Source organism: Oncorhynchus tshawytscha, linkage group LG19 (assembly GCF_018296145.1).
Source record: "Oncorhynchus tshawytscha isolate Ot180627B linkage group LG19, Otsh_v2.0, whole genome shotgun sequence".
NCBI lineage: Eukaryota > Metazoa > Chordata > Actinopteri > Salmoniformes > Salmonidae > Oncorhynchus > Oncorhynchus tshawytscha.
Window position 1 is genome coordinate 22,013,582 of NC_056447.1, and position 249,111 is coordinate 22,262,692.

Genomic DNA, 249,111 nt, shown 5'->3' on the forward strand with positions numbered 1-249,111 from the left:
TCCCTATTATATAGATAATGTTACACAAATCATATGGGTGTCTAAAACAATGATAACCGTGATTATGGCAATGTCTTATATTGTGAAGTGATGGATTTTGTCAAAGCCCTAAACCTAGCCCTATCTATCCCTTGTCCCCTGTTCTGAAGACTGTACCGAGAGCTCTAAATGCATGGGTTTGTCCCAAACGCATGGTGAGACTCTGACACTGAGACACATTGTGTGACACCTCTAAACCCTTACCTCTCTGAGGTCCGTCAAGTTTTATTTGAATATATTATGTATGTATGGTTGGACAACAATCCCCTGAATTAGTGTAGTCTTAATTTGACAAACCCCTAGAAATCTTAAGATGCACTTGAAGACATGCAAAAGGGACACAGAAAATGCACAGATAAATACAACACACATAAAACCCCTGTAATTTTCTTCTGGTTCACATACATAATGGAATTGACTGTAAATTGTTATATACTTCACAACTGAACACAAGCCCCAAATCCCAGAAGACAACCTCTGACCCAACCTACACTGCCTTCACAAACCACACTCTCACACACACACAATTATACTCTATGCCAACTGTATGCTTTCTCAGGACCAGTCTCTTGTTGCAGGTCTCTGAGTTGTAATAGTCAGAAGTTAGTCCGTGGTCTGAGAAGTCTTAAAGGCTCATTTGAGCTAAGGTCTGAGACAAACTTTTCCTAAATCATTCTTTAACCACTCCCCTATCTAATAATGTTGAAGGTAGCCATAACTTTAGGAGTTGTTTTTTTAAATTTTTTATATATATCTACACTCTTCAGCTTTATTCTGTTCTTCATTTTATTATCATCTGTTCTCTCTAACTGTACATTATTAATATTAAAGATGAGAAGGTTATGCTTAAGTGAAATGTTTCCTCTCCTTTTATTAAAGCAGTGGATTCTCACATACAGTACATTAAAACACAATAACGTGCATGTGCATCTTAACTCATATCAATTCCATATATTGCAAAATAGTTATTGCTGCATTTCAAAGTGATAAACATGTCACTTTCTTACTGTTAAGTGTTATAGGAAATAGTTCTGAAAGTTTTTATAGTAAAGTGAACATATACAGTAAAACATGGGGTAAGATGATAACCAACCGTTTGGTGCCATCCAGTGAGCTACATTAAAACTCTGTCTCTACTTGTATGTTGAGAATAGAGTAGTCTTCATGGAGCTGGTGAGGCTTGAGTCATGATGAGGAGGTTGTCAAGGATGACTGGAACTCTCAATGCCTCTACATGTGGCCACAGCTGCTGGCTATTTGAGCTGGTTGAAGGCTTTCTGTACCCACCGCTCACTCAACTGGAAGCAAATCAATTTCCCCTTGACAGTTTTGACCCTGTAGTAGAAAAATAATGGTACAAAGAAAAGGGTACTATTTAGATGGGTACTATTCCTTAAATGACTGTTGCAAGTCAGTGAAAGTCACTAGTTCTTTAGTCTTCCATAATTGAGACAATGCAATGGCCTCAACCTAAGCGTTTGTGCTGTTGGACTCTGGCATCACTGGAAGAGGAACAAACACTTACACAAATGCTGGTAGGGGGCAGCCACTGTGAGTCTTCTGGATTGAGACAATCTTTTTGTGGGGGACACTCACTTTGAGGAAGTGGAAACAGCAGCTTTCTGGTGATGTCTGCAGTCCAAGAGCTGTGGGGGGATAAGATGGGTCAATTAGAACATCCTTGTGACTATTGACTATAAGCCATGAGGCAATCAGCCCAAGATGAGCATGACAATCTTACAGATATATAATCAAGATCATAAAAGGATAACTTATCTAAGTGCCCCTATCAAGAGGGCACATAAGCACCCACATGGGTTACATCCTTCTGTTAATGCACAATCCTTATGAAAATGTAATGAACTTACGGGTAGCATAGGAGTGGAACACTGTCAGCAGCAATAACCCAAGAGCCAAGCAGGTAGTCTTCATGATGGTTTAAGATATGTCGAAGGTCTGGCTTTTGCCCTGTTGTTGTCTTGGTTCCTCTTTAGTCTGAGTCCGTAAGAGTTACATCTCCCCATATAAATACTGTCCAGATGCATAATGGAACTTCCAGAGTTATATTAATATTTTGTTGAAGAGTAGGTGGCATTACACACTACCATTATAATCTCAAAATGTCCCTACGCCCCCATAGCTTGCCAAGTTAATCACTACTGATCAATGGCTGTAGTCTTTATATTCACTTCCTTTTTGAGAGGTAGGGGACTCTGTAAACATGATGGTGTGAAGATAAGATTCAATGCAGTGCCACCACAGTGCTTACAACTTCTCTCCAGCAACCCTCTGTCAGTGGAAAGCTGATGACGAATCTTCACAAGAAGTGGATCAAGCAGGAAGGGGTCAGAGTGTATGACAAAATTTTGCTAAAAATATTTTTTCCTCTTACTGTATTTCATCAGCTATTTGAAAACATGACATCATCAAACAACATCAGCAGTCCTGGAATATGGGTATACAATCACAATTACTGCAAGCCTTAAAGCGGCAATCAGCAGTTAAAGCAATAACATTGATAGTATTGGAGAAATGTAACCACTCTCAAATTCATAGAGCTATGTAAAACATTGGAGTAAAACACACTTATACTTTGAGTTCTGATGGTGAAAGACAGTTGAACTAAGCTACATACATAAGTCCAAAAATGGATGTAGTAACTACAGATTGCCCCTTTAACTGAATTAATATAAACAAAGTATTCACACCCCTTGACTTTTTCCACATTTTGTTGTGTTACAGCATTTAAAATGAATTAAATGTCGTTTTTTTGTCACTGGACTATACACAATACCCCATAATGTCAAAGTGGAATTGTGTTTTTTGACATTTTTACAAATTAATACAAAATTAAAAGCTGAAATGTCTTGTAACAATAAGTCAACACATACAATTAGCTGTAAGGGCCCTCAGTTGAGCAGTGAATTTCAAACACAGATTCAACCACAAAGACCAGGGAGGTTTTCCAATTCCTCACAAAAAAAGGCACCTATTGGTAGATGTGTAAAAAAACACTATTGAATATCCCTTTGAGCATGGTGAAGTTATGAATTACACTTTGGATGGTGTATCAATACAGCCAGTCACTACAAAGATACTGGTGTCCTTCCTAACTCAGTTGCCAGAGAGGAAGGAAACCGCTTAGGGATTTCAGCATGAGGCCAATGGGGATTTTAAAACAGTTACTGCTGTGATAGGAGAAAACTGAGTATCAGTGGTGTAGGTAATGCTTCAGGAGCACTCCCCCACCTTTTTTTAATTTGAGAATACACAGAGCTGGTAAAACTATTTCTGGAAGATGTATTCTGATTAATTCTATTAAATTACCATGAAAAAACATTTAATGACAGACCAAATAAATATGTAGGCTATAGCAGCCTAGAGGTAGGTAAATGATGGTTTCATCTATGAAAATACACTTTATGAATGGATAGTTCACCTCTCTATTTTATATTATTCTTCAATAGGGTATATTGTAGCCATGTGTTAAGCTAATTAAATGAAAGTGTATTTATGATACAGTGTAGTGCAGTGTGCAGTAGTGGTGCGTGGGTAAAAAAATAACTGGGGCAGCCAAGCCCCCCCCCTCCCTTAATTCATATGCCTTGCTACCATGATATACTGTATTTGCTTAAAGGCTGAGACAATAAAAAGACACAGTGGCAGAATAAATTCAACCAAGCCTTTGTTTTATCACAAAACCAGATAGCAACCTCTGTCCAGTAAAGTATATTGCATGTACAGTAACATGACCTACAGCATAGTCAAGCAAGTTCATGTTTCCAACAGTTTCAGACCACAAGACAACTGTTGATTTAGAACCACAGTGTTACATTTACATTTGAGTCATTTAGCAGACAGTCTTACCCACAGCAACAATTGGGGTTAAGTGCCTTGCTCAAGGGCACATCGACAAATTTCACCTAGTCAGCTCAGAGATTAGAATCAGCAACCTTCAGTTACTAGCCCAACCTCTAAACCGCTAGGCCACTGCCCAGTCCACTATAAGTCACAAAGAAAACAGAAGCTGCCTCCACTATTCCAGCACCATTTCCACTTCAACATCATCAAATCACCTCTGCTTAGTCTAACACAGTGACAACTTAAAGATACCAAAAACAATTTAGTCCAATCAATGTAAGATACATATGATGTGGCTGTCCATGGTTTTCATACAGTAAAAGCATGTATTATTTTGTTGTCCTAGTCTACAATGGTTGCTTGCCAAACTTCCATTCATGGGCAACGTTAGCTACTTAACATTAGCCTTCTACATCTAGGTACATGTTGAACTTCCATCTTCTCAGGCCAGGGGCACAATGTATGAATTAATGATTGGATCAGAATTGTCGTCATAAACATTGGCCAGTATGGAGAATTAAGTAAAACCACAAGTCCAAATCCCTATCTCCATCCATGGCTAATTTAGGAAAGGAACAATTTTAGCTAGCTGGCTAGCTAGCTACCAGAGGACAACAACAAGATGCAACAATTCAAGTTTTTCTGTCAATGGTGTATGCTCTCAATGGGATTTGATAGGAGTGATGCCAAATCCAAGCTGGCTTCCCTTTACACTTTCAGGACCATTCACAGTTGAGCTCGCTGAGTTTAGCTCAACGCTGATTGATTTTAAAAATACTTTTTTGTCAAGGGAAGCAAAGATCGTACTTTTTGGAGAAATGTCCTCTGGTCTGATGAAACAAAAATAGAAATGTTTGGCCATAATGACCATCGTTATGTTTGGAGGAAAAAGGGGGATGCTTGCAAGCCGAAGAACACCACCCCAACCATGAAGCACGGGGGTGGCAGCATCATGTTGTGGGGGTGCTTTGCTGCAGGAGGGACTGGTGCACTTCACAAAATAGATGGCATCATGAGGGGGGAAATTATGTGGATATATTGAAGCAACATATCAAGACATCAGTCAGGAAGTTAAAGCTTGGTTGCAAATGGGCCTTCCAAATGGACAATGACCCCAAGCACACTTCCAAAGTTGTGGCTAAATGGCTTAAGGACAACAAAGTCAAGGTATTGGAGTGGCCATCACAAAGCCCTGACCTCAATCCTATAGAAAATTTGTGGGCAGAACTGAAAAAGTGTGTGTGAGCAAGGAGGCCTACAAACCTGGCCCAGTTACACCAGCTCTGTCAGGAAGAATGAGCCAAAAGTCACCGAACATATTGTGGGAATATTGTTAAAGGCTACTTGAAACATTTGACCCAAGTTCAACAATGCTACCAAATACTAATTGAGTGTATGTAAACTTCTGACCCACTGGGAATGTGATGAAAGAAATAAAAGCTGGAATAAATAATTCTCTCTAATATTATTCTGACATTTCACATTCTTAAAATAAAGTGGTGATCCTAACTGACCTAAGACAGGGAATTTTTACTAGGATTAAATGTCAGGAATTGTGAAAAACTGAGTTTAAATCTATTTGGCTAAGGTGTATGTAAACTTCCGACTTCAACTGTATATTATTGGCTTCCCTTGGCATCCATGGATACACGCCACTGGTGTAGTGTAAGCTACACAATGCAACTAATTTAACGTAATTGAGCGATCCTGGCGGGTACTCCAATCTTTTAAAATAGCACTCATTAAGATCTGTTGCCTATGCCTAATAGTCCAACTCATCAAATTATTGTTATTATTACAAATAGAAGGTTATCACTTTTCACAATGAACCTTCTTCTGAAACTCTTCAGTCTATTCTTGTTCTGAGAAATGAAGGCTATTCCATGCGAGAAATTGCCAAGAAACTGGAGATCTCAACGTCAACAGTGAAGAGGTGACTCCGGGATGCTGGCCTTCTAGGCAGAGTTCCTCTGTCCAGTGTCTGTGTTCTTTTGCCCATCTTAATCTTTTTCTGTTATTGGCCAGTCTGAGATATGGCTTTTTCTTTGCAAGTCCGCCTAGAAGGCCAGCATCCCGGAGTTGCCTCTTCACTGTTGACGTTGAGACTGGTGTTTTGCGGGTACTATTTAATGAAGCTGCCAGTTGAGGACGTGTGAGGTGTCTGTTCCTCAAACCAGACACTCTTATGTATTTGTCCTCTTGCTCAGTTGTGCACCGGGGCCTCCCATGATGCTCCAAATACTCAATGAGTCTAAAGATGACCAGTTTTATTGCTTCTTTTATCACAGCAACAGTTTTCAGCTGTGCTAACATAATTGCAAAAGGGTTTTCTAATGATCAGTTCGCCTTTTAAAATGACAAACTTGGATTAACTAACACAACGTGCCATTGGAACACAGGAGTGATGGTTGCTGATAATGGGCCTCTGTACGCATATGTAGATATTTAATAAAAAATCAGCAGTTTCCAGCTACAATCATAATTTACAATATTAACAATGTCTACACTGTATTTCGGATCAATTTGATATTATTTTAATGAACAAAAAATAGCTTTTCTTTCAAAACAAGGACATTTCTAAGTGACCCCATACTTTTGAACGGTAGTGTATATCAATTAGATATTTCTGTATTTAATTTTCAATACATTTACAAAAATGTTATCAATTTTGAATTCAGGCAGTAACACAACAAAGCGTGGAATAAGCGAAGGGGTATGAATACTTTCTGAAGGCACTGTCTATGCATAGTCACACTAGGTCTACTGTATGACAATTATTTTAGGAAACCCCCAAGCATATGTTCTTCTTTTTTTTGTTGATGTGAAAAGCGTAGGATGCTGTTTTCCTCTTTTGCAGAAATCTGTGGTGTAGAGCTATCTGTGTCAAGTGGAGATGCTACAGACAGCAGATGTTATCAGATATTTTCACATGCATACAGTAAGATTTTTTACAAAGTTCTTATCAGGCTGACTCACACACACACACACACACATTTTCAACCCTCACCAATTTCCACAGATAATTCATCATTAATATTCTGCAATAACGCAAATGATATAATTCTAGACCTCACATGTATGTTCAATAAATGTTAAATGAATGTAGACAATATGTTTTGTTTTGGACTTGTATTAGGTTTTGGTTGTAAATTGCAATCAGACAAATTTTACAACCCAGTGTAGACTGCAAAACGTTGATGACACTGACTCACGTTATAAACTAATTAAGTTAGTTAGATAGATTAGATATGAATTTATGAAGTTCATTGCCTCACCCTTTATGGAAGTTCATCGTCTAAGATACTCACAGTAATTTTCCACCTCTCAATGTCCTAGTCTGTAATCCCCAGAAGACTTCAATCATTCTAGTTCACAATAACTCCATGGCTTCATACCACAATGGCTTACCACCCTGTAGCACTCACATCTGTAATCATAAAGTAATTTGAAAGGCTGGTTATGGCACACATCAACTCCATCACCCCATTCACCCCCAGACCCACTCCAATTTGTATATTGCCCCAAGACAATAGAATCTCAATTGCACTCCACACTGCCCTCACCCACCTAGATAAAAGGAATACCTATGTGAGAATGCTGTTCATTGACTACAGCTCAGCGTTCAACACCATTGTTCCCTCCAAGCTCGTCACCAAGCTTAGGACCCTAGGACTGGACACCTTCCACTGCAACTGAATCCTGGACTTCCTGAAGGGCCGACACCAGGTGGTAGGGTAGGCAACATCTCCTCCGCCACGCTGACACTCAACACGGGGGCCTCACAGATGTGTGTGTTTAGTCCCCTCCTGTACTCACTGTTCACCCACGACTCTGTGGCCACACACGACTCCAACACCATCATCAAGTTTGGGATACAGGAAATGTGGAGAGGAGCACACCGACATCCACATTGACTGGGCTGCAGTGGAGTCGGTTGAGAGCTTCAAGTTCCTCGGCGTCCAAATCACTAAGGATTACAAATGGTCCACTCACATGCACACTGTCAGGATGAAGGTGCGACAGTGCCTCTACCCCCTCTGGAAGATGAAAAGGTTTGGCATGGGCCCTCAAATCCTCCAAAAGTTATACAACTGTACCATTGAGAGCAACTTGACAGCACCGCCCTTGTTCGCATTATGTTAGAGAGGGTGGTGCGGACAGCCCAGAACATCTCTGGGGCTGAGCTCCTCGCCATCCAGGACCTCTATATCAGACGGTGTGAAAGGAAGGCCTAGGAAAATCATTAAAGACTCCAGCCACCCAAGCCATAGACTGTTCTCTCTGCTTCCACACAGCAAGTGGTACCGGTGCATCAAGTATGACAACAACAGGCTCCAGAACAGCTTCTATTCCCAAGCTGTAAGACTGCTAAATAATGGCTACACAGACTATTTGAGTTGACCCTTGTATTTTATTTTTGATTTTTGCATTGTCTCTATGCACAATCACAGGACTCTACATACGGACACTGACACTCCAACACACATAACATGAATACACATTTATACTGACTCTACACACATACACGCACACACACTCACATACAATAATAATTGCTGCAACTCTGTTTATCATATATCCTGATGCCTAGTCACCTTACCGCTACTTCTGTCATTCCAGTATCCCTGCATATTTTAAATATGGTATTGGAACTGACTCTGTATATAGCTTCTTGCTTTCTCATCTTCTTATTTTTATTTCTTGTTTGTTTTTTCTCTGACTTACGTTATATTTAGTGCTACATTGATATTTATTACTGCATTTCGGGGTTTGGCGCTTGCAAGAAAGACATTTCACTGTACTTGTGCACGTGACATTAAAACTTGAAACTTAATCTACCGTAAACACAAGAACAAAATTATTGCGCGCTCGGTCTTGGCGTTATGGTAATTTATTCACCCACCACTGACGCACTTCCAAAGACCCGCTGAAATTCAAAGTGTATTTGAAAAGGCGTCAAATGAACAGCCGCACGAATCTTTTCGCAGTTTATGCTCAGTTTTGACTTGTTTGCTTGACCTACACGGACACTTCTGTTGAGGTAAAGGAACGTTATATTCGACACATTATAGGTGAATAGCTGAAAGTATGTTCAACCAGCTAGCAGCACTAACGTTCAGCTATCTGCATTCTCCAGAGTCCAGTTAGCTAACGTTAGCTTGTAGCTAGCCAGCTGAGTTATTGTAACGAAACTGCCGAATAAATCAATTAGCTAAATTGCATGCACGATAGCTAGGAACTTAATTTGGTGTTTATTTCACAGGAAGATCATGGATGGGGAATTTCGAAGTGGGTTGGCGACAGCTTTGAAGAGACATAGAGACCCTTTGTCTGACACGGAAGACAATGTCCACTCGTCTGGTGAGTGTCAACATCACTGCGTGCGTATGAGTGCTTGTTAATTAAACCCCCTAAGGTAGACGTCCACGCCCCGCGAAAATATAATTAATAAATGAATTCAAAATCAAATGTCAAAATGATCTTTGATATGACCTTTAAAAAAATCAAATCAAATGTATTTGTCACATACACATGGTTAGCAGATGTTAATGCGAGTGTAGCGAAATGCTTGTGCTTCTAGTTCCGACAACGCAGTAATAACCAACAAGTAATCTAACTAACAATTCCAAAACTACTGTCTTATACACACAAGTGTAAGGGGATAAAGAATATGTACATAAAGATATATGAATGAGTGATGGTACAGAGCGGCATAGGCAAGATACAGTAGATGGTATCGAGTACAGTATATACATATGAGATGAGTATGTAAACAAAGTGGCTAGTGATACATGTATTACATAAAGATGCAGTAGATGATATAGAGTACAGTATATACGTATACATATGAGATGAATAATGTAGGGTATGTAAACATTATATTAGATAGCATTGTTTAAAGTGGCTAGTGATATTTTACATCATTTCCCATCAATTTCCATTATTAAAGTGCCTGGAGTTGAGTCAGTGTGTTGGCAGCAGCCACTCAATGTTAGTGGTGGCTGTTTAACAGTCTGATGGCCTTGAGATAGAAGCTGTTTTTCAGTCTCTCGGTCCCAGCTTTGATGCACCTGTACTGACCTCGCCTTCTGGATGATAGCGGGGTGAACAGGCAGTGGCTCGGGTGGTTGTTGTCCTTGATGATCTTTATGGCCTTCCTGTAACATCGGGTGGTGTAGGTGTCCTGGAGGGCAGGTAGTTTGCCCCCGGTGATGCGTTGTGCAGACCTCACTACCCTCTGGAGAGCCTTAAGGTTTAAGAGGTGCTGCTGCGCCTTCTTCACGATGCTGTCTGTGTGGGTGGACCAATTCAGTTTGTCTGTGATGTGTATGCCGAGGAACTTAAAACTTGCTACCCTCTCCACTACTGTTCCATTGATGTGGATAGGGGGTGTTCCCTCTGCTGTTTCCTGAAGTCCACAATCATCTCCTTAGTTTTGTTGACGTTGAGTGTGAGGTTATTTTCCTGACACCACACTCCGAGGGCCCTCACCTCCCCCTGTAGGCCGTCTCGTCGTTGTTGGTAATCAAGCCTACCACTGTTGTGTCGTCCGCAAACTTGATGATTGAGTTGGAGGCGTGCGTGGCCACGCAGTCGTGGGTGAACAGGGAGTACAGGAGAGGGCTCAGAACGCACCCTTGTGGGGCCCCAGTGTTGAGGATCAGCGGGGGGGAGATGTTGTTGCCTACCCTCACCATCTGGGGGCGGCCCGTCAGGAACTCCAGTACCCAGTTGCAAAACAATTCCATATCGCTAAGCAGACCCCCCACTTCCCTGGCTTATGTCATCAGTGCAGTGTTGGGGCATACCCATTATTATTGTGAGCTTCCCTTTGCTGTCTTACAGATGTCAATGATGTTCAGAAAAGGCGTCGCCTGGAGGTGTTGGGAGAGGAGAATGTCAGCCCTACAAAGAAGTCTTCAACTAGAGATCTCCTCCGGTGTGCAGAGCTGGTGAAGCCTGACACCCCTGCTCTCTGCTCTGTCCGCTCCAGAGTACAGCAACTAACCCAGAGACGTGAGGGTAAGAGGATAACGCCCCCTCCTAAAATAACCAACTCGCAGCCTGTATACAGTATCGATAGAATTAGAATATGGCAGTATCCATGCAACACTCAGATCTGTAGTCATTGAGAAACAGTGACTCCAACAGGTGATGTTTTGTTTACAGGAGGGCATGTGCTGGCTCAGAGATGCCTCTCTGATCCAGGGTCTGGGGTACCATCCATTAAATTCCAGGATGGATTCAAAGAGCACCATCTTATTGGTGAGTTTTCTTACCTTCCAGCTTCTTTACCATTCATTGAATGCGAGTGAGAACACATCTGCACAAAAGTGGTTAAATGATAGGAGCATCTGGTCTGTTTTTCAGGTGAGGCAGAATTCAGCTCGCGGGTGGAGCGGTTTAAATCCCCCACCACTCCTCAGGCCAGCCCCCTGCCAGCCAACCGGTGGCCCCGTACCCTCTCCAACGCTGTTACCAACTTACAACTGAAACTCGAGGCCAGTGACACGCCCAGCTCCAAACAAGCCTCCCGCATACGCCAGGTCTGTGCCACACACAGGTGAAAAATCTGTCTGTGCCCTTGAGCAAGGCAGCATCTGCTAAATGACTAAAATGACCCAGGAGTCTTGAGGTATGCAATGCATTCTGAAATGTTGATGTTGCACAATTCTTAAAATTCCTAACTGCTTCTTTTTGTCTGAACAATCAGGAGAGGGAGGAGGAGCTGCGTCTTGTAAGGGCCCAGCCAATCACAGAGAATGTCTTCCTAAAGCGAAGCTTCTCTGATTCCTCACTGACTGAGGTAAGTTTTGTTACCCTCTCTCTTGTCTGGTCACGGAATATTGTTAAGGGTTATGTTTTTTGGCTTCCGCTCAGCCCAGTCAAAGCTCTTCTCTGTCTTGGCACATCAAGGCGGAATGAGCTTCCCGCTGACACTAGGACAGCAGAGTCCCTGCCCGTCTTTTGAAAATGCCTGTAACTCTACATCTTCAAACAGTATCTTAAATTGTGTGCACAAATTCTGATCTGTTTCTCTTAGTTGTCTAAAACTCTAAGATCATATTTTATAACTTGTTGGCAATGGAACAAGCTTTCAAGTCATGCCCACCTGACTCATATTGCGATTTATAATGGACCCTTTTTGAATTGCGTAAAGAACAGTAATTGTGTGATGGCGGTTATGCAGGGCTGTGTTCCAAATGAAATGACTACAAGTATGCTTGCTCTAGTTCCTCAACAGCACAGCTAGGAGAAAAAGAAAAAAAAACTTTTATAGTTGAACTCTTTGTCATAAAATTGCTTAGGAACTGCACATGTTGGAGAGGTGTGTGTGTGTGTGCCATTTGGAGACACCAGTTAGTCCTCTCACTCGAACCCTTCATTTCTTATTTTTATTTTGCAGATACCCCACATTTTCCAGGAATAGGCTTATGTTACTGAATGTATCCACAGTATTTTCAGATTTTGTTGTAAGCAAATGTGACAAAGTACAGTAAATGTAATATACACATAAAATCTGTTATGTTGTGTAATATTTGGTTTCAGTCCTGTCAGGTGAACTGTTGTGTACTCACCATTTGGTCTAATCATTTTTCCATTATCTCCAAACGGTTCCCTTTCAATTACTACTGTGGTTATGCATTTTCATATTTCTTAAACATTTCAATATACTGTAGCAAATGCCTATGTATGTAAAGGGTTAATCGCTCTGGATAAGACCGTCTGCTAAATTACTAAAATGTTGAGCTCAAGTACTCGTTTCCTGATAGAACAATGATACTTGTTGTGATATCATTAGAGGGCGACCCCACCTGTCTCCTCATTCTCCCCTTGGATGATGTTTAGACGTAGCAAGAGACTGCAGTGGCCACCGTTCCAACCATGGAATGTGAGTTTACGTATATGGACTGAGTGTAACTGGTTCTGAGGAGAACAGGGTGTCTTGAATTGTCACAGGTGTCATTTTCATCCTTTAGGTCACTTGAATGGTAATCTGGTGTAGGGTTCACTTGGTCCTTCATATAGTGGTACAGAATCTTTATAATACACTGCTCAGGAAAATAAAGGGAACACTTAAACAACACAATGTAACTCCAAGTCAATCACACTTCTGTGAAATCAAACTGTCCACTTAGGAAGCAACACTGATTGACAATAAATTTCACATGCTGTTGTGCAAATGGAATAGACAACAGGTGGAAATTATAGGCAATTAGTAAGACACCCCCAATAAAGGAGTGGTTCTGCAGGTGGTGACCACAGACCACTTCTCAGTTCCTATGCTTCCTGGCTGATGTTTTGGTCACTTTTGAATGCTGGCGGTGCTTTCACTCTAGTGGTAGCATGAGATGGACTCTACAACCCACACAAGTGGATCAGGTAGTGCAGCTCATCCAGGATGGCACATCAATGCGAGATGTGGCAAGAAGGTTTGCTGTGTCTGTCAGCGTAGTGTCCAGAGCATGGAGGCGCTACCAGGAGACAGGCCAGTACATCAGGAGACGTAGAGGAGGCCGTAGGAGGGCAACAACCCAGCAGCAGGAAAGCTACCTCCGCCTTTGTGCAAGGAGGAGCCCTGCAAAATGACCTCTAGCAGGCCACAAATGTGCTTGTGTCTGCTCGAAAAGTCAGAAACAGACTCCATGAGGGTGGTAAATGAGGGCCCGACGTCCACAGGTGGGGGTTGTGCTTACAGCCCAACACCGTGCAGGACGTTTGGCATTTGCCAGAGAACACAAAGATTGGTGTGGAGAACGTTCTGCTGCCATCAACATCCTCTCAGCATGACCGGTTTGACGGTGGGTCAGTCATGGTGTGGGGTGGCATTTCTTTGGGAGGCCGCACAGCCCTCCATGTGCTCGCCAGAGGTAGCCTGACTGCCATTAGGTACCGAGATGAGATCCTCAGACCCCTTGTGAGACCATATGCTGGTGCGATTGACCCTGGGTTCCTCCTAATGCTAGACCTCATGTGGCTGGAGTGTGTCAGCAGTTCCTGCAAGAGGAAGGCATTGATGCTATGGACTGGCCCGCCCGTTCCCCAGACCTGAATCCAATTGAGCACATCTGGGACATCATGTCTCGCACCACAGACTGTTCAGGAGTTGGCGGATGCTTTAGTCCAGGTCTGGGAGGAGATCCCTCAGGAGACCATCCGCCACCTCATCAGGAGCATGCCCAGGCATTGTAGGGAGGTCACACAGGCACGTGGAGGCCACACACACTACCGAGCCTCATTTACATCAAAGTTGGATCAGCCTGTAGTGTGGTTTTCCACTTTAATTTTGAGTGTGACTCCAAATCCAGACCTCCATAGGTTGATAAATTTGATTTCCATTGATAATTTTTGCGTGATTTTTGTTGTCAGCACATTCAACTATGTAAAGAAAAAAGTATTTAATAAGAATATTTCATTCATTCAGATCTTGGATGTGTTATTTTAGTGTTCCCTTTATTTTTTTGAGCAGTGTGTATAATGCCTTTGGAAAGTATTCAACCCCCTTTACTTTTTCCATATTTTGTTTCGTTAAAATATGATTTAATTGTGGAAGAAAAATTCTACATTTTATGAAAATTTCATGAAAAATAAAACACTAATATATTTTGATTAGATAAGTGTTCAATGCATGTTAGAAACAGCAATAGCAGCAATCACAGATGTGTGTTTCTGGGTAAGTTCTTAAGAGCTTTGCACACAAAGATTGTGCAAATATTGAACATTCTTTTTCAAATTCTTCAAGCTCTGTCAAGTTGGTTGTTGATCATTGCTACACAGACATTTTCTAGTTTTGCCATAGATTTTCAAGACAATTTAAGTCAACTGTAAATAGGCCACTCAGGAACATTCAATGTATTCTTGGTAAACAATTCTATTCTGTAGATTTGGCCTTGTGTTTTAGGTTATTGTCCTGCTGAAAGGTGAATTCCTCATCCGGTGTCAGACTGAACCAGGTTTTCCTCTAGGATTTGGCCTGTGCTTTGCTCTATTCTGTTTTTTTATCCTAAGGAAACTCCCTAGTTCTTTACTGATGACAAGCATGCAGTACCCATAACATGATGCAGCCACCACAATGCTTGAAAATATGACGTGGTACTCCGTGATGTTGGATTTGCCCCAAACATAATGTTTTGTATTCAAGACAACAGTTAATTTCTTTGTTGCAAACAGGATGCATGTTATTGGAAATGTAAACAATGTTTATTATGCACATGCTTCCTCCTTTTCACTCTTTAGGCTAGTATTGTGGAGTAACTACAATGTTGTTGATCCAGACTCAGTTTTCTCCTATCACAGCCAATAAACTCTTAACAGTTGACTATTGCCCTCATGGTGAAATCCCTGAGCGGTTTCCTTCCTTTCCGGCAAGGTGTATTGATACACCATCCAAAGCCTAATTAATGACTTCACCATGCTCAAATGGATATTCAGTATTCATATTTCTATGAATCGGTACCCGTTGTGAGATTTTGGAAAACCTCCCTGATCTTTTGTTTGAATATGTGCTTGAAATTCACTACTTGACTGGGGGACCTTACATATTGTATGTGCGGGTTGCAAAGTTGAGGTAGTCATTCAAAAATCATGTTCAACACTTGCACACAGTGAGTCCTTGAAACTTATGTGACATGTTAAGCACATTTTTACTCCTGAACTTATTTAGGTTTGGCATAAAGGGTTTCATTAGTTATTGACTCAAAATATTTCATTTTTTCATTTGTTTAAAAAAATAAATGTATCCACTATTACATGGGATATTGTGTGTAGATTAGTGGCACAATCTCAATTTAATCCATTTTAAATTCAGGCTGTAACACAACAAAAAGTGCGAAGTCAAGGGGATTGAATACCTTCTGCTGTAGATGCATAGACATGTGCATAAGAGGAATTTTACCTATTTTAGGGGGCTGATTTGTCTGTGTCCAGCAGGCAGACCTCAATGTGACTGGTGATGAACCTTTTGGGGTGAAGGACGGCAGCTTTACCGAGACATCTGTCTTCACTAAGGTCGATGTAGTGGAGCCTCCAATTCAAGACACCGGTAAGACACTGCAAGAGAAGTCAATGCATTATTTCAGTTTATGAGCTTGAAGGTAGATAAGTTAATGGTATATGTTTAGAAAAATCTGACTAAAATGTAAGAATCTGAATTTTGTGCAAATATCAGTGTAGAGAGGTCAGATTGTGATTATTCAACAGGTGAGGTGGCAGAGTCCTCAGTTCACATGGATGTCCCACCAGAAGAGGTGAAGGGGAGACACATGGCTGAGCGACAGGCAGAGTGCACTATGGTCATTTGTCAGGGAACTTCTCTCCCAGATGAACAACATGAGGCAGCAGAGGGTCCTGTAGTGAAAGAGCAGCAAAAGGCAGTCTCTCCTGCTAGTGACAAGCATGTGGAAAGGGATTTAGTGAAGTTCTATGTTAATGCTGAGTCCCATTTATTTTTAGATAATCCTGTGGCAATGGAGTCAAAAGGAGATGGTGAGGAGTTGGGTTCTTCTGTAGTTGAGGAGCAGATGGGGTCCCTACAAGAGAAGGAGATGAGGTCTTCTGTAGTTGAGTTGGGGTCCTTTGTAAATGAGGACGATGTGGGTTCCCCTTTAGGTGAGAAACAGGTGGGGTCTGCTGTAGGTGAGGAAGAGGGGGTAGTTCAGTCCCATCTAGAGAAGGTTGGGGACCTATTAAGTGAGGAGATGGAGTCTTCTGGAGTTGAAGAACAAGGGAAAGCAGAAAGTATTTTAGTTGACGTCCAGGGTGAGAAGTCTGTTCTAGGTGAAGACCAGGGGGAGTTGGGTCCTTCTTTGGGTCCAGAGCAGGGAGAGGCCGCAAACGCATCAGCTGTGTCAGGCAGAGAACAAGGAGACTCTGAGCTGCTTACAGACGAGGAACCGACTGATAAACCACAGTCGGAGGCCAGAGGGTTAAAGAAAGTCACATTTATCCTGGAGCCAGAAATGATCAATGACTCAGCTCTGTCTGAGCTGGACTCTTCATCTAGCTGGAAAAGAGAAAGTATGTCAGGTGAGACATATCTAGGTTGTTGGCACAAGTTGGGCAGGTGGTGAGACACAACCACGTTGGGTTACACATAGTTGCGCACACACCTGGGCATAAAGTCATAAAGATACTGGTCAAATTTTTCTGGCACTGCCATTGTCTAAACAAGGGATTCAATGGGTCACGGCCAACACTTTGCACCCCATCTTTTTTTACACCATGAACAGCCAAATTATGACGTTTTAAAATACTTGTTACATCATGTTGTAGACCAGGGATTGTCAACTATATTCAGCTGTGGGCCAATTTATTTGAGTGGTTGGTCGTGGGGCCGGAACATAAAACAAATCAAAATGTATTTGTCACATGCGCCGAATACAACGGGTGTCGACCTTACAGTGAAATGCTTACTTACAAGCTCTAACCAACAGTGCAATTTTTAAGTAAAAAATAGTTATTAGGTAAACAATAGATAAGTGAAGAAATAAAAAAACGTAACATGACAGTGAAAATAACAGTAGCGAGGCTGTATACAGTTGGTACAGAGTCAATGTGCAGGGGACACCGATTAGTCGGGCTAATTGAGGTTATATGTACATTTGAGGTAATATATTTGTAGACTGCGAATTGACCGCAAGAAGCCTAAATGGATATACAGTGCTTTCGGAAAGTATTTCAACCCCTTCAATTTTTCCACATTTTGTTACGTTACAGTCTTATTCTAAAATGGATTTAATTGTACCCCCCCCCCCAATTTACACACTTCCCCATAATGACAAAGCAAAAACAGGTATTTAGGAATTTTTCCTAATTTATATTTTTTTAAATAAAAAAACTTTGCACATTTAGACAAGTTTTCAGACCCTTTACTCAGTCCTTTGTTGAAGCATATTTGGCAGCGATTTACAGCTTCAAGTCTTCTTGGGTATGACACTACAAGCTTGGCACACCCGCATTTGGATTTTCTCCCACTCTTTACAGATCCTCTCAAGCTCTGTCAGGTTGAATTGGGAGTGTCACTGCACAGCTATTTTCAGGTCTTTCCAGAGATGTTCAAATCTGGGCTCTGGCTGGGCCACTCAAAGACATTTAGACACTTGTCCCGAAGCCACTCCTGCATTGTCTTTGCTGTGTGCTTAGGGTCGTTGTCCTGTTGGAAGGTAACCCCAATCTGAGGTCCTGAGCGCTCTTCATCAAGGATCTCTCTGTACTTTGCTCCGTTCATCTTTCCCTCAATCCTTACTGGTCTCCCAGTCCCTGCCACTGGAAAAACATCCCGAAAGCATGATGCTGCCAACACCATACTTCGCCGTTGGGATGGTGCCAAGTTTCCTCCAGCCGTGACGCTTGCCATTGAGACCAGAGTTCAATCTTGGTTTCATCAGAACAGAGAATCTTGTTTCTCATGGTTGGAGAGTCCTTTAGGTGCCTTTTGGCAAACTCCATGCGGACTGTCATGTGCGTTTTACTGAGGAGTGGCTTCCGTCTGACTACTCTACTATAAAGGCCTGATTGGCGGAGTACTGCAGGGATGGTTGTCCTTCTGGAAGGTTCTCGCATCTCCTCCCTGAGCCCCTTCTCCGATTTCTTAGTTTGTTTTGGTACCCTTCCCCAGATCTGTGCCTCGACACAGTCCTGTCTCCGAGGTCTACGGACAATTCCTTCAACCTCAGCTTGATTTTTGCTCTGTCATGCACTGTCAAATGTGGGACTTTATATAGACAGGGAAGTGCCTTTTAAAAAAATAAATTGAATTTACCACAGTTGGATTCCAATCAAGTTGAAGAAACATCTCAAGATTGATGAATGGAGACAGGATGCACCGGAGCTCAATTTCGAGTCTTGTAGTAAAGGGTCCGAATACTTATGTAAATAATGTATTTGTTTTTATTTTTAGAATACATTTGCAAAAATGTCTAGCCCCGTTTTTGCTTTGTCATAATGGGGTCTTGTGTTAAATCATCAATTTTAGAATAAGGCTGTCATGTAACAAAATGTGGAAAAGGTAAAGGGGTCTGAATACTTTCTGAATGCACTGAAATGATTGTTTAGTCAAATATTACAAACCTTGATTACATTTCTGAACATTGTCCTGCATAGGGTACCGTCTTTGGGACAATAAAACGGGTGTCCTGACTCTCTATGGTCTCAATCCCGTGGCGTTTATTGTAGGGGTGTTCAACCCAGCGTCATGGCTAAATTCCCAACCTGGCCACATTCCATCATGGCCACCTAATCATCCACCTCATTCCTAATTGGCATTTATCATTCCTCACCTCTCTAACTGATAGTTGATGTGTGGTGAGAGTTCTGGTGCAAAATGGTCGCCGTGCTTCACCTTGATGGTGGATGAGGTGAGTTTCCCTCTACTATGTAAAGCGCTTTGAGTACCTCAGTTGGTAGAAAAGTGATATATTAACTTGTGTGTGGGAATACTTGAACAGATTTCCAAAATTAAAATAACTTGTAGCTGATTTCCTGGTATTTTTAGGCTTATGTCCAACAACGAAAATTAAACAATTTTATGTTTTTGGGGCTCAGAAAACTGCCAAATAAAACCACCGTCAATTGGGGAACCCTGTTGTAGATGCACTAGGGTGACATTTTTTAATGTCTGGATGTAACTTGCTGCATATGGGGATTTATCCACAGAGACTGAGCTGAGCTCTCGCGATGAAACCAACACCGCTGAGATGATTGACCTAATGTTTGATGAGGTGCTGGAGGCTGCTGCCCAGGGAAGGATGGAAGAGGACACTGAGGATCACAGTAGTGGCATAGCCACAGCGATGCGTGGAATAGAGGAAACAGACACAGAATTGGACAAAGCTGAGGAGGGTGAAGACCTGGAAGAAACCAAGGAACTGGACTCTAGTGCAGATGAGCTTCTGTCCTTCCCACCCAGCTTTATTCTCTCTCCTCTCAGCAAGTCTGTGGAAGCTGTGGTCACTCCTATGGTAAGGCTCTGCAGACAGACAGTGGTACCATGGTCACCTAGTTCAATGTGATTCTGAAAGTGAATGATATTTTATTAGGATCCCATTAGCTCTTGCGAAAGCAGCAGCAGCTAATCTTGCTAGGGTCCACACATGAAACATGACATCATACAGAACATTAATAGACAAGAACAGCACTGCATACTTACAAACGGCACATACAGCCTACACATCATTACATGCACACAATATCTAAGTCAGTAAGGGAGAGGCGTTGTCGTGAGGCGTTGCTTCATCAGTTTTTTAAAACCAGGTTTGCTTTTCATTTGAGCAATATGAGATGGAAGTTCGACGCAATAATGGCTCTGTACGCTAACAATACTGTACGCTTTCTTGAATTTGTTCTGGATTTGGGGACTGAAAAGACCCCTGGTGGCATGTCTGGTGGGTTGTTTGTGTGTCAGAGCTGTGTGTAAGTTGACTTCGCAAACAATTTGGAGTTTTCAACACAATGTTTCTTGTAAGAAATGATGCAGCCAGTCTCAACTTTTAGTCAAGAGAAACTGGCATGCGTTAAATGTATATTAGCCCAACAACTAGAGCCTGCAAGTGCGGTGTCAAAAGCAGTGCATCTCTTTATTATGGACAGACCTCTCCCCTCTTCATAACCACTTAATCTATATAGTGCGTTTAGAAAGTATTTAGACCCCTTATCTTTTTCCACATTCTGTTACGTTAGTCTTACTCTAAAATTGATTAAATAAACAATTGTCCTCATCAATCTACACACAATACCCCATAATGACAAAGTGAAAATGGGTTTTTAAAAATGTTTGCAAATTTATTACAAATTAAAAAGCAATGCCTTAATTACATAAGTATTCAGACCCTTTGCTATGAGACTCATTTGAGCTCAGGTGCATCCTGTGCCCATTGCTGATCCTTGAGATGTTTCTGCAACTTGATTGGAGTCTACCTGTGATAAATTCAACCGACATGTATATGGTTGAATCATCAGCATACATGGACACAGGCTTTGTTTAATGCCAGAGGCAGGTCGTTGGTAAACTTAGAAAGGAGTACCTAGAGCTTTCCTGCGGTACACCACATTTTACATGTTTGACATTTGAGAGGCTTCCATTAAAGAAAACCCTCAGTTCTATTAGGTAGCTCTGAATCCACAATATGGCAGAGGTTGGAAATCCATAAAACACAAGTTATGGTCAATAATATCAAAGGCTGCACTGAAATCTAACAGTATAGCTCAAACAAATTTAATCAATTTCTTTCAACCAATCATCAGTCATTTGTGTCATTGCAGCACATGTTGAGTGCCCTTCCCTATAAGCATGCTGAAAGTCTGTCAATTTGTTTACAGAGAATTAGCATTGTATTTGGTCATACACCACTTTTCCCAACAGTTTGCTAAGAGCTAGCAGCAAGCTGATAGGTCAGCTGTTAGAACCAGTCAAGGCCGCTTTACCTGTCTTGAGTTGTGGAATGACTGGTTTTCCTCCAGGCCTGAGGATAAACACCTTCCTCTAGACTCAGATTAAATATATGATAGACAGGAGTGGCCAGTCATCTACCATCCTCAGTAGCTTTCCATCTGTCAATGCCAGGTTTGTCATTATTGATCGATAACAATGATTGTTCCACCTCTCCCACACTAACTTTACACAATTCAAACTTACAATGCTTTTCTTTCATTATTTGTTTTTTAATGCATGTATACGATGGCTCACTGTTCATTGTTGGAATTTCCCGCCTGAATTTCCCTACATTGCCAATGAAGTAATCACTAAAATAATCTGGAACAACAATGGTTTTGTGATGAATAAGCCATCTGATTTGATGAAAGATGGAGTTTAATTCATCTTTCTGCCCATAACTTCATTTAAATGACAGTTTTTTTTCTCCATCGTTTTTTTTTGTCATTGTTCTTGGCATTCAAAGTTTTGAATGTTTTACACTTAAATGTTCCTCACGTGTTTGATATCCCCACAGAGACTTGCAGCCAATCAGCTAGCCAACCCTCCATCCCTACTTCTGACTCCTGAAGAGCTGACCACTCCCCCTGCTGATAGTGCCCCTCTCTACAGGTGAGTCATCTTGTCCTCTACACTTCAGGACAAGCAGAACTGACAGCGGTCAGCTAACATGAGTGAAATTAAACTCATTGACTATGAAAATCTTTCAAAATATATGATTGGCTTGTTATTTATACCTGTGACGACTCCAATGTGTTTTGTGATTGACAGCATCGATGCCTACCGCACCCAGAGACAGAGCACCAAGCCAGCCATCCAGAGTGTAACCCCAAGGGTGCAGAGGCATGCCGCTGAGAAGTCTCATCCCCAGCACTGTGTCAACACCAAGGAAAGGATCATGGTCTGTAGTAGGACTGTTGGAACGGTTGAGTCTATTCTGTATGTCTTCCGTGTCATGGAGAGTGACTACCTGTGTAGCATATCATCCAAACTTTGCATGTCCTTTATGTGGGTATTGACAAATGTACCACCAGGATAACATTGGCTTTGGCACTGACCATGTTTACATCTGTGCAGTATTCCGGAGAGTAGCTCATATCCTGCTTAAGGTCTTTTTCGGGAGAAGCTGTTACCATGCATCCTTTGATATCCCACTCATGAGTATCCCTGTATCCATGAATACAAAATAATATTCCTTTATTTAAGTTAATGTGGGTTAACTGAAATATGGACACTGTGGGCCTATAACTTCTCACGTAGCGTAGTATTAACTCCTCACAGTGAAATAAGACAAATGTTAGTTGTGTCTTGGGAACAGGAGTGGAGAAATTATTTCTTATAGCATCTCTTGCGGAAATGCGAGTACACGTGTAATGTGTTATCTTTGACACTGTTATGCAAGCAGACAGTATTTCAACCACATAAGATATGCACTCAAGACTAACTGAAGTTTTATCAGGAATGTGTTTTGTCATTTTCTCAGGTTTTCATTTCCTTAAAACTGATGACATTTTGCACAGGACTGATCTTTTCACTTTCAGTTATTCTGTTTTCTCCCCAGTCCCCAAATGAAACGGTAAAATTGACAACTTTACAGATATTAACTGCTGTAGATTACTCATGCATTCATTCTATTGATGTAAGACATTATTCTGGTGAGCTTTACTTTATTTAGTCTTTTGGGGCAACAATTTATAACAGAAGAGAAGCTGCAGGTCTCAAACTGTAGTTGACAACCAAATGTCGGAAATGTATAATATAGCCAGTGGTTTGAAGTGGTTTGTTTGTGATAGGAGAATTATGTTCTCGTGTTCATTAACCAATTCAATTGTAATTACTGTCTGCTATATCAGGATTTGTAAGATACTGATAGAAATGAAAACAGTCAAATGTCAAATTCACGGGAACGTTCTGACTTGCACAGTACAAAGACCTTCATTTTATAGCGACACACATACTTCCATACAAAACATCAGGTATCTACCCAGCCGACAGAGATTGGGGTCCGTGAGAATAGCTTCTCCCCTCCTTCCCCCAAGATAGGGAGAGACCTGGGAAGTTCTCAGTGTCCCAGTCAAGGTCGGCACAGAATCTGACTCTGACAGTCTGTTATCCCCAAAACATGAATTCCCCAAATCATTAATTCGGACTAAGAACTACACTATAGGGTATAATATTATTCTACTGACTAAAACCACACACAGGATTATAATAATCTAACGATTCAAATCACTTTCATACATGCATTAAAATCTAACGATTCTAATCAGTTTTGATTCCAATCAATTTCATACAATCATACGGTTTCGAAGTTATAGTTTCAGAGTGTAATATTCTCTAATAATTTATTAAACACAAGTAAAACATATTCCCTTAAATTTGACAATCCGATGACATCACACAACACCCATGATATGTGAAACTTAGCCTGCACAGACCACAGTAAAGGGGGTGAGATGTTTACATGCCACAGTATCCCGTCTTACATCAGCATGTCCCAGGCATCTAATCTGGGTTTCTCATAACCGGGATACGAGCGTTTTCGGGTGATTGCGAACTGGATATTATGTTTATATGCATGAACTCAAAAACAATACTTGAGTGTCCCGAATAATAACCGGATATTGGTGTGCATGGATTTGGTATTTTAGTTATTTTATTAGGATCCCCATTTAGCTGTTGCAAAAGCTGCAGCTACTCTTCCTAGGTTCCACACAAAACATAATACATCATTAGTATTCTGTAAAACACAAAACATCATTAGACAAGGACAGAACTACATAAATTTTTTAAAAGGCACATGTAGCCTACATATCAATGCTTAAACTCAAACTATCTAGGTCAAATAGGGGAAAGGCGTTGTGCCGTGAGGTATTGCTTTGTTTTTTTTAAACCAGGTTTGCTGTTTATTTGAGCAATTTGAGATGGAAGGAAGTTCCATGCAGTAAGAACTCGATATAATACTGTACGTTTTCTTGAATTTGTTCTGGATTTGGGGAATATGAAAAGTCCCCTGGTGGCATGTATGGTGGGATAAGTTTGTGTCGGAGCTGTGTGCAGGTTGACTATGCAAACAATTTGGGATTTTCAACACCTTTTTATGTTTCTTATAAAAAGAAGTGATGCAGTCAGTCTCTCCTCAACTCTTAGCCAAGAGAGACTGGCATGCATAGTATTAATATTAGCCCTCTGATTACAATTAAGAGCAAAACATGCCGCTCTCATCTGGGCCAGCTGCAGCTTAACTAGGTCTGTCCTTGGAGCACTGAACCACACGACTGGATAATAATCACGATTAGACAAAACTAGAGCCTGCAGAACTTCCTTTTTGGAGTGTGGTGTCAAAGCAGATCATCTCTTTTATTACGGCTAGACCTCTTCCCATCTTTGCAACCATTGAATCGATATGTTTTGACCATGACAATTCAAGGTAACGCCAAGTAATTTAGTCTCCTCAACTTGTTCAACAGCCACACCATTCATTACCAGATTCAGATAAGGTCTAGCACTTAAGGAATGATTTGTACCAAATACAATGCTCTTAGTTTTAATGTTCATGACCAGTTTATTACTGGCCACCCATTCCAAAACAGACTGCAACTCTTTAAGGGTTTCAATGACTTCATTAACTGTGGTTGCTGGCTCGTGATGGTTGAATCATCAGCATACATGGACACATGCTTTGTTTAATGCCAGTGGCAGGTCATTGGTAAAAATAGACAAGACTAGAGGGCCTAGAGCTGCCCTGCGGTACACCACACGCATGTAAATGTGACCAATGTAAAGAAAGAGTATTTAAACGAGTATGGCTGGTTGGCGTGAATCTCCTATCCTCCTGTGATTGGTCAGGTTCTGAATGAGGATGCTGCCAAGCTGCAGATGGTCATCAAACAGACGTTACAGGCCCTGAGCTGCTGCACTGACGAGGACCACGGCAGGGGGTCCCTGGAGGAGGCAGAGGCTGATAAACTGCTGCTCGTCTCCTGTGAGTCTCCATCCACTCATATCCCACCCCTATCTTCATGATGTTTTCTCTCCTCTCCCCTAATTTGTCTGCTGAATTAGTGTATAATCTTCAACCTCATCCATCTCACTGCTATTGCTTTTCTTCTCCTGTATATGTCTATGCTGGAAGGTATAATGGACCTCTTGATTTGTTCCATTGCTTGATCATCTGACTGTCCCCCCCTTTGTCTCTCTTCTGTGTGTCAGGTGAGAAGCGGGCAGCCCTGCTGGCTGAGGTGGCCAGGCTGAAGGAGAGGGGGGGCTCAGTCTCTGAGGATCTAGAGGGGGGTGATGGTGAGGGTGACTCCGGCATGTCCCAGCAGCCCTGCAGGGGCACCGTCAGCATCAGCAGTGTCCAGCTCCCTCTCAAGGTGGAGTTTGTCTGCTCTGCCCGCACACAAACAGGTACCTACAGTCGGTTAGGCTACGTGTATTAGCACCTTTGTAGTATGATGTTTGTTGCATCGTTTATTTTGAACCATTTACTCTGCTGCTGCTTGCTGCCAAGGTGAGTTGTTTGCCTGCTCATTTGGGTTAAATGTTCAAGTAGTAAAGTACAATTAATTAATTTTCAGCTCAAGACACATTTGAAACCATACCAGGTGATTAATGAACAACCCTCCTGACTATTTCTCTCCTCAAAAAGGTCGGCCCACTCATTATTTCTTTGTCCTGATTCGTTATGGACCCTGCAACATCGTTGCGACCCCATTGGCCACGGCAGTGGACGCCCAGAATGGCGACACCATCTCCTTCCCCACCTCCATCACCCTGTGAGTCCAGCTACTGGTTCCATATGGAGGAAGTGAAGAGTAAAGGAGAACTCACCAGACCGATTGTCGGTCTGTACAGTAGGGGGCTGTTCACTTGTCGACGCGTGTGTTGTAAGGTTCATGTTGAATCGGTTTTGTCAATTACGGCAAGCACACTGTTTGGAGTAGCTAGGTTCTCTTGGCAGGCAACTGGTCTGTCTTTGCCTTTAAAGGAGATGCTTGTGTAATATCTGCTGCACTACTGCTAAAATGGCTCTCGCCCCTAGTCTGTCCAACACTTTCTGTGACTGACTGTAATTATGTCCCTTCAGGCAGGACATTCGCTCCAACTTTGAGATTGATGTGGAGGTCTACAGCCTGGTGAGATGGAACATATTACTTTATTTCTCACCTAAAATGTGTGTATAAGTAAATATCGTAGATGGTCAGTGATAAGAATGTGTGTTAACAGGTTGTATGTAAAAATGTACAAACTGTCTTCTATTACTCAGTCCCACACCTCAGGGAACACCTGCAATGTGGATCTCCGCAGCTCCACCAAGTCAAGGGTGAGTGCGACATCTTCTGATTTACGAATGCTATCCAATGTTCTATGGCTGACAATGAGAGATATACAGTGGGGCAAAAAAGTATTTAGTCAGCCACCAATTGTGTAAGTTCTCCCACTTAAAAAGATGAGAGGCCTGTAATTTTCATCATAGGTACACTACAACTATGACAGACAAAATGAGGGAAAAACATCCAGAAAATCACATTTGGATTTTTATGAATTTATTTGCAAATTATGGTGGAAAATAAGTATTTGGTCAATACTTTGTTATATACCCTTTGTTGGCAATGACAGAGGTCAAACGTTTTCTGTAAGTCTTCACAAGGTTTTCACACACTGTTGCTGGTATTTTGGCCCATTCCTCCATGCAGATCTCCTCTGGAGCAGTGACATTTTGGGGCTGTTGCTGGGCAACACGGACTTTCAATTCCCTCCAAAGATTTTCTATGGGGTTGAGATCTGGGGACTGGCTAGGCCACTCCAGGACCTTGAAATGCTTCTTACGAAGCAACTCCCTCGTTGCCCGGGCAGTGTGTTTGGGATCATTGTCATGCTGAAAGACCCAGCCACGTTTCATCTTCAATGCCCTTGCTGGTGGAAGGAGGTTTTTACTCAAAATCTCACAATACATGGCCCCATTCATTCTTTCCTTTACACGGATCAGTCGTCCTGGTCCCTTTGCAGGAAAAACAGCCCCAAAGCATGATGTTTCCACCCCCATGCTTCACAGTAGGTATGGTGTTCTTTGGATGCAACTTGGCATTCTTTGTCCTCCAAACACGACGAGTTGAGTTTTTACCAAAAAGTTATATTTTGGTTTCATCTGACCATATGACATTCTCCCAATCTTCTTCTGGATCATCCAAATGCTCTCTAGCAAACTTCAGACGGGCCTGGACATGTACTGGCTTAAGCAGGGGGACACGTCTGGCACTGCATGATTTGAGTCCCTGGCGGCGTAGTGTGTTACTGATGGTAGGCTTTGTTACTTTGGTCCCAGCTCTCTGCAGGTCATTCATTAGGTCCCCCTGTGTGGTTCTATGATTTTTGCTCACCGTTCTTGTGATCATTTTGACCCCACGGGGTGAGATCTTGCATGGAGCCCCAGATCGAGGGAGATTATCAGTGGTCTTGTATGTCTTCCATTTCCTAATAATTGCTCCCACAGTTGATTTCTTCAAACCAAGCTGCTTACCTATTGCAGATTCAGTCTTCCCAGCCTGGTGCAAGTCTACAATTTTGTTTCTGGTGTCCTTTGACAGCTCTTTGGTCTTGGCCATAGTGGAGTTTGGAGTGTGACTGTTTGAGGTTGTGGACAGGTCTTTTATACTGATAAGTTCAAACAGGTGCTATTAATACAGGTAACGAGTAGAGGACAGAGGAGCCTCTTAAAGAAGAAGTTACAGGTCTGTGAGAGCCAGAAATCTTGTTTGTAGGTGACCAAATACTTATTTTCCACCATAATTTGCAAATAAATTCATTAAAAATCCTACAATGTGACATTCTGGATTTTTCCCCCTCATTTTGTCTGCCATAGTTGAAGTGTACCTATGATGAAAATAACAGTCATCTTTTTAAGTGGGAGAACTTGCACAATTGGTGGCTGACTAAATACTTTTGCCCCACTGTACATGTCAAAAGCTCAGTTCTGATCATATTTATTTTTTAGGTCACTCCAAGGAAGCTTCTAAGCACCATCAAGGTAAATTATCTGCTTTCTTATCTGTGTATTACTTGAAATGGTGAGGGGCATATATTTATACCCCCTTTCCAGTTACATGTTACTAATCTGAAAACATTATCTTGTTGCTTTTCAACAGAGATCCAACCAAAATGTAACATGTAAGTATTGTTGTCCTAGTTGCATATGATCTGAAGATGACATTTGTCCTGAGTGATGACAGTTTGATTGAATTGAATCAACACCCCACAGCTTCTACCATGCCGCCCCTAAACACCCAGCGCACCAGCAACTTCTCTCTGGTTGGTTCTCACAAGATCTCCCTGGCCTCCCTGGGCCAGAGCAAGTTCCCCCTGGACAAGGTAGGCTCATCTCACCTGGCTCCCCGTCTCAGTCACACCTGCTGCAGTGCTCCAGCCTGGATTATATATGTTTAGTGTACCTGCCTGCACTCCTACAGTATGGGAAGATGTAGGGATGCATGTTTTGTCAGTCAATTCCTTGGTTTTATTGTGCCTCTTTAAAATGTTTTGTTTTGAACCACCTGCTTGCTTGTATCTCACTGTCTCTTGAGGATGTGTACCACTATCTTAATCTTTTTGGCTGAATCTACTGTATATCCTGTTACATTTTCAGATTTTCCACCTATTGTAATTCTTTCAGTTGCGATATCAGATCGGATGGTTGTCATTTCCTCACATGACTTGTTTTTCTTTTTTCTTCGTTTTCCAGTCTGGGCTGGGTCACTTGTTGGGCTGTGATTATGGAATTTGGGGTAACAATTAATTGTCATGCAAATTGGTATTTATTGTAATTTTTTGGGGTTGACAATTTTTTTGCTGTTGCTTGTAATGCATCTTTGAGCATTATCTATAACATACCTAATATAAAACAGCCTTGGTACCACCCCTGTCAAACTTTACCCACTTCATAAAAAATTTAAAATGATTATTGGGTAAACTATGTCTTCTTGAATATGAAATTGAATCGCCCCCCCAATCTTCTAAAATGAATGTATTAAGATGTTTATGAACTCCAAAAAATTCACTCCTACTGTCTGTTACATAAATATACGATAACTGTGCCAGCCCTAGTCACTTGGGATGTTACCTCTATCCCTCCCTTTTCTGTCTCTCTCCACTTGTGCACAGATGAAGTTTGACGGCAAAATCAGGAGACTCCTGGGAGATGAGTTTCAGGAAAAGGTTTCACTTTCACTTTTCCCCACGTTGCACACTCACCTTTACCCCTTTTTTCTCTTTGCTTCTCCATTTGACTCCTTTCATGCAGCCAGCAAAACTGGTATCAATAATTAGTCTTCGCTACACTGGCTATAATATCAGTGATGGATGCTCCATAGGTAGATTTCTAAGCACATTTCAATCAATGTTCATATGACTTTTCTTCAATTTTTCTTTATTGCATGTTTTGTTTACCTCCCTAGCTAGATGAACTACAAGCAGCTTAACCCTGGTATCCATGTAATTCCACATTTGTGCAGGTGCCCTTCCTGTCTCCACTAGAGGGAAACATATACCTGCAACTGGACAGCGAGAGCCACTCTAATGTCCAGCACCAGGGCTTCCTTGTGAGTTTATTTTTTTTTTGTTTTTTTGTTTTTTTGTCAATTTGCTTCGATCTCTCAAGTGCATATTATCTTGTTCCTGTCCTCTATACTTTCTTTGTCACCAGCAGCATACCACCCTGCATACCATTGCTGGCTTGCTTCTGAAGCTAAGCAGGGTTGGTCCTGGTCAGTCCCTGGATGGGAGATCAGATGCTGCTGGAAGTGGTGTTGGAGGGCCAGTAGGAGGCACTCTTTCCTCTGGTCTAAAAAATATCCTAATGCCCCAGGGCAGTGATTGGGGACACTGCCCTGTGTAGGGTGCCGTCTTTTTGGTGGGATGTTAAACGGGTGTCCTGACTCTCTGAGGTCATTAAAGATCCCATGGCACTCATCGTAAGAGTAGGGGTGTTAACCCCGGTGTCCTGGCTAAATTCCCAATCTGGCCCTCAAACCATCACGGTCACCTAATAATAATCCCCAGTTTACAATTGGCTCGTTCATCCCCCTCCTCTCCCCTGTAACTATTCCCCAGGTCGTTGCTGCAAATGAGAACGTGTTCTCAGTCAATTTAAAATAACGGATTAAAAAAATAAAAAATTGTGATTCATCCTCCACCCACCCCTTTGTTCTACCTCCTTCCATCCAGACAATGTTTGAGGTGGTGAATGGATTTGGAGCTTGGCATCGACGCTTCTTTGTCCTGGAGGGAAACCACATGTCCTATTGGAACCACCCCAATGACAGAGGCAGCAAGGTGGGCATTGAGCTCTTGGTTCCAAGCTCTCAGGTTATCAGAACGATTTTGAAAAAAAGAAACTATGGTTAACAATTCCATTATGTTTATTGCATACATGATAATACACTTGATGGTATTTCTGATATCTTTTCTAATATGTCTATGTACCTTTCCTGCTTTAAAATGCATTGCCTCTTGGGGACATTAATGTTTTCTCTTAACTGAATATACAAAGTCACACTAACTTGATTTAAACATTCTCTCCTCTACTGTTCTCTATGTTGTACTTGCAGGCAGCAGAAGGCAGCATCTCCCTGTCTAGTTCCTCTAGTCAGAGTGTGAAGCCAGTGTTGAGAGAATCCTGTGCTCGCCCCTATACTTTTGAACTGGTCAGCAGCGTCCAGACTGCACAACAGGATGACCAGGGCGCTCTGGCCAAGTAAATAATATTACATATTTTCTTACTCCCTTATGACACATGCAAATTAGCTTGACAGCAAGTGGTCATGAATGTTTTCAATATTAATGTTTTGTGGAGGACTGACACTGCTAAAGTGAGCCTGTCTGTATCTGATAGACAGTGGTGTATTTTCATTGATCTTGTGATATTTCTCATAACATGTTCTCTCTGTTCTTCAGGTGCTGGTTCTCAGCAGATACTGGGGAGGATCGAGGGGACTGGATGGAGAACCTGAACCAGGTTCTCCTGGACCTGCATACCTGGACTCGATGCACCCCTGAACCATGCTAAAGTACAGCCCAACAACCAGGCCGGCTGTGGGAACATGAGGGACAGCAGTCTGTAACACACTGTTATAATCATATCTTTATGAATTCTTATGATTACCATTGGGAGATTATTTTAGACTTGGGGATATTTTGCCTTTCCTTTGATTTGTCACTTTCAATAGCCATTTAAAATAGAGCTCCATCTTGTTGCTTGATATGTATACTATTTACCTGAGCTTGAAGTAGATTTAAATGAATCCATATAATCTACAAACACTATTAAATACGTATCAAACCTAGTGCAGAAGAGCACTAACACTAAACAAATGATTAGTCCAATAGTGTAGTTATAATTTTCATAAGACTAACAGAAAAATGCCAGACATGGCTGCTGGACAATATGATTTCACTACTACAGCATTGCTGTAATACCCTCAAGTGTAGAAATATGTCTCTCGGAAATAAGAAATCTCTACCTGACACACAACCTACCTAATCTAGAAACTTGTGAATTTAGTGATTCAACTAGAATTGCAGTCAAATTGAGTTATAGCTCAGTTTTTCAAGTACAGTACTATCTGCTACAAGGTAAATATGGACTATTTCACAAGTTAAATTCTTCATGTTCCTTAACTGAATCTATTGCTGTGTTGTGCATAACACAACGTGGGGCCGGCCTGTCAACAAAGATGGTACCCAAGCACTTCAAATGGACTATAGAATGATAAGGTGTATAATGTTAGTGCTTCATCTCATGATAAATCCTAGTAGCAGCCTAAAAGGTGGTGAATGTATATGCTGACTGTAGTCAACCTTGTTTTTTTTTTTTTTCCTTCATGTATTTACTGTCAATCGGTCATTCTCTTTCTGTATGTGGATGTTATCCCTATAAAATACCTGTCAACATTCTTTATATGCACATGATTGATGAAGGTACTACCAGTAAATAATACAAATGGTCTAATGGCATACTGTCTGAATTTGTTTTGAGTCCATGCAGTTTGTCATGCTCTTCTGTAAATTTGATATGGAAAATATTTGCAATGTTTTTGGTGCACATGCAATTTGAGTTTATAAAACCATAAGCTCAAATATAGCTTTCATTGTCCTCTGTCTTAAAGCTGACATCTTCCTCCATAATATAGTTATGGCAATATTAGCATATGAATGAGTGAGCCATACAGTGTTTACAACATTGTAAAGTATTGAGGGAATGGGGTTGGCTATGGAGCAGGAATGTCATACAGGAAGTCATGCCTGTGTTTGATGTGTACTGCTACAGAAAGAGAATTCCTGGAGCCTCTCTGGGGGAGGTGGGGCAGTTGGTTCTCGGCTCAAGGTGATGATTGGAAGAGTGGCCCAACTGTACATCCCAGGGCTCATGCCTCAGTATCGTGTTCAGCCAGAACACTGGGCAGAGTCTGGTAAATGACACCATAGTCCCTATTTAGTGTATTATGGGCTCAAGTCTAAAGTAGAGCACTTTAAAGGGAATAGAATGTCCTTTTGCATACATACTGGGCCTATAGCTAGCGGGACATTGATATGAGTGGTGAGATGCCCAGGGACGAGGCCAATGTTATAGGGGAAGTAATGATAGACCGGTGTCTTTAGTGATCGGGGTGGTCCGTGCGATACAGTAAGAACAATGGGGCACTGGTCTCACCCTAAGGAACTAATATAACATCCTCTCCCCAATCTGTAACTGTCATTCCTGGTAAACTTGTCTGTCTCTATTGTTAGATACTGTACCCTCAACCCGTTATGGTACTTGGCATATGAACCCCTAAAGACATGTTACCGGAGTCTTTACATCTAATAAACCAATTGACCTTTTCACTGATTTGTGGAAGCTGCATCTGACTGGATTACCTTACAAACTGGAAAAAGAGAGTTTTAAGAAATCCCATCACACGTACAAAGGCTGTAGTAATACTCCCACTTGGGGCATAGTTCTGTGTTTTGAAGATGTCCAGGAAATGGGGAGAGAGACAGATGTGGGGAGAGGTCAGAGGACTTGCTGATACACAAATTAATAAACTCCCTTTAGAGGTAGCAGTTGTGTAACATCCCTAGTTGGTCCCAGATCTCAACAGCTGTGGAAGATCAGAGGACTTCGCTCCTCAAAACTACCAATGTTAAGGGCAGTACATAATTCCCTTATTGAAATGTCATACCAATACGGATTAGAGTTTTCCCCCTTAATTTCTAATGACAAGTACTGTAGGTATGCATTCTATCAGCAAGGATGTATAAAATTATTTTGCCCATTTAAAGAAAATATGTTTCGGAGGCAGTGCGCCAATGTTTGATACAAGACCACGCCCCTTCGAATGACGAAGGTTCCCTTTACCTCTGCCTCTCTCCCTCCCTTCCTGCCGGCCTCTCCATAGAGGATGTGTCTGGGAGAGTGAGAGGGGAAGACCGTCAGTAGAATGGATATGTGCCTTCTCTCCTTTCTCTCTCTGTGGTGTTCTGGTCCTATGTGTAGGGCTCTCGGTGGTGTTCTAGTCCTATGTGTAGGGCTCTCGTTGGTGTTCTGGTCCTATGTGTAGGGCTCGGTGGTGTTCTGGTCCTATGTGTAGGGCTCTCTTGGTGGTGGATGGGTGGACCGCTGAACTTATGGCAGACGGAGACAAGAATGGTGGTGACAAACCTGAAGGTACAGACGTCTACATGCTCACGTTCAAATCACTAACAACCACCACCACAGACACTACCAGCTGACTCACACCAACACCCACTTCTCACAACAGAAAACAATACATGGCTTTAATGTGTTTGAGTTGGCTGTAAATGTGCATGCATCTAATTCTCTTACCCTCACCGACTGGAATTGTTTCAGACAAGGGAAGCTTATTCTAAGTGTTTCTCTGACAGTATCTCCAGCTTGCCTATATTTAGACTAGTCATATTTTCCATAGGTTTATTGTGCCGCAGAATTGATGATGTCATGCTTGGTCATATTTAATGCTCATGGCCACCACTGAGACAGACGGTGCTGTTTGTCTAAATGGCACATACATACACACACACATAAACACATCGTGCTGCTCCCCATTGACTCATAATTGCTCATGACCACACGCTCATACACACACACACACACACACACACACACACACACACACACATTGTGCTGCTCCCCATTGACTCATAATTGCTCATGACCACACGCTCATACACACACACACACACACACACACACATTGTGCTGCTCCCCATTGACTCATAATTGCTTATGACCACACGCTCATACAAGCAAAACAACAAAACTGATATCTTTCCAGAAGTACAGACAGACGTATACTTTTAATGTGGTTCCTGTCACACATTGATTGATTGAATATCTGGTGAATTGAGCTTGTTTACATCTGATTGACAGATGCTGCAGCAGCGTTCTGAGGTGTGGCCAGAGGTGTGGATGACAGGCCTGGGACACTGCCCTGAAGTGGGTTTTGGGTGTGTTCTGTTGCCCTGAGCATTTGGAGAGGTTGGGACAGTACCACAAAAGGGAATGTCTGAGGACCTCATCCATCCACTCCAGACTCAAGGTATCATGTAATTACAAACACACCTGCTCTCACTAGAAGCAATTGTCATTTCCCATGTGAAATTATATAGACTTGAGGGAGAAATTGATACCATTCCCCAGATCTGTGCCTCGACACAATCTTGGAGCTCTACAGACAATTCTTTTGACCTCACGGCTTGGTTTTTGCTCTGACATGCACTGTCAACTATGGGACCTTATATAGACAGGTGTGTGCCTTTCCAAATCATGTCCAATAAATTGAATTTACCACAAGTGCACTCCAATCAAGTTGTCGAAACATCTCAAGGATGATCAATGGAAACAGGATGCACCAGAGCTCAAATCGTAGTCTCATAGCAAAGGGTCTGAATAAATAAGGTATTTCAGTTTATTTTTAATATATTTGCAAAAATGTATAAAAATCTGTTTTCACTTTGTCATTATAAGGTATTGTGTGTATATTGATGAGGAAAAAAATGTATTTAATCCATTTTAGAATAAGGCTGTAATGTAAAACAAATTAGGGAAAAAGTCAAGGGGTCTGAATACTTACCGAATGCAGTGTATGTACACTTGTTTAATACAGTGAGAGTCAGAGAGAGGGTTGAGCATCATTCAAGAGCCCACATTGCTAACTGGAGTTTGTATTGTGTAGAAGAAAAGAGTCTGGGTGGAGTTTGTATTGTGTAGGAGAAAAGTGTCTGGGTGGAGTTTGTATTGTGTAGGAGAAAAGTGTCTGGGTGGATGCACAAGCCCTGGAGGTTGAGCTGACAGACTGGCAGAGAGACCAGGAACCAGACACTGACCATGAGGGCTTTTACCGCACCAGCCTGCCAACCATCATCACACAGGTTAACAAACATACAATCTACATTAAGGCTTCTTTAAAATGGTCAGTATATAAAATGTTTGCAATGTGGTTGTGGTAAATGTTATTTTAATGCACATACTTGAGTTGTGTTGGTGATATGTTGTGGAGGGTTTTGAAGCCTGTGAGTTGTGATGTTCTGTTTGTGTCATTGTTGTGTTAGATGCTGGAGGGGAATGCGCAGGTCGCTCTGATGATCAGTGAATCACTTTAGCATCAGACCACACAGGCCACATGGAGAACCTCAGTGGGTCTGTTTTTTTGTGTGTGTATGTGCCTAATGTGGCTGTGTATGTATAAGAATGGTGTAGAGAATTTGTGATACTTTTCCTATAACCTATATATCACCTATAATATTTGCTTGTGCGTGTAATCACTGGATCCGCTTTCTCTCTACATCAGTCTCCATGTCCAAGTCTCTCATTTCGTCTCCCTATGTTTCCAGTTTCCAGGAGGCGCCTGTTGAATTTGGGAAGGAGCATCGCTGGGATCAAAGCACAAATAACAAGTTCCACCTCTATCTACTGGCCTCTAAGAGACTGCATCATCCTCATCCTCTATCAACCCCTGGCTGCTCTGGACCGGGTTGTGAGGATGGCCTGCCATCTGGCGAAAGGCCAACTACTGCTGGAGCTCCAGCCCTTCCTGCAGGGGCTCCTGACTGGCCCAGGGATACATCACGCTCACTTCGAAGTTATGTGGCGTCCTGGAGCGCCATATTGAGATGTATAGTTGTGTTCGCCCACCCTGCCAGCACCTTTTGACAATCATATTAGTCTGTAGCTGACATATACCAGTGTCCCAAGTAGCGTTTGCAGCCAGTGGCTGATGGTGGTGGAGTATGTGAGGGTGTTGATGCAGAAGAGGCTGATGAGGAGCGATGCGAGCTGGCCCAGAGAATGGCACTGGATGCCCAGTATCTGAGGGATCTCTTCCAGGGCCTGGTTGTGAGGATACACTTGAGTTTAGCCACAGCCAGTGACACCCAATCCAGTGGGAAACTCTGCCCAGCTCTGCTCTCTTCTCTATCCCACAGACTACACACCCAACTCACAGCCGGTCCACACCATACCCAACATACACCTCAAACCACACCCTCCTTCGTTTTAATTCACTGCACCATTTTATGTACAGTTTCCATTTTCAAATAAATATAAACATACTATACACTAGCAGTCAAAAGTTTGGACACCAACTAATTCAAGGATTTTTCTTTATTTTTACTATTTTATACATTGTAGAATAATAGTGAAGACAAACTTTGAAATAACACATGGAATCATGTAGTAACCAGAAAAGTGTTAAATATTAAATCTTTTTTGATTTGATTGAGATTCTTCAAATAGCAACCCTTTGCCTTGATGACAGTTTTTGCACACTCTTGGCATCCATCTTCTCTGAAACCCTGGTGCCTATTCCTAGCATGCCATTCTGTCTGCCTACTGCCATCTGTGCCTGACTACCAATTTGCACCTTTTAAATTCACTAATCACACACACACAAGCTTGCGGTTTATAAGTTATATAAACTTGAAATGAACAGTAATGCAATTGAAATGTGTGAAATTCATGACTTCTTTATTGGAATAATATGTTGATGAATCTGATAACTTTAAGTGTTTGATCACTGCCAGAAAGAAATACAGGTAACAAAATAAATACTTTATTAAATGGGGGATACAAAGTCTATTGAAAGCAGGTTCTTCCATACAGTTGTTGTTTCTGAGTTAATTAAGAAATTAACATCCCATCATGCTTAAGGTAATTTAAAAAATGCCAAGTTGTGCATTATTTTGCCTACCATGACTAGAAGAGATCTCAATTAATTTACTTTGAAAAAGGGGTCGCAAAGGTACATAGGAGACAGCGTTTCCCACCACCTTCAACAAAACACCCAATTATGGAATTGTTCATGGAGGAATGGTGTCGCATCCCTCCAATAGAGTTCCAGACACTTGTAGAATCTATGCCAAGATTTCATTGAAGCTGTTCTGGTAGCCCAACGCCCTATTAAAGAGAAAGGAAAGGGGGGTACCTAGACAGTTGTACAACTGAATGCATACAACTGAAATTAAGACACTATGTTGGTGTTTTATTTATTTTGGCATTTCCTTGGAGTAGTTATCTCGATCGTTAACTACAGCTAAGCATTAATGTCATTGTTGCCTTTCCACCGGCACTGTACTGTAGATGGCCTAAATACTGTATATCTGCAGCGTAGGAAAGATGGGATTCCCCGATATTAAACAGTAGCCATGTAATTGCGACAACGTTAAAACATATTCTAAGAATAGCATAATTGAGAAATAACTTGCTGTGCATAGATCTCCCCTGAAACATGAATATTTGAGGCTTATATGAATAAACATGTCTAGTGGGAGACCTTGCTCTGAAGTAGCCCACCTTATCCACCTGTTTCATTGAGTTAGGGAATAATTTTATAAAGACAAAAGTATTTGGTTGTAATGTTGCACTATTTTATATCAAGCGTGGCAACCATCCTCCAGGATAGCTACTGGGTGGCAACCATCCTCCAGGATAGCTACTGGGTGGCAACCATCCTCCAGGATAGCTACTGGGTGGCAACCATCCTCCAGGATAGCTAATGGGTGGCAACCATCCTCCAGGATAGCTACTGGGTGGCAACCATCCTCCAGGATAGCTACTGGGTGGCAACCATCCTCCAGGATAGCTAATGGGTGGCAACCATCCTCCAGGATAGCTAATGGGTGGCAACCATCCTCCAGGATAGCTAATGGGTGGCAACCATCCTCCAGGATAGCTAATGGGTGGCAACCATCCTCCAGGATAGCTAATGGGTGGCAACCATCCTCCAGGATAGCTAATGGGTGGCAACCATCCTCCAGGATAGCTACTGGGTGGCAACCATCCTCCAGGATAGCTAATGGGTGGCAACCATCCTCCAGGATAGCTACTGGGTGGCAACCATCCTCCAGGATAGCTAATGGGTGGCAACCATCCTCCAGGATAGCTAATGGGTGGCAACCATCCTCCAGGATAGCTAATGGGTGGCAACCATCCTCCAGGATAGCTACTGGGTGGCAACCATCCTCCAGGATAGCTAATGGGTGGCAACCATCCTCCAGGATAGCTAATGGGTGTGCATGCATTTGTTCCAGCCCTGATCTAACCACATTGTAGCCTAAACATCAGCTTGCTCAACAGGACCTTGATAAGCAGACTTGGGTGTTTCAGGGCTGGATCTAGATAGAGGGTTGACCCCATGTTGACAACATCTGACTAACAGTGCAGTTATACTTTTGTGTGTGTGTGTGGGGGAATCAAGTACTGACTATAAACAGTTAGCAAGTTGAAAATGTCAGTATGTGTTCACACTCATATTACAAGGGTTTAATGCCGCATTCAAAACAACTGGGAACTTTGACTTCTGTGCGTTCAAGACAACTGGGAACTCGGGGAAAAAATATTTTTGAACAGTCATCCGACTCGGAATTCCAAGTCAGACTCGGGTATCTTTCTTGAGCTCCGACCTGAAGATCACTGATGTCATGATTTGATTTCGTTTTTGTCCGAGTTCCCAGTTGTCTTGAAAGCGCCAAATTTTGACACCAGTGTATATGACTTGGGGGATGACGTCAGGTGACATTTCTAGGGAAAACATGTCTGCCCCGGTTGAGGCAATGTAAAAACATGTGTAAAACATTATTCTTGTGGAATACAATAGAGCATGTAAATATGCTACTTCTGTTTTGTTATTTGTAATAAAATAGCAGAAATGTATAAAAAAACAGTTTTCGCTTTTTCATTATGGGGTATTGTGTTTAGATTGAAGGGGAAAAAATTATTTTATCAATTTCAGAATAAGGCTGTATCGTAACAAAATGTGGAAAAAGAGAAGGGGTCTGAATACTTAACGAATGCACTGTAGATATGCAAGCTAGCTGACCCCGTTTTGTTGGTATATCATTTCATGTTAATGTATTGCAACATGCAACGCACTAGCTACCTAATGTTTTCGTTCTTTGTCAATCACTTCAAGTCATGTTGCTAGCTATAGTTGAATTGGGGGGAGTTAATTTAAATGTGTGACATCCATGATCACCTGTTTGTTTCTCAGGACCTGTGAAACTGATATGCTGCACAATCACGATAGGGTGAGTATGTGGCCTGGCAGGAAACGCGTCATCCAATACAGCTTGTACAATACATGGTGCACACTTCTGTGAGTTGTGGAAGCTGTCTTGTTTCTTGCCCTGTACGTAAACCACAATCTGTCTATCTCATAGAATGAGAAGTACTACTAGGATATTAGTGCTGCTGTGAGCAGAGTGAAGGCATGGGTGGTGAGAGTCATAATTCTGGACTTTGGCACTGGAACAGGACTGCTTTCCATGATGGCTGTCACAGCTGGTGCTGGCTACTGCCATGCTGTGGAGGTGAGAATGACGATTCTTGACTTGCTGAATTCCAGGCATTGTTGCCTAATCTATCAAAGTGCATTGACAGTTCACCGTCAATTAGAGGAAAGGGGAAAGGTGTTCTCTGACTGTGTTTGTCTGTCTGATCCAATAGGTTTTCAAGCCAATGGCAGATGCTGCTCTCCGAACGGTGAAGATAAATGGCTTCTCCGACAATTTCAAGATCATCAATACACAAGTGACAGTTAGACCAAGTGAGTAACACACATTGTACGCACAGTCCTGTAATTTGTAGTCCACAGTTGTTTTGGTTTAAATGTTACTTTTCAAATTGCTTATGCTGCAGCAACGGTAAATCATGAATGTGACAAATTCTCTGTGACCTGAAATACAGTATTTCTGAAAAATGCAGTTTTTTTTGTCTGCAGTGAAACTTTTCAACTAGATCAACTGTATTTTACCATCAGAATGTTAGATGAATGTGTTGTCACTGCAGGTGGAGACATGCAGACTCGAGCCAACGTCCTCGTCACAGAGCTGTTTGACACAGAACTGATTGGAGAGGGAGCCTTACCCAGCTATGAATAAGCTCATTTGGCCCCCAAGTGGCTCAGTGGTCTAAGGCATTGCATCTCAGTGCTAGAGGCGTCACTACAGACCCTGGTTCGATTCCAGGCTGTATCACAACTGGCCATAATTGGGGGAGTCCCATAGGGCGGCGCACAATTGGCCCAGCGTTGTTAGGGTTTGCCCGGTGTTGTTAGGGTTTTCCCGGGGTAGGTCGTCATTGTAAATAAGAGTTGTTTTCTTAACTGACTTGCCTAGTTAAATACAAATAACATTTTACATTTGGTCCAGGTAAGTGTGCTTGTGTGTAAGAGGCAGAGGGCTGTGCCCACTAGTTCCACGGTGTATACCCAGCTGGTGGAGTCAGAGCAGTTGTGGAGCTATTTTTACTTTATCATGCTCTTATTTGTATGTTTACATGCCTATTATTATGTGAAATTATTCCAACACAGCCACACAATAAGTTATATCTGTCTGTATCCATCCAGGTGTTCAGTTTGGTAAACTGCAATGTTGAAGCAGGTCTTTGAACAAGTGAGTGGAATCATGTAAATAAAGCATTCATTTAGTTGAAATATATGAGCAAACCCTCAATGACTACAGGGTTGCTAGTTGCTAAGGCGTGTATCTCTGTAGGTGCTGGATGCCAACTGCATAAGGGGATAAGCTTTTCGAGCTGAAAGACGATGGCCAGAGTTTACCCATGATGTTGCACAACGATTTAAGTCAAGTCATCGTTTTAGTCAAAGTATGATATATTTGGGCATGAAGTGACAAATCCCGAGCTGCCCACTTTTTGCAAATCTGTGTGAATACGGTGTCTTTTCCTATGTTATGACGTAGAAATTATTTTCAGCCTACGTTTCGTTTCAGGGCTGGGTTTTGTTTAAATGTTACCACTCACCAGCATGGCATTGTTTATTAATCAGAACAAGCTACAAAGTTATTCCTCTTTGCGAATGAGAGGAGCTGAACAGCCTTCTTATCACTTGCCGCCATGGAGCAAATTAAAATGGTGGGGTGCAAACATGTTTTTGCACCTTCACTTTTTTTTTTACCAGAAAATTATCATAATCCATTGTATGATTTGTACATTTTCACTTATTTTTTAGCTAGTCTGTGTAAAATATATATATATATATATATCTGAACCATTTCATAAATGGTATAATTGCGTGATATGATAGCACTTTCCAAACCCCCCCGCCCCAAGATGAATGGTTTTGACCACTAAAGTTTTGCGTAACTAAACGCTACACTGCTCAAATCAAATTTTATTGGTCACATACACATATTTAGCAGATGCTATTTCGGGTGTAATGAACTGCTTATGTTCCAAGGTCCAACAGTGCAGTAGTATCTAACAATTCACAAACATACACACAAATCTAAAAGTAAAGAATGGAATTAAGAAATATATAAATATTAGGAAGAGAAATGTCTGAGTGGCATTGACTAAAATGCAGAATATACACATGAAATTAGTAAACAGTATGTAAACACGATTAGTGTTCCGTTTAAAGTGACCAGTGATTCCATTTCTATGTATATAGGGCAGTAGCCTCTAAGGTGTTGGGTTGAGTAACCGGATAGTAGCCAGCTAATGATGGCAATTTAACAGTCTGATGGCCTTGAGATAGAAGCTGTTTTTCAGTCTCTCGGTCCCAGCTTTGATGCACCTGTACAAACCTTGCCTTCTGGATGATAGTGGGGTGAACAGGCCATGGCTCAGGTGGTTGATATCTTTGATCTTTTTGGCCTTCCTGTGACATCAGGAGCTGTAGATGTCCTGGAGGGCAGGCAGTGTGTGCCCCCTATGATGCGTTGCTCAGTCCACACCACTCTCTGGAGAGCCCTGTGGTGCAGTTGCCGTACCAGGCGGTGATACAGCCCGACAGGATGTTTTACCATTTCAGATTGTAAGAAATGGGTACTCCGAGGAACTTGAAGCTTTTCACTTTTTGGAGGTGATATGATTCTTAACTAGCCTCTCAAAGCACTTCATGATGAAGTGAGTGTTACGGGGTGATAGTCATTTAGTTCAGTTACCTTTGTTCCTGTATCGAAGAAAGCGATGGTGGACATCTTGAAGCAAGTGGGGACAGCAGACTGGGATAGGGAGAGATTGAATATGTCCATAAACACTCCAGCCAGCTGGTCTGCACATGCTCTGAGGACGCAGATAGGGATACCGTCTGGACCGGCAGCCTTTCGAGGTTTAACACGCGAATGCTGCCATCTATCACAGTTTTTGGTTTGGGTAGGTTTTAATAGTCAGTGGGAACATCCCCTATACACTTCCTGATGAACTCAGTCACTGTGGCTGCATTCCAAACACGTAAAAGACACACCCTCTCCCCTCAGCCCTCAAATTAAGTGGACACTTCTGATGACATCTGATGAGTTTACACTTGCAGGGCGAGGGAAGAATTAATTCATTTTAAATGGTCAGCTCTTGCCCAGTAATGTCACTCCTTCGTCCCACGGTTCTCCATATTAATGTTGGTTTTAAGTTTTGGCTGTCTTTTCTTAGCAGATGTACAATCATCGGAAATTGAATTATGGGGCGTTTCAGGCCCCATGGTGAACATAATTGGACACTCGCAAACTCAATCAAAAACGAGGGCTGAGGGGCTAACGTTGCCAACTTCCCTCGCTTGGCTCATCAAATCTAATTTTATTGGTGACATGCACCGAATACAATAGGTTTAGACATTACCGTGTATTGCTTACTTACAAGCCCTTAACCAACGATGCAGTTAAGAAAAAAATATTTATTAAATAAAGTAAAAAATATAAGAGCAACAATAAAATAATGAGGCTATATACAGTGGGTAACGGGAATGAGTCAATGTGCGGGGGTACAGGTTAGTCAAGGTAATTGAGGTAATATGTACATATAGGTAGGGGTAAAGTGACTGCATAGATAAACAGCAAGCAGCAGCAGTGTAAAAATGGATATAGTCCGGGTAGCCATTTGATTAGCTGTTCAGGAGTCTTATGGCTTGGATCCACAGGCGATGCAATCTCTATTGCACTCAACACTTCCCTAAATAGACCTTAGCACGGGTACTTCCAGTTTGAGTTTCTGCCTTTCGGAAGAGAGGAGAAGGTTTACTGAAGGGAGGGCGGGGGAGGACCATGTAGCCATCCCGGAAGGGAGAGTATATGTATTTACAGTACCAGTGAAAAGTTTGACCACACCTACTCATTCCAGGGTTTTTCATTAGTCTACAATGTAGAAAATAGTAAAAATAACAGTGAAGACATCAAATCTATGAAATAATACATATGGATTCATATTTTTTTATTTTGTTCGTTTGTGTGACTGTTTTGTCGCATTGCTTTATCTTGGCCAGGTTGCAGTTGTAAATGAGAACTTGTTCTCAACTGGCCTACCTGGTTAAATAAAGGTGAAATAAATCAAGTAAACAAAAGTGTTTGAAACAAATCAAAATATATTTTGAGATTCTTCAAAGTGGCCACCCTTTGCCCTGATGACAGCTTTGCACACTCCTGGCATTCTCTCAACCAGCTTCATGAGGTAGTCACCTGGAATGCATTTTAATTAACAGGTGTGCCTTAAGATAATTTGTGGAATTTCTTTACTTAATGTGTTTGAGCCAATCAGTTGTGACAAGGTATTTAAATTTAACCTTTTAACTAAGCAAGTCAGTTAAGAACATTGTTATTTACAATTACGGTCTAGGAACAGTGGGTTAACTGTCTTGTTTAGGGCCAGAACAGATTTTTACCTTGTCAGGTCAGGGATTCGATCTAACAATCTTTTGGTTATCCTGAAAAAAATGAACTTGTACTATGATTAACAGATTTTTTATTGTTAAAAAGATAGTAAAATACACACGATTCACTGAACTGACAAATCGAAAGTTCCAGTTATACTTGAAATATGGTGACTGCTCTGTGAAATCTTCACTCTATCCAGTAACATATTGTAGTTTTCACATGGTCGTAGCCTGGACTGATGCAATGATTATGATGTATTCAGTCATGTTCGGATACTTTAAATTCTACTCCTAATACATGTATTACAACTGTATACAACCAGCAATAACCCATTTCTGACTGCAATTCAGTGCATTAGGCCTTCATTTTCTTAAACTCAATCTGGTTTTTGCTCTCACATAAATGAGATGTAGAACCACTCTCCTCATTGAGAACCCGGCATTGAACAAGTACTGCAGGGCAATGTTCCCTCTAAGCTGCAAGTGGGTGCGCAGTAGCCCCGAGATTGCCGTGCAGCTCCCCCGGGACTGCGGAGCAAAAGAAATATCAGCCCAAAGAGAGAAAGAAGCATGGGATTAAACTTCAGAGTTTTCCCTGTTAGTTACACTGATAATGTTTTCCCATTACTCTGACAATTGTGATCGAATCAACACAATATTAGCCACTTTCATTGCAACATACTGAAACAAAACAAACTATGCAAGAGATTTTGTTATTAAGCAGAACGCATCAGAGTAAGATTCTATTGCATTGACACTGCACGACTCAGCCCATACTCTGCAGTCTACACAGACCAGTGTGGCATAATCAGAGCTGCAGTAAGCCTATTTGCAAATAAAACATTGCCATATATGGATCTGTGCCGTTTCCTTTGAACTGGACTGTGTTTACAGCATGAGTGGTCGTTAGTAGATGCGCTTGTGATGAGATCAAAGCAAGAGCTGCATGTTGCCATGTGTGCACATTTTGTTAATATACTTTGCTAGTTAGTGAGTTAAGTAGCCAATATATAGAGGGTAGGATAATTTGTCTGTCTGTAATAATGGTATGGGAATAATAAATGCATTTTATTTTGAAAGTAGTTTCTTGCATCAAACAATATTCTTTGTCACCTTGTCTGAAGGACAAGTGGATAAACAGGTCAATGTCAAGCCCCGCATGTTTTTTTCTAAAGTCTTATGGAATGTAGACCTACATTGAACACCACACATTAGCTGCTACTGTAGGCTGAATGATAGCTGTTCTATTTCCATGTTACAGGATGCATTTTTTCATTGTTTTTGATGGTAGGCCACACTGATAGGCCTACATTATGTTCAAATAGCAACAGTAGTGTACTTGACCACTGTTAAAACTAACTTAAAGTGGGTACAGCCTCAGTGTTCACAGTAAATGTGAGTTTTCACAACATTCAAGTATGTGCACAGCAGACCTGAAATTTGCCCAGTGCTGGAAAAAAGAGGGAACATTGCTCTAGGGGGTGATAGGTTAGCAGTATGTAAGGAATGTAAATAATGTGACACTACATAAATATGTGTTCCTAGGCATCATTTAGCCCCATGTTGGCCAGGACAACCTTCTCCCCAGGTTTAAAGGCAGGCATCCCAAGATACGGACAGCTGGCACATCGGAAGGCATCACCCAGGTAACACTGAAATACAGATCAAAAGGTCAGGTCAACAACTACAAACTGGCTTCACAAAGAGACATGTGCCGACACAGAAAGCTACAGTATGATGGAAAAAGAGTGACACTCACACTTCCACACGCTGACTTGGGCTGGCTGATCGTCTGGACACCCTTGCTTTCTTGTTCCAACTCCTCAGCAAGACCACAAGAGCTACATAGGAGGAGTAATGACAAATTACAATTATGATACAAGGCAACTATGTGTGATTATCTCCATATTTGGGAGATAGGGGTGTTTCTCACCAGTTCTTGCAAGCTTTCTTTTTCTTGGTTGTTCCGTCACCACAAGAGGGCGCCTTGAGGGAGGCTGCATCTGGCTTCTTTAGATCATCTGCATCCAGGAGAGCATCGGAGTCCACCAGGTCCTGAAGGGACAGGGGAAAGGCATATTGAGACCATCATCAAATGCATTAAATCATAGATTTATAGATCTACACACAAATACAACCAAACACACACCACATCATCATCGTCCATGTCATTGGCTGACAAGGTCCACGCCTTTTCAACATTGGGGTCAAGAGCTGGTTTGTCTTCTGCAACAAGAAAAGGAATACATTTGTAAAGGCCAGAAGCAAGAGGAAAAGTTTGAAATAGTAACAGAAGGAAGGAGAACTTCACATACCTGGTTTTAGTGTCTTTTTCCCAAAGGAAAGCTTCAGCTGGCTAGAGGAGCCCACCTCAAAGTTGGGTTTGGAAGCAGACATGCGCACCCTGGAGAGAGTGTTCCCCTGGAAGCCTGTAGATGTCCTCAGGGCAGACAACGTTTTTGGAGTCAGGGGTCCTTTACTGATCTGCCAATGTTGGTAAACAAAAAATGTGTCTGTGTATAAAGAGCCTGGAGGAGTGGATATTTACCAATCCAGTGCTGGTTTACTCACCTCAGTGACAGACACCAGGCCAGACAACTTCAAGGCTGACATAAGTTTTTCAGCAGTCCTCACTTGTTGGTCATTAGTTCCTGAGAAAAAGGACAGGTATCAAGTTTCAGGAGTCAGTCATTTACTATGTGTCCTCAATAATGACCATGGAGACTTTGCTCTCTTCACCCCTCTTACCTGTAACAGGTTCCTCTAGCACTAGTTTCCCACCAGGTTTTATCACTCTGGCCATCTCTGCTAGCGTCTCTGAGGTGTGAATGGAAGAGCTGTCAGGGAGTAGACTTGAGAGGACCCAGTCATAAGTTGATGCTGCATGTGAAGCTGAGGAAAGGAGAGGATTGGCAGGTATTTTGGTGGCTCACCTTATCGTTAGAGTAGCAAGTACAATTTTATAATACAATGCCTTTTAACAAGTGCATAGAATATCAGACCTATGAATGCAAGAGTTTTGATATAGCATTGGCCAACTGTTGAAACAGAACCTTAGGAAAGGGTCACTCACACATTAGAAGTCTCTCCATATTCTCCAGTGACACTCGGCCCTCAGAGCCAACCATGGACCCTAGACTCTCTGCCAGCTCCTTCAGGGTTGTTGGGGATGAGGGTTGGCTCCACACCAACAGCACCTTATCCCCCGCTTTTACACCAAGGTCTGCCATGGTCTCCTGCAAACAGAACAACAGTCAATACATTAACACACTTACTAGCATTTAAAGTTAAATCAATCCAAAGAAACCACCAGAATGTGGACACTGCCCCCTAACTGACACCTCCCAAAATTGAGATACCCAAGCAGACAGAACATACAGTGCATTCAGAAAGTACTCAGACCCTTTACTCAGTACTTTGTTGAAGCACCTTTGGCAGCCTTGAGTCTTCTTGGGTATGACGCTACAAGCTTGGCACCCATGTATTTTGGGAGTTTCTCCCATTCTTCTCTGCAGATCCTCTCAAACTCTGTCAGGTTGGATAGGGAGCGTTGCTGCACAGCCATTTTCAGGTCTCTTCAGAGATGTTCTATCGGGTTCAAGTCTAGGCTCTGGCTGGGCCACTCAAGGACATTCAGACACTTGTCCCGAAGCCACTCCTGCGTTGTCTTGGCTGTGTGCTTAGGGTCGTTGTCCTGTTGGAAGGTGAACTGTCGCCCCAGTCTGAGGACCTGAGCACTCTGGAGCAGTTCATCATGAATCTCTCTGTACTTTGCACGGTTCATCTTTCCCTCAACCCTGACTAGTCTCCCGGTCCCTGCCGCTGAAAAACATCCCCATAGCATGATGCTGCCACCACCATGGTGTCAGGTTTCCTCCAGATGTGACGCTTGGCATTCAGGCCAAAGAGTTAATTATTTGTTTCTACAGAATGGAGAATCTTGTTTCATGTCAGAGTCCTTTACGTGCATTTTGGCAAACTCCAAGCATGCTGTCATTTTACTGAGGAGGGGCTTTCGTCTGGCCACTCTACCATAAAGGCCTGATTGGTGGAGTGCTGCAGAGATGGTTCTCCTTCTGGAAGGTTCTCCCATCTCCACAGAGGAACTCTGGAGCTCTCTCAGAGTGAGCATTGAGTTCTTGGTCTTCTCCCTGACCAAAGCCCTTCTCCCCCCAATTACTCAGTTTGGCCAGGTGGCCAGCTCTAGGAAGAGTCTTGGTGGTTCCAAACGTCTTCCATTTATCAACTCAAATTTTATTTGTCACATACACATGGTTAGCAGATGTTAATGTGAGTGTAGCGAAATGCTTGTGCTTCTAGTTCCGACCATGCAGTAATATCTAACAAGTAATCTAACAATTTCACAACAACTACCTTATACACACAAGTGTAAAGGAATTAATAAGAATATGTACATAAAAATATATGAATGAGTGATGGCCGAATGGCATAGGCAAGATGCAGTAGATGGTATAGAGTACAGTATATACATATGAGATGAGTAATGTAGGGTATGTAAACATTATATCAAGTGCCATTGTTTAAAGTGGCTAGTGATACATTTATTACATCAATTTTTCCATTATTAAAGAACAATGGAGGCCACTGTGTTCTTGGGGACCTTCAAGGCTGCAGAATTGTTTTTGCTACCCTTCTCCAGATCTGTGCCTCTAGACAATCCTGTTTCGGAGCTCTAGGGACAATTACTTTGACCTCATGGCTTGGTGTTTGCTCTGACATGCACTGTCAACTGTGGGACCTTAGGGAGGTGACCAAGGCACAGGGGTGTGCCTTTCCAAATCATGTCCAATCAGTTGAATTTATCACAAGTGTAGAAACCTCTAGGATGATCAATGGAAACCAGATGCACCGGAGCTCAATTTCGAGTCTCAAAGCAAAGGGTCTGATAAGGTATTCTAAAAACCTGTTTTCGCTTTGTCATTATGGGGTATTGTGTGTAGATTGGTAAGGAAAATGTTAAATTTAATCAATTTTAGAATAAGGCTGTAACGTAACAAAATGTGGAAAAAGTCATGGGGCCAGAATACTTTCTGAATGCACTGTATCTGTCATGCTGATAAGACACCAAGTGTTGGGGACAGAGGAGTAAACTCAACCACCCAATAGTTTATCGGTACCTGATAGTAGCTGTCTCATGAGTCGTAGATTCAAGATTGAGAAACAGAAGTGAAAGTGACCTTGTACAATACAGAATGCTTTACTGACTTCTGATGGGATATCAAAATTGTTCTGAATTGGTTACTGCCAGCACCGGTTACAGACATAAGGATTAGGGTTAGTCTAAGGTGACCAGCCCTCAGTAAGAAAAAGTTTAAATTGCGGTTGATATTCCAATAATCAAATGCTGTATCCAATCAGATTTGCATTTACAAATTATGTCTATCCCTGTACCCAACAGCATAGGCTACCAAACATGGGTGACTAAAACATGTACGAGATAGGCCAAGATTTAAAAAACTGTGGAGGGGTAATCAATTGCTGTGTTATAATTAATAAAAGGACTATAGTGAAAATACATTTGTAAATTTAGTTCCATGTCATTGTTTTTTTCCCACCAAGCTAGAAAATCAGATCACCTCAGCAGTTCAGAGTCCAACCTCATGAACACACGTACAGTAGAAGTTGGAAGTTTACGTACACCTTAGCCAAATAGATTTAAACTCGGTTTTTCACAATTCCTGACATTTAATCCTAGTAAAAATTACCTGTCTTAGGTCAGTTAGGATGACCACTTTATTTTAAAAATGTGAAATGTCAGAATAATGGTAGAGATAATTATTTCTTTCATCACGTTCCCAGTGGGTCAGAAGTTTACATACACTCAATTAGTATTTGGTAGCATTACCTTTAAATTGTTTAACTTGGGTCAAACATTTTGGGTAGGCTTCCACAAGCTTCCCACAATAAGTTGGGAGAATTTTGGCCCATTCCTCCTGACAGAGCTGGTGTAACTGAGTCAGGTTTGTAGGCCTCCTTGCTCGCACATGCTTTTTCAGTTGTGCCCACAAATTTTAGTTAGGATTGAGATCAGGGCTTTGTGATGGCCACTCCAATACCTTGACTTTGTTGGCCTTAAGCCATTTTACCACAATGTTGGAACTTATTTATGGCGGTTTTGGAGCAGTGGCTTCTTCCTTGCTGAGCGACCTTTCAGGTTATGTCGATATAGGACTCGTTTTACTGTGGACATAGATACTTTTGTACCGGTTTCCTCCAGCATCTTCACAAGGTCCTTTGCTGTTGTTCTGGGATTGATTTGTACTTTTGGCACCAAAGTACGTTCATCTCTAGGAAACAGAACGCGTCTCCTTCCTGAGCGGTATGACGGCTGCGTGGTCCCATGGTGTTTATACTTGCTTATATTTTTCTGAAGTCTTGACTGATTTCTTTTGATTTTCCCATGACGTCAAGCAAAGAGGCACTGAGTTTGAAGGTAGGCCTTGAAATACATCCACAGCTACACCTCCAATTGGCTATAATTATGTAAATTAGCCTATCAGAAGCTTCTAAAGCCATGACATAATTTTCTGGAATTTTCCAAGCTGTTTAAAGGCACAGTCAACTTAGTGCATGTAAACTTCTTACGCACTGGAATTGTGATACAGTGAATTATAAGTGAAATAATCTGTCTGTAAACAATTGTTGGGAAAATGACTTGGGATTTGTTTTGTACAGTGCTCCTCCTCACCACAAATGACTTAAATGATGGCAGTCTCAGACTCATTGTGTTTAAGACAACTGGGAACTCGGGTGGGGGGGCGAAGTCAAATCATGACGTCAGTGATCTTCAAGTCGGAAAGTTGGAGCTCTAGAAAGTGCTTCAAGACAACTGGGAACCCGGGTAAAAATGAGCTCAGATTAAAAATATATAAAAAACATTGGTTTGAACGGTCATCCAACTCGGAATTCTTAGTCTAAACTTTTTCTAGAGCTCCAACTTGGTTTCCACAGCCACAAAGTGAATATTATCTATATCGTAAAATATGAAAACCCCCAAAAAATGCTTTTTGGTCTTATTTTAAGGCTAGGGATGTGGTTAAGTTTAAAATCCGATTTACGGTGAAAAACTGTAGAAATAGGCGGGGTTTTATGACTTCGTGGCAGCCAGTGACACCTTCTGACCTGAAGATCACTGACATCCTGATTTTACCTCATTGTTTCCAGTTGTCTTGAAAGCACCATGTAGGTAGTCTGATGGTGCTTTCGAGACAACTGTGAACTCCGGAAAAAACTAGGTCAAATCATGACGTCAGTGATCTTCAGATCAGAAAGTGGGGTTCTAAAAAGATGCCAGAGTTTCCGACTTGTAATTCCGAGTTGGATGACCATTCAAAACATTTTTTCCAGTTGTTTTGAACAAGACATCATGAGTGGCAATCTCTATAGCTAACATTCCACTCCTTGTCGTTGACAAAAAGACTGGTCTTTCAGCAATTTAAACTTTCAATATGCGCTGGATTTACGGCAGAATTGCTTAAAGGGTTGTTGGAAATAACATTAATATTTTCTACGACAACATGTGGAGCCTCAAATAAAATTGGAATTTATAACGTCAAAAACATTTAGCTCTTAGCTAGGCAAATGGTTGAATTTTGAGGCTTAAACTCTGAACGAAGCAGTTGTGGTTGAATTGCAGAATGTAACTATTTAGTTTGAGAATTCAGACATATGAGCTAGCATCTTTTGACAAACTGGTTTCATCTACTCTGGACAATCAAAAATCGGTTGCTTAGCAACATGTTTTGTGTAGAGAAAAAAGTGATATAGTTCCAATATTTGCATTATAGTTGTACTTTGAGCATAGCTGAGGGTAATCAAATCAGGATCACGTCCTCTGAACTCTAGCTCATTAATGATGGAATGTTCATATTTGAAGATGGCAGAAAGCAGTGGAGGTTACTCAGGAGGGGGAGAGGACCATCCTACTCAGTGAATTTCCTAAAAATAAAAAGTGAAACAAAAAAGTTGTCCTTTTTAGATAAAACTACACTAAATATATTCAAGGCACCAAATAATGGATTAACACACTGTTAACACACTGTTTTGCAATGGTTTACAGTGGCCTCAACAGCACTCTCTGTGGTAGCACCATGGTGAAGCCAGAGGACTGCTATTTTCCGCCCTCCTCTGGGTACAACGAACTTCAATACTAAACCTTGGATGCTAATGGTTCCCACCACCTTCCATAGACTTACACAGTAATTATGATGACTTCCGGAGGACATCCTCCATCCTATCAGAGCTCTTGCAGCATGAACTGACATGTCCACCCAATCAAAGAATCAGAGAATTAATCTAGTACTGAAAGCATAAACTACAGCTAGTTAGCACTGCAGCACATCAAATTTAAAGACTTAACTTAAAGAGAGAAAGACAATAGTTGAACAGTTTTGAACAAATTAATGTCTTAAATTAAGAAGAAAAAGAAGAGATTTTGTATACATTTTTTCCCACTTACTTAGCTAATGCACCTAGCTAATTTAGACTTTTCAAACACTTGGCTCAAACAGAGGTGTTATATTTATGTTAAGCTAGCTGGCTCACACGGAACCCAAACAGGCTGCTTGCGTGCGCCATCGTGCATAAATGTATTTTGCCCCACCCCACCCACCAAATTCGATCACTACACCCATGTTAAAATATCAAAACAAACTCTGAACAAATGAAATTAATTTGGGGACATTTCAAAAAGCATTAAACAAAACATGTATGGCAATTTAGCTAGTTAGCTTGCACTTGCTAGCTAACGTTAATTTGACCTATTTAGCTAACTTGCTGTCGCTAGCTAATTTGTCCTGGGATATAAACATTGAGTTGTTATTTTACCTGAAATGCACAAGGACCTCTATTCCGACAATTAATCCACACATAAAACGGACATCCGAATCGTTTCTAGTCATCTCTCCTCCTTCCAGGCTTTTTCATTGTTTAATTTATATGGTGATCACATCTAAACTTTCATTGTATTACCACGACTACCGGCAAAACAGTTCGTCTTTCAATCACCCACGTGGGTATAACCAATGAGGAGATGGCACGTGGGTAACTGCTTCTATAAACCAATGAGGAGATGGGAGAGGCAGGACTTTCAGCGCGATCTGCGTCTGAAATAGTATTTTTTTATTTCACCTTTATTTAACCAGGTAGGCTAGTTGAGAACAAGTTCTCATTTACAACTGCGACCTGGTCAAGATTAAAGCATAGCAGTGTGAACAGACAGCAACACAGAGTTACACATGGAATAAACAAGTCAATAACACAGTAGAAAAAATAAAAAAAAGAGTCTATACACATTGTGTGCAAAAGTCATGAGGAGGCAGGCGAATAATTACAATTTAGCAGATTAACACTGGAGTGATAAATTATCAGATGGTCATGTGCAGGTAGAGATACTGGTGTGCAAAAAAGCAGAAAAGTAAATAAATAAAAACAGTATGGGGATGAGGTAGGTAAATTGGGTGGGTTATTTACCGATGGACTATGTACAGCTGCAGCGATCGGTTAGCTGCTCAGATAGCAGATGTTTAAAGTTGGTGAGGGAGATAAAAGTCTCCAACTTCAACGATTTTTGCAATTCATTCCAGTCACAGGCAGCAGAGAACTGGAAGGAAAGGCGGCCAAATGAGGTGTTGGCTTTAGGGATGATCAGTGAGATACACCTGCTGAAGTGCGTGCTACGGGTGGGTGTTGCCATCGTGACCAGTGAACTGAGATAAGGCGGAGCTTTACCTAGCATGGACTTGTAGATGACCTGGAGCCAGTGGGTCTGGCGACGAATATGTAGCGAGGGCCAGAGTTCTATTTTAGCCCTTGGCATCGCAGAGGCTCGTTGGCGCAATAATTTAATAACATGGATTTCTAAATTTATTTTGCGACGCTCGCGCACGCGACGTGTCCTGTCTGGTCAGCATGTAAGGCTGTCCAACACTGGAACTCTTCCAAGTCAAGGTAAGCTTTTGGTTGTATTAATTTATTGCCACAGGGGCACGCCAGTGTAATTGATAAACTGTTTGCTGTAATGTGGGTTTCACCTGGTCACAGACAGCTGTTGTGGTGTTCACTGAAGTCCACAAGCGAAGGAAAAAAGTGAGAGGAGGAGAGTGCATAGATGCGAGAAGGAATTATACAACAAGTAAAGCGATGATGCTGTTTGTATGTGGCTGATATGAATGTGATCTGTGGGTGCTGCAGATCAGGGGTGTATTAATTCTGTTGGAGAAAAAAAAAACTTCTCTTAAACGGAAGCAAACCGAACAGAGAGACTCTCGTTTTGGTTGCAAAGCGTAACTGTTTGGATTTATGATTACACCCTAGATCAACTCGATGCAGGCAAGAGCGTGCAATGAGGTACTGAATGTGTCACTCAGTTACCTTGATTACACGCATTTGTACCGACATGTGCACCTACGTTATAAACTTGAATTCGTAAACTAGGTTATAGCAACCTCATTATAGGTCGAGTATCATATAGTAGTCTTAACCTATCGATGTTACATTGAGCTGGGTGAATGGAATATGAATGACAGTCATCCAATATGCTGTAATAGAAATAAAGCCATGCTCTTTAAAAAAAAAACGACACAGTCTGCAACTGGCAGAAAGGCCAGTCTCTTTGGCACATGACAGGGAGTAGATTAGCTAAAGAGACTGATATCCAGGCTATCAGGTGTAACTAGAACGTAATATGGAATACTCTAGAGCTGACTAGAAACCAAACGTTTATGGCAAATGTACTGCCAGTCATAGACATCATCAAGCCCATTTTAGCACATCACGTTTAATATATTATCTTGGTCTTGACTCTTAATTAAAGATGTTCAAATGTGCTTTTCTCTTTGTGACAAGTTACCAACCAGCTAAGTTAGTTAGCTAGTAAGCTAACGTTGTTTAACGAACAGCTAACAAAACGTCCACATCAAAATGTATGTTTTCGCTGTGCAAATTCACTGCAGATTTTAACTAAACCTGTGTGTGGTAGTTCCGCTTGATTTTGAGACTTTCTGAACGTGAAATAAGGCAAAAAGGTTTTCGGTCAATGTTAGCTGACCTGCTAACTTACCTCTCCGGTCAAAGCAATGACGTGTATTACGTGCTGCGTAAGTGAGTCGCGTAAAAATGATGCGTCTGATGTCTAAATATCTGTTAGCAGCTGGATATGGCGGCGCTGCTACGAGGACTACGAGTTGGAAGGGCCCTGCGGGGTTTTGGCAGCGGTGAGCCAAGACTTGCTAGTTGGTCTTTGTCTGTAGGCATTAGCCAGTAGCTCAGGGACTTGACTTTGGTAATCGTGTACATTGATTTAGGTCTAAATCGCGAGAGAACTTGGGAACTAGCTAGCCAACCAATGTCACGTTAAGCAGAAGGTGATCATGAAGGACAGAATCTGGTAATATAATGTTGGCTACTCATTGTAATCTAAATCTCAACGCAAGAAAACACATGTAGTTATCACAACTGCAAGTATCGAGCTCTTCGATCCAATAAACATAGTTAGCTAATTAGGCTAACCCCGTAAATTGTGACGGGGGTTACATTATCCAAGTATTTTTACAAACTGCTCACATAGAGACTCCTACCGAGAAACTACCCCCCGGTCACAATTTACGGAGCTTTAATTATTTGCCAATATTAGGCAATTTACTTCATACGTGTGCTCAGTCAGAATACAGGATGCATCGTGTCAGTATGAACATCATTAGAGCATACTTTTCTGATTATTTCTCGTAGTGGTATTTCCAAAAACATCCAGTCCCCAATGCAATGGCCTGAGACGAGGCTTCCACTGTGCTGCACTTCGTCTTCAGGAGGACAAGGACAAGTCCATCCCTGTCCCCCCATCCTCAACTACAACCTACCACGAGCATTACCAAGCCCACCCATTTAAAAACAACACTGCCACATATACGCAGGAAGCGCCTGCACCTGAAGCTGATGCTAAGGAGGCTCCCCAGCCCAACACTAGGTTAGGTTCCACCAAACTGAACTGACACCCATTTTACCAATGCATAATAACATTACAATACCATGTTGTGGTTTTTCCCTCTGAAACATTTATGTGACATTTTGCTCTTAAGTTACTTATGACGTGTGCATGCCAATGGTCTATGCTGTGTGCTCTCTATTGTCACTGCAGTTATGCAGACCAGAGTGGAGAACAAGGAGAAGAGTATGAAACAGAGGAGCAACTGCAAGCACACATCCTTAACGCTGCATTGGACTTTGTCCAACTACATGGTTGGACTCTTGAGGCCATTTCAGCAGGGGCTGAGGTAAGTGAGTGGAGGGAAGTTGGATTTACTGTAGTTGTGTGGATGGAGAGATTTACCTACGTGACTAAATGTAATTGTTTCTTTCCTGTTACTGTTTTCCTCTGAGCAGACACTGGGCCTCTCAGCAGCCTCCAGTGGAATGTTCCAGAATGGAGCAGGGGACCTGGTTTTGCACTTCATTGCTCAGTGCAATGCCCAGCTAACAGAGCAAATGGCAGAGCAGCACAACCAGGTCCAACTTGGTCAGGCTGAGTAAGCTCCCTCACACTCAAATTAGCAGGTGCAAGAATAGTGCACTTTTCGTGCGCAGTTAGGATTTAAACATGGATGTGATTGTTATTGGTGTGTGTGAGCATGTGTTAACCACGTGATTTCTTGCAGACCAAAGAAAACTGCTGAGTTTCTTAGAGATGCTGTGGAGACTAGATTGAGGATGTTGACGCCATACATGGATAATTGGCCACAGGTATCTTTCACACAACACAGTATAACAATTAGACTTTAGACATCAACTAGACATGGGACAGTTAATCTCTTCACCTTAAACCAGTTCAAGCTACTGATTGGTATAAGGTAGCCTAATCTTGTAACATCGTCTTGATACACTAGTAGAGGCAACCATTTATTACATCTGTGCGTAGATGTGCCATATAGCTTACTTGATCGAATGTATCACTTTGCCATCTACATTTAGTCTCCCTCAAATTATTACACTCAGTAACAGACATCTGTTTTTTTTTCTGCTGATTTAAAGTATATCTTCCTTTCTCCTCTCTCCAGGCTATGAGTATTCTGCTCCTCCCACACAACATCCCAGACAGTCTGAAGCACCTCTCCACCCTGGTGGATGATATCTGGTACTACGCTGGAGACCGTTCCACAGATGTGAGTCGACCTTCTCAGCCTAAGTACCCCTCTCCTAATGTCTTCCTCACCCCCGTTCATCAGGCACCTCATACTATCCGACCAGCCTCTGCGAAGGTTACTACTCGCCACCTATCCTCACACTGCACTCTCATTGTCCCTCTCACCTTTAACTCTGTCTACCCTATTAATCTCCATATTATATGTCCTCTCCTCTCATTAATTGTACATGTGCATACAACTGACATGATTTGTCAATTGTTTATAAATCAGCCCAATCCAAATGTTTCCTTTTAAGTTTTTGTCTTTCAACAACCACTTTAATAGTATGTCTATGTATCAAAATCTTTGTTATTCAGTTTTCACTTTTTTCCTATATCAGTTGAACTGGTATACGAAACGGGCCGCACTGACAGGGATCTATAACACCACTGAACTGGTGATGATACAGGACTCCTCAGAAGACTTCCAGGACACCTGGAACTTCCTTGAAAACCGAATCCAGGATATTGTCAACATGGCTGGCGCCGCCAAACAGGTACCATTTCCTTAGTCTGTGCATAGTCCCCTTAATTAGGTAACAGGTCACTAGTGATAAAATATAAATCATTAGAAAGAACTCACAAGTATACAACCTATATTAAGGGAACTCAATATGTGTAATTTACACCTATTTTGCTCTTGTGTCCTGTAGGCGGCATCTACAGGAGAAGCAGTGGCGCAGGGGCTTTTGGGGGCTGCTGTTACGGTGAGGGTGCTAGAGAGATAAAATGCACAAAACAAAGGATTATTATTACGAATGGACTTTTTAAACACTTCTCCAGGCATTGTGAAGATCTGTTGTATCTGCGCAGAATGTGTCTTGAACATATATAGCAGCATTGCTTGGAACCTTGGATTCCTTCAGAATCCTAGATTGTTTTAATGTCATGCACTGTATTTGTTTAATACCAATTGTATTCTGTGTGTTTAGTAGTGACTGGAGATTTTTTTTTTTTTTTCCAGCTGAAGAATCTAACCGGGATTAACCAAAGACGATGAAAAAAGATGGCTATTTCTGTTCCACCATCCCCTTCCCCTCTGATCTCTGCCAGTCAATGGTTTGTGTGTGAGGCATTGAAGATCAGCTTCTGTGCTCACAGCTCAGACATTTCTTCTCTTATCTGTAATACCCTATAGTGTTGGTTTGTTTTATTGCTTAGTCGCCTTCTTTCCACAATACAAATATAATTGTGCCTTAGGTCTGGTATGAGGTTTCACTTTCATCCAGTTTGAAACGGTTTTCCCTCACATCCACTTCCTATCCATTTTTCTTTTGTATAAAGGCTGCAAAAATATGATTGTATTTTAAATGCTTTTGGTCAGCTCCATTGAGAGTTCCTAAATAAATTACAGCTCAGTTACAACAACAATCTTGTTTATTTTTTTCAGTTATTGATTTAGGATGAGGGGTCCTTGGGATGAACAACACTGCATGGATTTTACCAATACGATGCTGTTGGTGCTTTCAAGACAACTGGGAACTCAGGAAAACAATGGGGTCAAGTCATGACATCAGCGATCTTAAGGTCAGAAAGTCGGGAGTTCTGGAAAGGTGCCAGTTTCGATGAACGTTCAAGTTGATTTTTCCAAGTCAGAGTTCGTTTTTTTTCAGTAGTTCCCAGTTGTCTGGAACGCGTCATAAGTGTTTTACCTAAGCGCACTAAACTTTTATTTTGAATCATCTTTCTCGACGTCACGGGGGAAAGGTGTGACCCGGATGTTAAACACACCCACCACAAATTGGTAACCAATCACAGACCATTTTAATTTGGCCAATGAGGACGAGTCGTCCTCGATTGAAGCCTTCGCGCCTTGCGGTGTTTTTTTTTTTTTTTTTTAATAGACTGATCGATAAAGAATTTATACCTGTGCTTTTCTCATACGTTAACAATGCCGTATGCTAACCAGCCAATCACAGAATTGACGGATGAGAATGTTAAATTTGTCATAGAGAACACCGATCTGTCGTGAGTAACCATTTAAATTAATTATCCAAACGTTAGCTTGCTAGTGAACGAGCTCATTACGTAGCCAGTGCAATGAATAGCTGGCTCCTGCTGATTCTTAATTAATTTAAATAACTACAGCATGACATATGTCCATGTTTTAATATTTCTGTATGCACGTCAATGATGACGCAGCAATGGAATATTAGACCAAATCATGTGTAAAGTTACATAGCGTTAGGTCACTAGTTGGCTTGCTGGGAGGGAGCAGCCGAGAGACGGGTTGCCTCCCACGATGTAACCAATGTATGTTCCAACATACTTTTGGTTATTCAGTGTATGTGGACACCTGCTTGTCGAACAACTCATTCCAAAATCATGGATATTAATATGGAGTTGGTCCTCCTTTTGCTGCGAAAACAGCCATCGCTCTTCTGGAAAGGCTTTGCACTACACGTTGGAACGTTGCTGCGGGGACTTGCTTCCATTCAGCCACGAGCATTAGTGAAACGATTAGGCCTGGCTCACAGCTGGTGTTCCAATTCATCCTAAAGGTGTTCAATGGGCTTGAGGTCAGGGCTCTGCGCAGGCCAGTCAAGTTCTATCACACCAATCTCGACAAGCTATTTCTGTATGGACATCACTTTGTACACAGGGGCATTGTAATGCTGAAACAGCAAAAGGCTTTCCCCCAAGATGTTGTCCCAAAATTGAAGCACATAATTGTCTAGAATGTCATTGTATATTGTAGCATTAACATTTCCATTCACTGGAACTAAGGGGCTTAGCCCAGACCATTATACCGCCTCCGCCAAACTTTACAGTTGTCACTTTGCATTTAGGCAGGTAGCATTCTCCTGGCATCTGCCAAACCCAGATTCATCCGTCTGACTGCCAGATGGTGAAGTGTGATTCATCACTCCAGAGAACGCGTCTCCACTGGTCCAGAGTCCAATGGCTGCGAGCTTTACACCACTCCAGCTGACGCTTGGCATTGCGCATGGTGATCTTAGGCTTGTGTGTGGCTGCTCGGCTATGGAAACACATTTCATGAAGCTCCCGACGAACAGTTCTTGTGCTGACGTTGCTTCCAGAGGCAGTTTGGAACTCGTAGTGAGTGTTGCAACCGAGGACAGACAATCTTTTCCCACTTCAGCCCTCGGCTGTCCCGTTGTCAGATCAAATATTTTGTGAGCTTCTGTGGCCTACCACTTTGCGGCTGAGCTGTTGTTGCTCCTAGACGTTTCCACTTCACAATAACAGCACTTCCAGTTGACTGGGGCAGCTCTAGCAGGGCAGAAATTTTACAAACTGACTTGTTGGATCCTTTGATGGTGCCACGTTGAAAGTCACTGAGCTCTTCAGTAAGGCTGTTCTACTGGCAATGTTTGTCTTTGGAGATTGCATGGCTGTGTGCTCGATTTTATACACTTGTCAGCAACGGGTGTGGCTGAAATAGCAGAATCTACACATTTTAAGGGGTTTCCACATACTTTTTTTATATACAGGGCAGGTCTGGGATTTTCGAAACAAGTGCAGGGTAGTAGTGCCTGCTCATCACCCCGGAGGGCTAGCTAGATCATAAGCTTAAATGTTACATGAGACCGCTATTGGCTGAAGTTACAATGTTAATGTGTTCTTTCACATGTGTTGTCTGATTATAAAGGGTTGCAAATTCCATCCGACGTGTCTTTGTCAGAGATTGCAACAATAGGTAAGTTACTCTATCGCCTGTGCTTGTTCTTATTAATAATATTATGAATGTGTAGCAGTTTGTAAGATCCATGTCCTCGCCACAATGGTTCGTGTAAATGTTAATCTCACGTCTCATTTCAGCTATTGATTGGATTCAAATTGATGCAAATTCTTCTGTGATCCACGATGAGTTCATTGCTCGAAGAGTGGGAATGTAGTGAATTGTACAACTTTGTTTTTGTCCCTTCTAGTGCCTCCTGTGTTCCAATATTGCACTGAAAACTATGACCACATTTTCAGGTCTTTCCCCCTCACAAGGGATGATGTTGTGGACAAGATGCAGTACTCCAGAGTAAGCATTTGAACACCTGATGAAGATGGCTGAAAGTATCATTGCCAGCCATGCTTACTTGAAGATGAAACTCCTAATGCTTTGTCCCTCTCTTCCCCTCTACCGCAGGACTGTACATGTGACGATTTCTGCCCAGAATGCTCTGTTGAACTGACGCTGGACGTTTGCTGCACAGCGGACCAGACACGGCATGTGACCTCACGAGACCTGCTGTCCAACCACCCTCGAGTCATCCCTGTGAGTGAGCTTCCATTCAACCATAATTCAACGTAGACTTTCCTCCCCTTATTATTTTCTTCAGAACTGAGTTGACTTCTATATTATCTGATCTTCAGGTGACCTCCAAGAGTCGAGACAATGATCCCAATGACTGTTGAACAGGATGGTGAGCTGCTCTTCCCCATGGTCTTCTATTACAGCATTTTATTATAAATATTTGGTGTCTTACACACACTACCTCTGTTTCTCTCTCTCAACTCTGCCACAGAGTTCCTCTGTGGCGATGGGGATAACCTTCCAGAAGCACAACAATCTCTGCAGCACTTCACCATTCAGGCCTTTATGGTAGTGGCCAGACTGAAGCCACTCCTCAGTAAAAAGTCACATGACAGCCCATTTGGAGTTTGCCAAAAGTCACCTAAAGACTCTGACCATGAGAAACCAGATTCTCTGTTCTGATGAGACCAAGATTGAACTTTTTGGCCTGAATGCCAAGGATCACGTCTGGAGGAAACCTGGCACCATCCCTACGGTGAAGCATGGTGGCAGCATCATGCTAGGGGGATGTTTTTCAGCGGCAGGGACCGGGAGACTAGTCAGGATCAAGGCAAAGATGAACAGAGCAAAGTACAGAGAGATCCATGAACTGCTCCAGAGTGCTCAGGTCCTCAGACTGGGGCGACGGTTCACCTTCCAATTAGACAACAACCCTAGCACACAGCCAAGACAACGCAGGAGTGGCTTCAGTACAAGTGTCTGAATGTCCTTGAGTGGCCCGGCCAGAGCCCGGACTTGAACCTGATCGAACATCTCTGGAGAGACCTGAAAATATCTATGCAGCAACACTCCCCATCCAACCTGGCAGTTTGAGGGTTTGCAGAGAAGAATGGGAGATACTCCCGAAATACAGGTGTGCCAAGCTTGTAGTGTCATACCCAAGAAGAATCATTGCGGTAGTCACTGCCAATCGGTGCTTCAACAATGTACTGAATAAAGGGTCTGAATACTTATGTAAATGTATATATCAGTTTTTATTTATATAAATTAGTGAACATTTCTAAAAACCTGTTTTTGTTTTGTCATTGTGGGGTATTATGTGTAGATTGAGGGGGAAACATGTTTAATCAATTTTAGAATAAGGTTGTAACGTAACAAAACGTGGAAAAAGTCAAGGGGTCTGAATACTTTCCGAAGGCACTGTATGTGACGATGCTACATAGCCTACAAGGATAGACTGACATTCAACACATGTTGCGACCCATAGAATAAGTCACCTAGTTTACACACATTTCGGTCAATCAAAACAGCGCTACAGTCGGTCTCCATGTGTGACAAGCGAAGTGGGAGATTAATAATCAATGCAAAATAGAATTGGCTAAATGAGATGTAGGCGGCTACAATGCTCAACCAACAGGTAGGCCGTTTCATATGAATGGAGGTCTTGTAGACCAGTACGGGGAGCACAGCAAACTTTTCTCAATTAGCCATACTACTTTAGCTAGCTAGCTGACTAACTTAGATGGCTACTGTAGCTGGCTAGCTTCTTTAGGTACAAAGATTTGATGCAGTCAAAACATGCACTACCAGATGGTATGATAACCTATGGCAGCAATAAGTTTGCCTATAACTAGCGGGAGTCGCTTTGGCTACTTTCTCTCCCTCCGTGCACAGACTGTCACACACACACTGGCCCATGCTCCTCTCTCGCCCCACCCTTCTGCTGAAACAGATAGCCGATATCTGACAAAACATGATTTGAATGGTGGTGAAATCAATTAAAATACCCATCCCTAATCATCAGTGTCCATTCCTATGATGACAATACCAGTATGTGATAGAGGTTTTGATTGTTAGAGCAGTATGTGATGATAAAGATGGCAGCGACGTCACGGTTCATTTCTGTTGTCTCAAACTTTTGCAGGTTCTATTACGACGTGTGGCTCAATGCGACCTGAGACCATCGTCATGTCTGCTCTGGCAGTGCTGAAAAAGAAACGGAGTGATTTACAGACCCAGCTGAGCCACGAAATCCAGAGTGACGTCCTCACTATCAACTGAGACCTGCAGTTTTAGCCAGTCCTACAACATTGAGACTTGGAGAGCAGATCCAGTTGCAAATCAAACTTTTTGGATGACAACAAACCTGATGTAAGCAGGAAAAAAGTTTATTCAAGAGCTCGCCAACTGAAATAAGCAGTTTGTATATCGTCCACCACATTTTGTCCTTTCTCTTCGTTCTCTGCTATGTTAATATTTGTCCTTTTTGTTGAAGTTGTTTGCGGGAATATGTTTTGAATGGTTTATTTTGTCTACCGAAAGAATAAACTCAAATGTTCATCCAGATTGAATGTGCTTGTCTTTGAATATAAGGTGATGAATGCGAGCATAGGTGAGCAGTCACTGATGTGGGACTAAATTCTACAAAGAATATTCTAAATGCAAACAAGCCCTATATACCTTCTCTTGCAAAGTGGTCTCAGAACATTTCGTATTATTCTGTATGTAAATCAGAGAGACTCCATTTAGTATGTTACAATTCATATGATATGTATTATTAATGTCCATCCATTTAGTATGTTACGAATTCCAATTTATTGTGGCTTACGTTAGCTAGGCTAGGGTTTAAGGTTAGTAGTTGGTTATGTGAAGGAAAGGGTTAGCTAACAGTAAGTACTTGCTAATTAGCTAAAAAGCAAAAGTTATCCATGATGAGATTAACACGCAACCTTTGCGTTACACTCCTACCAACCACCCTGCTTTCATTTTTGCCTTAAACTCTGGTGGCGATTTCTAAACGAAGCATAAGATTGTATACTACCCAAATAAAGTACATTTCGGTTTCAACTATAAGTCCTACAAACATGATAGTACTGTTAGAAAGGTTTCAGATAACGGTGTCAGTGACTACTGCGGATCCCAACAACCTCGGTCCCCCTGTTGGGGAATAAGTGATTTTAAAGTGTAAGTATGATATAACGTGTCCGTTACTGTTCCAAAAAGAATAAACATGTGCAAATTCCCATTGGAGCAGGGCTTGCGCAATGTGCCATTTCTTAATTTTTAGTCTTACAGAAATGATATACATATGAGGAAGTGGCGGCTGGTGGGAGGAGCTATTGGAGGATTGGCTCATTGTTATGGCTGGAATGGGTTAAACACCAAACGTGGAAACCACATGTTTGACTCCTTTCCATTTACTCCATTCCAGCCATTACAATGAGCCCACCCTTCAATTGCTACTCCCACCAGCCACTGATAGGAGAACGCTGAAGCCTCTACCTATTATCAATTTATGTAAATATATACTTTACTATTAATACTTTTGACAATTTTCACTCCACTACATTCCTAAAGAAAATAATGTGCTTTTTACTTCTTACATTTTCCCTGGCACCCAAAAGTACTGGTTACATTTTGAATGCTTAGCAGGACAGGAAAATCCCTGGTCATCCCTACTGCCTCTTATCTGGCAGACTCACTAAACACAAATGCTTCATTTGTAAATTATGTCTCAGTGTTGAACTGCCCCTGGCTATTTGTAAATGAATAAAATAAGAAAATCGTGTCGTCTGGTTTGCTTAATATAAGGAATTTTAAATGATTTATACTTTTACTTTTGATACTTAAGTACATGTAAAACCAAATACTTTTAGACTTTTACTCAACTATTTTACTGTGTGACTTTCACTTTTACTTGAGTCATTTTCTTTTAAGGTATCTTAACTTTTACTATGAAAATTGTGTACTTTTTCCACCACTGAGTTTTAGCCACGATGCTCCTGTACTGCAAATGTCTGAGTGATGGAACACCATCATCCCGGAAACCCTATAACCACTCCAATTCGCATACTGACCCACAGATAACACAATCTGAATTGCACTCTGCACTGCCCTTTCCCACCTGGACAGAAGGAACACCTATGTGAGAATGCTGTTCATTGACTACAGCTCAGTGTTCAACACCATAGTGCCCACAAAGGTCATCAGTAAGCTAAGGACCCTGGGACTAAATACCTCCCTCTGTAACTGGATCCTGGACTTCCTCCCTCTGCAACTGGATCCTGGACTTTGTGACGGGCTGCTCCCAGGTGGTAAGGGTAGGCAACAACACATCTGCCATGCTGGTACTCAATATGGGCGCCCCTCAGGGGTGTGTGCTTATTCACATCCTGTACTCCCTGTTCACCAATAACTGCGTGGCCAAGCACGACATAAACACCATCATTAAGTTTGCTTACGACAAAACGGTGGTAGGCCTGATCACTGGAAATGATGAGACTATAGGGAGAAGGTCAGAGACCTGGCAGTGTGGTGCCAGGACAACAACATCTCCCTCAATGTCAGCAAGACAAAGGAGCTGATTGTGGACTACAGGAAAATGAGAGCCAAACACGACCCCATTCACATCGACAAGGCTGTAGTGGAACGGGTCAAGAGCTTCAAGTTCCTTGGTGTCCACATCAAGACAGTCGTGAAGAGAGCATGACAACGCCTATTCCCCCTCAGGAGACTGAAAAGATTTGGCATGGGTCCCCAGATCCTCAAAAGTTTTACAGCTGTACTATCGAGGGCATCCTGACCAGTTGCATCCCCGCCTGGTATGGCAACTGCTCTGGATCCGACTGTAAGGTTCTACAGAGGGTAGTGCGTAAGACCCAGTTCATCACTGGGACCAAGCTTCCTGCCATCGATGACCTCTATACTAGGCGTGTCAGAGGAAGGCCCAAAAAATTGTCATAGACTCCAGTCACCCAAGTCATAGACTGTTCTCTCTGTTACCGCATGCCAGCGGTACCGGAGTACCAAGTCTAGGTCCAAAAGGCTCCTTAACAGATTCTACCCCCAAGCCATAAGACTGCTGAACAGTTAATCAAATGGCTACCCGGACTATTTTCATTGTGACAAATACAATTTGATTTGATTTTAAGCGGGGAGAAATGGCTGTGGCTCTGGTGGCTGAGGTCTCTGATGATCTTGGCCTTCCTTTTGAAGGTGTCCTGGCTTAGCTACAATACTACCACAATACTAGTTGACAACAACTATTGCCCCTGACATGACCACTAGATTGCGCTGTAGGGCTACTACATCTAGCCACAAAGGTATAAACAGTAAACAGACCATCAGTCCCGACCGTGTTGCCTCGACGTGTTGCCTCACCCCTATGTATTGACCATTGAGAGGCTTTGAAGCCACCTTTCAGCCATATTGGCACTCCCCAGTAGGAGCAGTCCTTCATAGGAATCAGTGGAGAATTCTACAGTATTTCAATCAGTGGAGGCTGCTGAGAGGAAGACAGCTCGTAATAATGGCTGGAATAGAGTAAATGGAATGGTATCAAACACATGAGAATAAAAACAAAACATTTGTTTGATACCATTCCATTTACTCCATTCTGGACATTAGTATGTGCCGTCCTCCCCTCAGTAGCCTTCACTGATTTGATTAAAGGCAGACTCAGCGATATTTATTTTATTTTTATTTTCACCTTTATTTAACCAAGTAGGCTACTTGAGAACAAGTTCTCATTTGCAACTGCGACCTGGCCAAGATAAAGCATAGCAATAACACAGAGCGACACATACAACAACACAGAGTTACACATGGAATAAACAAAACATAATCAATAATACAGTAGAACAAAAGAAAACAAAAGTCTATATACAGTGAGTGCAAATGAGGTAAGATAAGGGAGTTAAGGCAATAAATAGGCCATGGTGGCAAAGTAATTACAATATAGCAATTAAACACTGGAATGGTAGATGTGCAGAAGATGAAGCAAGTAGAGATACTGGGGTGCAAAGGAGCAAGATAAATAAATAAATAGTGTATGGGGATGAGGTAGGTAGATAGATGGGCTATGTACAGGTGCAGTGATCTGTGAGCTGCTCTGAAAGCTGGTGCTTAAAGTTAGTGAGGGAGATATGAGTCTCCAGCTTCAGAGATTTTTGCAGTTCGTTCCAGTCATTGGCAGCAGAGAACTGGAAGAAAAGACAACCAAAGGAGGAATTGGCTTTGGGGGTGACCAGTGAGATATACCTGCTAGAGCACGTGCTACGAGTGGGTGCTGCTATGGTGACCAGTGAGTTGAGATAAGGCGGGGCTTTACCTAGCAGAGACTTGTAGACAACCTGTGGGTTTGGCGACGCGTATGAAGCGAGGGCCAACCAACGAGAGCGTACAGGTTGCAATGGTGGGTAGTGTATGGAGCTTTGGTGACAAAACGGATGGCACTGTGATAGACTGCATCCAGTTTGTTGAGTAGAGTGTTGGAAGCTATTTTATAGATGACATCACCGAAGTCAAGGATCGGTAGGATGGTCAGTTTTACGAGGGTATGTTTAGCAGCATGAGTGAAGGATGCTTTGTTGCGATATAGGAAGCCGATTCTAGATTTAATTTTGGATTGGAGATGCTTAATGTGAGACTGTAAGGAGAGTTTACAGTCTAACCAGACACCTAGGTATTTGTAGTTGTCCACGTATTCTAAGTCAGAGCCATCCAGAGTAGTGATGCTGGACAGGCGAGCAGGTGCGGGCAGTGATCGGTTGAATAGCATGCATTTAGTTTTCCCTGCGTTTAAGAGCAGTTGGAGGCCACGGAAGGAGAGATGTATGGCATTGCAGCTCGTCTGGATGTTATTTAACACAGTGTCCAAAGAGGGGCCAGAAGTATACAGATTGGTGTCGTCTGCGTAGAGGTGTACCAGAGAATCACCAGCAGCAAGAGCGACATCATTGATGTATACAGAGAAGAGAGTCGGCCCGAGGATTGAACCCTGTGGCACCCCCATAGAGACAGCCAGAGGTCCGGACAACAGGCCCTCCGATTTGACACACTGAACTCTATCAGAGAAGTAGGTGGTAAACCAGGTGAGGCAATCATTTGAGAAACCAAGGCTGTCGAGTCTGCCAATAAGAATGTGGTGATTGACAGAGTCGAAAGCCTTGGCCAGGTCGATGAATACGGCTGCACAGTAATGTCTCTTATCGATGGCGGTTATGATGTCGTTTAGGACCTTGAGCGTGGCTGAGGTGCACCCATGACCAGCTCTGAAACCAGATTGCATAGCGGAGAAGGTACGGTGGGATTCGAAATGGTCTGTAATATGTTTGTTAACTTGGCTTTCAAAGACCTTAGAAAGGTCTAGGGTAGGATAGATATAGGTCTGTAGCAGTTTGGGTCTTTTGAAGAGGGGGATGACCGCGGCAGCTTTCCAATCTTTGGGAATCTCAGACGATACGAAAGAGAGGTTGAACAGGCTAGTAATAGGAGTTGCAACAATTTCTGCAGGTAATTTTAGAAAGAGAGGGTCCAGATTGTCTAGCCCGGCTGATTTGTAGGGATCCAGAGTTTGCAGCTCTTTCAGAACATCAGCTATCTGGATTTGGGTAAAGGAGAAATGGTGGGGGCTTTGGCGGGTTGCTGTGGAGGGTGCCAGGCAGTTTGACCGAGGTAGGAGTAGCCAGGTGGAAAGCATGGCCAGCCGTAGAGAAATGCTTATTGAAATTCTCAATTATAGTGGATTTATCGGTGGTGACAGTGTTTCCTAGCCTCAGAGCAGTGGGCAGCTGGGAGGAGGTGCTCTTATTCTCCATGGACTTTACAATGTCCCAGAACCTTTTTTAGTTAGTACTACATGATGCAAATTTCTGTTTGAAAAAGCTAGCCTTAGCTTTCCTTACTGCCTGTGTATATTTGTTCCTAATTTCCCTGAAAAGTTGCATATCACGGGGGCTAATCGGTGCTAATACAGAACGCCACAGGATGTTTTTGTGCTGGTCAAGGGCAGACAGGTCTGGAGTGAACCAAGGACTATATCTATTCCTAGGTCTACATTTTTTTGAATGTGGCATGCTTATTTAAGATGGTGAGGAAGGCACTTTTAAAGAATAGCCAGGCATCATCTACTGACGGGATGAGGTCAATGTCATTCCAGGATACCCCGGCCAGGTCAATTAGAAAGGCCTGCTCGCAGAAGTTTTTTAAGGTGCGTTTGACAGTGATGAGTGGAGGCCGTTTGACCGCTGACCCATTACGGATGCAGGCAATGAGGCAGTGATCGCTGAGATCTTGATTGAAAACAGGTGTATTTGGAGGGTGAGTTAGTTAGGATTACATCTATGAGGGTGCCCGTGTTTACGGATTTGGAACCGTACCTGGTAAATGCATTGATCATTTGTGTGAGATTGAAGACATCAAGCTTGGATTGTAAAAATAGATATGACGTAGACGCAAAGAGTAAACATCATAGTGGGTCAATTTCTGCAACAACTAAGAGTGTTGAATCGCAAGGCTCCACTTCTACGCTATTTTGGTCCCGTGGCTACCACGCTCTAACAGCCTGAAGCAAACCCGTGCGCAGTGACTGTGTCTTGCATCTGGCTTATTTCAATATCTGCGGTGCTGCTGGTGGCAATGTCATTTCGCTGAGTCTACCTTTAAATGTTTCAAGGACAAAATTACATGTATTTAAGTATTTTTATTTATTGTTGTATGGGAGACCGAAACATTAGTGATCTAAATATGGGGCGGCAGGGTAGCCTAGTGGTTAGAGCGTTGGACTAGTAAACGGAAGGTTGCAAGTTCAAACCCCCGAGCTGACAAGGTACAAATCTGTCGTTCTGCAGGCAGTTAACCCTAGGCCGTCATTGAAAAGAAGAATTTGTTCTTAACTGACTTGCCTAGTTAAATAAAGGTAAAATAATATATATATATATACTTTAAGGTTTGTGTTATTTTACATTTTTTATGTTTAGCTCACATAATATAATTAAAAAAATATGCATTAAGGTGTCTGTAATATAATAAATGCATTTCTATAGCTTTCCAAAATATTTTTCTCAACGGTGAAGGGAGGACTTCAGATGGAGGCACGCTTGCTTTAACACAGTGCCCCCTATATGTCATCTAGTGTAAATATAAATCATTGGTCCGGACAAACTGTACCATCTGCATCATGATGACTTGCACGCTAACGGAATGGTGCGTGGATCGTGAACATGCAGAAAAATGGAGACGTGAGATGAGTAGATATTCATGTTCAAATGATTGCCAATATGTTTTTCACATTTCTTTGCAGAAAGATCATCAATTCGAGGCAATTGATGTCAGGTCAGAACCGACTATTATTGCATGATATCAGTCATAAAAACAGCAACAATGTTGCGACAGAGACGAGGAGCAACAATATTGCGTTTGTTGAACGCTGCCTCGTAATCTACAAGGTGGGGGTGGCTCATGTGCAATTTATTTTAAAACCTAATAATTCACTATGCAAATTGCTTCCCTGCCTTGACAGTAAAATGAATGAACATTTGTTTTTTTACTACCTTTGTCATTTTCTACATTTATGAAGATTATAGCAATGCTTGCAAGTTGCAACAAGACAATCTCTGCTTTTTGTTTCAGATAGAGAAGTTGATGTGGATATCTTGATGTGCCTTTTCAACTTTGTCTGATGTACTGATGACACCATCAACACAGAGGCTGAGATGTCTGCAGCAGAACCAGAGGCCTGTGCCCTCTCCTCTTCTTCACTTGATGTGGAAGAGAAATGTCAGTACTATGGCAATTCTAGCTCGGATCCTCCCACTGAACCACATCCAGACATGGACATGTTCTGGTACACATTCATATTAAACCTATATCTCTAAATCTCCAGATATTCCCATGATTTAATTGTTATTGACTGAATATGTTGATGTCATTTTGTCACTGCAGCTGTCACAGTGTCCAGGATTCCTTACTGAGCTCTGACAGCCGCTTCACAAACTATAGAGGGATTCTCAACTGGATCATTATCCTTCTGGTGAGTCATTCTCTCTGGATACAAAATGTGATCAAGTTCTATACGCTATGCAGGGAAAGAGAAGAGACCAATATTGTTGTATTTTGTGTGTTGTTGTTTTTTCAGATCTTGACCCATGCTCACCTGTTCCTGGATAACTTTATACAGTGAGTACACACACGGACACACACTCAATTAGCAATTAATGTGTTTTCTTTTTTTCTCTGACATACCCTCTTCTGAACAGACACGGCTTCTTGATTGACTTGAGGAAAGTCTTGGAGCACCTTATGGAGGACCATTACAACTGGCCGTCTGTCAACCTCATACTGGGTGAGGCTTTGTCACCACTGCACTATTGTCAGCTTAACCAACTGCACAAGAAATATACTGTTAATGAATTTGAGTAATAAACTCACTCATCCTTCATGCTTCTCTCACCTTTGCAGCTGCCAATATGTTTGCTATTGCTGCTCTGCTACTTGAGAGGTGTCTGGATAAGGTGAGACAGTTCTACCCTTGGCTTTTCAAATAAGAGAGGCTAGGCTATGTGAACTGTCTCACAAAGGTTGATATGTGGGTGTTGATTCTAGGGAACACTATCCCCAAGTGCAGGGCACTGTTTACACCTGGGGAACCTGGGATTACTAACACTTTTCCCTGCTGTCATCATTCTATATGATACTTCAATATCAACAGGTAAATACCGCAAGTATGATCTGCACAGATATTGACCTGTACCTGAAATTCCAGGTTGTTATGGCTCCATTGCAATAGAGTATATTTAGCTTTGTGTGGATGTGCAACCTCAATTTAAGATGATGACTCACCCTGTCTGGTGAAACTGTTTCACTATCTGCCTATCAGGGGGAGCATATTTCTCACTCTGGACCTACACTGTTCTTGGGCTCAAGCTTTATTCTTACCAAGAAACCAACAGTTGGTATCGTCAGGGGTCTGTTCCATCATCAGGTATGTCAGTGGGAACTGTTTTGTTTTTCCTTCGTGGCTGCAGTTACCGCTGGTTGATTTCCTGCAGTTATCACTAATTGTAATTACTGCTTAGGCTGAAGATAATTCCTCTGTTTGGATTTCTGGTGTGGTGAATATCTGTATCTGTTTTCCAGGAACGGACAAGTGTGTATTACATGAGACGAAAAAACATATAGAACACCTAACTATTAAAGGTGAGAACGTCATTCTTTCTCACGCGTAATGGCTTGTGCACAATTTCTGCCTGTCTAGTTGTAGACTAAGAACGCATAGACAGTTAATGACATTGACTGTTCTCTCTGTCAGACCTTTACTACTTTCTCCTGGCGCCCACTTTATGCTACCAGCGAAACTTCCCCTTCACACCGAGGGTCCGTATCAACGTTCTTTGTAAGACGCTGATAGAAATGGTGAGAGAGAACCTCACCCACACAATACCTATCCTGTGTAATTATAATGTTAATATGCATTGATTATCCACCATCTTATTTTGGGCCTCTACTTTCAGGTGGTCCTTACTCAAATTATTGTGGGAGTTGTGCAGCAGGTGATATGTTTTAACTTCTAGGTTTGGTATTCAATTATCCTTCTGTTTGCAAGTCTATCCATCTATCTAGAATTAATTTGAAATAGCTTTATCTTTGTTACCCATTGTAATTCTATTCCATGCGTACCTTTTGTTTTCCTATCAGTGGATTGAACCCATCTTCCAGAGATCAGAAAACTCCTTCTCTGTGAGTGAAAGCAATATCCCCTTTTCATCAAAAATGTAATGATATAATAATCTCACATTATTTCCTCTGACTTTTCCTTTCCTCTAGAATATGGACATCACTACCAGGGTGGAGCACTTGATGGAGCTTGTGGTAAGCATGTTTGTGTTTTAGGGTAGTGGAGCATTATTAGTATGTTTTGGTGGTATCAAACAATAGCCGTGTCAATAAAGAGGTGCAATTTCCTTTACAGGCTCCCAACCACTTCTTGTGGTTGATGTTCTCTTTCCTGTTTTCTCACTCCTACCTGAACTTCTGTGCTGAACTGTTGTGCTTTGGAGACCGCCATTTCTATGGGGATTGGTGGTCTGTTATATCCTAATCTTTCATTTTGGATGATCCACTTGTATGTGTTTATGTGTAATAGAGTAACATATGTTTAATAGATTCATATTTTCATCTGCAGGAATGCTAAAACACTAAAATGTTTTTGGGGGAATTGGAATATTCCTCTTCATAAGTGGCGCTACAGGTAGTAGTGACCCTTGACACCTAAGTAGACTTTTCCCATTCTCTCTCAGAAGAGGTATGGACTGTGTGTGTAAAACTAACTTCTATCACTTTTTATCCCTCGCTGTCTCTTTCTCTTACATAAAGACACTTGTATACACCACTACTGAAAAAGAGGGTGTCACAAAAGCAAGCAGATCTGCTGGTCTTCCTGATGTCAGCTGCCCTTTGCGAGGTAGGACTGGTCATAGTAGGACTGGTTGTTATTGTTATTATGGTGTAGATGGGTGAGTACAATCAGTTCAGTTATCCTGTGTGAAATAATGATTAGTTGCTAACTGCTCAAAGCTGTCCCCTGTGCTACTATGAGACAATCCATGGTAATGTATTTACATTTAGTTTTTTGTTCCTTGCAGTATGTCATTGCTCTGCCCTTACACAGCTGTCGTCTATGGATCTTCTTCATGATGATCTTTGAGGTGAGGGAAACTGAAATACCATCAAGTATATACTGTATGTGTTTATGCAGTGTGTGTGAACATGCATGTTAACTCCTCCCTCTTTTTCCCTGTCCCAGCTCCTGGTAGATGTTTACCTTGGAGACTATTTCAAGGGTAACTATGGCAATGGGCTGGTGTGGCTGTGCTTTCTACTGGGTCCTCCCCTGGCTATGATGACCTATTTCCATGACCACTACATGAGTCACCATGGCCAACATCCTCCTGGACTGTCCGTTTCTGAGTGTTTGTCATGATCACTGTCGTATACACAATTGGATATAGCACTTTCGGATACCTTTGATAAGACTTATGTCCAGCAATGGACCATTTGTAGGGACAGTCGGCATATCAGACAAATTGTTCCCATTTTTGTTGAAAAACTCATGAAATTAACACCTTCACAGCTATTTATAATGCTTTTGAATTTGAACAATCTGTGGGTACATCATGTAATGATATGACTCAACCTCACATGAAAGATATGGCTGCTTATTCACTGTATATCAACATATGGTTTTGGTTCACCCAATGTTACTGTAAGCTTATGGATTATAGCCAACTTATTTCAGACAACATTAACTGCTGGGTGAACTATTGGTGAACCACAACATGTTGAATTTAAGCACTGTTTGAAATATGTAGCTTCTAATTGTTGTTATTCAGTATGGGGAAATGTGCTTTTAAATAAACCGCATTTGAAGCTTTGTTATCTTTGGTTTATTAAAGGGGCAGTCAGCAGTTGCTACATACATTTTTGAACTTGTAAATTAATGAAATTTACCAATTGATTCTTGAAGAATATAACTTATAAATGCCTCATGAGCTTAGTTCAACTGTACCCCATCAGAACCGAAAATATAAGCTTGTTTTACTCCAATATTTGTAAACAAAGTCAATGTAAAAATAAAAAAAACACTATTTAGCATCAAAACATGGTTAAATCTATAATGTTGATATCATGGATGGTCAGTCCTTGCATCCATAGCTCTGTCTATGAATTTATTTGAACGTGGTTACATTTCTCCATCCCCATCCCCATCCCTCAGTTATGTACCAACACGAGTGGGGATACAGCGTTAACTGCTGTAAAGTCGTCAGATACTGTACATGTGTTTCATGTTGTGAACCACAATTCAATGCGCTGGCCATTAATGAGAATCACGTGACCCCGTCATTGAGGCAGGCGGAAATGAAAGTTAACTAGCTAGTTGAACCAGCGGACCACAGCTAAAAAAGGTAATTACGCTAAAATTAACAAAATACGTTACCAACAATGTCAAGTAATATAGTATTGTTGAATACATTTATTAAATAGTACACATATCCATCTACGTTTACGAGAAAATGTGACAATTATCTTGTCCTTATGCCGACAACAAAGCTGTTCGCTAGCTTGCAAGGAGCTATCATCAATCTTCCGTGTTTTGTTTTTGAGTGCAGGATATTTAAATATGGAGCCAATGAGCCAATTTGAGTCACTGATATGTAGCTACAGTTAATCGATACGTTTAGCGAGCTAGTAGTTTGCAGCAAATGCGATGTCTCACCTTGGAATTAGTTCGCTACATCTCTTACAGTCAGTAAATGTTGATGTTCTCGTCTTGTCGATTTCGTTGGGTTACGCTATTTACTAGTAACGTTAGATAGCTACGGCTAACCGATCCGCTAGCTATATGCTTTCATAGTCGACATCAGTGATGAAATTACAAGGTGATTCACAAGGACTCGGCCACGACCCAAGTTATTGGCTAAGAGATAGCAAACCTTATCAGACTAGCTAACCGTCTCTTTGCTGATGTATGTGATAGCTAGCAAGGAGTTTGCTATGCTGGACGGAGGACGTGTATTTTAAGACGTGATTAACACCCAGATATGAGTCGAAACTATTCGAGCTACTACTGTCTACTATGCTAGCTAGATATGTAGAGGAAATACAATCCACTGCCAGTTGTCGTTGTGCCAGACAGTTCTTTCCAAGGTGGTGAAGCTAAGGTGCCTAGATAGCTAGTATATGATCATTTGGCTGTAGTAGTGTAGATGGCATTGGCATGATATTGTTGGCTAGTTCACGTCTGTTGTAAGGATTCACTGAGACATGCTATTTTACTATGTATGTTGTTTACGTTGTGGATGGTACACAGGGGAAATGCATAACTCATTGTTTTGAATTGCAGTCTGTGATTTAGGCCTACTTTACAGTTTGCCTTCATGTCGGTTATGTGTTTTCTGATTGTGTGTGTGTCTCAGGGCTGTGATGTCATGGCAGCTGCCAGCGTGACAAGACCTGGCAATGTCCAGACCACAGAAAAATCACAGTTGACCTTGAAAGGTAATAATCAATATGAAACTTTTAATTCCTCTCATCTATCACCTTCTATTGTAACCTACTCTAATACTCATCCTCCTCTTCCCTATGTATGTCTGACAATTTCTCTCATGCCAACCACCCCCAGCTCTTTTCATCATCCATTGTTATTCCAGTTTCCCATTTGCTCTCCCTGCCATTTATTCTCTCCATTTTGCTTTCTTTTCCCTCAGTGAATTGTTCATGAACTACTATGTCACTCATCACTCGCTCCCCCTCTCGTATAATATCAGATAAAACAGGTTTAATTCACCTTGACAGTTTAAAACTATTGGAAGATTTCTGGTCTATTGAAAAGATACAGCAGTAGCCTAACAGTTATTTGGTGCATATTTTCCTTAGCGGATATTTAATTAAGTTCATTCTGACATGGATAGGCAGACAGTTGTGACATTTCGAAGGCCAAGTGAGCATCACAGTAATATGGAACAATCAACAACTAATTTATTAACAGAACATGCAATCCAAGTGGCAATATCCACCTAGTTTTGCATGTATCAGCTAGAGGGCGATATTTGCATTTTTGTGTTTTCTTGCCATACATACAGTTACAAATGCAGAGTAGCTGTAATAAGAATGTTTTAATAGTTGATCAGAGTTCGGTGTACCACAGTCATTCAAATGGTCTCTTTTTGGCATATGCATATATGTTCATCAATTGTTTTTTTTTCTTGCCACAGTGGTCTCAGCAAAGCCTCAGTCACCTAAGCTGCCCACCCGTTCCAGACTCAGCTCTTTTGTGGAGGTGACTGCCGATGGCCTGACTAGTGAAACCAAGAAAACAGGAAAACGCACTGGACACCTTGAGTTACAGTGGAACGAGGACCTCACCCTGTGAGCAACCCCCCTCCACCTTCTCTCAATTCTGACACAACATGCCAATGCTATGTCGCTGTCCAGTAATACCACATGAATGTGTAATGTAGGTTTTTCTGTCTGTGTAACTGATTTTGACTTGTGTGTTGTGTAGGAATGTGACGCCTCAGAGCCACTTAGATCTGAAGTTGTGGAGCTGCCACACCTTGAGGAAGGAGTTGCTGGGAAGTGCCACCATTGACCTGCTTGACACCCTGCGTACACATGATGGCAAGAGTAAGACAATAAAAGTGTATTTTTAAAGTTGTTTAAATTTTTATGTAGGCATATGTTCATGGATTGTTAATAGGATTCCTAGTCATGCAACTAAAGTAGTCTTTCCAGTTGAAAATATTTGGGGTTATCCTCTTCAGAAATGAAAGATCAAATTTACACTTGTGAAACAGACTCCCTCAGGATGTGTTTTTATACAAACAATGTAAGAAGAAGAGAGAAAGAACTTTGGTTGCCTTTACGCAATTGATAGAGCACATCTTATCATCTCTTTACTCGCCCTAATCCTTCATTTTCTTTCTCCTTCATTTTCTCTTTCTTCACACTCTCCTCCATCTATCTCTCCCTCCATTCCACACTCCCCACTTTCCCTGCAGTGGAGAATCTGCAGCTCAGTCTGGTCTTGCAGACAGAGAACAAAGGCTCAGTTGTAGCAGGAGGCGAGCTGAATGTCTGTCTGGACGGCCTGGTTGTTGATCTGGGATCTTTGCCCAATGGCAGCACAGCAACAGACAGTAAGTCCCGCCTTACAACCCACATTCTCACACACACACACACACACACACACACACACACACACACACACACACACACACACACACACACACACACACACACACGTTAACACTTACAAAAAAGTACACACTATTCTTAATGCAAACATAATGCTCCCACACACACTTTCACTCTTTCTTGCATTTTCTCTCTCTCTTGGTCTCTGGTATATATTCACACTCATTACATTTAGTGACATGTTTGTGGTTACTTATATTTGTTCTTTTTCAGACTCCACCCAAACGAAAGTGGGGCTCATTTGGAAAAAGCCAAAGAGTTTTTACTTTGAAAGTGTGGTGGTCTCAAATGTGATGGAATATGAGTTTTTTGAGCCATCTTTGCTCGTGTGCAAGTTTGTACACAGTCTTTCATGGGTTTTGGCAGTCTTTCACATGTTTTGAAACATGTGAACAGAAATACTGGGGAGGACTATCTCTGTTTGACCACTTTCCACACTTTCTTATAGGCCTAGTTGATACTCTTGCTTAACATTCACTAGGCCTATAACTTGTGGACACACTAACAGAATTAGATTTCAACAACAGTAACGGACCTGTCAATAGTTGACTACACGTATCCAAACAAGGGGTGGAAAAATAGCCCAAACAGCAGACAAACTTTTGTCAGACAAAGATTGGGCTTTCCTCTAGAATAGTTTTTAATGAATAACAACGCATTAAACTTATTTATAGGGGTTGCTTGAGTTTCCCAGTTCATGCATCTCCCATCTTTGTATAAAACAACACACAAGCCTTTTCATACTGAATCACAGAGCCAGAGTGTTTCCTAGTGAATGAGCACCGCACAAGTCAGGGTTGGGTCTCTGAGCATATGGTTCATAAATGTGTCTCTGTGTGTGTTTTATACATATCTAAATATATGTGCATGAACATTAATATTGTTCTTAAAGCGATGAATAAGCTTCACATCCTCTGTTCCTTTTGGATCTGTTACAGTGGTGTTCTCCAAGCACTGTTTCACACACACACAACATCATCACGCACAGCCATGCACACTTACGCACATGCTTGGGAGTACTTACGTGTAATTTGTTTCTCAGACTTGCGTAATTGAGTCTTATTTCTGTGAGCTGTGCAGGACAATCAACTCCTGTGATCCAGGACTGGGGGGGGATGATAGGTGTATTAAGGCAATGAAATGTGCTTTCTCATGTCATAATGGTCTTGTTTGTTGGGGACGGTTGTTAGTGAATAGAGGTCTTGAGTGTGCCCTCTGAGGTCAGATTTTTTTTTGGGGGGGGTGTTTTTTCGGGGATGTATGAAGGCCTGGAGTGTGTGCTCTCTGGCAGGTTGGTGTATAAAGGTTCAAGTGTGTGCCCTGTTGCTGGGGGAAGGTATATTAAGACCCTCTGTGTTCTCTCTGAAGGCAGCTCTGTTACTTTAGTGTTTTAAATCATTTCCCCTGGCAGATTTTCTTTTGACACGCTGACACACACTGCCACCATAAACAGGCCTTTGTGCTGCAGCCAGTAAAAAAACACTTGGACCAGACAGTACTCACCTTTATGTACAGTGGGGTCTGAAATAGACACCCGTGATAAAGATGAGCAAAAACTTACTGAATAAAATACTGAGCTACATGTGACTGCCAAAATAAAGGATACACCAACATAGTGTCTTAATAGGGTGTTAGGCCAGAACAGCTTCAATGCATCCCTCCAATAGAGTTCCAGACCCTTGTAGAATCTATGCCAAGATGCAACACCATTCTTCCATGAGGTGTTTTGTTTGTTGTTCTGGCGCCGACAGAGATGGCCGCCTCGCTTCGCGTTCCTAGGAAACTATGCAGTGTTTTGTTTTTTTACGTGTTATTTCTTACATTAGTACCCCAAGTCATCTTAGGTTTCATTACATACAGTCGAGAAGAACTACTGAATATAAGATCAGTGTCAACTCACCATCAGTACGACCAAGAATAGGTTTTTCGCGACGCGGATCCTGTGTTCTGCCTTTCAACCAGGACAACGGAATGGATCCTATGCGGCGACCCAAAAAAACGACTCCGAAAAAGAGGGAAACGAGGCGGTCTTCTGGTCAGACTCCGGAGACAGGCACATCGTGCACCACTCCCTAGCATTCTTCTCGCCAATGTCCAGTCTCTTGACAACAAGGTTGATGAAATCCGAGCAAGGGTAGCATTCCAGAGGGACATCAAAGACTGTAACGTTCTTTGCTTCACGGAAACATGGCTCACTGGAGAGACGCTCTCCGAGGCGGTGCAGCCAGCGGGTTTCTCCACGCATCGCGCCGACAGAAACAAACATCTTTCTGGTAAGAAGAGGGGCGGGGCGTATGCCTTATGGCTAACGAGACATGGTGTGATGAAAGAAACATACAGGAACTCAAATCCTTCTGTTCACCTGATTTAGAATTCCTCACAATCAAATGTAGACCGCATTATCTACCAAGAGAATTCTCTTCGATTATAATCACAGCCGTATATATCCCCCCCAAGCAGACACATCGATGGCTCTGAACGAACTTTATTTGACTCTTTGCAAACTGGAATCCATTTATCCGGAGGCTGCATTCATTGTAGCTGGGGATTTTAACAAGGCTAATCTGAAAACAAGACTCCCTAAATTTGATCAGCATATCGATTGCGCAACCAGGGGTGGAAAAACCTTGGATCATTGATACTCTAACTTCCGCGACGCATATAAGGCCCTGCCCCGCCCTCCTTTTGGAAAAGCTGACCACGACTCCATTTTGTTGATCCCTGCCAACAGACAGAACTAAAACAAGAGGCTCCCACGCTGAGGTCTGTCCAACGCTGGTCCGACCAAGCTGATTCCACACTCCACGACTGCTTCCATCACGTGGACTGGGAGATGTTTCGTATTGCGTCAGATAACAATATTGACGAATACGCTGATTCGGTGTGCGAGTTCATTAGAACGTGCGTTGAAGATGTCGTTCCCATAGCAACGATTAAAACATTCCCTAACCAGAAACCGTGGATTGATGGCAGCATTCGCGTGAAACTGAAAGCGCGAACCACTGCTTTTAATCAGGGCAAGGTGACTGGTAACATGACCGAACACAAACAGTGCAGCTATTCCCTCCGCAAGGCTATCAAACAAGCTAAGCGTCAGTACAGAGACAAAGTAGAATCTCAATTCAACGGCTCAGACACAAGGCATGTGGCAGGGTCTACAGTCAATCACGGACTACAAGAAGAAATCCAGCCCAGTCACGGACCAGGATGTCTTGCTCCCAGGCAGACTAAATAACTTTTTTGCCCGCTTTGAGGTCAATACAGTGCCACTGACACGGCCTGCAACGAAAACATGCAGACTCTCCTTCACTGCAGCCGAGGTGAGTAAGACATTTAAACGTGTTAACCCTCGCAAGGCTGCAGGCCAGACTGCATCCCCAGCCGCGCCCTCAGAGCATGCGCAGACCAGCTGGCCGGTGTGTTTACGGACATATTCAATCAATCCCTATACCAGTCTGCTGTTCCCACATGCTTCAAGAGGGCCACCATTGTTCCTGTTCCCAAGAAAGCTAAGGTAACTGAGCTAAACGACTACCGCCCCGTAGCACTCACTTCCGTCATCATGAAGTGCTTTGAGAGACTAGTCAAGGACCATATCACCTCCACCCTACCTGACACCCTAGACCCACTCCAATTTGCTTACCGCCCAAATAGGTCCACAGACGATGCAATCTCAACCACACTGCACACTGCCCTAACCCATCTGGACAAGAGGAATACCTATGTGAGAATGCTGTTCATCGACTACAGCTCGGCATTCAACACCATAGTACCCTCCAAACTCGTCATCAAGCTTGAGACCCTGGGTCTCGACCCCGCCCTGTGCAACTGGATACTGGACTTCCTGACGGGCCGCCCCCAGGTGGTGAGGGTAGGCAACAACATCTCCACCCCGCTGATCCTCAACACTGGGGCCCCACAAGGGTGCGTTCTGAGCCCTCTCCTGTACTCCCTGTTCACCCACGACTGCGTGGCCACGCACGCCTCCAACTCAATCATCAAGTTTGCGGACGACACAACAGTGGTAGGCTTGATTACCAACAACGATGAGACGGCAAGGGAGGAGGTGAGGGCCCTCGGAAGGAAAATAACCTCACACTCAACGTAAGGAGATGATTGTGGACTTCAGGAAACAGCAGAGGGAACACCCCCTAACAGTGGAACAGTAGTGGAGAGGGTAGCAAGTTTTAAGTTCCTCGCCACATCTTCAACCAGACAGCATCAGGAGGCTGAAGAAATTCGGCTTGTCACCAAAAGCACTCACAAACTTCTACAGATGCACAATTGAGAGCATCCTGGCGGGCTGTATCACCACCTGGTACGGCAACTGCTCCGCCCACAACCGCAAGGCTCTCCAGAGGGTAGTGAGGTCTGCACAACGCATCACCGGGGGCAAACTACCTGCCCTCCAGGACACCTACACCACCCGATGTTACAGGAAGGCCATAAAGATCATCAAGGACATCAACCACCCGAGCCACTGCCTGTTCACCCCGCTATCATCCAGAAGGCGAGGTCAGTACAGGTGCATCAAAGCTGGGACCGAGAGACTGAAAAACAGCTTCTATCTCAAGGCCATCAGACTGTTAAACAGCCACCACTAACATTGAGTGGCTGCTGCTGACACTGACTCAACTCCAGCCACTTTAATAATGGGAATTGATGGGAAATGATGTAAATATATCACTAGCCACTTTAAACAATGCTACCTTATATAATGTTACTTACCCTACATTATTCATCTCATATGCTTACGTATATACTGTACTCTATATCATCGACTGCATCCTTATGTAATACATGTATCACTAGCCACTTTAAACTATGCCACTTTGTTTACATACTCATCTCATATGTATATACTGTACTCGATACCATCTACTGTATCTTGCCTATGCTGCTCTGTACCATCACTCATTCATATATCCTTATGTACATATTCTTAATCCCCTTACACTGTGTATAAGACAGTAGTTTTGGAATTGTTAGTTAGATTACTTGTTGGTTATTACTGCATTGTCGGAACTAGAAGCACAAGCATTTCGCTACACCCGCATTAACATCTGCTAACCATGTGTATGTGACAAATAAAATTTGATTTGATTTGATGGGGGTGGAAAACACTTGTCTCCGGAGCGGCTCCAAAATCTCCCATAAGTGTTAAATCCGGCTGTGATCTGGTGACTGAGATGGCATATGGTTTACATTGTTTTTGTACTCATCAAACCAATCAGTGACCACTCGTGCCCTATGGATTGGGGCATAGTCATGGTAGCCAGAATAATGGCCTGGCAAGCATTTTTATACATGACCCTAAGCATAATGGAGTCTTATGATAGGGTAACATTTAGATTTCTGCCTAAATAGACATACCCAAGCATACATTATTTTCATGAGATGGCTATAAACAATTATTGGTAATGTTGCATCGTTTTAGAAAGATCGGGAACTCACCTTTTTCAAGTAGTAGGGCTTGGAATGACTAAGATGCTTTCTAAATATAGTAGCAATCAAATAATTAACAACTTATAAGGTTTCACATGTCTTATAACTGTAAAATAAATATGATCATACTTAGTGACAGTACAATATTGGCACTATTTCATACAATTGACAAAGTATAATTTTCTCCTTAACATCCACTGAGTGGTGCAGAGACACCATTCACATGTGTGCAGACTGTGTGTGTTACAACTTCAGCTTTAAGCACAAAGTGATTCTGTCCGTCTGTGAGAAAGTGGTCTTGTTTCAATGCTATGAAATGATTTAGTATTTCTTCATGTTGAGAGCTCTAAACCTTCCTGTAGGTTTTCACCCCAACCCCAGTTGTAGCTAACCTGGTTCAGCTTATCAACCAACTAATTATTAGAATCAGGTGTGCTAGATTAGGGTTGGAGCGAAACCCTACAGGACAGTAGTTCCCCCATGAACAGGGTTGGAGAGCTCAGATGGGGCTTACTGCCACTATAAGGCACGGGAACCACAGAGTGCTTTATACAATGCATTCGGAAAGTATTCAGACCCCTTCCCCTTTTCCACATTTTGTTACGTTACAAACATATTCTAAAATGTATTACCCCATAATGATAAAGCAAAAACAGGTTTTTAGAAATCTTTGCAAATCTATTAAAAACAGAAATCCCTATTTACATAAGTATTCAGACCCTTTGCTATGAGACTCAAAATTGGGCTCAGGGGGTCCTGTTTCAATTGCTGATCCTTGAGATGTTTCTACAACTTGATTGGTGTCTACCTGTGGTAAATTAAATTGATTGGACAAAATTTGGAAAGGCACACATCTGTCTATATAAGGTCCAACAGTTGATGGTGCCTGTCAGAGTAAAAATCAAGCCCTGATGTTGAAGGAATTGTCCATATAGCGCGGAGACAGGATTGTGTCGAGGTACAGATCTGGGGAAGGGTACCTAAACATTTGTGCAGCATTGAAGGTCCCCAAGAACACATTGGACTCTCATTCTTAAATGGAAGAAGTTTGGAACCCCCAATACTCTTCCTAGAGCTGGCTGCCTGGCCAACCTGAGCAATCGGGGGAGAAGGGTCTTAGAACACGATGGTCACTCTGACAGAGCCCCAGAGTTCCTCTGTGGAGATGGGAGAATCTTCCAGAGGGACAACCATCTCTGCAGTGCTTCACCAATCAGGCCTTCATGGTAGTGTGGCCAGACACACATCACTCCTCAGTAAAGGCACATGACAGCCCACTTGGAGTTTGTCAAAAGGCACCTAAAGGACTCTCAGACCATGAGAAACAAGATTCTCTGGTCTGATAAAACCAAGATTGAACTCTTTGGCCTGAATACCAAGCGTCACGTCTGGAGGAAACCTGGCACCGTCCCTACGGTAAAGCATGGTGGTGGCAGCATCATGCTGTGGGGATGTTTTTCAGTGGCAGGGACTGGGAGACTAGTCAGGATCGAGGGAAAAGTGAATGGAGCAAAGTACAGAGAGATCCTTGATGAAAACCTGCTCCAGAGTGCGCCGTACCTCCAGACTGTGGCGAAGGTTCACCTTTCAACAGGACAACGAACTTAAACACACACCCAAGACAATGCAGGAGTGGCATCAGGACAAGTGTCTGAATGTCCTTGAGTGGCCCAGCCAGAGCCCGGACTTGAACCCGATCAAACATCTCTGGAGAGACCTGAAAATAGATGTGCAGTTACACTCCCCATCCAACCTGACAGAGCTTGAGAGGATCTGCAGAAAAGAATGGGAGAAACTCTCCAAATACATTTGTGCCAAGCTTGTAGCATCACACCCAAGAAGACCTGGACCGTAATCGCTGCCAAAGTTGCTTCAACAAAGTACTGAGTAAAGGGTCTGAATTCTTATGTAAATGTGATTTCAGTTTTTTAGCAGAAATGTGTAAAAACCTGTTTTTGTTTCATCCTTATGGGATATTGTGTGTAGATTGATGAGTGGGAATGTAATACATTTTAGAATAAGGCTGTAATGTAACAAAATGTGGATAAAGTCAAGTTGTCTGAATACTTTCCGAATACACTGAACACCAAAATGTCAGTTGGATCTGGTCCAGAACCACTCATAGTCCCCCATATGGGGGACTTTACATTTTAAGACTCAGTAACCACACTTTCAAAACACTTTGTAACCCTCATTTACTTAAGTGTTTCCATTATTTTGGCAGTTGCCTGAATATTGAGACATTATACTATATTTTATACTAATACAATTGCTCAGAGAAAGAGAATTTGTTTAACAGGTAATACTTTTTTCTCTCAAAGGTTGGGGTCAAAATCAATGACACCAATACCTTTCAATTCCTCACCTTATGATGACAATGGCACTGAACCTTTTTCTAAACTGTTTGAGTTGGAGAACACGTTGGGAGGGATCTTGGACCATTCCTCCATACAGAATCCTTCCAGATCCTTGATATCCATCGTCTGCACTTTTGGACTGCCCTCTTCAATTCAAACAACATGTTTTCAATGGGGTTCAAGTTCGGCGACTGAGATGGCCATTGCAAAATGTTGATTTTTGTGGCCAATTAACAATTTCTTTCTGGATTTTGAAGTGTCCTTGGGGCTATTGCCTTGCATGAAGATTCACTTGCGGCCAAGTTTCAGCCTCCTGGTAGAGGTAACAAGGTTTTATGGCTAAAATGTCCCGGTACTGGGTAAAGTTCATGATGCTGTTGACCTAAACAAGGGCCACAGGATCAGTGGAAGCAAAATAGCCCAATAACATCAAAGATCCACCACCACATTTTAAAGTAGGTATGGGGTTATTTTCTGCTCATGCGTTCTGCTGGTGTGCGTGGCCAAAGAGCTCTATTTTCATGTATGGGGTAATAGTCTAAGATCCCTCCAAATGTGTTCTCCAACTCTTAATATATGCATATTTTTTTTAAATGGTCAGTGTCGTTAATCCTCACAAGGTGAGGTATTGAAAACAGGGGTGTCAATTTTGACCCCTACCTTATTTAGGAAAATTAATTGTTAAAATCTTTCTCTGAGCAATTGTATTAGTAATATCCCCCAGAAAATGTTTTTTTTATACAATATAGCTCAGTATTTTATTTATTTTATACAGTCATTTTTTCTCATCTTTATCAAGGGTGTCAATCATTTTGGATCCCTCTATATATAATGGAAACACCAGGCTGAATCACATCCGGCTGTGATTGGGAGTCCCACGGGGCGGCTCACAATTGGCCCAGTGTTGTCCAGATTTGGCCGGGGTAGGCCATCCATTGTAAATAAGAATTTGTTCTTAACCTGTCTAGGACTGGGGAACCCCTCGCCAACAGCCAATGAAATTGCAGGGCGCCAAATACAAATCAACAAATCTCATCAAATTTCTCAAACCTACAAGTATTAGGCACCATTTTAAAGATAAAATTCTCATTAAAACCTTTACTGACTCCCCATCCTGCATGCGGGAGCGTAATCATCGCCTGAAACTAATTAGCATAACGCAACGGACATAAATATCCCTAGAAAATATTCCTATTCATGAAAATCACAAATGAAATATATTGAGACACAGCTTAGCCTTTTGTTAATCACCCTGTCATCTCAGATTTTCAAAATATGCTTTACAGCCAAAGCTAGACAAGCATTTGTGTAAGTTTATCGATATCCTAGAATAGCATTTTGTCCAGCTAGCAGCAGGTAACTTGTTCACGGAAATCAGAAAAGCAATCAAATTAAATTGTTTATCTTTGATGAGCTTCGGATGTTTTCACTCACGAGACTCCCAGGTAGATAGCCAAAGTTCATTTTTTCCCAAAATATTATTTTTGTAGGCGAAATAGCTCCGTTTGTTCTTCATGTTTGGCTGAGAAATCGCCCGGAAATTGCAGTCACGAAAACGGCCAGAAATATTCCAAATTAGCTCCATAATATCGACAGAAACATGGCAAACGTTGTTTATAATCAATCCTCAAGGTGTTTTTCTAATATCTATTCGATAATATATCCGTCGAGACAATTCGTTTTTCAGTAGGACCGATTGGAGTAATGGCTACCTCTGTATTTTACGCGAGAGTCACCCTGGGAGTCATCAGGTGACCACTTACGCAATGTAGCCGCCTACGGCTATTCTTCAACATAAATGCGTAAAACTGTCACAATGCTGTAGACACCTTGGGGAATACGTAGAAAGCGTAAGCTGGTTGATGGCACATGCACAGCTCAATAGGGACTCATTGGAACGCAGCGCTTTCAAAATATGGGGCACTTCCAGATTGGATTTTTCTCAGGCTTTCACCTGCAACATCAGTTCTGTTATACTCACAGACAATATCTCTACAGTTTTGGAAACGTTAGTGTTTTCTATCCAAAGCTGTCAATTATATGCATATTCTAGCATCTTGTCCTGACAAAATATCCCGTTCAAAACGGGAATGTTTTTTTTTCCCAAAAATGAAAATACTGCACCCTTGAGTCGCAACAGGTTAATCCAGCCACAGTGTCTGATTTCAAAAATGCTTTACAGTGAAAGCTCCACAAACGGTTATGTTAGGTCACCACCAACTCACAGAAAAACCCAGCCATTTTTCCAGCCAAAGAGAGGAGTCACAAAATGCACAAATAGAGATAAAATTAATCACTAACCTTTGATGATCTTCATCAGATGACACTCATAGGACATCATGTTACACAATACATGTATGTTCTGTTCGGTAAAGTTCATATTTATATCCAAAAATCGCATTTTACATTGGCGTGTTACATTCAGTAGTTCCAAAACATGCAGTGATATTGCAGAGAGCCACATGCATTCACAGAAATGCTCATTGCAAATGTTGATAAAGTGTTATGCATGGAACTTTAGATACGCTTCTCCTTAATGCAACTGCTGCGTCAGATTTTTTAAAAACTTGATGGAAAAAGCGTAATCTGAGAACTGCGCTCAGAGCCCAAACCAGCCAGAGAAATATCCGCCATGTTGGGTAGTCAACATGATTCATAAATGGCATTATAAATATTCACTTACCTTTTGATGATCTTCATCAGAATGCACTCACAGGAATCGTAGTTCCACAATAAATGCTTGTTTTGTTTGATAATGTCCATCATTTATGTCCAATAGCTTCTTTTGTTAGGGCGTTTGGTAAACAAATCCAAAAGCGCGATCTGGTCCAGTCAGACGAAACTTTCAAAAAGTTATATTACAGGTCGAAGAAACTTCTCAAACTAAGTATAGAATCAATCTTTAGGATGTTCTTTTCATAAAAGTTCAATAATGTTCCAACCGGAGAATTCCATTGTCTGTAGAAAAGCCATGGAACGCAGGTCGCTCTCATGTGAAAGCGCGTGACTGAGAACAAGGCTGCAGGCAGACCCCTTAGTCAAACAGCTCGCATCCGGCCCCCCTTCACATGAGAAGCCTGAAACAAAGTTCTAAAGACGGTTGACATCTAGTGGAAGCCTTAGGAAGTGCAAAATAACCCGTATCCCACTGTGTATTCGATAGAGATGAGTTCAAAAACTACAAACCTCAGATTTCCCACATCCTGTTTGGATTTTTTCTCAGATTTTTGCCTGCCATATGAGTTCTGTTATACTCACAGACATCATTCAAACAGTTTTAGAAATTTCAGAGTGTTTTATATCTAATACTACTAATAATATGCATATATTAGCATCTGGGACTGAGTAGGAGGCAGTTCACTCTGGGCACGCTTTTCATTCAAAAGTGAAAATGCTGTCCCCCTATCCCAAATAAGTTTTAACTGACTTGCCTGGTTAAATAAAGGTTAAAAAAAATATATACACACACACACACACATGCACTCTTGTGTCCAGTGCGCACACAACATCATCAGAGTATATATGTTCAGAATAATTGTGAGCTGTGAAATGGAAATATTGCCAATGCCAAACAGCAAACAAAATAAACTTTATTGGAGTTGGTGGGGAGGCTGGCTGCTGAGGATTGTTTTTTAGGGGAGCACATGAAATCCAAGAGGCTTTGGCTCAATTAGTTGAAACATTGACTTTTGCGAGAATTTCAATAAGCAGTATTCACCAGCAGATGGTCGACCCTTTAACCACATTCCAACTTACTTTTCCTCCGTCTCCGGAAAGTTAGCTAAGGCAACACAAACAAACACACTACATATACAAAAGTATGTATGTGGACACCCCTTCAAATGAGCGGATTCGGCTATTTCAGCCACACCCTTTGCTGACAGGTATAAAATTGCGCATACAGCCATGCAATCTCCATAGACAAACATTGGCAGTAGAATGGCCTTACTGAAGAGCTCTGTGACTTTCAATGTGGCACTGTCATAGGATGCCACCTTTCCAACAAGTCGATTTGCCAAATTAATGCCCTGCTAGAGCTGCCCCGGTCAACTATAAGTGCTGTTATTGTGAATTGTAAACGTCTAGGAGCTTCAATGGTTCAGCCGTGACGTGGTAGGCCACACAAGCTCACAGAATGGGACCGACGCCTGCTGAAGCGCATAAAAATCATCTGTCCTCCGTTGCAACCCTCACTACCAAGTTCCAAACTGCCTCTGGAAGCAACGTCAGCACAATCATTGTTCATCGGGAGCTTCATGAAATGGGTTTCCATGGACGAGCAGCCGCACACAAGCCTAAGATCACCATGCGCAATGCCAAGTGTCGGCTGGAGTGGTGTAAAGCTCGCCGCCATTGGAATCTGGAGCAGTGGAAACGAGTTCTCTGGAGTGATGAATCAAGCTTCACCATCTGGCAGTCAGACGGACGAATCTGGGTTTGGCGGATGCCAAAAGAACGCTACCTGCCCGAATGCGTAGTGCCAACTGTAAAGTTTGGTGGAGGCGTTATAATGGTTTGGGGCTGTTTTTCATGGTTCAGGCTAGGGCCCTTAGTTCCAGTGAAGGGAAATCTTAACGCTACAGCATACATGACATTCTAGACTATTCTGTGCTTCCAACTTTGTTTCCACAGTTTGGAGAAGGCCCTTTCCTGTTTCAGCATGACAATGCCCCCATGCATAAAGAGAGGTCCATTCAGAAATGGTTTGTCGATTTCAGTGTGGAAGAACTTGACTGGCCTTCACAGCGCCCTGACCTCAACCCGATCGAAGACCTTTGGGATGAATTGGAATGCTGACTACGAGCCAGGCCTAATCGCCAAACATTAGTGTCCGACCTCACTAATGCTGTTGTGGCTGAATGGAAGCAAGTCCCTGCAGCAATGTTCCAACATCTAGTGGAAAGTTTTCCCAGAAGGGTGGAGGCTATTATAGCAGCAAAAGGGGGGTCCAACTCATGCCCATGATTTTGGAATGAGATGTTCGGCCAGCAGGTGTCCACATACTTTTGTCCATGTAGTGTATGTCACATGTCTCTCAAGCGGTATATGCGGACAACAGCTAGACTAGACGAGCTCTGTTATTATTGGATGATGCATTCAGAGCATTATGACACTATGGTTTCTCCCCAAATAGACCGATATGGCCTCTCACAAGGCCTTTTCAGATGGGTGAAACAGTAGCAATACCTGGACAGACACACAGGCTTGTTTTTCTCAATGATTACATGTTAAGGTAGGATCTGAGTTATCTGTAAACACAAAGTATTGAAGCTGTCGAGCTTCAGGAGCCGGTGTTAGACTGTATTTTTTTTCTTGGCTGCCGCCCGTGTGGCAGTTACTGCCGCCCGTGCCCCACTCCTTATGAGTGTCCCTGTTTTTATAATGAAAAGCATGTTATATGGCTGGGGTTTCAGTCAGGGGAGGAATGGACATATAGACTCATAGTCACAGACCACATTCGATAGCAGTGGAAATGTCTCTGTGAAACAGTAACAGTTGTTTCATGACCACATTCTATAGCAGTGGAAATGTGTCTCTGTGAAACAGTAACAGTCGTTTCATGACCACATTCTATAGCAGTGGAAATGTGTCTCTGTGAAACAGTAACAGTCGTTTCATGACCCGGGGGGTTCTGGAATTTTGATCTGGTGTGATTTCCTCTTTAGATATTGGATGGTATATTATGAAGTTTGATATATCGATGGTGTGTCCTTTGTCTGTCCTGTTTGTACAGAGATGCTGCAGTCGGACAGACAAAACCTACGCAGGACCCAGAGTGAGGAAACCCCCAGTACAGCCAGCGGCCCCCACGGCAGGTGAGCAGCAAACATACACATTTTAATTGACCTCTATACTATTTATACTTTGTTGTATTCATACCCCTACAGAGTACATACTGTATGAACAAACACTTTCACACACATGGTCATATAGATTCATTTCACAACTTAGATGTACAGAGACTCACTGTTTCTCTACCCTCTCACACATACACACATGCACTCACTCACTCACACACACAAACTCTCAGAAGTCTAACTTAAAACACAAATATACTTCTTTGAGGGTAATGGTCAGTGTAGTGATCCAACACAGAGATGCCCTAATCAAGTCAATGATAAGGTTCAGATAGGGAGCGTGCCCACGTGTTAGTCAATAGTCTGCTCTACTACAAAGCACAGATTGTATTTTATGGTATTTCCCTGAAAACATTAGAGGGCACTGCTCTGGACCTTCTTTTTTTCTCGAACCCGCATTCAACGGCTCCATCCATCTGCCCCCTAAAGAGGGGAGCAGTAGAAAGGGTGGTGTAGATGGAGGAAGGAAGAGACAGGAGTGCAGAGTTTTCTATGTCGTGTTCTTTTGTTGCTTCTGCATTATCCATGATGAGAACCATGCCCCAGTGTCGGGTGCTCAAAGTGAATATTTTCTCCTGTCCTTTTCCAAACGGCTGTTCCTCTGTCCCTCTTTTAGTATAGGTAGTTGGTGAATTTTTTTTATTTTCTGCAAAGACAGTTTCAGAAGCTTTCTAATAAAGTTTCCATTGCAATTTTTTTTGTAATCAAATTTTGTAGTCAGAATTCCAATGTCTGGGGGGTAAAAACCGACATGTTTTCATTGTATGAAAGAAAAGCTGAATTTAGCTTCAGGAAGATTAGTATATTTTGAGAGGAGAAGGAGCTCACACTGACTCCTCTTTGTGCATGTGTGTCCCGGCGCCTTGTTGTGTGTGAGCTGTGCTGGGCTGCTTTTTAACATTTTCTTGGTCGTTTGCATCATTCCTAAGCAGCACTCCAAAGAATCAACTGCAAACCAATTCTATATCTTTTACAGTAGAAATGCGCATTTACATAAGTAGCTTTGGTTTACATCACATTCATATTCTGTTCATTGTCACACAGTGTGAGTTGAGAGTTCAAGGGTCATTTTGTGTGTTGTGAGTGATCCTGACCCCTCTCCTGTTTCTGTCTGCGTTCTGGTCAGGACTCACAGACACTCTGCAGGGGGTTCGCGAGGGGGTTCCCCGGGGGGCTCTCTGACTAACGGAGAGCTGAGTGAGGACCAGAGTCCTGGGGCTTCTGGTCACCTCCGCTCGGCCAAGAACTCCCACAGCAGCCCTGGGAGTGCAGGTACGATAACCTTGGAGACAAGAAACCATTTTTCTGTCACTCTCCATTCACTTGACACTAGAATTGGAACAGTTTCATAAATCAGTTGTGAACTTCCATACTAAATACAAAGTGTTTTAATCATTATGATATGTAGCTTTTTGTTCCGGTGTGGATCAATCAACTCCTTTAACGACCCACCTCACAGGTAAAGTTGAGCTGACTGCCAACGGGCTGGAGAATGGCCGGAGTGGTCTGGCTCCACATACACCCCCACCCTCCTCCCCGTCGGTCCTGTCCCCAGCCCCCAGCAGCAGCAGCCCCTCTCCTGGGCCAGACAGCACAGTCCTCCCCCCTCCTACAGAGGCACCCCCTGCCGGCAGCAACCCATCCACTGCTACAGAGCCTCTTCCAGAATCACTACCGAACGGGTAAGATTTTGCGTTTGTGTGACAGATGATTGGGGTTACGTTCAATCTCTCTTTCCTCACCTGTAACTAGACATGACCTAATATGTCTTCTCTGTCTCGCTGTCTCTCTCTGTCAGCTGGGAGCAGCGAATCCTGCCCCATGGCAGGGTGTACTACGTGGACCACAACACAAAGACCACCACCTGGGAGAGACCTCTTCCACCTGGGTCAGTCGGTGGAAAATGTTGAAATCCCAGTGTGGCCCTTGAGTCAAGATTACTGCCCACCCCTGGCCTACACACATCGACCTCTCCTCCTCCTACCATCAGAAAAGTGACCACAGTTAGCCAGCCCAGTGCATGATGGGAATGTCTCTCTGTGGAGGGGAGATGTTGCCGTGAACATTCCCTGTAAAGTGGGCCCAGCAGGGAGTGGCAGAATCCCCAACTTAGACTATACTATCCAAGTAGAGGTGTCCTTTACTTACAGTATATGCGTGTCAGGTCTTTAAGTGTGTGTTTTATGTGTTTGGGCATCCATACATTAGTGATCTCTCATCTCTTTAACAGGCTTTGAATCACCGGCACTGATTATTTGAGTCCAGTGGTGTTTCTCACTGTGTGCTGCGGAAACCCAGCTCTCTCTTTTGGGGTTACCAGAGCCAAGCCTTTTATTGCCTTTTTATTTCTGTGATTATTTATTGATTTTTGCTTCCACTGTGTTTGAGGGAAAGGTCACTCCCACCCCATCTCACTTTTTCCACTGGAGGGAACGGGCCGGAAAACAAAAGTCCTTTCTTAGAAGGAGCAGATGTATGCAGCGCTACGCTGAGCCCATCCTGAGGCTCCATTAGCGTCTTGCCTCTTGGAGGCAGGGCTGGCTCTGTTTACAGCTGCAGGGTTTGGTGCTTAGTTCTTTGGCTGCGTATCTAGTCTGAGTTAGCATGCCACTGCAGCCCATCGTAGTGCAGCTCAGATGAAAGGCGTGTGGTGCGGGGCTGCATTAATGGGCCTTGGGCTGAGCTCTTCTCTAGCAGTGTTGGGTTTAACTGCTCTCAGGTTCCCCCTCTAAGGACAGACTGTATGGGAGCTGTAGTACTGCTCTGTTTGATATAGTACGAGCCATAGTACTCCTCTGTAGGATAGAGGCTGGCACAATTATCATTTACCCTGGTAACCGATGGTTATGAAAATAAAATGACGGTAACCGTAAAAAGGATAGGGGAGCCATAGTACTGCTCTGTAGAGGACCTGTTCTCTCAGGGGAACAGCAGCACAGGGAACAGCAGCACAGGGAACAGGGAGGGATTTTATGTTGTAGCTCTCAAAGCTATTTTTTGAGGAATTTCTCCTTTTTGAGTTCTGAGCGGTGTGTGTGTTAGCAAATGGAACTCTTTGCTGTTTTCTCTTCCAAATTCTGTTCTGGTTGAGTCAGAGCTATGAGAATAGCAACAGCAGCCTCCACACTTGAAAAAACACTGCTGCACTTTGCTGGAAATGCGCTCATGTGTTGTTTTTATGTGTGTGTCTGTGGGATAATGCATATCTTAATCTTGTGTTTGCATATCCAGCCTTGTCTGTGTCCATGTCTGTCTGTCCTGTCTGTCTTGTCTGTCCTGTCTGTACATTGGTATGAGTCTCACTCCTCTCTCTCTGTGTCTGTCCCTCTCCAGTTGGGAGAAGCGTGTGGACCAGCGAGGCAGGTTCTACTATGTGGACCACAACACCAGAACCACCACATGGCAGCGGCCCACGGAAGAATCAGTCCGAAACTATGAGCAGTGGCAGTCCCAACGCAGCCAGCTCCAGGGGGCCATGCACCAGTTCAGCCAGAGGTTCCTCTACCAGGTAACTCAAACTCAACATGAAATACTGTACTGTCTGAACTTCCTCTTTAGTCCCTTTAGGTGTGGCCCTCTGAAAGCTTCCCCTCAGCAGAGCGTTCTTGGTAAAACGCAAGGGTACAAAAGGGCGTTCGTTGAGATAAAAATAATGAATCTGAAATGGGCGTTCCATGGTACAAACAATTACTGAAATGAGCCTCACTGTCATTGGGTTCTATTAAAACCTGCCTGCTCCCACCCAGGCTGCTCGACAAGCACAGTTCTGAGTCTCTTTCAAAATAACATCCACCTCCTCATGTATTCTGAGTAACAATGGGTCTCTGAGAACTGGATAGCATGTCTGCTTCTGATCAGTGTTTCCGCTGCACAATGATCCAAAAAAAAACATATGTTGTATTATTTGTTTTAATAGTTTTTCAGTAAAGTTATTTTTTTTACATCATAGTTCTTCTACCAGACAATGCACATTCACTTTTAGTCAGTAGATAGGCCATCTAAAGATAATTTATCTCTTTGTGCCACTGTGGCAGCCAAACCTGCCTGCGTGCAAAACACAATGCACCGTCCTCGAGAGAGACCCAGAGAGCCAGCATGACAATCACTGGTTCAGAATAAATATTAGGAACTTCATCATTCCTGTTCCTCAGACCTCACCCCTCACCTAGTCAAGTCTCACCCTTCCTCCTCAGCCCTCACTCCTCCCCTAGTCAAGTCTCACCCTTCTTCCCCAGCCCTCACTCCTCCCCTAGTCAAGTATCAACCAGTGGCTTAGAGCAGTTTCACGAGGCTCCTTTCAAGGTTCCGAGCAAAGTATAATATACTTAAAAAATATTTAGTGGGTAGATCAGCTTTAACATTGCAGATTGATTGTGGTTTCAATGTAATTGTCAGCATCATTTCCAACCCCCCATTTTTTTGGTAAATATATATACAGTATATACATTTTTTAAATGTATATAATGTTCCTTTATTATATTTGCCTAACCCTACCACCCCTCTCTTAATTGAAGAAAACTAATGGACAACAACACTTAAGCTTCTACTTCCATCTTATATATATACTGTATACATTTTACAGGCAAAGTATATTTTACAATAGTTGTATTTATGTTTGTTTTTAGTCCCATCCTTCAGCTACCCTCAACTCCTCCCATCTATCTCTGAAGACCATCCAGTTTTGATTTCTATTTGCCATATATTTTTCAACTGTGCTGTGATATTTCACAAAACTTCTGAACCTTTCTATTCTCATAGTTTCTAGGGATTGTAAAAAATATATATATATATTTTTAAAGTAATATTATATTATTGATCGTTTGACAATTACTTTTTAAATCACCCAGCAGTGCTATTTGCTGAATTAGCTCCAGGTAAATGTTTAAATTCTTTAACCATTCCTGAACCTGCAACAAAAAAAAAAGCTACATATGGACAGTACCAAAACAAGTGATCTATTGATTCTGTCTCTTCGCAGCAAAATCTGCAGAGCTGGTATGGTTGTAACCCCCATATATATAACATTCTATTGGGTGCAAGAATTTTGTAAAATAATTTAAATTGAAAAACTCTTAAGGTTTGTATCCAGCATCATTTTGTGTGTCAGTTCATAAACCATGTGCCATGGAATTGGTACATCGAAAATCTCTTCCCAACTATTTCGCAATCTATATGGCACAGCTGTACATTGTTTGGTCCATAAATGAAACTGGTATACTTTTATTATTTATCACAATTTTCTTGAACCAATTTAGGTCTTTAAAGCTGGGCCGACAGACAGGTTTCTTACTTTCTCCCCCTTCCACTTGCCTCTTTTGCGGTAATGCTGCAATTAGTTGGTTGTAATTTTGGGTAGAGCAGATATTTCCATATACTTTTGTTAGCTGCATGTGTAACATAACTCCACCAGCCCTATTTATGATATCATTCACTAAAATTATACAGTTTTTTAAACATGTTTTCCCATAAATATTATATATTTTATATTTATATATTTTTTAAAATAAATGACTTTCAGTTTAACCATAATATTGGTTTGTTCTGTCTCTTCTGGTGGATTAAACTGAAATTGCAACCAACTTTCTATAACTTGTTTTAAAAATAGCCATATTTTGGAGATTATTTCATTTTCAAATAACTGAAAGTGAGAGGTTGTAATCTGGATAACAAGAAAAAGGCCATTCTTGAACATGGGGTGAGACATTCTTACTAATCTGCTGGAGAACCATTTCGGATTTAAGTGGAACTTTTGTTTGACTGAAGCCTTTAGTGAGAGGTCTAATGCTTTAATAGTTAATCATTTCTGCCCTCCCAATTCATATTCATTATATAAATAGGCCCATTCCATTTTGTCTGGCTTGCCGTTCCAAATAAAGTGTAATGTATTTTGCTCATATAATTTAAAAAACAAGTTGCTAGGTGTAGGCAAAACCATAAGCAAATAGGTCAACTCAGATATACCTAAAAAGTTAATCAGGTGATTTTCCCACAAATATTATATACTTCTTGCAATTCTACACATTTTGTCTGCAAGGCTGAGCCCCTCGGGTGTGTGCTTAGTCCCCTGTACTCCCTGTTCACCCACGACGCTAACACCATCATTAAGTTTACTGATGACACGACGGTGGTAGGCTTGATCATCGACGACAATGAGACAGCCTATAGGGAGGAGGTCAGTGACCTGGCAACAACCTTTCCCTCAACGTCAATAAGACAAAGGAGCTGATCGTGGACTACAGGAAAAGGAGGGCCAAGCATGCCCCCATCCACATCCACATGGCTGTAGTGGAGTGGGTCGAGAGCTTCGAGTTCCTTGGCGTCAACATCCCTTAGGAATTAACATTGTCCAACACACACCAATACAGTCACAGGTTTAAAAAAAAAAATCCAAATGGAGCTTAGGTGGTGTGTGTGGCGTGACCAATAGCCCACAATTTAGAGGCCCTCCTGTTGGCCGCAGTGACAAAATGTTTTAAAGCTAATATGCTGCAATTCTACACATTTTGACATGGCTTATGCTATCTGAGTAACAAAACAAAACATTACTCCTGAATGTGTCATTTTGTAGGATGTTAGATTCTCCCTGACTGTCTACCTTTTTTGATTTTGATAATAGTTAGTTCTCAAAGATGATCTTACAAAAAAATATATAGGTATGTTATCTTTTCTACTTACTTAATCTGGTTTAAGATTACACTGAAAGGTTTTCCATCCCAAATTTTTTTTAAAGAAAAAAAGAGATATTATTAGGTACACCCATCTAGTACCAGGTCAGAACCCGCTTTGGTTTCAGAACAGCTTGAATTCTTCAGGGCATGGAAACCTTGCTCAATTGATATCAAGGGACCTAACGTGTGCCAGGAAAACATTCTCCACACCATTACACCACCAGCAGCCTGAACCATAGACACCAGGCAGGGACGGGGCCATGGACTCATGCTGCTTATTCCAAATCCGGACTCTGCCATCAGCATGACGCAACAGGAACTGGGATTCGTCGGACCAGGCAATGTTTTTCCATTCCTCAATTGTCAAGTGTTGGTGACTGCATGCCCACTGGAGCCGCTTCTTCTTGTTTTTAGCTGCTGGAAGAGAGGACCCGGTGTGGTCCTCTGCTACAATAGCCCATTCGTGACAAGGACTGACGAGTTGTGCCTTCCGAGATGCCGTTATTTGCCTGTTTGTGGCTCGCCTGTTAGCTTGCACAATTCTCTTTTGACCTCTCATCAATGAGCTGTTTTCGCCCACAGGACTGCCGCTGACTGGATGTTTTTTGTTTGTCGCATCATTCTTGGTAAACCATAGACACTGTCGCATGTGAAAAGCCAACCGGAGGCCAACCGTTTCTGAGATACTAGAACCGGCGCGCCTGGCACTGACAAACATACCACGCTCAAAGTCACGTAGGTCGCTTGTTTTTCCGATTCTAATGTTCAATCGAGCAGTAACTGGATGCCTTTTTATATAGCAAGCCACAGCCACGTGACTCACTTTCTGTAGGAGCGAACCATTTTCGTGAACATGGTGGTGTACCTAATGAACTGTGAGTATAAATACAGTCTACAAAATATTAAGAACACCTTCCTAATATCGAGTTGCGTTACCACCTTTTACCCTCAGAGCAGTCTCATTTCGTTGGGACATGAACTCTCCAAGGTGTCAAGTGTTCCACAGGGATGCTAGCCGATTCTGACTCCAATTCTTCCCACAGTTGTCAAGTTGGCTGGATGTCCTATGTGTGGTGGACCATTATTTATTCACACGGGAAACTGTTCAGCATGTAAAACACAGCAGTGTTGCAGTTCTTGACACAAACTGATGCACCTTGCACCTGCTACAATAAACCGTTCAAAGGCAATTCAATCTTTTGTCTTGCCCATTCACCCTCTGAATGGCACGCATACACAAATCACAGTTGTCTCGAAGCTTAAAAATCCTACTCATTCAAGGGTTTTTCTGAATTTTTTTCTTAATTTCTTCATTGTAGAATAATAGTGAAGACATCAAAGCTATGAAATAACACATGGAATCATTTAGTAACCAAAAAAGTGTTAAACATATCAAAATATATTTTAGATTTCAGATTCTTCAAATAGCCACCCTTTGCCTTGATGACTGCTTTGCACACGCATTCTCTTAACCAGCTTCACCTGGAATGCTTTCCCAACAGTCTTGAAGGAGTTCCCACTAAATGCTGAGCACTTGCTGGCTGCTTTTCCTTCACTCTGTGGTCCGACTCATCCCAAACCATCTCAATTTGAGTTGAGGTCGGGGGATTGTGGAGGCCAGGTCCTCTTATGCAGCACTCCATCACTCTCCTCCTTGGTAAAATAGCTCTTACACAGCCTGGAGGTGAGTTGGGTCATTGTCCTGTTGAAAAACAAATTATAGTCCCACTAAGCGCAAACCAGATGGGATGGCGTATCGCTGCAGAATGCTGTGGTAGCCATGCTGGTTAAGTGTGCCTTGAATTCTAAATAAATCACTGACAGTGTCACCGGCAAAACACCATAACAACACCTCCTCCGTGCTTTACGGTGGGAAATCCACACATGTGGACATCATCCGTTCACCTACACTGCGTCTCACAAAGAAACGGCGTTTGGAACCAAAAATGTCCAATTTGGACTCCAGACTAAAGGACAAATTTCCACTGGTCTAATGTTCATTGCTTGTGTTTCTTGGCCCAAGCAAGTCTCTTCTTTTTATTGGTGTCCTTTTAGTAGTGGTTTCTTTGCAGCATTTCGACCATGAAGGCCTGATTCACACAGTCTCCTCTGAATAGTTGAGATTTGTTTTTGTCTGTTACGTGAACTCTGTAAAGCATTTATTTGGGCTGCAATGTCTGAGGCTGGTAACTCTAATGAACTCCGGGTCTTCCTTTCCTGTGGCGGTCCTGGTGAGAGCCAGTTTCATCATAGCGCTTGATGATTTTTGCGACTGAACTTACAGAAACTTTCAAAGTTCTTGAAATGTTCCGGATTGACTGACCTTAGAGTGATGATGAACTGTCATGAAAAACCCTTGAATGAGTAGGTGTTTTAAAACTTTCGAATGTGTGTGTATATATATATATATATAGTTTTTATAACGGTTGTGCATATATATATATATATATATGCATATATATATATGTATATATGCACAACCGTTCAAAAGTTTGGGGTCACTTAGAAATGTTTTTGAAAGAAAAGCTATTTTTTTTGTCCCATTTTAAAATAAAATTCATCAGATATGCAGTGTAGAAAGAATCATCCTTTCCTGCTACAATATTCATTTACAACATTAACAATGTCTATTTCTGATCAATTTTATGCTATTTTAATGGACAAAAAATTGAGCTTTTCTTTCAAAAACAAGGACATTTCTATGTGACCACAAACTTTTGTGTGTGCGTATGTGTGTGTTTTATATTTATTTACATACTGTTTGGACATATGCGGCCCTCACAAGACCTTTCTGTGCAGAAAAAAACACTGCAGTTGTGAAGGCACGACAACGACTCTTCCCCCTCAGGAGGCAGAAAAGATTTGGTCCCTCAAAAAAATACAGCTGCACCATTGAGAGCATCTTGGCTGGCTGCATCACCGCTTGGTATGGCATGGCGCTACAGAGGGCAGTGCCTGTAGCTCCCTGCCGTACTGGACCTCTATACCAGGTGGTGTCAGAGGAAGGCCCTAAAAATGTTCAAAGACTCCAGCCACCCAAGTCATAGACTGTTCTCTCTGCTACCTCACGGCAAGTGGTAACGATGCAGAAAGTGTGGAACTAACAGGACCCGGAACAGTTTGTACCCCCAAGCCATAAGTAGTTAGCCAAATAGCTACCCGGACTATCAGTACTGACGCCCCTTTGCACCAACTCCTTTGGCTCATCACATGCACTGCTTCTACTGCTTATTATCTATCCTGTCACTGTACCCTCTACCTATATGTACATACTGTATCTACCTCAATTACTTCATAACCCTGCACATCAACTCGGTACTGGTACCCCGTGTATATAGCCAAGTTATTATTACTCATTGTGTGTTTATTCCTCCTGGTATTATCTTTCTATTTTTCTCTGCATTGTTGGGAAGGGCCCTTAAGTAAACGTTTCACCGACGCTAGTCACCAGAGCCAGCCTTTTCAGTTTATCTACAAACCCCCCCCTACTACAATTACCAGAGAAAACACTGGTGCTGATAGTCGTGTTCTGTTTCGGAATGCCTCCTCTGTTGATGGTTTGGTTATTTTTAGGCCGGTCTGTGTGAAAGTGAGTGGAGCTTGGGGAGGTAACATACACCACCCCTCCGTCCTGGGGGTTGACTCCAACCTTACAGCTGTGTGAGCACACACAGTTGCGCACACATACACACACAGTTTTGTTAAGCAAAAACACACACAATTGTGACACAGCACACAATACACCCCAGGGCATATAGAAAGTATTCACACCCTGTGACTTTTTCAAAATGTTCTGTCACAGCCTGAATTTTAAAATGGATTAAATAGATATTGTGTTACTGGCCTACACACAATACCCCATCATTACAAAGTGGAATAATGTTTTTTTTAGAAATGTTTTCAAATGAATTAAAAATGAAAAGTTCCAATGTCTTTAGTCAATTTACATGTACGTAACAAGTCACATCATAAGTTGCATGGACTCTGTGTTCAATAACAGTGTTTAACATGTTTTTTTTATGACTACCTCGTCTCTACCCCGTACATACAATTAGGTCCCTCAGTCAATGAGTGAATTTTGAGCACAGATTCAGCCACAAAGACCAGGGAGGTTTTCTAATGCCTCGCAAAGAAAGGCACCTATTGGTAGATGGGTAAAAAAAAAAGAAAATGACATTGAATATTCCTTTGATCATGGTGAAGTTATTATTTAGACTTTGGATGGTGTATCAATACACCCAGTCACTACAAAATACAGATGTCCTTCCTAACTCAGTTGCTCGAGAGAAAGGAAACTTCACCATGAGGCCAATGGTGACTTTAAAACAGAGTTTAATGGCTGTGATAAGAAAACTGAGGATGGATCAACAACATTTGATTTACACCACAATACTAACCTAAATGATAGAATACAACTTTTCCAAAACATGCATCCTGTTTGTAGTAAGGCACTAAAGTAAAACTGTAAAAAATGTGGCAAAGAAATGTACTTTATGCCCTGAATACAAAGCGTTATGTTTGGGGCAAATCCTACACAACACATCACTGAGTACCACTTTTCAAGCATGGTGGTGGCTGCATCAAGTTATGGGTATGCTTGTCATCGGCAAGGACTAGGTAGATTTTTTTGGGATAAAAAAGAAACTGAATAGAGTTAAGCACTGGCAAAATCCTAGAGGGAAAAACACTGGTTCGGTCTGCTTTATAAACATACACTAGGAGATACATTCACCTTTATTGTCCAACCTAAACACACAAGGCCAAGTACACTAGAGTTGCTTACTAAGACAACATTGAAGGTCCCTGAGTGGCCTAATTACAGTTTTGACTTCAATCGACATGAAAAGAATCTATGGCAAGACTTGAAAATGGCTATCTAGCAATGATCAACAACCAACTTGACAGAGCTTGAAGAATTTTAAATGGAATAATGTACAAATATTGTACAATCCTGGTGTGTAAAGATCTTAGAGACACAGAAAGACAGCTGAAATCCCTGCCAAAGGTGATTCTAACATGTATTGACTCAGGAGTGTGAATACCTATTTATATAATTTTCAATAAATTAGCTATATTTTCTAAAAACATGTTTTCACTTTGTCATTATGGGGTATTGTGTGTATGGGTGAGGGAAATAATCTATTTAATCCATTTTCGATTCAGGCTGTAACACAACAAAATGTGGAAAAGGGGTATGAATACTTTCTGAAGGCACTGTAGAATAAGTAACACATACACACTGGGGTTTTGTGTGAGTATGCATTTGGCCAGTAATTGCAGCTGATTAGGAACTCCCGAGAGAGCAGTCTCGGAGTCATTAACTGCTGTTTCCGGCTCCTCCCAAATCCCCCCTTTTCTCCCTCCTGCTTCTTATTTGCTCTGTCCATTCTCACTAACAGAAGGACACATGCAGTAACACCACTGGAACTGGACCATTGTCTCAGTACTTGACTACCTACTTAAGACATTATTGTACACCTTTCTAAGATACCTCATTGTTATACAACCTGGTTAAAGCAAGTTTTGGTATTTTTGTCACTCTATCGTATTATGGGTCCTCCTCCTATCACTCCGCTTTGTTTCGCACCATTTGGGTGAACTATCTTTAATAGTGCTAACATTAGTTACTAAATCAGAGAGGCACTAATCAAATCAAATCAAATCAAATTTATTTATATAGCCCTTCGTACATCAGCTGATATCTCAAAGTGCTGTACAGAAACCCAGCCTAAAACCCCAAACGGCAAGCAATGCAGGTGTAGTAGCACGGTGGCTAGGAAAAACTCCCTAGAAAGGCCAAAACCTAGGAAGAAACCTAGAGAGGAACCAGGCTATGTGGGGTGGCCAGTCCTCTTCTGGCTGTGCCGGGTGGAGATTATAACAGAACATGGCCAAGATGTTCAAATGTTCATAAATGACCAGCATGGTCGAATAATAATAATAAGGCAGAACAGTTGAAACTGGAGCAGCAGCACGGCCAGGTGGACTGGGGACAGCAAGGAGTCATCATGTCAGGTAGTCCTGAGGCATGGTCATAGGGCTCAGGTCCTCCGAGAGAGAGAGAGAAAGAGAGAATTAGAGAACGCACACTTAGATTCACACAGGACACCGAATAGGACAGGAGAGGTACTCCAGATATAAAAAAACTGACCCTAGCCCCCCGACACATTAACTACTGCAGCATAAATACTGGAGGCTGAGACAGGAGGGGTCAGGAGACACTGTGGCCCCATCCGAGGACACCCCCAGACAGGACCAAACAGGAAGGATATAACCCCACCCACTTTGCCAAAGCACAGCCCCCACACCACTAGAGGGATATCTTCAACCACCAACTTACCATCCTGAGACAAGGCTGAGTATAGCCCACAAAGATCTCCGCTATGGCACAACCCAAGGGGGGTCGCCAACCCAGACAGGATGACCACATCAGTGAATCAACCCACTCAGGTGACGCACCCCCTCCAGGGACGGCATGAGAGAGCCCCAGTAAGCCAGTGACTCAGCCCCTGTAATAGGGTTAGAGGCAGAGAATCCCAGTGGGAAGAGGAGAACCAGCCAGGCAGAGACAGCAAGGGTGGTTCGTTGCTCCAGAGCCTTTCCGTTCACCTTCCCACTCCTGGGCCAGACTACACTCAATCATATGACCCACTGAAGAGATAAGTCTTCAGTAAGGACTTAAAGGTTGAGACCGAGTTTGCGTCTCTGACATGGGTAGGCAGACCGTTCCATAAAAATGGAGCCCTATAGGAGAAAGCCCTGCCTCCAGCTGTTTGCTTAGAAATTCTAGGGACAATTAGGAGGCCTGCGTCTTGTGACCGTAGCGTACGTGTAGGTATGTACGGCAGGACCAAATCAGAGAGATAGGTAGGAGCAAGCCCATGTAATGCTTTGTAGGTTAGCAGTAAAACCTTGAAATCAGCCCTTGCTTTGACAGGAAGCCAGTGTAGGGAGGCTAGCACTGGAGTAATATGATCAAATTTTTTGGTTCTAGTCAGGATTCTAGCAGCCGTATTTAGCACCAACTGAAGTTTATTTAGTGCTTTATCCGGGTAGCCGGAAAGTAGAGCATTGCAGTAGTCTAACCTAGAAGTGACAAAAGCATGGATTAATTTTTCTGCATTTTTGGACAGAAAGTTTCAGATTTTTGCAATGTTACGTAGATGGAAAAAAGCTGTCCTTGAAATGGTCTTGATATGTTCTTCAAAAGAGAGATCAGGGTCCAGAGTAACGCCGAGGTCCTTCACAGTTTTATTTGAGACGACTGTACAACCATTAAGATTAATTGTCAGATTCAACAGAAGATCTCTTTGTTTCTTGGGACCTAGAACAAGCATCTCTGTTTTGTCCGAGTTTAAAAGTAGAAAGTTTGCAGCCATCCACTTCCTTATGTCTGAAACACATGCTTCTAGCAAGGGCAATTTTGGGGCTTCACCATGTTTCATTGAAATGTACAGCTGTGTGTCATCCGCATAGCAGTGAAAGTTAACATTATGTTTTCGAATAACATCCCCAAGAGGTAAAATATATAGTGAAAACAATAGTGGTCCCAAAACGGAACCTTGAGGAACACCGAAATTTACAGTTGATTTGTCAGAGGACAAACCATTCACAGAGACAAACTGATATCTTTCCGACAGATAAGATCTAAACCAGGCCAGAACTTGTCCGTGTAGACCAATTTGGGTTTCCAATCTCTCCAAAAGAATGTGGTGATCGATGGTATCAAAAGCAGCACTAAGGTCTAGGAGCACGAGGACAGATGCAGAGCCTCGGTCCGATGCCATTAAAATGTCATTTACCACCTTCACAAGTGCCGTCTCAGTGCTATGAATGTGGTCTAAAAGCAGACTGAAGCATTTCGTATACATTGTTTGTCTTCAGGAAGGCAGTAAGTTGCTGCGCAACAGCCTTTTCTAAAAATTTTGAGAGGAATGGAAGATTCGATATAGGCTGATAGTTTTTTATATTTTCTGGGTCAAGGTTTGGCTTTTTCAAGAGAGACTTTATTACTGCCACTTTTAGTGAGTTTGGTACACATCCGGTGGATAGAGAGCCGTTTATTATGTTCAACATAGGAGGGCCAAGCACAGGAAGCAGCTCTTTCAGTAGTTTAGTTGGAATAGGATCCAGTATGCAGCTTGAAGGTTTAGAGGCCATGATTATTTTCATCATTGTGTCGAGATATAGTACTAAAACACTTGAGCGTCTCTCTTGATCCTAGGTCCTGGGAGAGTTGTGCAGACTCAGGACAACTGAGCTTTGAAGGAATACGCAGATTTAAAGAGGAGTCCGTAATTTGCTTTCTAATAATCATGATCTTTTCCTCAAAGAAGTTCATGAATTTATCACTGCTAAAGTGAAAGTCATCCTCTCTTGGGGAATGCTGCTTTTTAGTTAGCTTTGCGACAGTATCAAAAAGGAATTTCAGATTGTTCTTATTTTCCTCAATTAAGTTAGAAAAATAGGATGATCGAGCAGAAGTAAGGGCTCTACGGTACTGCACGGTACTGTCTTTCCAAGCTAGTCGGAAGACTTCCAGTTTGGTGTGGCGCCATTTCCGTTCCAATTTTCTGGAAGCTTGCTTCAGAGCTCGGGTATTTTCTGTGTACCAGGGAGCTAGTTTCTTATGAGAAATGTTTTTCGTTTTTAGGGGTGCAACTGCATCTAGGGTATTGCGCAAGGTTAAATTGAGTTCCTCAGTTAGGTGGTTAACTGATTTTTGTCCTCTTTTGTCCTCTACCTTGGGTAGACAGAGGGAATCTGGAAGGACATCAAGGAATCTTTGTGTTGTCTGAATTTATAGCACGACTTTTGATGTTCCTTGGTTGGGGTCTGAGCAGATTATTTGTTGCAATTGCAAACGTAATAAAATAGTGGTCCGATAGTCCAGGATTATGAGGAAAAACATTAAGATCCACAACATTTATTCCATGGGAATGTATGCCAGAGTGCAGTGTAGGTCTATGTGACTTTTCCCACTCAGTCATTCATAACTGCCCCTTTTTTTTATGCAATTCTCTGATCCTGAAGTAGGATAGCAGGAGTCTTGCTATTTGCGTGCATTTATCACAAATATTATCTCAACTCAAATGACCTACTTACCACTCCATCGCCATATTTTGTGTTTTAGCGCTTTCACTTTATTATACCAATTTCTTAGGACCCCGCTCTTGTTTTCCCTGTCTTTTCCTCCTTCTTTCCCTCTCTAGCTCTTTCTATCCCTCTTAGAACTGGTTAGGAACTGAATTATCAGGGCATAGGAGATAATGTCTTCATTTCATTCTTGTCTTCTTTTTTTGTTGTCACAAACACAGAAGGGTGGGTCTCATACATATATTGGCTGTTGATTGAGTGAATACACACATTCCCCTTTAACCCCATATGCGTCCTCTTCTTCCTTCGCCCTCTTTACCATCTTATTCCTTACGTTCTTAAAGTTTCCATGATGAATTCTAGGGCTGTGATGTTACCAGTAAAAAAAAATGAAAACATGAAGCAGACCATGTTTTTGGTCTTTGGTCCTTTAAAAACCTACTGTATATAAAATAGTGTGTGCTATAGCTTGAAAAATAAATAAATGTGACTGTAGATGGGATGACAACATAACAGAGTATGTGAGTTGAGCTGTCAGAAATCCAGCTCATCGCTCACGGAGTTGTGCAGAGGGATAAACTGCCGCTCCAAATTCACTCCATTCATTTAAAATCACCATTTAACCAACACCCATCTATTTTTGTGACTACCTGGACCGACCATTTGGTATCGAAACCATTTTGGTATTTGAATAAACAACATGACAAGGTGACTGTAAGAAGCGGTCATCATTTCAAAAGGGCTACATGTCGTATTAAACAGCATATAAAAACTAAGTTGACCAGGAGAAGGCTATATTAAGACAGTCTAAATAATACCTTTTTGTAACATGTTATTAGCCTTTTATTTCAAGTTAAATAAAAATCACCCCTAAATGAAATGAAAAGTGCCTTTTATTAGGCTACAGTGCTTTTTTTAATTCACTTTTAGAAACACAAGTTTGGCCAGAGTCTGTGGCTTCAGGCTCATGTGACGGTGCCTGAAGAGCAGTCCAGTAGCGGAGAATACCCTCTATGCGCTTGCAGAGCCACTGGGGATGCTAAACACCCGTCGGGCCAGGATGGGCAGGGATGCGGAGTTGTTTTTAAAATATTTTTTATATAGGTAGGTTTCAAGGTTTTTAGGCTAGTAACCCAATAAAAACAGAAAGCTCCTTGAAATTAGGTAAAATGTCAGGCCTATTGGGCCAATATCAATGATAGCCTATTGTATAGATAATAAAATGAAAATGAACTAAACTTTTAAGAGATCTGATTTTTTGTTAATAAATACTTTGCTACCGTGACACACTTAGCTAGCCACCTACCTCGTTCCCTTCTGTTAGCATGTGCACGTAGTACACCATCATGCTTTTGGGATACATGTCTTTTCAGGTTCCACAATGATTATTTTAGTCATAGACACTACATCCCAGCACTCCCTCTCTTACTCTTGGTCCTCCTCATCTTTGTAAGTCACCTTGATTTTTGCACCTGTGTTTTATCAGTTTCTTTCTGAAAATATATAGCAAACTCCATGACAGTAGCTAAAGCAAGAGGCTATAGCAGCACTAGTGCTGAGCGATTAACCAAAATGTTTTTTTTAAAACAACTAATTGATCAACGTTGAAATCAATTTTGCATTGTGAACTCAGAGTGCACGTTGCACAGTTTCACAGCGCTAGATAAATCAGATCGATCCTGAACTGTGCAATGTAGTAGGTACAGTGCATTCGGAAAGTATTCAGACCCCTTGACGTTTTCCACATTTTGTTACGTTACAGCCTTATTCTAAAATGGATTAAATTGCCCCTCCCCATCAATCAACACATTACCCCATAATGGCAAAGCAAAAACTGTTTTTTTTAAAGAATTTTACCAAATGTATTACAAATAAAAACCAGAAATATCACATTTACATAAGTATTCAGACCCTTTTACTCAGTACTTTGTTGAAGCACCTTTGGCAGCGAATACAGCCTCAAGTCTTATTGGGTATGACGCTACAAGCTCGGCAGACCTGTATTTGAGGAGTTTCTCCCATTCTTCTCTGCAGATCCTCTCAAGCTCTGTCAGGTTGGATGGGGAGCGTCGCTACACAGCTTATTTCAGGTCTCTCCGGAGATGTTCGATCGGGTTCAAAGTCGCTCCTGTGTTGTCTTGGCTGTGTGCTTAGGGTCGTTGTCCTGTTGGAAGGTGAACCTTCTCCCCAATCTGAGTTCCTGATCACTCTGGAGCAGGTTTTCATCAAGGATATCTCTGTACTTTGCTCTTCATCTTTCCCTCAATCCTGACTAGTCTCCCAGTCCCTGCCACTAAAAAATATCCCCACAGCATGATGCTGCCACCATGCTTCACCGTAGGGATGGTGCCAGGTTTCCTCCAGATGTGACACTTGGTATTCAGGTCAAAGAGTTCAATCTTGGTTTCATCAGACCAGAGAATCTTGTTTCTCATGTTCTGACAGTCCTTTTAAGTGCATTTTGGCAAACTCCAAGCGTGAGGTAATGTGCCTTTTACTGAGGAGTGGCTTCCATCTGGCCATTCTACCATAAATGCCTGATTTGGTGGTGTGCTGCAGAGGATGTTCTCCTTCTGGAAGGTTCTCCCATCTCCACAGAGGAACTCTGGAGCTCTGTCAGAGTGACCATCGGGTTCTTGGTCACCACCCTGACCCAAGGCCCTTCTCCCCCGATTGCTCAGTTTGGCCGGGCAGCCAGCTCTAGGAAGAGTCTTGGTGGTTCCAAACTTCTTCCATTTGAGAATGATGGAGACCATTGTGTTCTTGGGGACTTTCAAAGCTGCAGACATTTTTTTTTACACAATCCTGTCTCGGAGCTCGGTTTTGGCTCTGACAGGCACTGTCAACTGTAGGCCCTTATATAGACAGGTGTGTGCCTTTCCAAATCATGTCCAATCAATTGAATTTACCTCAGGTGGACTCCAATCAAGTTGTAGAAACATCTCAAGGATGATCAGTGGAAACAGGATGCACCTGAACTCAACTTCGAGTCTCATAGCAGAGGGTCTGAATACTTATGTAAATAAGGTATTTCAGTGTTACATTTTTTTTTAGTTAATTTGCAAAAAATGTTATGGTATTGAGTGTAGGTTGACGTTATTTTATTTAATCCATTTTAGAATAAGGCTGTAACGTAATAAAATGTGGAAAAAGTCTAGGTCTGAATACTTTCCAAATGCACTGTAGTTGTAGTTTACAAGAGGCCAATAATCTCCATAGTTTAGTGTATTGAACGTGGTAATTAACTGCAATGACCATAATCCATTGCACATCTACTAGTCCTGTGTTTCTTTTACACCTGCTACAGAAGAGGCAGAAGAATGCCTGATCGTGGGGGGATATAGAGAGCACCAGTTGCTTCGCTAGGTATCTACTTGAAAATACATGATCTAAGTGATTGATAGTTGGTATTCAGCAGGCATAAAAGTATGAAAAGTATGCCTTATTTACTTTGAAGAACTACAATATAGTGATTTTGTCAGCAGCAGCTCTATAGAGATGAGATTATGACTTGGAATTAAATTATAAAGTTATCAGATGAAACAAATGTAATATACAAAACAACCAAAATATTTTGTTAGACTAATGTGAATACATGGTTAATAATTGATAAGCATTAATGGGCAGTCACTACCATCATGGGACTTTGATTAATTGTTTTATTCTGTGTATTCAACCCAAATAATTTAAACTGAAATCAGAGAAATAAAATAAAATAATAATTAAATAAATAAATAAATAATCTAACCGAAACCGAATCAACCTCAAAAATAACTAATCGCCCAGCACTAAGCAGCACACAAGTAGACTGCAAATGCATGCTGGAGCGGGCGAGAAGGCCGACTCTCCAGCCATTGGGGAAACTCGCTCCGCGCTCCAATCAAATTTGGCACGATCCACTCCTTGTGCCGCTCCTCTTTCCGCGCCATCTCCGCTCACATATACTCTGCAACATAATGATGTTTGTTTCCACCATTAGTGCTGTTTTCCTAAAGAAGTTAAATACGCTTCATGTTTTGTTTCCTTGCCGTCCCGGCCCTAGTTAATTCTCATGAATGGGCACAGTATGAATATTCTGGGGAAATGCTGGGTGAAGTTGTGTGTTCAGTGACACATGGGCTGCTGTGAGGTACGTTTTGTTTCATTATAGGAAGAAATTGAAGACCTTCTGAGGTGAGGAGAATGAATGAATTAGATTTGCTCTGGAATTTTTCATCCACAACTACAACTCTCATAGTCATGAATCCAACAGTATGGGCACTAACTAACATCTTAAAAATTAAATTTATACTTGGAGGCAAATGTACACACACACACGTATTCAAACACAAGGTCATTCTCATTCAATTAGTATTTGCTATACACATTTTCCATACAGTGCCACATGCACACACACACACTCTCTTTCTCTGTATGCACAGGCTGAATAAACCACACTGGTTCCAGGGCTGGGTGAATAAAGGTGCTTTTGTCATGAGGGGGTGGGCAGTCTGGAAAATGGATGAATGTTCTCTAAGTTGGCTCAGACTTCGCGCCTCCCTGCTTACTTTCACAGCACATCTAGAAGAGGAGGACCTCTGCAGATGGGTGGGGTAGGGAGGGGTGCCAGGGGGGCAGGAGACAGGGTGGGGCTTGAAGCCAGCCAGTGAGCTCATTGGAACAGCATGTTTTTTCTATCCTGAGCGTGTCGTTTTTGGAAGGCATACGAGCTGCGTCTGAGCCTTTCTGTCAGTCTCCTGTTCCAGCTGCATGAGAGAGGCCACCTCAGCCTTCTGGGGTACCCCTCTCTGGGGTACCCCTCTGCCTGCTCCTGCTCCACCAGACTCAGGCTGTTAAACTGTGTGCTTTTTGAGGCATTTGCTGCATTCTTTCTTTCCCCCCTGTATGTTTAGTTTTTTTCTACCTCACACCAGTGTGAGAACTGAGTTGGGAGTTGTGTGGACGGACAGAAGAATTTCACACAGAGCCGCTGCCATGAAGCGAGTGTGAGAAGAAGACAAAGGTGGAAGAAGGTGGAAAGTGTCCTAATTGGAAACGTATTCTCTCTCTCTCTCTCTCTCCCTCAGTCGTCTGGTGTTCCTGCTGTGGAAAATGACCCTCTCGGCGCGCTCCCTCCAGGATGGGGTAAGTGTTCCCTCCACGTACACCTATATCTTCTCACCACACTAAGACTATTAGTAATCAGTGGTCCCAGGACATGAGACCAGACTGATGAGTAAATGGAGATGCTATTGAGTCCAGTGATGCTGAAGAGGGGCATCGACACCTGCACTGGTTGTTATGAGAGTGGGTTCTGAGGCTTTCAAGGGCACAGGACTTTGTTTTTGTGTTGAGGGGGGAGAGCTGGTTTGTGTGTTTTTCTCACGCGTACACTCTCACACAGACACACAGCACTGTTGGCCCACATCTATTGTTTGGTATCTTGTAAACATTGTGATATACAGCCTTGTCCTTAATCAAATAAGCTCATACAGAAGATAATTTTATTCTTACATTCAGCCAAACTCATCTTCCAATTAGTCATTGGTCAACAAAATATGATTTGATTGAATTGTTGTTGTGGATTTCAGTCTTTTCCCTTATATTATTGATTAGTTGTTGGTTCAAGTGTAATCTCGAGGAATTGGTTGTTATACTTGTATGGCCGTTTTGTGCTCTACTCGTATATTCCTATGGTGCTCTGTTCTCATGTGTTCGTATATTCATTCATATTCTCAAAAGCGCATATTCGACCAACATTCCCACCAACACATTTATACAGGGTGTACACACAAACTCCATCACTCAGAATTAATGGTCATTGGCATTTTTTCTCTCCACCTCACATTTTCACATACTTACAGTCGCGCTCACCCACGTGCACACTCATATTTTCTAACCATGATGTGTTTTCAACATGTTGCGGCATCCCAAGCAAAAGCCTCAATTATACATTGGACTTTAATTTGGATGAATTTCCTTTCATGCATTTCTGTGTCATCTGTAAATGCCTTCTTTCTTTGGGGCGTTGAAGAGGGGATGTATTGAAAGAAACAGGAAAAAGAAAGGAGAGAAAGACTTGACCAAGCGCGGGAACAGTCAAATAAAGGAGGGCTAGTGGAATAGAGGGGGTTAAGTGAAGGAGAGGGGGGAAATTAGCAGCCTAGTAAGAGTTGCAGCGTGAGCACTACTGTTCCTGCGCCCTCCACACACATCTGCTAATGAGAACAAGATGTCAGAGAGAGAGTGGTGGGGGTGGAGGGGGCACCAACTATGGTCACAAAATCAGCGGGTCGGGACAGAAGCAGCACAGGGATGCACAAAGTTGAAGATATCAACGCACCCAACACACATTCTTGGTGGAGGAAGTTGACATGGTTGCCATGTTATTATCTTCCATTTAGCCATGTTATTATTTTCCATGTAGCCATGTTATTATCTTCCATGTAGCCATGTTATTATCTTCCATGTAGCCATGTTATTATCTTCCACGTAGCCATGTTATTATCTTCCATGTAGCCATGTTATTATCTTCCATGTAGTCATTGTTTCCATGTAGTCATGTTATTATCTTCCATGTAGCCATGTTATTATCTTCCATGTAGCCATGTTATTATCTTCCATGTAGTCATTGTTTCCATGTAGTCAAGTTATTATCTTCCATGTAGCCATGTTATTATCTTCCATGTAGCCATGTTATTATCTTCCATGTAGCCATGTTATTATCTTCCATGTAGCCATGTTATTATCTTCCACGTAGCCATGTTATTATCTTCCACGTAGCCATGTTATTATCTTCCACGTAGCCATGTTATTATCTTCCACGTAGCCATGTTATTATCTTCCACGTAGCCATGTTATTATCTTCCACGTAGCCATGTTATTATCTTCCACGTAGCCATGTTATTATCTTCCACGTAGCCATGTTATTATCTTCCACGTAGCCATGTTATTATCTTCCACGTAGCCATGTTATTATCTTCCACGTAGCCATGTTATTATCTTCCACGTAGTCATTGTTTCCATGTAGCCATGTTATTCTCTTCCGCGTAGCCATGTTATTCTCTTCCGCGTAGCCATGTTATTCTCTTCCGCGTAGCCATGTTATTCTCTTCCGCGTAGCCATGTTATTCTCTTCCGCGTAGCCATGTTATTCTCTTCCGCGTAGCCATGTTATTCTCTTCCGCGTAGCCATGTTATTCTCTTCCGCGTAGCCATGTTATTCTCTTCCACGTAGCCATGTTATTATCTTCCACGTAGCCATGTTATTATCTTCCACGTAGCCATGTTATTATCTTCCACGCCATGTTATTATATTCCGCGTATGCTTCATCATTTTCCATGTAGCCATGTTATTCTCTTCCGCGTAGCCATGTTATTCTCTTCCGCGTAGCCATGTTATTATATTCCGCGTAGCCATGTTATTATATTCCGCGTAGCCATGTTATCATAATCCGCGTAGCCATGTTATCATCATCCACGTAGCCATGTTATTATCTTCCAGGTAGCCATGTTAATATCTTCCACGTAGTCATTGTTTCCATTTAGCCATGTTATTATCTTCCACGTAGTCATGTTATATTATCTTCCATGTAGTTATGTTATTATTTTCCATGTAGCCATGTTATTATCTTCCATGTAACCATGTTATTATCTTCCATGTAGTCATTGTTTCCATGTAGTCATGTTATTATCTTCCATGTAGCCATGTTATTCTCTTCCATGTAGCCATGTTATTCTCTTCCATGTAGCCATGTTATTCTCTTCCATGTAGCCATGTTATTCTCTTCCATGTAGCCATGTTATTCTCTTCCATGTAGCCATGTTATTCTCTTCCATGTAGCCATGTTATTCTCTTCCACGTAGCCATGTTATTCTCTTCCACGTAGCCATGTTATTCTCTTCCACGTAGCCATGTTATTCTCTTCCACGTAGCCATGTTATTCTCTTCCACGTAGCCATGTTATTATCTTCCACGTAGCCATGTTATTATCTTCCACGTAGTCATGTTATTCTCTTCCACGTAGCCATGTTATTCTCTTCCATGTAGCCATGTTATTCTCTTCCACGTAGCCATGTTTTTATCTTCCACGTAGCCATGTCATTATCTTCCACGTAGCCATGTCATTATCTTCCACGTAGCCATGTTATTATTTTCCACGTAGTCATGTTATTATCTTCCACGTAGCCATGTTATTATCTTCCATGTAGTCATTGTAACCATGTAGCCATGTTATTATCTTCCATGTAGCCATGTTATTTTCTTCCATGTAGTCATTGTAACCATGTAGTCAATGTAGGACTCCGACTGCTAGAAATAGAAAATAGTCAGCAAATAGTATTTTTCCTGCTCTCCCTCAAGTTTAGGTTTTTGCCTTTTACACATCTGTAACATTCTGTCTGAGGTGGATTGTAGGAAGGGATTTTGGAACAAGCTCGAGTGAAATGCCACACCGACACGTCAGTTTTCAGTCAGCTTTGCCAGATTCAGCCATCCTTTTTTCTCTTTCCTCCCAACAATTCAACGTCTACTGCGGTTGACGTTCACATCTCCCCACACAGTCACTCTGTACTGAAACCAAATAGTCAACTGTTGATCTATCCTGTTGTTAACTGTAGTCACTTCTCTTGGTCCCTGTAGAGAAACGGCAGGACAATGGGAGGGTGTATTTTGTCAACCACAACACACGGACCACACAGTGGGAGGACCCAAGAACCCAAGGGTAAGCCAATCTGTCTTTGCTCCACTGTGAAAGTGTGTGCGTGTGTGCGTGTGTGTGTATGTCTGTTCATGTTTGTACACACAGGTGTCTCAGAGAAATGTCACCATACATTGCTATTTTGACTGATATTACATTAACTAGTGTAGGATAGGGACTGGTAGCTCGAGAGCCCAACGCTATGCAGCACACTAATCAGACATCCTTATAACGATAGGAATGAATCATGTAGACATAATGTACCAGTAATTGAGATCCATATTTTCAAATCATTCTGCACAGGCCAATAGGGAAGTGTCCTATGTCGCCTCAATTGAAGGCTGCGTCAACATATCTCTGAGCCGTGTGGGTGGGGTTTAGATTAGTATTGTAAGCTATTGGTCAATGAGGGACCTAGGGCATCTTCCATGGAACTAGTGTGGGTGGTACTGCTGTCCCCTAACATCAAATCGAACAACAAAACTACATCAAATGCGGATGGCCGAATTATCCAAATTGTATCATTGTGGGTTTTTAGGACATTTTACAGTGTCATAGCATTTTATTCATTCATCAATTAGTTATTTCACTCCCTCATTCACCCCCCTCAGCAAAGTTGAGTCATATTTTCCCTCATATTTATATTTTCATGTTGTTTAACTACATCCATGTGGTCTCAGACGCATCACCACTGAGGTCAGAGGTTTTGAGTCCTGGTCAGGGAGAGCTGATAGTGGGACCGGGCCAGGGCTGGTGCCAGGGGGGGACAGGTGTTCATCGTTTGGGGAGCCTCACGTTTAGGCTCTGCTCACTGCCCTTTCCCTCTTACAGGATGATCCAGGAGCCCCCCCTGCCCCCTGGCTGGGAAATGAAGTACACCACGGAGGGAGTCCGATATTTTGTGGATCACAACTCTCGCACCACCAGCTTTAAAGACCCTCGTCCCGGGTTTGAGTCAGGGTAAATATTATTCTGCAGACCCATTTTTGAGAAGGGCAGTTACAGTTTCTGATCAAATCTACTGATAAAAGCACCGTATTGCTTTTTCCTTCAGGGATGGTGTGTGCAGGGATTCTCTCATCATAGCCTGCTTTAGTTTGGATTTCTTTCCCTTTTCCTTTTTCCCCCCCGTTTCATTGAACCAGAGGGAATTTACGTTGACAATCTTTTGGGCATAGATAGCTAGCCTAGATATGAGAAAGGGTATTATAAGTACGTACACACACACACACACGCACACACTCTTATGAACATATGTGTCTTGCCTTAAAGCATAGCCATATTTTGAAATCTTTCAAAAAAAAAAAAAGAATGTCATGAAAATTAACAGGGCCAACAAATCAACTCCAAAGCAGACTGCTCTGCTGTCTGACTCTGTCTGTGTGTACGTATGAATGTGTGTGTATGAGAGAGCGCAAGTGTTCATGCTGATGTTGAAACATAAGGAGGTCTTGGTGTTATATTTTTAGATGAGTGTTCATCTAGGGTTTTTAAACTGTCTTAAATGTTTTACATTTGATCTGCTGCAGTCCATATCTGTAGCCAAAGGGTTGCCTCTGTGGTCTGAATCTTCCTAACCAAGATGTGCCTGGCAGCGTTTGACAAAGCGAATAAGCGAATATTAGAGGCCCCTCTCTCTCTCTCTCTCTCTCTCTCTCTCTCTCCCTCGGGCTCCATATTTCCCCTTCCTTGCTCTCTCTCGCCCTCTCGGTTTATCCTCCGCTGACGAGGCACATATCCAGTATGTCTGTAGTGAAGTGGTGTAGCTTCTACTAACACAGCTGCACACCAAGGCATACCTCCATCTCTGGGCTTAACCCAGTTATTTCAATCCTGCTGCACGTCACATCTGACCACTTCAATAGAATACTGCCTCACTTCAATAGAATAAGTTCTCATTGCTCAGCTCGGCAACAGGGCTCAGCTCTATAGCGGGGCCCATTTTTCCAGTCTCTTAAGCATATGTGCTTGGGACAGCCATATTGGCCTGTCGTTTCCCAGTACAGCTACAGTATCCTTCGCTGACATGTACAAATGTAAAACCTGGCTTTGAGATTTCCTTTGTTTCTTGCTGGAACAGCAAAAAATAAGCTCATTTTGTTTCTCTGTAGGTCGAGGACAGGTGGTTCCCCTGGGGCCTATGATCGCAGCTTCAGGTGGAAATACCACCAGTTCCGCTTCCTGTGCCATGTAAGTGCTGACTCTCGTCTCTTAGACCTCTGTTATGAAAACAGGCTCTTACCTCGAGCCCAGTTCTTTTCTACTGTTCAGACCTGAGATCTCTTTGTCTGCCTAGTATTGATGAAATGGATTCTTACACTTTTCTCTGCCTCTCCAGTCCAATGCCTTACCCAGTCATGTGAAAATCTCAGTGTCCAGACAGACTCTGTTTGAAGACTCATTTCAGCAGGTAAGAATGACATGGAGTCATTTTCCCTACTGAGGATATTCTATTCTAAATGTTACGTGATTAAACTTGCATGAGGGTTGCTATAGTTGGTTATGTATTCATTAGTACCACCTATTTGTATTTGAACAACTACTATATGGTCGTAGGGTGGAAGTTTATTTCTGATGTGCTGTATGTGCCTGTGTTTTTTGTTCTATTTCCTCAGATCATGAATGTGAAACCCTATGATTTGCGTAGAAGACTCTACATCATCATGAGGGGAGAGGAAGGTCTTGATTATGGAGGCATTGCTAGGTAAGATGACCGTTTCCTGCCTGCATGTCTGGCCTGCTGCCTCTTAAAACAGTTGTCTTTCTTTCTACTACCTCAGCTCTTAGTCTTCCTGGTCTACCCTGTATTCCTTTACTTAAATGTCCGTCATCCATCGTTCATCATCTCCCTCACAGCCCCTGTCTCTTGCACTGTTGTCTGTGTGTGTTTTGGTGTTTGGGGACTGGTGACAGTGTGTGTCCACTTCTGGTTGATGTCAGCGGTGGGATCCCGGGCTTTGTTCCTCCCTCTCCTCCTCCACGTGGTCTGTGTTTGCGTGTGTCTCTGTCTCTGGTGTCGCGCCAGTGGTTTTACCCTATGGTAGGTTACGTCATGCTGTTCTACCACAGGGTAGAACCACGGACGGGATGTTTGGAGGTGTCTGCACTGCCCCGGTACGACCCCCGGGACTAGCTGGCCGGCCGTGGGGGCAAAGGTCAGGGGCTTGGTGGTGGCCGGGGCTTCATTCTCTACATGCATTTCATGTTCCACATTATACTGCTTGTCTTCATGGTGTTTTGTGTATATGTATATCTGTATGCCCATGTGCTTAGTGTGTACATGTAATGATTTGAAACAACAATTCAGTGATTGGACCATTCCCCAGTGAGGCAGCTTCTCTTTTATTTTTTGCTGACAGAAAGTTTGGTTATGGAGTTGCTATATGAACATTGTTTGGGGTTCATTAGCATACACTGCACTACATTTACACCACTTAGTATGATGCTAAATGGAAAAATCAAGGGGTGTTCTTCAGGAGTACACGTTTTTGTTGAAACTGCCGAACCGTGAATAACCCCCATATGTAGAATAATTTATGAATTTGACATTTTTGTTTTGCTTGTTTTAGTTGCAGGTGTGTGCATAAACCAGACCCCATTTTGACAAAGTATTTTGAAATTGTACCATCTATTTTAACAACCATGCAACTTTTTTGTGCTGTCAAAGTCACTGATTGTGTCATGTTTGCTGTTGGTGTCAAATGTTGTGTGGTTTTGTAATGTAGGAGACGTTTTGTAAAATTCTGCACGACTCAATACAAGGAACAGGTATGGCAAAAAGTAACAATTTGTAGCCCTCAAGGATAGGCAGAAGGGTTAAAGGGTTGTAGTTAGCCCGTACACACCCTGCTTTTCCATGAGGGAAAACAATGTTCTGTCTCTAGATATAGATGTGTAATGCCCTTTCTCTCCCCAATACAGAGAGTGGTTCTTCCTGCTGTCCCATGAGGTGTTGAACCCCATGTACTGTCTGTTTGAGTACGCTGGGAAGAACAACTACTGTCTGCAGATCAACCCCGCCTCCTCTATCAACCCTGACCACCTCACATACTTCCGCTTCATAGGGCGATTCATTGCCATGGTGAGCAATGCCCCATTGGCAAATTTTGCCCAGATCTGCAACAACCGAAGTCAACTACAACAATAGTTATGGTTAGAATTGAGGAACAGATGGTGAGGATGTGTAGCAAACATTATTTTTTTTAGGAACAGGAGCGGTGAGGACAGTGTATGATTGTCTGTGGGGGAGTGTTCTTCATCTGTCAGTCGTTTCTAAAGCTGTGTGTCCTTAAGGCAAGTCTGTTATGCTAAGAACCCTCCCCTCCCCCACCGCCCATCTTGCCAAACCCAACTCTCTCTGGGACACTATCCAGAAGCTACAGGCCCCAAAACCAACAGCTCCCCCCTCTCAATCCCCTCCTCTCCTCCAGAGCATGACCTCACTGCCACACACAGCCCACACCCGCCAATAATGGCCTATATTTAGTCTGCTAGCACACTTCACACAACACCCCTTATAAAGATGCTTGTCTCATCTAGCCCATGTCTTCTCTCCCTCTTTTCTGGGCTCCCTTTCTCCTCTTTTTCACTGCCCTCCATCTCCTCCTGCTCCCCACTTCCAGTCTCTCCCTCCCTGCTTCATGTCCTGTTGCTCAGAGCAGAGGATGACGCTAGTACTGACGTTGCAGACTGATCAGACTGAGTCACATAGGGGAGGGTGTCTATGTTGTTTTTGGACAGATATACACTGGGGCTCTGCTATTACATTATACAGTCTGGGTCTTAGCAACTGCTTCAGTACTAACTGAATCAATCAGTCTTTTCCACACAGAGACAGACTTGTGACTGACTCGTGTTTGTGTGTGTGTTAACACTTAACTGTGGTTAGGCTAATAGATCAAATTTAATTTGTCACGTGCCAAATACAACCGGTGTAGACTGTGTCATGAGATGCTTACTTACAAGCCCTTAATCAGCAATGCAGTTAAGAAAAATATTGAATAAATATCAAATCAAATTTATTTATATAGCCCTTCTTACAACAGCTTATATCTCAAAGTGCTGTACAGAAATCCAGCCTAAAACCCCAAACAGCAAGCAATGCAGGTGTAGAAGCACGGTGGCGAGGAAAAACTCCCTAGGAAGAAACCTAGAGAGGAACCAGGCTATGAGGGGTGGCCAGTCCTCTTCTGGCTGTGCCGGGTGGAGATTATAACCGAGCATGGCAAACATGTTCATAAATGACCAACATGGTCAAATAATAATAATCACAGTAGGTCTGGGACAGGTAGCACGTCCGGTGAACAGGTCAGGGTTCCATAGCCGCAGGCAGAACAGTTGAAACTGGAGCAGCAGCACGGCCAGGTGGACTGGGGACAGCAAGGAGTCGTCATGCCAGGTAGTCCTGAGGCATGGTCCTAGGGCTCAGGTCCTCCGAGAGAGAAAGAGAGAATTAGAGAGCATACTTAAATTCACACAGGACAAGACAGGAGAAGTACTCCAGATATAACAGACTGACTCTAGCCCCCCGACACAAACTACTGCAGCATAAATACTGGAGGCTGGGTCAGGAGACACTGACCCCTCCTAAAGTAAACTAAAATAAACTAAAGTAAAAATAAGTAATGCACTAAAATTCCAATAACGAGGTTATATACAGGGGGTACCGGTACAGAGTCAAATGTGCTGGGGTACAGGTTAGTCAAGGTAATATGTACATGTAGGTAGGGGTAAAGTGACAATGCATAAATAATAAAAAGAGTAGCAGCAACAACAAATATTCCAAGTAGCCATTTCATTAACTGTTCTGCAGTCTTATGGCTTGGGGGTAGAAGCTGTTCAGGAGCCTTTTGGACCTAGACATGGCACTTCGGTACCGCTTGCCGTGCGGTAGCAGAGAAACGTTCTATGACTAGGGTGGCTGGATTCTTTGGCCATTTTTAGGGCCTTCCTTTGATACCGCCTGCTACAGAGGTCCTGGATGGCAGGAAGCTTGGCCCCAGTGATGTACTGGGCCGTATACACTACCCTCTGTAGCCGAGCAGATACCATACCAGGTGATGATGCAACCATGATGCTCTCGATGATGCAGCTGTAGAACCTTTTGAGGATCTGAGGACCCATGACAAAAAAAAATAATCTCCTAGGGGGGAATAAGCGTTGTCGTGCAGTCTTCAAGACTGTCCTGGTGTGTTTGGACCATGATAGTTTGTTGGTGATGTGGACACCAAGGAACTTGAAGCTCTTGAGCTGCTCCACTACAGCCCCGTCGATTTGAATGGTGGAGTGCTCGCCCCTCCTTTTACTGTAGTCCACGATCATCTTCTTTGATCACGTTGAGGGAGACGTTGTTGTCCTGGCACCACACTGCCAGGTCTTTGACCTCCTCCCTATAGGCTGTCTCATCGTGAACAGGCCTACCACCGTTGTGTTGTCGGCAAACTTAATGATGGTGTCCTGCTTGGCCGTGCAATCGTGCGTGAACAGGGAGTACAGGAGGGGACTAAGCATGCACCCTTGAGGGGCCCCTGTGTTGAGGGTCAGCGTGGCAGATCTGTTGCTGCCTACCCTTACCACCTGGGGGCTGCCCGTCAGTAAGTCCAGGATCCAATCGCAGAGGGAGGTGTTCAGTCTCCGCTTCCTTAGCTTAGTGATGAGCTTTGAGGGCACTATGGTGTTAAACTCTGAGCTGTAGTCAATTAACAGCATTCTCACGTAGGTGTTCCTTTTGTCCAGGTGGGTAAGGGCAGTGTGGAGTGCAATAGAGGTTGCGTCATCTGTGGATCAGTTGGGGCGGTATGCGTTATTGGAGTGGGTCTATGGGATGATGGTGTTGACGTGAGCCGTATGTGTCTGTATCTAGGTGTGTATTGGCCCATAGGAGAGATGACGCTTATGGTATGTTTTAGTTTTGGTATGGTACTTATTGCAACCTCTCCTCCCCTCTCCCTTTTAGGCCCTGTACCATGGCAAGTTCATCGATACTGGCTTCACTCTGCCATTCTACAAGCGTATGCTCAACAAGAAACCCACTCTGAAAGACCTGGAGTCTATTGACCCTGAGTTCTACAACTCTATCATGTGGGTCAAGTAAGTACACCGCCCGTTCATTATGTGTGTGTGGGACTGTTTGAATATGGTCGCCCCTTGTGGCAAACAGTGTATGTGAAGATGGAAGTGTTTGACATAATTCCGTAGCTTAAAGCTTTATGTGTGTGTTATGTCTACAGAGATAACTGTCTGGAGGAGTGTGGAGTGGAGCTGTACTTTGCTCAGGATATGGAGATTCTAGGGAAGGTGTCCACCCACCAGCTGAAGGATGATGGAGAGAATGAGCTGGTCACCTCGGAGAACAAGGAGGAGTACATCAGGTCAGCCATCTCCGTCACTACTTTGACTCCTGTCTGTATGCCTGTCAATCCCTGTGATACCAGACATTGGTACTCCACAGACTAGCATTAATGTTGTTTCATGTTGACACTCAACTTGTTTCAATAAATATCCTCCCTTGTTGCTTAGAAAATGCTATATCTCATCCCTGTTTCCTCAGTCTGCTGACAGACTGGCGGTTCATGCGTGGTGTGGAGGAGCAGACCAAGGCCTTCTTGGATGGCTTCAATGAGGTCGTGCCTCTGGAGTGGCTACGCTACTTTGATGAGAAAGAGCTGGAGGTATATAAAGAGTCTGCAAGAACATGCTGGGTTAGCTAGGGCGGTGTTATAGGTTATGAAGCTTTTGCAAAGTCTTATAAGTTGGTAGAGGGGACTATTTGTTTCAGATTCCCTCTCTTTGACTGTGGATTAATGGTACGGTCTCATTCCTTCCTCCAGCTGATGCTATGTGGCATGCAGGAGATAGACCTCAGTGACTGGCAGAAGAACACCATCTATCGGCACTATACCAAGAACAGCAAGCAGATACACTGGTTCTGGCAGGTATGGTGGCCTCTCTTCACAGCATCTTGTGTGTATATGAGACTGTCTATATCTCACTATGTGCATCCTTGACATGTCTTACCTGTGTGTTATACAGGTGGTAAAGGATATGGACAATGAGAAGCGGATCCGCCTGCTCCAGTTTGTCACAGGAACATGCCGTCTGCCAGTCGGAGGGTTTGCTGAACTCATAGGTCGGTTGCTCCACCAATTCGGTGCCTCTTCAGATGTATAACTTGGTGGGGGAAAAAATGTTTGATTTCACCTAATTTAAACATTCTGTCGTACAGAGCACATGTCCAACTTAATAAAAAAACGTTCTCAAGAGGTTAAAGAAAATAATTACTCTAAGTGTATATTAAGTGCCAAATAAAGTAACAGTGTTGGCAATTTTGTCTTAAATCAGCCTTGTGACAGGGGGAATGGTAGGTTGTGTGCAACAGGAAGTGGCAATGGATGCAAAAACAAGTATGTAGTTAAAACATTTTGAGCCTGTCTATCTATGGGTAACAGGGTTGATGTGTTATGCTCGACCCACTCAGTCTTCCACCACAAAACACCAGAAAATGGTCAAAAAGAGAATCAGTTGTTCAATGTTTCTTTTGAATTTTTTTTTTTTTCATCATATTAAAACGACAGTTCAGATCAAGTAACAGGGTTGACCTTAAAATGAGAGACCTGTTATTTTTGTCATTGAATGAATCACTAATCACATTGTTATTCATTTAATCTTCAGAAATGACTTTGTCAAAGCAACAAAATAACTAAACCTTTACAATGATGGTGAAAACCTGGAGACATGTTGGGGTTAAGTAGGTTAAAATCTTCCTGGAACCACAAAGGGACATGTCAAAATGCAGAAATGTAGCACTTTAGCTAATCTTTATTCAAATAAAAAATGTATTTATTGAATTCTTCATTGCCTGCCGTTGTGCCCTTGAGCAAGGCACATAACCACCCACAACAACTGCTCCACGGGCACTGTGTGGCAGCTCCAACCTCTCTAACCTGTATAAATATGTGTGTCTCTCAGAGGGGTTGAAATAAAGCTGAAGTCAAATTTTGGTTTGGACGTTGTGTACAATTGGCAAATAACTTTATCTTAATACAATAACCACCTTTACTGTCAAATGTCTTTTGACAGAAATGTAATTCCCTGCCCAAGAATCTTACATGGTCTCTCTTTCCCTTAGGGAGTAATGGACCACAAAAATTCTGTATAGACAAGGTGGGGAAGGAGACTTGGCTTCCAAGAAGTCACACCTGGTGAGACTGACATTTTCCTAAATTCCTCTGCCAAAGTTGATTTCTCTTTCCCATGACCATTACTTTTGTATCTATGAATGTACCCCTGCTAACCACAAATTTATCCATCACTGTCAATTTTCTTTTCATCTCGAACACTCACACAGCTTCAATCGTCTGGACCTGCCACCCTACAGGAGCCTGGAGCAACTGAAAGAGAAACTTATGTTTGCCATCGAGGAGACCGAAGGATTCGGGCAGGAATAAGGGAGAAAAAATACTAATAATCACATTATGAGTGAGGGAAGGTGGATAGAGAAAGAAGAGTCATTCATTCAAATAGTTTTTTTTTGTCAATCATAGGGATATGAACTCTCCAATCATCTAGACCCCACTTCCAGATCATGTGTGGTTGGGAGACCATAGAGAACCATAGATACAGGTGGGCACACCAGTCCTATCATACTAGGCTGTGGAGGGTGCTGGGGGGTACAAGGGAACCAGTAGGGAAAAGGTGTGTGTGCTGAGGGGATGGTCCAGACAGGTTAGTGTTATATTATATGACCATAAACCCCCTCTCCTGCCCGAAGACCCCACCCACTAGATCTAGAGACACACCAAAAACATAAAGGATAATGTCTTCAAATAATTATATCAACTGCAAATCGCAACGACAGCACAGCTACAGCAACTATATCTTTTGAAGATAAATGAACATTTTAAAAATAAGTCTGTGAATGGAAGAGAGAAAGAGGTTATAATTAGTGACCTCTTAAGAGGATTGATTGGTGAAATGTGATTTTATTTATTTTTTGTTCATTGTGAAATTCAGCATTACCTGTACATAGCTCAAATAAATGACTCAAATCTTAGTGGGTTGATTGTGATGGTAAGAAATCACATTTTTTCAGAGCCTTGGTTAATTGATTTTGGTTAGAATGTCATTCTACTGCTAGAACACTAATTGGGTTATCCAGCCAGCCATGTTAGTCTGCTAACAGTATTACTGTGAAACAGCTGTGCCCATGCCTTCCCATTTCAATCAGAAACTTCAACCGCTGATACTGACAGGAGACAATGACAATGGCAGCAAGTGATATACATGATGACGCAATCGCCATTGCACTGCACACTGCCCTATCCCATCTTACCAGGAGGAATACCTATGTAAGAATGCTTTCCATCGACTAAAGCTCAGCCGTCAACACCATAGTGCCTTCCAAACCTCATCACTAAGCTTGGGGCCCTGGGAAGTGGTGTGTATTCATGGATGCCAAGGGAAGCCAGACTTCCCCCCCCCAAAAAACGTATATTTTGTCGCTCTGTGTTTCATACATTTCCTTCAATTCGCAAGAGGTGCATGGTATCTCACCGGAGAAAGCATCCAAGCAAACTAAACAGCGCCCCTCAGTGTCTGCGTGTAGCCCATCTGTGCTGTCTGGTCAAAAAGAGTCTGACATTGTTGCCACCTGTAGCATTGAATGCAAGGAAAGCCAGTGAGCATTTGGCCTCCCTTGATAATTAAAAAAATAAAATAATAGCCAATCAGCGTTGAGCTAAAGCGAGCGAGCTCAGTTGTGAAAGGTTCTGGCACACCCAAAAAAAAGCTTAAAGGGAAGTCAGTTTGCATTTGGCTTCACACCAATCACATCACAAGTCAAACGTTATTGACAGAACTTGAATTGTTGTGTCGTTGTCCTCCAGTGGCTACCTAGCTAGCTAAAATCGTCCCTTTCCTAAATTTGCCATGGATGGAGATAGGGATTTGGACTTGTGGTTTTACTCCATTCTCCATGCTGGCCAATGATTATAACGGTGATTCGGATCCAACCATACATTGTCCCTGGCCTGAGAGGATGGAAGTTCAACATAGCTAGATGGAGTAACGGCTAATGTTAATTAGCTGGCGCATCGTTGCCCATGGAAGGAAGCATTTCAGCAAGGTAGCCAAGGACAACAAAAATTAAGACCATTTAGGCAACATGAAATAGTAGGATGGCATTGGCCTTTCTAGAAGTAGTGAGTCAACATGTTTTTTTCTAATTGCATGCACACACACACATAAATCAGTACCATGAACAGCCATACCATATTTAGATTAGCTTTGGATATTTTTGAATTGTCATTGTATAAGACTAAGCATAGGTGATTAGATTATGTTGAAATTGTGCTACAAAACTGGAGGCAGTGCCTGTTTTCTTTACGACTTACAGTAACAATCCATGGTTCGAAATCAATATTTGTTTAGTAGTTTGAAAATGTTAGAAATTTTAACTTGCTTGACCATGCTGTAGGTCATGTAACTGTTTGTTACATGCAATATGGTTTGTGGACTTCCCAGGACAGCTGTTGCTCTCCGGTTTTGTAATTTATTCTGCAACTGTGTCTTATTGTCTTGGCCTTAGGCCTATATATCATGGTGTTTTTTTCTGGCTTGGCTTCCCTACTGATTTTAACCATGCACCGCTATTGGCCCTGTGTCAGAATCGCACCTTGTGCAACTGGGTCCCGGACTTCCTGATGGGCCGACCTCAGGTGGTGAAGGTAGGCAACAACACCTCCACTATGCTGAGCCACGGGGGTCCCACAAGAGTGTGTGCTCAGCCCCCTGCTGTATTCCCTGTTCACCCATGACTGCGTGGCCACGCATGCCTCTAACTCGATCATCAAGTTTGCAGACAACAACAGTGGTAGGCCTGATTACCAACAACAATGAGACAGCCTACAGGGAGGAGATGAGGGCCCTGACGTGATGCCAGGAAAAGAACCTAAACGTCAACAAAATGAAGGAGCTGATCGTGGGCTTCAGAAGACAGCAGAGAGCATAGCTAGGTCAGATACGTAGGTTTGCCAGCCAATGACTTAAATACATACATGCCAAATGCCACATATAGCCTATATATCAGTACATACACTATCTAGGTCTAATATATAGTACAGTGCAAATTACAATACAATATAAGCACAAATCTTCACAGTCCCATTTGTGCAGTAAGATGATCTTTTATCTTGTTTTTTTTTTTTACTGGTTTTATTGCTAGCTTGAGTTACCTGGGGTGGCAGAGAGTTACATGTAGTCATGGCTTTATTTAATACTGTGAGTTTCCTAGCCTTTGTTCTGGACCTGGGGACTGTGAAGTGACCTCTGGTTGCATGTCTTGTGTTTTACCGATGAATGTCCAAACTGTGTGCCAACTGCTTGAACTGACAGTTAGGTACCTTCACATCAATACCTTGCACCAAGACCAATAGGGATTGCAGTCAATCTCAACTTTGAGCCAGGAGAGACTGATATGCCTGTTACTGACACTTTCCCTCCGTCTACATCTAAGTGCGATATGTGCTGCTTTGTTCTGGACCAACTGCAATTTACTTATGGCCTTCTTTGTTGCACATGACCACACAGCTGCGCAGTAGTCCAGGTGCGACAAAACTAGGTCCTGTAGGACCTGTCTGGTCGATTGAGATGTCGAGAAGGCAGAGCAACGATTTATCATGGACAGATCTCTAACCATTTTAGCAACTCAATCAATATGTTTTGACCATGACAGCTTGCTATCTAGTGTTACACACGGCAGTTTAGTCTCCTTGACTTGCTCACTAGCCTCATTATTCAATGATGGATCTAAATCCAATAAATCTCTTTTATTAGCTGGCAGCATACCACCCTGCATACCACTGCTGGCTTGCTTCTGAAGCTAAGCAGGGTTGGTCCTGGTCAGTCCCTGGATGGGAGACCAGATGCTGCTGGAAGTGGTGTTGGAGGGCCAGTAGGAGGCACTATTTCCTCTGGTCTGAATATAAAATAAATATATAATAATAATATCCCAATGCCCCAGGGCAGTGATTGGGGATGCTACCCTGTGTAGGGTGCTGTCTTTCAGATGGGATGTTAAATGGGTATCCTGACTCTCTGAGGTCATTAAAGATCCCCTGGCACTTATTGTAAGAGTAGGGGTGTTAACCCCAGTGTCCTGGCTAAATTCCCAATCTGGCCCTCAAACCATCACGGTCACCTAATAATCCCCAGTTTACAATTTGGCTCATTCATCCCCCTTCTCTCCCCTGTAACCATTCCCCAGGTCGTTGCTGTAAATGAGAACGTGTGGAAAAGGCATTGTTCGTCACCAAACTGTTCCTGGATGTTTGGGCGAAGTTGCTCTCGGAGGATGTGTTGGTACCATTCTTTATTCATGGCTGTGTTCCTAGGCAAAATTGTGAGTGAGCCCACTCCCTTGGCTGAGAAGCAACCCCACACATGAATGGTCTCAGGATGCTTTACTGTTGGCATGACACAGGACTGATGGTAGCGCTCACCTTGTCTTCTCCGGACAAGCTTTTTTCCAGATGCCCCAAAGAATTGGAAAGGGGATTCATCAGAGAAAATTACTTTCCCCCAGTCCTCAACAGTCCAATCCCTGTACCTTGTGCAGAATATCCGTCTGTCCCTGATGTTTTTCCCGGAGAGAAGTGGCTTATTTGCTGCCCTTCTTGACACCAGGGCATCCTCCAAAAGTCTTCACCTCACTGTGCGTGCAGATGCACTTATACCTGCCTGCTGCCATTCCTGAGCAAGCTTTGTACTGGTGGTGCCCCAATCCCGCACCTGAACCAATTTTCAGAGACGGTCCTGGAGCTTGCTGGACTTTCTTGGATGCCCTGAAGCCTTTTTCACAACAATTGAACCGCTCTCCTTGAAGTTCTTGATGATCCGATTAATGGTTGATTTAGGTGCAATCTTACTGTCAGCAGTATCCTTGCCTGTGAATTCCTTTTTGTGCAAAGCAATGATGACGGCACGTGTTTCCTTGCAGTTAACATGATTGACAGAGGAAGAACAATGATTGCAAGCACCACACTCCTTTTGAAGCTTCCAGTCTGTTATTCAAACTCAATCAGCATGACAGAGTAATCCCCAGCCTTGTCCTCGTCAACACTCACACCTGTGTTAACGAGAGAATCACTGACATGATGTCAGCTGGTCCTTTTGTGGCAGGGCTGAAATGCAGTGGAAATATTTTCTGGGGGATCCAGTACATTTGCTTGGCAAAGACGGACTTTGCAATTAATTGTAATTCATCTGATCACTCTGATCACTCTTCACATTCTGGAGTATATGTATATTGCCATCATACAAACTGAGGCAGCAGACTTTGTAAAAATTCATATTTGTGTCATTCTCAAAACTTTTGGCCACAGCTGTATATTGCTGAGTCGTCAGCGTACATAGACACATAGGCTTTATTCAAGGTCAGTGGAAGGTCATTTGTAAAAACAGAAAACAATCATGGTCCTAGCCAGTTGCCCTGCGGTAAACCACACTCAACTGAATTTGCATGAGAGAGGCGTTCATTAAAGAAAACCCTCTGTGTTCTATTCAATAGGTAACTCTCGATCCATAGTAAGGCAAAGGATGCAAATCCATAACACCTGAGTTTTTTCAGCAATAGGTTATGATCAATGACATCAAAAGCTTCACAGAAGTCTAACAAAACAGCTCCCACATTCTGCTATCAATTTCTTTCAGATAATCATCAGTCATTTGTGACAGTGCCGAGCATGTTGAGTGCCGTTCCTATAAGCACGCTGAAAGTCTGTTGTTCATTTGTTTTCTGTAAAATATGATCAAACACAATGATTTCCAAAAGTTTGTGACTCTCTAGTGACTCCCCACTCCCCATCCCGCATGAGGGAGCGTAATCATCGACTGACACTAATTAGCATAACGCAACGGACATAAATATTCCTAGAAAATATTCCTATTCATGAAAATCACAGGTGAAATATATTGAGACACTGCTTAGCCTTTTGTTAATCACCCTGTCATCTCAGATTTTCAAAATATGCTCTACAGCCAAAGCTAGACAAGCATTTGTGTAAGTTTATCGATAGCCTAGCATAGCATTTTGTCCAGCTAGCAGCAGGTAACTTGGTCACGGAAATCAGAAAAGCAATCAAATTAAATCGTTTACCTTTGATGAGCTTCGGATGTTTTCACTCACGAGACTCCCAGTTAGATAGCCAATGTTCCTTTTTTCCAAAAAGATTATTTTTGTAGGCGAAATAGCTCCGTTTGTTATTCACGTTTGGCTGAGAAGTCGCCCGGAAATTGCAGTCACGAAAACGGCGAAAAATATTCCAAATTAGCTCCATAATATCGACAGAAACATGGCAAACGTTGTTTATAATCAATCCTCAAGGTGTTTTTCAAATATCTATTCGATAATATATCCACCGGGACAATTGGTTTTTCAGTAGGACCGATTGGAATAATGGCTACCTCTCTATTTTACGCGAGAATCACTCTGGGAGCCATCAGGTGACCAGTTGCGCAATGTAGCCGCTTACGGGTATTCTTCAACATAAATGCGTAAAACTACGTCACAATGCTGTAGACACCTTGGGGAATACGGAGAAAAAGTAATCTGGTTGATAGCCCATTCACTGCTCAATAGGGACGCATTGGAACGTAGAGCTTTCAAAAGATGAGTCACTTCCGGATTGGATTTTTCTCAGGCTTTCGCCTGCAATATCAGTTCTGTTATACTCCCAGACAATATTTTTACAGTTTTGGAAACTTTAGAGTGTTTTCTATCATAAGCTGTCAATTATATGCATGTTCTAGCATCTTGTCCTGACAAAATATCCCGTTTACTATGGGGAACGTTATTTTTCCAAAAATGAAAATACTGCCCCCTAGTCACAAAAGGTTTTAAGCACATGTAACAGGCTGATTGCTCAGCTGTTTGAAACATTAAAGGGTGCTCTGCTATTTTTGGGTACCTGAATGACCTTTGCCTCCCTCCATGTCTAAGGGCACACATCGTCTTCTAGGCTTAAATTGAAGATGTGGCAAGCTGGACTCAATGTATTCCGCTACCAACCTCTGCAATTTGCCATCCAGGTTGTTGGTACCAGGTGGTTTATCCTTATTTATAGATAGATGGCAACAATGTTTTCACCTCTTCCACACCCACCTTGTGGAACTCAAAACTACAGTGCTTGTCTTTCATTAGTTGGTCCATTATGCATGAATATGAAGGCACGGCCTTTGTTGTTTGCATGTCATATAACTACGTTTGCTAATCTTGTCAACAAAAAAATTATTAGTGGCTGACAATATCAAAGGGTTTTCTTATGAACAAGCCATCTGCCTCAAGAAGAATAGTTTGCCTTTTTGCCTAGAATTTTATCCCAAGTACTCCAGAGCTTTTTACTATCATTCTTTTATATAATTTATCTTTGTTCCATAGTATATTTTCGAATTATTTTTGTTTAGTTACGTGATTTCTCAATTTACTGCATGTTTGCCAGTCTGCTGTGTTGTCAGACTTCCAGTATTTGCTATTCTCTTTGCCTCCTCTCTCAGCCATACAGTTTTTCAATTCATCATCTATCCATGGGGATTTGGCAGTTCTAACAGTCAGTTTCTTGATGGGCGCATGCTTATCAGAAACTGGAAGAAGCAGTTTCATAATTGCAGCATCTGGATATTCCTCATAACACACATCAGACCACCAAATATTTTTCATTGGAATCATTGCAAAACCTCCTGTATTATCGTTTATACACAATTTTAGGTCCAGTCTTTGGAACATCGGTATTTCTAGATATGGCTATTATATTATGATCACTACATCTACCAGATATCTACTGTAGGTCCATCCGCCCAGCTAGATAACAAGGTCCGACCGGCCAGATAGCTACAGTTGAAGTCGGAAGTTGACATACACTTAGGTTGGAGTCATTAAAACTCGTTTTTCAACCACTCCACAAATTTCTTGTTAACAAACTATAGTTTTGGCAAGTCGGTTAGGACATCTACTTTGTGCATGACACAAGTCATTTTTCCAACAATTATTTACAGACAGATTATTTCACTTATTATTCACTGTATCACAATTCCAGTGGGTCAGAAGTGTTAGTTGAGTTTGCCTTTAAACAGCTTGGAAAATTCCAGAAAATTATGTAATGGCTTTAGAAGCTTCTGATAGGCTGTTTGTCTTCATTTGAGTCAATTGAAGGTTTACATGTGGATGTATTTCAAGGTCTACCTTCAAACTCAGTGCCTCTTTGCTTGGCATAATGGGAAAATCAAAATAAATCAGCCAAGTCCTCAGAAAAAAAATTGTAGACCTCCACAAGTTGGGTTCATCCTTGGGATCAATTTACAAATGCCTGAAGGTACCACGTTCATCTGTACAAACAACAGTACACAAGTATAAACACCGTGGGACCACGCAGCCGTCATACCGCTCAGGAAGGAGACGCGTTCTGTCTCCTAGAGATGAACTTACATTGGTGCAAAAAGTGCAAATCAATCCCAGAACAACAGCAAAGGACCTTGTGAAGATGCTGGAGGAAACAGGTACAACGGTATCTATATCCACAGTAAAGTCGGTTCACATAATATGAAAGGCCGCTCAGCAAGGAAGAAGCCACTGCTCCAAAACCGCCATAGTAAAAGCCAGACTACGGTTTGCAACTGCACATGGGGACAAAGATCGTACTTTTTGGAGAAATGTCCTCTGGTCTGATGAAACAAAATTATAACTGTTTGGCCATAATGACCATTGTTATGTTTGGAGGAAAAAGGGGGAGGCTTGCAAGCCAAAGAACACCATCCCAACCGTGAAGCACGGGGGTGGCAGCATCATGTTGTGGGGGTGCTTTGCTGCAGGAGGGACTGGTGAACTTCACAAAATAGATGGCTTCATGAGGAAGGAATATTATGTGGATATATTGAAGCAACATCTCAAGATGTCAGTCAGGATGTTAAAGCTTGGTCGCAAATGGGGCTTCCAAATGGACAATGACCCCAAGCATACTTCGAGTTGTGGCAAAATGTCTTAAGGACAACAAATCAAGGTATTGGAGTGGCCATCACAAAGCCCTGACCTCAATCCCATAGAAAATGTGTGGGCAGAACTGAAAAAGCATGTACGAGCAAGGAGGCCTACAAACCTGACTCAGTTACACCAGCTCTGTCAGGAGGAATGGGCCAAAATTCACCCAACTTATTGACAGGAGCTTGTAGAAGGCTACCCAAAACGTTTGACCCAAGTTCAACAATTGAAAGGCAATGCTACCAAATGCTAATTGAGTGTTTATAAACTTCTGACCCACTGGGAATGTGATGAAAGAAATAAAAGCTGAAATAAATCATTCTCTCTACTATTATTCTGACATTTCACATTCTTAAAATGGAGTGGTGATTAAATATCAGGAATTGTGAAAAACTGAGTTTAAATGTATTTGGCTAAGGTTTATGCAAATGTCCGACTTCAACTATATGTCTGTTCGGCCAGCGGACCATATAGGTAGCTCTGGCTGGCCAGATTAAACAGCATGATCATTACATAGGTCAATCTTGTGCTTGGGACAATAAAAGGCCACTCTAAAATGTGCAATTCTGTCACACAACACAATGCCACAGATGTCTTAAGTTTTGAGGGAGCATGCAATTGGCATGCTTGACTGCAGGAATGTCCACCAGAGCTGTTTCCAGATCATTTAATTTTAATTTCTCTAACGTCGTTTTGGAAAGTATGGCAGTATGTCCAACGGGCCTCACAACCGCAAACCACTTGTAACCACGCCAGGCCAGGACCTCCACATCCGGCTTCTTCACCTGCGGGATCATCTGAGACCAGCCGACCAGCTGATGACACTGAGGAGTATTTATGTCTGTAATAAAGCCCTTTTGTGAGGAAAAACTCATTCTGATTTGCTGGGCCTGGCTTCCCAATGGGTGGGCCTATGCCCTCCCAGGCCCACCCATGGATGCACCCCTGCCCAGTCATGTGAAATCCATAGACTAGGGCCTAATAATTTTATTTCAATTGACTGATTTCCTTATATGAACTGTAACTCTTTGAAATTGTTGCATGTTGCATTTATATTTTTGTTCAGTATACTATCCCCTATAGTACAAACGTTTACCTATTCTATTGGTCAACTTGTCCTTCTGTGTGAGAAATAAATATTCCAAACATTCTCTGGGAAAGTTGTGGGATGCAATAGATCTCAAATTAATACAACCACCTTTTAAACGCAATGAGTCTGATGCAACAGATCAGAACATTTAGCTTAACATGTTGATAAACTATTAGGCTATTTCTTCACATTATAAGTGCAGCACTAATGTTCCAAAATGCAATCAATTAGCGAGAAAACACAGTTCTCAAAAGTGAACTGGACATGATTTGGAAAGACACACACCTGTCTATATAAGGTCTCACAGTTGACAGTGCATTTCAGAGTAAAAACCAAGCCATGAGGTCGAAGGAATTGTCCATAGAGCTCTGAGACACGATAGTGTCGAGGCACAGATCTGGGGAAGGAAACCAAAAAATGTCTGCAGCATTGAAGGTCCCCATGAACACAGTGGCCTTAAATGGAAGAAGTTTGGAACCACCAAGATTTCTTCCTAGAGAAGAAGGGCCTTGGTCAGGGAGGTGACCAAGAACTCGATGGTCACTCTGACAGAGCTCCAAGGTTCCTCTGTGGAGATGGGAGAACCTTCCAGAAGACTTGCATCACTCCACCAATCAGGCATTTATGGTAGAGTGGCCAGACGGAAGCCACTCCTCAGTAAAAGGCACATGACATTCCGCTTGGAGTTTGACAAAAGGCACCTAATGGACTCTCAGACCATGAAAAACAATATTCTCTGTTCTGATGAAACCAAGACTGAACTCTTTGGCCTGAATGCCAAGCATCACATCTGGAGGAAACCTGGCACCATCCCTATGGTGAAGAATGGTGGTGGTAGCATCATGCTGTGGGATGTTTTCAGCTGCAGGGACTGGGAGACTAGTCCGGGTTGAGGGAAAGATGAACGGAGAAAAGTACAGAGATCCTTGATGAAAACCTGCTCCAGAGCACTCAGGCTGGGGTGAAGGTTCACCTTCCAACAGGACAACGACACTAAGCACACAGCCAAGACAATTCAGGAGTGGCTTCAGGACAAGTCTCTGAATGTCCTTGAGTGGCCTAGCCAGAGCCTAGACTTGAACCCGATCTAACATCTTTGGAGAGACCTGAAAATAGCTGTGCAGCGATGTTCCAGAGCTTGAGAGGATCTGCAGAAAAGAATGGGAGAAACTCCCCAAATACAGGTCTGCCAAGCTTGTAGCGTCATACCCAAGAAGACTCAAGGCTGTAATCGCTGCCAAAGGTGCTTCAACAAAGTACTGAGTAAAGGGTCTGAATACTTATGTAAATGTGATATTATTATTTTTTAAATAATTTGTAAACATTTCTAAAAACCTGTTTTTTCTTTGTCGTTATGGGGTATTATGTGTAGATTGACGAGTGAAAAAAACTATTTGATCCATTCTAAAATTAGGCAGTAACGTAACAAAATGTGGAAAAAGTCAAGGTGTGTGAATACTTTCCGAATGCACTGTATATCAGGAAAATATGCAGTCCACAAGAAACCGCAACAGATCATTTAAGATACTAATTGCATAAACAAGGTAACGGGAGTATAGTACAGTAATAAACTCATCTCATTAAAACAACACTTCTATATGTTATGATTATGCTACCATAATCGCTCCATTAACTCAGGTGATCTGAAATTCACCAATGTGAAAAAGGACACTTTTGGAGCCTATAGTGGTTGTTTAGAAATGTTATTTCTGACCAAGTCAGGATAGGAACTGAGGACCTTTAGGTCCATTCTTCCCCTTCCTCGAACATAGCAAAAACATAATTGTCATTGTTTTTCAGCTTATCATAATGAATAATAAACACATATTATGAAGAAGCCTCAATAGCATTTTTAAAATGTTTTTCCTAATTTCTTCCTCCTTTTTCTTCTACCCCCTTTCTTCCCCTTCTTTCTCGCACTTAACATATTATTGTTCCCCAGCTCCACCAGAAGCTGACTGTAAATCGCTTCGGATGAAAGCTTCTGCTCAATGGCATATACAGTATTATTATAATATATTGCACCGTAAACAATTTGCTGTACATTGTGTCACAGTAAAATGGTGGTCCATTCTCCTCAGGAGCAAATCCAAAAGATGCGATGCATCCACAGAATTTACACACCCAGCAGCGTCGTTGATACATTTTCTGCCGTTAAAGAGTGACCAATCAGATTAAATGCAGTACGTTTTTCATGTTGGACATACATATTGCACCATACATAATTGCCTGTATGCAGTGTCACAGTAAAAGGGCGGATCCATTCTACTCGAGCACTTTTAGTTTCCAAATCCACAGTTTTACACCCCAAGGACTGTCACTGCTCATTTTGAGGCCCTTAAAAAGAGTGGCCAATCAGCCTACATGCAGTACGTTTTTCATATTGAAAATGAGTAGTGACACTCCTCGGGGTGTAAACTCTGTGGATTTGGAAACAAGAAGTGCTCCTGAGTAGAATAGCCCCATTTTACTGCGCCACAAAGTACAGGGAATTATGTACAACACAATATGTAGAGTGACTTATTCCACATTTTGTGTTACAGCCTGAATTTAAAATGGGTTTAAAAAAATATCACCCATCTACACACAATACTCCATAATGACAAAGTGAAAATATGTTTTTTGAAATGTTTGATCATTTATTGAAAATTAAATACAGAAATATCTAATTTACATAAGTATTCACACCTGAGTCAATACTTTGTAGAAGCACCTTTGGCGGAAATTACAGCTTTGAGTCGTGCTGCTGGAATTTAAATCTTTGCCCCAGTCAGGTCGTTTGCACTGAATCTCTAGGCGTGCTATCATGTGCCTTTTTCTCGGGAGTGGCTTCAGTCTGACCACACTCCCATAAAGCCCAGATTAGTCAAGTCCTGTCACGACTTCCACCGAAGTCGGCTCCCATCATTGTTCTGGCGGCAATCGACGATTTTCATTCTATAATTATTGCATGTATTTAGTCCTCTGTTCCCCACCATGTCTTTGTGTGTAATTGTTTATTGTTATGTGGATTTTGTCAGGCGCTATACTTTTGCTATGTTCCGTGTTTTTGGCACGTTATTGTTCTTATGTGCTGTCATTTTTGGACCGGAATTAAAGTGTGCCTGTTTATTACACTCTGCTCTCCTGCACCTGACTTCGCCTCCCGTACACACCCCTGACAAGTGTTGTAGAGACTGGTGTCCTTCTGGCAGGTTCTACAATCTCAGCCAAGGAACTGTAGTTCTGTCAGAGTGGTCAGTGGGTTCCTGGAGAACACTGTGCTCTTGGAAACGTTCAACACTCTATAAATAGTTGTATACCTTTCTGCAGATATAAGCCTCCTCACAATTCTATCTAAGAGTTCTATAGACTGTTATTTGGACTTCATGGTATAGTTCCTGCTCAAACATGCACTGTCAACTGTGAGACCTTATATAGATAGGTGTTTTTTTCTAAATCAAGTTGTTGTGACATCTCAAGGATGACTAAAGAAAATTGGATGCACCTGAGGTCAATTTGGAGTGTCATCATAGCAAACGGATGTGAATACTTATATAAATTAGATATTTCTGTAACACAACACCATTTTTAAATAAGTCAAGGGGTATGAATAATATGAAAAAAAACAATTGGCCACTCTTTAAGGGCCACAAAATGAGCAGAGTCTCTCCTTGGGGTGTAAACTCTGGATTTGGAAACTAGAAGTGCTCCTGAGTAGAATGGACCCCATTTTTACTGCAATACAATGTACAGGAAATTGTGTAGAGTCCAATAAATTATAGAAGTATATACACAAAAAACATCGTTGACCATTTAGGCTTGAAAAAATAAACAAATGAATCACATACCATGTAGAAATACTTAAAATTATTTGTATGATAACTACAGGTCTTTCGATAACTGTACACATTTTCGCCCTGATTATTAATTTACAAAGTATACAGGATTGGACTCTTATTCTGAAAGATTCCATATATCCGTAACCTGGAAGTGATAAACTATTCTTGCCTGCTTCACACGGAGTATGTCTTGTGTGCAAATAAGAATGTGTGTAACGCAATGAATATTGGCTGTATCGTTGAAATACATATATAAGAGAGGCTACGAATAACCGTTTTTTATTCACTTTACGTACCTTCACAACAGGCTGCTGCCACCATATAGCTAGTTTGTTTAAAACTCGCTGCAATATGTGGACCGCCGATGAGATTTCCAAACTGTGCTACCAGCGCTTCAGCGAGTTGCCCAAGAGAGGAAAGCCCGAGCCGGGCAGAGAGTGGACGCTTTTGGCCGCCGTAGTAAAGTGTTCAGTGTCCCCGAATCAAGAGAAAGGTGAAATATAAATGCATGTTGTTAGCTTTGCGTCATCCCCTTCAGTTCATGTTAATACAAATATTGTACTTGATTTTCTACCAGACTGAATGTCAGTACAATAAAGGCTGTTTTATCTCCTTCACAGTTGAGGAGGAGGTAGTGTCATTGGGAACTGGCACTAAGTGTATTGGGCGCTCAGCCATGAGCTCAAAGGGTTGGTATACCTACACAGCCCCACACATACTTTATCTTTCACACACACACACACACACACACACACACACACACACACACACACAAGGCATAGACCGGTAGTGGCTCACTCACTTTCTCATCCAATCAGGAGATGTGCTCAATGACAGCCATGCAGAAGTCATTGCCAGGAGGGGTTGCATTAGGTGAGAGTGTGTCATGCATGAGAGCAAGACCTGTTGGTAACATTTGTTTGTGTGTATGTATGTTTTACCCATAATAACATAAGCCTACTTTGTTTGTGTAGGTATCTGACTGAGCAGCTGCAGATGGCAGTATGTGGGCAAGGCAGCACTGTGTTCTGTCAGGGAGAGGAGATGGGAAAGTGGAAGGTGCAGTCAGGGGTGTCTTTCCTGTTCTTCACAAGTCACACACCATGTGAGTTTGGTTGTTTGACATTTTGTTGTTCATGAGAACTATAGGCCTTATAGTCCCAGTCAGTATTAAAGTCCAGGTAGCAGGTAATGGACCCCATCAGATATTTATGTAATTGGTGCTGTATATTTACGCAATGAGGCCCAAGGAGGTGTGATATATGGCCAATATACCATGGCTAAGGGCTGTTCTTGAGCGCAACGCAGAGTGTCTGGATACAGCCATTAGCTGTGGTACATTGGACATATACCACAAACCCCCAAGGTGCCTTATTGCTATTATACCCTGGTTACCAAAAGTAATTAGAACAGTAAAAAGTTACAAATCATACCTGTGGTATATGGTCTGATATTGATCCTTTATTTAAATAGGCAAGTCAGTTAAGAACAAATTCTTATTTACAATGACGGCAAAACCCTGGTGACGCTGGGCCAATTGTGCGCTGCCCTATGGGACTCCCAATCACGGCCGATTGTTATACAGCCTGGATTCGAACCAGGGTGTCTGTAGTGATACCTCTAGCACTGAGATGCAGTGCCTTAGAGGCTACTCGGGAGCCCAAAATACACCACAGCTTTCAGCCAATCAGCATTCAGGGCTCAAACTACTCAGTTTATAATAACTAGTATACATGGGTTCTAGCTTGAAAAATGATTTGTTACTTGACAATTCATGCTACACGCATATAAAAACCACAAAGACCCAAACGCAAGATCGCAATTTTGATGACTCAAACGGTGAGCTTACCGAAGCATACTGTACATGGTAAACTGGTGCGCACCAAATTGTACTTCACGTTTTAGTATGGGAAACAGCTGTGAGGATTTTGACAATATTCACAACATATTGACACAATTACAATCTTTATAGAATTAAAATGTCATTTAATCAATTACATGTTATGAGTGAACATTATCAAGCCAGCAGCAGATGAAACAAAGTGAATTATCTCCCTGGTTTTAGCTTGCGGCTATCTGTCTAGATGGCCAGCTTTAGGATATTTACTAGCCCATACCAGTGACATTTGGATATGTTATCAACGAATGGCAGTACACATACAAAATCTAGCTCACTTATTTTGCCAGCTATAAAGGAAACAGACAACTAACTAGCTCCCCCGGCGCCACAGACACCATCGAACAAGCCATCCACACACAGAGAGCCCAAGTGCAGACAGCCAGCGGCTTCTTAAACACAACTCATGCGGCAAGCTCCAGAAATGCACTTGTCCCATTAAGCAAAATCCACAATCCACCCCTCTAAAGAGAACCTGGCTCCTTTCTCCGAAATGCCACCAGATCTATGATTGAATACATGGCCGACGCGTCTCTGTTTAGCCTGACATCTACATAGACACACAATATTTTGGCCACAGGGCTCTTTACAAAAACATTGACCCCCATCGTGACCAAATCTACCCTTTTCCAATAGGCTTGTACTATCTATAGCTCTCAAACTAGATTCTGGTCCTCAAAGCCAGTTCTACTGCAATTTTTCTTTGTTCCCCTCTAATCAGGGATTTAGACCTTGGACACCAGGTGGGGGTACAATTGAGTTTCAAGTACAACAGAAAACCAGCAGGCACCGGACCTCGTAGGGTGAGAGTTGAATATCCCTGATCAACAGTATGACAGCACCAGCAGTTAGCTACCAACAGCTGACAGACATGTTAATTTGGTTACTTTAGCGTTAATCAGTGGTATTTAGATGGAGGACGTGAGCTAAATGCGATAGGTCTATAACTTTAGTATTGAGGTAGTAAGATGGCTCTTTCACGTCCCCGGTGAAGCCCTGATAATGCTCTGTCTCTGCCGGTGCTGCTAGCTGTTTGTAATACTTTATATGCCACGTTGTTGATATGAGCAGATGCCCAATTCGCCAGACTAATTCTCACAAATGTATCCCACTTTTTACAAAGTGTTTAATTTGCATGGCCATAGAGGCGTACAGACATTTGCATAACAAGTGTTGCTACACCCTGCTACTAAACAAAGCTTGGCCATCTTGATAAATAAAAATGTAATTGCAAGCTAGCTTCATTAGGTGGTGGGCGAAGTCGGAAAAACGTGAAGTTGATCAATCCCCGTCGAGGGAGGAGCAAATTTTTTTTTTGTGTATGACAGTAAAACATTCTTATGATGACTATAAAATGTGTTGGCACCTTCGATTCTTGCACATTGTATCATAAAAAGTATATTTCAACACTGTCCGCTCAGGCTAATTTTCCGAACTGCTAAACTTGCAACCAATCAGAACTCCCATACAAACCCTTCTATCTACGATGTAAAAACAGCCTCTTAGTACGTACATAGACAATGATAACATATGCTAGGGGGTACAACAAATTGCAGATTCTACAAAGACCTTAAAAGAAACACACATTGATTGTTTTAACAGCTTTCTTATTAGAAGAATGTAGAATGGTCTTAATGTACTGCTCGTTTTCCTTATAGAAAACACAACCAACCTGTCTATGAAGGGTGAGCCTCATTGTGACGCTGACCGTTGTGGGATTGTTTCCAAAGATAAAGCTGATGTGGAGAACACCTCAAACCCAACTTTAGGAACAATATTACAGTACTATAAAACTTTAAGAGTTTGTAATTTGGGAATGTTCTCTCGGGGTGCTGTAAGTTACTATTATATGTGTTTCTGGCATTGAGGAATAGCTGCTACATGTCGTTTAAATAGAAAGTTGCGGCCCTGCCCGCCTGTGGAGAAAACAACCCATGTTACCCTATTGGCTCACTGCTTGTTTTGGTCAATTACAAGTCTACGTGTAAGAAAAGTGCATGCTTAAAAATGTATTTTCAGCATGGCCTTCTCCCAAGCATTGTAACTACTTAGAAAAAACAATACTTTTCCTTCCCTCAGTTTCATGACGGCGCAAACGTTAGCCACGTGAGTGCTAGCTACCGTACCAACCAGAACTTTAAGCTAGCCAAGACCAAAAACACAAACTGGCTAGCTATAAAGTTACAACTAGTGAGTGGAGTTGCAAACGGCCTATGCTAAAATAGTTAAATGTCATACCAGTGATGCAATGTTTTCCACACATAGCTACGTGTAGTCTACTTGGACACCGGATCCCCACATTTTTCCAGCTCTTCCACACCGAATAGCCTTGAGCCACAGGGCTCTTCTTGCAGAACCTTTTTTGCATGTTTTTTTTATTTCTGTAAATAAAAGAAATCTACGACAAAGTTGGCTCATTTACAATGAGGGTCAATCAAATTGTATTGGTCACATATAAACATGGTTAGCAGATGTTAATGCCAGTGTAGCGAAATGCTTCTGCTTCTAGTCCTGACAGTGCTAACAAGTAATCTAACAATTACAATGGGAAAGAATGTTTGTTTTCCCCAATTTCCAACTGAGTTATGTGTTTGCTAGCATTATATATACATGCATGCATGCATAGTTGACATACCAGTTTCCTATGATGGTTAGAAGTTGTTAGAGCTGATATGCTTAATCAGTATGTTTCGCTGTTATGTCTCCAGGTGGAGATGCCTCCATCATTCCCATGATGATTGACCACCAATCCCAACCCTGCCCACCAATAAGGTCAGATGAGCTCACCCCCATTGGAACCAATGAAAAAGCAGAAAGAGTGAACCTGAAACGCAGAGCGAAGACACAGACTGATGGGATCAATAAACATCCTCGATTAGAAGAACCGGAGAAGTCAGAGGATGAGCTACAGTGTGGTGGGAGCCTGGTTGAAAATCATACTGACAGCCCTGCACAGGCCCCTGCAGAGAGTCCAAGGCCGGAGGGGGAGAATGCGTTGACAAACGTGGTGTTAAAACAAAGGGACAATGTTTTGACACAACAGTCTCTACAGGACATACACCGGACAGGTGCTAAGTGTGTCCCTGGAGGACCAGAGGATCCCCTCCAGCCCGGGTTAGGGTACCACAGTACTGGGCTGCTGAGAGTGAAGCCTGGTAGGGGGGAGCCCACTCTGTCTCTCTCCTGCAGTGACAAGCTGGCCAGGTGGGCAGTGCTAGGTTTCCAGGGTGCGCTGCTCTCCCATTACCTACAGGGGGCAGTCTACTTCAGCGCAATAGTGGTGGGGAGATGTCCATACAGCCATCAGGCCATGCAGAGAGCTCTGATCACCAGGTGAACTAGCTACTACATATGGAAAGGGGGATACCTTAAGGGTTTAGGACTCTGAAAGAGTAAGATTAATGGAAAGTTGAGAGAAGATGTTGAATGTGGAGGTGGGGCAGCTGGGGTATGAGTACAGTTTGTTAGTAAATACAGAGGGTTACAGTTGAGTGGGAGGGACACCAATCTTTAAATTCCCACCATGTCGTCAATGTCCTGTTCGGCCTCTTTGCTGGCATGTGTTGTTTGTGTGAGCCACCCGCTGTGGTTTTGTTGACCACCATCTCTGGTGGCTCATCATGTTACATGGCTGCTCACTAAGCCCTAGTGGTGTGAACTGTAAAGGAGCAAAGCCTATAACCTGTTAATGATATAGCCTTGCAAACTGCCTTTTTTGTCCCATATTTGTGTTTTTATGTTTCTGTTTGGTTGTGTGTGTGAGACAGAGTAGGGAAACGGATAGTGATTAGTGACCTGTTTAAGCAGATTTTAGTATAACTAGAAGTGATTGATTGGTTCCTCTGTGTTTCTACAGATGTTCTGAGGTGACAGCCCTGCCTGCTGGCTACACAGTGCAGCCTCCAGAGCTCCTGCAGTCCAGCCTGGAGTTTGCTCACAGCCAGGCACAGACTGAGCACAATCATCAGCCCGGCAAGGGCAGAGTCTCACCTTGTGGCGCAGGTGGGATTTAAAACATGTTTTTACCCATCTGTAGCTAAAAGGCCCAATGCAGGCTTTTTTTTAATGTCAATATCAAAAAATGATTTATGTTTAACAATTAAGTACCTTAGTCTCGTAGAAGTCCATTAAAATGGGCAAAAATAGCTAACATTTTGGGAGTGGTCTGAGTGGGGAGGGGAAAACTAGTTGTTATTGGCAGAGAGGTTTGGAACTCTTTGTCGTTGGTCTATTAACCAATTTACCGCATGGTGATGTCACCATGGAAAGCTGAAACTCCCGCCCATGCAAACCTGTTGATTAGAAGTTCCTGTGTAGATTCTATTTCCAACCAGTAACTATCAGGAAATAACACTAATTTAAACAAATTAGTTAGTTTCAGCTGTTGTACAATGTCATGTAAAAAAGAGGAAAAATATATACGTTTGATTGAAATGGATTTTATTTTTTAGAAATAATACATTTTTCGCTTAGAAAATAGATGTGACAATTGCCTGCTACAGTGCCTTTCCATTTAACGGTCTTGTGACAATTTAAAACAGCTTGATGTAATGACATCACACTAAACAAAAAACTAGAATGTGGATTAAAAAATTCCACAGGGCACACCACACAATTTCAACATTGCTAATTGGGGTTATATTTGGTTTACAGATTGTATTTGGAACCCCCTCGCCCCCGTTGCCTCGATGAATTGTTTTGACCTCTCTTTTTTGTTCAGTGCTTTTAGAAAGCATTAGTTACACCACTGGTGTTTTAAAATGAAAAGGCACCTTCAAAATAATTTTATCTGTTTTGTTGTGCTGTTAGATTTGTGTCATTTATTTCATATCCGATGGTGTTGGTCCAATGGTGTTGGTAGATATAATTTGAGCTGCGTGTACCATAAGGGAATTCATAATTTTATTTTGCTTGTAAGAACCATGATGCGCAATGGCATGTCTGATTAGGCTTTGCTGTAGCGCAGACTCTGTGTAGCCTACCAAAGGTTGCACCTTAGCAAACAACTGCATGTCCGGTAGCTCGCAGACTGTCAATGAGTAGCTCGCAAGTAGATAAGTGAGAAATAATCAGTAGGCCTTATATTACATGATTAAATGTAAAAAAAATAATAATAATCCTCATGCTGTTTACAGGCAATTAACACCATGCTGCATTTTTGCCATATATTTTCAGTTACATATTGGGCTATTATTTTTGACGGTACAGTGCATTCGGAAAGTATTCAGACCCCTTGACTATTTCTACATTTTAGTACTTTTACAGCCTTATTCTAAAATGAATTAAATTCTTGTTTTTTTGATCTCACCAATCTATACAAAATACCCCATGACAAAGCAAAATGTTTTTTATTTATTTTTTGCAAATGTATAAAAATTACACAATTGAAATCACATTTACGTAAGTATTCAGACCCTTTACTGAGTACTTTATTGAAGCACCTTTGACAGCGATTACAGCCTAAAGTCTTCTTGACGCTACAAGCTTGGCACACCTGTATTTGGGGAGTTTCTCCCATTCTGCTCTGCAGATCCTCTCAAGCTCTCATCTCCAGCGATGTTAGATGTTAGATCGGGTTCAAGTCTGGGCTCTGACTGGGCCACTCAAGGACATTCAGAGACTTGTCCTGAAGCCACTCCTTCATCAAGGATCTCTCTGTACTTTGTTCTTTCCCTCGATCCTGACTAGTCTCCCAGTCCCTGCCACTGAAAAACTTCCCCACAGCATGATGCTTCCATTGCCATTCTTCGCCGTAGGGACGGTGCCAGGTTACCTCCAGACGTGACGCTTGGCATTCAGGCCAAAGAGTTCAATCTTGGTTTCATCAGACCAGAGAATCTTGTTTCTCATGGTCTGAGTGTCCTTTAGGTGCCTTTTTGGCTAACTCCAACCAGGCTGTCATGTGCTTTTTACTGAGGAGTGGCTTCCGTCTTGTCAATTTACCATAAATGCTGGAGTGCTGCAGAGATGGTTCTCCTTCTGGAAGGTTCTCCCATCTCAACAGAGGAACTGTGGAGCTTTTTCAGTGTGACCATCGGGTTCTTGGTCACCTCCCTGACCAAGGCCCTTCTTCCCGACTGCTCAGTTTGGCCAGGTAGCCAGCTCTAGGAAGAGCCTTGGTGATTCCAAGCTACTGTGTTCTTGGGTACCTTCAATGCTGCAGACATTTTTTGGTACCCTTTCCCAATCTGTGCCTCGACACAATCCTGTCTCTGAGCTCTACGGACAATTCCTTCGTCCCCATGGCTTGGTTTTTGCTCTGACATGCACTGTCAGTTGTGAGACCTTTTATATAGACGTCTGTGTCTTTCCAAATCATGTCCAATGAATTTAGTTTACCGCAGGTGTACTCCAAGTTGTATTTGTATTCATTATGGATCCGCATTAGCTGCTGCCAAGGTAGCAGCTGCTCTTCCTGGGGTCCAGCAAAATTAAGTCAGTTTATACAATTTTAAAAACATTACAATACATTCACAGATTTCACAACACACTGTGTGCCCTCAGGCCCCTACTCCACCACTACCACATATCTACAGTACAAAGTGTATGTGTTTGTGTAGTGCGTATGCTATCGTGCGTGTATGCATGTGTCTGTGCCTATGTTTGTGTTGCTTCACAGTCCCCGATGTTCCGTAAGGTGTATTCATATCTGTTTTTTAAATCTAATTTTACTGCTTGCTTAAGTTACTTGATGTGGAATAGAGTTCCATGTTGTCATGGCTCTATGTAGTACTGTCTGCCTCCCATAGTCTGTTCTGGACTTGGGGACTGTGAAGAGACCTCTTGTGGCATATCTTGTGGGGTATGCATGGGTGTCCGAGCTGTGCACCAGTAGTTCAAACAGACAGCTCGGTGCATTCAACATTTCAATACCTGTCATCAATACAAATAGTGATGAAGTCAATCTCTCATCCACTTTGAGCCAGGAGAGATTGACATGCATATTATTAATATTAGCTCTGTGTACATCCAAGGGCCAGCCGTGCTGCCCTGTTTTGAGCCAATTGCAATTTTCCTAAGTTCTTTTTTGTGGCACCTGACCACACGACAGAACAGTAGTCCAGGTGCAACAAAACTAGGGCCTGTAGGACCTGCCTTGTTGATAGTGATTTTAAGAAAGTAGAGAATCGCTTTATTGTGGACAGACTTCTCCCCATCTTAGCTACTACTGCATCAATATGTTTTGACCATGACAGTTTACAATCTAGTGTTAGTCCAAGCAGTTTAGTCACCTCAACTTGCTCAATTTCCACATTAGTTGAGGTTTAGGGTTTAGTGAATGATTTGTCCCAAATACAATGCTTGTAGTGTTAGAAATATTTAGGACTACCTTGCCACCCACTCTGAAACTAACTGCAGCTTTTTAAGTGTTGCAAATAATTTGTCACTAGTATCTGACACATACGTATGGTGTTGAGTCATCCGTATACATAGATCCATTGGCTTTACTCAAAGCCATTGGCATGTTGTTAGTGAAGATTGAAAAAATGAAGGGTCCTTGACAGCTGCCCTGGGGAATTCCTGATTCTACCTGGATTATGTTGGAGACGCTTCCATTAAAGAAAACCCTCTGTTCTGTTAGACAGGTAACTCTTTATCCATAGTATAGCAGGGGCAGTAAAGCCATTACACACCTATGTTTTTCCAGCAGCAGACTATGATCGATAATGTCAAAAGCCGCTCTGAAGTCTAACAAGACAGATCCCACAATCCTTTTATCATCAGTCATTCATGTAAGTACTGTGCTTGTTGAATGTCCTTTCCTATAAGCATGCTGAAATGCTGTTGTCAATTTGTTTACTGTAAAATACCATTGTATCTGGTCAAACACCATTTTTCCCCAGAAGATTACTCGGGGTTGGTAACAGGCTGATTGGTCAGCTATTTGAGCCAGTAAAGGGGGCTTTACTATTCTTAGGTAGCGTAATGACTTTTGCTTCCCTCCAGGCCTGGGTGGCACACACTTTCTAGTAGGCTTAAATGTTAAAAAATGGGTGTGGCAATATCGTCCTCTATAATCCTCAGTTATTTTCCATCTTGGGAAAAAAAATACTACTACTCCCTTCACAGAACAACGCAAACTGTCTCTAACCAGAAGGGAAAGAGGAGTGGGAGTACATTTGGTGTCTAGTTTGAGAAACGGGCGCCTCACAAGTCCTCAACTGGCAGCTTCATTAAATAGTATCCGCAAAACACCAGTCTCCACGTCAACAGTGAAGTGGCAACTCCGGGATGCTGGCCTTCTATGTAGAGTTGCCTACCATTTGATTTACAGTTGTGCACCGGGGCCTCCCACTCTTTCTATTCTGGTTAGGGCCAGTTTGTGCTGTTCTGTGAAGGGAGTAGTACACAGCATTGTACGAGATCTTCAGTTTCTTGGCAAGTCATCGCATGGAATAGCCATAATTTCTCAGAACAAGAATAGACTGACGAGTTTCAGAAGAAAGGGCTTTGTTTCTGGCCATTTTGAGCCTGTAATCAAACCCACAAATGCTGATGCTCCAGATGCTCAACTAGTCTAAGGCCAGTTTTATTGCCCTTTTAAAATGATACACTTGGATTAGCTAACACAACGTGCCATTGGAACACAGGAGTGATGGTTGCTGATAATGGGCCTCTACGCCTACGTAGATATATCCAGCTACAATAGTCATTTACAACATTAACAATGTCTACGCTGTATTTCTGATCAATTTGATGTTATTTTAATGGTCAACAAAATGTGCTTTTCTTTCAAAAACAAGGACATTTCTAAGTGACCCCAAACTCTTGAATGGTAGTGTACTTGGATGTGTACTGTCAGGCATGACATGCCAGCAACAAACACTAAGGTTGCTCATCTTGCCAATGAAAAAAATCATTAAAGTAGGTGGCAATATCAGTTGGTTTTGTGATGAACGAGGCATCTGATTCAATGAATGATGGAGCTGAGTTTGTCTTTTTTCCCTAAATTTAATTTAAGGTGCTCAAACTTTTTACAATCCTCCTTTGTGATTTATCTTTGTTTCATAGTTTAGTTTCTTCTTTTTATTCAGTTGAGTCACCTGATTTCTTCATTTGCAATACGTTTGCCAATTGGTTGTGCAGCCAGACGTATTTGTCATTCCTTTTGCCTCTTCCATTCCTTTTTGCCCTTAATGGGTGCATGCTTATTAGTAACTGGAATAAGCAATTTCATAAATGTTTCAAGTGCAGCATCTTTTTGCTCCTTATTACACACCACGGACCAACAAATATTCTTTACATCAATAACATCGGAATCACTACCAAAACCTCTTATACACTATATTAGGCCCAGCCTTTGTAGAATCATATCAATGATAATCAATGGAAACAGCATGCACCTGAACTTAATTTTGAGTCTCATAGCAAAGGGTCTGAATACTTATGTATCTAAGGTTTTTCTGTTTATTTTTAATAAATGTGCTCAAATTGTCATTGAGGTATTGTGTGTAGATTTAGGAAAACAATTAATTTTATACTAATGCTGCAACTTAACAAAATGTGGAAAACTTAGTGGTCTGAATACTTTCCAAATGCACTGTATGTACATACAGTGGCTTGTGACAGTATACACACACCCCCCTTGGCATTTTTCATATTTTGTTGCCTTATAACCTGTAATTACCATGGATTTGGGGGGGGTGTTGTATCATTTGATTTACACAACATGCCTACCACTTTGAGGATACAAAATATTTTTTATTCTGAAACAAACAAGAAATGAGACAAAAAAAACAACTTGTGTGCACAACTATTCACCCCCCTCACTGATGAGGTTCTCGGGATGATGAGAGGTGTTGGGTTTGCGCCAGACATAGCGTTTTTCTTGATGGCCAAAAAGCTCAATTTTAGTTCATCTGACCAGAGTACCTTCTTCCATATGTTTGAGGAGTCTCCCACATGCCTTTTGGCAAACACCAAACGTGTTTGCTTATTCTTTTCTTTAAGCAATGTTTTTTTTTCTGGCCAATCTTCCGTGAAGCCCAGCTCTGTGGAGTGTACGGCTTAAAGTGGTCCTATGGACAGATACTCCAATCTCCGCTGTGGAGCTTTGCAGCTCCTTCAGGGTCATCTTTGGTCTCTTGGTTGCCTCTCTGACTAATGCCCTCCTTGCCTGGTCTGTGAGTTTTGGTGTGTGGTCCTCTTTTGGCAGGGTTGTGGTGGTGCTATATTCTTTCCAATATTTTAATAATGGATTTAATGGTGCTCCGTGGGATGTTCAAAGTTTCGGATATTTTTTTATAACCCAACGCTGATCTGTACTTCTCCACAACTTTGTTCCTGACCTGTTTGGAGAGCAACTTGGTCTTCATGGTGCCGGTTGCTTGGTGGTGTTGCAGACTCTGGGGCTTTTTAGAACGTGTGTGTGTGTGTGTGTGTGTGTGTGTGTGTATATACATCACACACACACACCGTGGGGCAAAAAAGTATTTAGTCAGCCACCAATTGTGCAAATTCTCCCACTTAAAAAGATGAGAGGCCTGTAATTTTCATCATAGTTACTCTTCAACTATGGCAGACAAAATTAGAAGAAAAATCAAGAAGATCACATTGTAGGATTTTTTCTGAATTTATTTGCAAATTATGGTGGAAAATAAGTATTTGGTCACTTTCAAACAAGCAAGATTTCTGGCTCTCACAGACCTGTAACTTCTTCTTTAAGAGGCTCCTCTGTCCTCCACTCGTTACCTGTATTAATGGCACCTGTTTGAACTTGTTATCAGTATAAAAGACACCTGTCCACAACCTCAAACAGTCACACTCCAAACTCCACTATGGCCAAGACCAAAGAGCTGTCAAAGGACACCAGAAACAAAATTGTAGACCTGCACCAGGCTGGGAAGACTGAATCTGCAATAGGTAAGCAGCTTGGTTTGAAGATATCAACTGTGGGAGCAATTATTAGGAAATGGAAGACATACAAGACCACTGATAATCTCCCTCGCTCTGGGGCTCCATGCAAGATCTCACCCCATGGGGTCAAAATGATCACAAGAACGGTGAGCAAAAATCCCAGAACCACACGGGGGGACCTAGTGAATGACCTGCAGAGAGCTGGGACCAAAGAAACAAAGCCTACCATCAGTAACACACTACGCCGCCAGGGACTCAAATCCTGCAGTGCCAGACGTGTCCCCCTGCTTCAGCCAGTACATGTCCAGGCCTGTCTGAAGTTTGCTAGAGAGCATTTGGATGATCCAGAAGAAGATTGGGAGAATGTCATATGGTCAGATGAAACCAAAATATAACTTTTTGGTAAAAACTCAACTCGTTGTGTTTGGAGGACAAAGAATGCTGAGTTGCATCCAAAGAACACCATACCTACTGTGAAGCATGGGGGTGGAAACATCATGCTTTGGGGCTGTTTTTCTGCAAAGGGACCAGGACGACTGATCCGTGTAAAGGAAAGAAAGAATGGAGCCATGTATCGTGAGATTTTGAGTGAAAACCTCCTTCCATCAGCAAGGGCATTGAAGATGAAACGTGGCTGGGTCTTTCAGCATGGCAATGATCCCAAACACACCCGCCCGGGCAACGAAGGAGTGGCTTCGTAAGAAGCATTTCAAGGTCCTGGAATGGCCTAGCCAGTCTCCAGATCTCAACCCCATAGAAAATATTTGGAGGGAGTTGAAAGTCCGTGTTGCCCAGCAACAGCCCCAAAACATCACTGCTCTAGAGGAGATCTGCATGGAGGAACGGGCCAAAATACCAGCAACAGTGTGTGAAAACCTTGTGAAGACTTACAGAAAACGTTTGACCTCTGTCATTGCCAACAAAGGGTATATAACAAAGTATTGAGAAACTTTTGTTATTGACCAAATACTTATTTTCCACCATAATTTGCAAATAAATTCATTAAAAATCCTACAATGCGATTTTCTTGATTTTTCTTCTAATTTTGTCTGTCATAGTTGAAGTGTACCTATGATGAAAATTACAGGCCTCATCTTTTTAAGTGGGAGAACTTGCACAATTGGTGGCTGACTAAATACTTTTTTGCCTCACTGTGTATGTATGTATGTATGTATGTGTGTATACATGCATACATACTGATCATGTGACACTTAGATTGCACACAGGTGGGCTTTATTTAACTAATTATGTCACTTCTGAAGGTAATTGGTTGTGCCAGATTTTATTTAGGGGCTTCATAGCAAAGGGGGTGAATAGATAGGCACGCACCACTTCTCTGTTTTTTTATTTATTCTTTAGAATTTTTAGAAGTAATTTAAAAAAATGTCACTTCATCAATTCGGACTATTTTGTGTATGTACATGAAATCCAAATAATCTATTTAAATTACAGGTTGTAATCCAACAAAAAAGGAAAAACGCCAAAGGAGATTAATAATTTTGCAAGGCACTGTATCTATCTCGATTACCTCATACCCCTGCACATCGTTTCGGCACTGGTACCCAGTGTATATGTAAGTTATCATTACTGACTGTGTATCTATTATTACGTGTTTTATTTTTAGATTATTTCTCTTTTTTTTTGTCTGAATTTTTGGGAACGGCCCGTAAGGAAGAATTTCACTGTTGTTTATGAAGCATGTGACAAATTTGATTTATAGTTACGTGATGATATCGCATGCCTTCAAATTTTTGGGCAGTCATTGTTAATTCGAAAATCATAGTTTCTATACTTTTTTAGACCAGTTCTCCTGTAGCTGCTGTTTCAATTACAATGTTTTTTTGCGATATTGCTTTTGTTGAATTAACCTGGGTCAATGGAAACCTGCCTACTGTCTCAGCAGGTGACACCTTGTTCTTCATTCTTCACCCGATTTGTCCTCTGTCATCTCATTTCACCTCATGTGCCCTTTCTAACCAAATGGTTTCTCAGCCTAAGGGTCTTGTCTGTTTTTATGTGATATATTTGCTGATCTACATTGAGTCATGAATGTTACTCCTGTTTTCAGCTATCAGCTGGTGCGCTGTTTCAGACCAGCCACTAGATGTCACTGCTAATGGCTATAAACATGGAGTGACCAAGAAGGCTCTGGGCACATCAAAAGCAAGGTAACAGCCAGTACTTTAAAAAAACAAATAGGTTTGTTGTTTAGGCACGAGTTAGAAATATTTCTATCTGGCCAGTTCCCTTTTCATGTGTTAACCCAGAATTATGCACCTTTAATGCACAGGCTGCCTCCCTCTCATCACATTGGTATATGTGTTGTGTTAAGTCCCCTGAACTTCAGATTGACGCCTGACTTTGTCTTTTCAGGTCTCTTATTTGCAAAGTGGAACTATTTCATTCTTTCCTGTCACTGCTGGCTGTCACTGACAAGTCCCACCTCCCTGAATCTCTAAGGTAATTGTCCCTCTGAGAAGAACATGAGAAGAAGGCATCATAATGTAATTTCTAAATATCCTGTTCTCAACCACTTATTCTGTTTGATTAGTGGATAGCGTGCTGTCTGTGAAGTGCCAAAAACATTCTATTAATTAATTTAAAAGGGGTTTCAATTTCCTGCATATGATTTGATATTAGATCAAACGTGTGTGTGAGAGAGAATCCATTAACAGCCCATTTAAACAACAATACCCAAGGATTCACAGGCATTTAGGGTTCGCTTTGCTTTCTCGTTTTTATTTTTTTTTAAGTAATTTCAATTGAAGTTACATTTTTCTTTATCCCACTTACATTTATGTATAAAATATTTACCATACATCATAAAAATATTATTAATGTATACTTTGTTCTGATCCAAATCCTGATATATTAAGAAAAATATCCTTACCATTAAGCTGAAACCTAGAACCAGTTAAAAATAATGCTCAAGATCTGTCCCAAAAAATCTTAGTGCCAATACAATCATAGAAAATTAAACTCCAAGTCATTTATTCTATTTGACAAAAAGCACACTTTAAAACAATGTCAATTTAAAATCGTGGAAGTAACTGGTTAACTGGATAAAATAAGTGAATGATTTTAAAAGACACTTCACAGACTTTGTTAGTAACGCAACTTATTATTTCAATTCCATACTGCTGGGGGCCTCCTGAGTGGCACAGCGGTCTAAGGCACTGCATCGCAGTGCTTGAGGTGTCACTACAAACCCGGGTTCGATCACAGGCTGTGTCACAGCGGGCCGTGAATGGGAGACCCATGAGGCGGCGCACAATGGGCCCAGCGTTGTCTGGGTTAGGGGAGGTTTTGGCCGGCCAGGATTTCCTTGTCTCATTGCGCTCTAGTGACTCCTTGTGGCGGGCCAGGTGCCTGTAAACTGACTCTTAAGCGAGCAGTGTGTCAAGAAGCAATGCGGCTTGGCAGCGTCGGGTTTCGAAGTACGCATGGCTCTCGACCTTCTCCTCTCCCGGGTCCGTAGGGGAGTTGCAGCGATGGGACAAGTCTGTAACTACCAATTTTAGATATCACAAAATTGAGGAGAAATGCAGGCTCGGTACATATCTTCCGAATATCACTATTAGTGCACTTTTTATAATCCTTGAGGCGCACACCATGTAATGGGATGCTAAAACGTAATTCCTCTCATAAACATAATTTCCCTGTCTTTATAAGACTTGTGGGTATTGCATCAAACTATGGCATACTCCTTCACATCACTGGAATTCCATATTTATTAAAAAACTCAACAATTTATATATTTCATTAAATAATTGTCTTTTCAGCTTCTGTGTCCTCTAAAATAACGGCATGGATTATACAACAAGAAGATTAACACGGAACCCAAACCGGCTGCGCGCGTGCGCCATCGTGCGCCATCGTGCGCCATCGTGCATACATTTATTTTGCCCCCCCCACTCCAAATGCGATCATGACATGCAGGTTAAAATATCAAAACAAACTCTGTACAAATGACATTAATTTGGGGACAGGTTGAAAATCATTAAACATGTATGGCAATTTGGCTAGTTAGCTTGCACTTGCTAGCTAATGTTAATTTGACCTATTTAGCTAACTTGCTGTTGCTAGCTAATTTGTCCTGGGATATAAACATTGAGTTGTTATTTTACGTGAAATGCACAAGGACCTCTATTCCGACAATTAATCCACACATAAAATCGCATCTTTCATTGTATTACCACGACTACTGGCAAAACAAATCATCTTTCAATCACCCACGTGGGTATAACCAATGAGGAGATGGCACGTGGGTACCTGCTTCTATAAACCAATGAGGAGATGGGAGAGGCTGGACTTGCAGCGCAATCTGCGTCAGAAATAGGAATGAGTTCTATTTTAGCCCTTGGCGTCGCAGAGGCTCGTTGGCACAATAATTGATAACATGGATTTCTACATTTATTTTGCGACGCACGCGACGTGTCCGGTCTGGTCAGCATGTAAGACTAAAAATGATATCCTGCACACTAACATTATCTCGATTTATTTGTCCTATTGGAGTGTATGAACACTTTAATTGTTCATGGGAGCAGTTTGCCCAATGAGTGCTTTCTATTTTTTAAAGGGTCAAGTTACCAGTTAATACGATTGTAAAAGTTAAAATACATTCACATAGCTATACACACAACACACACCATTCACATAGCTATACACACACAACACACACCATTCACATAGCTATATACGCAACACACACTGCTTCTAAAGTCAGAGCCTCTCCACTGGAGAACTCAGACACAGGAAATTAAGCAGTGTTGTCGGGGCATGGAGGGTTGAGGTGGATGTCCAGGCTGATGAAATGCAGGTCTAGGCCTCAGAGCCCCGAAGGGCATCTTTACACTAGACTACTTTGACACCACAAACTAGGTCAATGAGAGATACTTGTGTAGTGTAAAGAGACAGATCTAGATTCAAATCTTTCACTACCTCCGGAGGTAGTGTGGGAGACATCTACGCTAGAGGTTGATTCTGGAACAGGACTCCTGTGGGTCTTGCTGGAATGGGAGTGAAGTTCAAGAGTAAAGTTCGGGACAGGATCGACAGTCAAACAGTTTTTAAAAATATTTAATGGAGCGTTTAATATAGTTTACTTAGTAAAAATGTATTTAAACATGTTTTAATTTCCCCTCTCCCCCTTTAGTTAGCTTACTCTTGCGCACCTTCCTCCAGTTGTAGCCAGTTACTACTTTACCTCAGATGCACAGAGACATACACAATTCCACATGTCAATATGATGAGTTCATCTGACTCAGGGTGAGTAGAAAGGCTGCCTTCATTGCCAAATTCTCATGTGGTTATCATCAGTGTGCTCTGTGCAGAAAACTGTCTCATGGGTGCTGAGCAGCAGCTACTCACACGCAGAGCGCACTATCCACGGTTTCGTACAGTCATGAAAATTCATGCAATTTTAAAATGGTGTTTTGCAGGCCTGGAAAAGTTCTGGAAAATGATCAAATCCAAAAAGTTTTGGGAAAATTCAAGGAAATTTATATATTTTTATTTAACCTTTAACTATTTCTGTTAATGTGATTTATTTAGACATTGTTTTAAAATTGTGTATCAATAAAATAAAAATATCATATCAACATATCAGCCAGGATCAGCATGACACTTCAGTGCATGTTTGCGCGACGAGTGGGCCGTTGCTCATGGAGAGAGACAGTCGGACATTGCAGCAGCAGGTAGGCCTATAAAATAGGTTAGAGAACAGTCTAATAACTAGGTAGCCAATTCAAAAACATATATTGTACCCTCAAGTTAACTGTTTAGATATTATTCGCATGTATTAATGTTTTCATCATTTTACGTCACTCGTGAATAAGGTCATACAAGGTTTATTTGCTTTTTTTAACGGTTCATATGATTAATTTCAACTACTCTTTTTGATGAAACGAACAATTCCCTTTTGCCATTGTATTAGTTGGGATTCGATTCATTTGTGGTGAATCGATTCATGTGAATAAAATATTTGTGAATCACAAACAAATTATTTTAGGAAACAAGATTTAATGTCGCCTTTTGGATTATGTGGCTTCTGAACTTGTTTTGTAGATGCTTGCAGTTGATTTGGACATCCAATGTATGGGACGTTGCGACTCAATAGATGCCAGTCAGGCTGCAAAGTAAACACTTCTGGTAGCTAAACTAAATATGACTAAACTTGAAAAGGTACATCTCCTGAAGAAAATGTGTGGGCTTGATTCAGCTGAATAAAACAATATGTATCCTACCATAGCCATTTGATCTTTGATGTATTGAAGGAGCGAATTATTTCAAAAGGCATAAAACGTATTTGGTTGCTTTGTTATAGTAAAGGGTGGTCAACCATCCTCCAGGAGAGCTACTGGGTGTGCAAGCTTTTATTCCAGTCCCCCTCCAACAAAACCACGTTTTAGAAATGAGCTGCTCAACCGGACCTTGATAAAATGTCTCTGATGTGTTTGAGCAGGGCTTGATCAAAAGCCTGCACACCCAGTAGCTCTCCAGACTGAGGGTTGATCATGTGTTTTATACCGTTGCCACACAGGCATTCTGATTTCTGGTGGGTTAAGTGCCTTGCAGAACGACAGGAGATGGTACATGGGATCAGAGAGCAGCCTTCCAGTGTTGATTCCACATTCCTCTGACTTTTTATACGTACATAAAAAAAGTAAGCGCCAATTGTTGGTCATGGAAATTTGGTTAAAAGTAATGGAAAAGTAATGAAATCAGTCAATGTGTATGAACTGGTTTTGACAAGCAGAAGTTACTTTTTGTAGCAGGTTAGGAGAACTTGCACATTAGAATTAACGTGGCAGGTTAGGAAAGGAGTTAGGGTAAGCTAAAATTGTCCCGTCGCGACTCGAACGAACGTATCTGGTTACGGACGAGCAGCTAATTTGCTAAGGAAGTTATTTCTGATTTCTGTGCGTAAAAAGTAGCAGGGGACGGGACTGAATTTTAATCGGGAGAACACAGGAAAGTTCTGGGGTTATAGGACTGTTGCCGGATTGGGACAGGAATGAATTTTCACTCCTGTGTCATCCTCGAATCTACACCACATACCCCCCTCTGAATAGTACAGTCAACAGCTCTCCCACACCACATGCAAGAATTACCTTAAAACCAGTAGACAGCATTTTTGCTCTGTTATAAGCAGTCTCACATAGCCCTTTACACTCGTAAACCGTGTACAGGTTGAAAATGGCAGATTTGAACATTGATAAGCGCCTAAATTGGAACTCAGTGGCTGTACTGTAATATGCTATACACTGCTATTTATGCTTGACCATTTCTACTCCCCTTTCTGGCATGGCTACAAGCCCCCACCCCCTTCGGCAAATCAGATCACGCTTCCATTTTGCGCCTCCCCTCCTACAGGTAGAAACTTTAACAGGAAGTACCTGAGGCAAGGACTGTTCGATGTTGGTCAGACCAATTGGAATCTATGCTTCGATCACGCGGACTGGGATATGTTCTGGATTGCCTCTGAGAATAGTATGGACGTATACAGGATGTTCAATATCTTCAATATCTCTGTCATCACTCAATACATAGGTTTACCTCCACTGTATTCACATCCTACCATAACTTTGTTTGTACATTATACCTTGAAGCTATTTTATTGCCCCCAGAAACCTCCTTTTACTCTCTGTTCCGGACGTTCTAGATGACCAATTCGCAAAGCTTTTAGCCGTACCCTTATCCTACTCCTCCTCTGTTCCTCTGGCGATGTAGAGGTGAATCCAGGCCCTGCAGTGCCTAGCTCCACTCGTATTCCCCAGGCGCTCTCTTTTGATTACTTCTGTAACCGTAATAGCCTTGGTTTCATGCATGTTAAACTTAGGGAGGGGGCTTCTAATGTTGTTTTATTCACTGCTTTAGCACACTCTGCCAACCCGGATGTTCTAGCCGTGTCTGAATCCTGGCTTAGGAAGACCACCAAAAATTCTGAAATCTCCATCCCTAACAACAACACTTTCAGACAAGATAGAACGGCCAAAGGGGGCGGTGTTGCAATCTACTGCAGAGATAGCCTGCAGAGTTCTGTCCTACTATCCAGGTCTGTACCCAAACCATTTGAACTTTTAAAAATCCACCTCTCTAAAAACAAGTCTCTCACCGTTGCCGCCTGCTATAGACCACCCTCTGCCCCCAGCTGTGCTCTGGACACCATATGTGAACTGATTGCCCCCCCCATCTATCTTCAGAGCTCGTGCTGCAAGGCAACCTAAACTGGAACAGGCTTAACACCCCGGACATCCTACAATCTAAGCTTGATGCCCTCAATCTCACACAAATTATCAATGAACCTACCAGGTACCACCCCAAAGCCGTAAACACGGGCACCCTCATAGATATCATCCTAACCAACTTGCCCTCTAAATACACCTGTTTTCAACCAAGATCACTGCCTCATTGCCTGCTATCCGTAATGGGTCAGTGGTCAAACGACCTCCACTCATCACTGTCAAACGCTCCCTGGAACACTTCAGCGAGCAGACCTTTCTCATCGTCCTGGCCAGGGTATCCTGGAAGGATATTGATCTCATCCCGTCAGTAGAGGATGCCTGGTTATTTAAAAATAAAAAAATGCCTTCCTCACCATCTTAAATAAGCATGCCCCATTCAAGAAATTTAGAACCAGGAACAGATATAGACCTTGGTTCTCTCCAGACCTGACTGCCCTTAACCAACACAAACATCCTATTGCGTTCTGCATTAGCATTGAACAGCCCCCGTGATATGCAACTTTTCAGGGAAGCTAGAAACCAATATACACAGGCAGTTAGAAAAGCCACGGGCAGCTTTTTCAAGCAGAAATTTGCTTCCTGCAACACAAACTCAAAAAAGTTCTGGGACACTGTAAAGTCCATGGAGAATAAGAACACCTCCTCCCAGCTTCCCATTGCACTGATGATAGGAAACTCTGTCACCACCGATAAATCCACTATAATTGAGAATTTCAATAAGCAATTTTCTATGGCTGGCCATGATTTCCACCTGGCTACCCCTACCCCGGTCAACAGCACTGCACCCCTCACAGCAACTCGCCCAAGCCTTCCCCATTTCTCCTTCTCCCAAATCCAGTCCGCTGATGTTCTGAAAGAGCGGCAAAATCTGGACCCCTACAAATCAGCCGGGCTAGACAATCTGGACCCTTTCTAAAATTATCTGCCGAAATTGTTGCAACCCCTATTACTATCCTGTTCAACCTCCCTCTCGTGTCATCTGAGATTCCCAAAGATTGGAAAGCAGCTGCGGTCATCCCCCTCTTCAAAATGGGGGACACTCTTGACCCAAACTGCTACAGACCTATATCTATCCTACCCTGTCTAAGGTCTTCGAAAGCCAAGTCAACAAACAGATTACCGACCATTTCGAATCCCACCATACATTCTCCGCTATGCAGTCTGGTTTCAGAGCTGGTCATGGGTGCACCTCAGCCACGCTCAAGGTCCTAAACAATATCTTAACCTCCATCGATAAGAAACAATACTTTGCAGCCGTATTCATTGACCTGGCCAAGGCTTTCGACTCTGTCAATCACCACATCCTCATCGACAGACTCAATGGCTTTGGTTTCTCAAATGATTGCCTCGCCTGGTTCACCACCTACTTCTCTGATAGAGTTCAGTGTGTCAAATCGGAGGGCCTGTTGTCCGGCCCCTGGCAATCTCTATGGGGGTGCCATAGGTTTCAATTCTTGGACGACTCTCTTCTCTGTATACATCAATGATGTCGCTCTTGCTGCTGGTGAGTCTCTGATCCACCTCTACGCAGACGACACCATTCTGTATACTTCTGGCCCTTCTTTAGACACTGTGTTAACAACCCTCCAGGCAAGTTTCAATGCCATACAACTCTCCAGACCGCACCTGCCTCTGGAGAGCCTTGCAGGTGCAAGCAGTGCAGTTGCCGTACCAGGCGGTGATACATCCTGACAGTATGCTTTCAATTGTGCATCTGTAAAAGTTTGTGGGTTTTAAGTGACAAGCCAAATTTCTTTAGCCTCCTGAGGTTTGAGTCTCTGTTGCGCCTTCTTCACCACACTCTGAGGCGGCAGGTAGCGTAGTGGTTAGGGCGTTGGACTAGTAACCGAAAGGTTGCAAGATTGAATCCCTGAGCTGACAAGGTAAAAATCTGTTGTTCTGCGCCTGATCAAGGCAGTTAACCCACTGTTCCTAGGCCATCATTTGTAAATAAGAATTTGTTCTTAACGGACTTGCCTAGTTAAATAAAGGTTAAAAAAAAAAAATTTTTAAACTTTCTGGGCGGTCCATTTCAGTTTGTCAGTGATGTGTACACCAAGGAACTTGAAGCTTTCCACTTTTTCCACTGTGGTCCACTCAATGTAGATAGGGGGTGCACCCTCCGCTGTTTCTTGAAGTCCACGATCATCTCCTTTTGTTTTGTTGACTTTGAGTTAGAGGTTGTTTTCCAGGCACCTCACTCCCAGAGCCCACACCATCTCCCTGTAGGCTCTCATCATCGTTGGTAATCAAGCCTACTACTGTTGTGTCATCTGCAAACTTGATGATTTGAGTTGGAGGCATGGGTGAAAAGGGAGTACAGGAGGGGGCTTAGCACGCACTCTTGTGGGGCTGCAGTGTTGAGGATCAGCGAAGTGGAGATGTTGTTTCCTACCTTCACCACATGGGGTTGGCTGTCAGGAAGTCGAAGACCCAGTTGCACAGGATGGAGTTGAGACCCATGGCCTCAAGCTTAATGATGAGCTTGGAGGGTACTATGGCGTTGAATGCTGAGCTATAGTCAATGAACAGTGTTCTTACGTAGGTATTCCTCTTGTCCAGATGGGATAGGGCAGTGTGCAGAGTGATGGCGATTACATTGTCTGTGGATCTATTGGGGCGGTAAGCAAATTGAAGTGGGTCTAGGGTGGCAGGTAAGGTTGAGGTGATCCTTGACTAGTCCCTCAATGCACTTCATGATGAATACTTATTGACTCAATACATTTCAGCTTTTTATAAATGAAAAAAACAATTCCACTTTGACATTATGGGATATTGTGTGTTAAGGCCATTATTAAGACAAAATCAGAATTTAATCCATTTTAAATTCAGGCTCTAACACAACAAAATGTGGAAAAAGCCCAGGGGTGTGTCTTACGTCAGTGTGTCGCTTAGCAGTGACACGATCTGATGTCAGACGATGCCCACAGAGGACAGGAATCCTTGGTGCATGTTTCCACACCCTGGAAAAAATCTTTAATTTCCTCAGTGACAAGGGTTCATTCCACATAAATAGAATGACTTATTCTATAGTTAATTTATCTAATGTCTTGTGATTTTTAAGAGGTTAATATCCCATGGTAACTGCCACTGAGGTTCTGTGTTTGTTGATTGTGTCTGTAGGGGAAAGGAGCTCCAGACGTACTGGGACTACAAGCAGGTGGCTCAGTCGTACCAGCAGGCCTCGCTACAGCTGCGCTCACAGGCCTTCCCACTGTGGCTCCGCAGTGATCGCGACCTGCTGCAGTTTCACTGAAACACAGCACAACTGTGTACTAACCAGAAACCGGTTAGTACAGAATGCTGTGTGATTATTAGAGGGACATAGCCAAAAACATGTGAAAGGACACAAACATACTGTCATGAAGCATTATTTTACTTGTGGATGTGCCAAGGAGACCAAATTTGGCAGGACATGCAAAGACATGAGTTTAGAAAGGGCTTGGAGCTCACATAGTCAGTAGCCAACTCAGATATAAATGTGTTAAAATTCCACTAGAACAATGCATGACCTGTTTTTCAAATTTATTTATCTGTTCATTCTCATTATGTTCATGAGATCTGCGTCATTGATTTGTGTGACAGTCTTTGTTCCTGTATGTCCAGAATGTTATGTTATATTATTACAGTATTACTTCTGAATATTTTTCTGTTGCTAAAAATGGGTTGGTTGTTTTGAATGAGTACAGATAAATTAATTTAGTGTTTTTATTGATTAGGTAGTCCAGCTACCTTTCATATATTCAAAATGTTTGGTATATACTGTCTTTAAAGATAAACAAATCCAACGTTGTTAAATTAAAACAAAAAAAGTTATTACTGTATAACTGGTTATCTTTAACTGCTAATAGTACTGCAGTAACATTGCCCAACGTATTTTTCCTTTTCCATCCATCACTACCACAGAGAGGCAGCTGCCTACTTAGACTTGATATCATTGGCCACTTTAATAAATAGAACGCTATTCACTTTAATAATGCCACTTTAAGAATGTTTACATATCTCGCATTATGTTCAACTATACATCTCATATGTACAGTTGGAAGTCGGAAGTTTACATACACTTAGGTCGGAGTCATTAAAACAAATTTTTCAACCACTCCACAAATTTCTTGCTAACAAACTATAGTTTTTGCAAGTTGGTTAGGACATCTATTTCATGCATGTCACAAGTAATTTTTCCAACAATTGTTTACTGACAGATTATTTCACTTATAATTCACTGTATCACAATTCCAGTGGGTCAGAGGTTTACATACACTAAGTTGACTGTGCCTTTGAACAGCTTGGAACATTCCAGAAAATTATGTAATGCATGGTTTTAGAAGCTTCTGATAGGCTAATTGACATCATTTGAGTCAATTGTAGGTCTACCTGTGGATGTATTTCAAGGCCTTTTGCTTGACATGGGAAAATCAAAAGAAATCAGCCAATACCCCAGAAAAAAAACTGTAGACCTCCACAAGGCTGATTCATCCTTGGGAGCAATTTCCAAACGCCTGAAGGTACCATGTTCATCTGTACAAACAATAGTACGCAAGTATAAACACCATAGGACCACGCAGCCGTCATACCGCTCAGGAAGGAGACTCGCTCTGTCTCCTAGAGATGAATGTACTTTGGTGAGAGAAGTGCAAATCAATCCCAGAACAACAGCAAAGGACCTTGTGAAGATGCTGGGGGAAAGAGGCACAAAAGTATCTATATCCACAGTAAAACGAGCCCTATACCGACATAACCTGAAAGCTACTCAGCAAGGAAGAAGCCACTGCTCCAAAACAGCCATAAAAAGCCAGACTACGGTTTGCAACTGCACATGGGGACAAAGATTGTACTTTTTGGAGAAATGTCCTCTGTTCTGATGAAACAAAAATAGAACTGTTTGGCCATAATGACCATCGTTATGTTTGGAGGAGAAGCCGAAGAATACCATCCCAACCGTGAAGCATGGCAGCATCATGTTGTGGGGGTGCTTTTCTGCATGAGGGACTGGTGCACTTCACAAAATAAATGGCAACATGAGCAAGGAAAATTATGTGGATATATTGAAGCAACATCAAGACATCAGTCAGGAAGTTAAAGCTTGGTCGCAAATGGGTCTTCCAAATGGACAATGACCCCAAGCATACTTCCAAAGTTGTGGCAAAATGGCTTAAGGACAACAAAGTCAAGGTATTGGAGTGGCCATCACAAAGCCCTGAGCTCAATCCTATAGAAAATGTGTAGGCAGAACTGAAAAAGCATGTGTGAGAAAGGAGGCCTACAAACCTGACTCAGTTACACCAGCTCTGTCAGGAGGAATGGGCCAAAATTCACCCAACTTATTGTGGGAAGCTTGTGGAAACCTACCCAAAACGTTTGACCCAAGTTCAACAATTTAAAGGCAATGCTACCAAATACTGACCCACTGGGAATGTGATGAAAGAAATAGAATCTAAAATAAATAATTCTCTACTATTATTCTGACATTTCACATTCTTAAAATAAAGTGGTGATCCTAACTGACCTAAGATGGAATTTTTACAAGGATGAAATGTCAGGAATTGTGAAAAATGGAGTTTAAATGTATTTGGTTAAGGCGTATGTAAACGTATGACTTCAACTGTATATACTGTATTCTACGCTATCTATTGCATCTTAGCCGCTCCATCACTGCTTATCCATACATTTTCTATATTCTTATCCCATTCCTTTACTAGATTGTGTGTTTTCGGTTTTGTTGTGGAATTGTTAGATATTACCTGTTAGATACTGCTACACTGTCAGATCTACAAGCATAAGCGTTTCGCTACACTCGCAACATCTGCTAACCATGTGTATGTGACCAGTAAGATTTGATCAAATGTACAATTTATAGTTTCAATATGACAAAAAAAAATGTCCTCTCACTGTCAACTGCGTTTATTTTCAGCAAACTTAACGTGTAAATATTTGTAAGAACATAAGATTCAACAACTGAGACAAACTGAACAAGTTCCACAGATATGTAACAGAAATGGAATAATGTGTCCGTGAACAAAGGGGGTCAATGCGATGTTGCCCCACTCTTCCACCATGGCACCTGCAAGTTCCCAGACATTTCTGGGGGGAATGGCCCTAGCCCTCACCCTCCGATCCAACAGGTCCCAGACGTGCTCAATGGGATTGAGATCTGGGCTCTTTGCTGGCCATGGCAGAACACTGACATTCCTGTCTTGCAGGAAATCACGCACAGAACGAGCAGTATGGCTGGTGGCAGTGTCATGCTGGAGGGTCATGTCAGGATGAGCCTGCAGGAAGGGTACCACACTAGGGAGGAGGATGTCTTCCATGTAACGCACAGCGTTGAGATTTCCTGTAATGACAACAAGCTCAGTCCGATGATGCTGTGACACACTGCCCCAGAAAATCCCCAAATCGATCCTGCTCCTGAGTACAGGCCTCGGTGTAATGCTCATTCCTTCGACGATAAACGCGAATCCGACCATCACCCTTGGTGAGACAACCGTGACTCGTCAGTGAAGAGCACTTTTTGCCAGTCCTGTCTGGTCCAGCAACGGTGGGTTTGTGCCCATAGGCAACGTTGCCGATGTCTGGTGAGGACCTGCCTTCCAACAGGCCTACAAGCCCTCAGTCCAGCCTCTGTCCGCAATAGGCTGAGAGTCTGAGCACTGATGGAGGGATTGTGCGTTCCTGGTGTAACTTGAGTAGTTGTTGCCATCCTGTACCTGTCCCGCAGGTGTGATGTTCGGATGTACCGATCCTGTGCAGGTGTTGTTACACTTGGTCTGCCACTGCGAGGACGATCAGCTGTCCGTCCTGTCTCCCTGTAGCGCTGTCTTAGGCGTCTCACGGTATGGACATTGCGATTTATTGCCCTGGCCATATCTGCAGTCCTCATGCCTCCTTGCAGCATACCTAAGTCACGTTCACGCAGATGAGCAGATGATGGGCATCTTTCTTTTTGTGTCTTTCAGAGTCCGTAGAAAGGCCTCTTTAGTGTCCTAAGTTTTCATAACTGTGACCTTAATAGCCTATCGTCTGTAAGCTATTCGTGTTTTAACGACCGTTCCACAGGTGCATGTTCATTAATTGTTTATGGTTCATTGAACAACATGGGAAACAGTGTTTGAACCCTTTACAATGAAAATCTGTGAAGTTATTTGGATTTTTACAAATTTACTTTGAAAGACAGGGTCCTGAAAAAGGGACATTTCTTTTAGTAATACAAATTAATCTGTAACATGATTAATGTTGAGGTTTTTCTTCCACACATCTCTCTATTTTGATAGTGATACAATCAAGCTTTTCTGGGAAAAAATGAGGGGGTTGTGTCAACTCTAAAGTGAAGGCCTACAACCAAATGTGTGTGTTCCACTGTACGCCACGCACAGAAAGCCGTCCTCGTCTCTCTCTTTCTCATACAGCTGGCCCATTGTCAGACTGCAAGGCAGTGAAAGTCAAACATTTTGAACATCGTTTCAAGAACACACAAATATTTAACACATACATTCTTCTCCATCCAAACACACTCAGAACCCAAACTGATGCAAATGCATTCACTCCTGTACTAGTCTCGCAATGCTATACTCCCAAGTCTCGTGGGAAAGTTGAAAATCAAGGTTCCTCTTATATGTGCACCACACAGAATACACATGCAGCAAATCATCTGATATCTGAGTCAACCGTGATTTGTGAGAAAATGTCTTCAAACATCAGAATGGCATTGTCTAGGAAAGATGAAGCAATTGCATAAGGAGGCCAAGTTATCCATCTAATTCCAAGGCCTATTCAATCAAACCTGTAACCATGTGTACTGTCTACCCCAGTAATGCATTAGTAGGTACAGTGCCTTCAGAAAGTTATTCCACATTTTGCCTGGATTAAAATTATTTTGTATCTCACCCATCTACACACATGACCTCATAATGACAGTGAAAACATGTTTTATATATTTCTAGCACATTTATTAAATTAAATACAGACATGTCTAATTTACATACGTTTTCACACCCCTGAGTCAACACTTTATAGAAGCACCTTTGGCAGCGATTAAAGCTGTGAGTCTTTCTGGGTAAGTCTCTAAGAGCTTGTATTGTGCTGGATTGTACAATATTTGCACATGTTTTTTTTAATTCTTCGAACTCTGTAAAGATTGTTGTTGATCATTGCTAGACAGCCATTTTCAAGTCTTGCCATGGATTTTAAAGACGATTTTAGTCAAAGCTCTAACTAGGCCACTCAGGAACATTCAATGTCGTCTTGGTAAGGACCTCAAGTGTATATTTGGCCTTGTTTTAGGTTATTGTCCTGCTGAAATGTGAATTTGTTTCCCATATCTGTTGGAAACCTGGTTCATTCTGTTTTTCCTCTACGATTTTAGCCTGTGCCATGCTCTATTCTGTTTTGTTTTTTTAGGAAAAAAACACCCCAGTCCCTCGATAATGAGTATACTCATAACATGATGCAGCCACCACCATGCTTGAAAATATGAAGTGGTACTCTGATGTGTTGTGATGGATTTGGCCTAAATATAACGCTTTGTATTCAGGACATAAAGTTAATTTCTTTGCTTCCTTTTCAGGATGTTTTGGAATATTTTTTATTCTGTACAGGTGTCCTTTTCACTCTGTCATTTAGATTAGTATTGTTTGGCTCCTGAGTGGCACAGCGGTCTAAGGCACTGCATCTCAGTGTTAGAGGCGTCACTACATACCTTGCTTCGATCCCCGGCTGTATCACAACCGGCCCTGATCGGGAGTACCATAGGGCGGTGCACAATTGGCCCAGCGTCGTCCAGGTTAATGGAGGATTTGGCCGGGGTAGGCCGTCATTGTAAAATAAGAATTTGTTCTTAGCTGACTTGCCTAGTTAAATTAAATAAACAACAATGTTGTCGATCCATCATCAGTTGTTTTCCTATCACAGCCATTAAGCTACGTAACTGTTTTAAAGTCACCATTGGCCTCATGGTGAAAGCACTGAGCGGTTTCCTTTCTCTCCGTCAACTGAGTCAGGAAGGATGCCTGTATCTTTGTGGTGACTTGGTGTATTGATACGCCATACAAAGTGAAATAACTTAATCATCCTCAAATGGATATTCAATGTATGCTTTTTTTTTTTTACCCATCTACCAATAGGTGCCCTTTGCAAGGCATTTGTGAACATCCCTGGTCTTTGTGGTTAAATTTGTGTTTCGAATTCACTGCTTGACTGAGGGACCTTACAGATAATTGTATGTGTTGGGTACAGAGATGAGGTAGTGTCAAACTAGTATTTTTTTTATTTATATTATTGCACGAAGTGTGAGTCCATGTAACTTATTGTGACTTGTAAAGCAAATTTTTACTCCTGAACGTACACTACATATACAAAGTATGTGGACACCCATTCAAATTAGTGGATTTGGCTATTTCAGCCAAATACCCATTGCCCTGAAATACCCATTGCTGACAGGTGTATCAAATTGAGCACACAGCATTGTGATCTCCATAGACAAACATTGGCGGTAGAATGGCCATTCTACACACCTCCGGGCTCTTTAAGGGCCATTTTACCAAGAAAGAGAGTGATGGAGTGCTGTATCAGATGACCTGGCATCCACAATCCCCCGACCTCAACCAAATTGAGATGGTTTGGGATGAGTTGGACCACAGAGTGAAGGAAAAGCAGCCAACAAGTGCTCGGCATATGTAGTAACTCCTTCAAGACTGTCGGAAAATAATTCCAGGTGAAGCTGGTTGAGAAAATACCAAAAGTGTGCAAAGCTGTCATCAAGGCAAAGGGTGGCTTTTTGAAGAACCTCAAATATATAATATACTTTGATTTGTGTAACACTTTTTTGAATACTACATGATTCCATGTGTTATTTCATAGTTTTGATGTCTTCACTTTTATTCTACAATGTAGAAAATAGTAAAAATAAACCCTTGAATGAGTAGGTGTTCTAAAACTTTTGACCGGTACTGTATGTGTGGAATTATTTTTGATTAGAATGGCCCACAGCGCATTCATCACAAAGCCCACTGATATTGCAAAGTACTTTAATGACTTTTTCATTGGCAAGATAAGCAAACTTCGGGATGACATGCCTGCAACAAACACTACACTACACATCCAAGTACATATCGGACCAAATTGTGAAAGACAAGAATTGTACTTTTGAATTCCGTAAAGTCCGTGTGGAAGAGGTGAAAAAAATATTTTCTGTCAACAATGACAAGCCACCAGGGTCTGAGAATCTAGTTGGAAAATTACTGAGGATAATAGCAGATGATATTGCCACTCCTATTTGCCGCCACATCAATTTAAGCCTAGTAGAGAGCGTATGCCCTCAGGCCTGGAGGGAAGCTAAAGTCATTCCGCTACCCAAGAATAGTAAAGCCCCATTTACTGGCTCAAATAGCCGACCAATCAGCCTGTTACCAACCCGTAGTAAACTTCTGGAAAAAATTGTTTCACCAGATACAATGCTAGTTTACAGTAAACAAATTGACAACAGCATTTCAGCATGCTTATAGGGAAGGACACTCAACAAGCACAGCACCTACACAAATGACTGATGATTGGCTGAGAGAAATTGCTGATAAAATGATTGTGGGGGCTGTCTTCTTAGACTAAAGTGCAGATTTTGCCATTATTGATCATAGTCTGCTGCTGGAAAAACTTGTGTTATGACTTTACACTCCCAGCTATAATGTGGATAAAGAGTTACTTGTCTGACAGAACACAGAGGGTGTTCTTTAATGGAAGCATATCAAATATAATCCAGTTAGAATCAGGAATTCCCCAGGGTAGCTGTTTAGGCCCCTTGCTTTTTAACATTTTTACTAATGACATGCCACTGACTTTGAGTAAAGCCAGAGTTTCGATGTATGCGGATGACTCAACACTATACACGTCAGCTACTACAGCGACTGAAATGACTGCAACACTCAACCAAGAGCTGCAGTTAATTTCAGAGTGGGTGGCAAGGAATAAGTTAGCCCTAAATATTTCCTAAACTAAAAGCGTTGTATTTGGAGCAAAACACTCACTAAACCCTAAACCTCTACTAAATATTGTAATACATAATGTGGAAATTGAGCAAGTTGAGATGACTAAACAGCTTGGAGTAACACTAGATTGTAAACTGTCATGGTCAAAACATATTGATGCAGTAGTAACTAAGATGGGGAGAAGTCTGTCCACAATAAAGCGATTCTCTACTTTCTTAAAATCACGATCAACAAGGCAGGTCCTACAAGCCCTAGTTTTGTTGCACCTTGACTACTGTTCAGTCGTGTGGTCAGGTGCCACAAAAAAGGACTTAGGAAAATTGCAATTGGCTCAAAACAGGGCAGCACGGCTGGCCCTTGGATGTACACAGAGAGCTAATATTAATAATATGCATGTCAATCTCTCCTGGCTCAAAGTGGAGGAGGGATTGCCTTCATCACTACTTGTATTTATGAGAGGTATTGACATGTTGAATGCACCGAACTGTCTGTTTGAACTACTTGCGCACAGCTCGGACACCCATACATACCCCACAAGACATGCCACGAGGTCTCTTCACAGTCCCCAAGTCCAGAACAGACTATGGGAGGCACACAGTACTACATAGAGCATGGAACTCTATTCCACATCAAGTAACTGACGCAAGCAGTAAAATTAGATTTTAAAAAACACAGCGGGACTATGAAGCAAAACACATTGGCACACACACACACGATAACATACACACTAGATATACACGTGGATTTAGTACTGTAGATTAGTGGTGGAGTAGGGGCCTGAGGGCACACAGTGTGTTGTGAAATCTGTGAATGTATTAATGTATTAAAATTGTATAAACTGCCTTCATTTTGGAAGAGTAGCTGCTGCTTTGGCAGGAACTAATGGGGATCCATAATAAATACAAAATACAAATACATAAAAAATGTATCTGTAGCCTGCACTGGAATAGCAAATGGAGGTTATGTGCAGTTACATTTTTAATATGCAAGCATAGGCGGGGCATCCATAAAGCTAGGGGAAGCTTTTCCTAAAGTAAATTGAATTGTCAAAATCAAATAGCCTTATTAGCCTACTCCTCTGTCTATACAGAAATAAATAAAATCATTCAAAATAGGCTACTAAATCATGACTTGGCCACAGAAGATAGGCCTATAAAGCTTATTTGAAACAAATTTATCGTGGATTGTTTTAAATCGCATTGCCTATAGTTGGAAGGAAAGGCAGCGGCACAATATTTCAAAATACAATTGGGGGAAACAGTTTGGAAATCAAATGGTTATTGCTGTAAATAGAAGACAATGAAAGGACTAATCTGTCTTTTAGTCATCAAAATTCTCAACTTAATTGAGCATTAGTATAGCTTATCAAATTGTCACAAGCAGAGAGCATTGGCAATATCCCTGGTGAGTGCCTACAGCGCGTATTCACTATTTATCATTGTTTAGCGCTACTCAAGTTTTTTGGGGACAATAATTTCTTCCTCCAGTTTAGATGGACGTCATATTATATTTGTGTCTCCCCTTTTAGTAGGCCTATTATATGGAGAACGTATTTTTTATTAATATATTTGTCACTGTCAGCAGAATAGTTAGGCTATCCTTTAATTTGTCATGTTAATAAAAGATTCTGATAATGTCTCCAGTCATATATAAAGTTTTATTTTTTATAAAGGCCACATTTTTCCCATGCAAAGAAAGAAAGAAGGAAGGTATCTGTTATAGCCTAGACCTACCATATGCTTTGGAAAGTATTCAGACCCCTTGACTTTTTCCACATTTTGTTATGCTACAACCTTATTCTAAAATAGAAAATATAATTCTACACACTATACCCCATAATGACAAGGCAAAAACAGTTTATACATTTTTGCTCATTTATAATAAAAAACGAAATATCCTATTTACATAAGTATTCAGACCCTTTATTCAGTACTTTGTTGACGCACCATTGGCAGCGAATACAGCCTCGAGGCTTCTTGGGTATGACGCTACAAGCTTGGCACACCTGTATTTCAGGAGTTTCTCCCACTCTTCTCAGAAACTTGTCCCAAAGCCACTCCTGCGTTGTCTTGGCTGTGTGCTTAGGGTTGTTGACCTGTTGGAAGGTGAACCTTCACCCCAGTCTGAGGTCCTGAGCCCTCTGGAGCAGGTTTTCATTAAGGATCTCTCTGTACTTTGCTCCGTTCATTTTTGCCTCAACCCTGACTAGTAATCCCAGTCCCTGCCGCAGAAAAACATCCCCACAGCATGATGCTTTCACAGCCATGCTTCACCGTAAGGATTGTGCCAGGTTTCCTCCAGACGTGATGCTTGGCATTCAGGACAAAGAGTTCAATCTTGGTTACATCAGACCAGATAATCTCATTTATTATGGTCTGAGAGGCCTTTAGGTGCCTTTTGGCAAACTCCAAGCGGACCGTCATGTGCCTTTTACTGAGGAGTGGCTTCCGTCTGGCCCCTCTACTATAAAGGCCTGATTGGTTGAGTGCTGCAGAGATGGTTGTCCTTTTGGAAGGTTCTCCCATCTCCACAGGGGAACTCTGAAGCTTTTTCAGTGACCATCAGGTTTTTGGTCACCTCCTTGACCAAGGCCCTTCTCCACCGATTGCTCAGTTTGGCCAGGTGCCCAGCTCAAGAAAGGGTCTTGGTGGTTCCAAACTTCTTCCATTTAAGAATGACGGAGGCCAATGTGTTCTTGGGGACCTTAAATGCTGAAGAAATCTTTTGGGTACCCTTCCACAGATCTGTACCTTGACACAATCCTGTCTCTGAGCTCTATGGGCAATTCCTTTGACCTCATGGCTTGGTTTTTGCTCTGACGTGTACTGTCAACTGTCGGACCTTATATAGACAGGTGTGTGCCTTTCCAAATCATGTCCAATCAATTGAATTTACCACTGCTGGACTTCAATCAACTTGTAGAGACACCTCAAGGATGATCCATGGAAACAGGATGCACCTGAGCTTAATTTCGAGTCTCATGGCAAAGGGTCTGAATACTTATGTAAATAAGGTATTTCTGTTTTTAAATTTTGTTCATAAATTTGCAACAATTTCTAAAAACTTGTTTTTGCAATTGTAATTATGGGTTATTGTGTGTAGATTGAGAAATACAATTTATTTAATTAATTTTAGAATAAGGCTATAACGTAACAATGTGTAAAAATTCAACGGGTCTGAATACTTTCCGAATGCACTGCAGGTCATTGTTTTATAGCCTACTAGGCATACATGTTGAAATGTTGAAGCTTCTTATTACGATAGCCTACTTCAAAACCAAAAGGTACTGTCATGAAAGTAGATGGGGAGTTTGTGAAATTAACTTTAGAAACAAATAATTTACGGAGCGAATTTGGAGTAGCAGTTTCTTTTTTTTCTGTGAACACAGCGATTTTTAACCGAATAGGGAAAAGGACTTTGAGTTCCGGAGCAGTGCGAAAAGACTGTCATGTCTAGATGGAATCCAGCTTTTGTCAAATGTACATTAAAAGTGTTTTTCTTTTTCATATTAGCTAACCATTTTCCAAACCTTAACCTAATTCAAATCAAATCAAAGTTTATTTGTCATGTGCGCTGAATACAATAGTTGTAGACCTTACAGTGAAATGTTTACTTACAGGCTCTAACCAATAGTGCAAATAGTGCAATAGTGCAAATTCTCCCAACCTACCAGGTGATTTGTCCAAACCTGCTGCATAAGTTCTCAAATTTGCTATGAAAGGTGAATTCGGACAAAACCTGGATACCTTCTGGCCATGACCCGCAAAGACCACTCCTTGTGCATGAGTGGGATTTCTGATTTTCCTTGCTTTCAGGGATCCTTGGGACAAACATGGTCTCTTTCTTGCTTTCCGGAGTAAGGCAGCTCCAAAATGCAGGTGTTTCAGCCTAGCTCAGTACTTTCTGAGGTGGAGGGGCAACCAGTGGAAAATGCAGAGCGGAGGCATTGGTAATCTTCTCTAGTTGTGCCGTGATTGGCTCAGTGTTCTGTCACTCATGGGGACACTACCTCATCACAGAATCTACAGGGAGAGCTAGGCAGTTCAAGACCCCTTGGATGCTGACATAGGCTGTATTCCAAACACTTAACAGACAAACCCTCTCCCCTCAGTCCTCAAATTAAGTGGACACTTCTGATGACGTATCATGACGTCAGACGAGTTTACACTTGCAGGGCAAGGGGTGAGGGAGGAAGGAATCCATATTGACGTGAAGGTTTTACGTTTTGGCTGACTTTTCTTAGCAGATGTACAATCAAAGGGAATTGAATTATGGGGCTTTTCAGGCCCCGAAGTGAACATAATTATACTCTCGCAAACTCCATTATAAACGAGGGCTGAGGGGCTTACATTGCAATCTTCCCTCTCTTGGCTAATCATTTGGACCGACGACAAATATGGCTGCAGGGACTCTCCCAAGATCATAAGGCAAGGGAAGTGGAAAAGGGTGTGTCTTTTATGAGTTTGAAGCGCAGCCATAGATTTACATTAGAAGTGCCCATCCAAGAAGGCACAAGGTCATTGGCTACAGATGAAATTACGTCAAATCATGCTATATCTACCGTAGCTTTGATTGGACTGATTGTCAACATTTTTTAAACTTATTTTTTACTTATCTATTTTGTACTTAACACTTTTTGGTTTTTATTCTTAAAACTGCATTGTTGGTTAAAGGCTTATAAGTAAGCATTTCACTGTAAGGTCTAAATCAAATCAAATGTATTTATATAGCCCTTCGTACATCAGCTGATATCTCAAAGTGCTGTACAGAAACCCAGCCTAAAACCCCAAACAGCAAGCAATGCAGGTGTAGAAGCACGGTGGCTAGGAAAAACTCCCTAGAATGGCCAAAACCTAGGAAGAAACCTAGAGAGGAACCAGGCTATGTGGGGTGGCCAGTCCTCTTCTGGTTGTGCAGGGTGGAGATTATAACAAAACATGGCCAAGATGTTCAAATGTTCATAAATGACCAGTATGGTCGAATAATAATAAGGCAGAAGAGTTAAAACTGGAGCAGCAGCACGGCCAGGTGGACTGGGGACAGCAAGGAGTCATCATGTCAGGTAGTCCTGGGGCATGGTCCTAGGGCTCAGGTCCTCCAAGAGAGAGAAAGAAAGAGAGAAAGAGAGAATTAGAGAGAGCACATGTGGGGTGGCCAGTCCTCTTCTGGCTGTGCCGGGTGGAGATTATAACAGAACATGGCCAAGATGTTCAAATGTTCATAAATGACCAGCAGGTCTACACCTGTTGTATTTGTCACATGCGCCGAATAACGATTTGATTTGATCCTACTTTCAAAATCTTAGCAAGCAAACTGTCACATCTGTTCCTGCTACCTCTGGTGGTAGTCTGGTGTCTCCTTGACCTACAGTTCTTTCCCTGTTCTCTATCTCCCTCTCTGTTTAATTGTGTGGTTGGAGACAGGTGTTCTGGAGTCAGAGCAGATCCCTACCAGCTGCAACTCATCCATAAATCAAGACCTCTACATATACCCATTCCTGCCACTTCCACTCTGCCAGATTGTAATTTCTGCTCATTCAGTTATCATTCTAGCCTTTTGTCTATTCTCAAGATGCTGTTGCTCTGCTGTGCTCGTTTTCCTGCTTACACCATTTTTGTCCTCTCCTTGCAGTTACCTCTCTGGCTTCTGTCTCCTGTTCCACATCTCACCACCAACCACCTTGCTCTGGATATCACTCACCACCATTACCTTGGATTCCCCTCAGGACCTGTTCCCCTGTTCTACTCAGCCAACTCCAACCTCACTCTACACCCCTGGTTTTTGCAACTCATCTGAGCTACCCCGGTTCTGCACTCCCCATTTCTCTGTTCAATAAACATTTTTGTGCATTCATCCCGGCTTCCTATTCTGAGTCCGCTCTTGGGTTCCCCCCTTCGCTCATCGTAACACAAGCTAGACAAGCAGTCATCATCATGAATCACGTAGACTAATCTACTAGCAAATCCGTTCCAGTCCTTGTCATATAAAGAGAAATTATAGACAAAACGTATCGGTGCTCATCGGCCATTGGACATTACACAACAAGTCGGAAATGTAAAATTCAACAATGAGTGGTTCAGAAGTAATCAGTGTCTAACTGCAAGCGTTGCAAAGCAATCACTATGTTGCTTCCCCTGCCTGCTATTCGGTTAAGAGGGCCTCTTTCTAGAGCTTCAACCTGAAGATCACTGGTTCAACATTGTTTTCCCGGTAGTCTTGAAAGGACCATAAATCCAGAGAATGACAGACTTTGATGACAGAGTTTGCCCACAAGAAGGACAGTAGCGCCACATTACTGTTCAAGTGAACATAGCACAACAACAGTCTATGGCTTGGGTGGCTGGAGTTTTTAACAATATTCTGGGCCCCCCTTTCACACCATCTGATATAGAGGACCTGAATGGCAGGGAGCTCGGTCCCAGTGATGTGATCGAGGGCAGTGCTGTTGCCATACCAAGCAGTGAGGAGGCCAGTCAAGATGGTCTCAATGGTGCAGCTGTAGAACCTTTTGAGGATTTGAGGGCCCATGCCAAAACCTTTCAACCTCCTGAGGGGGAAGAGTCGCCGTTGTGCCTTAACAACTGTGTGCCTGTGTGTGGACCATTTTAAGTCCTTAGTGATTTGGACACTGAGGAACTTGAAACTCTCAACCTGCTCCAGTGCAGTCCCATTAATATGGATGGGGGCGTGCTTATCCCCCCTTTCCTGTAAGCCCACGATCAGCTCATTGGTCTTGTTGAGGGAGATGTTGTCCCGCCATCACACCTCCTACTTGTCTCATCGTCCGATGTGATCAAGCCAACCACCATCGTGTCGTCAGCAATCTTGATGGTGTTGAAGTTGAATGTGGCCACGCAGTCGTGGGTGAATAGGAGGGGACTAAGCACACACCACTTTCGGGCCTCCATGTTGAGGGTCAGTGTGGCAGAGGTGATGTTGCCTACCCTACCACCTGGGGTCAGCCCCTCAGGAAGTCCAGTTTCCAGTTGCAGAGGAAGTTGTTCTGTCCCATGGTCCTGAGCTTGGAGGGGACAATAGTGTTGAACGCTGAGCTGTAGTCAATGAATGACATTTTCAAGCAATGCTTATTACAAGGTTATTACTTATTTATGAACTACACTATCCTATATTAACTAATGATGAACAGTCTATATCTACTTATAAACCATTTCCAAGCTCTTATTTGTAGTCAGCTGGCTATTATTTCCTTGGGCCTACATATGGGTTGAATGTCATGAATGAGTTTCTGCATGATGCACTGCTTCTGTTGATCGCCCTGTAGCCTACTTTGATAGGATGGTGGGTTCAATATTTTGTGGGTTGGTTGGATGATGCTCTGGATGAGTGAGACAGGGGCGGAGCACAGCGGCTGTTGGGATACGCTGCAGTGGAGCCAAAAATCTGGGGAACCAGACTGTCAAACCTAAGGTTATGGTCTATTCTCTCAATAACAATAAGCTTTAAAGATTAATGTATCTCTTCATCATTGTTTACCACGTATGGTCGGTCGGTAGCTGGTCAAACATTTTCAACAAGTTTTCCCCTTTTTTCTCCTTGCAGGTTGATTGCGACACTGGCGTAAGGTTTCCGCCTCCTCTCCTTTCGGCACTGATTGAAATTCATGCAGATCAAAGATCGCTTTCGTTTACTGTTATGGTAACTCGCAGCTGCGGCAGTTGAGTTGGCGTGCAGTGGGGAAGGAAGGAACCCGGCGGGAACAGATAATGGCCTCCGAGCCGGCGGAGTAATGGGATCGGTCGCCTACCGCAGCCATGGCCAGATCAACAAACAGAAGCGCCAAGGATGGAGATTCAAGGGTGTCTGCTCCCACGGACCGGGCAGAGGCGCGGGACCTGAGCGACCCCAGAGAACTGTCTCTTGAAGAAGTGCTGAAATCCTACGAGCAGCCCATAAACGAGGAGCAGGCTTGGGCGATGTGTTATCAATGCTGCAGCTGGTTGAGAGTGCCGCACCCGGCCACTGTGACTGGTGGAGTTTACAGGGTGAAGGACCCGTCCTCTATACTCCTACTCAGGGATGGGACAGTTTCCCCAAAGCAAGAACCAGGTAAGAGAGCTCTGTTAGCGCATCTTATTTATTTATCTAACTTCCTGACTGCCATGTGCTGCACCAAAATACCTTCATCTAAACTGTAGCCTACAATATAATTTATTATCGGCTTTTCAGCTATTGCTCAATGAATTTGATAGGCTATTGATTCCCTATTTGTAGGCTATAATTGCAACATGGTATATTGTTTTGAATGGGCAATTTACAATAAATGCGTCAGTCGCACTCCCTCCCCACACAGGGATGGCTTGGATTGACAATTATTATTACAGTGGAATTCCCCCATGTATCGATTTGTTACAGAAGGTTTAGAGTTTAGACATATTGTGCAGATCTGTTTACCATTCACAAGTGTTTCGGTTAAACTTTAATAATAACCTTTAACCGTTAAAGGATCCTTTTGGATGCCAATAACATACCTGGGTGCACTATGGGCTCAGGGCCCAAAGAAAAACAATAAAAACAGAGTTGCTGGCATATCTAACTGGCCCATGGCATGATAAAATAAAGGGTACAATTGGGAGTGGAAAGAGATAGTAGGCTAGTAGATTACGAAATGTTGCAACATTATTAAGGGCATGGAAATAACACATAAAGTAGAGAACAATATGAAACCAGTTTAGCATTATGTTAATTTTCTATTTCATTTGAAATAGGTTACTTTGTAAGAGGTATTACAAGTAAAATTATGTCACAAGTTGGACAATAATTCATCCAATAGTTTAGGCTATAGATCAGTTTCTGAGACAGAGTTGTATAGGCCCAAATATATAAATACTTTGTCGTTTTTATTATTATTGATCAACGACAAAAGTATATAAAGAACAATGTAAATCACAATTAATAACAGAGACAGTATTGATAGCTCACTACAGCGTCACTGTGGTCATCTTGTCTTGGGAGTTGTTTACTTAGGAGGGGTGTTTCTTGGATGTTTTTGTTTACATTTATGGGACCATTTACAGAAGATAGTCAGTCAATTTAATGGGCTCAACAAAAGGATATTACTGCATATGTATGGTACATGTGTTCTTGCTGATGACCCAATTGTATTGCCTTATTGATGCAGTTGGTCTGTATGGGTAGAGTTGAATACATATGTTGTTCTGAACTTTCATCACACATCACAACCTGTCTGGTCATCACAATTACTTAACCCTGGCAAATGAGTGAGTAATTGAAGTAGGCTACAGGGATGGTTGGTTAAGGGTTAATGTTAGCCTACTAAGGGTGTGTTTTATACTGATTATGAATGAGGTCACCAGAAAGTTGGACCTGGTGAGGTCACTAGTAATCTCACTCTCTCTATATTCTGTCCCCCGCACTCTCTTTTCCCTATAGTTCTCTCTGATATGGTTGTATTTATTTTTTAACTCCCTCTGGTTTTTTTGTACATTTCTTGTCCCCCATATTTCCATGGCAACAGATGACATGGTCCATAATTTGAGTGTGGGGGAAACCACAGGGGCAGCAGAGATAAAACAGTACCAAAATAGATGAAATCTTGAAAACATTGCCTGAAAGAGAAATAAGGCTGTGTTTACACAGGCAGTCCAATTCTCATCTTTTTTTCCACAAATTGGTCTTTGGACCAATCACGTCAGATCTTTTTCAGAGCTTATCTGATTGGCCAATTAGTGAAAAAAATATCAGAATTGGGCTGCCTGTCTAAACGCAGCCAAACTATCATCACCAGACATGCACAAGATGAAAGACTCCATGTTCTCTCAGAGACGCTGTCTGTGTCATTGGTTACATGAACCTGACCAGCCATAATGAAACCTGTCTTATGGTTCAGAAAGGATCTATTACTCTGCTTCTGATGGGCTTGAATAGAAATGTCTTCACCCTCCTGAAAGAGAACAGTACTACCACTTTGTGTCAGGCAGACTCTTTGCCGACGGCACAGATATATTTAGATAGTCTCTGTTTCTCTGGGCCTGGCCCTGCTTTCAGTGCTTTGTTCTGGACAGAAAGAGCAGCACTGACCCCTCACCCAGGCCTCTCCACCAGTCTCCGGTTCTGCAGGGCTGCTGTGCTGAACGTGTAGTTTCAGGCCTCCCAGGTGTCATGAATGACATCTGAGCCCTGCGCTTCCCTGTACACACAGAAAACTGAGCCGCTACTGGCTAGCTGAGTTGTGAATGCAGCACATGAGATATATAGAATGTAATGACTGTGAAATGAAAAATGCGTATTCTAGAGCCATAAAGGGATCAAAGGTGGGAAAATGATGCATCTTGTCTGTATTTTCTTCTGTATATCATATTTTCTATTCATATTTAGACCCAAGAAATGCAAAGTAACCCAACGCTATATTAAGGGAGTTATAACCTTTTTCAGATCTAAGAAGCCAATATTTCTCAGATCAACACAGAATATATTGTATAAAAAATGTGTGAAAATAATGGAGATTTCCAGACCATGTCAGGGAGGAGAGCAGGCATAAAACACTTTGTTGCCAAGGTAATGCAGCTGCATACCTACTTTCTTGTCTTCATAGATGACACAGATGGACCTCCCCTTCCACCAATCACAGAGCGCCAGGTGAGTTTCTGAACCCCTCATCCCCACCCTGTAATATACAACCCACTGTCATAGGTGAATGTCAGTCTTTTCCCTCTTTTATCAACTATAAGCACTCGTCTGCTGTGCCGGTCTTCGTATTTGGAGCTGGCCCTTTTCCCTCCACCTCAAGGTCTCCAGTTGTTCAGTCCTATTTATTTCCTCTATCACTCGCTTCTGTTTCCTCAGCTGGTTCAGTCTCTGGGCGTGGCCATCTACCAGGCCCTAGACTGGGGACTGGATGACAGTGAGGAGCGGGAGCTGAGTCCTCAGCTGGAGCGGCTCATTGAGCGCATGGCAGGAGGAGATCATAGCCTGCAGGCTGACTCCGGCGGTGGCAACGGAACAACAGATGAGGGCTACAGTGGACAGGAGGAAGAGGAAGAGGAGGGAGAAAAAGGGGCTATAAGACCCGTGTGTACATTCAGCCAGGTGATGACGCTGTGCACCTCCAGATTGGCAAACCCTGTTCTTGCTCCGGAGCACTACCAGGCTGTGTGCAGAGCCTTGTTCGTTGAGACTCTTGAGCTGCAAACCTTTCTGATCAAAATCCGAAATGCCAAGGAGGTATGTTCCCGATTTGTCTCTGTATCAAAGATTACAGAGCCGTCATGTGTAAAGCTCTGAAGTAATTGTTAACTGAATAGTTGTGTTATCATCACTGTATTATCATTTCACTGTAGATGCTGAAGAAGATCAATGGAGAGGATCCTCAGGAAGATCAAGCTGAGATCGATGCACTGAAACACACAGACTGGGTGAGATTCAGGGATTGTGTGTGTTGTCTGTGTCACTGTGTGTGTAGGTGAGGATATGTTCTTTCATTGGGTTGATGGGGTGTACGAGGTACATGAGGGCTTATGTGTGAGAATACACTGCCTTCAGAAAGTATTCACACCCCTTGACATTTTCCAAATTTGATTGTTTTACAAAGTGGAATTAAAATGGGTTTATAGCTGTGAGGGTTTCTGGGTAAGTCTCTAAGATCTTTGCATACCTGGATTGTACAATATTTGCCTTTATTATTTTTTTAATTCTTCAAGTTGGTTGTTGATCATTGCTAGACAGCAATTTTCAAGTCTTGTCATAGACTTTCAAGCAGATTTAAGTCAAAATTGCAACTAGACCACGCAGAAACATTCACTGTCATCTTGGTAAGCAAATCCAGTGTAGATTTGGCGTTGTGGTTTAGGATATTGTCCTACTGACAAGGGGAATTTGTCTCCCAGTGTTTGTTGGGATGAAGACTGAAACAGGTTTTCCTCTAGGATTTTTCCTGTGTTTAGCTGTGTTCCGTTTCTTTTTATCCTAAAAAAACTCCTTAGTCCTTTCCGATGACAAGCATACCCTTAACAGCCACCACCATGCTTGAAAATATGAGGTGATACTCAGTGATGTGTTGTGTTGGATTTTCCCCAAACACAATGCCTTGTATTCAGGACAAAAAGTTAATTTCTTTGCCACATTTTTTGCAGTATTACTTAAGTGCCATGTTGCAAACAGAATGCATGTTTTGGAATATTTTTATTCTGTACAAGCTTCTTTTTTTCACTTCTTTTCACTCTGTCATTTAGGTTAGTATTGTGGAGTAACTACAATTGTCACGCCCTGACCATAGAGAGCCTTTTTATTCTCTATTTTGGTTAGGTCGGGGTGTGACTAGGGTGGGTGATCTAGTGCATTTATTTCTATGTTGGCCTGGTATGGTTCCCAATCAGAGGCAGCTGTTTATTGTTGTCTCTGATTGGGGATCATATTTAGGCAGCCATTTCCCCGCTGGGTTTTGTGGGATCATGTTTTTGTGTTGATGCCTGTGAGCTCTACAGAACGTCACGTTTCGTTGCTCTTTATTGTTTTTGTGAGTTTCAATTAATTAAACGTGGAACTCTACGTACACAGCGCTTTTTTCCCCCTTCCTCAACTGCAGCTGAGTTAGGAAGGACGCCTGTATCTTTGTAGTGACTCTGTATTGATAGACCATCCAAAGCCTAATTCATAACTTCACCATGCTCAATGGGATATTCAACGTCTGTTATTTTTGTACTTTTTAAAATGTACATTTATCAATTGCAAGACATTAAAAAACCTCCCTGGTCTTTGTGGTTGAATCTTTGCTTAAAATTCACTGCTCGATTGAGTGACCTTACAGATAATTGTATGTGTGGGGTACAGAGATCATATTAAGAACTATTATTGAACACTGAATGAGTCCATGCAAGTTATTATGTCATTTGTTAAGCACATTGTTACTCCAACACTTATTTAGGCTTGACATAACAAAGGGGTTAAATACTTATTGACCGTAGACATTTCAGCTTTTAAATGTTTTTTTTTTGTGTGAACATTTTCTACAAATACAATTCCACTTTGACATTATGGAGTATTGTGTGTAGATCAGTGACACAATCTCAATTTAATCCATTTTAAATTCAGACTGTAACACAACAAAATATGTAAAAAGTAAAGGGGTATGAATACTTTCTGAAGGCACTGTATATGTGTATTTCAGACTCGTCTCTGGGTCCAGTTGATGAAGGAGCTGAGACAGGGGGTGAAACTGAAGAAGGTGCAGGAGCATGAGTTTGACACACTGCCCACTGAGTTCAGCCTCACTCCCTTTGAGATGCTCATGCAGGATATCCGCACCCGCAAGTTCCAGCTGCGGAAAGTCATGGTGAGCTGGGTTTTGGTACTGATAGATTCTTGATCAATGGATTAGACCGAATTAACACAGAATTATACAACCTATAATTCAACCCATTTTCATGGGAAATTTAGTGATTAATGTATGACAGTAGTTATTTCTCCTGTATGTATCTCCCAGCCCTCACTCATTTTCTCTCTGTAGGAGGATGGTGACATCCCCACACGAGTGAAAAGAAATGCCCATGAGTTTATTTTGGACTTCATCAGGTCTCGCCCTCCACTGAAACCAGTGAGTGTCCCTTCAATTACATTTTATTCTGTTGACTAGGGTGACCACATGTCCCGGATTGTGCGGGACAGTCCTGCATTTTGTCCCTTTTTCCCGCAACCAAACAACCATGTCCTGCATTTTATTAACAAATTCAAACACCATTAATTTGGAAGAAAAAATAACTTCATATGTCCCATATAGTCATGTTGGCTTATGAACAAATGTATATAATAAGGATGTAGTACTGGTGAGGTTAAACACTTCTCCAATTGTTATTGAGATCTGATATTATGTGTAGCGCAAGACGAGACATAGGCAATGTCATAGGCCTATCATAAACCAATCACATTTTTTAAATCCTTTCGGGCTAAATTCCAGCTAAACTTGGAGAGGACTATGGAAGTCCAAAGAGGACATATGAATAAAGAAAAGTTGTCACGCCCTAACAGTAGTTATCTCTGTTTTCTTTATATTTTGGTTAGGTCAGGGTGTGACTAGCGTTTTTGTATTATCTAGGGTTTTTGTATGTCTAGGGTTGTTGTAGGTCTAGGGGTTTTTGTATTTCTATGCTGGCCTGATATGGTTCTCAATCAGAGACAGCTGTTTATCGTTGTCTCTGATTGGGGATCATATTTAGGTAGCCATTTGGTGTTTGTGGGATCTTGTCTATGTGTAGTTGCCTGTCAGCACTCGTTTATATAGCTTCACGTTTCATTTTGTTAGTTTGTTCTGTGTTCATTCTTTAAATAAATAAGAATGTACGTATACCACGCTGCGCCTTGGTCCAATGCTTACGACGAACGTGACACTCGTTATATCGAGATCAAGACTTATTTATCTCAAGATCACAACATAACAAAAGTTGTTTTGTTGACCTCACGAGATAAACTCTATAAATAGGAGTGGACGTATTGATGGTAGATTGACAGCAGTGTCATTGTGGACCAAAGACTCTACAAAGATCTAAGACCATTCATTAGGGCACATCTCTTGTAGGTAGCCATGTGCTAGTGTATAGGCCTGGGCCTTCATATCAAAGCTCTGGCAATGAAAGGCAAACAATGGCATACTGAGGAATTACAAATTACAAACAAACTGCACATGTTACAGTATGTGTCGGGTCAGTAAGCTGATTTTTATAGCTGGATGAATGGTGGAGCTGTCCTTCAGCACCACAACATTTTGCCAACTATTTATGGCTGAAATGACAAATAGACTGTAATATTTAGAAACCTCAACATGTGATTCACTTCACCTGTTTTACTATTTATATTTTTCTGTACTACTTGTTAATTGTTGTTTGTAACTTTGTTTTTGCTGCTATTGACAGGCCAACCTCCCTATTAAAGATATTAAAATAAATCTATAATGGTAGACTAGTAAACTTTCGTTAACTTTCATTGGTAGTCTGCAACCACAGTTGTGGTAACTTTTCTTGCACTGAACATTCCAGATTCAATCCGTTTAAAATAGTAGTGCAACTGTACTTTTACATCTTTAAAATGGTATTGTATTGGAGCCAAAACTGGAAGCCATCTGTAACTGACAGACATAATGCAAATTCTACCTGGGTTAATCCTTAATCAAAATAAAAATGGACGTGCTGATCCACCATGGGCTCTGCCTCCCCAGCCATACTGTCAATCTATCATCAATAAGTCCACTCCTATTTATAGTTGATCTGGTGATCTCAACAACAAAAAATGTTTATGTCCCAATCACAAGAAATGTATTTTGTGATGTCAAAATGAGGGATTTTAAATTGTTTTATTCATATGTCAGCTCTGGACTTCCATGATTGAATCAGAATACAGGAAGGCTATAAAGTTTGTTAACACTGCTCTAATGTGCTCACAAAACAGTAACTCAATGCAGATTTGGACGTTTCGCCGTAAAACGTGAAGAATTCTAATTTTCGAGAAAGTGATGATGGCCTATTTTGAAAATGAGGTATGCCTAACTTGGTGTTTGAGGGTGTGTGTATATGCCCACACAGTATGGCAGAAATTGCAATTGGAGGATGCATTTTATGCATATTCTATAATGATATTCAATAGGCTACATCTGTCGATCCAAATTTAAGAAATGATGATGTCATTAGCACTACACCATGAGCGGTGGGTGACAAAAAAAGGCTACACTGTGCCGCGAAATCATCGCGCATTTGAGTATTTTAAATGCGATCACCCTTCTGTTGATGTGACTGCACTGTGCCAGTACCTTGTGCATAGACTGGTCAGTGAGACACAGTCTGAGACTGGGTCCTGTGTGTCTGTGTTTGTTTCTCCTGTGTTCTCAGTCTACCTGTGTGTTGTGTTGTGTTGCATGCTAGGCGTCAGAGCGCAACCTGCCCCCTCCTCCTCAGGAGCAGCAGTCCCTTCACGAGCGCGTCCTCGCTGAAATCAAACAGGAGCGCAAACTGAAGCCTGTGGACTCACCCGGCTCCAAGAGATGTATGGGCATCACTGACAGTGCATTAACACTTAGAACTATATGGGTTGTTCTTCAATTATGGTGGCATTTTGGAAAAAATGTACTTCAGTTTTATAGATTTTTTAAATTGAAATATATTCCCATTCTAAATCAACTAATATGGTAGCTTAATTACTTTTTTTTACCATTATGATAACATTGTGCCTCCAGTAGGAGTAGTAACACTCCAGTAGGAGTAGTAACACTTCAGTGGGACTAGTAACACTCCAGTAGGAGTAGTAACACTCCAGGGGGAGTAGTAACACTCCAGATTAGTAACACTCCAGTCGGACTAGTAACACTCCAGATTAGTAACACTCCAGGGGGAGTAGTAACACTCCAGGGGGAGTAGTAACACTCCAGATTAGTAACACTCCAGATTAGTAACACTCCAGTCGGACTAGTAACACTCCAGATTAGTAACACTCCAGTAGGACTAGTAACACTCCAGGGGGAGTAGTAACACTCCAGTAGGAGTAGTAACACTCCAGTAGGAGTAGTAACACTCCAGTAGGAGTAGTAACACTCCAGGGGGAGTAGTAACACTCCAGGGGGAGTAGTAACACTCCAGTAGGAGTAGTAACACTCCAGGGGGAGTAGTAACACTCCAGTAGGAACACTCCAGTAGGAGTAGTAACACTCCAGGAGGATTAGTAACACTCCAGGGGGAGTAGTAACACTCCAGGAGGAGTAGTAACACTCCAGTAGGAGTAGTAACACTTCAGTAGGAGTAGTAACACTCCAGTAGGAACACTCCAGTAGGAGTAGTAACACTCCAGGAGGAGTAGTAACACTCCAGTAGGAACACTGCAGTAGGAGTAGTAACACCCCAGATTAGTAACACTCCAGGAGTAGTAGTAACACTCCAGGGGGAGTAGCAACACTCCAGGGGGAGTAGTAACACTCCAGATTAGTAACACTCCAGGGGGAGTAGTAACACTCCAGATTAGTAACACTCCAGGAGTAGTAGTAACACTCCAGAGCAGTAACACTCCAGCAGGAGTAGTAACACTCCAGGAGGAGTAGTAACACTCCAGGAGAAGTAGTAACACTCCAGGAGTAGTAGTAGTAGTAACACTCCAGGAGTAGTAGTAACACTCCAGGAGGAGTAGTAACACTCCAGGAGTAGTTGTAACACTCCAGGAGAAGTAGTAACACTCCAGGAGTAGTAGTAACACTCCAGGAGGAGTAGTAACACTCCAGGAGGAGTAATAACACTCCAGGAGGAGTAGTAACACTCCAGGAGAAGTAGTAACACTCCAGGAGTAGTAGTAACACTCCAGGAGTAGTAGTAACACTCCAGGAGGAGTAGTAACACTCCAGGAGGAGTAGTAACACTCCAGGAGTAGTTGTAACACTCCAGGAGAAGTAGTAACACTCCCGGAGTAGTAGTAACACTCCAGGAGGAGTAATAACACCAAGGTCATCAATCCTTTAAAAAATATATAATCTAATTTTATTGGTCACGTACACGTGTTTAGCAGATGTTATTGAGGGTGTAGCGAAATGCTTTTTATATATATTTTTTTCTTTAAAAAAACTAACCTATGGAGTTGTTTTAAGATGTTCATACCACGAATTTGACCTTTACTACTATAGCCCATAGAAACGCATTGAATAACACATTCATAAATGGCAGAAAGGACAGTCAAAAAATAAATCATGAGGAATAAAGTATTGAAGTGTTTTTAAGAAAGCTCAGGAAATAGTTTTTTTGGACACGTTTAACTCCTTATTTTTGTTTTCATGAGGAGAGCGATTTTTGAGATTTCTCATGGTGGTCTGACAAACACCGCTGTAATTCGGCCACCTTCCACCGCAGATGTGGATGTGGTGGATTGAGACACAGCCCAGGCAAAAGAAAGATATATTCATCTTAAACTGACAGATTTTGATTGGGATTTTTCAAATTATGTTACTTAGATTGATGCAGGGGTGCATCAATACCCTCTTAATGATTTGAAACAATGCATAAACATAAAGTCTGGCAGTATAAAGGATTTGCATTATGTTTTATCATTGATAACAGATCAATATAAAACAAAAACATGTATGATGTGTAACTGGTAAGTGTCTTCACTGATATTTTCATCAAATCAAATCAAATCAAATTTATTTATGTAGCCCTTCGTACATCAGCTGATATCTCAAAGTGCTGTACAGAAACCCAGCCTAAAACCCCAAACAGCAAGCAATGCAGGTGTAGAAGCACGGTGGCTAGGAAAAACTCCCTAGAAAGGCCAAAACCTAGGAAGAAACCTAGAGAGGAACCAGGCTATGTGGGGTGGCCAGTCCTCTTCTGGCTGTGCCAGGTGGAGATTATAACAGAACATGGCCAAGATGTTCAAATGTTCATAAATGACCAGCATGGTCGAATAATAATAAGGCAGAACAGTTGAAACTGGAGCAGCAGCACAGTCAGGTGGAAGTTGAAACTGGAGCAGCAGCATCGCCAGGTGGACTGGGGACAGCAAGGAGTCATCATGTCAGGTAGTCCTGGGGCATGGTCCTAGGGCTCAGGTCAGTTGAAACTGGAACAGCAGCATGGCCAGGTGGACTGGGGACAGCAAGGAGTCATCATGTCAGGTAGTCCTGGGGCATGGTCCTAGGGCTCAGGTCCTCCGAGAGAGAGAAAGAAAGAGAGAAGGAGAGAATTAGAGAACGCACACTTAGATTCACACAGGACACCGAATAGGACAGGAGAAGTACTCCAGATATAACAAACTGACCCCAGCCCTCCGACACATAAACTACTGCAGCATAAATACTGGAGGCTGAGACAGGAGGGGTCAGGAGACACTGTGGCCCCATCCGAGGACACCCCGGACAGGGCCAAACAGGAAGGATATAACCCCACCCACTTTGCCAAAGCACAGCCCCCACACCACTAGAGGGATATCTTCAACCACCAACTTACCATCCTGAGACAAGGCTGAGTATAGCCCACAAAAATCTCCGCCACGGCACAACCCAAGGGGGGGGCGCCAACCCAGACAGGATGACCACAACAGTGAATCAACCCACTCAGGTGACGCACCCCCTCCAGGGACGGCATGAGAGAGCCCCAGTAAGCCAGTGACCCAGCCCCTGTAATAGGGTTAGAGGCAGAGAATCCCAGTGGAAAGAGGGGAACCGGCCAGGCAGAGACAACAAGGGCGGTTCGTTGCTCCAGAGCCTTTCCGTTCACCTTCCCACTCCTGGGCCAGACTACACTCAATCATATGACCCACTGAAGAGATGAGTCTTCAGTAAAGACTTAAAGGTTGAGACCGAGTTTGCGTCTCTGACATGGGTAGGCAGACCGTTCCATAAAAATGGAGCTCTATAGGAGAAAGCCCTGCCTCCAGCTGTTTGCTTAGAAATTCTAGGGACAATTAGGAGGCCTGCGTCTTGTGACCGTAGCGTACGTGTAGGTATGTACGGCAGGACCAAATCAGAGAGATAGGTAGGAGCAAGCCCATGTAATGCTTTGTAGGTTAGCAGTAAAACCTTGAAATCAGCCCTTGCTTTGACAGGAAGCCAGTGTAGAGAGGCTAGCACTGGAGTAATATGATCAAATTTTTGGTTCTAGTCAGGATTCTAGCAGCCGTATTTAGCACTAACTGAAGTTTATTTAGTGCTTTATCTGGGTAGCCGGAAAATAGAGCATTGCAGTAGTCTAACCTAGAAGTGACAAAAGCATGGATTAATTTTTCTGCATCATTTTTGGACAGAAAATTTCTGATTTTTGCAATGTTACGTAGATGGAAAAAAGATGTCCTTGAAATGGTCTTGATATGTTCTTCAAAAGAGAGATCAGGGATCACTGATATTTTCATCCTTACCCAGTCTGTAATACCTACATGTTTCAAGCAGACCACCATAGTCCCTGTGCCCAAGAACACCAGGGTAACCTTTTTAAATGACTACGCCCCGTAGTACTCACATCTGTAGCCATGAAATGCTTTGAAAGCCATGGAATTCCTTTTAACAGAGTCCCACTCGGCCTATGTCACAACTCTCCTTCCATGGCAATAGATAACAGTAAAACTCCAGCCAGCATGTTTAAAAAGGTAAAAGTGACACCAAATCTCCCAGCTCACATCAACACCATCATCCCAGACACCCTGGACCAGCTCTTTGCATATTGTCCCAACAGATCCACAGATGATGCAATCTCTATTGCAGTCCACACTGCCCTCTCCCACCTGGACAGAAGGAACACCTACAGTGGGGCAAAAAAGTATTTAGTCAGCCACCAATTGTGCAAGTTATCACACTTAAAAAGATGAGAGATGCCTGTAATTTTCATCATAGGTACACTTCAACTATGACAGACAAAATGAGAAGAAAAAAATCCAGAAAATCACATTGTAAGATTTTTAATGAATTTAAACTGTGGGAGCAATTATTAAGAAATGGAAGACATACAAGACCATTGATAATCTCCCTCGATTTGGGGCTCCACGCAAGATCTCACCCCGTGGAGTCAAAATGATCACAAGAAAGGTGGGCAAAAATCCCAGAACCACACGGGGGGACCTAGTGAAGGACCTGCAGAGAGCTGGGACCAAAGTAACAAAGCCTACCATCAGTAACACTACGCCGCCAGGGACTCAAATCCTGCAGTGCCAGACGTGTCCCCCCGCATAAGCCAGTACATGTCCAGGCCCATCTGAAGTTTGCTAGAGAGCATTTGGATGATCCAGAAGATTGGGAGAATGTCATATAGTCAGATGAAACCAAAATATAACTTTTTTTAGCAACTGCTTGGCATCCGACCACAAGGCACTACAAAGGGTAGTGTGTATGGCCCAGTACATCACTGGGGCCGAGCTCTCTGCCATCCAGGACCTCTATACGAGGCAGTGTCAGAGGAAGGTCCTAAAAATTATCAAAGACTCCAGCCACCCTATTCATAGACTGTTTTCTCTGCTACCACACTGCAAGAGGTTCCGATGCACCAAGTCTGGAATCAACAGGACCCTGAACAGCTTATACCCCATGCCATAAGACTGTGAACATAATTAGTTAAATAGTTAACCACAGGAGGCTGGTGGCACCTTAATTTGGGAGGATGAGCTTGTGGTAATGGCTGGATCAGAATAAGTAGAAGGGTATCAAAAACATCAAACACATGGTTTGATGCCATTCCATTTGCTCCGTTCTAGCCATTATTATGAGCTGTCCTCCCCTCAGCAGCCCCCACTGTAGTTAACCAAATAGCTACCAGGACTATCTGCATTAAACCCTTTATGCACAAACTATTTGTTTTACTCATCACATATGTTGCTGCTACTGTTTATTATCTATCCTGTTGCCTAGGCACTTTATTCCTTTTATATGTACATAACTACAGTGAGGGAAAAAAGTATTTGATCCCCTGCTGATTTTGTACGTTTGCCCACTGACAAAGAAATGATCAGTCTATAACTTTAATGGTAGGTTTATTTGAACAGTGAGAAACAGAATAACAACAAAAAAATCCAGAAAATCACGTCAAAAATGTTATAAATTGATTTGCATTTTAATGAGGGAAATAAGTATTTGACCCCCTCTCAATCAGAATGATTTCTGGCTCCCAGGTGTCTTTTATAGAGGTAATGAGCTGAGATTAGGAGCACACTCTTAAAGGCAGTGCTCCTAATCTCAGTTTGTTACCTGTATAAAAGACACCTGTACACAGAAGCAATCAATCAGATTCCAAACTCTCCACCATGGCCAAGACCAAAGAGCTTTCCAAGGATGGGCTACAAGACCATCGCCAAGCAGCTTGGTGAGAAGGTGACAACAGTTGGTGCGATTATTCGCAAATGGAAGAAACACAAAAGAACTGCCAATCTCCCTCGGCCTGGGGCTCCATGCAAGATCTCACCTCGTGGAGTTGCAATGATCATGAGAACGGTGAGGAATCAGCCCAGAACTACACGGGAGGATCTTGTCAATGATCTCAAGTCAGCTAGGACCATAGTCACCAAGAAAACAATTGGTAACACACTACGCCGTGAAGGACTGAAATCCTGCAGCGCCCGCAAAGTCCCCCTGCTTAAGAAAGCACATATACATGCCCGTCTAAAGTTTACCAATGAACGTCTGAATGATTCAGAGGACAACTGGGTGAAAGTGTTGTGGTCAGATACGACTAAAATGGAGCTCTTTGGCATCAACTCAACTCGCCGTGTTTGGAGGAGGAGGAATGCTGCCTATGACCCCAAGAACACCATCCCCACCGTCAAACATGGAGGTGGAAACATTATGCTTTTTGGGGGTGTTTTTCTGCTAAGGGGACAGGACAACTTCACCGCCTCAAAGGGACGATGGACGGTGCCCTCAGCCAGGGCATTGAAAATGGGTCGTGGATGGGTATTACAGTATGACAATGACCCAAAACACACGATCAAGGCAACAAAGGAGTGGCTCAAGAAGAAGCACATTGAGGTCATTGGAGTGGCCTAGCCAGTCACCAGACCTTAATCCCATAGAACATTTGTGGAGGGAGCTGAAGGTTTGAGTTGCCAAACGTCACTCTGGAAACCTTAATGACTTGGAGAAGATCTGCAAAGAGGAGTGGGACAAAATCCCTCCTGAGATGTGTGCAAACCTGGTAACCACTACAAGAAACTACAAGAAACGTCTGACATCTGTGATTGCCAAAAAGGGTTTTGCCACCAAGTACTAAGTCATGTTTTGCAGAGGGGTCAAATACTTATTTTCCTCATTATTATTTATTTATCTATTTTCTTTCTCTCTGCATTGTTGGAAAGGGCCCATAAGTATAAATAAAATTTGATTGGACTATTTGTCCTTTAAGTGTTTTTCATGGTTGCAAATACCACTGCGATTCAAGAACGACCCATACACGTAGCATCTACCTAGCGTGGCATGTATTCTAAATGTGTTTGAGAGTTGCGTTTGTGTGTTGTGTTTCATTCCCCAGCGTTTGGCTCCTTGCCCTGTCTGGCACCCAACTTCCCGTGTGATTTCAAATCTACTTCCTGCATTGACCTGTCAGTCTCAGAGCTTAGGTCCCGCCCCCCATCTCATCCTCGTGTTCTGCTCAAAGCTCCTACTCTTCAGGAGATGGAGGAGATGAGTATTTTGGAGGTGAGAGGAAAGAGAGAAGATAACTACAACACCATCTACCAATTAAGCCTCTCACACAAGATGTTCCATTTCCTCCTCCTCCTGTCTTGTTGTTGCTGCAGGATGAGGAGTCTCCAGGAGAGCTCTGCCGGGCTGAGAGTTTTCCCACATCCATGAAACGGGACCGCTCCTTCTCTGAACATGACCTGGCTGAGCTCAGGGGGGACATTCTCCCCTCACTGTCCGAATCCGCCCATCTGGGAAGGGCTGTGTTGTGGAGGGGGGAGAGACCACGGTCACACACGCTCTCAGGGGCTGGGCCACCCCACACGCACAGAGGTCAGTATGCTCACTGAGCCTCCTTTCACTGCAGACAGTTTCAGGTCTTGGTCAACAGAGGGAGACATTTACTGTATTCATGTGATACTGTAGCTCCAGTCATTAAGCTAATTACTGTAATCAGTTTATGAAACAGATATTTTGGTATTTTTGTCATGTCAAATATTTATTTATGTTGAAAAGCAAGCCTGACAAAAAAATAATATAATTGCAAATAAAACACATTGGTGTAAACTGTTAAAAAATGTTAAATAAATAAATAAAATGCAATAGAGTTTGTTTTAGGGCTTCATGATGGTTATAATAAACTTATAAAGCTGTACAGATAAGAACTAGATCCATAAAATGCTAGGAGGAAAACAGCTAATGGGTTTGATTGATTTCTTACGCCCCTTGATTGGTGAGATGAGGGAGATGTGTTGACCATAGTTAGTTAGTAAGTAAGTTCTCCATCTCCTTACACAAGCCTTAGCCAGAATGGAGGCCCTTACCCCCAATCTATCCCCTTAACTCTCAACTTTCCAATCTCAGGGCGGACTCTGTAACCACAAGCCGACCGAGTTGGTTTTGACCTGGTTTTGACCATAGTAGGAGAGAACAAAAACAAATGGGGGTTCAGTGAGTTGTCGCCACTCTTTTAGGGGAATGTCAGCCCCTTCTCATCACAGACTTGTCCAAAATGTAGTGATGAGCAGCTGATTTACATTAGCCTACATTTAGCCTGCTGTTGTTTTCTAGTTGTTTGGTCCTTGGTCTAACTGTAAGACTTGGCTGTGGTTAAACCCCATAGGAGTCTACAGCCATGTCACAGGGTTAGTCCTCGCTCCTGCTTCCTTTACATTTAGCATGGGCACTTATTTAGTCTTAGAGGTTACATCACATACAAAGTCTTACTACTAATACCTAGCCTAATTTTGATTTACTCTGACCCCAATTTAGTTCCCCTCTTGAATGTCAAAAAAGGATCTGCTGTGATCTTCTTGCAAGTGTTCCTGCATGCGTTATATTCCACCAAAAACAAACAGATAAAAACACTAGATGTCACCACTCATTTATTTCATTGACAGCTCATTTTTAGCCTACAGCTTTAAATGTTCAGAGCTCTGACTCAATAGAAGATCATCATGGACTGTGATTCAAAGCTTTCTTCCTATTCGTCCTGTGACTGTCTGTCTGTCTGTCTGTCTGTCTGTCTCCCCTTCCCTCTCTTCATCTGTCTCCCTCCCTCCCTCCCTCTTCCTGTGCCAGGCTGGGTGCCCCTCTCCCCTGCCCGTATCTCTCTCAGCTCAGTGGATGAGACCACAGAAGGGGCAGAGACTGGCTCCAGCTCTCGGGGTGGCTATAAACCCAAGTGGATGGTGAGTGGCCCATTGTCTTTGATCACCTCTCCACACTGCTTCCCCTGGGTGCTCCACTTCAACCTGACCTGACTAATCTATGCAATCTCCTATCTACCTACTCAACCCCTCTCTATATCCCTGTGAAGGAGGAATTCAGTCACCCAGTGGAGAGTCTTGCCTTAACAGTCGATGAGGTCATCAATGTGCGTCGTGTGCTGGTGAAAGCAGAGATGGAGAAGTACCTCCAGAACAAGGAACTGTATTACAATCTGAGGAGAGGCAAGGTACAGGCAGTTACATCATATTCTTTCATATTGTTCTCTCAAAGCCTTATGAGCGAGGTTTTATTGATTGTATATGTATGTGTGTCCCAGGTGTGCTGTTGCTGCAGAACTAAATTCCCCCTCTTTTCCTGGCCATCCACCTGCCTGCTCTGTAAAAGGTCAGTAAACACTACACAGTATGTAGTGTTGCATTAGTACATGCGCCTTTTGAAATAACACCATATTCAATTCATTTAAACTTGGTCAAGAAAAACAAGAATAATGTTGCTTTTTCACATACCATTGTGGGTTTGATTGAATAGCGCCATATGTTTTGTTGGCAGTGTAATTCAGGGGATTCTTAGCTCTGTCCCTGTGGTTCTCTCTCATTCAGGTCTGTCTGTGGATCCTGCAGTGCAAAGGTATCCTACAGCCCCTTCCTCTTTGACAGTGTAAATGCAAATTCATGTTTTTGGAATGTGTCATGTTTTCACAGTTCTTTCTGCTAATGTGGTTTGTATTCAATATACAGTATATATCTTTAGACGAGCAAAATATGTTCTGTGGTGGCTCATAATATTATTCTGTGCTTTTAATCATGTCAATTATTTTAATTTGTACCTCAGTCATCAGACCATTTGGATTTGTGTTTCTGTGCTAAATAGGTTTTAGGTCTGGGCTGTTGTAGTTTGTCGTGTGAGATTGTGGTTTGTCTTTGCTGTGTTGTTCTGTTTTGTAAGTTCATGGTTCTGAATATATACTGAACAAAAATGTAAACGCAACAATTTCAATGGTTTTACTGAGTTACATTTCATATAAGGAAGTCAGTCAAATTAAATAAATAAATTAGGCCCTAATATATGGACTTCACATGATGCAGTCATGGGTGGGCCTCGGAGGGCATAGGTCCACCCACTGGGAAGCCAGGCCCAGCCAATCAGAATGAGTTTTTCCCCACAAAAGGGCTTTATTACAAACAGAAATACTCCTCAGTTTCATCAGATGTCCGGGTGGCTGGTCTAAGACGATCCCGCAGGTGAAGAAGCCGGATGTAGAAGTACTGAGCTGGTGTGGTTACATATGGTCTGCGGTTGTGAGGCCAGTTGGACGTACTGCCAAATTTTCTAAAACAACGTTGGAGGCAGTTTATGGTAGAGAAATTAATATTAAATTATCTGGCAACAGCTCTGGTGGACATTCCTGCAGTCAGCATGCCAATTGGACACTCCCACTTGAGACATTTGTGGCATTGTGTTGTGTGACAAAACTGCACATTTTAGTGGACTTTTATTGTCCCCGGCACAAGGTGCACTTGTGTAATGATCATGCTATTTATTCAGCTTCTTGATATACCATACCTGTCAGGTGGATGGATTTTCTTGGCAAAGGAGAAATGCTCACTAACGGAGGAGAAATGCTCACTAATGCTCACTAACCAATTTGTGCACAACATTTCAGAGAAATAAGCTTTTTGTGATATAGAACATTTCTTGGTTATTTTAATCCAGCTCATGAAACATGGGACCAACACTTTACATGTTGTGTTTATTTTTTTGTTCAGTATAGTTTGTGATTGTGCTTTGAGGTTCTGTTGAGGTTGATGTTTAGTGACATTGTTTCTCCCTCATTCTCGCAGCTCTGTCTTCTCATATTTCCTAATCTTATTAAGTCTGCCATTTCCTCTTCACTTTCTCCTGCAGATATATGATCTCTCTCAGTTCTTCAAACATCCTACTCCTCTTCCTCTTCCTCCTCACCCATGCCCATTTTAACTATCTATTTTCCCTCACCCTCTGCCACAGATGAAGATTCCGTCCAAGAAGATGGCCCACATCCCAGTCTACACTGTGGGCTTTCACAGCAGCCCAAAGAGCCATGGTCGCAAGAGTGAGGTTTACAAGTGAGTCTTGTTTACCTGTACAGTATATATTTCAGTCTATTTGAGTTACTTCATGGCCACTGAACTGGATCTCTTTACCTCAGCAGAGGACGTCTTTGCTCACCCCAGCCAATAGTAACTCACATGCTTAATCCAATCACTTGCCATCCTCTAGATCTCTCAGCATTTGTTATGTAACTCCTCCATTTCACTCAGATCTCTAAGTAGCCATTATGTAATATTTACCCATCTGATTACTCCGCAGTCCGTCTTTAATGTCCCCCTTTAGGCCATTATAGATGGGTAGGGCCTAGAGTTGTTCCAAACCATGTGCCCTGACTGGGAAAAACTCCAGGCCAATGCGACCTGATCAGAGTGTTCCTGGTCATGTTATATACTCAGAGCACTCCACTGAAGGGTTATAACACCTGTCTCCCTCTCCACAGATCTTTGCGTACTCTCTCCCGCCGGTCTGTGGAGGAGGAGTTCCCCCACCTGTACGCCCATGGCTGCAGCCTGCGGGATGTCTGTGTGGACTGCACCAAGTTTGTGGCTGATGTCATCTCGTCCAGTCGCAAGAGCCTGGACATCCTCAACAACACTCCCAAGAGGGAGAGTGCTACGCCCAAGACACACCCCCAACCTCATGCGTCACCACATCCGCCCACCTTGAAGAGGAAGAACAAGTGAATAGATCGACTGTTGGTTTTTCCTGCGCCTCCTTAACAGGGTTGCACCTGTGCTGCACGACAAGCCTACTCAAATACCCCACCATTCCCCCTAACCTGCAAGTATCCCCTCCTCCTGCTGAAGTACTTGTTAAGGGTTGTTCCTCCCCCACTCCACTGTGGAGGTTCATAGGAGGATATGGCCTAGGAACAACAATAAGTCTGCCTCATCACAGCAGTGATTACTACACTCACTGGTCTGATGCACAGCTGAAACTGAGAGAGAGGACGTAAGGGAGAAGTGGAGGGCAAGCAGAGAAGGGAGGCAAAACAGAGGGAGGAGGAAATAGGTGAGAGAGGAAGAGGTAAGGATGATTGGAAAAAGGAGATATATCTACTGTAGGAGCCAAGAGTTTGGTTTAGGCTAAACATTTAGCTCCCTAGTTGCCTTGTTGTAGTTGTGAAACACCAAAATAACACATTTTAACTGTAAACGCACCTTGCCATGACACACCTTCTTAGAACACTGGATTTTTTTTCTGGAATTTTAAAATAACACTATGGCAAGCTCAATAGAAGATATATTTCACTATGACAATAGTTGTTGGAATGTGCTAGGATTGTCTGTGGTCCAACTTAATGATGCATGGTGACATTGTCTGTACGACTGTTTGAATGTAACCGGGTCTGAGAGGACTAGTAAAGGTCAGTTCTGGGTAAAAGAGATCCTGAAAGAGACCATTCCTATTGGCACCACACGGGACTGGACCCCAGCCGTCTATCTCTGCTGCTTCAGAATGACATTTAAGCCCCCTCTCTCACCCTCGATGGTCCTGTGAGATCTGCTCTAATTTTCTAAACACTAAGTAAACCTCAACTGCAATAAATCTAATGTAACCATGAAGTACTATGTCTACAGTGTGGATCTGTCCATCCTTCCATAGAAGGCTAAGTAAGCATTATACTGTATATTTCTATATAACTGTTGAAGCCTAGTTTTCCTGTTGACCGTGAGTGACCATGTGAAGATCTTAAGCTTTGTTAGATAGGGTAAAAGGTCAGAGAAATTCTTCACTAATAGCATGCGCTAGCCTACATGTTAAAACACTATGATCGTTCATTAAACTTTTAGATACACCTATACAGTGGGGCAAAAAAGTATTTAGTCAGCCACCAATTGTGCAAGGTCTCCCACTTAAAAAGATGAGAGAGGCCTGTAATTTTCATCATAGGTACACTTCAACTATGACAGACAAAATGAGAAAAAAAATCCAGAAAATCACATTGTAGGATTTTTAATGAATTTATTTGCAAATTATGGTGGAAAATAAGTATTTGGTCAATAACAAAAGTTTATCTCAATACTTTGTTATATACCCTTTGTTGGCAATGACAGAGGTCAAATGTTTTCTGTAAGTCTTCACAAGGTTTTCACACACTGTTGCTGGTATTTTGGCCCGTTCCTCCATGCAGATCTCCTCTAGAGCAGTGATGTTTTGGGGCTGTTGCTGGGCAACATGGACTTTCAACTCCCTCCAAAGATTTTCTAATGGGTTGATATCTGGAAACTGGCTAGGCCACTCCAGGACCTTGAAATGCTTCTTACGAAGCCACTCCTTCGTTGCCCGGGATCATTGTCATGCTGAAAGACCCAGCCACGTTTCATCTTCAATGCCCTTGCTGATGGAAGGAGGTTTTCACTCAAAATCTTACGATACATGGCCCCATTCGTTCTTTCCTTTACACGGATCAGTCGTCCTTGTCCCTTTCCAGAAAAACAGCCCCAAAGCATGATGTTTCCACCCCCATGCCTCACAGTAGGTATGGTGTTCTTTGGATGCAACTCAGCATTCTTTGTCCTCCAAACACGACGAGTTGAGTTTTTACCAAAAAGTTATATTTTGGTTTCATCTGACCATATGACATTCTCCCAATCTTCTTCTGGATAATCCAAATGCTCTCTAGCAAACTTCAGACGGGCCTGGACATGTACTGGCTTAAGCAGAGGGACACGTCTGGCACTGCAGGATTTGAGTCCCTGGCGGCGTAGTGTGTTACTGATGGTAGGCTTTGTTACTTTGGTCCCAGCTCTCTGCAGGTCATTCACTTGGTTCCCCCGTGTGATTCTGGGATTTTTTATCACCGTTCTTGTGATCATTTTGACCCCACGGGGTGAGATCTTGGGTGGAGCCCCAGATCGAGGGATTTCCCACAGTTGATTTCTTCAAACCAAGCTGCTTACCTATTGCAGATTCTTAGCCTGTTGTCTTCCTAGCCTGGTGCAGGTCTACAATTGTGTTTCTGGTGTCCTTTGACAGCTCTTTGGTCTTGGCCATAGTGGAGTTTGGAGTGTGACTGTTTGAGGTTGTGGACAGGTGTCTTTTATACTGATAACAAGTTCAAAAAGGTGCCATTAATACAGGTAATGAGTGGAGGACAGAGGAGCCTCTTAAAGAAGAAGTTACAGGTCTGTGAGAGCCAGAAATCTTGCTTGTTTGTAGGTGACCAAATACTTATTTTCCACCATAATTTGCAAACAAATTCATTAATAATCCTACAATGTGATTTTCTGGATTTTTTTTCTCATTTTGTCTGTCATAGTTGAAGTGTACCTATGATGAAAACACATTTCAGTTGAAGGAATTCAGTTGTACAATTGACGAGGTATTCCACTTTCCCCTTTCCCTTTCTAATATACCAACCACTATAGTGAGAAGGGAGATGGACTGGTCAACATAACATAAAAAGTAAAGCTAAGCCTGTCGAGAATTTTTAAAACCCCGCCCTTCATGCATAAGTAATTTAAGGTCCAATCACACACTATTGAATGTATTGGCTGTTTCTGTCGTCTGGCTCCAAGTTTTCACGCCACAGACAGCGGGCTTAAGCGCGCTCAATAATAAGGGAGAGAGTCCGTCAGAGGCAACTGTTTTCCCTTCAGTTTTCCATCATCTGTGCGTAAGTGGGTGTGTCAAATGTAGGGTAGGCTAGCGCTTGGGTACGCGCTCTGAAAAGAAGAAAAAGTTCATAATGAGTTTAGTCTGAAACCCGCCCCGGATTTACAGGATGGCTCTCTGGACACGAGCGGACAAAAATGGTCAATTAGACCTTTTGCTCCGGGACCGCTGGATTCGGGTAGCGGGCGAATTGACCAGCGAGACTTTCACATTAACGGCCGAAGCAGAGATAAGCGGGCACGCGAACAACTTGCATTGCAACAATTCAGCGGACCTACGAAATGGAATATCAAACGGAAACGACCCAGGGTTAACGTCGGGAAATTCGAACAATGGTCAAATCTCGAACCCAGAACAACATCCGAACCATGGTGCGCTAGGACGAAGCAGTAGCCCAGCGCACGGGGGAATCAACAGGGGTCACTACGAAGGTTTTAGCGCAGGTTCTAGCAAGTATAATCGTGATAACGGTACGAACTCTGATTTTGGCAGCCCGGGGTCCAGTTACAGTAGTCCTAGATCTAGCTTCAGTTCCAGGCATGGCGAAACTTCCATCAATTTAGAATCCTGCGCATCGGAAGCTGTGCGTAAAGTTCGAGTTGTAAAACAAGAGTCGGGCGGGTTGGGGGTCAGCATCAAGGGGGGTCGGGAAAACCGAATGCCCATCCTAATATCCAAGATATTTCCCGGACTTGCAGCAGATCAGAGTCGAGCTCTTCGGGTCGGTGACGCGATACTGTCAGTCAATGGAAATGACCTCAGGGAGGCTACGCATGATCTAGCGGTGCAGGCTCTAAAAAAGGCCGGGAAAGAGGTTACGCTTGAGGGTAAGTTTTCAAACGCAATAGCGGGGATTTGAGAAGGCCAGTCATTCTGACAGCTGCCTCAACCAGGCCTATTACCCTAAACAATGTGCGCTTGACAGCTAAATAAAACTTTATTCTGCTTCGTTCTTGATGAAGGCCTACTATGGAGCTGTGGGCCAAGTATTGCATGTTTTTGACAATCAGGAAATAGACACAGACCTAAATAAAAGAAGATCACGAACAGCCAGTTGGATGATTAACATTCAGTATGTTGAATTTATTGATGCCCAGGATACTTTTTCAATTATTTAAAATTTAGGCAGGATTCAGGCCAAGCTTTAGGTTACAATGTTTCCTTTCTGTTACATTGCCAGGCTACATTGTAACCAGTTCACAGCCACTGACTCATTAGGCTTATTGTAAATAGAAAAGTAAGAACAGTGATTACAAAATTAGCTACATTGTATGTGGCAGTGGTTATTCATCCTCATGTTTGTGTACTCTTATATTGATTTTGAAGCACTTTGGTGTGAAGCCCTGGGGGTTGGAAACAAGTGGTCAGGGGCTGAAATGCACTGTGTGGTGGATAGGCTTAATGCTTTGGAAATTAACCCTTTATGGGTATAGAGAGTTGGTTTATGTGACACAGTTTGTCTCATTCTGTCAAATGAGGTCTCACTGTAACCCCCAAAATAAAGTAGGCTTAATTTTTTTCTGCTTCTCATCTCAAATAGGCCTAATATTTCAAAATAAGACTGTCTCTCCACTGAGGAATCTAGGAATTTGTTTAAGGAATGTGCCAGTTCCCTGTCAATGTTTGTTAGACTGACAGGGAGTGAGTTGTGATGTTAGTAAAAGGGCCCCCATTCCAATCTGTCTGCATTTTCCTCCTCATCCTCTGAAGACTCCCATAGGCCTAACCACAGATGGACAAGGTCGAAATTAGATTTCAATTTCCAGACCACTATGTGATGTACACAATACATACACCCTAGACATTGGGGCAATTAGTGACTTCACATTCCTTAACCAGGTTGCTTCCAAAACCTGCATAAAACTTGCACACATGAATGTTGTGTTTCTAACAAATACAATAGCTACTTTATTGAGCTTTTCCTAATAAATATGAGCCCACGGTAATGGAAATGTAATAACTGAATAACATTAGTCAATTGGATCGTGGCTGTCTGTGTTTAGTTTGCCTGCTTATTGGTGGATAGAGGAGGAGACCATTGTCCGGTTAAAAGGAATAATTAAAACAGTACAATGAGACAGACTCTAGTCATAAAATGGGGACAGGCCCAATTACAGTGAGTTAGTTAATTTATGTTGTTCACAAACCAAAACTTACTGACCATTGAACATTTCACTTGAGTATGCAATGCACTGTGAGTCAAAGCATTAAAAAAGGGCCATCACATATAGATGTGTGAATCCAGGTTAATGTTGTAACACTACCGGTTCTGATTCATATCAGTGGAACAAGCACGTTTGCTCTCCTTTCCCTCTCTCTCAAGTTGTTTGTGTTTGTAAACAGAAATGGATATCCACAGAAATATCTGAGTATAACCTACTTAGCTAAGATATTTGTTTATGTGGGATTCATTGCAGGACCAGTGTAGCAGCATGCACCTTGTGCATAGTGTTTGTGTAAAAAAAGATACACCTACTGGAGATATACACACTCTTTCCACTCATTTCCATGCCCTCCTTTTGTGATCCAGGTCAGGGTGATCAGAGGTGAGGAAGGGGGTAGGTTTGTGTGTTTGAAGGGGAGCAGCAAAGGGGGGGCTTTTTAAAAAATTAGGCCAGATATGTACAGTACCAGTCAAAAGTTTGGACACACCTATTCAATCCAGGATTTTTCTTAATTTTTTACTGTTTTCTACATTGTACAATAATAGTGATTACATCAGCACTATGAAATAACACCTATGGAATCATTTAGTAAAAAAACAAATGTTAAACAAATCAAAATATATTTTAGATTCTTCAAAGTAGCCACCCTTTGCCTTGATGACAGTTTTGCACACTCTCATTCTCTCACACTCTGGCATTCTCTCAACCAGCTTCATGAGGTAGTCACCTGGAATGCATTTCAATTAACAGGTGTGCCTTGTTAAAGGTTAATTTGTGGAATTTCTTTCCTTAATGCGTTTGAGCCAATCCGTTGTGTTGTGACAAGGTAGAGGTGGTATACAGGAGATAACCCTATTTGGTAAAAGACCAAGTCCATATTATGGCAAGAACAACACAAATAATCAGAGAAATGACAGTCCATCAATACTTTAAGACATGCAGGTCAGTCAATCTGGAAAATGTCAAGAACTTTCCAAGTTTGTTCAAGTGCAATCGCAAAAACCATCCAGCGCTATGATGAAACTGGCTCTTATGGGGACCGCCACAGGAATGGAAGACCCAGAGTTACCTCTGCTGCACAGGATAAGTTCATTAGAGTTAACTGCACCTCAGATTGCAGCCGAAATAATTGCTTCACAGAGTTCAAGTAACAGACAAATCTCAACATCAACTGTTAAGAAGAGACTGTATGAATCAGGCCATGGTCGAATTGCTGCAAAGAAACCACTACTAAAGGACGCCAATAAGGAGAGACTTGCTTGGGCCAAGAAACACGAGCAATGGATATTAGACTGGTGGAAATCTGTCCTTTGGTCTGATGAGTCCAAATTTGAGATTTTTGGTTCCAACCGTTGTGTCCTTGTGAGACGCAGAGAAGGTGAACGGATGATTTCCGCAAGTGTGGTTCCTACTGTGAAGCATGGAGGAGGAGGTGTGATGGTTTAGGGGTGCTTTGCTGGTGACACTGATTTTATTTATTATTCAAGGCACACTTAATCTGCATGACTACCACAGCATTCTGCAGTGATACGCCATCCCATCTGGTTTGCGCTTAGTGGGATTGTCAATTGTTTTTCTACAGGGCAATGACCCAACTCAGCCTTTACACAACCTGGAGGTATCTGACAAAGAAGGAGAGTGATGGAGTGCTGCATCAGATGACCTGGCCTCCACAATCACCTGATCTCAACCCAATTGGGATGAGTTGGACTGCAGAGTGAAGGAAAAGTGCTCAGCATATGTAGGAACAAGTGCTCAGCATATGTAGGAACTCCTTCAAGACTGTTGGAAAAGCATTCGTCATGAAGCTGGTTGAGAGAATGCCAAGAGTATGCAATGCTGTCATCAAGGCAAAAGGTGGCTACTTTTGAAGAATCTAAAATTGAAAATATATATTTGATTTGTTTAACAATTTATTTTGGTTACTACATGATTCCATATGTGTCATTTCATAGTTTTGATGTCTTCACTATTATTCTACAATGTAGGAAATAGTAAAAATAAAGAAAAACCCTTGAATTAGTAGGTGTCCAAACTTTTGACTGGTACTGTATATTTGAAAGGAGCCTCTCCAGAGCCTTCTACAAACCCCCTCCCCACCTGTGGAGTCTGACACACTGTTCTCATTAAAGGCCTGGCAGCACACAGTCTGGGGCAGGAGGAGAGAAAGACGTTCATGGGGAGGAGAGGACGGTAGAGCTGGACAAACCACAGGAGGATTGTGGTCAGAAGAAAAACAGTGGTCAGGATCTGGGGTGTAGCCAGGCACATCAAGCAATACCCGGGTGAAGTCTACAAGAAGAGAAGAGCAAATGTGTGCATGATCAAACCATGGGGAATGGAGGGGGGTACACAACAGACCATGGGCTTGAACCTCAACTCCTTCAGCCAAATAATGAGTTGGAGTCTGTCAGATTCCTCCAGCTCTCCCCTTCCTCCTCGGTCTCATTCCTCTGCATTGCTGTGGCCATATAGGTATGGAGGGAAGGAGGAAAAATGAGCTCTAGCTATGTGTGATGGCACCTCTAGGGACCCAGTCCCATCTCTTTCTCTCAAACTCAAACGCACACACCTCTGTGTACTGCCCTAATTAAAAGCAGTACGGTAGCTAACAGTTCTAATGAGATCTTTAAACAGTGCCAGCGAGGGACAGCAAGAGCAGCTTCTGGAACCGACTCTCTGACTCTGAACTTTTCACAAAGGTTTAATGCCATGGTGGGACTGGGATTAACCTCTTCCTTGTTTAGTTTATCAGAAAACACTGCCATAAACACAACTAGCCCAAACTGCAGTCTGCACTCACTCAAGCAGAGTATTGACAAATGGAGATGGTGTGGTAAGCCTCCAACATGTATCTTTCCTCTGAGTGTGAGCCAGTGTCATGTTCTTTAGTCACCTATTCTTCAACCTGTGATGGCTAAAGCATATCCGTAAAGATGTACCAGAGCTACAGTACAGTGGGAACGGAGGAATGAGACCGAGACCAAGCCTGTACTTAAACGTTCCATGGCATTTATAACCACACTGGAACACTGCAGTGATATTGTGGCTGGAAGTCTTGACTGAGCATCTTTACAGAATCGTGTCAGTACATTGAATCTAGAGTTGTCATTCACTACTTCATGTGGCTGTGTGTATTGGACATATGACACTCGGTGTAATGTATACTTTGCTACCTCAGGATTGCGCTGTATAACTGTAGGCAGCTCTGCCCATCTTGATCTCTTCAGGGTTGGGGTTAGGTGGTTTCTAGTCATGCTCTGGCCCATGTCCAGAAGGCCAGCCACTTTCTAATTCATGCATGCACACACTCCAGAAGACTTGGATAAGCAGACATATTCACTGACACTGTTAGTAAGAGCAGTGTGGTTAGCAGGGACTTGGAAAATAGGTTCCAATCCTTGGCCCAGTGCCTTACCATGACTTCTCTCCTTCTGTCAAATTGCACACACACACAGTCCGCCCATACTTGTACTAGCAGATATTTGGGCCAATTACTTTCACAAGCCTAACCTCGCCTACATCCGAAAATGACCTTGTCTCTTCAGCTACTCGTTTTGAGTTTCTCAGTCAGAGCAGAGCGACCCAGAGCACTAAAGGAAGAGAGAGGGAAAGAGAACGTGTGAGGTGGAATGGGCCACGGGACCAAATTTGGAAACTGAATCCATGATTTCAGTCAAAACTATTATTCTCCAAGGAGCTGACCTGCTAAGCACACAACTGCCCCACCAACTCTCCAACTCAGAGCAACTCAACAAGAGACTAATACGTCCTTATAAAACATTTATTACTCTTTAATTGAGCTTGCAACTTTTTCAACCACTGTCTGAAATATATGATCAATCTTGTGTTTCTTTTGGACACACTTTTTTTTACAACTTGAGGTCTATGCATATGTAATCACTGTTTATTTATTTTTTCTGTGTTTCTGTAGTGAAATATATCAGGGAGGTTTCCCCACTGTTTAAGAAGCCGTCCTTGGTAGCAGACCTACCGTGGGATGGGGTGCGTCCTCAATCCCCCAACTTCAGTGGCAGTGAGGACTCGGGGTCCCCCAAACACAGAGGGGCCAAGGACCGAAAGGTCATCCCCCTCAAAATGTGCTTCATCAGCAGGAACCTGACTATACCTGACCTGGAGAACAGGTAAGACCTGCGTGGGGGTGAGTGTGAGAGAGAATACAAAGAGGAGGAGTGTTGGTTTGGTATGTTTAGTAAGATAATGATAAGAATTAATCATTGAAATTAATAAGTTTGTAAATTGGTTTTAATTTATACAGAATAATCTTGAAGTGCATATAATTACAAATTAAAACCAAACAGAAAAAAATGGACACAACTAGACACTATGATGATGAGTACTGTTGACTCCTACAGGCTCTTGGAACTGCACTCTCCTGATGGCCAGCACACGGTGGTGCTGCGCTGTAAGGACAGCCCTAGTGCCCACTCCTGGTTCACAGCCATCCACACCAACATTGCTTCCCTGCTACCCCAGACTTTGGCCCACATCAACTCCTACCTGGGCTCCATCACCACGGGGTCACACCCCCAACTCAAACATATCAGCTGGCTGGCAGAACAGGTACTACACTCATAGGCCTTCAGAATAAATTACACAAACAAAACATTATTTAGAAATAACCAAATTATACTAAAAGGTACTGTATGCTGTTGTGAAATACACTTATGTACAGATGCACACATACAGTATTGTTTTGTTGTTCAGTCGTGTACCTTACTGCATGTGTACTGTAAAGAGTTTGTTTTATAGATGGTCACTATGCTTGTTGTGATATTCTGTAGTCTTTTAAATGTGCCGTCTTATACTTTTGCTGTGCAAATCAGAAACAAATCAGAATTTATTTTAAATGCATTTGACATGGGTACACATAATTTAAAAGAACAATAGAGAACAACATTGAAGAAATTGGAACAATAGGGAAAATAGGGAAACCGCTGAACAAAATTAAAGCAGCAAATAGTCCACAAAGCAGGTAGTGGTGTAATGTCGGTACGCCTGTTTAATGTATGGATATTGTCTGTGCAGGGTTGTTTACTTGGCCTTGTTGGGGGTTGACAGGAAGTACTTTGAGACAGAAAACCACAGGAAGCTGCTGTTGCATTAACTATTTCCTCTGGGCCCACCTAGCATGACACACATACACCTACACAAACAGACATGGAAAACCTTATCAGTAATGACATAAGCACTTTGACACCTTCTCTCATGTTGTCTCTCTTTCTTTATGGTGTAGGTCCAGTTGGATGGTGGGCGGCACCAGTTCCGACCAATCGTCATGGCACTGACAGAGAAAGATATCCTGCTGTTTGAATCAGTCCCATGGAACCGTGAAGCATGGTCCACACCCCTGCTCACACACCCACTACTCGCCACAAGGTACGTCAACAGGTTGGCCAGACAGCATTAGAATGTAGGTTGTATCTCTCTGTCTTTTTCTCTCTCTGCCTCTTTCACTCTGAGATGTGTTGGCGTTGTGTTATCATAACTTATGAATCACTTAACTTGATAAAGATCACTCGTGGGAGGAGCAAACGATGAGCTGACCTTGTTTGGTGTGTACCCGTTTCTATGTAGACTGGTGCACTCTGGCAGTGCCCGCAGTTCCCCGGCGCAGGGGGCAGACCTGGTGTTTGCCACTCGGACAGGTACAGGGCGAGGCATTGAATCCCATGTGTTCCGGGTGGAGACGCACTGGGACCTATCCTCGTGGACCCGGGCCCTGGTGCAGGGGGGGCATTCCGCTGCAGAACTGATTAAGGAGATCTCCATTGGTGAGTGGATGTGTATGTCTGTATCAGTGGAGGCTGCTGAGGGGAGAACAGCTCATAATAATGGCTGGAACGGAGCAAATGGAATGGCATCAAACACCTGGAAACCATGAGTTTGATATATTTGACACCGTTCCACTGATTCAGCTCCAGTCATTACCACGAACCCGTCCTCCCCAATTAAATCAAATCAAATTTTATTGTTCACATACTCATGGTTAGCAGATGTTAATGCGAGTGTAGCGAAATGCTTGTGCTTCTAGTCCGACAGTGCAGTAATATCTAACAAGTAATCTAACAAATTCACAACGACTACCTAATAGACACAATGTAAAGGGATGGAATAAGAATATGTACATATAAATATATGGGTGCGCAATGGCCATTCGGCATAGGCAAGATGTAATAGATAGTGTAAAATACAGTATATACATATGAGTCATGTAGGATATGTAAACATTATTACAGTAGCATTATTTAAAAGTGATTTTAAATGGCCAGTGATTTGAGTCTGTATGTTGGCAGCAGCCTCTCTATGTTAGTGATGGTTGTTTAACAGTCTGATGGCCTTGAGATAGAAGCTGTTTTTCAGTCTCTCAGTCCCAGCTTTGATGCACCTATACTGATCTCGCCTTCTGGATGATAGCAGGGTGAACCGGCAGTGTCTTGGGTGGTTGTTGTCCTTGATTATCTTTTTGGCCTTCCGTGACATCGGGTGCTGTAGGTGTCCTGGAGGGCAGTTAGTTTACCCCCGGTGATGCGTTGTGAAGACCGTACTACCCTCTGGAGAGCCTTGCGGTTGAGGGCGGTGCAGTTGCTGTACCAGGCGGTGATACAGCCCGATAGGATGCTCTCGATTGTGCATCTGTAGAAGTTTGTGAGGGTTTTAGGTGACAAGCCAAATTTCTTCAGCCTCATTCTTCACCACGCTGTCTGTGTGGGTGGACCGTCTCAGTTTGTCCGTGATGTGTGCGTCGAGGAACTTAACTTTAAGATGCCACCAACCTCCTGTGGTCTGTATATCTAACATTGGTCAGTGGATGTATGTATAACGTTGGTTTGTCTAACTATCTGTGTATATTATTGAGTGAGGCTTTGGAATCACATGATTCACTTCTCACTGTGATACAGGAAGTGATGACAGAAAAACGTTAATGTTAAAAAAAACTACTGTTCAATGGTAAAAGAAGGGGGAATGTTTCCACTCACGTTGAGTCTTTTCATTCCCTATTCCAGTGCAACACAAACATATTCAGACTTCTCACACAGGCACACACATACTATTCCAATTACACACACACACACACACACACACACACACAAAGTTCTCACCCTCTCCTCTGTCCCTCAGGTTGCATGCTGAACAGGCAGGATGTTCGCCTCACGCTTCATTATGAGAAGGGCTTCACTGTGACCCGGGAGTCAAGGGAGCCTGCAGTGGGCACTGTGCTCTTCAGATACCCCTTCGAGAAGCTCAAGATGTCCACAGACGATGGGATCCGCAACCTTTACCTGGACTTTGGAGGTCCAGAGGGTGAAATGGTACATCGCTGTTGGACACATTAGTGCATTTCAGAGAGTAATGGTCTAATAGTCCCTTTAATGTATTGATTGATTTACTGTTTCGTATGTTTTATTTGGTCTTTGTCTTTTTAGGTGTTTGACCTGCACTCTGGCCCCAAGCCCGTGGTGTTTGTTCTTCATTCCTTCCTGTCGGCCAAACTGTCTCGTCTGGGCCTGCTGACGTGAAGAGGCTGGGGTCAGGCACATCAACAAATATTCCTCTTTTTACTATGCATCATTCATCACAAGCGTTCCAATGTATATGTGCTCTTTTTATGCATGTACTTTGTTCTTGCCAGGTGAATGAGTGATTTTTGTGAAGAACAGAGTATGTATTTGTTCATCTAAGTATGTGTAGATGCGATTGGGTTTGCAAGTTGTTGATTGAGTGTAAATGACCAAGAGCATACTGCCAGTGTGAATGGGTTTATACTTTTGCATTTGTGTTGGCTTTATAGTGCATGTTACCCAAAAACAGATAATCTAGCACATTATCTAAAATGACTTATAATCAGGATTGCCAACTGTGCCTTGTTACATGTAGTGATACAAGTTATTTGTCTTCAAAAGCTAATAGGTTTTAAAGCAAAGTAAGCCTTAAACATGCACAGCAATAGTATTATTCTTATACTGTAAACATGTTATTTCTGTATTGTTTATTCTTTGTATGTATATCCTATGTTTAGCATGACTTGACTATGGAAAAAGTTATCTTATTTTGGAGCATTTACAAAATCACGGTGTAACTCCAGTAGGCTAGCCACACCGCCAAACCATTGTCCCATGCTGCCTGCGAACACCACTTCCCTTTACTACTCCATTCTGCATTGGCCTTAAGCCAAGTCTTTCTATTAGAGTTCATGATATGAGGTCATACCTAAGCTTCTCTGCCTTTCTACTCTCTTCTTTTTCTGTGTTTCCTGTGGAAGTTCCTCATACACACCATGCAAACATGAGATGTACTGTCAATATGCATCCACAGTAAAGTCCCTGAGGGGTCTGGGTCATGTTTTTGCCCGTATACTCCATCATGGTCATATTAAAATAAGCAAAATACTTAAAGAACGTTCAAAGATGTTCATTCAGCACTATGATATCTGGGGAAATGTCATTTCAGCTGCATTATGGCTCATTTGTCTCAAGCCTTCTCTCTCTGTCTCATCTTCAAAACAGGCTTCAGGTCCAGTTAGTAAAAGCTTTGGATACTTTTAATAGCACAAATAGGATGCAATTATTTTGTTTTATCCCTGTGTAAGCTTATCATGCTGTATGTTACCACTGGCTCTGATTGCTACATTATGTCATGGCTCTTCTTCGGACCCTGCTTGACCACATGATCCCCCAGCTTGACTTAATATGTAAGCAGATACTGTAAGTGCCTAGTTGATGCTGCCAATTGTATGTCTGAACTCTATCCCACTTCAGTCTCTGTACTTTTAATAATTTGTAGGTATCAATACAAATCTGTCAAACATTGTTTAAAAAAAATGTTTATCATATCTTTCTTCCATTTTGTTTCGAGCAATGTACTGTTCTTCCAAAGCATTTTTTTAAAAGAAAGAGTGTTGAACCAAATGTATCTGTGGTAGCTTTGCGTTTGACACAATCATTTAGCAGGACAGCATTGAAGAAACATTGCTGCGGCAAACCTGTTACATGCTAAGAATTTTAGACTTCCAAGCCTGCACTCTAAAATATATACGCAATGTATGATCATCTAAAATGTAAATATCTATAAGAATAAAATCTGTTAATGCCCAGCTGTAAACAGATGGTTTTGTTGTCTGATCATTACAGTGGAAAGAACTGGTTTAGAAAACCATACGGGGTAAAAATGACAAAGATTTCGAAATAACTTCCCTTCCTACCCTCGTTTTTTTTCCTGACTCCATGTCCGCTAGGCGGCAGAACCTCTTTTTTTTCTCTCTCTTCGGAGAGATGCAGGCGTTCTCATGTCTATGGTGTTGTTGGGGGGGGGGTCGTCAGTAGTTACCACATCCACAAAGTCATGACTAAACCCCGTTTATTTCTACAATTTATCTTCTTAAAATCGGATTTTAAACCTTACCACACTGATAACCTTATTCCTAACCCTAAATTAAGACCAAAAATGCATAATTTGCGATATATAGCCAATGTTGACTTTGTGGCTGTGGTAACTTGTGAAAACCGTTGCTGGGCCGCGGCTGTCACAGAAAGAGGCAAGCATAGTTACCTTAGTCATGCAGCAACCTCCCCTCTGAAAATATTGCAAACATATTTTGAAAGGTAACTTGAATTAGTATCAGAGACAGGAATTTGGGTGGAGTGCAGAGTGAGATGAAATGACAACGTCAACATTACAGGTAGGTTAGCTAGCTAGTTATCTAATGATAACTGTGTAAACAATCTCTCACCATTGATGTGCTAATACTGCACTCATTATGTGTAGTGTGATTAACCAGGCTGTAATAAATTAATTGTTATATACAGCCTGAATCTAATGTCTGCAAATCGTGTAAATTACAAGACTTACAAGCCAGAATGTTATATACAATTACATTGGTCGGTTTGTCTTTCAGCTGCTTGTAATTTTAAACAAAATATCTACAGCAAAATATTGTTTACCCGACTTCTGAGAGCGGGTAGGTAGTTATATGGACGGTTCAGCACCCAGGTAAAATTTGTTTTATATTGGATATTCGGTCTTCTCTCGTCAATTGTTATTGAACCATGCCATGACAATGAAAACACTAAATTAAATACAATTTTATTTGTCACATTTAACCTTTATTTAAGTAGGCAAGTCGGTTAAGAACAAATTCTTATTTACAATGATTGCCTACCCCAGCCAAACCCTAACCCAGACAACGCTGGGCCAATTGTGCGCCGCCCTATGGGACTCCCAACCAGGGTCTGTAGTGACGCCTCTAGCATTGAGATGCAGTGCCTTAGACCGCTGCACCACTCCGGAGTTGAATACAACAGGTGTAGATGACCGTGAAATGCTTACTTAGCCCTTTCCCAACAATGCAGTTTAAAAAGTAAGGAAATTGGCAAATAAAAATAGAAAACAGTAAATAGCAATTGACCAGTCAGGAGTCAATGTGCAGGGGGTACAAGGTAGTTGAGGTAATATGTAGGTAGGGGTTAAAATGATTAGGCAATCAAGATAGATAATAACAGAGCAGCATCAGCAAATGTAGAGAGTGTAAGGAGTGTGTGTGTGTGTGTGTTGTCACGATAGCAACATTTTCCTAAGGACTTGATACCAGAGGGCAAGTATCACGATACCGAGTAGTATCACGATAGTGAGTAGTATCACGATAGTGAGTAGTATCGCGATACCACAGTGGGGAAATTGAGTGGCTTAGCTTTCTGTTCGCCCCGTCCCCCCAATGCTTATTCCCGCATTCGAAACGTTATGCGCATTTGCTTGGCTACACAAAAAACCTGTCACTGATATTCACACTTCTACTCAATGCAGCACATATTGAATGTAACTTCACACTGTTTACTATAACAGAATACTGCATAGCATGGCTGATTTGCTAATATTTGCAAAGGCCTACCTGTGATTTGGCTGGAGGAATAGGAGGAAGGAATATACATGCATAATGATCTGCATGTTATTGTGGCAGTAAGGAGAAAACACTGAATGAAACCTTCTTTACTCTTTAAACCACACACACTCTCCCTCCCTCACACACTCTCTGTCTCCCTTTCTCAAATAAACACACACACACCACTCTCTCCCACAAAAACACAACCTACACACACTGCTCCCAACTTGAAAAACATTAGGCAACAAACAGAATGTAAGGAGCACCAGAAGGAGATTTATTTTGTATAAATACTGAACAGAAATATAAATGCAAAAGGGAACAATTTCAAAGATTTTACTGATTTTACTACAGTTCCTATAAGGAAATCAGTCAATATACATGAATGCATTAGGCCCTAGTCTATGGATTTCACATGACTGGGCAGGGATGCAACCATGGGTGAGCCTGGGAGGGCATAAGCCCACCCACTTGGCAGCCAGGCCCAGCCAATCAGAATTAGTTTTTCCCCACAAAAGGGCTTTATTATAGACAGAAATACATAATTGAGTAACGCAATCATTTTTATTTTATTTTTAAACATTTTTAGATACTTCAGGATGATTTGGACAGGAAGTGTAAAAAGTTTATATACAGTGGGGCAAAAAAGTATTTAGTCAGCCACAAATTGTGCAAGTTCTCCCACTTAAAAAGATGAGAGAGGCCTGTAATTTTCATCATAGGTACACTTCACCTATGACAGACAAAATGAGGGAAAAAAATCCAGAAAATCACATTGTAGGATTTTTAATTAATTTATTTGCAAATTATGGTGGAAAATAAGTATTTGGTCAATAACAAAAGTTTATCTCAATACTTTGTTATATACCCTTTGTTGGCAATGACAGAGGTCAAACGTTTTCTGTAAGTCTTCACAAGGTTTTCACACACTGTCACTGGTATTTTGGCCCATTCCTCCATGCAGATCTCCTCTAGAGCAGTGATGTTTTGGGGCTGTTGCTGGGCAACACGGACTTTCAACTCCCTCCAAATATTTTCTATGGGGTTGAGATCTGGAGACTGGCTAGGCCATTCCAGGACCTTGAAATGCTTCTTACGAAGCCACTCCTTCGTTGCCCGGGCGGTGTGTTTGGGATCATTGTCATGCTGAAAGACCCAGCCACGTTTCATCTTCAATGCCCTTGCTGATGGAAGGCGGTTTTCACTCAAAATCTCACAATACATGGCCCCATTCATTCTTTCCTTTACACGGATCAGTCGTCCTGGTCCCTTTGCAGAAAAACAGCCCCAAAGCATGATGTTTCCACCCCCATGCTTCACAGTAGGTATGGTGTTCTTTGGATGCAACTCAGCATTCTTTGTCCTCCAAACACGATGAGTTGAGTTTTTACCAAAAGTTATATTTTGGTTTCATCTGACCATATGACATTCTCCCAATCTTCTTCTGGATCATTCAAATGCTCTCTTGCAAACTTCAGACAGGCCTGGACATGTACTGGCTTAAGCAGGGGAACACGTCTGGCGCTTCAGGATTTGAGTCCCTGGCGGCGTAGTGTGTTACTGATCGTAGGCTTTGTTACTTTGGTCCCAGCTCTCTGCAGGTCATTCACTAGGTCCCCCCGTGTGGTTCTAGGATTTTTGCTCACCGTTCTTGTGATCATTTTGACCACACGGGGTGAGATCTTGCGTGGAGCCCCAGATCGAGGGAGATTATCAGTGGTCTTGTATGTCTTCCATTTCCTAATAATTGCTCCCACAGTTTATTTCTTCAAACCAAGCTGCTTACCTATTGCAGATTCAGTCTTCCCAGCCTGGTGTAGGTCTACAATTTTGTTTCTGGTGTCCTTTGACAGCTCTTTGGTCTTGGCCATAGTGGAGTTTGGAGTGTGACTGTTTGAGGTTGTGGACAGATGTCTTTTATACGGATAACAAGTTCAAACAGGTGCCATTAATACAGGTAATGAGTGGAGGACAGAGGAGCCTCTTAAAGAAGAAGTTACAGGTCTGTGAGAGAGAGAAATCTTGCTTGTTTGTAGGTGACAAAATACTTATTTTCCACCATAATTTGCAAATAAATTCATTAAAAATCCTACAATGTGATTTTTCAATTGGTGGCTGACTAAATACTTTTTTGCCCCACTGTAGGTACCATCCAACCATTTTATGCGAGTAAAGTACATGTTGGATAAAAAATGTCATGACAGGGCTGATGGAAATTTGTCAGGAAACTTTCCAAAATACGCTAGACCAGATGGGATCTTTTTGTGTCGGTAAAATTAATTATGTGAGAAATTGCGTTGGAAACATCTTTATGCGCAAATATTCAGATAATAACCATCATATCGAAGTAAACTTGGATTCACGCAATGTATGTTGTGTGGTCCTCCCACTACGACTGGGGAAAGCATTCAGTTTATTAGGCTACTGATTAAATAAGTTATGATGAACTTCACAGAGTGGTGAAAGTGCACGGGTATAAGCTTGATGCTCCTTTCCAATAAATATTGAGGGTCTTATTCTGGGGACATGATGATCGAAGCTTGGCTGCAGTTTGGCAAATAAAAAGAATCTCGCTCTTTTGTCCGTAATAATCTTATCATGCACGATATTCCCACTGTATCTGCGAGCTGGTGGCTAGAGTACACGTGCCTAGACCAGAATGAGCACATTCAATATATAATATAACACACAGTTTATGACAAAACAATCAGAACAGTTGAAAATATGATGGAAACCCATTTAACTTGTAGTTTTTATTCGGTACATGAGAATTTATCTGCAAGTTATTTTTATGTGCACTATGTCATCACACACATCCTTTTATCCGCAACAAGTCAGTTTTATGGAAACACATCTCTGTTGGGAAAATGTGCATATTGTTTTTCATGCAGATTTTAGAATATTCGCATGAAAATCTGTCGCCAATTGGATGGAAACCTAGCTAATGACTTGCATCAGATTTGTGCAACAAATGCCAAAATGTTTGCATTTTAAACAGTGGACAACAAAACCAACGCATGGATTGCTGTCAAACCAATATGTCATTTGGGTGAACTAGCCCTTTAAAGTGTGTGTGTGGGGGGGGGGTATTTAAAAAAAAAAAATCACCTAGAATAGCACCATCTTGTTGTCAGAACCTGGTAATATCCGGCTGTAGGATGCAACAAAAACCTAACGACTGACTCAACCATGACTCATTTCTCAGAACAGGGGGGGGGGGAAACTCACCAAATTCACTGGGAATACATTACATAGGATGAAGAAACAATATTCAGAGCCGAAGCTCCATACTACATTTCAGACATAGAAAACTGAGATTGTATACTCATTGTTGGGGTGGGATTGGCATGGGGTGTGAAGGGTCCGTGGGTGGCTTTTGGCCGTTTCTTTGGATTCCTCATGTCTAACTCATTCTTAGAAAACGTTTGGAACAAATCGTATGCTAGTAATATATTATTGTAAAATTATCCTATACATTAAAATTGCCAATTTGGGTGCAGTCAATTTGCTTAATTTCTCAGAAATCCAATTATATATTTTTGAGGCAGGACTGTTAATTGTATATGTTTCTAACAAAAACAAAAAAACATTTCAGAACTATCTGAGATGGTGTGTGTCGAAATCCTCATTCTTGTGCTTTTTTTTTGTAACAGTATTTTTATTGGAATTTCACAATTTTCACCCATATTAAGAGATACAACCACAGAGACAAAGCACACAGAACAAAAACAAGAAAAACAGCACCCACTTACACATATCTACGTGCATATATATACACATACATACATACATACACACACATACATATACCCATGCATATACATACGCATACATACACGCACGCACACACACACATATACACACCCATACATACGTACACCATTTTCCTCTTCCCGCCCTGTGCTTCTCTCACCCCATCACCATCATTGCGTCTCTCAATACATACATTTTAAACAAACTTACAAACAGAAATTAAACAAAAAAGCTCAGTTTAAACCAAGAGGTTAGGTTCCACACATGGAACGTACAGTGTAGTTCTGAAATACATAGATCCCCGCCATTCTAAGAGAATCCTTGCAGCATAATAGCTGATACCTCAGGTTCTAGGTAATTTAGATAAGGTTCCCATACTTTGTAGAACTGGTCTGTTTTAGAATGCAATGTACATGTCAGATATTCCAGAGGTACCCATTCAAATAGTATCTTATGCCAATCTTTAATAGAAGGAACCTTATCACTAATCCACTGTAAAAGGATGTTTTTCCTCGCTGCGAAGGTAAGGATGTTGTAAAGCCTCCTTTTACCGACAGAAGTAACATGCCTACTAGGGAGACCTAACAGTAAAGAAACTGGGTCCAATTCTAGATCAACCCCTAGGATCTTTTCAATTTCTTGCAGAACACCAGACCAGTATCTTTGTATTTTGGTACATGACCATAAACAATGTGTTAGGGTGCCTGTATCAGTTTTGCATTTAAGACACTGAGGGGAAGAGGAAGTGGGGCTAAAAGCATGTCTGCGATTTGGGGATATATGCAATCTGTGTATTATTCTTAATTGGATTGCTCTAGTACGGTTACATATAGATATTGTTTTTGCATATCTCCAAATGTCCTCCCACATCTCTTCGTCAATAGTAACAGACAATTCTTTCTCCCACACTTGTTTCACCCTCCGTGTGTTGACAGCAGAAAAGGACCTTAAAGTATCATAAAACAGACTTACAGACATTTTCATTTGTGGGAAAAAAAGCATTCTTTCAATGACAGACACATCAGGGTTACCAATTAAGGTGGTGCTCTTCAGAATATAATGTCTTACTTGTAGGAAGCGGAAAAAGTCCTGCTTTGGGAGTCGATATTTCTCAACCATCTGCTCAAATGACAACAAAATCTTATCAGCAAATAAGTCATTTAGCCTACGTATGCCCTTATTAAGCCATAAGTTAAAGCCAGCATCCATCAATCCTGGACTGAAATCTGGGTTGTTAAGAATTGGGGTAAGAGCAGAGGTTAGTTTGGACCTTCCCAGGAAGCGTTGAACTGACCTCCATACTTTGAGTGTGTTAAGTGTAACGGGATTATTGCAGTGGTCTTCTACAGACTTGAAACTTCTGAAAAATAAAAGATCCTGTAAGGGGTATTTTGAAAGAGAAGTCTCAATGTCTAACCAAATAGAGGAGTCATCATTTGTGATCCAGTCAGAAATATAACAAAGGCGGGCACACCATTGATAGAACCTGATATTGGGCAGGTCCAAGCCGCCCATAGAACTTGGCAGCTGCAATATTGCCATCTTAAGTCTTGGCTTGCGTTTACTCCATATAAAGGAACTTAGCCATCCATTTACATCCTTTATTACCTTATTGGAGAGTAATAATGGGATCATTTGGATTGGGTAAAGTAGTCTAGGTAAAATGTTCATTTTCAAGAGGGATATTCTACCCAACCAAGAAATCGGGAGAGAGTTCCAGCGATCCAGATCCTGTCTTATTGTATCAAACAAGGGAACAAAATTGGCTTTGTACATTAGCTGGAATTTAGGAGTTACAAATATACCCAGATACATGAAACCTGAGGGAGACCATTTAAAAGGGAAGGGGGGAGAAGTATTAGGTACAGAGTGTAGGCTACCAAGTGGCATAGCCTCTGACTTAGTAAGGTTAATCTTGTAGCCTGAGAATTCGCTGAATAATTCAATAATATTAATAAGAGATGTAATTGAAGTCTCGGGACTAGAGATGAATATCAGGACATCATCAGCATACAAGCTTATTTTATGGTGAACATCACCAATGAGCAGCCCCTGTATAGCAGGCGTTACCCTGATGGCCTCGGCTAGTGGTTCCATAACGAGTGCAAAGAGGAGGGGGGATAAAGGACAGCCCTGTCTGGTACCTCTGTGTATAGAGAAGCTATTTGACCGTAGCCCATTAGTAAGGACAGCAGCCTGAGGATCATCATATAAAACTTTCACCCATTTTATAAAGTTGTCCCCCAGACCAAATTTATTTAGAGCAAATAATAGGTAAGACCACTCCACACGATCAAATGCTTTCTCAGCATCTAGGGAGAGCACAAGACCATCCACAGCACTTTGTTGGTAGGCTTGAATTACATTAAGAAGCCGCCTGACGTTGTTGCATGACTTACGGCCCCTAATGAAGCCAGTTTGGTCTCCTTTCACAATTAGTGGCAGTGAGTCCTCTAATCTTGTGGCTAGAATTTTAGAAAGCAATTTTCTATCCACATTCAGAAGGGAAATTGGTCTGTATGAGGAACAAGACTCTGGACATTTTCCCTTTTTGAGAATAAGTGAAATGTTGGCTTCTCTCAGCGTTTGAGGGAGTTGGTCATTTGAAAATGAGTGGTTAAACATATCACGCAATGGCTCAAGGATCAGGCCATGGAACTCTTTATAGAACTCACTACAAAACCCGTCTGGTCCTGGGGCCTTACCATTTTGCAGATTCTTAATTGCGAACATTATCTCTTCCTTGGTAATAGGGGCATTAAGGAGGGACCTCTGCTCTTCGGAGATAGTAGGGAGCTCAATCTTACAAAAGAAGTTCTCCATTAATTTGGGTGCATCCTTTGGCAGTTCTGAGGCATAAAGGTTTGTATAAAATTTCTTAAATGAGTCACTTATCAATTTATTTTCATATAAATGATTACCATCAGAATCAGTAATAGTAGCAATTGACTGAGAGTCAGCCCTCTTTTTAGATAGGTATGCCAAGTACTTTCCTGGCTTATCGCCATGTTCATATAGCTTTTGCCTGACAAATCTCATTTTCTTTTCAGCGTCCTGTGTTAGGAGAGAGTCTAACGTTGATCTAATGACTGATATTTCCTTTAATAGGGCAGGAGTGGGCGTTTTAATGTAGTCCTTCTCTTTAGTTCCTAATTCACCCTCTAACATTTTTTGCTTTTCCCGCTTTTTCCGTCTCTTAGTAGCTGTGTATGACATAATCAGACCCCTGGCATACGCTTTACAGGTCTCCCAAAGGAGCGAGGGGTTATCTGTTGATTGAGAGTTAATAGAGAAAAATGCTTTAAACTCTGTTATAAAATATGATGTGAATGTATGGTCTTTAAGAATGGTTGTGTTCAACCTCCAATGTCTTGACCGATTGAATGCCCCGTTGAGTTTTATGTCCAGGATCACCTCAGCATGATCAGATATGACTATGCTTCCTATCCTAGCGGATAAAACAGACTGCAAAGACATATTGGGCATAAAAAAATAATCTATTCTAGTCTGACATCCATGAGGTGCAGAGAAAAAAGTGAACTCTCTGTTGGAGGGATGGAAAGCTCTCCAGACATCTGCATACCCCAGATCATCACAAATAACTTTAAGTGACTTAGCTTGAGGAGAGAGTGAAGCTATACCGCTGGGAAACTTATCAATAAGGGGGTTCAACAAGCAGTTAAAATCTCCTCCAACCACTGCAGTGTCTGAGTTTAATTCTGAAAAGTCTAGAAATGCCTTAGTGAGGAAATCAGGGGGGTGAGCAGGGGGGAAGTAAATATTCATTATGGAAATGTTCTGCCCTTGTAAAGTACCATTAATTATAACAAAGCGACCAAATTTATCTTTCACACAATTCAAGACCTTAAGTGGTAAGTTCTTTTTCACCAGAATTGCTACACCTCTACTTCTGGATGTAAATGATGAGAAAAACACTTGACCAAACCCTCCTTGTTGTAATTTCAGGTGCTCCTTATCATCCAAATGAGTTTCTTGCAACAGGGCAATATCAATATTTTCTTTTTTCAAAAAAGACAGTACTTTCTTCCTTTTAATGGGGTTATGGCTCCCTCTAATGTTCCACGTACATACACGCAGTCTGTTATCTGCCATTGTATCTTGACCATTCAATATCCAGAATGGATCCTACTGTAAAAGTGGGGTGGTACCTTTTTCCATGTGTTGAACTCTCCTCTATCTCACTGAGCATAAACAAAAAATATGAACCCTGAACTCAAACTATACTAAACCCAAAAATTAAACATGTAAAAATCCAAAAGGGGGTTTTCCCACTAGCTAACATGCAGGGGATTTCAACTCTCCAATGTAGACTCTTAAGTCCACATTGCCGCTCAATAGCCTCATCCTTTATATATATGGAAAAGAAAATCAATAGAAGAAGATTGAGGCTCTTCCACCTAAAACCAAGCCTGGGCACCAATATGGATTCACACATATCTCAGCCTGAGCTATAGCGGCTATTACTTTAGCAAGAAAAATAATAAAGATACGAATATTACTGAGCCGGAGTACGTGAGGACTCACACCACTGTTTCATGATCAGATTCAACCAAAAATAAACAAAGTTATTCAATGCTGTGGAGGTGCAGCTTAAAGTTATTTACCCGAGAGAGTCAATAAACGCAGCAGCCTCTTCAGGTGTGTAGAGCTTTTTAGGTGATCCGTTGACCATAATCTTCAATGTGGCCGGGTACAACAGTGCGTAGTCCATCTTCATTCTCCTGAGTCGAGCCTTCGCCTCATCAAACGCTTTGCGTCTTCGTACAACCGCTGTGGAATAATCATTGAAGAATGAGACCTTTGGACCTTTATGTTGACTACCATCAGAGCCGATGTTTCTAGCCGCATCCATGACGCGCTGCTTGTCGGTGAAGTTGTGGAACTTTATAACCACCGGCCGTGGGCGCTGATTGGGACCGGGTATCGGTGCTTGAGAGCGATGGGCTCTGTCCAGCTTCACACGACCAGCCTTAGTGTCCATTTGTAGGTAGCCAGGGATCCATTCCTCAAAGAATTTTACTGAACGTGTCCCTTCAGAATTTTCCGGGAGTCCCACAACACGAATATTGCATCTGCGTCCTCGATTATCCAAGTCGTCAATGTGCTCCGCCATTTCGCGCACCTGTTTCTCAAGTGCTTTTATCTTAGCGTCCATAGATGTAGTTGAAGTTTCCACTGCAGCAATTCTCCCTTCCGCCTCAACAACACGTTTCACAACGCTCTGTATTTCAGCTGAATGGCCTGCTATTGCTTCCAAGACCGTTCTTATCTTAGCATCGATCACTTTAGTAATGTTATCAGTCATCTTTTGAATCATCAGGTCCATTGTGCCTGGATCCGCAATGGTGTTAGCTTCGCTAACGTTAGCTAGCTCCTCATGCACATCCACAGGGGTGGTGGTTTTGGTCGACTTCTTAGTAGTTCTATTGGGCATGTTGTCGGAGATTTTTGCGAAATAGTCGTCAAGACTCATTATATGGTAACTTATTTAGCCAATTCTACCACTTTTTCAAGCTAGGAGATTAATGTAAGAATATAAATTTACGAATGCCACGAGAGCTCGCTGAAACACTGTGTTCTCTCTACGGCGCCATTTTGTCCTCTTCTTGTGCTTTTTAAGGTGGAACGAGCCCAGGTGCCTTTTGGTCCCAGACTTGGTTCAACGGTACCACTTGCCATGTGGTAGCAGAGTGAACAGGCTGTGGCTGGGGTCCTGACAATTTTCCATGCCTTCCTCTGACACCTCCTGGTATAGAGGTCCTGGATGGCAGGGAGATCGGCCCAAGTGATGTACTGGGCTGTCCGCACCACTCTCTGTAGTGCCTTGCGATCAAGGGTGGTGCAATTGCCATACCAAGCAGTGATGCAGCCAGTCGAGATGCTCTCAATGGTGCAGCTGAAAACTTTTTGAGGATCTGAGAGGCCATGCCAAATCTTAACATTCACCTGAAGGAAAAAGAGGTGTAGTCGCGCCTTCTTCACGACTGTGTTGTGTGTACCATGATAGATCCTTAGTGACGTGGACACGGAGGAACTTGAAGCTCTCAACCCGCTCCACTACAGCTCTGTTGATGTGGATGGGGTCTGTTTCCTGTAGTCTACGATCAGTTCCTTTGTCTTGCTGAGGGAGAGGTTGTTGTCCTGTCGCTACACTGCAGGGTCTCCGACTTCCTCCCTGTAGGCTGTCACATTGTCGTTGCCGATCAGGCCTACCACCGTCGTGTTGTCAGCAAACTTGATGATGGTGTTGGAGTTGTGAGTGGCCATACAGTTGTGGGTGAACAGGGAGTACAGGAGGAGCCTAAGCACACACCCCTGAGGGGCCTCCGTGTTGAGGGTCAGCGTGGCAGATATGTTGTTACCTACCCTCACCACCTGTGGATGGCCGTCAGAAAGTCCAGGATCCAGTTGAACAGGGAGGTGTTCAGTCCCAGGGTCCCGAGCTTGGGGATAGCTTGGAGGGGACTATGGTGGTCAATGAACAGCATTCTCACGTACAGTAGGTATTCCTATTGTCCAGGTGGGAGAGAGCAGTGTGCATTATTCAATGGACAATATTCTCACATACATTGCATTCGGAAACTATTCAGACCCCTTGACTTTTTCCACATTTTGTTATGTTACAGCCTTATTCTAAAATTAATTCAATTGTTTACACACAATACCCAATAATGATGAAGCAAAAACATGTTTTAGAAATATCTGCAAAATGTATATATCTGTAAAAAAATAAAAAATAAATATCACATTTACATAAGTATTCGGACCCTTTACTCAGCACTTTGTTGAATCACCTTTGGCAGCAATTACAGCCCCAAGTCTTCTTGGATATGATGATACAAGCGTGGCACACCTGTATTTGGGGAGTTTCTCCCATTCTTCTCTGCAGATCCTCTCAAGCACTGTCAGGTTGAATGGGGAGTGTCGCTGCACAGCTATTTTCAGGTCTCTCCAGAGATGTTCGATCTGGTTCAAGTCCGGGCTCTGGCTGGGCCACTCAAGGACATTCAGAGACTTGTCCCGAAGCTACTCCTGCGTTGTCTTAGCTGTTTACTTAAGGTCGTTGTCCTGTTGGAAGGTGAACCTTCGCCCCATTCTGAGGTCCTGAGTGCTTTGGAGCAGGTTTTCATCAAGGATCTCGCTCTGCTTTGCTCCATTCATCTTTCCCTCGATCCTAACTAGCCTCTCAGTTCCTGTCGCTGTAAAACATCCCCACACCATGACGTTGCCACAACCATGCTTCACCGTAGGGATGGAGCCAGGTTTCCTCCCGACGTGATGCTTGGCAATCAGGCCAAAGCGTTCAATCTTGGTTTCATCAGACCAATGAATCTTGTTTTTCATGGTCTGAGAGTCCTTTAGGTGCCTTTTGGCAAACTCCTATCGGGCTGTCATGTGCCTTTTACTGCGGAGTGGCTTCCCTCTGGCCACTCTACCAGAAAGGCCTGATTGGTGGAGTGCTGAAGAGATGGTTGTCCTTCTGCAAGATTCTCCCATCTCCACAGAGGAACTCCAGAGCTCTGTCAGAGTGACCATCAGGTTCTCGTCAGCCTTTTTACCACAGTTGCTCAGTTTAGCCGGGCGGCCAGCTCTATGAAGAGTCTTGGTGCTTCCAAACTTCTTCCATTTAAGAATGATGGAGGCCACTGTGTTCTTGGGGACTTTCAATGCTGCAGAAATGTTTTGATACCCTTCCCCAGATTCCTTTTACCTCATGCCTTGGTTTTTGCTCTGACATGCACTGTCAACAACTAACTAACTAACACATATAATCAGGTGTGTGCCTTTACAAATCATGTCAAATCAATTGAATTTATCACAGGTGGACTACAATCAAGTTGTAGAATCATCTCAAGGATGATCAATGGAAACAGGATGCACCTGAGCTCAATTTTGAGTCTCAAAACAAAGGGTCTGAATACTTAGTTTTTGATTTAAAAAAAATCATCTAAAAACCTGTTTTCACTTTGTCATTATGGGGCATTGTGTGTAGATTGAAGAGTAAAAAATATAATGTAATCAATTTTAGAACAAGGCTGTAACACGACAAAATTTGGAATAAGGGAAGTGGTCTGAATACTTTCCGAATGCACTGTAGGTATTTCTCTGTGTTCAATAGAGATTGTGTCATCTGTGGATCTGTTTTGGGGGGTTATGCAAATTGGATTACAGGGCCTAGGGTGTCTGGGATGATGGTGTTGATGTGTGCCATGACCAGCCTTTCAAAGCATTTCATGGTTACAGATGTGAGTGCAGTCATTGCGGTATTTAGCATTGGCTGGCAAAACTACCCCTAACTTCCTTAATACTGCCTGTAATCCTTGGCTTTTGGTGAGGGTACATACATATGGTCACTGTGGGGACGACATTGTCGATACACTTATTGATGAAGTCCGTGACTGATATGGTAAACCCCTTAATGTTATCGGATGAATCCCTCAACATATTCCAGTCTGTGCTAGCGAAGAAGTCTTGTACCTTAGCGTCAGCTTTTGTCAGACCAATTCCGTACTGAGTGCGTCACTGGTATTTCCTGGCGGTCATAGGTGATAATGGTGTGAGCTTTCTACACAACAAAAGTAAGGTTAAACACAAAGATAGTCACAAAATAACAAGGTCGGGTTGGCGCACGTAAGATTTCGACAATCTCCATTGGTGCCATCTTATCTTATGGTAAATTCTGAATCAAGGGATAATGGAGAACAATTGGTAAATTCTTTGGTGTTTGAATTTTCTTTAAAAACATTTTTTTTTTTAAATCCCACACAAAAAATGTTGGGATTGTTCTCCATCCTCCCCTGATTCAGAATATATCATTTTCATTGTCATGGTATGCTTGGTTTAATAGCCATTGAACCATATACCACACACATGAACCACACAGGCTCTCTAAAAAGTCTGGTAAACAATACTTTCCTGAGGACCTTTAGTCTCAAATTTCATACAGCTGAAGGACAAACTGCACAGAAAACCAACAGAGTAAATAAAAATGTTATTGTATTCAACATTCTGGCTTGTAAGGAACATTTACACAATTTTGCAGGCATCAGTTTCAGGCTGTATATACCAATGTATTGTGTAGCTTGCTAGCCACATTATAAATTAAACTTATAGTTAGCGTTAGTTACCAGTTAACTTGTATGCTGTTATTTAGCCCAATAATAGCCTAACTTTTTTTCCCTTTTTTTGTTGTTGATTTTTACCCCCTTTTCTCCCCAATTTCGTGGTATCCAATTGTTAGTAGTTACTATCTTGTCTCATCGCTACAACTCCCGTACGGCCTTGGGAGAGACGAAGGTCGAAAGCCATGCGTCCTCCGAAACACAACCCAACCAAGCTGCACTGCTTCTTAACACAGCGCGCCTCCAACCCGGAAGCCAGCTGCACCAATGTGTCGGAGGAAACACCATGCATGCACCAGTCGCTAGTGCACGATGAGACAAGGATATCCCTACCGGCCAAGCCCTCCCTAACCCGGACGACGCTAGGCCGATTGTGCGACGCCCCACGGACCTCCCGGTCGCGCCTGGCTGCGACAGAGCCTGTGCACGAACCCAGAGTCTATGGTGGCACAGCTAGCGCTGCGATGCAGTGCCCTAGACCACTGCGCCACCCGGGGGGCCCCTGTAGCCTAACTTTTTATAGTCTCTACTTACATATCACATCAAAATAATGTCACAAATGCAAAATATACACTGTTTTAACCAGTTTTAACTTAGTTCTAGCCAACAGTATTTTTCAGTGACATGTTTTTGCGTCCATCTTCCATTTAAACACAGGTGTTCGGAGATGCAGAAACTAATTAGCACAGATATGCCTCTTATCTTCCGTCTGTTTTGCGTAAACAAGCGCTGTAACGTGGAAATACGGCCGTGTGGGAACCCTAACCCTGTAAACGTGTAGTAATTTAACCTTTATTATTTCTTGCTGATGTGAAAGATAAATTCCTTAGGTTTCCAAAACCGTACTGCAAGTTCTGCGTTTTAACATTCAGAATGAGCGTTGGGGCTCTTAAAACTTCCCCGGCCAGAAGATACTATCTTCAATAGGCGCTAAAGGTACAGTGCCTTGCGAAAGTATTCGGCCCCCTTGAACTTTGCGACCTTTTGCCACATTTCAGGCTTCAAACATAAAGATATAAAACTGTATTTTTTTGTGAAGAATCAACAACAAGTGGGACACAATCATGAAGTGGAACGACATTTATTGGATATTTCAAACTTTTTTAACAAATCAAAAACGGAAAAATTGGGCGTGCAAAATTATTTAGCCCCCTTAAGTTAATACTTTGTAGTGCCACCTTTTGCTGCGATTACAGCTGTAAGTCGCTTGGGGTATGTCTCTATCAGTTTTGCACATCGAGAGACTGACATTTTTTCCCATTCCTCCTTGCAAAACAGCTCGAGCTCAGTGAGGTTGGATGGAGAGCATTTGTGAACAGCAGTTTTCAGTTCTTTCCACAGATTCTCGATTGGATTCAGGTCTGGACTTTGAATTGGCCATTCTAACACCTGGATATGTTTATTTTTGAACCATTCCATTGTAGATTTTGCTTTATGTTTTGGATCATTGTCTTGTTGGAAGACAAATCTCCGTCCCAGTCTCAGGTCTTTTGCAGACTCCATCAGGTTTTCTTCCAGAATGGTCCTGTATTTGGCTCCATCCATCTTTCCCATCAATTTTAACCATCTTCCCTGTCCCTGCTGAAGAAAAGCAGGCCCAAACCATGATGCTGCCACCACCATGTTTGACAGTGGGGATGGTGTGTTCAGGGTGATGAGCTGTGTTGCTTTTACGCCAAACATAATGTTTTGCATTGTTGCCAAAAAGTTCAATTTTGGTTTCATCTGACCAGAGCACCTTCTTCCACATGTTTGGTGTGTCTCCCAGGTGGCTTGTGGCAAACTTTAAACGACACTTTTTATGGATATCTTTAAGAAATGGCTTTCTTCTTGCCACTCTTCCATAAAGGCCAGATTTGTGCAATATACGACCGATTGTTGTCCTATGGACAGAGTCTCCCACCTCAGCTGTAGATCTCTGCAGTTCATCCAGAGTGATCATGGGCCTCTTGGCTGCATCTCTGATCAGTCTTCTCCTTGTATGAGCTGAAAGTTTAGAGGGACGGCCAGGTCTTGGTAGATTTGCAGTGGTCTGATACTCCTTCCATTTCAATATTATCGCTTGCACAGTGCTCCTTGGGATGTTTAAAGCTTGGGAAATATTTTTGTATCCAAATCCGGCTTTAAACTTCTTCACAACAGTATCTCGGACCTACCTGGTGTGTTCCTTGTTCTTCATGATGCTCTCTGCGCTTTTAACGGACCTCTGAGACTATCACAGTGCAGGTGCATTTATACGGAGACTTGATTACACACAGGTGGATTGTATTTATCATCATTAGTCATTTAGGTCAACATTGGATCATTCTGAGATCCTCACTGAACTTCTGGAGAGAGTTTGCTGCACTGAAAGTAAAGGGGCTGAATAATTTTGCACGCCCAATTTCAGTTTTTGATTTGTTAAAAAAGTTTGAAATATCCAATAAATGTCGTTCCACTTCATGATTGTGTCCCACTTGTTGATTCTTCACAAAAAAATACAGTTTTATATCTTTATGTTTGAAGCCTGAAATGTGGCAAAAGGTCGCAAAGTTCAAGGGGGCCGAATACTTTCGCAAGGCACTGTAGTTAGCGTCGAAGAATGGGTTAGCTGTTATTGAATTGTACATTATTAGCTACCAACCATAGTATGTTTAATCTAGCTAGGTAACTAGCTAGCTACACTTGTCAGTGACACATGTAACTGTTACTTTAGCTGAGAAATCTCAACTCTCCACGTACAGTGTCTTCAGAAAGTATTAACACCCCTTGACTTTTTCTACAGTTTATTGTATTGCAGCCTGAATTTAAAATGTATTAAATTTTAATGTCACAGGCATACACACAATACCCCATAATGTCAAAGTGCAATGATGTTTTTAGAGATGTTAACAAATTATTTTTAAGCTGAACTGTCTTGAGTCAATAAGTATTCAACCCCTTTGTTATGGCAAGCCTAAATACGTTCAGGATAAAAATTGTGCTTAACAAGTCCCATAATAAGTTGCATGGACTCACTGTGTGTAATAATAGTTTTAACATGATTTTTGAACGACTACCTCATCTCTGTATCCCACACATACAATTATCAATAAGGTCCTTCAGTCGAGCAGTGACTTTCAAACACAGATTCAACCACAAAGACCAGGGAGGTTTTCCAATGCCTCGCTGTCACAGGCTCATAGCAGACTCATAGCCTGTGGCAAAAATGAGGGGACACGAACAACAGGTATAGGCCAATCAAAAAGGTTCTTTATTATAAACCAAACTATTAACTTTAAACAAAGAAAAAGGAATGAGGTGTGGAAGTATCATAATGTAAGGTGTATGTAAAGTGCAGGGATGCGTGAATCTGTGTGTGTGAATGACTGAATGAAAACTATGCAAAACTACAAAGGAACAAACAAAACAGGATCATACCTGGAGGAGCAGAGAGAGAGAGAGAGACAAGAGTGATTAGTGAAGCAGTTTAAATACCCTGAGCCCAGGTGACTCCAATCACTAACGACCCTCCTCTGCCTGCAGGAGGAACCGCCCCTGCACTGCAGAGGGGCCGTGACACTCGCAAAGAAGGGAACCAATTGGTTAAAAAAAAGCAGACATAGAATATCCCTTTGAGCATGGTGAAGTTATCAATTTTTGGATGGTGTATCAATATACCTAGTCACTACAAAGATAGACTTCCATCCTAAGTTGCTGGAGAGGAAGGAAACCGCTCAGAGATTTCACCACTAGGCCAGGTGATTTTAAAACAGTTGCAGAGTTGAATGGCTGTGACAGAAGAAAACTGAGGATGGATCAACAACAGTGTAGTTACTCCACAATACTAACCTAAATGACAGAGCGAAAAGAAGAAAGCCTGTACAGAATAACAAATATTCAAAAACATGCATCCTGTTTGCAATAGAGCACTAAAATGTAAAACTGCAAAAATATAAATGGGTATGTTATGGGTATGCTTGTCATCGGCTAGCACTAGGGAGTTTTTTTTTTAAATAAAAATAAATTGAATAGAGCTAAACACAGGCCAAATCCTAGAGGAAACCCTGGTTCTGTCTGCTTTCCAACAGACACTGGGAGACAGTCACCTTTCAGCAGGACAATAACCTAAAATACAAGGCCAAGTATACCCCCCAATTTTTTTTTTACATTGACATTATGGGGTTGTGTGTAAATTGGTGATAAAAAAAGTCTAGTTAATCCATTTTGAATTCAGGCAGTAGCACAATAAAATGTGGAAAAATTCGAGGTGTATGAATACTTTCTGAAGGTACTGTACAAGTACAAGGACGTTGAGTGGCGACGAGTACAAAATCTTAAATTCATACTAATGTTTCTGTTTCTCTTGTGTAAAGTCTGGGCTTTTGTTTGCTGAAATCCATATTTTTTAATAAAACGTTTGTCAAATACAGCCACCGACTGTTTCCTCATTTGGACAATGAGTGTTTGTAGACGTAGGCCTATGTAATCTGATATTAAACTGGCACATGCATTTGCGCTGAGTTGCCATTTTAGGCTGCATTTACACAGGTAGTGAAATTCTGATCTTTTATTCACTAATTGGTCTGTTGACCAATCAGGTCAGCTCTGAAAAAGATCCGATGTGAAAAGAAAGGGGATACCTAGTCAGTTGCACAACTGAATGCATTAAACCAAATTGTGTCTTCGGCATTTAACCCAACCCCTCTGAATCAGAGAGGTGAGGGGGGCTGCCTTAATCAACATCCACGGCGCAGGCAGTTGTCGGGGTTAACTGCATTGCTCAAGGGCAGAAAGGTAGATCTTTCCACCTTGACTTGCTCAGGGATTGGAATCAGAGACCTTTCGGTTACTGACCCAATTAACCGCCTGGCTACCTGCCGCCCCCAGATCTGATGTGCTTGGTCAAAAGACTAATTAGTGGAAAAAAAGATCAGAATTGGGCTGCCTGTGTAAATGCAGCCTTAGAGCAACAGAAATGAGAAAAGTCAGTGGTTGTATTTGACCAAAGATTGATTAAAAGTATGGGTTTCAGCAAATGTCGAAAGGCCTCTTTACACAGGACAAACATAAGTACACAGTAAGGCTTTAAGATTACTTACTAGCTGTAAACATCGACTGACAGTGACTCAGTGTAGTCGGAGCACCAGTCCGCCCACACTTGTCACCACTCAAATTCGTTGTACTTGTACATGGAGAGTTGGGATTTCTCAGCTACTGTTACTTAGGCTATGTATTCCTTAATGGATTGTCTAGTCAAGTCTATTTATTGTAGGTATTAGACTAGTAGGTAATTACTTCTGTCAGTGGAGGCTGCTGAGGGGAGGACGGCTCATAATAATGGCTGGAATTATCACACTCGTCTGAATTAATGGACTGAATTAAGGCGCAGCGTACTTAGAGTTCCACATGTTTAATAAATATGAAACTCACCAAAAACAATACAGAAGCAACATGATGTTCTGGGCTGCTCACAGGTAGCTACACAAAAACAAGATCCCACAAACAACAGGTGGGAAAAGGCTGGCTAAATTTGATCCCTAATCAGAGACAACATTAGACAGCTGCCTCTGATTGGGAACCATACCAGGCCAACAAAGAAATAGAAAACGTAGATGGCCTACCCTAGTCACACCCTGACCTAACCAAATAGAGAATTAAAAGGATCTCTAAGGTGTGACAGGAATGAAGTAATGGCTGGAATGGAGTGAATGGAATGGTATCAAACACATGAAAACCATGTGTTTGAACCCATTCCATTCACGCCATACCGGCCATTATTATGAGCCGTCCTCCCCTCAGCAGCCTCCACTGTTGTCTGTAAATGTCAGCTTTTACTTATCACAGTTACTGGACTCTACCATGATGTTTTCATGTATATCGTTCATCCCTTCCTTTCTCTTCACATACGCAGAAAGCGATAGATCTTGTTACCAAAGCCACAGAGGAGGATAAGAACAAGAACTATGAGGAGGCTTTGCGCCTTTACCAGCATGCAGTGGAGTACTTCCTGCATGCTATCAAGTGTGAGTGTAAAATGTCATCTTCTCCTGGCCGCAGTCCAATTTTTTTAAGTGTGCAGAGGGGAACATAGCTTGTGTTTTTTGGGAGGTAAACATTGATTTAGAAAATACTTAATGGATGGATGGTGGTTAAAAATGAATGTTTTTTAAATGTATTTTCTCCAGATGATGCACACAGTGACAAGGCAAAGGAGAGCATACGTGGGAAGTGTATGCAGTACCTAGACCGGGCAGAGAAACTCAAAGATTACTTGAAGAACAAAGAAAAAGCAGGGAAGAAGCCTGTCAAGGAAGCACAGAGTAATGATAAGTAAGTTGTCACACATTTGTTCACACAGACACTGTCCTGCATTAACAAAAGCATACCTAGGAAATAACACTTTGAAAATAGATCATAAAAACTGTGCATGCATGCATGCATTGCAGACAATGACAAGGGCCACACAGTCACCAGCACCAAGTAGTTTGTTTCACATTTAGAAATGTATATTCCTTCTAGGAGTGACAGTGACAGCGAGGGTGAAAATCCAGAGAGAAAGAAACTGCAAGAGCAACTAATGGGTGAGTGTGTTTGTCTCCTCTTTCACATGTCAGCTGTCTAAACTGTCTCATGTACATAAGGAAATCAACTTAGATGCTTCACTGATTCTTGTCCTGGTACAGGTGCCATTGTAATGGAAAAGCCCAATGTCCGGTGGAACGATGTGGCTGGACTAGAGGGAGCTAAGGAGGCCTTGAAGGAAGCCGTAATCCTGCCCATTAAATTCCCTCACCTCTTCACAGGTTAGAATGTCTTTTTTTCTCCCAAACATAATTTTTCTCACTATCTTCTGCGTGGACGTGTCACCATAACGATATACTACTGTATGTGTATTCTGTCTTTTTGTTCATTATTCTTGAATTTGTCTCTGTTTGCAGGCAAACGCACTCCATGGAGAGGGATTCTTCTCTTTGGACCCCCTGGGACGGGAAAGTCTTACCTGGCCAAAGCAGTAGCCACAGAAGCCAACAACTCCACCTTCTTCTCTGTGTCATCATCAGACCTCATGTCCAAGTGGCTTGGAGAGAGTGAGAAGTGAGACATCATTTTTACTTGTAATTCTACTGTTTGTGTAAATCCCCATTATGCATGCATCCACAACTGATTAGAACCATTTTTTCTCACTGATACTTTTGTGTCCTGTGAAATGTTTGTGCCTCTCTTTCTCTCTCCATCCGTCAGACTGGTGAAGAACCTGTTTGATCTTGCCCGCCAGCACAAGCCCTCCATCATCTTTATTGATGAGGTGGACTCACTCTGTGGCTCCAGGAATGAGAATGAGAGTGAGGCAGCCCGGCGGATCAAGACAGAGTTCCTGGTGCAGATGCAAGGTGAGAGATTAGCCACTACACCCACTCCCCACCATCTGCCAAGACAGCTATTACACTTCAGACCAAACAAACACCTCATCAGAGAAGACTTTAAACCTAATCCTCTCCATCAGTTGACTTGAACCTTTCTGATTCAATGCACGTTCCATATGAGCAACAGGCTTATATAGAGTTCTCATTCCTCCTCTCTGATTGACAGGTGTGGGCAACAACAATGATGGAATCCTTACCCTTGGGGCCACTAACATTCCCTGGGTTCTGGATGCTGCCATCCGCAGAAGGTCAGTGGTCAAAATAAGAGGACAGGGTCAAGTTGGGATGGGACATAGGTTTGTTGTTTATCATATTCACAGAAGTAATGATAAAGCCTGAATATATGCTGAAACTGTGTGTACCTATTCATGTAGATTCCATTGAGTGGAAGACCAGACCTGGATTATTTTTTTTATGTTTGTAGAACAATAGATACGCACCCAAAATGGGATTTTTTTGGTTTTGTATTGTTCAAGCTAAAATCATTTCCTAATTTCGTAGAAATATTGGTCCAATAATATTTCTCAGATACCGGTACTTGTGAATTCAAATAGACTTTACTACAAAGTAACAAGCCGAGCTGGTCCGTGGATCAACTGTTTTTCCCAGCCCCAGCACACTCCTTTTATACAGTTTCATCCTTACATTACATACATAGTCACTCCTCTCTATGTAAATGATCAACTATTTTTGGCTTCGCACCACTATTGTTTCCCACCCACAAATCATTTAACACTCTACAAATCACTTAACCTATTATATTTGTGGTGCAACTGTGAAAGTTTGGTTAAAAAATAATAGGGGCCCCTACCAGGCTGCAGTCACAAGTACATTCATTATATAGATTATATCAGCACCCACCAGGCTAAAGTCATAAGTACATTAATTATATTGGTTATGACACTTCTTATCGAGGCATGCATCTGGATTACAATGTGTGTCTATTTCTTTTGTATATTGGCTTTTCTTATGCTATACAGGTGTGGTTACAGGTTCCTTTAAAGCTTTTAATGATTCTGTGTCATTACATTATTATTTCACAATATGCTACTGAAAAATCACCATACTAACAGATGCAATAAAGTAATCATCAAGCATTCTCATCAGTACATTATGTCACTGTCAGGTTTGAGAAGCGTATCTACATCCCTCTCCCAGAGGAGCCTGCTAGGTCCCAGATGTTCCGTCTGCACCTGGGCAACACGCCCCACAGCCTGAGTGACGCAGACCTTCGTCAACTTGCCAAAAAGACAGAAGGCTACTCTGGGGCTGACATCAGCATCATTGTACGAGATGCCCTCATGCAGCCTGTCAGGAAAGTGCAGTCAGCCACACACTTCAAAAAGGTTATACACTTGATATAGTAACTCCATTGTAGTTGACTCATGTACACCACATTAAAGGTGTATCTCTCCCTACTATTAAGGATATTTAAGATAGTTTGTTATGCTATTCTAGGTGCGAGGGGCGTCCCGTGCCAACAGTCAATTGATGGTGGATGACCTTCTGACCCCGTGTTCACCTGGGGACCCGGCTGCCATAGAGATGACCTGGATGGAAGTGCCTAGCGACAAGCTGCTGGAGCCCATCGTCTGCATGGTGACAAGCACGCATCCACAACCAGACCTCTAAAGTGTGACCATTGTGGTCACATATGCTCCTAAATATTTTGCTATGCAACCTGACATTTTATTTTGGGAGCGATGTGCGTCTAGATGAATTGTCACCCAGATAATAGTTGTTGTGTTGATAAGGCTTCGCTGTACAGTTGTTTTTGAGTGCCCAAGAGAGAAAGTGAGTGAGTGCAGATTCGTTACTGTCACGGTTGCACCATTGCTACAGGGAAAACGGATTGTAAAAAGGTAAACATGTAAAAAGATATGATCCATATTACCAACGCAATGTTTTTTTATTCCGATCGTGAATTGGCTATACATTCATAAACCATTTAGCGGGCTGTTCCAAAACCACTCGCGGGAATTTGTTTGGACATTGTTCAATCATGTAACCTCATTAGCTAGCTAATAACCTGGTTACTTAATTTCCAGTATATCCATACATTTGGGGGCACAGAAAGAAAAGAAAGGGGATAGATAGCTTCTTCAGGAAATTAGTGATCATAACTAGGGCCAGTTGTTTGTATTTTTGTGGGGGTTTTACCAGTAATGCCAGCATTATCCACTAGGTTTGCTGCAGGTCAAAAAATCCTAAGAAATGTTCTTTAATTGCGTGAGTGTTTGGTGGGGGATCGCCTAAGCCAGGGAAGGCGGAGCTCTATGAATCTTAATTGCACAAAGCCTATTATTTGTCTGGGAATATTATTTGTAGATCAGTGATTTTTTTATTTAACCTTTATAGGCCATGGTGGCGAAGTAATTACAGTATAGCAATTAAACACTGGAATGGTAGATGTGCAGAAGATGAATGTGCAAGTAGAGATACTGGGCTACAAAGGAGCAAGATAAATAAATAAATACTGTATGGGGATGAGGTAGGTAGATAGATGGGCTGTTTAGAGATGGGCTATGTACAGGTGCAGTGATCTGTGAGCTGCTCTGACAGCTGGTGCTTAAAGCTAGTGAGGGAGATATGAGTCTCCAGCTTCAGAGATTTTTGCAGTTTGTTCCAGTCATTGGCAGCAGAGAACTGGAAGGAAAGACGACCAAAGGAGGAATTGGCTTAGGGGGTGACCAGTGAGATATACCTGCTGGAGTGCGTGCTACTACGAGTGGGTGCTGCTATGGTGACCAGTGAGCTGAGATAAGGCGGGGCTTTACCTAGCAGAGACTTGTAGATAACCTGTAGCCAGTGGGTTTGGCGACGAGTATGAAGCGAGGGCCAACCAACGAGAGTGTACAGGTCGCAATGGTGGGTAGTGTATGGGGCTTTGGTGACAAAACGGATGGCAGTGTTATAGACTGCATCCAGTTTGTTGAGTAGAGTGTTGGAGGCTATTTTATAGATGACATCACCGAAGTCGAGGATCGGTAGGATGGTCAGTTTTACGAGAGTATGTTTGGCAGCATGAGTGAAGGATGCTTTATTGCGATATAGGAAGCCAATTCTAGATTTAATTTTGGATTGGAGATGCTTAATGGGAGTCTGGAAGGAGAGTTTACAGTCTAACCAGACACCTAGGTATTTGTAGTTGTCCACGTATTCTAAGTCAGAGCCGTCCAGAGTAGTGATGCTGGACAGGCAAGCAGGTGCGGGCAGGGATCGGTTGAATAGCATGCATTTAGTTTTCCCTGCGTTTAAGAGCAGTTGGAAGCCATGGAAGGAGAGTTGTATGGCATTGAAGCTCGTCTGGGGGTTAGTTAACACAGATTCTACACTTCACTTTGCACAAGCTGATCCTCTCCAATGGACTTGGAAGTTGTAGTAAAACATTTGTCAATTAGGGGCAGTTTAAAGGGAGAGGGATTAGCTAGGTTTCTATCCATTTGACAACGGATTTTCATGCGAATATTCTAAAATCTGCATAAAGAAAATGTTCCCACCAGTAGTGCTTCCACCAAACAGAGTGGTTGTTTGGTGGAAACACTACTGGTGGGAACATTACACTCAAATGTGCCTACTATGGTATTGGCACGTGCACTCTAGCCAACAGCTCACAGATACAGTGCCGGTAGGCTAGTCTACATTTAGGTATTTGGTATTTTATTAGGATCCCCATTAGCTGCGCGAAATTCGCAGCTACTCTTCCTGGGGTCCACACAAACATGAAACATGACATAATTCAGAACATTAATAGACAAGAACAGCTCAAGGACAGAACTACATACATTTAAAAATGGCACACATAGCCTATACAGTATAACAATACATACACACAAAATATATTTGACAAATAGAGGAGAGGAGTTGTGCTGCGAGTTGTTGCTAGATCCCCCCCCCACCGCCACCAAATATTTAAGCACAACCAGGCAGGCCGATTGATTTATTGATTAATTGATCATTAATTAATGTCCATTTCCTAGGATGTTCTACCTGCAGCAAACCTAGTGGATAATGCTGGAAATACCGAAAAAAGAAAGAAAAGAAACACAAAAACCAACCAAAACAACTGGCCCTGATCATGTTATAGCAATGAACTTGAAGCTCTTAAAGAAACGGTGTACAATGTAATGCATCTCAATAGGTAGTGCTTTAACACAGTGTAGAAACCTAATATTACAAAATTACCTTAACTTCAATTACAGGTGTTTGTATCAATATTTTTGCTTTTTATAATAAACAAATGTCTTTATAGGGTTAGTTTCTATGGTTCAAATGTAGCTGGAAATTATTATAGGCCCAATATTGACTGTATCTATAATAAATACAATAATTTAGAGCCACTTACAATGTTCAGTCACATTCTGTTCATACAGACAAGCTGTTTTTCAACATACACATTGAGGTATTACACATTTATACAAATGCTAAACCATGCTCATATGTTTGTCCGCTGTGTGTGAACAGTGCTAATGGTTTGTTATCTGCTTTGTGTCCTCTGCCCTCCAGTCTGACATGCTGCGGTCCCTGTCCACCACGCGCCCCACAGTCAACACGGAGGACTTGTTCAAGGTCAGGAAGTTCACAGAGGACTTTGGACAGGAGGGTTGAGAGAGCCTTGTCATCTGGAGCTTAACAACTCCTTACCCTGTGTGGTGGAAATTAAATATTAATTACATACTATACTGTTTAATTAGACATACTAGACATATATGCTGTTTTACCTGGAGATTTGTCTATTGTTATATGTTAGTATTTTTACTGATACAGACTTGCCTTGTGTGACTTAGTGGGAAGTGCAGGGAGGAACAGAGAGTGGTGGCGATATCAGCTATCTTGATCTACACAGACGAGCTAAATTACATTTTATATCTCTGTTCCCCGGGCCTGTTTCTGCACATCTGCTAAACTGCCACATAGACAAAATAGGTTGTACTTTTTCTATGAGAGGAGAGATACAACTCTGTTCATTGCGCTTTCCTAACGATGCACTGATTGAGTGGTTGTTATTGATTGCTTCATTTTGGCTAATCTTATAATGAAGTTGAAGAATACAGTCTCTCTCCTTTTGGTTAGAATTACCACCACACCTGCCACTTCTTCTCTCAAGCCCCATGCATGATGGAGCATTTTAACTTCATGTACAGTATATTCTTTCCCTCCGATCATTCACTATTGCAGTCCTGAAGACAGAAAGACTATTTATTTCTCTGCCATTTTGCACTTTTTAAAGTTATTTGAAGTTATTCATTATGAACGAGAGGTATTGAAGCACTTTTGAACAATTACATATTTCATTGTTTTCTTGTCTCTCGTGTGTAAGTGCATACATGTCTTTTATTCAATGTGTCAGTCTTAATGTATGTCTTTTATGTGTATGATTTCTCTGTTTGCTTTTTCATTTATTGAGTATTGACTGACCATAGCTGCTCCAGTGTTGCCCAGTGTCTCCCAATCCCCACTAGAGCTGTCCCTATGTTACAAATAGTGTTACTTACACTATTTATGATTATTTATTTGATTATATTTCATCTCGTCAAGATTTTTGTGCTGACTGACTGAGTACAATTGTTGAGTGGGGGAGGTGTTTACATTTGAGTATTTCTCTGTTGACATGTGAGTGAAGATGGGGACGAGCATTTTTGGATTTTTGGATTTGAACATTGAAAATAATATTTCCACGACAGACACTATCATATTGTTCCAATACTGTTGTCATAATAGTATTGCCGTGTCTCTGTTTAGATGGGGGTATCGGTTCAGTAATACTTAAGTCAGTTCTGGTCCCAAGGGGATCTCACTCCTGTTACATGTAGCTATGATAACCAAGTTACCCTGACTTAATAAATCCTGAATTCAAAAAGAACAAGATGTGCTTTTCATGATTCAATTTGAACTTTTTATTATCCCCTTTATAATATAGATCACTGGCTAATATTTACACCCTTTCCTTATTAATTTCTACCCATATTTTTGTCCACAACTTTTTAATCAAGTAATAATTAAATAAATACATACTGACTGCTTTTCCAATTGATGTGAACATTCCACACAAATATTCATTTAAAAAAGTTTATTATAACTAAACTACAATATTCAAAGGATTAAAAATGGATATATACACATGAATAAAGCATAACAAATCCTCTTGGTTACTTGAACCTCACTGTCAAAGGTTAACCAACATCCATTCAAACAAAGCAATGTTGGTGAATTCAATTTAACCTATCATGTTAATCACATACTTTGGGGTATTCAGACACAAAATAAAACTTAAGGCTGAACTGTGGAATAATTGAAAGCTTAATATGACCAAGTGGTGTAAAGTACTTAAGCAAAAAATACTTTAAAGTACTACTTAAGTAGTTTTTTGGGGGGGGTATCTGTACTTTACTTTTTATATTTTTGACAATTTTTACTACATTCCTAAAGAAAATGTAATTTTTACTCCATACATTTTCCCTGACACCCAAAAGTACTCGTTACATTTTGAATGCTTAGCAGGACAGGAAAATTGTCCAATTCACACACACTTATCAATATAACATCCCTGGTCATCCCTACTGCCTCTGACCTGGCAGACTCACTAAACACAAATGCTTAGTTTGTAAATTATGTCTGAGTGTTATAGTGTGCCCCTTGGCTATCCGTCAATACAAAATAAAAATACATTTTTAAAAATTGTGCAAAGTGGTTTGCTTATAAGGAATTTGAAATGATTTATTTTTAAGTATATCTAAAACCAAATACTTTTACCCAAGTATATTTTACTGGGTGACTTTCACTTGAGTCATTTTCTCTTAGGGTATCTTTACTTTGACTCAAGTATGACAATTAGGTACATTTTCCACGGCTACTATTACCCCGTCCATTTGAATAATTACCGCTATGTACATGCATTCTATGACAATTAACATGTTTTTACAACCAGGCACATATTCAATGTGTAGTAGTAAACATGTCCATACAATGCATTCGGAAAGTATTCAGACCCCTTGAATTTTTCCACATTTTGTTATATTACAGCTTTATTCTAAAATGTATTAAATCGTTTTTTTCCTCTGTAACGTAGATGATGGGAGTCGAGAAGCAGGTAAGTTTAATAAAACAAAGAACGATACAACATAGGAGTAGCGTCTGAACATGGAACATAAACAATATTGCCTGGGGAATGAACCTAAGGGAGTGCCAGATATAGGGGCATTAATGAGTGAGGTAATGGAGTCCAGGTGTACCTTCAGGTGCGCGTAATGATAGATGCCAGGACCAGTGGTTATTAAACCGGCAACGTCGAAAGCTGGAGAGGGAGTAGATGTGACAGTACCCCCAATCCACCCTGGACGCACTGCTCCAGGATCAGGACAATGCCTGCCAGAGGGACGGCCCCGAGAACGAGGAGCGGACAACGAAGATGTAATTAACAGATGATGTTGGGATCCAGAATGTCCTCCACCGGAACCCAACACGGCTCCTCTGGACCGTACCCCTCCCAGTCCACCAGGTACTGGAGTCGACCCCCACGACGTCGGGAGTCCAGTAGAGATCAGACAGTAGAGGCGGGACCTCCCTCAACATTTTGGGGGGCGGGGGAAAATAGAGGGGTGTCATGGGTGACAACCTCAGCCAGGGGACCAGGAACCACCGGCCTAAGAAGGAGGGTGAGATACGGTAGTCAGAGGGGAGCTGTAATCTATACGTCACCTCATTGACCCTCCGGAGAACCTTGAACGGCCCCACAAACCGGGGGCTCAGCTTCTTGCAGGGCAGGCGTATATGTCCACATATATGTCCCAGAACACAGGGGCTACGGCACGAGAGGAGGGAAATATGGGTGAAATCGTAGAGACAGGACAGGGCATCGGTTTTGGTGTTCTTTGAACCTGGGCGATAGGTCAGCGTGAAGTCAAATCTAGTAAAGAAAAGGCCCACCTTGCTTGGCGCGGATTCAGCCTCCTCGCTGTCCGTATGTACTCCAGGTTCCGATAGTTGATGAGGCTGACAAATGGGTCCTTGGTGCCCTCCAGCCAGTGTCTCCACTCCTCTAATGCCAACGATCGCCAAAGTCATCATTCCTGTCTGCAGGGTACAGTTTCTTAGGGTAATAACATTTTTGTGGATTACCTTTTCATTGAGACAGAACAGCCCCCACGCCCACCTCTGAAGCATCCATCTATCAACAAAGGGTAGCATGGGATCTGGGTGTTTGAGCAATAGGGCGGAGGTGAAACATCCCTTCAGTAGGCGTAAGTCCTCGTCAGCTGCTGGACTCCACACCAACCTACGGGGACCACCCTTGAGGAGAGAGGTGAGAGGAGAGGCGATGGAGCTAAAGTTCCTGATGAAACGGCGGTAGAAGTTGACAAATCCCAAAAACCACTGTAACCCCTTTATGGTGGTTGGGACAGGCCATGACCTGACCGCATCTACCTTCTTGACGTCCATCTTCACTCCTTGCGGGCTGATTTGGTAGCCTAGAAAGGAGACAGCTTCCTGATGAAACTGGCACTTCTCTGTCTTGACATACAGTTGGTTAGCCAGGAGGCATTCCAGAACTACTCGGACGTGAGTGATGTGATCCTCAAAAGGTAGCCAAGAAGACCAGGATGTCGTTGATATACATGACCACCTGACATCCGAGCATGTCCCAGAACACTGCATTGACAAATCCCTGGAACACTGACGGAGCATTGGCTAAACCAAAAGGCGTCACCAAGTACTAGTGGTGACCAGACATCATGTACAATGCTTTCTTTCATTCATCCCCCTCTCGGATGCAGATGAGATTGTATGCACTCCGCAGGTCCAATTTGGTAAAGACCCGGGCCCCACGGAGCTGTTCTATGGCTGCCGGCACCAACGGGAGAGGGTATCGGTACTTGGTGGTGATCTCATTCAGTCCTCTGTAATCAATACACGTCCGTAAAACCTCCATCCTTCTTAGCCACAAAGAAAAAGCCTGCAGATGCAGGAGAGGTGGACGTGCGGATGAAACCTTGTTGGAGCGCCTCATAGATGTACTCTCCCATGACCTTGGTTTCAGCCATCGATAAAGAGTAGATGCGTCTGCACGGGGGAGCCTGCAAGCAGGTTGATGGCACAGTCCCAGGTGCGATGAGGAGGGAGACAGGGGGCCCAGGTTTTGGAAAATATCTCCCGCAGTTCCTAGTATACCTCTGGGATGTTGGGCTGAAGGGCAACCACAGGGGACGGGAAAGTAGGCATTCAGGTGCCTAGTCCGTGATCTTAATAATGACAAATATATATTTATATTTATATATATTTTTACATTTTTGCAAATGTATATACAGTACCAGTCAAAACTTTGAACACACCTCTCATTCAAGGGTTTTTCTTGAGAGAATACCACGAGTGTGCAAAGCTGTCATCAACGTGAAGGGTGGCTACTTTGAAAAATCTCAAATATAAAATACATTTGGATTTGTTTAACACTATTTTGGTTAATACATGATTCCATATCTGTTATTTCATAGTTTTGATGTCTTCACTATAATTCTACAATGTAGACCATGTCAAAAATTAAGAAAAATCCTTGAATGAGAAGGTGTGTCCAAACTTTATGCTGGTACTGTGTACATCACATTTACGTAAGTATTCAGACCCTTTACTCAGTGCTTTGTTGAAGCACCTTTGGCAGGAATAACAGCCTTGAGTCTTCTTGGGTTCTTGGCACACCTGTATTTGGTGAGTTTCTCCGATTCTTCTCTGCAGATCCTGTCAATCTGTGTCAGTTTGGATGGGGAGCATCACTGCACAGCTATTTTCAGGTCTCTCCAGAAATGTCCGATCGGGTTGACGTCCAGGCTCTGGCTGGGCCACTCAAGGACATTCAGAGACTTGTCCCTAGGCCACTCCTGCATTGTCTTGGCTGTATGCTTAGGGTCGTTGTCCTGTTGGAAGGTGTACCGTCGCCCCAGTCTGAGGTCCTGGAGCAGGTTTTCATCAAGGATCTCTCTGTACTTGGCTCCGTTCGTCTTTCGATTCTGACTAGTCTCCCAGTCCATGCTGCTGAAAAACATCCCCACAGCATGATGCTGCCACCACCATGCTTCACTGTAGGGATGGTGCCAGGTTTCTTCCAGACGTGAGACTTGGCATTCAGGCCAAAGAGTTCAATCTTGGTTTCATCAGACCAGAGAATCTTGTTTCTCATGGTCTGAGAATCGTTTAGATGCCTTTAGGCAAACTCCAAGCAGGATGTCATGTGCTTTTTACTGAGGAGTGTCTTCTGTCTGGCCACTCTACCATAAAGGCCTGATTGGTTGAGTGCTGCAGAGATTGTTGTCCTTTTGGAAGGTTTCTCTCATCTCCACAGAGGAACTCTGGCGCTCTATCAGTCTCCATGGGGTTGTTGGTCACCTCCCTGACCAAGGGACCAAGGGGGGCTAACATGGGAGTGGTCAGAGGGGGTGGGATCCCCTGGGCTTGGGGTTCTTCATTTGTCTGTCCTGCTGTTATGTCGAGGCTATGGCCAGGGTCTGGGGCGAACTGTTCTGCTGTGGTGTCGAGACTTTGGTCAGGATCTGAGATGGGCTGTTTGTTGGCTTTTCTGTGGGTGTGGCCAGCTTTCTAATTGGTTGTTCTCTGTCACACCTAATCTTTCTCACCTTCTCCTCCAGCACTCTCACCTTCTCTTCTAGTGCTCTGTTATCCAGATCCTGCTCTTTCTCCTGTTGATGATGTCTCACCACAGTCCAGAGTATCTCTCTCTCTCTCTCTCTCTCTCTCTCTCTCTCTCAATTTTGAGTGGTTGTGTTGAATCAATGACATGTGTTCTCTATTTGTATTTGATTGTTGCCACTTGTGTTTACCAGTATGGATGACATGTGCATTAGAGTGCAGAATGTGTTTTGAGAATGAGAATGTGTTCAGAGTTTTGCTGAAAAGTCTAAGTGAGATCTGCAAATTGTGTTTTACCATGTGAAATGGTTTAAGGTATTGACAACAGACTGCATAATTAGCTAAATGAGTCCAGGCAACTAAGAACTGTGTTCAGCCAATGGGTTTAAGTGTTTTAGCAATTGATAAAAACTGTAAACAATCCAAAAGGGGTAGGCAAGAGAATGGTTGTGGACAGGCAAAAGGTCAAACCTAGTTCAGAGTCCAGGAGGTACAGTGTGGCAGGCAGGCTCGAGGTCAGGGCTGGCAGAAGAGTCAGGCAGGCAGGCGGGATATATACACACCAGAGAAATTGGATCTAATCCCAGAGGCCGACACAAAACAACGTCGCCACAGGAGAGGTAGACGGAGCGGCCTCCTGGTCAGACTTCGAAGGCATGCCAAAGTTCATTCTCTAGACAACAAAGTGGATGAAATTAGGGCAAGGTTTGCCTTCCAGAGAGACATCAGAGATTGTAACATCCTCTGTTTCACGGAACATGGCTCTCTCTGGGATATGTTGTCAGAGTCGGTACAGACACCGGATTTTTTCATGCGTCGCGCTTACAGAAACAAACATCTCTCTGGTAAGAAGAAGGGCGTGGGTGTATGCCCTAATGATTAACGACTCATGGTGTAATCATAACAACATACAATTCCTTCTGTTCACCTGACCTAGAATTTCTTACAATCAAATGCCAACCACATTATCTTCCAAGAGAATTATCTTTGATTATAGTCACAGCAGATACCTCGACGGCCCACAAGGAACTTCACTGGACTCTATGTAAACTGGAAACCATATATCCTGAGGCTGCATTTATTGTAGCTGGGGATTTTAACAAAGCTAATTTGAGAACAGGGCCAACTAAATTCTATCAGCACATTGACTGTAGCACTCGCGCGGGCAATAAACTGGACCACTGCTACTCAAACTTACGCAATGCATACAAGGCCCTCCCCTGCCCTCCCTTTGGAAAATCCGACCATGACTCCATTTTGTTCCTACCGTCCTACAAGCAGAAACTCAAACAGGATTTACCCGTGACCAGAACCATTTAACGCTGGTCTGACCAATCAGAATCCACGCTTCATGATTGTTTTGATCACGCAGACTGGGAAATGTTCCGGGAAGCCTCAGAAAATAACATTGATTTATATGCTGACTGGGTGAGTGAGTTTATAAGGAAGTGCATTGGAGATGTTGTACCAACTGTGACTATTAAAACCTAGCCTTAACAGAAACCATGGAAAGATGTCTGGGAATATGGCTGAATATAAACAGTGTAGTTATTCCCTCCGCAAGGCAATCAAACAAGCGAAACGTAGGTATAGGCACAAAGGGGAGTCGCAATTCAAAGGCTCAGACATGAGACATATGTGGCAGGGTTTACAGGCAATTACGGACTACAAAAAGAAAACCAGCCACGTCACGACACCTACGTGTTGCTTCCAGACAAACTAAACACGTTTTGCCCGCTTTGAGAATAATATATAGTGCCACCGACACGGCCCGCTACCAAGGACTGCGGGACTGTTGTCCCCAAATGCTTCAAGATGGCCACCATTGTTCCTGTACTCAAGAAGGCAAAGATAACTGAACTAAACGATTACGTAGCACTAATTTCTAAACGACTCCGTAGCACTCACTTCAATCATCATGAAGTGCTTTGAGAGACTAGTGAAGGATCATATCACCTCCACCTTACCTGCCACCCTAGACCCACTTCAGTTTGCATACCGCCCCAACTGATCCACAGACGATACAATCACCATCACACTGCATACTGCCCTATCCCATCTGGACAAGAGGAATACCTATGTAAGAATGCTGTTCATTGACTACAGCTTAGCATTCAACACCATAGTACCCTCCAAGCTCATCATTAAACTTGAGGCCATGGGTCTCAACCCCGCACTGTGCAATTGATTCCTGGACTTTCTGACGGGCCGCCCCCAGGTGGTGAAGGTAGGAAATAACATCTCCACTTCGCTGATCCTCAACACGGGGGCCCCACAAGGGTGTGTGCTCAGCCCCCTCCGGTTCTCCTTGTTCACCCATGACTGCGTGGCCATGCACGACTCCAACTCAATCATCAAGTTTGCAGATGAGACAACAGTAGTGGGCTTGATTTCCAAAATGACAAGACAGCCTACAGGGTGGAGGTGAGGTCACTCGGAGTGTGGTATCAGGAAAACAACCTCTCACTCAACGTCAACAAAACAAAGTAGATGATCGTGGACTTCAGGAGACAGCAGAGGGAGCACCCCCCGATCCACATCGACGGGACGGTAGTGGAGAAGGTGGAAAGTTTAAGTTCCTCGCCGTACACATCATGGAAAAACTGAAATCGTCCACCCACACATACAGTGGGGTGAAGAAGGCACAACAGCGCCTCTTCAACCTCAGGAGGCTGAAGAAATTTGGCTTGTCACCTAAAACCCTCACAAACGTTTACAGATGCACAATTGAGAGCATCCTGTCGGGCTGTATCACTGCCTGGTACGGCAACTGCACTGTACTCAACCGCAAGGCTCTCCAGAAGGTGGTGTGGTCTGCACAACTCATCACCGGGGGTAAACTACCTGCCCTCCAGGACACCTACAGCACCCAATGTCACAGGAAGGCCAAAAAGATCATCAAGGACAACAACAACGGGAGCTACCATCCGCTACCATCCAGAAGGCGAGGTCAGTACAGTTGCATCAAAGCTGGGACCGGGAGACTGAAAAACAGCGTCTATCTCAAGGCCATCAGACTGTTAAACAGCCATTACTAACACTGTGAGGCTGCTGCCTACATACAGACTCAAATCATTGGCCACTTTAATAAATGGATCACTAGTCACTTTAAATAATGTAACTTTAATAAAGTTTACATATCTTACATTACTCATCTCATATGTA

General features: G+C 42.3%; 13 protein-coding genes and 3 long non-coding RNA genes across 40 annotated transcripts in view; 13 read left to right on the forward strand and 3 right to left on the reverse strand.

Annotated features, from left to right (window-relative positions):
* Nucleotides 1-889, forward strand: part of LOC112218457 (septin-7) — a 29,724-nt gene extending 28,835 nt beyond the window's left edge. For all 5 annotated transcript variants that reach the window (XM_024379264.2, XM_024379263.2, XM_024379260.2 and 2 more), the window contains one exon: nucleotides 1-889. This exon is cut by the window's left edge and continues 929 nt beyond it. The gene's annotated coding sequence lies outside the window, so the exon portion shown is untranslated.
* Nucleotides 235-2,192, reverse strand: LOC112218459 (C-C motif chemokine 4-like). Its single transcript, XM_024379265.2, has 3 exons — nucleotides 1,908-2,192; nucleotides 1,565-1,685; nucleotides 235-1,374 (listed from the first exon to the last, which is right to left on the reverse strand). Exons 1-3 carry the CDS (start codon nucleotides 1,969-1,971, stop codon nucleotides 1,293-1,295), a joined length of 267 nt encoding a protein of 88 aa, XP_024235033.1. The 5' UTR covers nucleotides 1,972-2,192; the 3' UTR covers nucleotides 235-1,292.
* A 6,592-nt stretch (nucleotides 2,193-8,784) lies between these two features.
* Nucleotides 8,785-32,330, forward strand: LOC112218460 (anillin). 7 transcript variants are annotated; one of them, XM_024379266.2, is made up of 25 exons: nucleotides 8,785-8,941; nucleotides 9,164-9,261; nucleotides 10,747-10,923; nucleotides 11,071-11,166; nucleotides 11,272-11,447; nucleotides 11,615-11,707; nucleotides 12,704-12,793; nucleotides 15,829-15,943; nucleotides 16,102-16,926; nucleotides 19,555-19,859; nucleotides 21,846-21,940; nucleotides 22,100-22,229; nucleotides 25,178-25,313; nucleotides 25,541-25,738; nucleotides 25,980-26,106; nucleotides 26,418-26,466; nucleotides 26,598-26,654; nucleotides 28,326-28,358; nucleotides 28,477-28,498; nucleotides 28,590-28,699; nucleotides 29,489-29,542; nucleotides 29,839-29,925; nucleotides 30,551-30,658; nucleotides 30,934-31,079; nucleotides 31,280-32,330. In XM_024379266.2, exons 2-25 carry the CDS (start codon nucleotides 9,171-9,173, stop codon nucleotides 31,389-31,391), a joined length of 3,432 nt encoding a protein of 1,143 aa, XP_024235034.1. In that variant the 5' UTR covers nucleotides 8,785-8,941; nucleotides 9,164-9,170; the 3' UTR covers nucleotides 31,392-32,330. The 7 variants fall into 7 exon arrangements, with proteins under 7 accessions (XP_024235034.1, XP_024235042.1, XP_024235040.1 ...); XM_024379274.2 differs by having other exon boundaries at nucleotides 16,102-16,386; XM_024379272.2 differs by having other exon boundaries at nucleotides 16,354-16,926.
* Nucleotides 32,331-35,380: 3,050 nt separating this feature from the next.
* On the forward strand, nucleotides 35,381-37,784 carry LOC112219101. 2 transcript variants are annotated; one of them, XR_002948685.2, is made up of 3 exons: nucleotides 35,381-35,755; nucleotides 35,936-36,023; nucleotides 36,218-37,784. It is a non-coding gene; the product is annotated as an uncharacterized LOC112219101 (long non-coding RNA). The 2 variants fall into 2 exon arrangements; XR_002948686.2 differs by having other exon boundaries at nucleotides 35,936-36,019.
* A 2,103-nt stretch (nucleotides 37,785-39,887) lies between these two features.
* Nucleotides 39,888-41,677, forward strand: LOC112219102 (protein arginine N-methyltransferase 7-like). The gene is made up of 3 exons (XM_024380313.2): nucleotides 39,888-40,189; nucleotides 40,326-40,425; nucleotides 40,668-41,677. Exons 1-3 carry the CDS (start codon nucleotides 40,145-40,147, stop codon nucleotides 40,757-40,759), a joined length of 237 nt encoding a protein of 78 aa, XP_024236081.1. The 5' UTR covers nucleotides 39,888-40,144; the 3' UTR covers nucleotides 40,760-41,677.
* Nucleotides 41,678-44,556: 2,879 nt separating this feature from the next.
* Nucleotides 44,557-55,645, reverse strand: LOC112218462 (anamorsin-B). Its single transcript, XM_024379278.1, has 9 exons — nucleotides 55,565-55,645; nucleotides 47,558-47,720; nucleotides 47,233-47,376; nucleotides 47,056-47,135; nucleotides 46,800-46,968; nucleotides 46,634-46,710; nucleotides 46,418-46,539; nucleotides 46,244-46,325; nucleotides 44,557-46,136 (listed from the first exon to the last, which is right to left on the reverse strand). Exons 2-9 carry the CDS (start codon nucleotides 47,712-47,714, stop codon nucleotides 46,026-46,028), a joined length of 942 nt encoding a protein of 313 aa, XP_024235046.1. The 5' UTR covers nucleotides 47,715-47,720; nucleotides 55,565-55,645; the 3' UTR covers nucleotides 44,557-46,025.
* LOC112218461 (ubiquinone biosynthesis protein COQ9, mitochondrial) lies at nucleotides 55,598-59,050 on the forward strand. 2 transcript variants are annotated; one of them, XM_042301474.1, is made up of 9 exons: nucleotides 55,598-55,718; nucleotides 56,233-56,467; nucleotides 56,639-56,774; nucleotides 56,884-57,026; nucleotides 57,156-57,240; nucleotides 57,555-57,755; nucleotides 58,021-58,176; nucleotides 58,333-58,386; nucleotides 58,644-59,050. In XM_042301474.1, exons 1-9 carry the CDS (start codon nucleotides 55,661-55,663, stop codon nucleotides 58,677-58,679), a joined length of 1,104 nt encoding a protein of 367 aa, XP_042157408.1. In that variant the 5' UTR covers nucleotides 55,598-55,660; the 3' UTR covers nucleotides 58,680-59,050. The 2 variants fall into 2 exon arrangements, with proteins under 2 accessions (XP_042157408.1, XP_024235045.1); XM_024379277.2 differs by having other exon boundaries at nucleotides 55,599-55,718; nucleotides 57,555-57,659.
* A 115-nt stretch (nucleotides 59,051-59,165) lies between these two features.
* LOC112218464 (DNA-directed RNA polymerase II subunit RPB3) lies at nucleotides 59,166-62,219 on the forward strand. 3 transcript variants are annotated; one of them, XM_024379279.2, is made up of 6 exons: nucleotides 59,166-59,647; nucleotides 61,293-61,340; nucleotides 61,622-61,673; nucleotides 61,782-61,910; nucleotides 62,009-62,058; nucleotides 62,161-62,219. In XM_024379279.2, exons 1-5 carry the CDS (start codon nucleotides 59,571-59,573, stop codon nucleotides 62,048-62,050), a joined length of 348 nt encoding a protein of 115 aa, XP_024235047.1. In that variant the 5' UTR covers nucleotides 59,166-59,570; the 3' UTR covers nucleotides 62,051-62,058; nucleotides 62,161-62,219. The 3 variants fall into 3 exon arrangements, 1 of the variants encoding a protein (XP_024235047.1); XR_006079352.1 differs by having other exon boundaries at nucleotides 59,568-59,647; nucleotides 61,573-61,673; XR_006079351.1 differs by lacking the exon at nucleotides 59,166-59,647 and having other exon boundaries at nucleotides 61,038-61,340; nucleotides 61,573-61,673.
* A 787-nt stretch (nucleotides 62,220-63,006) lies between these two features.
* Nucleotides 63,007-64,235, forward strand: LOC121840066. Its single transcript, XR_006079353.1, has 2 exons — nucleotides 63,007-63,306; nucleotides 63,814-64,235. It is a non-coding gene; the product is annotated as an uncharacterized LOC121840066 (long non-coding RNA).
* A 5,705-nt stretch (nucleotides 64,236-69,940) lies between these two features.
* Nucleotides 69,941-75,100, forward strand: LOC112218465 (diacylglycerol O-acyltransferase 1). Of its 6 annotated transcripts, none has more exons than XM_024379284.2 (19): nucleotides 69,941-69,989; nucleotides 70,972-71,116; nucleotides 71,301-71,514; nucleotides 71,613-71,700; nucleotides 71,806-71,846; nucleotides 71,927-72,012; nucleotides 72,129-72,181; nucleotides 72,273-72,378; nucleotides 72,547-72,651; nucleotides 72,807-72,866; nucleotides 72,979-73,082; nucleotides 73,181-73,219; nucleotides 73,365-73,406; nucleotides 73,494-73,538; nucleotides 73,639-73,751; nucleotides 73,852-73,917; nucleotides 74,043-74,130; nucleotides 74,312-74,374; nucleotides 74,473-75,100. In XM_024379284.2, the coding sequence occupies exons 3-19, from the start codon at nucleotides 71,384-71,386 to the stop codon at nucleotides 74,647-74,649; spliced, it is 1,407 nt and encodes a 468-aa protein (XP_024235052.1). In that variant the 5' UTR covers nucleotides 69,941-69,989; nucleotides 70,972-71,116; nucleotides 71,301-71,383; the 3' UTR covers nucleotides 74,650-75,100. The 6 variants fall into 6 exon arrangements, with proteins under 6 accessions (XP_024235052.1, XP_024235051.1, XP_024235049.1 ...); XM_024379283.2 differs by lacking the exon at nucleotides 69,941-69,989 and adding an exon at nucleotides 70,019-70,051; XM_024379281.2 differs by lacking the exon at nucleotides 69,941-69,989 and adding an exon at nucleotides 70,788-70,874.
* Nucleotides 75,101-75,490: 390 nt separating this feature from the next.
* LOC112218466 (NEDD4-like E3 ubiquitin-protein ligase WWP2) lies at nucleotides 75,491-126,575 on the forward strand. Of its 3 annotated transcripts, none has more exons than XM_042301475.1 (24): nucleotides 75,491-75,631; nucleotides 76,643-76,724; nucleotides 77,441-77,594; nucleotides 77,731-77,852; nucleotides 78,227-78,364; nucleotides 91,950-92,040; nucleotides 93,209-93,354; nucleotides 93,542-93,764; nucleotides 93,881-93,970; nucleotides 95,416-95,590; nucleotides 112,913-112,970; nucleotides 116,467-116,548; nucleotides 117,356-117,484; nucleotides 118,636-118,714; nucleotides 118,863-118,934; nucleotides 119,140-119,228; nucleotides 120,446-120,605; nucleotides 123,480-123,613; nucleotides 123,754-123,894; nucleotides 124,074-124,194; nucleotides 124,354-124,458; nucleotides 124,556-124,652; nucleotides 125,652-125,724; nucleotides 125,871-126,575. In XM_042301475.1, exons 2-24 carry the CDS (start codon nucleotides 76,655-76,657, stop codon nucleotides 125,968-125,970), a joined length of 2,649 nt encoding a protein of 882 aa, XP_042157409.1. In that variant the 5' UTR covers nucleotides 75,491-75,631; nucleotides 76,643-76,654; the 3' UTR covers nucleotides 125,971-126,575. The 3 variants fall into 3 exon arrangements, with proteins under 3 accessions (XP_042157409.1, XP_024235055.2, XP_042157410.1); XM_024379287.2 differs by having other exon boundaries at nucleotides 91,959-92,040; XM_042301476.1 differs by lacking the exon at nucleotides 117,356-117,484.
* On the reverse strand, nucleotides 123,779-139,839 carry LOC121840067. Its single transcript, XR_006079354.1, has 2 exons — nucleotides 139,757-139,839; nucleotides 123,779-124,693 (listed from the first exon to the last, which is right to left on the reverse strand). It is a non-coding gene; the product is annotated as an uncharacterized LOC121840067 (long non-coding RNA).
* adat1 (adenosine deaminase tRNA specific 1) lies at nucleotides 139,812-178,325 on the forward strand. 3 transcript variants are annotated; one of them, XM_024379289.2, is made up of 10 exons: nucleotides 139,812-139,953; nucleotides 140,081-140,149; nucleotides 140,279-140,333; nucleotides 140,435-140,565; nucleotides 144,066-144,690; nucleotides 145,214-145,359; nucleotides 154,283-154,382; nucleotides 154,588-154,674; nucleotides 163,584-163,749; nucleotides 177,068-178,325. In XM_024379289.2, the coding sequence occupies exons 1-9, from the start codon at nucleotides 139,812-139,814 to the stop codon at nucleotides 163,714-163,716; spliced, it is 1,488 nt and encodes a 495-aa protein (XP_024235057.1). In that variant the 3' UTR covers nucleotides 163,717-163,749; nucleotides 177,068-178,325. The 3 variants fall into 3 exon arrangements, with proteins under 3 accessions (XP_024235057.1, XP_024235056.1, XP_024235059.1); XM_024379288.2 differs by lacking the exon at nucleotides 177,068-178,325 and having other exon boundaries at nucleotides 163,584-164,276; XM_024379291.2 differs by lacking the exon at nucleotides 177,068-178,325 and having other exon boundaries at nucleotides 144,066-144,561; nucleotides 163,584-164,276.
* A 351-nt stretch (nucleotides 178,326-178,676) lies between these two features.
* Nucleotides 178,677-199,918, forward strand: LOC112218468 (protein spire homolog 2). Its single transcript, XM_024379293.2, has 16 exons — nucleotides 178,677-178,864; nucleotides 178,997-179,503; nucleotides 182,010-182,053; nucleotides 182,261-182,638; nucleotides 182,755-182,829; nucleotides 184,581-184,745; nucleotides 184,920-185,006; nucleotides 187,321-187,441; nucleotides 194,377-194,543; nucleotides 194,645-194,861; nucleotides 196,110-196,219; nucleotides 196,348-196,485; nucleotides 196,576-196,643; nucleotides 196,859-196,886; nucleotides 198,267-198,364; nucleotides 198,790-199,918. Exons 2-16 carry the CDS (start codon nucleotides 179,209-179,211, stop codon nucleotides 199,031-199,033), a joined length of 2,235 nt encoding a protein of 744 aa, XP_024235061.1. The 5' UTR covers nucleotides 178,677-178,864; nucleotides 178,997-179,208; the 3' UTR covers nucleotides 199,034-199,918.
* A 1,993-nt stretch (nucleotides 199,919-201,911) lies between these two features.
* On the forward strand, nucleotides 201,912-213,260 carry LOC112218469 (beta-2-syntrophin). Its single transcript, XM_024379294.2, has 7 exons — nucleotides 201,912-202,795; nucleotides 208,068-208,278; nucleotides 208,510-208,717; nucleotides 209,391-209,533; nucleotides 209,732-209,928; nucleotides 211,277-211,467; nucleotides 211,582-213,260. The coding sequence occupies exons 1-7, from the start codon at nucleotides 202,078-202,080 to the stop codon at nucleotides 211,672-211,674; spliced, it is 1,761 nt and encodes a 586-aa protein (XP_024235062.1). The 5' UTR covers nucleotides 201,912-202,077; the 3' UTR covers nucleotides 211,675-213,260.
* A 253-nt stretch (nucleotides 213,261-213,513) lies between these two features.
* Nucleotides 213,514-241,174, forward strand: LOC112218470 (vacuolar protein sorting-associated protein 4A). Of its 2 annotated transcripts, none has more exons than XM_024379295.2 (11): nucleotides 213,514-213,833; nucleotides 233,799-233,910; nucleotides 234,073-234,217; nucleotides 234,407-234,468; nucleotides 234,571-234,690; nucleotides 234,826-234,982; nucleotides 235,130-235,278; nucleotides 235,478-235,559; nucleotides 236,438-236,657; nucleotides 236,770-236,910; nucleotides 239,818-241,174. In XM_024379295.2, the coding sequence occupies exons 1-11, from the start codon at nucleotides 213,813-213,815 to the stop codon at nucleotides 239,917-239,919; spliced, it is 1,311 nt and encodes a 436-aa protein (XP_024235063.1). In that variant the 5' UTR covers nucleotides 213,514-213,812; the 3' UTR covers nucleotides 239,920-241,174. The 2 variants fall into 2 exon arrangements, with proteins under 2 accessions (XP_024235063.1, XP_024235064.1); XM_024379296.2 differs by having other exon boundaries at nucleotides 213,517-213,756.
* The last annotated feature ends 7,937 nt before the right edge of the window (nucleotides 241,175-249,111 follow it).

Coding starts and splice junctions, on each gene's coding strand:
- LOC112218459 (XM_024379265.2), bottom strand. CDS start 1,971: ATGAAGACTACCTGCTTGGCTCTTGGGTTATTGCTGCTGACAGTGTTC. Junction 1,686..1,907: donor GTTCCACTCCTATGCTACCC/GTAAGTTCATTA, acceptor ATCCCCCCACAG/CTCTTGGACTGCAGACATCA. Junction 1,375..1,564: donor TGCCCCCTACCAGCATTTGT/GTAAGTGTTTGT, acceptor TTTCTACTACAG/GGTCAAAACTGTCAAGGGGA.
- LOC112218460 (XM_024379266.2), top strand. CDS start 9,171: ATGGATGGGGAATTTCGAAGTGGGTTGGCGACAGCTTTGAAGAGACAT. Junction 10,924..11,070: donor ACTAACCCAGAGACGTGAGG/GTAAGAGGATAA, acceptor TTTTGTTTACAG/GAGGGCATGTGCTGGCTCAG. Junction 26,467..26,597: donor ATGTGGAGGTCTACAGCCTG/GTGAGATGGAAC, acceptor TCTATTACTCAG/TCCCACACCTCAGGGAACAC.
- LOC112219102 (XM_024380313.2), top strand. CDS start 40,145: ATGATGGCTGTCACAGCTGGTGCTGGCTACTGCCATGCTGTGGAG. Junction 40,190..40,325: donor GCTACTGCCATGCTGTGGAG/GTGAGAATGACG, acceptor CTGATCCAATAG/GTTTTCAAGCCAATGGCAGA. Junction 40,426..40,667: donor ACAAGTGACAGTTAGACCAA/GTGAGTAACACA, acceptor TTGTCACTGCAG/GTGGAGACATGCAGACTCGA.
- LOC112218462 (XM_024379278.1), bottom strand. CDS start 47,714: ATGGCAGACCTTGGTGTAAAAGCGGGGGATAAGGTGCTGTTGGTGTGG. Junction 47,136..47,232: donor GCTAGAGGAACCTGTTACAG/GTAAGAGGGGTG, acceptor CCTTTTTCTCAG/GAACTAATGACCAACAAGTG. Junction 46,326..46,417: donor AAGAAAGCTTGCAAGAACTG/GTGAGAAACACC, acceptor CCTCCTATGTAG/CTCTTGTGGTCTTGCTGAGG.
- LOC112218461 (XM_042301474.1), top strand. CDS start 55,661: ATGGCGGCGCTGCTACGAGGACTACGAGTTGGAAGGGCCCTGCGGGGT. Junction 55,719..56,232: donor CCTGCGGGGTTTTGGCAGCG/GTGAGCCAAGAC, acceptor TATTTCTCGTAG/TGGTATTTCCAAAAACATCC. Junction 58,177..58,332: donor TGGCTGGCGCCGCCAAACAG/GTACCATTTCCT, acceptor TGTGTCCTGTAG/GCGGCATCTACAGGAGAAGC.
- LOC112218464 (XM_024379279.2), top strand. CDS start 59,571: ATGCCGTATGCTAACCAGCCAATCACAGAATTGACGGATGAGAATGTT. Junction 61,674..61,781: donor ACAAGATGCAGTACTCCAGA/GTAAGCATTTGA, acceptor CCTCTACCGCAG/GACTGTACATGTGACGATTT. Junction 61,911..62,008: donor ACCACCCTCGAGTCATCCCT/GTGAGTGAGCTT, acceptor TCTGATCTTCAG/GTGACCTCCAAGAGTCGAGA.
- LOC112218465 (XM_024379284.2), top strand. CDS start 71,384: ATGTCTGCAGCAGAACCAGAGGCCTGTGCCCTCTCCTCTTCTTCACTT. Junction 71,701..71,805: donor ACTGGATCATTATCCTTCTG/GTGAGTCATTCT, acceptor TTGTTTTTTCAG/ATCTTGACCCATGCTCACCT. Junction 73,083..73,180: donor GTAAGACGCTGATAGAAATG/GTGAGAGAGAAC, acceptor CTCTACTTTCAG/GTGGTCCTTACTCAAATTAT.
- LOC112218466 (XM_042301475.1), top strand. CDS start 76,655: ATGGCAGCTGCCAGCGTGACAAGACCTGGCAATGTCCAGACCACAGAA. Junction 93,765..93,880: donor CCAGAATCACTACCGAACGG/GTAAGATTTTGC, acceptor TCTCTCTGTCAG/CTGGGAGCAGCGAATCCTGC. Junction 119,229..120,445: donor GATTATGGAGGCATTGCTAG/GTAAGATGACCG, acceptor TCCCCAATACAG/AGAGTGGTTCTTCCTGCTGT.
- adat1 (XM_024379289.2), top strand. CDS start 139,812: ATGTGGACCGCCGATGAGATTTCCAAACTGTGCTACCAGCGCTTCAGC. Junction 140,150..140,278: donor CTCAGCCATGAGCTCAAAGG/GTTGGTATACCT, acceptor TCATCCAATCAG/GAGATGTGCTCAATGACAGC. Junction 154,383..154,587: donor CTGGGCACATCAAAAGCAAG/GTAACAGCCAGT, acceptor TTGTCTTTTCAG/GTCTCTTATTTGCAAAGTGG.
- LOC112218468 (XM_024379293.2), top strand. CDS start 179,209: ATGGCCAGATCAACAAACAGAAGCGCCAAGGATGGAGATTCAAGGGTG. Junction 184,746..184,919: donor TCCAGCTGCGGAAAGTCATG/GTGAGCTGGGTT, acceptor TTCTCTCTGTAG/GAGGATGGTGACATCCCCAC. Junction 196,887..198,266: donor GTGGATCCTGCAGTGCAAAG/GTATCCTACAGC, acceptor CCTCTGCCACAG/ATGAAGATTCCGTCCAAGAA.
- LOC112218469 (XM_024379294.2), top strand. CDS start 202,078: ATGGCTCTCTGGACACGAGCGGACAAAAATGGTCAATTAGACCTTTTG. Junction 208,279..208,509: donor ATACCTGACCTGGAGAACAG/GTAAGACCTGCG, acceptor TGACTCCTACAG/GCTCTTGGAACTGCACTCTC. Junction 209,929..211,276: donor GATTAAGGAGATCTCCATTG/GTGAGTGGATGT, acceptor TCTGTCCCTCAG/GTTGCATGCTGAACAGGCAG.
- LOC112218470 (XM_024379295.2), top strand. CDS start 213,813: ATGACAACGTCAACATTACAG. Junction 234,469..234,570: donor ACTGCAAGAGCAACTAATGG/GTGAGTGTGTTT, acceptor GTCCTGGTACAG/GTGCCATTGTAATGGAAAAG. Junction 234,983..235,129: donor TGGCTTGGAGAGAGTGAGAA/GTGAGACATCAT, acceptor TCCATCCGTCAG/ACTGGTGAAGAACCTGTTTG.